Below are 288,358 nucleotides of genomic sequence, written 5' to 3' on the forward strand. Positions count from 1 at the left end.
AGATAAGTCATCCAGTAATCCCTTGCTTTGCAGCTTATAGCTGCTGAAGCCAAGGTTAATTAATTAGAAATATTAAAGATTGGATTAACACTTGGACGTTATTCACAAATCATTTGCTTCAAAGTATCTAAGTTGCTCAGTAAATTTATTTTTTGAAACTTAATGACACACTAGAGAAAAGTTGTTTTTTAAAAAAAACCTTTGTAGACAAATGCACTAGGTAAGCTATAAGAAAAAACAAGTTTCTATCTGGTTTCCCACCATCCAAACTGACGTAAACTACAATAACTTGTAGATATTTCTGGCAGGTGTAATCAAGGCATTTTTTTAACATATGTCTTATTTTTTAGAAAATAAAAAAAGCCTAACTATCTGAAAGTCAAGTGCACACTTTCAAATAGGTGTGGCATTTCATATTGAAGAGTAACGTATGTAATTCCTACAGTATTTTGAAAGATTTGTTATATAACCTCAGACACTGGGATAAAGAGATGCTAGGAATCTGAAAGAATAAATGAGCTAGAGCTGGCATGTTGAAACAGTTTCTGGGGATAACTTTTCCTACAAATTACAAACTGGATTTTTTAAAGGTGAGCCTTAAGGAATGTTGTTTATACATGAGAATATGTAAGACTCATTACTAATGTTTAGCCAGGGAAGAACAAAACAGGGACATGCTCTCTGAGGTTTTACTCTTGGGAAATGGAAAGCGTCTACAAAAAGGTTTACAAATAAAGCTTTTACTTTTGTGTGCTAAACAGGAAAATCAAACTGAAAAATATACTCAGTGTTGGTTTGGGTGAAAACAAAATCAATAGTCTAGTAAATGTCAACAAACATTTTCTATAAGGGGCTGGCTAGTAAATATTTTAGCTGTTCAGGGTTATATGATCTCACTCACAATTAATCAGCTCTGCCATTGCAGTGTAAAAGCAACCACATAAAAATGCATAAACAAGTAAGTGTGGCTACTTTCCAATAAAACTTTATTTATGGACAGTGAAATTTGAATTTCATACAATTTTTACATATCAAATTGATGAATCAAAACTTTGTTGCTTTGTTTTCTCTCTTGAGCCATGTGCTAGGTGTATGTTTAAATTTTTAGAAAACTGACAAACTGTTTTCTAATGTGGTTGTACTATTTTTCATTCCTACCAGTGCTATATGAGAGCTCTAACTGTTCCCCATCCTTGTCAACACTTGGTATGGTCAGCATTTAATTTTAATTATAATAAGCATGTACTTTGATCCCTTGGTTTTAATTTGCATATCCCTAATAACAAATGATGTTGAGTGCCTTAACTGTGCTTATTTGGTATATGTATTTATTTTGGGGGAAGTATTTGTTCCAACCTCTCCATTTTTAAGTTAGGTTGTCTGTTTTCTTAATATTGAGTTTTGAGAATATGTAATGTAATTTCTCTTTTTGAATACAAGTCTTTTAGTACTGCGGTCCTCAACCCCTGGGCTGTGGACCGGTACTGGTCAGTGGCCTTTTAGGCACCCAGCTGCTCAGCTCCACCTCCTCCCTCCCTCCTGTCTGTGGAAAAATTGTCTTCAGTGAAATTTAAGATTTGGGGGTCTGCACGGCAGGAGGGTAGTGGTGGGTGAGCAAGTGAAATTTCATCTGTATTTATAGCTGCTCCCCTTCACTGCCTAAGCTTCGATTCACACCTCTTGACCCTGGTCTGTGAAAAAACCATCTTCCATGAAACTGGTCCCTCATGCCAAAAAGGTTGGGGACTGCTGCAATTTAGCAAATATATACTTTGAAAATTTAAAAGAAAATTGATGAGTTTTCTTTTGATTTGTGTTCAACCATCTGTATTAAACCATTCTTAGCTCATGTACAATAATAAAACAGGTTCTAGGCTAAACATGGTCTAGGGATAGTAATCTGCCTACTCTTACTTAAATAGCATAAAGGATTCTGCTAAGTGAGGGCAGGGCTTGTGACCAGTGGACAAAGTTTAGCTTATTGCAGTTGCCCAATAAGTATACATCAAATAAATTCATGATTTAAAATAACTTGCTTCTCAGGGGTCTATTTCTCCAATAAGACATTGTTTACAAAGAAAAACAATTAAAATACATAGATGCTTAATATTTTGTGACATTTATAATGAAAAGATTAAATTCTATATCTTTAAAAATTCCAGAATTGAAACTTTTATGTTTAGAAGAATACGTTTACATTTCCTTTTCCAGTGATGGAAGACTGCTTTATTGCTGACTAACCCACAAAGAAAATGTTAAAAAAGTTAATCTTTTGCTTTCTCTCCCTCTCTATTGATATTTAATGTCTGGAAACTTAGATGAAACTGAAAAGCCACCAAGGTGTCAATACCTTGAGAAAACAAAACCCTAGAAAGAAGGGGAATGTAGTGAAGTGAATCTTATATTTGTACCATTTTTCTCTTTAAATTATGTGCTAATTAAAAAAAAAAAACATCTGTGAAGCTGCAAGCTTGAGTAGCAACTATTTCAGAGAAATAGAGGCGCTCGGTAGAACTTGTGCCAGTATTTCAGGCTGGAGTGTGCAAATATTAAAGTAAGGAGTGGGGACACTAGTACATCCTAGATTTCTACCTGGGACACCAGAAAATTCTCTACTATGGAAATAAGGGTGAACCAGAAAAATATAGCCATTAAAATTGAAGCCTGGTCTTGAATATGTTAGCCCTCTAATATAATCTCTCCTTTCTTTAGCTCCCTTCCCAGAAGCAAACCCACATTCTATCTGAGAAAAACTATCATTTAGAGCTTGAATTTTTATATTTTTTGTACACCCTAGCTTATATTTGATTATAAAAATAAATAAAATAATCAGATATCTCAATAGTTAAGTCAACATGACTGAGAATCAAGAAAAAAGAATAGGTAATAGCAATATATGAAGATAAAATAGACTAGACCCAAATATTGGAGTTTTCAGAGTAGCAATTTTAAAATGTGTAATAAGATACTGAAATGAGATGAAAAGATAGAGATTTTCAAGTTATAATTGAAAATATTAAACAATAAAACTTTCCATATTTGACAAATACAGTGATGGAAATTATGAACTTAAAATATTTGCTTAGTAACAGATCAATAAAATAGAAAAGACATGTAAAAGTATTCCACGTGTAAGTATGGAAATTAAAAGAGAAACTACAAGAACACTATACATGTGAATCATGGGACAAATTTTAAGATATGGGTTATGATTATGGTCCTATAAGAAGATATGAGAGAGAATGGGAAAAAAGAGTGAAATACATAGTGTTAATGTTTGAGAGTTTGTCAAAATTGATAAATGACATCTGTACACATTATCATGAAGCACCATGAATGTGACATTACAATGAAACACCTAGGCACAATAGTGAAACTACAGAGCAATAAAGAGAAGGAGAAAGTGGCCAAAGAAAAACACATGTTGCTTTAAAAGAAGGAAAACCCAAACTCTATAGAGGGTTTCTTAACAGAAACAGTGAGAACTGGAAACCAAGTGGAATGTCTTCAAAATGCACAAAGAAAATAACTGTCAATCCAGACTTTGATAATGAGTGAAAGCATTCCTGAAGAATAAAGAAAAATTTAAGACATTCTCTGACAGTAATTGAAAGGATTCATCCTCAGAAATTCTGTGCCAAAGTAATGTCCATACCAAAGGAAAATTGCATGCAGATGGAAGCATGGCATTCACAAAATGATTACAAAAGGAATGCTAAACACGGGGGCAAATATAAATTATTACATCAATATATTCTCGTAAGTCTATAATATTGAGGAAATTAATTACGTATGTACATAATTAATATATATGACAAAAATACCAAGAATATTTTTCTGTCTAAAAGTAGATAACATATTTATACTTACTGACAATAAATAAAAGAGGCATTTGTAATATTTAATGTAAATAGGAAAGAGCAGTGATAATGAATGGAAGGGTGTATTAAAAGTTTCCCAAGGCTGTTGTAACAAATAACCACAAATTTGGAGGCTAAAATACAACAAAAATTAATTATCTCACAATTCTGGAAGACAGAAGCCCCAAATTGGTATGACCTGCCTAACATAAAGGTATCAGCAGGGCCACACTTCCTACAGAGACTCTAGGGAAATATCCATTTTCTTTTCTTCCAGTTTCTTTTGGCTGCCAGCATTCCTTGGCTTGTGGCCCTATCACTCTGCCTCTTTGGTCACATCAAAACTGAATGTGCCCTGACTTCGGCATTATACAATGTATCCATGTAACAAATCATTTGTACTCCCTTAATATTTTGAAATTTAAAAAAATAATTGAATGTGAAGATTGAATGAATGTGAAATCTTTTAAAATATTATTTTGAGTTGATGTTAACATGGAACACTTCTAATGCATTAAGTACATCTGAGATATTTACCAATGGGTGGTGCAACATTCTATTTTTCAGAGATCTCTGCCAGGTCAACAAATCAGATTGAATTGTTGTGAGTAGTATAAAAGCAATTAACTATGAAATGATGTTCATATAATCTATGCATTCAATGGTACATCAGGCTAAACTTGAGAGATCTTGTTAACATTTTTTATTTTTCATTATTATGGGTACATAATAGTTGTATATATTTATAAGGTAGATGTGATGTTTTGATATAGGCATACAATATGAATTGAGCAAATAGGGGTAATTGGGTATCCATCACCTTAGGCATTTATTATTTCTTTGTGTTAGGAACATTCGAATTCCACTCTTTTAGTTATTTTTAAAGTATACCCTCACTTATTGTTGATTATAGTCCCTTTCTTGTGCTATGAAATATTGTTCATTCTGTCTAACTATCTAACTATATTTTTGCACCCATTTATCATTCCCACTTTATTCACTCCTTCCCACTATGTTCCTAGCTTCTGGTATCAATCATTCTACTCTCTGTTTCCATGAGATCAATTGTTTTTAATATTTAGCTCTCACATATGAGTGAGAACATCAAAGATTTGTCTTTCTGTACTTGGCTTATTTCACTTAACATAACTTTCTCTCTTTCCATCCATGTTGTTTCGAATGACAGGATTTCAATCTTTTTTGTGGCTATATAATATTCCATTGTGTGTATGTGCCACAACTTCTTTAGCCATTTATCTATTGATGGACACTTAGGTTGATTCCAAATCCTGGCTATTGTGAATAGTTCTGTAATAAACATGGGAGTGTAGATATCATTTTGATATATTAATACTAAGTTCCCTTTTTTTGGGATATATACCTAGCACTGGGATTGCTGGGTCATATGACAGTTCATTTTCTTTTGACTTAGAATTATGGATAAAGTTTATGTAACATACCCAACATCATGTAGAGAATAAGGGGGTCCTGACACAGCTTCAAGAATAACTAGTGTCAATATATTGATAGCTGATATTGAGGTGGACAACACTGAGTAGAAAAAAGAAGAAATTCTGGAAGTGAAATCTGTTTGTGTGTACATAGTACAGAGAGAAGAACACGACATGTTATAACAGTCTCTGACAATATCACAATATTATAATGATGATTATTGCTTGGTAGAGTGTAAGGTAGGGTGTATGGATCCACAGTATGAACTGAAATTTGCTTTTAGGGCACATTTTCTTTTTACCTCCATAAAGGTACAACTACCTTTATTTCCTTGTCTGTAAAATGAGGATGTTAGTGCCTCCCTTAAAGGGTTGTCATAAAAGTTATATAAAATATTAAATGGGAGTGCACTTAAAGTGATCTCCATCATAGGATATGTATGTGATAAACATTACCTTTTTTAATGTAACAATAATACAAAAAATAATGCTGTGGTATCCAATTAGATTCAGTATAATATACTTCCCTTTCAAAAAAGTGAGTAACATATTAATAGTAGGAAATATATTTGTAATGTATAATAGAAATTTAGTAATTTTTGATCTTTTAAGAGATGTTTCAATGATTTGGAGATACCATTTGTCTCAGGAAACGTCATTCCTCAAAAGACTTCTTTAATAAAACACACATGTTTAAAAATACGTTTGCACAATAGTGGCTAAAAAGGTTTGAGTCATGAGCCACACTCCCATTTTTAAGCAATAAAGTAAGTATCATTCAACAATGTAAAATTAATTATATGACAAGTATATAAAATGAATGTGGGCTTTAAATTTGGACAACAATAATATATTTTGATTTTCAATGAGAAAGTTTGAATTTTCAATAATAAACAAATATTTATATGTGATTTTAATACAGTTGGGGTTTGGACTCAACCAATTTAGAATACATAGGCTATTATCTTAATCTTTAATGAAAATAACATGGGTTGGCATGTGAACTGAAAATAGGACTGAGAATTAACTTCTTTTACAAAGTTGGAGTGCAGTAAAAATATCTTTAGATTTTTTAAAAATAATATAAAAATGCTTTTTACTTTGCTTAACTTTCTTATCATAAGAAAGTAAAAACAGTATCTGGAAAATCATAAATGTTTCAGGTGGTAAATTAATATTTAAATATACATGTAAAGTTCAGGAAATCTACTATACAACATGGTTACTCTAGTCAAAAACAATGTAGATTTAAAAATTGCTTTGAGTAGTTTTTAAATGTTGTCATAAGTATTTGAGATGAGTGTGTCAAATAGCTTGATTTAGCCATTCCACAATGTATACACATACATAAAAACATCAAGATGTACACCATAAACATATACAATTATTTGTTAATTAAAATAATATAAAAACTCAGACAAAAATATGTATATATCAGGCAAAAGGATAAAATAAATGAGTTAGCATGAGAAAAATGTCATATAACTGACTTGTGTATAGACTATAGATAAATAGCATAAAAGAAAGAGTGTTAATTTCTTTTTAGTACAATACCCATGGCCTCATCAATTTTGACTTGTTTCTATATGTTAGGTTTATGTATCCTCATGACATTAATTACTTTTTCATATTAATGAAAGGAAAATTATTTGCAGATTTTTATCCCCCTTGTCTTTCATTCGGGTTGTATGTAATTCCAGCCAGAGTGCTGCTACACTTACCTTCTCTTTTATATTTACAGTCAGGTTAAAGGAATCAAAAATTAGAAGTAACGTTTATTCAATGTGTGAGGGATTGAGAAAAGAGTAAACAGTTTTTTTGTTTGTTTGTTTTGGTTTGGTATTTGGTTTTCTTTAGAGTTGCTCATCAGGAATGGGGAAAGGACAAACTGATTTCTCATGATCTGTTATGAAAGGTGGTTGTGTTTCAAAAAGAAACTACCACATATGTTATCAACTAAGGGATTCCATAATTACAATGCCTAATAGAGGAACAAAAAAGAACCAGGAGTGTTTTGGATCACAGATCATGAAAATAAAAGCAAAACCAATGGCAAGATTCCACTGAATCTTCTTTGATCAATACAATTATCTTCCCTCAGTAAGCATGTAGATGTTTGGACAGTGACTCAATTGTAGATTTGGATGTCAACTGTAAGTTTTCTACTATGAACATGAAAATATAACAGAAATGTATTTTCTACAATTAAAAATATAAACCTAAGCAATGTGACTTCTTTTCTCTCACTGGTATGGGGCAAGATACTAATTTCTTTGCATCTAAGAGATATCTATATAAGGATTTTGAGAAAAGTAGATGCAAACAATGGAATAGTGACATATTTAGTTAACCCTTTCCATAAATTTTCAGTGGATTTTTGGGCCTGTGTTGAGCAACTTAACTGGACCCTAGTGGAAATGCCCTCAATGTCGGAAGACAGTGAAAAGGGAAATCAGTGAATGAGTTTTTTTCCCAATGAGAAGTATAAATTTATTTAGCAGATGATAATCAGTAGGATCCAATAATTACTTTCAGTATCCTCTAAATATAGTTTTCAATAATTTCCTTATAGTTTCTCTGAAAGATGTGTGTACATTAGGATATCTCTATATCATATAACTGGGCATTGCAGGTGGCAGATTTGCCTATCAGAAGTTATGTATTTTCTTCTTTGTATATCATGGTAAAAATATATAATCTTAGTCAAAATATTTGAACATTTTATGAATCCATATTTTTTATTTTTCTCATTAATTCTAATTAAAACATCTTTATAATATTTTTGCATCTTCTCACGGGAAGAAGCAACTTTCTGGTTTTAAATTGATAAGGAAGAAATATATAATCACTCATATAACTTTTATTCTATACTAGTATTGAGTCAAAAGTAGACTTGAAAAAAATAAAATTCATAACCCTTCTGAGTGAGCTTTTTCACACTTAAGACTGTTCAGAGAAGGAATCATTAATCCAGGATTGCCTCTTTCAATTTCTGTTTCCATCAGGAGGACATAAGGTTATATTTTCTCATAAAGTAATTTACATAATGATTCAAACGAAAGTTTCCAGGCTAAATTTTGGGGCACCAAGATAATCAGAAAAAAGTTATAAAGGGATTAAGTAGGTGCCTGAATAGATAGTTGCTGATGACATCAGGAAATTAAAAATTATAATAAGGAAACCAACTTCTTACCCTGTCTAGGCCTCCCACTTCCATTCAAGTATTAAAATCCACAGTTACTCCCAGACAGAAATTGACATTTTAACGCTGCATGATGTTAAAGAGATGTGAAGTTTTAAAAGCCATTTACTTAGATTAGTAAGTGTAGGAACGAACGGTTCGTTTAGAAATATAAGAACAAATCACATATCTAAAATTTTAAAATTCTGCATTTCAAGATTTTATCTGTCAAAATGTCCTATTTTGCCAGTATATACTTGATTAGGAGACAGAGATATATTGCAATATCATCAATTGTAACATAGACTATTGAAACTTGCTAATTTCAGAAAATATATTTAAACACAACATAGAACTTAGTTAAATTCTAACTACACATTAGGTCATATATATATTAATATATATACACATATATATACACACACCTACACATAGTATGTATCCATTGAATAAATTACCTCTCATTTTGCATTGGATATCAGATGGTATAATATAAAATGTGCTCTGATTTTAGTATTAGAAGCATCATATTAGACACTTCAAAATATTAAGTGCATCCACTAATGTCAATTTTGAATGGATTCAACATTTATTTTATGTAACAAAGTATTTTACTTTGTTGCTTTAAACTGTTTAATTGGGCTTTAAACCAGTAGTAACTATCAAGTGTCTGAAATTTAACTACTGTATGATTTCCAGTTCTTGGCGTTGTTTTCTTAATCTTTGTTTATATTTTCCTAAACCTATTTAGAACATTGTTTTAAAGTCCATGTCTAAAACTCCATTAACTGGATCACTTTTGGGTTTCTTTCTTTTGTCCAGTGCTTCTTTTGGTTTTTAGTGAGTTTTTTTTGTTTGTTTGTTTTTGTTTTTTGACTTGTTATATCACCAGTCATGGGTTTTTGTTGTGTATGCTTTTTTTAAAATCACATGCTTTATATTGTATTTGGAAAAACTTGTAGTAAAATTTGAGGAATAAGATACTGTTACCCTTCTTCAGAAGTCTTTATATGGGCTTTAGGTAGGTGGTTACGGGAACGAACAAACCTAGATAACCCTAACACATGTTTCTAGTAGTGAAATATTACCAGGCCTTCATCCCTGTTGTAACTGGACTTTTTTCTGCTTAACCTTATTCTTTAATGATAAGCTGAAAGTATGCAATGTTATTAGAAGTAAGTACTATTATCTGACAATACTTATGCTGTCATCAAATACCTGCACGCTTTCTCTGTGTGTGTGTTTGTGTGTGTCCCTTATATATCAGGCTTACCTCCCTGGGTTTGCTTTATCTTTCTCACCTTTGCCATCTGATGTAATAAAGCAGAAGTTGTAGAAGTAGCCCCTCTGCTCAATTTTTCTCACAGGGAGTTTTAGTGCAAGCTACTTAGTCTGCATTATCAAAACTAGAAAGTACCTCATGTTTTCACCTCTTTGGTAAAAAATTAAAATAATTGTATTAAGTTACAAAGCAGTCTATTGGTTCTTTGATAAGAATCATTTTATATTTATAGATAACTTTGGGGAGAATGGGTATTTTTGTATTACGGGGTTTCCAATTTGAGAATGCAATAATGTAAAGGGTGAGTTATATCCTTCTATTTATTATGCTGAAAAATATAATGACACTTTCTTAAAAGTGTCATTAAAAATAAATAGGTAGTCTAGCATAAAGATTGAAAAGAACTGAAGTCATTGAGAACAACTAAAAAAGTTTTTTTATTCAAATATTTAAGATGAGCATCTAATAAGACAAGACCTGTAAACTTCTGAGTCATGTTTTTTGATATGCCAATAATTACTTTGTTTCATACTAGTTTGTTTCGTCATTCCTTGAAATATTATTTTAAAATTTTTTAAACGTTTGAAGTACACTAATCACATGTCATAGGATATGATTTGCTATCTAGCAACAATAGATGAAATTATTAAGATAGCTTTTATTCATATGGCCATGATAGTTTCTGTTGTCGAAAAATAATTAAATAAAAGGCCAGGCACTCTGGGAGGCCAAGATGGGAGGGTCACTTGAGCTCAGGAGGTCAAAGTCGTCCTGAGCAAGAACAAGATCCTGTCTCTACTACAAATAGAAAAATTAGCCAGGAGTGGTGGCTGATTCCTGTAGTCCCAGTTAGTTGGGAGGGTGAGGCAGGAGGATCGCTTGAGACCAGGAGTTTGAGGTTGCAGTGACCTGTGATGATGTCACTGTACTTTACCCAGGGCAACAGAGAGAGACTCTCTATCAAAAAAAGAAAGAAAGAAAATATAAATTAGGACCACAGTTTGCAGTATTATTTCTTAAGATAAGCCGGTAAACAATGAAATTTATCTGCTACCATTAATGGAATAAAATGTAAACTTAAAATATGTTCTTCCTGTAGCACAGTCATGTATTACTAAGCTAAATGTGCCACTAATTCTGCAACTACAATTATAACACAGAGGTGGCCTTGAAATAGAAATTTTTGTAAAGCATGGTATTTTTTTTTTTTTACTATGTACTGATTAAATTTGAACACCAATTGTTCAGCTTTTCATTTCAAATTTTCTGGATAAATACACAATTTAAATGGAAATTTCCTGTGAACCTGATAGAATGACTTATCCTTCTTTTTTTTTATATTTACTTGCTATCTTGATACTTTTTTTAACGTTAACTATCTAGTGATACTTTTATGCACTAATAATAGCAATTGAAGGCATTGACGTTTTGAAGCAGTAGCTGTAATTATATTACTTTTCCTATAAATACCATAGGCAATGATGCTTTTATGATGAAAATGAAGCCAAGTAATTGAATATTTATGAATTGGAATCTTTTTGGAAGAGAATATGACAGAATTGAAAACATGCAATTACCAGAAATACCTACAGTGATTAAAATGTTAATTAATGACAGTTTCTTTTATTAGCTTAAACAAAATCATACTACATATAGAAAAAATAAAATTCTCTGATATTTTTTGAAACTAAAGTTTATTTAATCATTAGAGGATATTTATTTTCAAATAAAATATGCCAAGGGAAGTGAAATAATCCATTTTAATCTCCTTCTCGACATCAAGGCAATATAAAATTAATCATCAAATGCCCATATAAGAGACCTAACTAAACAGACAGGAGTTAATATAGAACAGTTTAAAGCTCCTGAAAATTCAACTTTTACTATTTCTCAACATTAAAATCAAAATATTTTGGACTAATTCAACAGCAGCATTCAATAGCAGTATTGAGTTTATTCTAAGCATTTGAATGAAAATCAATCTTCTAGGCTAGAAAATATTTTTGTTCTAATTAATTCAATATACTAACTCAACACAATTCCCTATTAATTTGTATTATTCCTTGGGTAATATTTTCCTATTTCTGTTTGTTCAATCATAATTGAAGGTTTTAATCTCAGACTTTCAATCACTCAAGTGTTTCTTTATCTCAAAAATTAGAGGTTTTGATGGTTGAGAATGCAGTTTTATTATTCTAATATTCTATTATATGAGTAATTCATTTTAGGACAGAATAATTTTGACATAGTGGGGCTTTATTTTAACTTTATAAATTCAAACTCTTATGGACACATCTGGTATAAAAACACATTCCTGATTCAGTAATAATTATACATTCAACTAGATGCATATTTATTTAGTTGAAGATATTTTTGTTACTTTTCCTCTAGAATCTCTTCTTATAACAATGTAATCTGTGGATTGAGAATCATCATATGTATCTCTATATATCCCTGTACTGCAGACAGAAATGTCATACTTTGATAAAATTAGTCTACTTCAAAATTTATAATGTACTCACTTTTCTTCTTTTCCAGTTTGTATTCCAGGATCCATCAGAAATAGTACTTCCTTACATTTACCCTCAAACTCTTTTCCAGCTCTTCCTTTATTGTAATCACGTTGCCAGATTCCTACCCAACGAAACCTGAAAGACACTTCCCAGTTGTCTTTCCCCATTACACTCTTGTATCTGTATTATCAATTTAACTTATCCCCAGTTTTTTCCTGTGAATTTATATTAATATTAACTATGTAATTTCTCATATCTTGAACAACAAAAGTTACCTTTTTCATACATATCCTTTTAGCATACACTACATTTTCTATTACCTTTCATGTAATTCCTCAAAAAAAATTATCCAAAGTCAATATTTAAAATTCCTCTTCTCTTATACCGATTTGTACTGACTTCAATCGTGTCTCTATCTCCATCCTCACGTTTCTAAATCTCATTATTATTATCAGTTATAATATTTGACCCACAAACATTTGTCATAGTTGACCACTCTCTCTTTAAAATAATTTCTTTACACTCTTCCTCTATGTCTACCTTCTCTCTACTCTCTACTACTAAGTTTCTGAAGTTGCTTCTTACATCTCAAACTTCCAGATTGAAGAGCTGTAGTAGTCAGGTTTCTCCAGAGATAGAGATATGGAAGAAGGGATTTTTTTTTATGAGAATTGGCTCATGAGGTTATGAAGATTGAGAAGTCCCTTGATATGCTGTTTGCAAGTTGGAGAACCAGGAAAGCCAGTGCTACAATTCAGTTTGAGTTGAAGGCCCAACAAGAAGGCCAATAGTATAAGTCTGAAAGTCTGAAGGCTCAAGAACCAGGAGCTATGGTATCCAAGGGCAGGAAAAGATAAACGACCTAGCTCAAAAAGAAAGAGTAAATTCACCCTTCCTCTACCTTTTTGTCCTACCCACATTGGTGAGGGTGGATCTTCTTTAAACAGTCCACCGAAATCCAATGCTAATCTCTTCTGGAGACACACCCAGAGATAATATTTTACCAGCTATCTGGGCATCTCTCAACCCAGTCAAGTTGACACAAAATTAACAATCACAAAAGCCCTAAGGCTCTATCCTCAGATCTCTTTTCTTTTACATCCTCCTTACACCTGAGGTGATCTCATCCAGTCTTATGGCTTTAAATTGCCTCTATATAGTGAAACTCCAAAATATATCCAGCCTGAACTTCTTTTGTAACTCTAACACTACTTCCTCTTTAAAATATAATAGATATCTTAGTTTTAGTATGTTCAAAGTGAAACTCCTAATTACCACTGCAAAAGCTTTATCCCTATCAGTGTTCTCAATATCAGGAAATGACTGCATTTATTCATTTGTTCAAGCTAAATGTCTTTTAGTTATTTTTGACTACACTAACTCATATACAATCTAGAAGAGAATCATATCCAGAATCTTTTCATTTCTTGTTACCTCAATGTCTACAACCTTCCATTTTTACTTGGATTATTGACATAGCCTGTTTATTTTTTAATCTTTGGCTCTTGTAGACTACTCACCACACAGCAGCTAGAGTTATTTTTTGCAAGGTAAGCTAAATGATATTAAATTTTGAGTCCAAAACCTTATAATGACTTTCAGTTTTACTGGGAGTTCATACATTGACCTATACATTTCTATACTGTTCTATACATTCACCTATGGCCCTACTGGACTCTCCATCAATTGCCCTCATCTCTTCTAGTTGCCTCCTTTTTCTTTTCACTGCAACAATAGTGGACCAATTGCTGTTACCCACATAAGCCAAAGACTGTTACAAACAATGTATTTATCCTTAATCTTCCTTCTACCTAGACACCTCTTTCTGCAGTTACACAAAAGGTTTGTTCACCCACCTCCTTCAGCTCTCTGATTATATGTCCCTGTGACCATGTTATTAAAAATAATGATAATAACCTTGCTCAAGTATTTCCTGTCTTTCCTATCTCACTTTTCTCCAGAGCACTCATCACTATCTGGCTTACTACTTATTCTCAATGTTTTATGCTTATTGCTTCTTCTCTTCTATATGTAAGCAGCCAGAAATAAAGTAGATTGTAGTCTCTTTTCATGTTTTTTTTGCATTCAAAAAATATTTCTTGAATGAATAAACCAAAATTTCCATTTTATTCATTAGCTATGCTCCCTCATAGGATAGCAGTACTACAAGATTTCTAACAAGTTATTTTTTTGCCAAAAAACTATTTTATTGACTTGCTCTGCTTTTCAATTGTTGAGTTGCACTTTTGTTTCAAAAATAAACAATTTCCAATGTTAGCTGAAACTAAATGCAAACTGTTTAGCCTCTTTGAGTCTAACTCTTCTCATCACTACAATAAAATTTTGAAATATTCTTTACATTTACATCCATAGGAAAACTTAGTAATATACTTTTCAAACCTGTAAATTTCTTTGTAAGATATACTTTAGGAGTAATTTGACTTGATGAAAATATTGATATTCACTGACAATACCAGCTTACATTCCCCTTCTTGCAAGAAAACTTTCCTTAATCTTCAAATCTTTTTTTTTTCTGTGACAGTGTCATGTATCATCTAAGCAATTTTCTATTTACTTTTTTATCTCAATTTAGAATATTAGCATTTTTAGGAGCTACAGTCATCTATATAGTTATCTGTTTTATCACTAACACATTTCACAGAGCACAGAATATAATAGAAATTCAATAATTATATATTAGTAATAATGTTTATTAAGATTTTTCTATACGTCAGTGTTCTGTTTCACATACATGAAATCATTTACCACTCATAAAACCCTACATATGTGTTGCTGAGTTAATGAAATAAAAAAAAGAAAGAATGACACGAAGTTTGGCAAACTAATTTTGTTAATAAGATAGGTTGAGAACAAAATTATTTACAGAAGAAAATGGAAAATTTGAGGTCAAGGGAGATAGAATAGACCAGAAAGCAAGAAAGGTCTTGAAACTCACTGCTAAAAAATGAAAATCTAATTTAAAGAAAAATAGAGTGATAGAATAGAAAGATTTTTGTTTGTTTTAGTTTGTATGAAAATATGGAATTGACTAAGGAAAAAGCATATTTCTTATATGAAACTAAAGGAGAATTAGGAGAAATTCAGTACTGTTATAATGGTTCTAGACAACTAAACACACATACAGAAAGTCTTAACTGGTACTCTAGAATTAAATAAATCAAATTTAAGCTATTTAGCAATTGTTATATTTTAACATGATAGTGAAACTCCTGATAGTTTAGCAATCACATGAAAGTTCCTAGCAACTGGTAAAAATGTGTAACAAAAATCTGTTGCACTGTGGTAGGTACTTTGCTAACTATTTCTCTAATCTTCACAGCTACTACCTAGAGAAGTCAAATTTATTGACTGGAGGTATCATGATTTTATATCTGTGCTCTAGCAATTATGCTAGTTTTATTCAACTTTAAAGCAACAGATTCTTAAATTTTTTCTGAAGAAACCCTTGAAAGGAAGCTAAATATGTAAAACAGATAAGAGTTCATTTGCTACTTTGAAGTACTTCAGTAGAATCTTATGCTATAGATTGCTATAGGTGCTAGCATAATAACCAATATATTAACTACACTTCCTTTCGTAGATTAGGTGGACTTTCTAAAAGAGTCAATGAAAAATACCCTTAGAAATTGTGAAAAGTGTTAAGTGAATATATATTAAAATGCTGTGATTACTTTGTAACAAGGGCAGATACGTGATTAATTAAAGACTTGACATACAAGTTAAGTTAAATATATTTCATGTATAGCATACACCAAATCAGTTAAATAATTGCTTTGCTGCTCCCACCATGCATTTTGCTACTCTCCAGAAAAGCATTCTCTGAAAACCAGCAGTTGTGTGCTTGAGCTGGCTGCTATCCACTGCTTACAAAAGGCATTGTGCGTATCACTTCTCTGCCTTGCATTCATTGGCATCACTCTAGGACGGATCCACCATGGGAGAAATTATATCATGAAAACAGCAAATCCTACAAACTAAGGCTATTTTTCCTACAGAGCCAGTTAACATTTGCCAGCACACCATTGCACTCTAGCGTGTTCTAAAGACAAAAAAGAAGTTCAGAAGCAATGGCATAAAATGGTTGAACATATTATGTTACCTTTATCTCGGGCTAGAATATCTCACTTTAGAAACTCCTCTTTGACATGTGAAAAAGCCTATGTATTACAAATTGCCATTGTATAAGGGTGTGTGACAATAGACTAACTGGATTCAGAATTTATTTATATAAATCTAAAAGTTTTTTTAAGAGCATATTGTACTTTTTGAACTGGTATGAAACAGGTATTATATTTCATTTTCACTGACTTTTAAATATGATTGATATAGACTTTTAATGTGTTAATTTTATGGAATGAATTTATATTCACTGAGTTATGCTTGTTAAGAAATAAAATGGTATCAAGGCAACTGAATTGAATAACTGAAATAACACTAGGCAATCTGAATTGTTGGTCTGCATAATGGTTGATTCTATTATAGATCTTTGCATTTGTTTAGAAGAGCAAATATTCAAGAGCAAAAATACTCAAATCCAACTTAAAGAGCAGTCAGTATAAATAGGTATATGTTTGCGATTATGAACCTTTATATTAAACTTTCACTTCCTTTTATTTCAGTAAGCACCTTTCAAATTTTAAGCTATCAAACTTTCAGCACTATGATAAATTAAAACCTTATATTTAAATCTTGAATCCAGTAAATCTTGTAGAAATATGTCAGCCTGCTACTCATACTTTTAGGCCAATATTTAGGTGACAAGTTTAAATAGAGTGTAAAATAATTATTATTTCACTGTCTTCACTCAACTTAGCAAAGTACCAATAAATCTTTACTTTTAACAAAAGTTAATAAAGATTGAGCTTTTAGTATATGCCATGTAGTCTTTTAAGGATTTTTTCATATATTATGACATTTAATACGAAACTAAATAAGGAAGAATAATTTCTGAGTTTTACTGGTGAAGAGGGTGTAAGAGAGTTTATGTAACTTGCCCAACTTTACATTACTAGTAGCTGCAAGAGGCAAGGTTTAAACTGAAGTAATAGAATTATAATGTACTCTGCTGTAATTACTACAATATACTGCTCACCAAATCATGTGGCAATGTGTTTATTTGATGGAAGATGTGACAATTTAAGAACATATAAATAATGTAAACCTATTTATTTATTATTAAATTGATTGGGGTCCGAGTGTGGTGGCTCAAGCCTGTAATCCCAGCATTTTGTGAGGCCGAAGTAGGACAATCGCTTGAGCCCTGGAGTATGAGACCAGCTTGGGTAACATAAGGAGATCCTCACGTCCGCAAATTTTTTTTTCTTTTTTTTTTTTTTAGTGAAGAATCCTATTTATTTTATTTATTTTTTATTTCAGAATATTATGGGGGTACAAACATTTTGCTTATATATAATGCCTGTGCCTCGCCCAAGCCAGGGCTACAAGCGTGTCCTTTCCCCATACAATGCACTCTGCATCCATTAGCTGTGAGTTTACCCACACCCAGCAACCACCCTCTGCCCACCTGACTGGCACACAATGAATATTACTACCACGCGAGCACCTTAGCGTTGATCAGTTAGTACCAATTTCATGGTGAGTACATGTGGTGTTTGTTTTTCCATTCTTGTGATACCTCATTTTGAGGATGGGCTCAAGCTCTATCCAGGATAATACAAGAGGTGCTAGTATATAGTCTTAGATTATAAGCTGGGGAAGAGGAAATCCTGGTCTTCTTGATTATACTCACCTAGAATACAGAACAGGAGTAGAGTTTCTGTAACATGGAACTGTATATAGTGAGGAAAAGAGCATTTGATGTTTAGATTCACACTCAAAAAACACTGGATTTAGAATTTGAAGACCTGAATCTCTGGTCTCACTGTGATAGAACACGTCACTTAATTTCTTCAGGCTTCAATTCCTGATACTGAAAAGGGGAAAATTGCCTATGATTAATTTTACATGCCACAGATCTAACTAAAAATTCTATTATTTTTCATGACCAAGTAAGTATAATTTATAATCCTAAAACATAGCTATGTTCCTGTTTTAGTTAGTTTTGTGCTGCTATAACAAAATACCACAGATTGGTTAATTTATAAAGAAAACAAATTTATTTTTTATAGTTCTGGAGGCTAGGAAATCCAAGATCAAGCCACCAGCATTAGGCATCTTGCTGCATCCTCACATGGCAGAAAGTAGAAGGGCAAGCCAGCCTGAGACTGCATGAAGCCTCTCTTTATAAGAATCTAATCCTCTTTATAAGAATCTAATCATGGCCTAAGAACCAATTAAAGGTTTTACCTCTTAATACTGTCACAATGGTAGCACCTGAATTCTGGAGGGGACACATTCAAACCATAACAGTTTCATTTCAGGTTCATTCATTTTTTTAATTATTCATTCATTTAGCACACAGATTTTGAGTTTCTGCTATGGTCATAACACGAGATACAAACACATCAACAATCATTGTAAGAAATTACCTTTGCCTCATGAATTATAATTTTAGATAGATGATGACTACACTTAATCTGAAATGATACTATTTAGATTAATCAAGTAGCTCTTCAAAGTAAAGAATACTAACAAAATAATTTTAAATTATCTGGGGAAAACAGTAAATTTAAGTACTAAGATTTATAGATATTTCACTGCAACTCTAAAAACTAACATGATGATTTATAAGTTATTTATTTGTTTGAACCATTGAATTTGAATGGATTGTAATTTACATGTTTAAAGTCCTTTCACAGCAAAAACCTGGAGGATAAATAAATCTATTATTATATATAAATGTATATTGAGAAGATTTCAGTTATGCTAAACATGAAACTGATCCTCAATTCAAAGTGTTCTAATGATATTTATCAGATTGAATTTCCATATAAAATTCAGTAATTATCTGAATTTCAACATACAGTTTCATTGATATGAAGTACCTATATTAGTCAAATTTGTAGGGACAGAAAGTATTAATAGAAAAGTGGTTGTCAGGGACTGAGGAGAGGGAGATACAGAGAATTAATATTTAATGGTTAAAGAGTTTTAATTTGGAAAGATTAAAAAGTTCTGGAGATAGGTGTGGTGATGTCTCAGAACAATAAACATACTTAATTTCATAAAACTGTACACTTAAAAAAGGTTAATATGGTAAATTTTATGGTATGTATATTTTGCCACAATAAAAAATTATTCAGTTCTCTGTATGTTCCAACAGATATACACCTCTAGTTTATCAGCCAATCTCCATGGTTACATCAATTTAAATAGGTCAAATGTTATGGTTCCACTTTTCTAAATAATAAGGATATCTTATGTAGTTGAATTTGTAGCAAACTCATAAATATAAAACCTCAGTATTTTGTTCAAGACTCTAACATTCATTCCAGGTATAATAGTATTAACCCTAAGTTAGAACTTGACTGATAATAAGATGTATATTCAACCTTATGCAAATGTTTCCTGGAAGCAAATCACCAGGTCAGAAAAGAAACAATGTTTATCATTAATCCCTATTTATATATACTAAAATATCAGGTCATGAAAACTTAAAGGCTCTTAAAAGTTTTTAGGTATATGAAAAAAATCTCTTTGTCTGATTCTAAGTGCAAATACATTATACTACACTTTATATTTAGGAGTTGATCTAGGTGCAAATTAATAAAGCTAATAAAGAGTGGCTATTCTTTTTACCACTCAAATATGGAATACATTGTGCCAGAGAAATATCCCAAAAGAGTGATTATCATATGCTAATCATATCTTCTCTTCTGTCTTACTGTTAATTAAATTAATTAATTATGTGACATTCCCCAAGTGCAGCATGTAATTAGCAGCTCAGGAAATGGAGATGAGAAATAGAGATATTATTTAATAATTCACTATTGGATTGTTTTGGTAGTACTTATTTAAACAAGATGTAGCATTTTCCAATTATTTTCAATTCTGATATGCTTTCAATGATATCCAATATTCATCAGAGATAAAATTGAAAATTATCTTAATGTTTTTTAAATTTTTAAAATTTTGAAAAGAATTCTGTAAACACATGTATACTTTTAAAAAATGCATTAGCAGTACTGAAAATTTAATCCATGAAGATCCTTCTACCTAAATTTCCTATATCCTTCAATAAAACATGTTCATATATATTTTTCTAGAAATTACATATTTAATAACATTTTCAAATGTATTAATATACAGAAGTACCTGTATGTGTAATACATTAAATATATTCCTAATTTTCTGTATCAAGGTGTTCTCACTTCTTTTCTTAATTATACCAGCAATTTTTTAATTCATTTTGATGATATATGAAGAACATTTTGGAAGATATTTATTAACTAAATTGTTTTTATTTCTTCTTTTTGATTTCCTAAGACTTCTTTATTGTTCTTCTAACACTTTTATTGTATTTTATGCTCTTTATCTTTATTTTTCTTTCTAAAAATTAAAGCATCTAATTATTCTATAGTAAATACAGTTTTGGCTTCATCGTGTATATTTTATTGCATCTATTATTTTAATAAAATTTATATTCATATTTAATATCAAAATGGCTGCAACTAGAATTTTAATATTTTATTTAATTCAATATATATTAAGATAATATATTTCCTTTAATTCAAAGTAGTTGGAATCTGTTTATGTATTTTCAATTTAATATCTAGTTTTATTGTATTGTTACCCAGGGATGTGGCCTTTACTCTCTTAGATATTTTTGAAATTTGTCAAAATTGTACTTGAGAATTACAATGCAACCATTAAAGAAAGGATATTGTGCAATTGAAACACTAAAGAATTGTATTCTATGCATTAATGAAGCATATCATCTAAAATAAAGGTAATTATCAGCATCTATAACACCAGTAATTTAACAACTAGGTATACATACAAAGAAAAATTGACAGCATACATTAGCATTGGAATATGCAACTTGTCTCTCTCATTGCTTGACAGATCAATTAGACAAACATTTTAAAAATAAAGCAGAAAGGTGTCTGATACTGTTAATATTATTAATTTAATTTATATCAATGACATACACCAAAATTACTTTGCTGGTCAACTTCTTATTTCATCTTTCACTTTTTATTTTACAGAGTCCTTGCTTTTAGTAACTTAGAATCAATCTGCTAGTACTAATACTGTTTAAGGTTTATGAATTTAATATATTTTAAAAAATTTTTTTCTACATTATAAATGGTTCATTTATCTCTTTAGTTGGTTATAGAATCTTTCAAAGGGTTCTTTTTTTTTTTTTTGCTTCTATTTTTGTTACACTGTTTATTGGTACTTATGCAATCCCCCTTACCTGACTATTATCCTAACACTGTGAAATATTATTTTTGTATGTCTTCAGTGTTCTTGGGGATATTTTCACATGTTCCTTTATAGATCTATAGCTGAAAGAATAATTTACATGAGTTAATTTTTTTAGCTCATTTATCCGGCATTCTCATAAATTCAAAGTCTAGGACCTTCAGTCATTACAAAAAGAGATATATGTTTGTAGCAATTTTATTTGGTTTGTTTTTGTCTTTTGTTTGAATGTTGAAGCCACCGTACCCTAGGGCTACTTCTCATATATCCGCTACAGTGCAACCCTCTTCTATTACAAGTGCACTGTGGAAATTTGGTCTGAAATTTCTGGGTTCACTCTTAAGTGTGTCCACACCCTTCCAAAATAAAAAATATAGATGTAAATCTTCTGTATCTCCTAAATTGCTTTATCAAGAAGTGGTTTCTGAAATTATTAAGTATTATTTATCTGTTGCCCTGCAAGTTTATGGCAACAAATGATAGTAATCACTAGCCTATGCAGTCAATGTAAGATTAGCCCAAATTTTATCTCCCTTTTTTTTGCTAAGAGCAGAACCTTAGGTAACGTCCTCAAAACACAACTGACTCAAAAGCTTTTGTTCCTCCAAATTCGTGACAAAAATATGTAAACCCATTTTTTGAAGAGTTGATATAAAGTGACTATTTTATCATTTTCTGCAGGGTTTCAATTCTTATTTTATAACATTTGATATAACATTTAGCATTATTCATTTTACTTTTTACGTATTTTTATGTTTAGGGACAAGAATTATATCAAAGGGCAGATGACATATTTTTTGTACTATGCTATTGACGGGATATTTCTTTTTTTCCAGGAAAATTTTAAATAAATCTGTTTCTAATTCAAGTGTGGGATGTTTGTGTTACATAGGCTGTGCATCTTATCCAAGTTTATTTGTGATATTTTACTGTTTTATCTAAAGGATCATCAATACCTTTTGCAATTCTGATTACAAACAGGATTACTTGTCTGGAAATGAAAATCCTGCTAGGAGGGGAAATTATGCTGCAACTGCACCAATTGTACAGATTTATCTTCTTACTATGATAAAAATTAGTCCTTTATAATCTCAGCCATTATATTAGTGAAATATATGTGGAAAGATTGGAATATATATTTATGTAATATCTTAATCCCTACCATGCATTCTTATGTCAACTCTATGTTTGATCCTGTAAGCAAGATGAAATAGTCACGTAGTTCTACCAGAACTTAAATATATGCATATTTTAAGTGTTAAAACAGAAATAGCATAGTTAAAATTCTAATTAAGATATAAGATTTTAACAAAAATTGTAGCCAACCAATCATCTCAAGGACATAGTAATTTTCTTTCAGCCAATTGTAGGAAACATACTATATCTGACAATCAAGCAGACAAGTTTCAGTAGAGAATTTTTTCTAATCAGCAACTTAAAATACCTAACAAAAATTTCAAATACACTAACATAAAATTTTACGTTTGATATCCATAATTATAAGATTTTCCCCTTGTTACCTACCTAGGATGTTTACATTAGTAGTATATGCCATTGTTAACATAAAAAATGTCAAATGTAAGCAAAATTCTGCTGTTACAAGCAGCCATCAATGTGAAAATTGATCTTAGCATGTAGTCATATCAGTCGCTAAACAACTTATAAAACTTTTAAACTCTTTATTTTATGTAAAATTTACAGATTTAACATATTTTAAGTCTATTCATAAAACATTTTCCTGTCTTTTTTTCTAATATTAACCTATTTTATTTCTTTTAAGGTATATATATTTTTTCTTTAAGGAATATAATAGGAATTTATGTATGATAATACATTACCTATTATTTAAATATTATATATTATTGTACATAAATTTTTATTATATTCTTTAAGAAAATATATAAACATATTATTACTAATCCTATTATATTCCTTAAAGAGAGCAAAATAAAATATTAACTGAATATATTACTTTACACTTTTCGAGTTTAACATGTAATGACTTGCTAATACTAACCACAAAAAATGTAATAAATGTATGCATCATCTGCTAATAAAGAAAACATCCTGGTAGTTGGAAGTGTAAATAAAAATACAATTATATTTCTCATCCCATAAGAACTTTGGAACAAGTACAGAGGTGTAATGATTTCATGAGGAAGTCAGATAGTTTTATCTGTATGCTCTTTCTTTAGACTATGCCTATTGTTCTACTGTGTACTGATTCCAGGCAAGAAAAAACTTGAAAGGGCCAAAACTTTGCAAACCATAGCATATGTACATACTCTTCTACAGTTTTTTTTTTCTCCATTAACATATCTCGAAGTTTTCTGTAAATATCCATAGACTTGTCTTATTCTTTAACATGGCTGCAAAGAATACTGTGATATGAGTGTGTATTATTTATTTGCCATGTCTTATATTGTTTGACATTTATATTACATCAAATCTTCAGCTAATATAAACAGTTTTTGATGATTACACTTACACTTTTGTTTTTCTGCATATAAGTGAGGATATCTATAGGAAAATTTCCTAGAGTCTATATTTCTGTGTCAAATAGTATGTACATTAGAAAATTTGATCAACACTTAAATTGTTATCCATAGTGTTTTAAGGTTTATATTTCCACCATTAATATATTAAAGTGTCATCTTATCAACTTTAGTAAATTCTTTTTACAACACATTTGGATTTTTACCAGTCTGCTAAGTTACAAACAGTGCCCTGTGTATGGCTTTTTTACTTGTCCCAGAAGTAGATCCCTGCCTTTTCTTGAATACCTAGATCTATGATCCATTTAAATATGTGTTTAACTATCTAAGTTTTTCCTTAATCACTGTTTTATCTCAGTGTCTGATCTTTTGCCATATGTTCTATTCTACAACGCAGTGTTTGGGTCTGCCTTGATCACCCATCCCATTGTTGTATGCCATTCTGTATTTTTATAGCAGGTCACTGCTAACTTTGGCTAAAATCTCAGGCTTTATATAAAATGTCAGATCAAGCAATATTCGTACCAACTTCAGCTGTAAGTGTACATATCCTTTGTCTTTGGTGCTAGCCTCTCTCTATACTGCTCTCCAATGTTCACTGTCAAGACGGCTTCCTCCCTCCACTACTTTTTGAAAATGTGCTTATAGGCAAGCTAAAAACAAATTCACTACTCTGAGACAAACACGGTGAAGAGACCTCAGTTAACAATCAATAAGAAATTGATCCAAGGCCATTTTTGAGCTACTTTTCAGAATTCGGGCATTAATTTCTCCCTTCTCTGAGGCATGACAATTGTTAAATATCTGTTTCTTAAGTATATTATTACTGAAGACACAGTAATACTATACTTAAGTATATTATTACTGAAAACAGACACTTTTCAGTTAAATGTTAATAGTAAATTATCAGTAAAAATGAATTCTTATGTTTTATCTATTGCTCTCACATGTGCTTGCTTAAATTTCATTTTTGTCCTTTGTCAGATAATCAACCAAGGTCACCTTCTCTGTCTCTTTCGTTTCTCTTTTAACATATCCTAAGATCTAAAACATCTATTTTCTAATGTTTTTGAATTCCTGTCATTTTAATGAGAAGAGAAACGAAGAAGAATCTGGAAATGCTACTAAAGTGCAAAGATATGACCAAACTGCTTTGAGCTAAAAAGATGCATTGTTCTGAAACTACTGTTTAAGCTTCTTTTCTCACAGTACAATAAGAGCACAACTCTATGGTAACAGGAAAAAAACAATTAATTGATTCAAAATAAGCAACGCATTGCTACTTCCCCTGAAACGGAAGTCTGAATCACAAGAGAAAACCAGACCAATGCCACCTTTCTTTGATCCAAATGATTCTGGAAGCAGATAGATATAGGCAGACACCTTTTATAGCATCATGCCAGGAAGGTTAACTACTTTTTATGCTTCAAAGTCACTCTCACTGTCTAGAGAACATCATCCCTAAATTGGAAAGGGCACATCTTTTCGGTTTAGCTGTTTTTGTCTGATTAATAGAGAAAGTCAAGCTAGTTGTTTCTGTTGTTACTTTTAACTATTTATGGTTTATGGTTTTACATCTACTTCATTATCAGAGAAATAGCTATTTATATTTGGTTCATATAGATCCCATAAATCAAATGAAAGTTGGAATAAAATTACTATACTTTATCATGTAATGCACATTCATTTGATACACAACTTATAAATAGAATTAAAAAATATTTACATGCTTCTTTATTACACTTTTTGGGGCAAGATGGAAGGAAAGTTGCCAGTTTTTAAATTTGGATTGTTACTATCAAGGAAGAAATAAAATATTTACTAGTATTTATCAATAGGGTTCCTCGTTTTTTGTGGTTGGAAGTTTGAGGACTTCTTTTGCTCCTATGGTACTCTGCATTCAAACCTTTCACTTCTTCCCACCCAGGATGTCAAACCCTTTACTTTGGAGTGAATGAAACTGAGAGCTAGTAAGTACATCTGTTAGCTCCATTGTTGGTGGCTACTTCAGTGATTGTTGCTGCTGGCACTATCAGATGTGCTTAAAAAGAAGATATTCTGTTTTATTAAATGTACATCTCCCAATCCTGGATATTCACGATCATTTTGTGTTAATTTTTCTAATGCTTGTTTTAAGCAAAGAATCTAACAGCATTTTAACATTCATTGTATGCAAAGATCAAAGAAAAATTAGGTATTTTTGGTGGCTACCTCACAAGGAAAATAGTTTAGTTTTAAGATGTTTGGATATAGAGATCCCATGGCCTTCACTAGGCCCTAGATACATTTATAAAAGTGTATTAATTTTTGAACAGCAGCAGAAAAAAATTACCACAGGCTTTAAAGTTTAAAATAACATCTATTTGTGAGCTTACAGTTCTGTATGTCAGAAGACTGAGAGGGTTAACTGGATTCTGATCTTAGAGTCACACAAGACCTGAATCAAACTGCTAGCCAGTCTGGGTCCTTGTCTTGAGGCTTTCCAAGTTTATTCAGGTTGCTGATGAAATTCATTTCCTTGAAGTTATAAACTGAGAACTTCATTTCCTTGTTAGTTGTGACCAGGGCCTTCTCTCAGCTTCTGAGGGATTCGCACATCTCTTGCATCTCTTGGCACATGGTCTTCTCTATTTTCAAAACCACCAATGCTGTACCCAATGCTTAACACCTTGTGATTAGACACTAACTTCCTCTTTACCTCTTTTTTATAATACTAGGATATATTATAGTGTTCTTGATTCTTCTATCGTATCTGGGAGAATTCTAAAAATAAAGTCTCCTTCATATTGGGCTGGAAAGTAAACACACCTCAACTAATTTCCCTTTTAAAAAAATTTTTACAGATACATATTTATGGGGCACTTGTGATATTTTGATACATGCATACAATGTATAATGATCAAATCAGGATGTTTAGAATATCCATCATCTTGAACATTTATCATTTTTATGTGTTGGAAACATTTTAAATCTTCTCTTCTAGCTCTTTTCTTTTAAAATGTTAACTATAGTCATCCTACTGTGCTGTCAAACTCTAAAACTTATTCCTCAAATTTAACTGTATATTTGTACGTGTTAATCAACCTCTCTTCAACTCCACCTTCCAACCTTTACCAACCTCTGGCAACTATCATTCTACTCTCTGTCTCCATGAGATCAACTTTATAAGCTTCCACACATGAATGAAAACATGTAATATTTGTCTGTCTGTGCCTGGCTTATTTCACTTAGCATAATGACCTCCAGTTCTATCCATGTTACTGCAAAAGACAGGATTTCGTTCTTTTTATGGCTAGTCTTCCATTGTGTATATATACATATTATTTGTCCATTTGTCCATTGATGGACAAATAGTTGATTCCACATTTTGGCTATTGTGAATAATGTTGCAATAAACATGAGGGTGCAGGTATCACTTTGACATACTGATTTACTTTCCTTGGAATCAATACCCAATAGCGGATTGATGGATCATATGGTAGTTCTATTTTTAGTCTTTTGAGAAATCTCTAAACTTTTTTCCATAGAAGTTGTACTAATTTACATTCCCACCAATAATGAATGAGTTCTTTTTTATCTGTATCTCCATCAACATGTTATTTTTTTGTTTTTTGGATAGTAGCCATTCTAACTTGAGTAAGATGAAATCTTATTGTGGTTTTGATTTACATTTTCCTGATTATTAGTGATGTTTAGCATTTTATCACATACCTGTTGGCCATTGTATGTCTTCCTGTGAAAAATGTCTGTTCAGATCCTTTGCCTACTTTTTAATGGGATTATTTGATATTTTGGGATTAAGTTGTTTGAGTTGCTTATATGTTCTGGTCAATCCATTCTACAGGTTGTCTTTCTGTTAATTGTTTTCTTTTCTATACAGAAGCTTTATGGTTTAATATAGTCCCATTTGTCTATTTTAGTTTTCATTTCCTGTGCTTTTGAGTTTTTACCCATAAAATATTTGCCTAAACCAATGTCCTGAAGCATTCTCCTTCTATTTTTTTCTAGTAGTTTTATAGTTTCAGGTCTTACCACTTAAGTCCTCAATCCATTTTAAGTTGATTTTCATATATGGTGAATGATATGGGTCTAGTTCATTCTCCTGCATATAGATATCCAGGTTTCCCAGCACTATTTATTGAAGAGAGTGTTCTTTCCCCAATGCATGTTCTTTATCTCTTTTCATAGTTTTTGATGTGAAGTGTGTTTTATTTGATAGAAGCACAGCTTCTCCTACTTGCTTTTGGTTTCTGTTTGTATGAAATATCTTTTTCATTCTTTCTATTTTACTTTATATATGTATATTCAGGTTAAGTGAGTTTCTCGTAGGCAGCATATAGTTTGGTCGTGTTTTTTCATCCATTCAGACAGTCTATAACTTTTAAGTGGAGAATTCAATCTGTTTGCATTCAAGATCACTGTTGATAGGTGAGGACTTATTCTTGTTATTTTGTTAATTTCTTTATTATTATTTTGTATATCTTTTTTTTTTTCCATTTTTCCTTTCCTATTGTTCATCATTGTGGTTTGGTGGTTTTCTGTAGTGGTAGCATTTGAGTCCTTTTTCATTTGTGTGTCTCTTCTACCAGTGGTTTTTATATTTTCTTGTCTTTTCATGATAGTTGATACCATCCTTTTGCTTTTAGATGTAAGACTATTAAGAATTTCTTGTCATAACAGTCAAGTAGTGATTAATTTCCTCATTTTTTTTTCTCTTATCTGGGAAAGGCTTTATTTCTCCTGAATTTTTGAAGCATAGCTTTACTGGGCACCGTATCCTGATTTTTCTTTTTTTCAGCAATTTGAATGTATCATCCCTTTTTCTCCTGGCCTAGACAGGTTCTGCTGAGAAATTCACCACTAGTGTAATGTGGGTTTTCTTATATGAGATGTGACACTTCTCACTTGCTGTTTTTAGAATTCTTTCTTTGACTTTTGGCAATTAAACTATAACTGGAGAAGACATTTTTGGGTTGTATTTATTTGGGGATCTCAGAGATTTCTGTATCTGAATATTTCTATCTCTTGCAAGACTAGGGAAATTTTCAGCTATTATTTTGCTAAATAGGTTTTCTATGACTTTGCTCATCTCCTCTCCTTCTGGAATGCCCAAAATTTGAATATCTGGTTGCTTTATGGTGTCCCATATGTCATGTAGGCTTTCTTTATTCCTTTTTATTTTTTTTGTCTAACTGGTTTAAATTTTAAAGTTAGGAAATTCTCTCCTTTGCTTGATCTATTCTATCATTGACTTTCTGAATTATAGTTTTATTTAATTTATGGAATTGTTTCAGTTCCAGGATGTCTAATTCACCTTATGTTGCTGTAAAGCAATACTTAGGGATGGGTAGTTTATAAAGAAAAGAACTTTATTTAGCTCATGACTCTGCAGACTGTATAAGGAGCATGATGCCAGCATCTGCTCACTTCTGGTAAAGGATTCAGGCTGCTTCCACTTATGGCAGAAGGTAAAGGGGAACTGCTATGTGTGGATATTTAATGGTGAGAGGGAAAGCAAAGGGGGTGGAAGTGCTAGGCTCTTTTAAACAATCAGCTTTCAAAAAAACTAATAGACTAAAACTCACTCCCCCATGAAGCAAGGCATTAATCTACTCATGAGAGATCCACCCTCAGAACCCAAACAACTCACACTGGGCCTCACCTCTCAACATTGCTACACTGTAGATCTAATTTCAGCATGATATGTGGTGGCAACAAATCATATCCAAACCATAGCACAGGATTTCTATTTGGTTCTTTTTATGATATCTATTTGTTAAATTTCCCATTCAGATTATGAATTTTTTCTAATTCCTTTTCATTGTTTATTTGTGTTCTCTTACATCTTACTAAGCATCTTTAATATCATAATTTTGTATTCTTTCAAAGATATTTAATGGATTTCTTTTTTGTTGGAATCAGTTGACATGTTTCTTGTGACTTTAGTTGGTATCTGTGTATCTGGTATAAAAATCAGTTTTTCTAATTTGTTGAATTAGCTTTCGTAGGAAAACATTTTTTCTTCTAGACATCTACAGTGTTGGCTGGGTATGGTACTTTGGTTTTTGTTTGTGGGTAAGCACAGTAGTGTAGTCTCTGTATGATTTCTTCAGCTATAATCAGTGTCTGTGGTGTCTGTGAGTTTCTCAGTGGCTCAGACTGTGCTTATTGTTGGCTTATTATTGGAGGTAGTGGTAAGGCTTTGCTGTGGACAGGGATGCCAGGCAGACTAGTTCTTGGGGCAACCTTCAGACCCTGAGGAAACATGTTTAGGCAGCAGCAGTAATAGTGGTGGGCTGGTGTGGCCTCCAGGTGGTACATGTGAGTGGGTGCCCATGATGGTGGTAGTGTCAGACTGGGTGGAGGCATCCTCAAGTCCCTAGGAGATATTCTCAGATGTTGGCAGTGACAGACTGGGGGTCAATCCCTAGGTCCCTGGATGGCTAGCACAGGCACTAGACAGGGTGGCAGCAGGTGGGATGGGTCTGATCTCAGGCCCACCAATGATGCATGAAGGCTGAGGTGGAGGGGTGGAATGATCCCCAGGTTCCCAGATAGCATACATAAGTGGGTCATAGCATAGGCAGAATGGGACAGTCTAATCTCCTTTTTTGACAATTAAGAAACAAGAAATTTCACTGCTCATTTGTTGTATTGTACAGAAATTAATGTAGCAGAATTATTTCTAAAGTATTTTGCAGAGCCAAATGGTTTCTGGAAGATTCTAAGTGAATCTCATCTCTGACTTTTAAAGAAGAGATTACTCTAAGCTGTTACACCTTGATAGTAATATAAAGAGTTTTTTGTTTGTTTCTTTGTGTTTGGTCTCAAGATCTCTTTCACAGGAGTAGCTATAAATTTAAATTCTAGCCCTTCCTTGACTGGCTCCAGGAATTTAATAATAAATGTTTACAGTGTGCCTTTCACGGGCTATTTCTTTATCCTGGGGGACAATTTAATGCCTAAGTGTCTGACTTATGACCAGGTGTCCTTATCACAGGAAAATTGCTTATATTGGCAGGCACTTGTGTGAACTGTGTCACACAAGAGAATGAGAGATCTGTAGGCCAAGGCACTTATTGAGGTCTAGGGGATTACTCAAGCAGGTTTCCCATGGGGAGTTTTAACTGGTGGGTTTACAGCAAATAGGCATGACTTTTGTGGAATTTCTGTGTGAGAGGCTGTCACTGTGGTAAATATGCACAGCCCATGGAGGGTGTGGGGATCAGTAGGCTGAGTAAAGTGGGTCATATATAGCTGGCCCTTAGGGATATGGTCACCAGATGGTGGTTGAATAAGGAAGATATCTGAATCAACCACATTGAAAAAGTGAGAGGAGGCAGAGTACTGAAAACTGTGTCAATGTTGACAAAGCCCTGCTTCTGGCATGAGAAAATCCAACTTATATTCAAAAGGGATGCTAAAGCAACATAAAGTTATACAAAATTCAATAGAAAGGCCTAGAAATTTTTAAAAAATGTAATTGGATTTTACTTTAACCACCTAGGAACAAATACATTGACCTCTGGAATAGGGGTGCAGATATTTGCATTTATATTAAGAATTGAGTCTTATTAACATTTTCTGAGATTAAATTTTAAAGAAAAGTTATCTTAAATACTACGGAAACTGTTCATCTTTCTTAAAAGGAATAAAGAATCATTTCTTTATGATTCTAATTTATAGATAATTATCAAGACTTTTTTCACATTCACAGTATTGGACTAAAATATGTATTACCCTTTTCTACTGAAAATAGCCACTTATTAAAATGATATTTTTTTATTACAGAAAAAAGAATATGCTTTTTCCAAATTGTACTTCATAGTAAACCATCTTATGATCTTAGTATTGATGTTTAAAGTATTTACATATTTCCTTTAAAATTCTAGATTATATTTAGCTATTTAATTTCTTTCAGTGATGAAATATTTGAACTCATACTTTTTTGTTTACATTTTGTTCAAAATAGTAAGGGGGTACAAATATTTTAGGGTTATACTGATCACTCTTATGCTTGAGTCCCGTCTATAGGTGTGCCCATTACCCATATAGTGTTCATCGTACCCCTTGGGTAGCTTTTATTTACCTCTCCTCTTTGCCCCTTCCCTTCTGGTTGATTTCCACTGAGTTTTGCTTCCTTCTATACATACATGTGCTCATCAGTTAGTTCCAATTTAGTAGTGAGTACACATGGTGTTTTTTTTCCCTATTCTTGAGATACTTCACTTAGGAGAATGGTATCTAGTTCCATCCAGATTGTTACAAAAAGTATTAATTCATCTTTTTTATGGCTGAGTAGTACTCCATGGCATATATATAAATATACCACATTTTACTGATCCACTAATAAATTGGTCAGCACTTGGGTTGATTCCACATCTTTGTAATTATGGATTGTGCTATGGTACATATTCTAGTGCAGGTCGCTTTTTGATGAAAAGTCTTCTTTTCCTCTGGCTATATACTCACTAGTGAAATTGATAGATCAACAGCAGTTGTTTAATTTCCATGACTTTGTGTAGGTTTTAGTGTTTCTCTTGTGATTGATTTCCATTTTATTCTGCTTTGGTCTGAAAAGGTACATGGTATGATTTTGATTTTGTTTTTAATTTGTTGAGACCTCTTTTATGAGCTAAGATATAATAAGTCTTAGAGATTGTCTCATGCACTGCTGAGAAGAATGTATATTCTGTAGTTCTTGCATAGAATATTCTTTAAATGTCTGTTAGCTCCATTTGATTTAGAGTTTGGTTTAAGTCCATTATTTCCTTATTTATTTTCTGCTTTGATGATTTATCAAGCTCTGACAGTGCGATACTGAGTTTCCCTGCAATTTTGATGGTACTATTTATTTCTCTGCTTAGTTCTAATAAGATTTCATTTATGCATATGGGAGCTCCTGTGTTCAGTGCCTATATGTTTAGTATTGCTATATCTTGTTGAATTGCTCCCCTTACCGTTAAATAATGACTTTGTCTTTGTTTACCTTTTTTTGGCTCAAAGTCAATTTTATCTGATATGAGAATGGCTACGCCTGCTCTTTTGATCTCCATTTGCGTGTGATATTTTTCACCATCCTTTTACATTGAGTCTGTGTGCATCCTTGTGGTTTAGATGTGTTTCCTGGACACAGAAGATACTTCAGCTGTGTTTTTTTCATCCATTTAGCCAGCCTATGTCTTTTTAGAGGAGCATTCAGTCCATTAACATTAATTGATAGCACAGATATGTGGGATGTTGGTTTGTTCATCCTGTTAGGTAGTGTCTTATTGCTGTGTTTTACTTTTTGTTCTATTGTTTTGTAAGAGTTGTGGCTTTGGGGGGTTTACCTAGATGATTTTACATGGGTGGGTATGTGTTGTGCTGATTTGTGTATAAGGCTGTTCTAAGTACTTCATACAGGGCAAATTCCCTCAGTGTTTGCTTGTCTGGAAAAGATTTAATTTCTCCATCAATTGTAAAATTTAGTTTTGCAGAATACAAATTCTAGACTGATAGTTGTTCTGTTTAAGGTGATTGAAGATAGGGCCCCAATCCCTCCTGGCTTGTAAGATTTCTGCTGAGAAGTCTGCAGTTAGACTGACGGGTTTCCTTTTGTATGTGATTTTATGTTTTTGTCTTGCTGCTTGAAGAATATTCTCCTTCATTTTGACTTTGTCCAGGTTGATTACTATGTGTCTTGGAGATGACCTATTTGCTATGAATCTTTCCAATGTTCATCTTATATCTGTATGTCTGAATTTCTGGCAATACCAGGGAAGTATTTCTCAATAATTTCTTCAAATAGGTTTAATATGCTTTTAGCTCTTTCTTTTTCTCCTTCAGGAATGCCTATAATTCAAATGTTAGTTTTCTTCACATAGTCCCACATCTCTCAGTGATTGCTCTGACTTTTATGTACGATTCTCTGCCTCTTTGAATGACTGAGTTACCTTAAGAGCTTTGTCTTCAAGCTTTGAGATTCTTTCTTCTTCTTGTTTAGCCTGTTTTTTAAAGCTTTCTGCTGTGTTTTAAAATTCCCTGAATGAATCTTTCATTTTTTTAAGTTCTATTATATCATTCCTTATGTTGTCTAGCTCTCTAGTGACTTTCTCATTGATTTCCTGAATTTTCTTGGGGGGGGGGTGCTTCTTTTTGTCTGTTTTCATCTTTCTCTTCAGTTCCATTCATCTTATTTTCCATTCATATTCTGAATTCCATTTCTGTCATTCAGCATTTTCCTTATGGGTAGACTCTACTACTGTAGCTTCATTGTTTTACCTTGGTGGTGTCAAATTATTTAGTTTTGTCATGTTGCCAGGGTTCTTTTGCTTGTTTCTTTTCATCTGGCTCCTCTTATCTTGGCTCTAGGTTAATAGGATTTCAGGGTACCTGTTCTCCTTTACTGGGAACTGTCTTGATCCAAATCCAGGAGTGATGGCTGCTCAGGGCTGATGGGTCTTGAGTGAAATGTTGGGCCTTGGAGAGGTTCTGCCAGCCCAGTGATAGCCGTGAGGACTCAGTGGTGGGATCTTAGGGTCTATGCACGACTCTGGAGTCTCAGGGGTGAGTCGCAGGCCTGTCAGGGACCCTGGAGATATAAGGGCAGAAACTTGGACTCAGGCACAGCAAGAGCTTCAGAGCTGGCTCTAGGGATCTCGGGATTTTATCTGTTAGATAGTAAAATACAAATTGCACCAGGAAAAGGTGATTTTTTTCATCATTTCACAAAATTATATGAAACTCAAATTCATTATTTTCACTTTAGTTTCTTATTCAGTTTTAGTCAACATAAAACTATTAATTTAACATTGTGCAATTTGACATTTCTGTGAGAAATATTTGATAAGTGGATGTCTGACTCAACACTTTTTAACAGGAGGATAGACAACTTCATTTCAGGAACTTCATGCATATCATGCATATCATAATTTCTCCTGCCGAGCTATTACCCTGTAGAATCATAAGTTATTTCTATATTATGTAAAATGCAGCATGTATCAAAGGTGACATATGCCATTTTGGGGCTTTATTATAGTTCATCTAACAAACTGTAAGGACAGTCAAGTCAAAATGAGGTTTCAGAATGCAAAATAGCACTCATGCTAGTGACTCACCTGATATGAGTTCTATTATATGCTTGCCCTGTTCCATTGTGGGGATGCCTCCTTAGATAAAGGTATGAAAAGTATCATTCAGTTTTTCTCTCAGTAAGTACTGAGAGTACCGTGCAATTGTGATTCTGTAATGTCAGTTTAAGTGTCTCTTACAAATTGATTCATGTCTTATGAGGATAGATACTATCATCTGCAAGAAAAATACATAGTTAACCACAAACTGTGCTCTTCACATATGGCTAAACATATATTCTAATACCTTTTGGTGAAAATAGATATTTCCTCTTTATGAGGCTGCATCTTTTGATGTGTTTTAGGCATATGGCTAAGAGTAAAAATACTTCCTTCTTATCTTAGCAAAGTAACAGATTAAATTTGAAATGGTGCTTTTAAGCAAACCCTTAGATATGGCAACATATTTGCAAGCAATAGCCCTAAAGGGAAGCTTTCTGTTTTGCTCTTTAAAACACTCTGTTACTCATGTTTGGCCAATCCTATTATACATATATATATATATACACACACACACACACACACACATACATATATATATGTGCCTCTTTGTGTGTGTATATGTGTGTTTAACTATCTTGTAATGGTAGAAATAAAAAGTAAATAGTGACTAAGAGAATATGGTTCTTGTGAAACTCATATTTAAAAGGGAAAAAGAGTAAACACATATTTCATTTAAAGCAATGAAAATGAAACAACTATACAAATGAAATACAAATTTTAATCAGTTATTTATTTAAGTAGCAAAGAATCCAAAATCTGAAAAATAAAAGGTGAAGTGTGAGTAAGCATATCCATGATAGTGTTTTATTGAGTGAATTTTGAACTGCTTAGAATAGAAATTTATTAAAATCAGTTCATACAAAAAAGGCAAAAAATATAATTAGATTTTATAAAAACTGGGATATGGTCATATAATCACTGTCTCCATCTCCATTTTTCTTATGATTCATGTGATTAATTTTTCAATATCCCTGTTCCATCTCTGGAAGGCTGTCATTTTGGATTGCATATGAACTAATATGAACCAACACTCACCAATCCTTTCTAATATTAAAACTCAAATTTCCAGTGTTATTTAATGGACTCAGTTTCTGTATCCAAACCAAATTTACAGAAAAAATAATGTGTTTGGTATTTGGCCCATTTTGAGTTTCATGTCTTACATAATCTACAAAAATCAGGTGGTCTTTTGTCAAACCCCTCAGCAAGGTGTATGGGCAATTAATCTCTAAAGAGGCTCTGTATAAAGAAAGAAATATTTTGCCTTTATAGTACAAAGAATCACTTGGAGGAAATATAGAATGGGTTTATTTACTTATCTGTTTGATTTTTAGAGACAGAGTCTTGCCATATCACCAAGACACTATCCTGGCTAACTGTAATCTCAAACTCCTAGGCTCAAGAAATCCTACTCCCTAAGCTTCCCAAGCTAAGACTACAGGTGTGTGCCACCACATCTGGCTAATTTTAAATTTTTTTGTAGCAATGGAGTCTGGCTATGTTGCCCAGGCTGGTCTCGGACTCCTGGCTTCAAGTGATTTTGCCACCTTGGCCTCCCAAAGTACTGAAGTTACAAGCATGAGCTACTGTACCTGAACGAGAATGCACTCATTTAAGTGAGGTTAGTTGAGCTGCAAGGAAGAGACAGTTTATTTTTCTTTTATAGGGAGAATGTTCATGGTTCAGTGATTTGTAAGTGGATGCATTTAAAAATTTGCATGTGTGGTAGTGAGTGTGTTAAACTAACTGAAGTTATGAGAATAAAATATGATGTGAGAAAAGAAATGGAAAGTGGCTTGGGAGTAAAGTTCCTCTACCTCAGGGATTTGAGTTTAATTGAGGCTATGGAAGCTAATGGTAATAAAAATAACGACTACAACAAAAACTAGTATATAGATAACACATTGCTGAAAGGTGAGTTTTGATTTGTTTTTGTTTTGTTTTAATAGTTTGTTGCAGTTTCAGAAAAGAATAAAGGAGATGGAAGTAAAAATAAAAGATAATTTCTAATAAGAGAATTGGGGCAACATAAATATATCTTATCACATTTCCTCATCTATAACATACTTTCACATTTGTGTACAATGATCACCTAATTATTTTGGATAGAGTCCATGTGTACAGATAGCAATAACCCCAGTAATGATACTGTAATTTATTATAATGCTTAAGTACTTTTGATTTTTTGTTCATGATCTCAATTAATTAGTTTCGAACCATGAATAGATCACGTCTGAAGTAAACATGACGACTCCAAGCATCTGCTATATAATATTTACTTCTAAGAGAATTATGCCATAGAATAACTATGCTCACCTGTCAATAACCTCCTGCCCTCATCTATCAGTTTATTTAAGCAATAGACATTTGCCACAACCCGAAGTACTTTACATTCACAAAAGGCAGGCAGAGCAGAATCTCAAAGAACCTCATGTCAATCTGTTGTAATCACCAGAATGAACGCTTGACAACTACATGTTTGTTCCAATGCACTCTTACCCTTAAGCCTTTGCTAATATCTTACAGATCAAAAGGAGCTCTGATTCATCAGAGGTCCGTGACTAATGCATCATGTATGGAAGGGCAAGAGAACATCCAGCTTTGCTTTGAATACAACACTTCCTTAGATAAGTGTATTCAGTGTTCATTCTCATCCCTCATTTTTGAAAAGATTCAAATGATAAAGTGTAATTATTTTGATCATATTTTTTTAAAAAAATCTATACTTCCTAAGTTTCAGATATCATGATACCATAGATGTTTTGAAATTTAGGGGAAAAAATCAAAATGAAAAATTAAGAAACTAGGCAAGACACTGTAAAGTCAAAGAAAAGAAAACTAGAAATATTTCAAAGTTCTTTTCTTGACAACTTCTGTAAAGATTTCAATTTTAAAAAATGTCATTTTGAATAGAGAAAAAAATAGAGGGGTAATATCTTTGTCTACTATTGATATTTGTAACTGCAGCCTCCATTATAACTTAGCAATAGGTACATACTTTAGCCTTTTACACTTCCCCATTCAAGTTCCAAGGAAGGAAACAAAAACGGGAAAATCCATAAAATACAAAACTATTAATATCAGACTATTTATAATAACTACACAACCAACTTTCAAATCATAAACAACAACAAAAATATTTGGCCATCTAAAGCTAAAGAAATCCTGGAGTAGTTGTCCAATAGGGTATTCTTTTTTAAGTAGGCTGCCATTAGCTGCTTTTTCTCCCACCAAGGCAAAAAGCCAGATTATATAAACATCTCATTGCTACATGGATACACTTATTTATAATAAAGGCTCATCAAACTCTTAAAAGTCCTTTATATTCTATCTTCATCAGTAAAAAAAGTTTCAGCGCATATAGGATGAATAAGTTTCAAGTTTATCTTAAATAAAGAAGTTACCAGAGAGGTAGGAAAATATCTAAATTTGTAATCCAACAAACCAGAGTTAAATGCTTGCTAGAAATTGAGAATTTGTCTACTAACCAAAATTAAAGGTAGTCATACACTTGATCCATTTGCAACCACTATCTCTATGTAGAACTCTTATTATTTCAGAGGACATATCAAGAAATAAGTAAAAGGGAGACCCATCTGTGTGCTAAAAGAAAAGGCTACTTATAAAAATTATTAATTACTGGACTCACAAAGTCATTTTAAGAGATTTGGGACTCCCATATCTAGCATTATAATAAACTGATGTACTAATCACCCCTTCCTATTGAGGGGAAAATAAACTAAAAATTGAAAATAAGTGATGACAATATTTACGTTAATCACTGACCTAAGGTTATAGAATCCCAGAGGCCAAAATTAAAGAGAAAGTATGAATTCCTTTAAGCAGTCAATTTCCCTAAACATCTTCACACTTAGGGTAACAGAGAAAAACTTATTGAGTCATTCTTTTGATGGCTGTATAGATGTAGAGAAAGGAGCTTAAATTAAAGGTTCTTCTCCAGGAATGGGAAGTCTAATGAAACACTTACTGCATTAAACTGAGCTTAAATGAGAACACTCTGAGGGGAAAGGTGAACAACAGGAAATGATCCTGCTGCACAGAAGTGTCAGCAATAAAGTGTGCCTGTCTTAGCTTTGTGACTAATGTAAAACACACACACAGACACAAGCACACACACACATATCTTAAATATTCAAAAAGACAATTCAAGCATCACGTGAAATTAAACAGAATATTCTCACTACTCATGTGGCTTAAGGTGTGGTATTCAAACTAGAGTGGTATGAGATAAACAGTTGCCCCAGTGATTGGAAAAAACAAATGCAAATCTTGTCACAGGAACATAACTCCTATTTAGACCTTAAATGATTGCAGAAGGAAATACCATGAGCATTGGCTCATAGTCAAAATTCTTAGGACAATAAATGATGAAAGAGATTCTGTACAAGAAAGCAGAAATCAGAGTAAGTTCAGAATTGAATTTGGATATTAGGTTTATCAGGGAAAGAATATAAAATATCTACTATATACTATGTTTATGAAGTGAAAGGTTCTGGAAGATATAAGCAAGAAACAAAAATTATGCAAAATGATAAACATTTGAAAAAAACAAATATACTATCTAGAGATCACTTATGTAATTATGCAGAGAAAATTACATAACTGTTTGCACAGAATCTTACACATGTGAGAAAATTTGAATAAGGGCCCAAAATATTGTTTCTGAGAAATAAAATATTCAGTATCAAAATGATATTTTTTAAAATTAATTTTTGGTTTAATGTTATGGAAATTGAACAGATAAAATTATTCTAAATTTATCCAGATAATAATCTGGAAAATTCTAAGGCCTTTTGTAAAAAAAAATCATAATGAAGAAGGATCTTCTCTATGGAAAATTAAAGTTCATTAAAATATACAAACTCGAAGTAATTTATTGGAATATCATGCTGAATATGAAGCCTAGATAAACACACATTTTGCATATATGTGTGTGTACATACATATATACATATGTGTTAGGCACAGGCAACATTAATGTAAAAATATTAATGATAGAATCATATATGTGTATGTGTTATGTAACATATGCCATATATCTATAATATTAATTATAAAACATATGATGTAATATGTGTATGATAGCCCAGAATAGAAAATATCTAAATGGATTGTGGGTAAATAGTGTATTTTCTTTTGTCTATTATAAATTATGTGTTACAAAATATATATTCTACACTGAGCCTTATGTAGTTAATATTATGTGTTATAAATTGAATATCACATTATACTTTATCAACTATATTGCATTTTACATCTTATTATATGCATTTTATGTTAAATATATACAATATACAACATGTAATGTTCCAAGAAGAATTACTAATTTATAAAATATATTCAAAATTCATAAGTTAGCTGATGTAAAAATGGCATAAATCTGAAATTCACAAATTATACTTTAAAAAATACAGCTAAGAATAATAAAAAGTAAAAAACTGTAAATAAATAAATAAATAGAGTAAAAAAAGTAAGTTCATGCCCTGAGAAAAGCAAAAAGACAGAGAACATACAAACTTAAAATTACCTGTAAATAGAAAAAGAATGGGTAGGGCAAAGACAATATATGTAACCTCAACATTTGTACCCCCATAATATGCTGAAATAAAAAAAAAGAAAAAGCAGCACAAAATTCCAACAAATAATAATCTCCCTTGTTGTTTGCCAAACCCAAACTTCTCAACAATGAATGCATTTTGTAAAACAAAACAAAACAAAAAAAACTAATCAGAAAGGCAAAAAGAGAGTTCTCCAAAGTCCTAAAATTATTTGAAACCACAGCCTGAAAGAGAAAACCCATGCAAAGTGTGAGAATACTGCGAGGGTAGACTGGTAGATCAGAGCACTGACTAAAGGGAAAAGACAAAAGTAAAACTGGATACAAGCTGGGAGCTTTGGAAAGATAATGTTGCCAGTGAAGAAGTGGCTTAAATGGGAGAAAGAGGCAAACACTGGAAACTGTACGATGAAAACCAATAGAAGCAAGAGAGGAGATATTAAATCCTGTAAGATAAAAGACAATTAAAACACGTAAATTATTGCCTCTCTCAAAAAAGGCACTCAGTAAATGAATCATACTTTCTTCATTGCAAAAGGAGAGCATTTGTGAATTTGAAATACTGTACTTAACTCCCAATCACCAGCCCTGTCCTCAGAAACACAGTCAGCATCAGTATGAAATGATTATAAAAAAGAAGAGCAAAAATGATAACCCACATGGTTCACACAGTACTGCTGATAAAACCACCCTGTACCCTTACTCAACCTGAGAAAAAAGACCAAAGCAAAAGAAAGTTGTAACAACACTTCAAACTTAAATTCCCTGAAATAAGTTTTTGAGACCAAAAAAAAAAAAAACCTAAAATATTGAAATAGTAAGAACAAAATGAACAAAAATGGATAAATGAAAAAAATTAGAAAAAAACAGAAAATTAGAAAAAAGGAAGAAAAGAAAAAGTAATATTAGTAATAAAGACTAAAGAACAAGCTAGGAGAGGAATAATAGATGTGATTAAAAATATATAAGAAATTGAAGAAAAAAAAGAAAACAACCAAGACAATGAAAATTTAATAAAGAAAAAAAGTAAAAAGGACCATAGGGTTATTGGTTGAAATGAAAGAAAACTGAATTATTTATATATAGACTTCCTGAAAAATAAAACAACAAGACTTTCTGAAAATATAAGTGTTTGAATTTATAAACATGTATTCTTGTAGATTCAAATATGTACATACTTGTTCCAAAGGGAACTAGTAAAAAGTGACCTGCAATGATCAACCCCATGACATGTTCTAATAAAACAATTATACTTTATGAATAAGAAATAAATCCACAAGGCCTCCCTCCAGGAAGAAAAGATCAAATAATTTACACATGTAGTAGAGTTAGGTTGGCATTAGAATTCTCAAAATCAACACTTAAAGCAAATAAAATATAAAGCTACATTTTCAAAAACCTAAAGGCAAGAACATTTTAGCCTACAATATTAAATCTAGTAAAACTGTCCTTCCTTTTATAAAGACATAGACAAAATTTTAAATACCAAAGAAATCAAGGTATTTTATAAACTTTACCTAGCAACTATAGGCATACCCTAATCTAGAATTCACCCACTTTTGTAAGATGCTGCCAGTGCCAATGAACTTTCTTTCAAAACAGCTTATATAACCTCCTCTTTACCCCATAAAACCCTAACTTTTTCCTTTGTTCTTCAGACATACTGGAGTCCACCTGGTCTTTATGCATGTCCCAGATTGCAATCCTACTTCTTGTATATTATTCCCAAATAAAACTTTTTTATTTAGACATTTGTCTCCCTATTTTTTTTTTAGGTTGACACAAATATAGGAAAAAGAAAAGAATACACTCTTTGGTGTTGAATTGGAATTTAAAGAATCTAGTTGAATTCATCTTATGATTTTAAAATGTGGAGAGAGAGAATACACATATATGTATTGATATGCAAAAATATATGTATATAGGTACACATGCATAATTATATACGTATACACACATATACACATGCACATACACATACATCTATGCCCTAGCTTTGTCCTTGGAGAGTTCCTCAAATCAATGACATTCAAGTAAGAAGGCACATATTCAGGACTCAAACCTCCCTTTCTCTTTCTCACTGTTCTGATAGAAACCTAAAAGAACAAAGGAAGTAAGGAAGTGCTCAAAGAATGATTGGAAGATGTCAATAAGACACAGAGGCCAGATTCAAACCACTCCTACTACCCAAATCTGGAATAATATGAGCACCAAAATAAATAACAAAATTAAAAGATTAAACATTGACTTAGAAAGACTCCTTAAGCCTGCATTGATATAAATAATGAATAAATAATAAATAGGGAAGAAGGAAAACACTACATTAGAGTCTCACCAAATAAATTTAAAAGATGTTATTCAGTTAGAAACCACCATCTGGCAACTATCAAAGTCAGAATCATGGATGGAATCTACAGCTATTAAATAGTAGGTAAAAATTTGAAGAATCATAGAAAGTATTTCCCCAGAAGACATTAATGGAAAAAACAAAATACCAACTTTATAATAGAAAAAAAATCACTAACACTACTCTAACAAAATGAATACCACCTAATATTAATAAATTTAGAGAAATAATTCAACTATATGATAACAATTTGGTAACCAGGAAAATAGGAATCATCAATGTATGCTAAAATTTTGGGATGAAAATTTGAGAGTAATAAGAGTATTGACAAAATCTCAAATTATACCCCCATAAAAAATTTTTTACATGTGGAAATATACTAAGAGTAACTTTATGATGGAGAAACCTTGTAGATAGCAACTTCATTAAGTGATATAAGCTAATATCAATAAGGGAGAAATTAATATCATGTGGCTCCTGAAGACACATTGGAAAGAACAAACTATCACTTCTGTAGTGTTGCTACCAATGTGCATGTCCTGAGGCTAACCTTATTAAAGGATCAGAGAGGCACAACCTGACCTATACTATTCAGCCATCACATACTAGACACTATTTAGCAAACTGCAGTTTCATGAATGGAAAAACAAAACAAAATACAAACTCTAGTTACAGATGGTAAAATTTATAAATAAGTATCAGCATAGTAGGCAATCATAAGCAAGTTATTTGATAAGACCTGACTGGATGAGGTTTGTTATTTATGACTGAATAATCTAGCAAGTTCTCCCTGAGGAGGTGTCATTTCAGGTGATACCTTGAGATTAGAAAAACATATCAGAAAACTTGAGTGATAAGTGTTTCAGACTGAGGTAACACCTGTTGCATTGACCTGAGAGAAGAAAAACAGTTTGGCATTGGGCCAATCAAAATCATCTGTAGATATCTAGCTAGAACTCCAACAAGCAGGAAGAAAAACATATGAGATGGGGAGGAAGAGAGATGGGCTGCCAAATAATATTGCATAGATAAGGCTAAGAAAGTTGAATTTTAATCATGGGTATTCATTGGGAATATGAAGCTAGCAGTGCCCTGATCTGATCAAAAGGTTACCATGTCTGCCGAAGAGAGGACAGAGAATGGGGTGCTGACTAGGGGAGATGGGGTGACGTTTGAGCTGTGGCTGCGGGGGTCAAAATGAGAAAATGGAAACCTCAATTGTTAGTTTATTGCAGTGATCCAGGCTTGGGTGAGATATGTAGTAGCAGTGTTGGAAACAAGTGGGAAGATTTGGGAAAGATTTTAGAGGTCAAAAGTTAGGTGATTTCAATTCCAAAGAAATAATTTTTCATTTAAACTTTTACAAGAACATTTAAAAGATCTTCGAAAATTGTTACAATGTTTAATCATGGAATGATCGTTATTGTTAGAAATATTGAGACAGAGCATATGTTTTGTAACTTCTCTAGTTTATTAATAAATAATTTTATTACTCACATGTTATACTGTCAAATTTAGTGATTCTAAGCTGTCTTCAATGAAAGCAGGTGATAAAACAAAAGACAACAGAACTGTAGCAATACTCCCTTATGTGAATCTGTTAAAGCAACCTTTGGCTCTAAGTCCAATATAAAATCACTATAGCAAACATCAACTTCTGAAAAGGTAAGAACTCAGCTGCAAATATCCCTTTGCAAATGACATTACAAACCTAAGAAAAGGGTCTGTGTGTTTGTTTGCATTTGTGTTTGTGGATTTCTTAAAAAAATTTTTAAAGATGAGGGTCTTGAGATGTTGCCCAGGTAGGTCTCAAACTCCTGGCCTCAAGCGACCCTCCCACCTCAACCTCCCGAATTGCTGGAATTACAGACATGAGCCACAGCATCTGGCCAATATTTGTGTTTATTATAATGTATGTCATACAATATTTGTGATTTTGCCTTAAAATTTGAGTTTTGAGAGAGATAGATACTAGTAATTGATATCTTGACTTGGTTGTTGTAGTATCATTTTAGATTTTTTTCTATTTAAATTATACATTGTTTTCAACATAGCTATTATGATATTGTGTGGGAATTGATATAAATTGATACTTTCCCTATTTGAAATATTTTCTTCATAATGTCATTTCTCCTCTGAGTGTTGTGCATACTATATACTGTAATATCAAGTGAAGAAATTTACTCATGTACATCAAGGAGCTCTTGTGAGCACCAAATGGAGTGCTCAAATTCCTTTTTGTACATTCCTAATGTACAAAAAGGAATTTATATAACAACATGTTGTTAATATCATTTTATTTTGTTCTTTTCATACAGCATAGGTAGCATTATTCTTAGACTTTGGCCCTAACTAGTTTAAAAGCCCTAGATGAGATGCTAGAGATGACAAAGTTGACATTATAGAAATGGTGTCGGAAAGGAAAGAAAGAGAAAAAGAAGGTAGAAAGGAGGGAGGGGGTGGGGAGTGGAGGAGAGAGAGAAAGAAAGAGAAAAATATCTTTCAATCATTAGATTCAGGCAATCAACAAATTGTATAAGCAATTTAGAAACTCTCTACTTTTTTTCTCACCTGCATACTTACCCTCCTATTCCAATCCATCATTTAGAATAACCTCTTGGTGTTTTCTGCTTTCAGTATTGACTGTCAGCAGTGTATACTCTGCATATTAGCCAGAGAGATTCTTAGCTGAAAAATCCTTAAATAGCTTTCCTTCTTAACCAGCATAAATCCAATGTCCTCACATGGTCCAATAATCGCTACAAAATCTGGCTTTAGGTGCCTCTCCTCCCTACTTTTCTATAAGCCTCTACCAGTTTCACTGCTATTTGGCAGCACTAAACTCCTTGTCGTTCTCAACCATACCACATTAGTTCATGGATTTTGGAATTTGATCTTTCCTCCTCCCTACTGAATGGCTATCAGATATATGTTTGTGTTACTTCCTCATTCCTTTCAAGTTTCTACTCAAATATTTTCTTAAGAAAAACCTTCTCTTATCACCCTAAACACCAGCATACCAGCATCACCACCTCCATATCATTGTGCTGTAACCATTTTCCTTCTTTTATTTTTCAAATATTTATCACCTAAATAATTTATATATCCTTCCTTTTCACCAGTTGACTGTAAGCCTCATGAAAACAGGAATTCTGTCTATTTTTGTCCATTTTATCTAATGCCTTTTTCCTAGTATTTTTGAGTACTTGACCTATAGGAGCCTCTTTGTCTCTCTTTCTCTCTCTCTGCCCTCCTTCTTTTATCCATTCCAGTATGTAAATCCCAAACAAGGCAGCTAATTGGTTAGAAAAAGGTTATAGTCTACAAAGAGAAACACTGACCTAGTAGACCTAGTGAGGAACTAACTTAGATTCATAAGCAAAAAACTAGTGCATCTAGAATGCTTGCCAGGGAGTTTCACAGGGTGACCCCTGGAACAGCATCCCCTTAGAACTTACTAGAAATGCTAATTTTTAGCCCCATCCAGACGTATGGAATCGAAACAAAGAGACGTGTGGCCCTGAAATATGCATTTTTTCACACCTTTCTATGAGATTCTTAGGTGAGAAGGAATATCAGAAGCAGTTGAGGGACCAGGAAGTGGGCCACGAGTGGACCAGGGAGGAGGAGGCGTTCTGCTGGATGGCTTTTAAAATGTTTCCTCCAGAGTCATCTGCCTCATTAACAATGGTTTTAGTCTTAAAAATCTTTCTTTGATTTTATAAACTGATATGATTTCTTATGATGTTATGAATGCATGTTGCTTTAGTCCTTCAATAAACCCATCATACTTTTTCACCATATTATCTATAGGCACTTTTTCTGCAGTGTTAACAATGTCATCTTTATTGTTGCTATTATCATGATCATGTTGACTCAACCATTGTGGCTCTTTTGCCATCAGTCAATGAAAGAATAACTAGAACTTCATTACTGATATGTTAAAAACTTCTTTAACATCCACTTCTTCCAGCTTACTGACAGACTCTAGGGTTGTTTTTGTTTTGCATATGTAAGGAGATCAGACTTTTTTTTTTTTTCTCATTTGACATGTGGAATTTTTCCTAGTCACCGCCTTGTTCATTATCATCATCAAACATAGTTTCAGGCTAGAGGTTGTTCCAGGTATGAACAACTGTGTCTTCAGCCACTGTATTCCAAGTGTTGGAAACAGCACCTTGGCATGTTTTATGCTAAACTCCTTTTGGATACCTTCAACACCTATACCTCTGTTCGCTGTTGCCCTCCATGCTATTCAAGAAGGTGTTTTTATATTTATTCTTCATTGATGTAAGAATACCTTTGTCACATGGCTGAATTTACCAAGTCACATTTGGAGGAATGCACATGGAATAAAAATTATTTTTGATGATATTTTCAACTGGTGGTTAAGCAGAACAGTTGTCAAGTAATAACAAAATCTTGCAGTCATCATTCAATCCAGCTTCCCTGCAGTAAGTACAAACCATGGGTAAAAAGTGTGTGTCAAATCAATCAGACAAGTTGTCCCTGGGGATCCATGCCTTTTTCTCAGTATAATAACGGACTGGTAAGAAATTCACTCTTTGAAAACAATGAGGATACAAACTTTAGCCTATCACAGCAAATTTCTACTTATACATGCCGGCTGCATTAGCACATTCTTGTATAGTTATTCTGTCCTAGGCATCCTTAATTTCTGTAGGGACTGTCTCATCAGCTGTAGTTAGTGTCTTTCTGGTGAAATAATGTGAAATTTCATCAGCATTATATACTTGTTCTGGCATCAGATTTTTAACAGTAATGATCTTGGCAAACTCCTTAATGAATTTTCCCAAAGCTTCATGATCAGTGGATGTTTTATCACCATAAATCTTTTAAAATTTTAATGTTTTGTCTTTCCTTCAATTTCTACAACCAGTATTTTGAATATTTTACAGTTCCTTTCAATTTTCAGTTAATTGTTACAGATCTTTACTTGTTTCATGATCACCATACCATTAAGGAGCATGTATTCACTGTGATGCTGACAGATCCACTCTTTCAATACATAATCAAGATCTTCATTTTTAGCTTTATTCAGTGTTTTTCTGTTTTTAATTGACTTCTGTTCATAACTTTCAGCATAGAATTTCAACAGCTTATCCTTCTGTTGCTTCAGCTCCAGTATGGTGGTTATTCAAGAAACATACTCTTATTTAAGACATTTCATATTTACACCACTGTCCAATTTCTCAAACAACTTAATATTCTGTGCTACAGATGAACAAAAATGCTTCCTCTTTTTTTTTTTATCACTGTTACCCGCAGAGGTATTTTCAGAACTCTTTGACATTTTCAACCTTATCTTTATACCATAGAGCAGAGAATAAGCACAAAAATGCAGTGAGTAATGCATGTAGGTCTTGGCCGTAGGTGGAGCATCATGGAGAACCCTCCCTTGGTGAGTCCGGCCTGCACATGGGCCATTTTATTACCCTCTGTGGGTGTGCTTACATGGGGGAATATGGGAGTGCATGGTAAAGATATATTACAGCTGATGGGGGCTGGGAGGGTCTGCTTTTGCTTGGGAGGTACTGAATAAAATGTGTGTTGTGCACCTGCACTCTTACTGCAACCTGTCACATGAGATCAAGTGTGGAATTTTCTACCTGTAGCATCATGTTAGAGCTCAAAAATTTTAGATTTTGAAGCATTTTGGTTTTCAGATTTTTGGATTAGGGATACTCAACCTGTAGAACAATTATAAAAATGTACCATTCACTTTTTCATGGATAGAAAATTTGTTCTAACTATAGATTTTGGCAACCTCAGCATACTATTTTTGTTTCTTTCCTTAAGTCAAGAACTTTCAATTTTCACTTAAAGAAAGTACTTTATGGCTTCTCTTTGGCATATCTGAGTTACCAGCATCACTACTCTTGCACTTTGGAATATAATTAGGTAAAATAGGGTAACTTGAACACAAATACTGTGATGCCCTCTCAGTGATCTGATAACCAAGATGGCTACTAAGTAATTATTGTGCAAGTAGCTTATACAGGGTAGATATGCTGAACAAAGGGATGATTCATATCCCTGTAGGTATGGAATGAGATGACATGTGAATTCATCATGTTACCCAGAGAAGTGCATAATTTAAAACTTATGAATTGTTTATTTCTGGAATTTTCCATGTAGTATTTTTGGACCTTATTGACCATGGATAACTGAAACCATGGAAATAAAAACTACAGATAAGAGGGGAACTCCTGTATTTTTATTTGTTTATTAAATTACAATTTCTGCAGCTTCTACTAGACAGCAGCCTGCATTTAGCTTGCAGTTCCAGTACATTTATAACTTTAGAATTAATCAAACTTAATTCAAAAAAATTATAGTAATCACCTGGACTTTCTGCTACTTTGCGCATGAACTTCCATTCCAACTTTTGAATCAATGTCATTTTTATGACCACCATCTATATGTATATATGCAGGTCTGGGTCCATGTGTATGAAAAATTATATGTGTGTATGCCTTTTTATTTTATTAGTTCCGTTAACCTCAATATAACTAAATTATTATAATAAAAATCTAGTGCATGCACATATACATAAGTACTGTTTCTGTAGTCTACAAAGAAATTCTAATTTCCGTGACCAACTGTATCACATTTCCTACTATTGGATTTTTGCAAGTTGCCACTTTACCAATTGTCACATACTTGCTTAAAAAGAACTGTTGATACTTGAGAAATCCATAATTGAATTTTGTTGCTATCAGGAAAAGAGTCTATTAAGAAGATTTTTCAAGTATTTTTAAAGCAAATCAATATACCATTCATCCTTTTAAAGGTTCCATATATAACATATATTTACTATTATGTACTGTGGCAACCAATAAGTTGCAAATTAGTGGAATTTAGAGTAAATTTAAGTTTAAATTCCTTATCTTTTTTCGCCCATTTTTAAAGAACTTCATTGCCTGGTGTGACATAACACAAGATAATACACCATATACAACCCAGTTGGATATATCATACATGACATATTTCTAAGGAGTCTAGGAGACAATAAAGCTTTAATCTCAATTTTAAAAAGCCAACTCTATGTTAATTAGGATAAACACTATAAAAAGATTTTATTTGGACTATTTTACTTTCATAAATTGTTTTCAGCTTTACATGACTTTTTTTTTTAAGCATGAGCTTGCTTGACCTCAATCAGAAACAAGTATTTATTAGTAAGTATAAAATTGTGAACTAGTTTTTATGTGGCAAAATAGCCTGACTATCCCTTGGTCATCAAAATTAAGATATGTCGATATTAAATTTGTCACATAGTAAATTAAGTAGATATATAGAGTGAGCAGAAAAATGTTGGCAGTCTGGAAAAACATATATATACACACACACGTTTATATATACTTATAATATGTAAACATTGTGAAAATAATGATTTTATTTAATGTTTTTTAGGAAGACAATTTCACATATAGAACAATTATATATAATTTTGATTAGGTAGTGGTAATTACTATTAGCTAATTAATGTACACATTCAATGGCTTTTCTTCAGATTTCAAAATGTTTGTATGTTTGCTGTAACAGAAAATGGTGCTGTAATTGTATAAGAGGTTGATTAAACTTTTAAATAATAGGTAGAACTTGTTAAAATTACTTGTATGGCTGAATAATATTCCATTGCATATATATACCGTATTTTCTTTATCCATTTATTCTTTGATGGCTGTTTGGGTTGTTTTCAATTTTTTGGCTATCGTGAAGGGAGCTGCTATGGCCATCAGTGTACACATATTTGTTTAAGTATCTGTTTCCAATTCCTTTAGTTATATACCTAAGGGAGGAATTATTGGAACATATGATAGTTTGATGTTTAACTTTTTAAGAATTGCTAAACTATTTTTTCATAGTGACTGCATTATTTTATATTCCCAATGTACAACAATGTCTAAGGGTTCCAATTTCTCTATATATTCTACAACACTTATTTTCATTTTCTCATAAAAAAGATTCTTGTGAATATGAACTGATATCTTGTGAATTTAATTTGCATTTCACTACTGGCTAATAATGTTAAGCATTTTTCCATGGGATTTTTGTCCATTTGTGTATCTTTGGAGAAATTTCAATTTAAGTCTTATGCCCATTTGTTAATTGGAATGTTTATCATTTTGTTGTTGTTACAATGTATATATTTGGATTCTAGCTCCTTTCCAGATAAATGATTTGTATTTTTTTCCAGCCTGTGTGTTGTCTTTTACTTTCTTGATAATGTCCTTTGATAAAAATAGTTTTTAATTTTGATGAAGTTTATTAATCTTTTCTTTCTTTAAATTATGTTGCTGGTTTCCAAAATTTTGGAGGAATTGAGTAGGGAGAAAAACTGCTTCCATCTTTGTTCACAAAAGTATAGTTTACCAAATTCTTGTACATTTATAGATAACTTAAGATAAAAAAATTTCCTTAAATGTGGAAAACAAAACATTTAAGTAAAGAACCAACCAATATTTTAAAGAAGAAAATTATAAAACATCATTATCTCATGTAATTAATTTTTGTTCTGATTGATCTTGATTAACAGTTTCATGAACTCCTGTTTCTTTATTAGAGTTCAAAAAATTTTTATTTAGTACATTGATTGTAAAGTTATCAGAAACCTGTATTTAAGAATACTTGTTAGAGTCATTTTCATGAATCTAATTTTAAATGCTTTTAGAGAAAATTTTTAAAAAAGAACTATTTTGATGACAAAAACTTAGAGGAGTAAGGTTAAAAATATAATGAAAATTCACAATTAAAATGGAAATTAAGTTATTTCTATTATACACAGCATTTTAGGATAGCAACTAGAATCATGACTGACAGTGTCACACCAGAACCATCAGACATTTATAAATTTTATTAAATATCTTATCTTGAGGATAGTCATATCAATAATATCCATATAAATATAATTTTAAAGAAGATTTACCATGAAAATTATGACTGATAACATTACATTTCTATTAATTTACATAATTTCTGAAACAATCAAAACAATAACTTACCCATAAATGTAGCTAAAAAAAATCTAGTATCATTTATCACTTCACAATGTTTCCCATCAAATTTACCTAATAAGCCTAATCAATTAATATTTCCACAAAATGAAAGATACATTCTTTTATTATGTTTATCATGATAGGACTTTGGATTTGTCAAATATTTTTCTGCATCTGTCCAGATGATTGTGTTATTAATGTGGTGGATTACACTGAGTGATTTTCAGTTGTTGAAACAACCTGCATTCCTGAGATAAATCCAAGTGGTTCATGGTATACAATCCTTTTAGTATGCTGCTGGATTCACTTAACTAGTATTTTCTTGATGATTTTTGCATCTATATTTATAAAGGATAATGAGCAGATTTTTTTTTTTGGTGATGCATATTTTTTTTTAATTTTGGTATCAGGGGAATTCAGGCCACAGAAAATCAGTTAGAAAGTGTTCCCTGCTCTTCTTTTTTTGGAAAATATTGAACGTATTGGTGTGTTAATTCTTCTTTAAAATATTCTTAGAATTGTCCAGTGAAACCTTCTGGCTCTGGTCTTTTTGTTGCTGAGAGGTTTTTGATTACTTAATCAATATCTTACTTGTTATAGGTCTGTTCAGATTTCCTATTTAATCTTGAGGCAGCTTTGATTTCAAGCTTTGTTAGTTTGTGTATTTCTAAGATTTCACCTATGGCATCTATCTGCTGGCATATAATATTTCATATTATTCTCTTATTACTCATTTTATTTTCCTAATGTTGGTACTAATATGCCCACTTTCATTTCAGAAAGACATTCTCGACTTCTGTGCTTTCTTATACCTTACATGGAATCAATTATCCAGTTCTCAAATCTTACATAATGCCAATAGATAGCATTTTCCCCCTCATCCTACTTCCTGCAACACTGGCTGTGTTAATTCCTGCTTATCTTTCTTTGCCATAATTCATTATTCTAAAATCAAGCATTCAAAAAATAATGGAGGAAACACAGACTTCTAAAGAAAAATTAAAAAAAGAAAATTTAAATATCTTAGCATAGTACAAAAATACTTTATTATTTTGCTTGACTATAAAATACTTAAGGACATTTTAGGAAGGTATGTGTGCTAAATTAAGAAATTTAGATATAATGTTAAAGTCAACTATAACAATTTAATAACAGAAATTTATGCTTTATTTTTAGAAGCAATAAGCATGGGTTGGAAACTGATATCAAATTGAAAGTATCTTTTACATGATGAAATAATTTTAAGTAGTTTGATAGGTTTTTAAACTGTTGCTTCACATTTCCTGGGCATTAGTGATGAAATGTTTGTAAAAGCTCTTATTTATTTATGAACACTTGGAATTTACATGTAGAAATACATTTACATATTAAAAATATTTTTACTTATGTATATCTATTTATTTTTATGTATTATATGTATATATATATAATCATCATTTGAAAATAATAATGTTAAAATTTACTAATAACAAAATATTTGATTAAAATATTTTTTATTTTATATTTGCATAGATTTCATTGTCATTTGACAGTTATTTTCAAGTACCTACTGCATGTAAATTATAATGGAAACTATCACAGAGAATACATACATATGTGAGGGAGACATGGTCAATGCTTTTATGATCCTCTTTCAATTATTCATTTCTATGTTAAAATCTACCCAAACTCTTAGAAATTTGAAACTACAATCATTTATTAGATTGTTAGAAGATACTATGATGTATCTCCTAAAATCTAATCAGCCAGATGTTCATATTATTGTCAGATTTTGCTGCAAGATACAATATACATGGTAAGTGATAAGCTTTCATTTTTACTTCAACAAAACCTTATATAAAGGGAGAAAGGGAAAGTAGATATTGGTTAGGTAGATAGTAATCTCTTTACTTTGGATTTTAATTTTTTCATCCAAAGTATTTGCTATTCCTCCCACTCACAAATTTGGGAGCCTACTTTCTGTTTTTAGTATCAGTCATTTGCAAAAATGTTTAATAGGAGAAGGCCAAGGAAGACTACCTATTAAACAAAACTATAAACACATATTCTTGCTTGCACCAATCCACTAAATAGTTTGTACCCTGTAATATTCTGAAATTGAAAAAATAATGAAAAATAAATAGAACAATTTATACATAGGCAATATATACATTGCACAATTTACACAGTATCTCACCAATTTTTTTTATCTTTTCCCCAAGGTCAGGGGGAGGGGTGGATAATAATATTTATTAATAGTTAATGATACCAAAAGGCTGTGAACACCAAAGTTGAAAATGGAAAAGGATACTTCTATTAAAATTGTCGGTGAAATAGAGTCACCGAGAGAAGCACATGCAGACAATCATGAGGTCCTGCGCTAAGAATCCTTTAAAACATGTCAACATTCATGTGATACTAAATATATATTCAGTAAAGTGATTCTGTATTGAACACCTGCTCTTTGCCAAACAGCGTTTTCAAAGTAAGTGCTTTGGCACCTGAGCACATAAGGGTGGGATTGACCATCGTATGATATCTTAAGTACACCATTAACTAATTAATTATTTTAAAAGACCATCCTAGTTTGAATTGATTTTTCTTAAAATTATCTTAATTTGAGATAATTTCCAAAATCCTGTCTAACAAACTTTACTTATCTATTTCACTAATTTATTCCATTATACGTAGAGACACTTCTGATTAAGGTGACCGGAGTCTCTGATTTTGTAGACTTTGCTAAATAAATGCATTAAATATACCCCATAGCTAATGAAATTCCATATCTCAGTTTGGATGACATCAAATGTTCCACAGATTGTTAATTTACTGAGCATAGTTACTGATAGAAAAAAAATCATATGATTATCGTGTTAAATAATGCATACGTTCATTGATATTCAATAGATACCTTAAAACAATACTGTGATAGCCTATCTTTTTGATGCAACAAATGCGGTGTTGACACAAAACAGAAATAAAACTACGATTCTATACTTGTAGCACCCATCTATTTTTAAAGATAAGGATTTCCAGTAGCAGATGGCATTCTATGCAGAAAAAAGATTTGCCTTGACACTATAAATTAACAGATTGGTTACAACTATGCACATATGGATTAATACATTCGAAATCTGTTTCCTTATGAAGGTAGAAAAATTCCTACACCGGATTATATGAGAATTATAAGGAATCTTTTTCTAACCTTTAAATTGAAAAGTCAATATAAATCCACGTTTTATTAAAAACATTTATACGATTGGATTTAGTTGAATTAATTAACTGTAAATTTGACCTTTTCAAGGAAGACACTTGTCATTTGGCAATATGCTAATTTTGAAACTGATCCTGATAAGAACACGTATGGTGTCACATTACATATTTCTTTCATCACAATATAGGACTATAGAAAAAAATATATTTTGACTACAGAATTATGCAGTTTGTAAGCCGACTCTTTAAACATTTTTGCAATAATTTTTAATGAGAAATGTTCAGAACTCAAAATAAAGTCCTTTATTTCTATTGTACTACACACTTCATTTTCCCATTAAAAAATATTTTACATTTAATGACAAGAGAAAGCATGGGATTTTATTTGCCTTACACTGTCACTACTGAAGGGATTTATTCTTCAATAAAAAATTTATTTTGCCTTAAATTATCAAAGCCATATTATAAAAACATGCATCCTAATGGGAAAATTGGCTTATTAGCAAATAGCTTTATACCCCCTCCCAAAAGAAAGTCATTTTTACCTAAATTGCAATAGTAAGATTATCATTACTGCTGTGAGGGGTTTTTGTGTGTGTAAACATAAATAGTATTGAGTTGCAACCTCAACATACTATGGGTGAGTCCATCTAACAGACACTCATATTTACTTGCTATAACTTTAGCACAATGCATTTTATACTTTCTTATAATTCTTATTTCTGTAAAAAAACTTGAAGCCACTCAAATATATACTTTTTCTTATATTCTCCTTATTACTGGAGGTTATCTCACAAAGTGATTGCATTATAAATGATATCACTCTACATAATACAAGTTATGTTTCTGAATTGTCATATTAGGTTCATTTTTGCATTATGAATTTTAGTACTTCTTTCACAAAGAATAGTGCTATTTACTTAGCTAGAGACTTTAAGCCAAAATGAAAAGACAATAGGAGGTGAACTGAAAAATACAGGAAGAAGCTGACACAGCCATAGAGTGTCACATAATTGGGGAAGCCACACCAAATGGGTGTAATAGATCTGGACTTGATTCCCCTTATGGATTTAAATAGAATATTGTGAAAGCAAAACTCAGAGGACATAAAATACAACTTAAATTTATCTCTCAACTTCCCTTTACAGTGGAATACTTTCCTCTGCCCAGCATGAAAAAATGTAGCAAGTACCATGACTTTTCCAATCCAGTCACTCTTACATAATAAACAGTACCATGGTTTCTTTAAGTTTCAAACACAGAGTTAGAAGTCTGGATAGTTATTTTGGGAGGCAGTTTCATGGTGTTACTTTCTCATTTCTAACATTTGCCAGAATGCTTACTGAACCTGACCTCTGTTTACATCATTTTAATACATAGCACATTACCTGAATTGCCATTTATGTAATTTTCACCAACTGATTATATTTTTTCCTTTTTTATTTTTATTTTTCATTATTATAGGTACAAAATAGTTGTAATCTTTATATGGTACATGTGACATTTTGATACAGGCATACAATGTGAATCAATCAAATCAGGGTAATTGGGGTATCTATCACCTCAGGAATTTATCATTTATTTGTGTTAGAAACATTCCAATTTTACTCCTTTAGTTAGTTTAAAGTATACCTTAACTTATTGTTGATTATAGTCGCTTTGTTGTACTATTGATTATATTTTTCCTTTTCACTAATTACTGGTCAATCATGTACTCCAGAATATGAGACTAATTTTAGATTCTGAATGTCATACTGTTCATCCTGTTCTATGCAACAGATATAACTTAGAGGAATATCAGTAATATTCATTAATAGATAAAGATATTCTGTCACCTGGAATGTCCTTTTATTTTGTTTCTATCACTTCAAATATTACAATTTTTTTGAGACATAGTAGCATAGATAATCTAGGCAAAGACGTGCTTGAGATTAGGTGGAGAGATGACTGGCTCAGATAAGTGGAAAGTAAGTCTAAATGAGAAATATCCACTCTAGTAGGTTTACATTTTTCTTTATTTTATTTGTGATTAGTATTTATACTGCCTAATTTCCAAATAAACTAAAATGGTAGGATGGCTGGGTAGAAAGCCAATGCTTTTTTATTAATTACAAACCAAGTGACCTGTCATTCATATTAGCTTGACAACAATCATTTATTAAAAAGTGATTTGATACAGGCAGTTTCCACAATTTATAGATTTGTATTTCACAAAAATCATATAAATTTAGACATATGCAATAGGAATTCAAGGAGAGTTTAGATGGCTATTACTACCAAAATAATGTATAGAGTAAGAATAAATTGCAGCTCTTATGGGAAAACTAAAAACGGTTTGCTCAGGATGGCATAGGCATTTATTCATTGGAATATCCATTTATTCACTATCATATTTAATTAATATTAATAAAATATATTAGTATATAAAAATAATGCAATAAATACTATTGCCTAATATTTATTGAACATTTTTTAATATTATGGATATTTTTAAATGCCTTAAAGCTATCATCATATTTAATCTTATGACTACCTCATGTAGTAATTATTCCAATATTATATATAATTACATATTAATATTAAAGTTAGACAAAAACATGCCTAGAGTCATTAAATATAACTTGCAAAACTTTTACAGTTAATTAGCAGCATACCCAATTCTTAAGCAGAGGTCTCTCTGATTCAAACAAACTATGCTACAGATATAACTTAGAGGAATATCAGTAATTTCCATTCATACACTTTAACAACATACTGGGGTGAAGGGCATTAGCTGTGTAAGGACCAGACTCAGGACTCACTTTTCAACATCCAGCTACTATATCACAGTCCATTCTTATTTTCTTTATATTCTATATTTTCATGAAACATATATAAGCAATTATACAACTGAATATGGGAATTGTGAGACCCATTCAGCATGCACTCTAATCCATAAATTAGTTGTATTGTTAACCGGCTCTTCCTTAAGTATTTAAGGCATTACAAATTGCATTGGATGATTTCAGCAGTATATGACTTTAATTCCCATGAGTTAATGAAGTCATATATCCACTACCTCAGACATGAACAACTAATATATCTGCAAAATACATTTGTTGAATAAATGAATGAACAGTTTCTCTGCGAGAAAATTGTAGAACAGTATACTTTTTACTGTTAATATGCTTTACTCCTTACTCTACTACATTCACTTAATGCATTTGTTTTATTCATTTTTTTTACCATAGGCTTAGCAGTTTAACACAGCAGCCATTCTTCTTTCATGAGTATATTCTTTTTGAAACCTTGAGATCAAAAACATTCCCTCCACTGTTTTAGTCTCCCCCATATTTGTTTCTCTCCCTTAGATAAACGTAAGCAGGCATGCAAATTAAAATAATTTCCTATACATTTTAACATACTTTTTTGATGCCATTCACACATTTAAATTACTTTTTGGTATTAGCATAGAATAAAATGTCTTAAGTTTGAAAATGTTATTAGTCCCACTAGAATATTTTTAATTGACAATATCCTTATGCAATTATTTGTCCTTTCTAGAATATTTAATTTATTATATATAGATAATAGTGACTACCTTAGTACTTAATTTAAAAACTATCTGCTTTCTTCTACATGTCTTTGACAAAATATGTTCTGAAATGTATGACTTACTATCTATGGAATTGTTTCTCCGTAGAGTCAGGTATAGAATAATAAAATAATTTCCTCATAAAATGAGTTTTATTCTGTATTTTTTGTAAACTTAATTTGATAGTCTGTTCTATTGCTGTCTTATTACACTAGATATTTCGGTAGTTTATCACAAATTAGATGATTATACTATTTAACATTAATTTATTTTGTAATATTTATATTATATTTTGATAACATAAAAATGTTTTTTCAATAGCAACTTGGGATTTTTCATTTTCAATATTTTGAATTTTCTCTATTTTCATAAGTATGTCCATTGAGGCTTATCATCTAATACTTCTAAAAAATTTTTACCTAGTAATATTGATAATATTTTTTATCAAACATTTCTTCTTAGTGGAAGTCTCAAAATAAATTTGATTTGGTAGTAAGAGTAATATGTTTATTTTGCTTTTTAAAAAATTCTACATTAATTTTAATCATAGATCTATTCTTTGTCCACCTCTCCTTTTTATTTCTCCTCCTCCCTGTGCTCTTCCTTCTCCCTCTGCTCTTCCTCCTCTTTTTCTCCTCCTCCTTCTTCTACTAATTATTCTTATTTTCACAATAGTAAATCAATAAAAGGATAAATCAATTAGCATACACATCCAATATGTCCTTGGTCTTCTAGTATTTTCTTTCCTACATTCAGAATTGAGACTGAACTCACTTGAATGGAGGAATAAGAGTTAGCATTATTACGATAGCCTAGATATATTTTGTTGTTAGGGCAAGACAAACCTTACATGAAGGTAATTATAATTTCCCACTTTGTTGCCCAAGCTGGTCTAGAACTCCTTCCCTCAAATGATCCTCCCACATCAGCCTCCCAAAGTGCTGGGATTACAGGCATGAGCTACCGTGCCCAGCCTGTTATTTTTTGTCTTTTTGATGCATGTTTTAATTAAGGATCTGTGAAAGCTATAATTTTAATTTCACTTTAGAGGTCCTATGACCTTATTTTGCACAGAACAATTTAAAATAAAAATTATGGAGTCTTTTTAAAAAAACATCATCTATTAAAGAATAAGCTAGAAAATTATTTAAAATAACAGTGTCAGGGTGTAATTTAAATTGAATGCCAGGAAATTAGATAGGAATTTTTTTAGTAATTTGAAAAATAAAGAAGGATGTTTTACTGCATCTTTGATGCATTCCAGTCCAAGAATAATGGAGACCTTGACATGAAAAAACAGTTATTTTTTGACTACTGGGGTAGGTTAAAGTAGTAAGAATAAAGATTTTATATCCACCAATGTGAAATACCCACAACAGGTGGAATGTATAACACCATATTTGGTAAGTTAGACACAACTAGGAAGATTAAATAACTAATAATTGCTAAGCATTCACTATTTTTTACAATGATACAGACCATTTCTAAGACTCTTATACATATTAATCTATTAAGTTAGAAAAATGAGGCTCAGAAATTTACATTATTTGGAAAGATCGCTTAGCTAATAGCTGGCAGCCACAATGCAAACACATATAGTTTGGCTCCAATGTTTGCAGCTAAGCAGTTTTGCCTTTCTGACTCTTGAAGACAGGCTCCCTTTCTCTAATGAAAGAGTGTGAATTGTAAGAAATACTAATTTTTAATATTTTAATCTCACATATCAGTAAACACTGGAAAGTTCCATAACATTTTATAAAATGAAATGAAATAGTTTATGTAAAAAAGTAGCAAATATGGCACTTAGACATTTTAGCAAATATTCCAGAGTAACATAATTCAACACATTGCTCTAGTATAAACTTTGCTTTTTATCACTTAATTCTACACAAAAATACTATCATTATCTCTACATATATAACCAGAGATGGGAGGATGGGAGATTCACATTCTACATGAAATGTTTTAATATTATTTTCACATAACAAAATGAAATGTCTTCAGAAAGACTTTAATATTGATGATTATGGGTTGGAACTGGGGCATTTTTGACAAGTTTTTGTCCCTCTTGTTTCTATATCCAATCAATCAGTACATTGTTTCCATTTTATATACCTCTCAAGTCTAAATCTATTACCACTTTCCAAGTTTAATTTATAGTTAATCTTTTTTCTACTCATCTTCTCTGGATCTAATCAAACTCATCCTCTAAAATCAGGCTAAGTAATCTTTTTTTAAAGCATCAAATCTGTTAGAGTAACTCCCCTGTAAAACACTTCAGTAGTTTCTCATTGTTTTTAGAATTTTGAAGACAAAATTTCTGAAGTGCCTTAGACAAGTACCAAAATCATGGAACACCATGGCATTCTCTTTGCTGAATTCCTTGAACACATAATTTTTTCTTATTCCATTAAGGCATTTGTCCATTTAGTCCTTCCAATAAATATATTTTCTATTTATTCATATATTAACATAAAATTATATAAAATTTATATATAAAGTTTACATTCATAATTTATACACATATACATATATACATATTCATAATTTAAAATGCCATTACCAAATAGTTTTCTTTTTATAGATATTTGAGCATTTGATAGGTTGTTTTATGTGGTTATAATGGCAGAGCATAGAGAAAAAGAAAAGTATGTGATTATATTCAATATATATTGTATATTATACACAAATAGCTTGATTTTCATCATAAATATAGTTTCATTTGTATTTATTAATATATATAGTATGTGTATGCATGTTTGCATATACATATATATGTGTTCATTTCTATGTATCTGGAATTATGCATCATAATTCTTTTTAACTGTAAGATTAGATCTCACCAGTCTCTTCATTGTGTATCATTTTCCATTGTGATTACCAGCTACCCTATTGAGTTGTAACTTTACATATACAATGCAACAATTTCATTGACATTGGTCTGTCTTATTAGTTCCACAATGGCTATCCATGTCCACTTGTGCTTTCCTTTGCATCCTCAGTGCCTAATAACTTTTAAATAGTCAATAAATATTTGGATGAATAAATGATTTAGTGAATACATGAACAAATAACATGTCTTCCACTGTATTAAAGAGTACAAATTTGTTATATAATTGGCAGTAATTGTTTTCTGCAGTCATAGTATAGAGAAAAAATTGTCATCGTGAACTCATTAGCTATGTACTCTAATCAATTAAGCTATCTTGAAAACTATAAAACATCATTATTTCTGCCAGTAAATCTGTAAATGATCTAACCTTATAATTAATTGTAAATTGGCCAATTCTTGGTTTGCTGCTTATTTTATGTTTTTTTCTCTTTTTAGATATTTCCTATATAACAATACCATAGGAAAGCTATATTACATTAGTATGCAAAAACAATCATACAAATAACACTACATGACAGAATATTCTAGTTAAAATTTCTTTCAAAACCTTGCTAATAAAAAGAAATTTGAATGCAATGAGCTTCATACAAATCTGATAAAATTAACTGTAATTTGTATTTGTGTATTTGAAATATATTTGCTTTGTTACTAAACAGACAATTTATTTGTATAATTAATCATTAGAATCTTCCCAAGGATTTATTTTTTATAGAAAGAAACCTTTTCTGCTTGGCAAATAATGAAATCATGTCATCAAAGTTCTGTGTTGATTGTCTTAGTTTAGGACATTTTCCTCATTTTTTTTTTTTTTTTGTCTAAACAATTTATTGATTGCTTTCATTCACTTTTGTAATATCTCAAATATAGCTTTCATTTTTTTACTAATAAGCGTTTTGTCTATAGCATTACTATTGTTTTCACATTATTATATATATAGTTCTACACATATACAAAACTATATTAGCCTCTAATATTTTACTTTCATGCTCTAAAGAATAAGCATATAAAACAATTTACATCTTAACCCATTTATCAAGTATTTATTTTACAGAGATTTCTAAAACTTTAATGGTTACTTTTTAAGATTATAAAGCCAGACTATATATAAAGAGATATATTTACTGTGTTCAGTAAGTATTTTTTATTATGTGCAGATAGCATTGTTTTCATCATACCCTTACATGGTAATCAGAGGTCACTTTGAGGAAAACTGAGCATTTTTTTTTAATATCAAGAAAATCTAGCTATTACACACATAAAAGGAAACAATAAAATCAATTTATATATACATTTAAATTAAAAATTATTGTACCCTTCATTAAGTGGAAGATGTTTAGTCCAAATTAAAGTGATTGTTAGTGTCAAGATATAAATTTTCTGTACAACAAAATAACATATATTCTGTAACAGAGTTTACTAATGCACAGTAAAATTATTTTTCTCTGAATTGTTGATTTTAGCATACTATTACAAAAGCAGTAAGATGGAGCACAAACAAGTTGTAACCCTATCAGAACTTCAAGCCAGAAAGTTAAACACTAGGCAACAGTACAGTGAAGACAATAAAGTTATGGCCCTTCCCTATGTAATCGATATCATACCTCATATTCTGCTGAGTCTAGATATTTTTGTTTGAATATTTTAAAGAAATCTATCATATTCTAATGATGTTTGTAAAGCAGTTTTCCCTAAAGAAAATTTAGATCCTTAGATTGTAGTTTTTTTAAAAAAATTAAAATAAATATATTTGTATTACTTTCAGGAAAAAGAAATAATTAAAACATAGAAAGTGTTACAAAGTGGAAACTTACACATTTTACCTAATGCATACATATATACACACATATACATATATAAACATTGCAGATAATTAGTATATAAATAATAGGTAATGAGAGGCTTCCTCAATTCTGAAAAGATATATGGCTAATAAGGAAATTAAGATAAATTCCATGTTATTACTAATATATGTTTGCTTAGATAACTTTTATAATACCATAGAGAGGAAAAATTCTGAATTTTGTACTGTGCCTGAATTATCTCAAATTTCAAATTAGTTAAATATTAATTAAGAAAAAATTTTGGTAGGGTAACAATTCATTTTTTCCATAGATCATTTATCTGGCTCAATGATTTTTGCCACTAACTTTGAAAGAAACACAACTAATAATAATTTTAAAAAGCTCAAACACATAAAGTCTGTAAATATATATGTGCCACACTCAATATTAGTACAATTTATTAAATGATTATAGCATTCTTGAATTATTTAAGAAAAAGTAGATTGCATAGTAATTTGATATTGATACTTTTTTATAAGTAGTAATGGTTGAGATTGAAACTCATTTTTTAGAAAAAGGAAAAATTTCTGAAAAATGTCTCTTCTGATTTAAGATGGTGACTAATTGTTAACAGAATATACTAATGACATCTGTTTTCTCTTCGTAAATAGAAAAAAAAATGCAACAAAAACAGAAATCAGGTCACAAAACATAGAGAACGAATTTTACTAATGCTTTTGCAGAAGAGCCCTTGAAACAGCTGAACCTAGAAAAAAATGTGAAGAAGTTTCTATCCAATTCAAAAGTGGAGATTGAAATTTCTTCTCTAAGTCAATGTCATTCCAAACCTTTCAAACTGATGCTTGGTCACCTGCTGCCCACACACAAGCTCTGCATTTCAGGGGAAACAGAATCTAAAACAGATGGGAATTAGGGACTTTATGTACTCATCCTCTAATTTTTATCAAATATATCTTCACCCAGTGATTCTAAGACTTATTGTAGAATCACTTTTCCTCAGGTCACCACGTGATACCTTACAGGGCAATAGACAACAGTAGTGCATTTTTTTCTTGAAATGTTCCAAATATTCTCTTATTCTCCATTTCTAAAAACTCTCTTATTATATGTGTGTATGTATATGTCTATATCTATCTATATCTATCTATAGCTATATAATCTATCTCAATATCTCTATGCCTATGCCTGTAGATATTTATTTTTGTATATATCCAAGCCTTCAAGTACAAGGGTTTTTACATTTCTGTGATATTCTCTAGACTTTAGATAGATGTAGAATATATTTCAAGACTGATTTCCACTATAATTTTAGCTCATTACTCAAAGGTTATTTCCTTGTTTTTGGTTTCCTATCTTTTAATTGGAATTATTCTTGTGCCTGAAATAGGCATAATTAAAATGTCATGAAGCTTCAATGTTCATTATATATTTTCAACAGGTCGGTTCCTACATTATCATTAGTATGTGACTCTTTCTAGAGAGGAGCTTGACCTTTATTCCAATAGATTCCTTTCCTCAAGTCTCCACACCTTTTTGCCCCCAACAGCAAAGGTTTTGAAGAGGCAGAGGTAGTAAATAGTGAATATTTATAATTCCTCTTCTCTCTCATTCTCTCTTAAATCTATTTTAATTAGCTCTTCGTATCTTCATGAGGATAAAACATCTCCTACCAGAATCACAAGCACGCTTTAGGTAAATACAGCAATCAACTTTAGTCTTCATCTTACTTGACTTTCGTCTTAGTCCGTTTTGTGCTGTTGTAAGAGAATACCTGAGGCTGAGTAATTTACAAAGTACAGCACTTTTTGACTCACCCAGGAAAAAAAAAAAAATTCTACCTGAGATTTTTCTGTCTTTTCTTGCTAGTCATTGCAGCATTTGTCCATGGACAATAAAAGAAAGGCTATAAAAAATAAACCTATTTCAAGCCTAATCCTTGAGTTTTCACAAGGGGATTTGGAATTGTGTTGTAATTCAAGGAGTCTTGGATTTAAGTAATTCTCAGTCGTTGAGGGACTGGATAAAAAAGAGGGGTGAGCACAAGAAGTCAGTGGTATTTTCCTCTGGGTAAAAGCAATGTCTGAAAAATAGCTAACCATTCAAGAGATGTCATCCTTTAAAAGAGCAGTTCACAGCATTTGTGTGTGAGGGGAAGTGCCAGGTTTGCAGCGATCTCAATATTAATTCAGAAAGGTGAACTCTGCATAACAGCAGAATATTGACGTTGCAAAAAATCTAGGATATTAATTCATCTGTAGCCTACACGTGACCCTAGGCTATGTCAGTGGATCACAACAAACTCAGTGCTGGAATACTGAGGAGAACTTCAAATAGAGTGATTGTTAGTGATGAAAAACCATTGGGATGAAGGCAATTCCTGAATATTTGAGACGAAAAGAACAAATCCTGTACAAAACAAGATAATCAGTCAGAACAAAAGAGGAAATAAAGAGACTTACCCACAAATTACAGTTGAGAGAAAAAAAGAATCTGAGCAATCCCTTTCAGAATTGGGTTACGGACCTTCTAAGTGCTCAACTTTATGTAAGTCCATAGCTGGATCCTACTATGTGTAGCAGGGAAGATAGGTGCAGCATGCATTAACCAATTTTCTAACTCAAATTCACAAGTCCTTTTATGTATGTGTTATACTATTTTTTTTCCTCAAAGCATTCCTTCATAAGTGTGTGTGTGTGTATAAAATGATCATTATTTCTACTAGGTGATTCAGTGTTCCATAATTAAAACATGCATTTAAAAACAGTTAAACAGTTAAAACCAATCAATTAAACATTTTAAACATAGAAAACCTAGAGGTAGGTATGAAAAAAACTGGACTTAAAGAGAATAAATATAGATTATAATCTAAGTGAATTCATAAATAAAGCACAGCATTTTATAATGTATACCTATTGTTGAGGAAAAACTATACACGTGTGATTTTTTTTTTCCATTCAGATAGACTTCCATTTGAAATCTCAAAATTCTTTTGTATTCCTATGCTGAATGGTAAATGCTTTGTATGAAAGAAATCTTTTATCCAAAAAGTATAGCATTATTTGATATTTCTGAAATTTTCCCTATGCTTTTAGGCAGATACCATACATACTAAAACACTTGAGTTTTAAAATAACTGGTATTATAAGAAATAGGCACAAATTGAGTGTCTAAAATGCTTCATCATTATTTTTGCTGTGAACAGAATCAGCTTTATAAACTCAGAGCCAGCTTCTTTTGGCCAATTATCATGAATACACATGATTTCCATTCATTTTTCATTTATGCTGCAAATAGTCAATACTAGAACTCAGTATAACAACTTAATCAACATACCTTAACGCTCTTCATGCTGGATTTTCCCAGGCTAAAATGATTTATATGCTTTATATCAAAATTAAAGGTATAATAATGGAAAACTCTTTTTTGATGTTTTCTTTTATTGTAAGTACAAAACTAAATATTGGAATCCTCTAACTGACAAACAGGTCACATTCCAAACAGCCATTTTAAAGTCAGATGGAAGGAAATAAGAATGCATTTTCTTACAAAAATAGCAGTTAAGCATCATAGCTGATTTGGGGGAAATAAAGAAAGTAAACTTTCCAGCACAGGATGATGTATAACCTGAGATTTATACTATCTCAATAGAACAAAGCTTTCTCTGTCTGTTTCCCCTCCCTTTTCCTACTAAGCAGAATACTCTTGCTTCTAATCAACAAGGTATTTGAGCAACACTGCAAGGTGAGCTAATGGGGAGGCTGCCTCCTTCAGGTTGCTTCAGAGCACAGATTATTTCAGTGAATTATTATGAAATCCTAGCTCCAATAGGCCTATTTTGTATTTCTGTGGTATCAGTTGTAATATCTCCTTTTTCATTTCTGATTGAGCTTATTTGAGTCCTTTCTATTCTATTCCTGGTTAAACTAGCAAGAGATCTATCAATTTTGTTTGCCTTTTTGTTTATCTTTTTGTTTTAAAATTTTTATTTTTTTGTTTTTAAAAAAATCTCTTTTTTTGTTGGTCTTCTGTATAATTTTCTTGTTTTTTATTTCATTTAGTTTTGGTCTGTTGTTAGTTATTTCTTTTCTTCTGCTGGCTTTGGGTTTAGTTTGCTTTTCCTTTTCCAATTCCTTGAGGTGTGTCAATAGATTATTAATTTTGATCTCTCTGTCTTTGTGAAGTAGGCATTTAAGGCTATAAATTTTACATGGATCAGCACAATAGTCACCCACCAGAGTAAAACCACCCAAAGACTAAAGCTTAAAACTCATATAAAACAATAGTACAAGAGGTAAAACAAAGCAATAAGGCACTACCCAACAGAATGAACACAACAGCATCCCACACATCAATTATATCAATCCACGTGAATGGTCTGAATTCCTCTCAAGAGACATAGGCTGACTGAATGGATAAAAAGATACAAGTTGAGTATCTTCTCAGTAAACACACCTAACTCACAAGGATTCATACAGACTCAAGCTGAAGGGATGGAAAAAAATATTTCATGCAAACAGAAACCAAAGGAAAGCAGGTATAGTCATCCTTATATGATATAAAATTGACTTTAAATCAACAACAGTAAAGAAAGTAAAAGAAGGCACTTGTATAATGCTAAAGGGAGAAATTCAACAAGAAGACATAACAATCCTAGTTATGTACCTAACACAGGAGCACCTAGATTCATAAAGCAAACCCTTCTAGATCTAAGCAAAAAAAGAAACAACATCACAATTTCCATGGACTTGTAAACCCCACTGACAGAACTGGACAGATCATCCAAGCAGAAATAAACAAACATTGGACTTAAACGGTACTTTAGAGCAAATGAGCCTAGCAAATATTTACAGAACACTTTACCCCAAAACTACTGAATATACATTCTTCTCATCAGCACATGGAACATTCTCCAAGACTGATCATATTTTAGGCCACAAAACATATCTCAACAAATTTAAAATATAGAAAGCATACCATGTAACTTCTTAGACCACAGTGGAATAAAACTAGAAATCCACTCCAAGAGAAACACTCAATCTACACAAAGTCATGGAAATTAAACAACCTGCTGCTGAACAATTCTGGGATAAATAATGAAATTAAGATGGAAATTAAAAGATTCCTTGAACTGAATGACAAAGGGGGCACACACTATCAGAATCTATGGCATACTGCAAAAGCAGTCCTAAGGAGAAAATTCATAGCCTTAAATGCCTAGTTCAGAAAGAGTGAAGATTTTAATAAGGTAAGAAATGTTATTGATTAACATTTGAGAAAGTCACACTTGCTGAAGTTAGCTTAAGGATGAAGGTCTATTCTTTTTTCTTTCCAGTTTTTAAATTTTTTTTCTTTGTTCTTTTAATTCTTCCTTACCTCCTTCTTTCTTTCTTGTTCCCTTCCTTTTCTCCTTTCTCCTTTCTTCCTTTTCTTCTTGTTTTTCTGTTTCCTTTATATTTACAAACAAGAGAGATATTATAAATGAAGGTGATGCTATAACTTATGAACAAGCTGTATGATTGTATTTTTCAAACTTAAAATATTTCCCAATGCACGTTATCATCCATTCATTTAACAAATGTATACTGAATATGTTCTCTAGGTGAAGACTAGTCTGGACACCAGGTATAGAGCATCAAATATGACACATATTATTCCTGCCCTCAGAAGGATCAAGAAGATAGTAAAAATTAAAAATAACTAAAACACATAGTGACTAAGACAATGATTAATGTGAAGAAGAAAAATAAAGAGAAGACAGATGAAGAATGTTGGGCGGGTGGGAGGAAGGTTTCAATTTCATACAGCATTGTCAAAAAGGCCTCATTGAGAACATGATGTTTGAGTAATGACTGAAGGAGGATCAAGTGTACCTTGTGTAAACCTGGGACATGAGATTTCAGGCAGACAAAAGTGAAAATGCAGATGCTTTGAGCTAGAAGCATTATCGATATGTTTAAGAAAAGAAAGAAGCCAGCAGAGATAATCACAAGACCAGATCCTGTAACACCTAAAGGAGCATTGCAAGAATTTTGCATTTACTTTGACAAAATAGAGAACTTTTAGGAAGTTTTGATCCTAATAGGGACTTATATATTACACAATCACTTTGGCCACTTTGTGAAAATAAACTTAAGGGAAGAGCAAAGGCAAAAGCAAGGAGAACAGTTAGAAGATATTAAACAAGAAAGTCAAGGTATATAGGTTACTTGGAAAACATGATAGCTTAGAAGAGAAAATTGGTAGATTCTAGATATATTTTGTAAGATGTAAGAAAAAGCAAATAATCAATGATGTTTCCAATTTTTTGGCCTAAACAATAAGAAAGAATGAGTTGGCATTAATGAAGTTGGGGAGGATTGTGAGAGAAGCAGTTTTATTCATTCACAGTAAGAAGTAGAAGTGAACTGAGACAGAAAATGAACAATCAGTAAGAGCTAAGGAAAACAATAACAATGTTGTATTCTAGAAAAAAACAATAAGGACAAAAACAACTGTGTTATTGCTGTAATAGGTCAAGTTTAATTTAGACTAATAATTGACAACTGGATTTTGTGAAGAAGAGAGCAATTGGAGACATCAACTGTAGACATCTCTTTTGAGGAATTTTGTTTCACATAAAATAAAGGAGAAGAATTTATGAAAGATAAACAAAGTTCAAAAAGTGGCCTTTTTGATTTTAGACTTTAATGGAAAATAGAAATATTTTTATGATCATGGGAAAAATACACGAAATAGAGAGAATGCAGGAACAGAAGAGGAGAAAAGCTAGAATAATGTTTCTGTGCCAGTGAGAGAGGGTGGAAGCTGTTGTATAGAAGAAGTGGATAACCTAATAGGGGAGCACAGAAAATTCTTCTGAAGTAAGAGGAGAGACTATATGAACCCAGATTCAAGTAGGTGGGGGTGCTATGGTGATGGCAGGTTGTGGAAATCTTTGACTGGATCCATGTTTTTCTCAGTTAGATATGAAGCAAGGCCATTCACCTGAGAGTAAAAATGGAAAAAAAGAAAACTTCAGAGAATTACAGAAATAGTAGAAGATATAAAATTATTATCAAAAAGAGTGGGAGAGTAATAGGGAAATAGAGAATGACTCCTGAGAGACAATTTAAAGTGAATGCTTGTTAATTTTAAAATGTGTTCTTTTTTCTAGCCATTTCTGGTTATCTCAGTGAAGTTTTGATGTTTTTGTATTCTATGTTTTTTATTTTTTTTTGGTAACCAAGAAGATGTACTTTCTTTGTTCTGTATGTACTTTCTTTTATTTTGTATAACTTGCATTTAATATTTTAACACTTTTTAAATCCTCAAACATGTTTCACATGCCATCAGTTGCAAAACTGTTATTGCAGCATGCCTCTAGTAATACATAATGACTATAATTTGGCTCATTACATTTAAAAAAGGTAAAACCTATCTGAAAAATGCCCTCATGAGATCAATTAAATGTTCAATAGAATAATATATTAAGCTTAATGACCTCTTTATTGCAAGACAATATCTGAATAAACATATGTTCAGGAATTATAGAGAAATGAATACATATTTAATGATTTTAATAATATATATTTTAAAAAATATTATACAGGAATATAAAGAAGTTATCACACTACCCAGTATATAGCCAGAAATCAATATTAGCTAACATTATTGGTAGTAGTATTACTATTATAAATAATACATTCACTTCAAATCTATTTATTTGCTCATAATATCTATAATTATGCCATATTCCTCACCAACAGTATTAATAAATCATTATTATTTTTTGTATGAGCCACCTACTTTTTACTCCACTTTTGGCATGTTGGTTTTGGACCTGCAACTTCAACGTAGCCCCTAATTGTTATTATGGCCTCTAGTTTTAGTCTCTTCAATTTAGCTAACATTGATTGACCAGAATTGTATTACTAAATTGTGAATCTAATCAAAATTTACTAACCAAATGTTCTTGGATGGCTACCTATAACCTCTGAAATGTAGTCCAAATTCCTTTTCATTGTCCTGTACTGCCCTGTGTGTCTTTTTGCTATCATCTTCCATAATAGTCTCATTTGCTTTTCATACCCAGCAATTCCAAACTATATCAAATGATCAGAAAATTCTGTATTTTACTCTGTTTCTATGCTCAGCTAATTCTAAATGATCTCTCCAGGTTCAGCTCAAGCATTACCTCTTCAAGGCAAACTTCCTCAATCACAGATGGTTAACACTCTTTTAAAATTATAGAATAACTCATATTTACATTTATTTGGCACTTAGCTGATTCTGAACTCTTTAACAAAAGAAACCATGTGGCATTTATTTCTAATTCTCTGTACTTAGAAAAATACTGGGAGTATTAAAGAGATATAATAAATAAATTGGGAAAGGAGTAAATTAATGAACAATGCAATCTCTTGAATATTAAAATAAGCAAATACAGAAGCAATTAAAGGAAAGGCTACTTCATTTTCAAAAAATAATGCAAACAAGGATTATAGAAAAAAAGGGTAAAGATTAATTAAAATTGAATATATAAATAACTATATTCAATTTTGGGGAGAACATTAATTTTTTTAATTGGGAAACTTTTTGTTCAAGAAGCAGAAACAATAGAGAAGCATATTTTAAGACATGTTAATTAGGATATTACAGACAATTAGCAAGTTGAAAAAGTAGCTGACATAGCTAATGACATTAGGGCATCTAATTCAATATATGAATAAGGTAAATAGTCCCAAAAGTATAAATATGATGTATCATGAAATGGCCTGATTAGGCTGAGTAAATACTGTAATCTTGACCTACCACTGAACTTCTAGAGCTAGTCAACAGAGTCTTAATTATCAATATAAATACTTCTAAAATTATGCAGAGTTAATTGCTATTTTAATAAGTATTTTCAGACTAACAGGTCATTGCACTTATTTTGGATGATTAGTTTAAGGAAATAACACCTTTGAGAATAACAAAACAGTGACTTTTAAATGGATAAATATAAATGTTATTCAGAAGCACAATGAAAAATAGGTTCTTATGGTATTTTTCTTGAGTGTTGAATTTATTTTAAAGAAAAAATAGGTGTGATTACACTACTACCTTTTAGGGTATGTGTGTGTTTAATAATAAGTTAGACTTCTGGTATTACTGCTTATAATTTTAGTGGAGCCTGGTCTACTTCTTTGCCCAGAGTATCATTTTTAGAAAGTCCTACAGTCTCAAGAAGAAAGTATCACCAAATTTGTTTATTTTTTTGTTTGCTTCTTTTCCATGATATTACCAAAGTGCTTATGGCTAATCAGCTGTGGTGGAAAACATAAGTGTTACATTCTACAACAAACAGTTTTCAAGACTTTATGCCATTGCAGAAATACTTTATAGCAGTGGTCCCCAAACTTTTTGGCACCAGGGGCCAGTTTCATGGAAGACAATTTTTCCATGGACCAGGGACAGTGGAGGACATGGTGGTTTCTGGTTTGGGGATTACTCAAGCACACTACATTTATTGTGCACTTTATTTCTATTATTACATTGCCACTTGCCACTCACTGATAGGGTTCCTATATGAGTCTTCAAGCAATTGATTTATTATGGTCCCTATGAAGTCAAACCTCTCTGCTGATGATAATCTGTATTTGCAACTGCTCCCCAGTGCTAGCATGACTGCCTCAGCTCCACCTCAGATCACCAGACATTAGATTCTTACAAAGAGCTCGAAACCCAGATCTCTCACATGTGCAGTTTATAGTAGGATTCGCACTCCTATGAGAATCTAATGCTCCCGTTGATTTGACATGAGGGGGAGCGCAGGCAGTGATGCAAGTGATGGGAGCAGCTGTAAACACAGATGAAGCTTTGTTCACTCACCGCTGCTCACCACCTGCTCTGCAGCCCAGTTCCTAACAGGCCACGCGCTGGTACCAGTCTGCAGCCTGGGGGTTGGAGACTACAGCTTTATAGAATATTAGGTAAAAGCTCTTTCTCATGTCTTTGCATGTCTATGAGAAACTTCCATTCCACTTCCCAAGAACAAATAGACTTCAGCAAATATTATCAGTCTTTTTTCCTTCTCTCACTTTTTCTCCCTAAGCCAGAAAGTATGATTTATTTGATTCTAATCTTTTATCAATTTCTCTTGCTTTGTAATTAATTTCAATTGTAGAAATATGATCTCTTACAGAGCATTTTGTTTGAAAAAATAGAGATGTATGAGCAATGTTAATGTTATTTAATTAACCATTGCTAATTTCTTTGTAATATATTTTTATAATTTTTCCTTATGTTATGAAATTGTTATATATAACTGCTATATTAGTTTCCTACTGCTGCTTTAACAAAGTATCACAAAATGGGTTGCTAAAAAAACAACAGACATGAATTTTCTCACAGTTCTGGAGGCTAGAAGGTATTGGTAGGGCCATGTTCCCTCTGAAAACTGTAGGAGAGAGTCCTTCCTTGCATTCCCCTAGCTTCAGGTGGTAGATGACAATCCTTGGTGTGCCATGGTTTGCAGTGACAGCACTTCATTCTCTGCCTCTGTCAGCACATGGCATTTTCCTTTGGTGTCTGTGTCAGCACATGGCATCTTCCTTTTCTAATAAGGACACTAGTCATATTGGATGAAGGCCCAACCTACCCCAATATAGCCTCACCTTAACTAATTATATTTGCAATGATCTTATTTCCAAATAAAGTCACATTGTGAGGAGGTGGAGGCTAAGACTTCAACATATCTTTTGGGGAAACGCAATTGAACCCATAACAGGTAAAACGCAGTTCTTTTACGATTACTGCATCTTTTTTATTGAGGTCAGCTATTTGACAGAGGATTATATGACTATATTAAGAAAGGAGTAAAAAGGATTTATAAACCTCAATTCAGAGTTTTTGCTTATATTTTCATTTGGGTTTTGATTTTAAACTTGAGAACACTGTAAACAAACCTACGTATTTTATTTGCCCTGGAGGAGCCCATCTTTCCTTCATTTTCAACAACCTTCAAAATGATGTTATGACTAATAATAAGGCCATTCAGTGATTAAGGCTTTATGATGATACTTCTTCCTGCTTCACCCCACTGCTCCTCTAACAGTTTGCCTTAGGTAGAAAGTTGGGTGGGAGACAAAAGAACAGCCATATAATCATCCTCCCTCTCTAACCTGTTGAATGTTGTCTCTACAAGAGCATTCTCAGTGTTACCCATGGCTTTATTTTTTCTGCTGCATATCACTGCTCTAATCAGAAAATCTTTTGGAAAGTATTTTCAGTATTATAAAAATATACACAAGGAAAAACTCTTTTCGGGTTTTGAAGAACCACATGCCAATTTTCATCAATTATCTTTATTTTATTCTAGATTTTATAATATTTGACAATTATGTTTTACTACTTGTTTGTAATGGAGATATGCCATAAAAAATAGAGATTATTTTATCTGTTTATTTGTTTGGAAATATTTTTTGAGGTAGAGGACTTAAATATGTTCATTTTTTCTTGGCTGTTTGTATTGAGATGTTCTTTATCCATTTGATTTATTAAAAATGTTTTTCTATGATAAAACCACTATGAAAACAATATTGAAAAACAGCACTATTCATGATTTATCTGACCATAGTAAGATAGGGTACATAGTAATATTTTAGGATGTTGTGAAAGACAGACATTATTTAGAAGTCTCATTTAATTAATTCAGATGGTATGAATGGTAATATGGAATTACTAGCAAAGAGAGTGCACATATTTCTCAAAAAAAAAATAGGTACATATTAATGAAGTTATCAATATAATATAATTGATTATAAAAACAAGATACATAATGAATATATTTGCCTAAGAGAACAATGTACCTACATACTTAAGTGCTGCTTAAATGTTATGATAATTACTCTTACTATAAATATAATGATATGTATATTCACAGAAGATATATACTGGTTCATCTTGGCATTGTTTATAACTGCAAGAAATTTTAATCAAGTTAAATATTCATAAATAGAAGATTTTGATACATTGATATAATAAACTATGCAAAAATTAAATTTGTATTTTATAAGAATATTTAATAACATTGAAAATTTGTAGTAATATTCTAAGTATAAAATCAATTGAAAAATATGCTATAGTTCCTAAATTAAAAGTTCATATATCTAAATAAATCTATTATATAAATATATGGCACATATAACGATGATTAAAAATATAAATAATAAATCTATAAAGATACAGATGTTTTCTCTGTTCAATGTTTTTTTATACTATAAAAGAAATTTTGTCAGTTGGATTATCTTTCAATTTGAAGACCATTCAAATAGAATGGTTTCACAGCATAAATTAGTCTATTTTTGCCCCTGGCAGAAATTTAGAAACCTGAATTATAACTTTAAAAATTAGCTAAGTAAAATCTATTTAGAAAAGCATAGATTAATATAGTGGATTCACATTAGAAATAGTCACACATTCAAGGGCAAAAAAAAAAAAAAACCCAGTAATTAAAGTTACTTGCTGTTTTCTCATTGCTTTAAAATTTTTGGTACATTTGAAAATATTTTAATTCTTAGTCTGAATAGTAGTTGCCCTTTAATAAAATACTCAAAAATTATTTTAAGAATATCATTTTGAAGCCAAGTAATATTTTAGAGACTCTATAAATTATTCTGTATATGAACATTTAAATTATCTTGCTATGACAGTAATACCTAAATCATTCCAACATACATACAGTGTTCTCTAATGCAAAACATATGAAAGCAAAGTACAAAGGAAAGCCCTTATCTTAGGAACAAGAATTGTAATAATCTTCTTGAAGGTGCTACCCTCCTCTTCTGCACTTCAGTATTAATACCTTTCAAACTGCAGAACCAGTCAAATCTGATTGTGCTCAACCGTTCAGCCTAACTGAGAAGAAATACCAGTCATTTAAAGAACAGGAAAACTCAGTAAAAATGTAATCTGTCATTCTCTTTCCTAGTGCCATTTTAAAAAGTATTAAAGCAAAATGCATGAGGCATCTTATTTTTTGTGTGATGACTTTTTTTTTCTTTTGCAGAGAAATCTCTAACCACCAAATGAAAATTTTGGTCTTATACCTAGAAAAACACTCAAAGCCCAGTTGCATGTTTCTTTGAAGAATAATTTTCGTATCATAAATTAATCTCATTTGGACATTAGTTTTTTTAAAAATCACTTATGCTAAACATATCCCAGTTGGGAGAATAACCTGTATTTGTGGTTGTTATGGCACAGCTAGAAGAGAAATTACTGACCTGTTTCAGAATGGCAACGTGAGCTGCAGCTTGGATTAAGGAATCTGATGAAGCATAACATACCATGAAAGAAATAAAAACATTTTATAGGACTCCTGGGCATTATTGACAGGTTTCCACTGCTTTTTAGATCTGATTCTGTCTAGCAGAAGATCTCATTTGTAAAGAAACTTTTATTTAAACATAATAAAATGTCCCATTAAATTAAGGGAAATTTCAAATTTTTTTCCATTAATATAGTTCCATGTAGGGAATTGTTGCTGTAAAATATTTTGAAACTTTTTTTTAGCTAATTACAATAAGCTAAAACTTGACATAGAGAAATATATGTTTTTAGAACATGTAGAATTTATTTATATTTGAAATTCAGTAAACATTTTTCAAGCCTTGTTTTAGGTTGACAAATTTCTTCAATTAAGATAAAAAGCTAGTTTGGTTAATGCTGTATCACTCTAGCAAAACTATTACTTCAATAAGTAAATACTGTATTTAGAAGACAATTTTTAAAAAGAAAAAAATTTTAAAAATTACTTTATTGTTTTAAAATAAAAGTTTGCTATATAACCTTGTGATGGCATCATGATTAAGTCACACGTTTTTCAAAATGATTTAGTAGGTTTCTTTGCAAATGAGGAAATGACGAAATAAAATGGAGAGCTTGATTTCAAGTATGAATTTAAAAGAAGGTACTTCTTCCCTTTTAAGAAAAATGCCTGTCACTCCTCTACATCTGTAGTTCTCTCTACTATGCATTAAAATCATGGCAGGGGATGGTAGGAATCAGCAAAAATTTGTGGACTCCACACCCCAAGATTCTGACTCTGGTTACTTGGGGTAGAGTTTGAATATTTATATCTTTTAGGAGTTCCCAGGATATTATAGTGCACACTGAATGTTGATAACAACTCTCTAATAAGCAAAGGGTGAATACCAAATGCATATGCGAGTCACAGCTACAAACGTGCCCATCCCCCAGATGGTGTGCACATGCACCCATTAGGTGTGAATCTGCCCATCCCCTCCTCCCCCCTCCCACCTGCCCGGCACCCTATGAATGTTACTTCTATAGGTGCCCATAAGTGTTGAGTTGTGTATTTCCCTTATCCCAGGTTAATTAGGCTCTGTTAATACTCTAGAAGTTTAGGCTCTGCTTAATCAATTTTTTCTGTGGTCAGGCCTTATTAAGGGGAACAGAATGATGTGATGTACCTAAAAACAGCTCATTATCCTTTCTGTCTCCCAGGAGCACAATGTGAGTTTTCTCTGATATTTACTGTGAAAACCTGCTGGAGCTCCTGGAGGCAAAACTCACAAAATTATGGAGATCCCCCTGTGACTGGATCCCCGCAGAGTTTGTAATTCTAGGAGTTCTCCATACTGAGCCTTCAGCAATTTGTCAATGACAGTTCGGGTTTTCCTATCCTAGTACTAGTTCCTGAAGTGATTTTTATTTCTAAGTCTGCTCTGATAAGTCATGACACCCTGTAGAGGCAGTGGTTTGCCCTGTGTCCTCATTTCTCTTATAAATCATAGAAGATTTGATTTTTTAGTATGTGCAGCTTTTGGTTTGGTGTTAAGATGGAGTTATGACTTCCAAGCTCCTTTCAGAAACCAGAAACCAAAAGTCAGGATAAACTTATCTTTTACCAAAAAAAAAAATTGTTGACACAAATCATCAGTTTCAAATTAAACACTGGTTCAAAATATGATAGGAGCAGAATAAGGATTTAAATCAAGAAAATACAGATTTTATTAAAAAGAAAATTTACATATTATGGTAAGCAGAATAATAGTCCTCCAAAGATGTCCACAACCTAATCCCTAGAATTTGTGAATATGTTACTTTACATGACAAAAGGGACTTCGCAAATGTGATTAAGTTAAATTAAACTTTAAGACAGGAGGATTTATGCTGGGTTATTTCTGTAGGCCCAATGTAATCACAAAAGTCTGTAAAATATGAAAAAGGGAATTACAAGAGTCAGAGAAGGAGGTGTGGCTTGTGGTGGCATCTTTACAATCTCTGCCTCCGTGGTCACATTGTCTTCTCTTTTGTCTGAATTTAAATCTCCCTTTGCCTCCCTCTTGTAAAGAAAGATATGATTGCATTTCAAACCCATGTTAAAAATCCAGAACAATCTTTCTATTTCAAGATGCTTAACTAAATAGCATATGCAAATAACTTGTTTTCACATAAAGTTACAGTCACAGGTCCCAAAGATTAGGAAGTAGATATCTTGGGTGAAGGGAAGGGGGCATTTTTCTGCCTACCCCATTGCCCTAAATCCTTAGAGAAGCAGACATCAAGATAGGATTAAATGTTCAAGAAAATTTTTAGGAGAAATGTCAATGGAGAAAATGGGTTAAGGGAGGGAGCTACTTGTCTATTGCATCGATCAATGCCTCTGCCATGGTGGATACATCCGAGTGGATGATAACATATATTAATAATTTAATAATCTTCATACTTTATACATTCTTTCATATGTCCATTCTCATAACTCAACTCCTTAATTCCTCACCTCTGATTATTCAGTTATTTTTTCTTCTGTCTTCTGAACAGACTGCCAGGTTTTGTTCAATGTCCAGGAATATATTAATATATGTATTGTTACTTTGAGTCACTTTTTATTTGCCAAGTGGATGAACAGGTTCATTCATTGAAGTTCTGCCTATTGTAAAGATTTGTTATTTCCGGGCAACTCTCAATGTAGTTATAATGCAGCCACAATTCATTTTGGTTTGCATCTATGTACTGATACAGTTTATCCATAAACCAAGCTCAGCCTTTTTGCCTCCTGCTCTTTCAGCTACTCATATGGGACCCACCACCCCATCTAGCGTAAGATGAAAGGCTAGGGAAGGTCACTGATCCAACTGTGATACATGCTATGGAGATCTGAGCTATCTGTTCACTCAGCTCACTGTGCCTCTGGTCCTGTTTGAACTTGATCTTTTGTGCATAATTTATGTAGTGAAATGGACTGCTGCAGGTTCTGTTCAAGTTTTTGACCTGGTAGATCTGACAGAACCCAGAATACAATGCATATTATCAACTGTTTCTTCTCTACAAGGGCCAGTAACATGCCAATTAGTAGTTCTCAAAGAGTGTATAAGTGTCTGCTGATGATGACATGACTTTCTCCAGAATCCAAGGGTATCACATTGTTATTTTTCTTCTGAACATTTCCATAAGTTCCATACTTAAGCTTTCCCATAATGTCACCTGTAATACTATAGAATGTGTTGGATTGCATGGCACAAGAAGTAAGGTGATTGCACTATGACCCATTTCTACTGCAGAAGTCTTTCCTTCCCTGGGTCTCACCTAAAGGTGGGAACCTTCCATGTCACTTGGTATATGGCTTGGAGCAGTATCCCCAGGAACTAGCCATGCACCTTCAGAACCAAACAGGTGCACAATTAGTTCACCTAACTAGATATTGCCCCCCTTTTTTTGTAGGGATGCAAAATACATCAATGTGTCTATTATGTTGAAGAGGATATTTCCACATATCCTTGATTACTAGACTCCTACAAGTTTCACTGAAAGAAAATGTATTGGAATAAAGACATGATTTTCTAGTTTTCATGGATGTCTAATATATTTTACTAATGAAGATTTTAACACGTATTTATTAATTGAAATATTTAATTCAGAAAAAATGAAATGCATGTTTTATAATTTTAATTACATTACAGTGAAAAACTTTACCTTAATTTTTCATCAATTATTCAATCTGTATGCTTTTCTACATATCTAAGCTATTACTTTCTAACATTATTTATATTTTAGTTAATTAAATAGACTATTCCAGAGACATTTTAACGCTATTTCCACTTAATAAAATTATCATGTTAGTATCAACTCCATTTTTAAAATGTATACACCTTTAAAATATTATGCTCAAATATTAAATTACACTTAAATTAAAGCTTTCCATTGTTTTCTTATGAGACTTAAACTTACTAATAATATAGTGAGGACAATTAATGTTGAGGGAAATTAGAAATGTGCATTAATGTAGCATATATTACAAAGTTAAGTTAGTAAAAATGATGTTTCTATAAATCTTGGTTTATAAAAAGCTAATAAATATTTGCAAGTAAATTTTGCTCAGTAAGTTCATACTCAAATTCACTTACTACTACTCTTAGCTCTAATATTAATGGTAATAATTACCTCTAAGTATAAATAAATAGTACATTTGATAAATATTGTAAATATTATTTTAATTATGATCAAGCCTTCATAGAATTACATAAAAAGAAATAGCCTATTTTTCTTATATCAAGATTCTTTCAAATAAAATGGTGTACATTTTCTGGATATTTCTTGTTACTTTTAAACTGAAAAAAATGGAGATGTTGGGAGAAAAAGAAATCATTGGCAGAAAATGAACTTCTACAAATGGAAACTAGATAAAATATGTAGTCTCATGAGATTTGTTCAGGTCTGTAATATTCTTCTTATTATAGTCAGATCATCTTATGATTCTTTACAGTGCAAGGAAGTAGTCTTTTAGCAGGTATCAGCATTTTATTTATTTATTTTATTTTTTTTGCAGAAAGTGAAATCCCAAATTTGCATTATTCCCACATTGACCGTTTAGGCCTCCTCTTCAGGAATGTGGCTGTAATAGGTTCTTCCAACTCTGAAAGACCCTATTCAGTAGTTTCCTCTTATCTACCATAGATTTATATTAAAAATTTCAAACCTCCATTACCTGTTTCTTTTTTTTCTTTCTTTCTTTTTTTTTTTTTTTTTTTTTGAGACAGAGTCTTGCTCTGTTGCCCGGGCTAGAGTGAGTGCTGTGGCATCATCCTAGCTCATAGCAACCTCAAACTCCTGGGCTTAAGCAATTCTTCTGCCTCAGCCTCCCGGGTAGCTGGGACTACAGGCATGCACCACCATGCCCGGCTAATTTTTTCTAAATATAGTTTTAGTTGGCCAGATCATTTCTTTCTATTTTTAGTAGAGATGGGGTCTCGCTCTTGCTCAGGCTGGTCTCGAACTCCTGACCTCAAGCGATCCACCCACCTTGGCCTCCCAGAGTGCTAGGATTACAGGCATGAGCCACCGTGCCCGGCCTGTTTCTTAACTTTACATTCAACAAAACTAAAGAATAGCAATTTCCCTGAGAGAGAGCAGAAGAAAGAGTAAATAAAAGAAACTAGAAGAAAAAATAACTTACATAAAATTGAAGAGAGTGTACTATTTGTGCAGAATTAGGCAAATTGCAATGCAAAAAAAAAAAGAAGGCTAAAACAGACTCAAGAACGTACGAAAAGTCCATTCATGAGAGAGAGGATAGTGAACAAGGGGGAAAAGGATGATGTATATGTAACAAATACTGCTAATGTTATCTCTAGATTTCCTGATTTCTAGACATCCTGCACAGATATGATATTGGGCAGGAGTGGATGAAGCTGGAAGCACTCTGCTATAGTAGAGGGTTCCACTAGCCTCTCCCTGTAAGTCCCACTCTCATAGCTTTCTCTTTGTATGGGAGACTATGAGAGTGGCCTGATATCAAAAAAACTGCTTGAGCATTAGGCAGTCTGAGCTTAGTTGTCCATAGTTTACAAAATGGGTCGATAAAACCAATTGCTGCACTGAACTGTGCCTGTGGACCACTGTAGCCCCTTCTACTGGCAGTAGCCTGCACGCTCGTGCTAAACTGAGTATAAACTCTCCTGAGCTGAAGGCAGGGCCCTCCACTTTCAAACACCTTGTTACCAGGCAATCCAAGATATGTTATCCTAGGGCCATTTTTGGAGATAATGTTTATTGTTATATTCAGAAAAGCAGAGGAGAAAAGGGCAAAAACTAGAGAAATTTTCAGTGTATGTACTTAAATATTAATATCCAGAATATGTAAAAGTCAAATAGAAATGACAACCCAGTAGAAATAAATATTAATAAAAAAGTCCACAAAGAAGCTAGATATTATTAGAAACATTAGTATGAAATTGAAATGATCAGGTCAACTAAATTTAAAAGTATGATGATAACAAGTATTGGTTAGGATGTGAAAACAAATTGATAAACTATTAACAGGTGAATATATTTCTACAACTACTTAGGGAAACAATTTGTTATCTCATAAAATTGAAGATATACATATCCTATGACTCAGAAATTCCGTACATGTTCAACGAGCAACACATACAAGGTTATTCACAGAAGCTTTGTTTGTATCAGCCAAGCAACTAGAAACATTGCAAATATCCATCAACAACAAAATTGATAAATATTAACATAATGTTTTACATTAATGTAAAAGAATCAACTGCAATGATAGGTACTGCCATGAACAAAATTCAGGAACTTAATATTGCGAAAAAAAGTTACAGAAGATTACTTACAGTAAAATAAATGGGAAACTTATGAAATTAAGCAATAAGTTATTTAGAAATAGAAATTTGTAGTAAACAATAACTAAATTTATAAGAATAATGACCACAAAAATCTTTGACCGGTTATCTCTGGAGTACAGAATAATAGGGGAATGTGGTCAGAATAAATGACACAGGAGACTTGTTTTTAAAGGAATATAATTTAATTTATGATTTAGTAAAATATATTATGTTCAGAAATAACAAATATGTGTTGTTTTCAGTAGAAGTTTGTTTTATTCAATACAATTAGTACAGACTTTCAGAAAGATTTGTGCTTGCCTTATAGATATGCAAAAAGATATTCTGTTATCAGCCTAAAATATCCCTGTTTAAATGTGATAATAAAAATGCAACAAAATAATACTGCATCAAAATTTAAAAACAAAAAGGTAGCTAAATGGTCATGTTTACATTTTTATTTTAGAATTAACCAGCATACTGCATATTGAAGAGAGAAAAAAGTTAATTTAGTAATTTTTTCTACACTTTAAATCATTTATAAGCTTCCTATTTATACACCTTTCTGGTTTAGTCATTTTAGACACACTATAAATGAAAAGTATTGATAACATAATGCCATTGAAAATCTGCCACCTGGTGGAAGTCAATTGGAACTATAAGAACATTTTTTTTTCTTTTTCCTTTCTCATTATTTCTGTATCTCCCCCGACTAGAAATTGCAGCATAAAGCAAAAACCAAATTTGGAAATACAGGATTATTTTTTTCTGGTAGCTTCACAGATACTTAAAAATTAATTTTCACAAATTATGCAATCTCCTAACTAACATGTATTATATAGTATAATTTCTTAAACAAAAATGTGTAATGAATGGTGTGCTATAATAGTATGATGTTTAAAGTAAATTTGATGAGAAAAATTCTTAAACCCTGTTATAGTTGATGGCAAAATAAATCTTCTAAGTTTGTATTAATATATTTATAATTATTTATAGACTATAATAGTCTTAAGTATAAAGCAAATGTAAATACCAAACAATCACATTTGAAATATATCTCAGCTGTCACTTCAGTGCTCAAACACAGAAAAGGAAAGAAACATTTCTTAATAGAATATTGTATATATAATAGTACCACACATATCACATTTAAATCTTAGCCTTCATCTTTTGAGTCATCAGTCTCATTAGCACTGATAAAAGAACATATAGACTTCTGATTTAGCTATGTTATTTCTCAATTTTTGATACTAAATTTCATTTGCATACTTTTGGTTATTTTGATTTTGTTTCTTTTATTTAGTTCAACATGGAAAGTCATGTAAAACATTTCTTAGACTTACATATGCATATATATATTCATTACACAGTGCAATATAGACAGGCAAAAGCATCATCCAATACTCTCAATGTTATTAGTTATAGGAAGAAATGACCTGAAGTAACAATGGTTTAACGCATTTTGTAGAGTTAACTATATAATCTTACATTTAAAATAAAGAAAAATGTGCTATAGATTTGTAACCCCAAATAAAATTTCCCTGCTTGCAAAATATCTTTATTTTGGTGTGTGACACAGATTCCTTGGTTCTACCTAGGCTTACTAATTTAAATTTATAGTCACTTAAAGATTCATAGTCTTCCTAAATTGAGATAATTGACTTGTAAAAATCTAAATGGGGAAAATGGGAAAATAACATTTTATAGCAAATACACATAGGAAAAGGAGATACAGATTTAGATTCCAGAATACCAGAGCAGTCTAATATCTTTCTCAACTAACTCCTCTCTTGATTTGGATCACTAAGCAATTTGGTAAAGAAAATTCGTCTAAGGACTTGGATTAATTCATAAAAAAGAAATGATTGAAAGATATCAACAGTCAACCTTTGGAAAGAATAAAAATAATGATACATAATAATGGATAATGAAAACGACAAGATGAATATGACAATGACACTGTCTCATTAATACTTTTGGTTAGGAGAGATTTGGATTTTTTTTTATATAAAAGTTAAAATTAGATGCTAGGGATCTAGGCTTCCAAATCATCAGTTGATAGAACTTATTAAACGGTAAGATAAGGATATCTGTAAAAAACAAAATTATAAATAGACAAGAACTCAGAAGCAAACTGGATGCCTTCCTTTGGATGTGAGTAGATATCATTATAGCCTGGTAACTGCAGGGAAAAGCAAACTACACTAAAAAGACAGGTATAAATATTAGAGAACTGGCTATTAGAAGTAATATCTTTAAGCAAAGAATAAATCTTTGAAAAAAAAGCTAATTATAGAAGAATAGAAAACAATGTTACTTTAAGTTTCCCAGCCAGTATTTATGTCCCTGTGATGCCATTAACCTATTCAAACATGTAAAAAAAAAAAAAGAGGGAAATTATGGGCTATCTGAGTCTAGACAATCAAAATTGTATACTATTGCAGCTGTGTGCTATACCTCTGCTAATTTTCCACCAACACACACTCACTAGATCCATTCTTGCTGACATATTAATTTGTTGCTACAGCTTTAGGAATTTCTCATTGATGCATGCTTACTGAGCTTACCACGGACAATAAGAGGGTTTATTTGGTTAAAATTATTATTTTTTGCGAGTTTATGATTTGAAAAGCAAAACCAGTATTTTCAACTCTTTTCATGATATCTCCACCCTAGTTCTCAATACACTTCCATTTGATACTTTCATAATTTAGTATAATACAAATCTGTGCTAACTTCTAAGCCCATCTATATCTGTAAATAAGATTGATCTAAAATTTGTGTCTTTATGTTTATTTGAAATTCAAATGACTTTTAAGTCTTTAGGTTGTGTTGGTGTATATTTGTATGTACAAACAAATGTTCATTTGTTTGTTTTTGTGCAGAAATAGGAAAGTGCTTTTCCAGGTACCACTACCATCATCACCTCCACATGAAAATTGATGACTGATTCACTGATCTCAAAGTTCTGCAATTTCCTAAACACAAGACATCATCAGAGTCATAGTTTTCTACTTTTCTTGATATCTGTATCATAGATATCACTATCTCTTAATTGCTCCAATAAAGAATATTTTCATTTCAGATGTAAGAACATTCCATTCTTTTATACCCTTATACTTAAAGATTTGTCTCTTCCTACTTATTGTAAAATTCAAATCCTCAACAATGTACCATTTTCATGGACCATGACTTTTATGGCATACATTCTTGATGTGCCAAGAGTAGATTCCTATTGATCTTTTGAACAATGCCTGTGAAAATAATCCAAGATTGTTATATATTCTATTTGCTACTGTATCTACTCTGTCACTCTTGGGAATGGCCAAAGAAGGACTGTAATTTAAATTTTCTCTACTTTTCATGCTTTAGACATGTGTTTTGAGTTGAAGACTATCTAGTAAGGCATCAAACAGCATAATGTTCCATTGCTCAAAATATTCTACACATGATATTAATGAATTACAAAAATCTATCTCCATCAAGTTTAAATTTTTTCCCAAGAAAATGAATATATAAATTCTGCTCTCATCCCTATTCCTTGGATATACTCTCTTCCCTAGACCAACTCACCTTGCCCCATGTATTCCAAATCCTCACTATTCAGCTGTCTCTTTATTACAAGTCCCATTATTTGGGGGACATCATTATTATTTTATGATCACAGTTAACTATATTGCCTGAGTAATGATCAGAATAGAGTGTATTTGTGCAATGTCCCTATTGACAAAATTATTCATTTATTTTTAGATAAAGTTAGACCTCGGGTCTTTTTGGACATTTCTCTGTTTCAGTGAAAGAATAAATTCCTCTGTCCTCCTTGTCTTAGCAAGATTCTTTATTTCAAACCTTTGTTCTCTTAAAGAATCATTACTACATACTCTGTGCTTAATTGCAAGCATAAATCATATTCTGAAAGTTTTTGTACAATCTGCACTTTCTTAATCTACCTAATAAATTAAATTAAAATGATGTACTTTCTAAATTATACCTTCATTTAGAGGTACAGTCACTCAGCTTGGTTTTATGTATAATTCTGATTTCTCCATTGATGCTTTAACCATTTTCAAGTTATGTTCCTAAATTGTTGCTCATGAGAATACAGATTATATTATATATTTTATTTTATCACTATCTACTTTAGAATTACACTAGCATTTCTGGTAGATTATAGACATTTTGTATATAGGCCAGAACACTTATGTATGATAAAACTTTAATATAGTTTAAAAACATAAAAATAATCTATTATGATTAATCTTTGGATGATCTTATTTCTTTTCAAAATGTAAAGGTAATAAATGAGAGGACCTATATTTATAAGAACTTTGATATTTACACAGAGAACTCTTTATTTTCTTTTTCCTTTTGATTAGCATTAAGCACTGATGTTACTTCATTTTAGTCTGAAAGACACTCTGTAGTATTTTTTTTATAAGGAAAGTCTGCTGGCAGCAACTTCTCTAACTATATGTTTATCTGGGGATCCCATTAATTTGCCTTAATTTTTCAAGGATAGTTTTTCTGGATATAGAATTATTGTCTGGCTCATTTTTTGGTATGTATGTATGTATTTTTACCCCTAATGCTGTGAATATATCATTCCACTACCTTCAGGCCCCACTGTTCCTGGAGAAAAGTCAGCTGTTAATCATATTGCTGCCCCCTACATATGCATTCAGTTGTTTTATGCTTGCTGCTTTCTACAGTTTGTGTTTTGTTTATCTTTCAATGTCTTGATTATGATGTGCCTAGGCATGAATCTCTGTGGGGTACTACTTGGGTATTTGTCAAGATTCTGGGATATGTAGATTAATGTATTCCATAACATTTTGAAAGTTTTGGACATTATTTCATAAAATGATATATCTTCCCCTTTATCTTTCTTTTCTCTTTCTGGCACTCCTATTATATGTATGTTGGTAAACTTGATGATGTCCCACAGGTCCATAAATCTCTGTTCTATTTTACTTATTTTTTTTTTCTTTTTCAAATCATATAATTTCTGTTGGTCTCTGTTTAAGTTCACTGATGTTTTTATCTTTCTATTAAAGCTGGTAGGAAGAAGTTCTACCAATTCACAGCCTTCCTAGCAAAAAATAATAGTTCCTGTTTCTCCGTAAGTTTTAAAGCAGAGTATGGCACCAAATGTTTTAATTTTTAAATCTGGAAATATGGTATATTTTAAAATGCATTTATATTAATAAGAAAGTGACTATAATTCTGTAATGCCAAGAGCCAATTTTATTTCTCTTTTGTGAATGGCCTTGTTATTGTGAGTCCCCAAGAATATCCTCAAATTCAATGATTCATGATAAGAACTCACAGACCTCAGAAAACCTGTCATTTTTCATAATTATGGCACATTACAGTGAAGGGATACAGATTAAAATTAGCATAAGTAAAAGGCACATAAAGTGAACTCCAGAGAATACTAAGAGCAAGCTTCCAGTTGACCTCTACCAGTGCAATTGTATAGAGAGCACTTAATTCTCACAGCAATAATATGTGGCAACAAATACGAATTATTGCCAACCAGAGTTTCCCTGATCTGTGGTGCTCAGGGCTTTTATTAAGGTCTGTTATATAAGCTTTAAATGTCCCTATAATTGATTTTGTTACCAAGTTTCCAGCCTCTCCAGAGGTCAAACTGATACAGTGTGCTCCACTGCCCCCACTGTAAACCACACTGTTAGCATAAAGTATCTGATGTGGCCTGAGCACCCACTATAAATCAAATTGTTAGTATAACTTATCTGGCATGGCCCAAGGACCCAGTTATATAAAGACAGTCTTATTAGACATGATATCCCAAGCACTTTGAATTAGTCTCCCAGGAATTGGGAGAAAAATGCTTTCCTTAAGATATGCAGGGTTTAAATACCCCAAGCCCATTGAATTTATCTTTTACTGCACAGACTTATTCTTACATTTTCTCATTTTTATAGGTATGTATAAATTAAGATGATTAGCTCTTTTTCTGGGATATGACTAGTAAATATTTGTGAGATCAAATGGAAATATTTCTTATTTAGTTCCCAAAGAAAACCTCAAAGGATTTAAAAATACTGAATTTTCTTATAGTAAAAATTGAAAACATCATCATGACAGAAGATATCACAAATAAAGAAAATATAAACCAAATAGAATAAAAACTGTGTTTCTCATATAAGCAACAAATAATCAGTATCCAGAATATATGAACAATATCTACAAATCAATGAGAAAAAGTAATTTATCAAATTTATACAAAATATAAGCAAAGCATTAAGCAGTGCAGAAATATAACAATCACTAATGAGGTTAATATCTCTAACCTTAGTGGTAATCAAAGAAACATGAAATGAACAAACTTGTTTATGGCAATAAAATATGGTAAAAGTCTTATTACAAACTATAACAAATATGTCAAGCAGGTGGGGAAAATATACACATTGTTGTCTGCAGTGTAAAATGGTAGGGTCACTTTGGAGGACAACTTAACACGTTAATCTTGTAATAGAGATGATGTGAATACACCCTGACCAAGAGTTCTACCTGTTGGAAACTACCATACAGAAAAATATTTTCGTATATATTTCACATTTCTCTTTATTTAAAGAAATTTATTTCTTATGATTATGAAGCCTGGGAAGTCCATGGTCCAGATAGTGCATATAGTGAGAACTTTCTTTCTGGTGAGGACTCACTGAAGAGTACTGAATTGGCACAGGTACCACATGATGAGGGAGATGAGCACACAACCTGCTAGCTCGGGTCTCTCTCTTTTTTCCTTAAATTTTTAATTTTTTAAAATATTTGATTGTTTGAGTAATTGATTTTAGAGACAGCATCTTGCTATGTTGCCCAGGCAAGTCTCAAACTTCAGGGCTCAAGGAATCCTCCTGCCTTGGCCTTCCATGTAGCTGGGACTACAGTGTCACTGCACCTAGCTCACATATTATACATTTCTATAGTTTTCATTCTTTCTTAAAGATTCCAGTTACCATCTGGTAATATCAATACTTTGTATGAATTTACTTAGTTTTCTTTTTAACTTAAAGCTTCTTTATTTTCTCTTCATTCATGAAGGCTATTTTCACTGGAAATAGAGTTCTGGATTGAAAGGGATTTCCCTCTTTTTCTTTTTCTGTAGAAATTTTATTCCTTTATTTTTTCTTTACTGCCTTCTTTTGAATGAAGCAGATATGATGGAATGTAAACTTTTGTTTCTCTTTTTAATTATATTTTGAGTTATTTTCTTAGTAGTTGCATTAGGGCTTATATAATTTAACCTATCAGAATGCACTTTTTCTGACTGTTTTAATTAATTAATGCTGACTTAGTTCCAGTGAAATATAGTACCTTTACTTCTACATGCCTTCTGTTATCCCCGTTTTTGTTGTGATTGTTATACATTTCCAGTATATATATTTTGAAAGCCCAACAATACATTGTTATAATTATTACCTTTGTATTCTATGGCTTTTAAAGAAGCTAAGAGAAAAGAGGAGAGAAAACATAGAAGTTTGTAATATTAACCTTGTTTCTCTTACTTGTACTCTTTTAGTGAATTTGAGTTACCATCTGGGGTCATTGCTTATTTCAGTAAAGCTTTGTTCCCACTTACCTTTTTTATGCTGCTATTGTCAACTGTATTTTTATATGTTGTAGAATATATATTATGTATTTTAAATACATTATATATCTATATGTTATAGTCCAACAATACACTTAAATACATATTATTTACACAACTGCTTTGAAAAAATATTTAAGAAAGAAGTACAAATACATAAATATTAATATGTTGCATTTTGAAATTACCTTTTTAGTTATTGCAGCCAATATGCTTTCTGTTTTTATGTGCATTCAAATCACACTCTGGTGTCACTTGCTTTAAGCCTGAAAATTTCCTTTATTATTCTTGTGAAGTAGGTCTGCTAGCTAGTTTTGGTTTATCTGGAAATGTATTAGATTAGATGTATTTTGTCTTCATTTTGAAACATAATTTTAGTAGATACAAGCTTTTTGGTTGATGGTTTTTATGCTGTGTTGCTTTATTTTACTTAGCATTTTGCATATATTGCCACATTACCTTCTTGTCTTCATTGTTTTTGATGAGTAAGCAGCTCTTAATCTTATTGGGGATTCCTTTGCATGTCATGAGTCATTTTTTCCTCTAATCTTTTCGAGATTTTTCTCTCTATATTTGGCTTTCAACTTTTTCACTGGGATTTGTGTGAGTGTAGATATCTTTTTGTTTATCCTAATTTGAGTGCATTCAGCTTTTTGGTACGTAGATTATTTCTCATCAAATTTTGGAAATTTTAAGATTGTTGCATAATCTTTATTGATCTTTCTTCAAGTTCAATGATTATTTCTTTTGCTTACTAAAATCCTTCACTGAGCAACTCTAATTAATATATTTTCATTTTTTCTTTTCCTTTGCAACTCCATTTTTCATTTGATTATTTTTTACAATTTTCTTTATTGATATTCATTCTCTCATGAGACTTTGTCGTTATTTCCTTTTTTATTTCTCTAAGGATGGTTTTCTTTAGTTCTTTTAACATATTAATATTTATAATAGCTTCTATGAAATCTTTGCTAATTCCATCATCTGCATATCTTCAACAGAAGTTTCTATTGCCTGCTCCTTTTCCTTATTATGAGTTATGCTTTTATTTTCTTTATATATATATATATATGAGACAAATTTTTATTATTAAGGAATAAATATTTTAGATAATGTAGAAATTCTGGATATTGATTTCTCACTCACTGCCACCCATAGCAGTTTGTTACTGTTTTTCTTGGTGGTGGTAGTGTTCGTTGGTGAGTTTTAAAATTTAATGAATTGAATAATCTATTTTTTAAAGTTTATTTTCCCTGTTTTCAACCTCTATGTTTTTGCTAAGATTTTATTCCCTTGTTTTTTATCTTTTATCTTTAATTTCGTTACCTAGGGGTCACCCTCGGATCAATATAAGCCATATATTGGTCAAAGGTTGTGGTTAAGCCTTCTTACCCAGTTAGATGTTTACGCTTTATTTGGATATGAGAATGACTGGAAGGCTACTGTCGGAATTTTAGGAGTTTTTATGTTTGTTTCATTTTCATCCAGAGACTGTTGACATTTCTTAGGCCGACTAGCCCTGTGCTCCAAGAGCTCTATACCATTTCAGCACTTAGTTGTCCCTTTTCCCACCCAGCCTTCAATTGTAGGATGGAAGCTCTATTCCAGGCAGTGCAACCCAAAAGATGGGCCCCAAGTGTCCCTTGCCCAGTTTGCTTGTAAGGAATTGGTCTTATATGAGATACTGGTCCAGCAGTGAAAGTAGAATCATTTAGGTAAAGTTTTAAACATGTTTATAAATCTTTAGTTGAGATTTTGCAAACTAACTAGAATAATCACACTAACCACTCTGTCCTGCATTAGATCTTTAAAAATACATTTAAAACAGAAAATTAAGTCAGGATATTATTTATTTAAATTGGGCAACACAGCCAAGATTATGGAAAAAGACTATTTTCAGGGCATGTGAGTACTGAAACTAACTGCCTCATTTTGCATGGTTTTTTGAATCTGTCATCAGCATGTGCTTCTTAACTTTTGTTTTCCTCAGTGTCTTTGCCTTTGCACAAATAAATTAATATTGTCTTTGCTTCCGTTGGCTTCCTAGGGCTGCTATAGTAAAGTACCACAAACCAGGGGGCTTAAAAGAACAGAAATATATTCTATTTCAGTTCTGGAGGTTAGAAATCTGAAATCAATACGATAACAGGGATGTGCTCATTCTGAGATTCTGAGCAGAATCCATTTTTGCCTCTTCTTAGCTTGTGACAGGGGCCATTAACCCTTGGCATTCTTTGGGTTACAGCTAAATCACCCTAATATTTGCCTTTATCATCACATGTTTTTTTACCTGTGTGTCTCTATCTTCACATGACATTATCCTCTTCTTTTAAAAACACCAGTCATAATGGATTGGGGCTCACCTAATTAACTAGTTCTCTTAACTAGTTACATTTGTAATGATCCCATTCCTAAATAAACACACATTCATAGGTACTGACAGGAATTCACATCTTTTCTGGGGGGCACATTTGAATGTATAACATTGTCTTTGCCCAGAAATTCTGTATGCAACATTTATAAGCCTTCTTTTCACTGTGTGACTTTCCTACTTCACTTACAATTGTGAAGTGGGAAAGAATAGAAGAAATAGATGAAAGGAATGGGTCTGATATGAGACACTTGGCCAGTATCTCCTCTGAATAGATGAAAGCAAAACACAGATCTCATTTTAATCTGTCCAACCAAACCTCCAGTTTGAAAACTTCTGACCTAATCCAAATATTCAAATGAAAGATATTGCAGCACTATTCACAACAGCCAAGATATAGAATCAACCCCAGTGTCCATCAATGGTTGAATGTTCAAAGAAAATGTATGTACACAATGGAATACTATTCAGCCATAAAAAAAATGAAATTTTGTCATTTGCAACAACATGGATGGAACTGGAGGACATGATGCTAAGTGAAACAAGCCAGACACCAAAAGACAAATATTTTGTGTTCTCATTAATCCGTGGGAGCTAAAAAAGTTGATCTCATGAAGGTCGAGGGTAGAATGATGGGTACCAGGGTCTGGGAAGAGTAGTGGGAAGGGAGAGAGAGAGGAGTTGGTTAATTGGCACAAAAATACAGGTAGAAGAAATAATATTTGGGATTCAGTAGCCCAGGAGGATGATTATAGTTAACAATAATGTATCATGTATTTCAAAATAGCTAGAAGAGAAGATTTGGAATGCTCCCAACACAAAGAAATGATAAATGTCTGTGGTGACAAATATCTCAGTTACTCAGATTTGATTATAATATATTGTAGGTTTGTGTCAAAATATCATATATAACCCATAAATATGTACAACTATCATATATCAATAAAAATTAAAAATAAATAAATAAGACTTATGCAAAGAGAGGCTATATGACTTACCCAGGGCCAGAGCAATCGTGAACAGAGCTGGAATCTTAATTTAGGAAATTTGAATTTAGCAAAGTTTAAATCAAAGTCCACAGTGAAGTGATGAACTCAAGGTTTAATTTGCATTTGTTTTGGTATACAAAATGCAGGGAAATGGATGCAGTGTCAGAAATAGTTTTGGCTGTGGCCCTCCATTAAAACACCTCTTATGATCTGGGGGAAAAAAAAACAGCATTTTAAATCTGCATCATGTTCTTAATTCATGCATGAACCTAGTCATGGCACTGAATATATTTATAGTAAAGCTAAACAGAATTTTGAAGTTTACAGTAGAATTCCAGAAATAAAGACACTTGGAGTGAAAATCAGAAAATTAAGTCTGAATGCCATCTATTTACGTTGTGAAACACAACCAACATTATAGAAAAAGTCCATACCGAAAAAAATTCTTCATAAATCCATTTCTTTTCTCCCAGTTGTCACTGCACCTGGAGAAGATACTGGGATCTATTTAAGCCATTTGAGAACAAGGAGAAGAGACAAGTACTGTTAGGTGAAGTTGTCCATCTGTCTAGATTTATGATCTAAAACGTCATCATTAATTTTTGATGGCTAACATTCACCAACTACTCTCTTTATGCATAGCTTCTTGAATCTATGATCAAGAGGTGCTTCTTCATTCTTGATTTCCTCAATATTTAACACCCTTTAAAAACCAAACTATACACTTTGTAAGGTAATAACTCCTAGGATTAAGTCCTGTCCCTTTAGGAAGCAGATATTTCAGTCCCCAAACCAGACCAAAAGGTTTAAGAGATACACAGAGCAACACAAGAACTGTCAGAAGATATTTTCCACCTCACTACATTTCTGAAGCCTTGTTATTCCTCATTTAATAACCTGGTGCATGGTTTTTTCTCAGTACATCATATGTTGGCTTTACTCTTCCAGATTTACACAATGCCCTCTGGTCTTGACTAATGGCTTGACTTGGCTCTTGGGAGTAACTTCTGTCTTGACTATAACATAGTCCTTGTGACATAAACTACTTTTCTATTGTGGACAACAACTTGCCACTGCAGTCCCTGGCCTTTTCTGAGGGCTGAGGGCTACCTTTTGTTCAACCAGCCAGCTGCTCTGTTACCCTTTGCCTCCCTCCTCTGGCAATATCTGGTCATTGCAGTTGCCTTCTCCAGTTCTGTTGAGTTCTTAATTAGTCTCAGTTCTTCAATCAATTTATTAATTTATTCGTTCATCCATTCCTTCAAGAAATATTTATTATCAATCAATTATGAGATGGACAGATTGTAAGGACAAAAAGTTGTAAAAAAATCATGTTATTTCTTTGTTCTTATGACTTGTTTATCATTGGCATTCCTTTCCTGGATCCTTGTTATCTGTATTTTCTTAATTTCCAAGTAGAGTTATCCAGGACATCTTTTGGATCTCACATATTATAATAATTGCTTTTTAATAATTTATTTATTCTTTTTCTTGGTTATTCAATGTTAATTTATGAAACTACTATGCATTGGTTCTAAAACACTGGAGATAACAGCAGGAACATGAGAGATCTCTAGCATGAAATTTAGCATGAAGTCTAGCAGAATGACAGCTATTAAGGTAAATAATTAAAATAAATTTATCCTAGAAGAAATGCTGAGTAAATTAAGAATGTAGGAAAGAAACATTTGAAGTATGTAAAAAGTGTTTATTTTTAAATATAGACATTTTATATAATGAGAAAATTATGCCAAAATTTCCACTAATACTTGCACATGCTAATATAACCATCTTTATCTTTGTGATTTTGTAGGTGTATGCTTTTTTATGGAGTGGGGCTACACACTGCCTAATTCATATAATTATAGTATATACTTTTGAAAATAAGGAAACTACATATAATTTTTTATGTTATGTACATTTTCTATTAAAATATATTTTAATATACTGAATTGAAAATATTGGTAATTTTCTTCAAAAAGTATTAAATAGTTAACAGTATCATAGGCTTTCTTGTAGATATTTTCAGAGACTCAGTACATTCAAAAGAGCTATGTAGAAATAGTCCTTTATCTTTTATAGAAAAAGAAAATGATTCTCAGATAAGTTTAAATGATTTACTTAAGACTATCTAAAAAGTGACAGATATGACCTTTCAATTCATAGTTTCTCCTCCATTTCCTCTTTTTTTTTCCCCCACTATACCAGGAAATGGAGATGATGGTAGTATTCATCTAATATGTAATACTAGCATGGTTATGTCTACAAAGATTTTTTTAAATCACTTTTAAAATTAAGAAGCATTTTAATGATATAACACCTTTCTTCTTTCCTGTTTCCACTTCAATTACACGGAGGTTAAGTAGTCTATTCTTAATCTATAGTGAATTCTGTGATGCGCCACCAAAGTCTACCCTCAGTGGAGGATTTGCTGAGCTTTGCTATCAAGGGCATTTTTTATTCTGTGCACTAAACTCCATCTCAGAATCTGAAAATCAGAGAATTTAGCTGGCAACAGGACAATTTCTTGGCTCTATTTTATGGGTTTACTTTTCTTAATTTTGCTGGATATTTCCATATTAAATTAGGCTAAGCTGAGACATCCTAATTCTACCTGGTGATGTTCTCAAGCGTATAATTAACTCTTTTCTCATCATCTGACATGTTTAGTTATGACCACTGTATACATTCTATAGGTTTCATTATCTTCAAGAATTTTTCAAGTCCTATAGTTCTATTTAATTTTTTTAAACTTCTGTAACATAATTTTTCATGTACAAATATGTGTCTGTGATGTGGGGATATAAATAGGGGAGTCAGAATAAGAAATTATGAATAGAAAAACATATACTTAGAATAAGAATTTCATACATACTATTTTCTACAGGATTTCTAAATTTTTGTATTTGATTCCGTGGCTTAAATGATCATGATGATGCAACTAATAATTTACAGTGACATATTTCAAACTGACTCATACATAACTATTTACATGGAAATGACTCCCAGAGCTAGTACTTTTCTAACAAGTCTGATTTTTATATAATTCTAATTAATTCAAATAATTTATATTCATTAATGCAAACTACTGTACAAGAAATTTCATGAAGTTTTAGATATAGTTCCAGTAAGTCTGTAATTATACTGTCTCTAATATCTGTTTGATTTTTTTGTTCTCCCATGGAAGAGTGTTTGTGTGTGTGTGTGTGTGTGTGTGTGTACCACAGAGATAATTTTTCAGATTTTATCTGAATCTATATAAGTCAAAGAAATTAAATTTTTGTATCTAATTTGAATGTTTTTATCAATTAGAAAAAAATTAATAATAATAAAATAATCAACTATATACTCACCTAGATCTGCTGTTAATATTTTATTAATATTTTGCTACCATTTATATGTAGGAAGTGTTCAGTTTACACAGTAATATGGTAACTAGAATTTGATCTCAATTTCCACTGAGTCTTGGAAATTGTTGACTCTCTTGATATGTGTGTGTTTCACTTAACATAGTACTATGCAAAACTAACACTACTTGTACATGTAAATTTAAATACAACAATACAAAGTAAATTGTAGACATCATGACTCTTTACCTTTAAATACTTTGGTTCACATCTCTTATATAACTCCTAAAATATAGGAGTTTATAACTCCTAAAATATTACCCCTAAATTAGAACATTAATTTTATGTAATGTTGAGTTTGTATTTTAATTTCCCCAATAATTATGTCTCTTCCTAGTTGAGGACTTAATCAAAGTTTTCATATTGCATTTGGTTGGAATTCTACTTTTCTCTCTTAAAATGAACATTTTATTTATTTATTTATTTATGTTTTTCATGGCCTTTCCTTGAAGCATTCAGGCCAATGATCTTTGGTGATCTGATCTCTGAGTTGTTTCCCTCAAATGATTTTTGCCCTTTAAAATAATTTGAGTGTTAGAAACACATATTCATGCAAACTTTTCTCACTCCTATTATCATTAATAAAAGAAGCATTGCATTCAAGTCAGTTCATTCATTGAAGCCATTCATAGTTCTCCCTCCCACTTGCTTTGACACATACGGCACATTTTCTGACAGCAACATTCTATTTCTGTGCACTGCGTATAAAAACCCTATATTGAACAGGAACAGAAATTAATTTTTCAGCTGCTCCCTTAGCAAATGGGAAGTCAAGTATTATTGAGAATTTTTGTTCCAAAGGGTAGAGATCATCACAGACATTTTTTCTTCCATTATAAACTTTGCTCTCTTTCTTTTCATTATGTTATCTCAAAGAAGACAGAAAAAAATAGGACAGCATTAGCAACTCAGTCAAGTACCAAAATAGTGTTCTAGGGCCTGGCACATTACGTTCAAGATTTTTTTTTTTCTTTTTAAATATCTCTACTGTGTTCTAATATGTCCTGATATATGCGATGAAACTTCACAGTTACCTGGATATATAGGACAGGTTGGGGGGAACTGGTAGTTTTATAACCTCTCTCATCTGCCTGAACTACACATGTCACTGGTCACATGTGTGATTTCTAGTGTGTATTTAGTGATGACATATGCCACATAAAAATGTATGGAATAAAGAATATGTAGAGGTTTTTTTTCCTCATATTTATAAGTGTCAGATATCAGAGATGTGCAATTAATCCATATAATTAACACATAGATAACTTTTCACATACACTAGTTCCCCTGGACAGACTTCTGTTATTTTTTTATATGCAGTATCTGGCATTTATTTTCCCCTATGCTAAATTATTATAGTTTGATAAATTTCACAGATCTAAATTTGACATTTCTTGATTCGTAGCATTCAACTTGGAAATTTTTTGAGACATAAAGCATATTGGAACATATTGGAACAACCTGGAGTTTTACAGCACATTTTCATAATGCTTTCTATAAATTGGTTAATATCCAATTATAATTTCTGTATTTATATTTCAGTTCCAGCTTTGTTTTGTTTTGCATGTAGAATTTTTATAGTCCAAATTTGTGATACATGTGTTTTCCATGGTAACATGACCAAATTTCATTTTTCTATATATGCCTTTATATTATTATAAATTCTCCTGTTCAACCACGTAAAAGCTACTATAGCAAAGAAGTGATATTACAAGGCAAGTTCAATAAAAACAAATATATTTGATTTTTCAAATATAAATCAAACAACCCCATTAAAAAGTAGGCAAAAGATATGAACAGAAACTCTACAAAAGAAGATAGACTTCTGGAAGGGGCCAATAAACATATGAAAAAAATTCTTAACATCTAATCATCAGGGAAATGCAAATCAAAACCACAATGAGATATATCACTTCACTCCAGTGAGAATGGCTTTTATAAAAAAATCACAAAACAACAAATGCTGTTGTGGATGTGGAGAGATAGGCACACTCAACACACTGCTGGTGGGACTGCAAACTAGTACAACCTCTATGAGAAGCAGTACGGAGATACCTCAAAGGACTAAAAGCAGAACTATCATTTAAAGCTGCAATCCCACTAGTGAATATTTACCCAAAGGAAAAAGGACATTCTATAAAAAAAGGACACCTGCACTCGAATGTTTATAGCGGCACAATTCACAATTGCAAAGATGTGGAAACAACCCAAGTGCCCATCAATACATGAGTGTATTAATAAAATGTGGTACATGTATACCATGGAGTACTACTCAGCCATAAAAAATGGTGAAATAATACCTCTTGTGTTATCCTGGATGGAGCTGGAGACCATTCTTCTAAGTGAAGTATCACAAGAATGGAAAAACAAACACCGCATGTACTCAGCATTAAGTTGAAACTAATTAACACTTATGTGCACATATAGAAATAACATTCATCAGAAATCAAGCAGGTGGGAAGGGGAAGAAGGGATGGGTAAATTCACTCCTAACAGGTACAATGCACACTGTCTGGTGGATGGGCACATATAACTTTCACTCAAGTGGTACAAAAGCAATTTACGTCACCAAAACATTTGTAGCCCCATAATATTCTGAAAATTAAAAAATAAATAAATAAAAATTACATTACATTAAATTAAAAACATATATAAATGGACATAAATATGCCTAAATAAAATTACACCTTATACTTTTCAAGAAGTAAAGATTTTTAACATTTCATTGCATCAACTATCTAAAGAGTAAGTTTATAATATACAAATCACACTTTTGTCGCCTTGTTTTGATATTATTCAACACTTAAAGGAGTCACTTTACAGTTATCACAGTGTTTCCTTTTCAATCGATAAAGAAAATTACACATTTACAGAGATGATTTTGATCTTCTATTAACATGATGCTACGTCAAGATGAAGTAAAGGGAAATTCCTATAATATAATTTTCAGTGGGCTCAGTGACTCTCTACAGTGTAAAAAAAGAGTATTATTAAAATCTAGCTTAAATAAAAGCAATGAAAGGGGAAAGTGTTGTGTATTTCATAGTGACAAGAAAGTGTTTGGGGTTGGGAATAATTAATTGCCTTTACAAAACAGCAGGAGTTCACTTAGACAAATAACCAGCATTTATATGTACTTGTAAAAAAAAAAAAAAGGGAGATAAACTTACTAGCAACTACTAATCTGAGAACAAAGACTATAATAATAGCTGTAAACAATCTTTATATTCAGACATGCTATCACCAAAATGTTTACTTCTCTACAAATAGATGGAAAACGGCTTTTGGTTAAACGTTAACTTCTGCGAAAACAGGTACAAAAAGTACTTGGCAATAGCAATGTGCTTTACTATACTTCAAATACAAAATATTGAAAATTTGAAAATACTATTTCTCAGAATTATATATCACTACAATATGCATAACATGCTATAAATATCTACATTTCAATAAATAATTCTATGAACAGAAGGATTTCTGTGTTTCCGTGTTAAACAGGCAAATAGATCGCTAATATATTAAGATTTGGTTTTACTGCCTCTCAAATAAAACATTTCAATATAATTTAAAAATATTTATGTAATATGCTAGGATTTAGATAGAACATTAGTTGAGAATTAATTCTAGAATGAATTCAGGAAATGTATTCATGTTCCAGCTTGTTTCAATTTAGAAATGTATATATGCTTTCAGGAATGACTCAGATCAGCTCACATTTATCCATTGGCAGTGCCATCAAGAGAAAATATTTGGGTTTAGCTTGGTTTCAGTTTTTTCAAGTTAATATTCTTCATCTACTATTTCACATTCCAGATAATAATGTAGGTACATGTCACTCTCTAGTGACGTCTTAAGCAATTAGGGAACACCTTAGCTCTTTTGCTTTACTAATGTAAAGATATATTACTCTGGTATTTTAATTCATGAGAGGAATTTTGCCTTCTAAGAGTTTATACAAATAGGCTTTACATACCAAATAGAGGAAAAACTCAAACAAATATTTTCACCTTTCTCATCCTCTACCCTTGCCTTCAAATACTCCCCTAGATTGCAGTGTACGAATTTCAAAATCATTAACTGTGACTAAGAGGACTAACAGGAGAGACTTTTCCAAATATATTGAATATATCATTCAAATATAATCTATTTTGAAGAGATAATATGAGATATTTTTCAAAAAATGTGGATTAGGTAAAATTAACATTTTTTTCTATTTTCTTTAAATATAAGTCACATCGTGATAAACAATAGGCTTCTATTGTATTTGGCATCTGCAGTCTTAGTGTATGTAATACCTCTCAGAACACAGTGTATTTTACCTAATATTTAATGAAAATCGTGATAACATGCACAATATATTTCTACTAAAATCTATGTGGCCTATAAATCATATCAATTACTAATAAAAACATCAAATCAAGCTCGTAATCCTGAGTAAATGTATCTAAGTTGAAATCAAAGTAAGGATGAATTAGAGCCCTTGTTTTTGGAGGTGTATTTTGAATAATAGATAAGTGCATCTAGCTGTCTGCCTGCTGGCTGGAAGTTTTCATGACTGTCTAGATTCACATTACCAGTTCCCTTTGCTCATTATTCCCCCTTGGCTAATTGCCTCTTTTCTTTCATTTGTACTAATTAGGCTATATTTTTTTTTTTTTTTTTTTGGCACATTAGCTTGAATTGTATCACCAAGGTAAAACAACTTTAATAAAGTCTTGCTATGCAACATTGCTACTATGATCATTATCCATTACAAATGTACCTTCAAAAATGAATTTAAATAAGGGATAATTAAATTATGAATAAAGACATGTATTTTATTTTTTGGAAATTAACCCCATTCTCAGATTTTTTTACTTTTTTAAAAAATTTCTGTGAAGTTAATGATGACATATACAATGTTCATTTTTTAGATATATAAGTTTTGTGTTATTAAAAGCTTGATCAAAATTTTTTCTCACTTTCTGTTATATTTTTTGTTAGGTACTATTGGTCCCACAGTCATCAGAAATCATAATAGAGTTGGATGAGATTCTTGCCATTTGGTGGCCAGATTGTTTCAAAAATTATAGGAGATTGCCATTTAATAAGTTGACTTGTTCTATAATTTTTCAAGCTGATCATGCTGATGGATTTGTGACCATATGTAGGGGCTCTATTGGATGAGCAAACAGGAAATTTTGCCTCAAGCAAAGAAGCTGAAACTTTCTAAGCATCTCTCCTCTGTCTGAAATAGTTGTTTTAATATTATAATTCCAGAAGGTAAGAGAGGATTCCAATTCCATTATGTGTTGCTATGAAGATGCTATCCATGTCCTGAGAGACTACTGTCAAACTGTTGTTGGGAAGTGGCCGTTTAGTAAGACCAGATGGTGACAACAGGCACAAGGGAGTATGGACAACTTCCAGGTCTCAGAGAAATAGAATCATGAGCTTAGCTTTGAAAAGAATTTAAGAAAACAATTATCCTACAAGGGAGGTAAAGCATATGCAATGGATTCACAAACAATGAAAGGACAACAGTAGAACATGGCCCAGTTGCAAGTTTATTGCCATCTCTTAACCAGAAAGCTCTCGGAGTTAAGGAGCTGCTATAAGAAAAACCCAATGATAAATTTCAAATCCAGAAACATGTAAAGTGATTTTGTGGATCAAACTATATTAATAAATTAAGAAAATCATGGGAGCACTACTATGGTAGAAGAATTATTAGAGTGGAAGAATTATTAAAATGTATAGTTTAGTAACCTTGAAGAGTAGTGCTTTATTAAATAAAAATATATTAATCCATAACTCATGTGTCTAAATATGTAACAAGCAAATACCATTCAAAGACTTTACAAAAAGGAAGAAATCCAATATAACATGTTTAAAAATAGCATTATACACAAAACTTAGATAACTAATCTTGTATCTGCCAATTCATAAGTCGTTTCGGATGATGTGATAAAAAATAAGAATTCCAAGTGTAGATTCTCTAAATACCAGCAATTAGCAAAGAAGCAGGCGGCTGATTTATGTTTGTTTGCTTTTATTACAAGCATACAAAGTCAACATCTAGAGGTGAGTGAACCAAGCCACAAATGCATGATTTTTAAACAAGATCAAAGAATGTAATAAAACAGTATCTTGCTAACCACATCCTCATAATGGATGGGTCAGATAACTCAAGGAATTTGAAAGGATACAAGTGATACCCCGCTGATGCTTTCCGCATGCTGTGTGTAATGGCATGGCTTTCACTATTGCAAATATTTTTCTCACAGTTTATATATACTTAACAAACCTTGACTCTATTCTTGATTCTCCTATAACACCATTTCTACAACCTACAACAAAGCCCATCAGATTATTTATATTTTTTTCCCTTTATTTCACCTCCTATTGAAGCATGGTCAAATCTTGTGGTTGTATTTAGCCTTCTATGGATTTCCAGGCACGCATTCTTAGCCATCTTTATTTAGCTCTTCTCTTCATCACTTACATATAGACCTCGGAAAACTTTGTCATTTCTGCTTCCACAACATACCCCAGCTTCATTCATTTCACCGCATCTCTGCTACCACCGCCCTTACCTAAGCCACTTTATTCTCCCAGTCTACCAGTTTGTTATTTGACATTCTTGGTTCTCTGTAATATGCATTACAAAGTCAAGTAATCTTTCTATCCTATAAGTCAACGAATGACATTTCTGTGCTTAAAATTATTTAATAATTTTCTGATTCACTTTGGAGAACCCTACATTCCTAATTGTAGCTTTCAAGGTGCTGTACGTTTGTGTGGTTCTGACTTTATTGTATGACAGACTTAGCCACTGAGCGCCATTCACAAAACTTCTGATTTTTTTTTTAAATACATTAAGCTAACTTTCATGTCAGGACTTTACATCATTCGCTCTTCTTTCTACTGATAATTCTGTCAGTATCTTCACTTGGCTAGCATCCTCCTCTAAGCCCTCAAATTTCATCTTGTCTATTTTCAGTAAAACTTTCACAGAAAATATTATTTAAATTAGCTTCCCACTCCAACATACAGTATTAGAGTCAATTTTATTTTATGTATATCTATCTTTCTTTTTATGGAACTAATCACTATCTAAAATTATGTTTTTATATAAATATTTTGTGTTTTTTTTCCTTTTTCCACCAGAATGTCAGCTCACTTTATTTACTGTTGTATTCACTGGGATTGGCATACTACACACCCAAAGTAAGTGCCCAATAGACACAACTGAATGAATTTATGACTCAGTCAATGAAAGTGAACCATACATTCGTAAAGTACATGTATACCTGAATTCGGTATTGAATGAATCATAATTTCATATCAAAAATTCTAATATGTTCTAAAGTTTATTTAGCCTAAAATAAGGCAATGTATGAATTCTTTCTAAAATATCTTGGCCAACAAACACCTAACAAATTTTAAATTAAATGATAGAAACCTCTTCACATCCCAAATCACAGTTCTTTTACAAAGAGCACTTTTGTAGAAGTGTTGGATGTATTCATTATGCTCGCTTCTTTCCTCAGAATTCAATAATCATTGTGGCCCAGAGATGTGATTGTAATGCTGACACAATTTGGAAAATTGCTATAGATCAGTATTCTCAGTGTTTTCACTGTAGATCTTATCCTTTTAAAAATAATGTTAACCAAACTTATAATTTAACTCCCTCCCTTCCTTTCTTCCTTCCATCTGTCCTTCCTTCCTTCTTTCCCTCCTTCCCTCCTTTATTTCTTCCCTTTCTTCCTTCCTTCCTTTATTTATTTCTCCCTTTTTTTTTTTAAATAAACTAACCTGAAGCCTAAAGTTTCTAAATGACTTCTCAGTTTTCCTAAATGTCATCCTGTATGATTCATTCTGCCACCCCATGTGCCAAAATCTTTTTAGGATTCAAATTTAGTTTTCTAAAATATCTATTATTCCATGTCTTTGTCTGCATCCTAAAAATTGGTGCCAATATTTTGCAAGTTACTGACTGCATTTGTAAGCAAAATTATAGAGGTGAAAGAGCCAAATATTATAATAAATTTCTCTCTAGCTTGAAACCAATGCATAATTTCAGAAACACATTATGTATGACAGGAGAATTATGTAAATAGATATAACATATTAGGTTCCATTTGTATAAACTGAAAAATAGAAGACATTTTCTGAACTCATTTAGACTCAGTCCACTCCATTAGTTGTGAAACCTTTACTCTTGCCTTCAGTAGCATGTAGTGAAAGCCAACAATCAGCAGATCATACAGCTGTCCACCTGTTACTTTGGCATCGGGGAACGTACGTCGAGGTAATTCAGCTTCTCTTGGGCTCAAAACCTCTTATCTGCTACATAGCAAAGCCAGGGCACATGGTCAGGTAATTCCTAACTCTATCCTCTGCTCTGAGGGGCTAGATGCCTGGAATGGAGCTGAGAAGTGTAACTTTCTCCCTACAATGCTATCTTAGGACCACCCAAGGGAGTCCACAGCTGGTTGTCCTAAACATATAAATGACTGTTAGGAGACACAAATTCTGTTCATAGGCTGTCACCAAATCCTCTTGTATACCTCACAAAGGAATCAGCTAGAGGAAAACTGGAAAAACTGACAATTGAAGGAGAGAGACCAGGACAGGAGGATAAGGTAGTAGTTGCACCTGAGAGAAAAAGTTGTAAGTCCTTGTTGGCAAAGAGATACCAGAGAATTGCAAGAAAGTCTTGTGAGAAGCTTGTTGAAAATATCTCTTCCAGTCTCCACCGGGTTCACGATAATGTAAACTCCTTTAAAAAAAATCTGATTTGTTTGTTGTTTTGTGGCCTTCACCAGCAACTGGCAGGCTGCAATGTCGTGGAGTTGGTTGAAATCATCACGTCAGCTTTTATTTGAAGGGATCTTTCATACACACTCACAATATGAAATTGCAGGCCATATTTTATTTCCTCTAATAATCTTATAATATGTGAAATAGTAAAGAATAGCTAGACTCATTAGCAGCAGCTGGGAATGGGAGTGACTAATATTTGTCTTTTCTTGAGTACCATTATTTCCCCAATTTCACTCTAACAGATTTTTGACGCCACAAAAATCTCTGAGAACATCAGTGAAGGTACTCAAATTTCAGATATTTCCTTCTATTTCTTCACCCTTATCATTAAATATAGGGATCATTTATTTATGAAGGTAATTGAACCAAAGCTGAGATCTAGATTTTTATATCTCTATTATTCATATCTTTACTAATAGTCCACACACTTATTCAAAAATAAACAATTAAAAGATGAAGATATGACTACTGATTACAAAGAGCTATAGTTTTGATGGGCAAAAATGTTGCACAAATAATTGATTGAAATAAACTCTAAAAAGGGAGGACTATATACAAGGGGATAGGGGAGTACATTGATGAGTAAGTAGTTAATGAAATCTGGGGCCATGGGGAAGAAAATGTAGATATTTTTTGAGAGAGTCATATCTAGAATGTAGCTTAAAAGTTAATTTTGGGCATAGATAGCTTTTGGAACATGAGGGGTGCATATATACTTCGTGTTCTTTTTTAAATAACATATCATTATATAATTGAACCTGTTCTTTTCTACTGCTATTTTTTTATAAAAACTATTTCTGAAAGCATGGAAGAAATTTTTGAAAGACATTCATATGTTAGGCAAACTGAGTCTTTTTTAATATTAGAAAAAATAAGCAGATTTGTATTCTAGATATGAGAATCTAAGAATCCGAAAAAGAATTATGTGAGTCCTCAGGAGTCTTTCTGCCTTTATTCTTTTCATTTTGTGAAACAATATAGAGTGAAATCTCCCTCCTTCCACCTCTGCCCTTAGCAGCATGGGATTTGGCCAGATATGATGAGAAGAATTCTAATGATGTCTCCTCGAATTTCTGACCCCTAATCTAAGTGCTAACTGTGAAGGAATTTTACAGCTATAATAAAGATTACTAATTAGAAGACTTTAAAATTAGGAGATTACTTGGCATTATCTGAGTAGGTACAACACATTCACATGAGCACAGAAGCTGCAGAAGAAAAGACAGCCAGAGGAAACAGAAGACGAGAACTTGAAGCATGAGAGGGCTCACCTGCCATCACTGCTTTGAAGATGGAGAAAGAGACATGACCAAGAAATGCAGTTCCTCTCCAGAAGCTGAGGACAATCCCTGACTGATCAGAAAGGAAATTAGGAACTCAGTCTTGCAATCCCATTGAACTAAATTTTGCCAACAACCTGAGTGAACTTGAGAGTAGATTCTTCCACTCAGCCTCCAGAAAGGAGCACAGCCTACTAAAATTTTGATTTTGACCACATGCCGTTCCATCAGAGAAATAGCTGCCCTTCACTGTGCTCGGACTTCTAACCCACACAAACTGTAAGATAACAAATGTGTTCTATTTTACACTATGAGTTTGTGGAAAGATGTTACATCAGCAATAAAAACTAACACACCAGAAATAGCAAACCCTCCCCCTCCTCTCTATTCTCCCATATTGTTTGACTTAATTATTTTCTGTTTACCTGCAGAGTGATGTTCCAGTAAAAGTGAAGAGCCACCATCCTAGACACATCAGAGCAAGAGAACAGTCAACAATGTGGGCCACATTACTTTACAATTTCTTCTTTATACCTTCTCCTGAAGTCACGACAATTACATTTTACTTGAGAGGAAATAAAATCAAAGCTTACTATACTATTTTGTTGTAAGAATATTTGCTCCAACTTACTCTGTTCTGAAAACTACATTAAAAATTATCATTCAAAAAGAGAGTGTGAATAATTCCCTCAGGATATTAAAGGCTTTAGAGGAAATTTCCTAAATTTTTATATTTGTTTTTTACATGGAAAAACCTGGCCATAATGTTGGAGTTGTACTTAAAGAATATAGACTTGAGAAATGACTTTAGAGTGGCTTATTGACAAATCGAGACAAGAAACAAGTGTTTGAAACATATAAAACCAAAACTAAAGATACGAAAAGCAAAGAGTTTTAAAAAACCAAAAAGAATAAAAATTTTTAAGGAGACATGATAAATAGTCCTTAATTTGGCTTCTAAATTTTAATATACAAAATTAAAAATGTCCAGTTGGATTTGATAAATAGGAGCACATTAGTGATCTTAATGAAATTAAATTTAGCAGGTAAAAATCAGATTTAAGTGTACTGAGAAGCAAGGAAAAAGATCTACTGGGAAGTGTAAATGAGAAATAGAAAAGTGATAGAAGATAATAGATTAAGTGGATTAATAAATAATGGAAGAAATTCTTTAGAATGTAAAACACTTAGGCTTGTTCATATGCTGAGAAAAATCCTCCAGTCAAAGAAATATTTTACAGATACAGGAAAAGAGGAATGAAAGTTAAAATGATAAAAATAAGTGATTACTAACAATGTAATCAGGCCTCTGGAGTTCAAGAGGGTAGCCGCCAATCAATAATTAGTAGTATGTTAGCACGGGCATGCAGAGGAAATGGAAACGCTGGTGGTAAGTGGGCAAGCTTTGCAGGGCTGCAGAGGGAATGTAGGCTAGGGAAGAACATGGTGTGCGCAAGCAGGACACATGTACACCTGCAGAGAGTAACAGGGCACCATTGTGGGTTTGAAGATGTCCTTTAGAAGATTCCACGTTTCCTCAATCTGGGCATTGATTTGTATTCCTCTGAACCTAGGAGGCCAGATTTTGAAATTGAAACAGGACTTAAGTGGGTACATGCCCTCAGGACATATCTCAAGTTCTTGTTCATTTATTAAGTTTACCTCTCATTATAAGTGTTCATGAGGAAATTATCTTTCAGATCTTCAATTCCTTTAAGATTTTTTAAAAGCTATTTTATTGATCATTTTTTCCTGTTTGCAGTGGAAAGGTTGAACCAGTTTAACCTTCAACTGCTGTTACTGGAAACCAGATGTAAGTTGAAATTTGACTCTTTCATGTTCATCTCTGTCTTAGTTTGTTCTGGGCTGCTATAACAAAATACCACAGACTGGGTTATTTATAAATAATAAAAATTTATTTCTCACAGTTCTGGAGGTTGGAAGTCCAAGTTCAAGACACCTGCAAGTTCTTTGTCTAGTGAGGACCCAATCTCCTCTTCTGAGATTGTTGCTGCATCCTCCGATAGTGGAAAAGGGCAAAAAAAGGATGAACTCTGTGTCCTTACGTGACAGAACAGATGGGAAGGCAAAAGGCCCAGGGTGTCTTTTTCAACCTCTTTTATAAGGTCACCAATCCCATTCCTGAAACCACTACCCTCATGATTTAATCGTCTCCTGAAGGGCACACCTGTTAACGTTATTGCTTTGGAGATTAAGTTTCAACATTCAGACCACAGAAATCCCTAAGACATATATTCAAATTTGTAGAAAACTCTTTATGCCTTCCATCTCAGATTCTCATCATTTTAGTAAGAGCACACCATCAAATCTGGAATGACATTGTTTTCTTCAGTATAAACATTTTTGTACCATTTCCTATAAATCCATGTATCTAGTCTGTCCACATTTCTTTCTGGCCATTAGAAATTCTAGAAGGACAGATTATTTTTGCCTAAATTCTGCAATAGTTCCTCTCAGCCAAGTATTAATAGTCATCCTAGTTTCCTTGTTGTTGATTATTCCTGCTGCAACTCAGAAGTTAGCACTCATGTTTTTTATTTTGTGTTGTTAACTTTGCACACACACTTAATTGCTCCCTTTCTGGTGTGTTTCTGCCAAGGACATACCTAACCAACTAATCTATTCATAATATGTCCAAAAAATAAATTAAAAACTCATTTTCCAGTGTCATCTGGATTGCTAATTTTTTTTTCAGATTGCTGATGTTAATTAATTTAACTTTTAATTTATTTGATTTTAAATTAGTTATTTTAAAGTTAAAAATTTTATCCATATTATTAATTTCAACATCCATCTTCATAGTTAAGAGTTTTTGCTCTAGTTCCAATATTTAATGGCTTTTACTTCAGCAAGTTACTTAACTTGTTTTGTGCCTCTATTTCCTCATTTGTAATAGAATGACTTTAATACTTATCTCACAATGTTCTTTTCAGAATTAAATACATAATCCTTATAAGTTGAAGGGAACAAAAGCTGTACACACTAATGAAATGTTAGCTGTTATTGTGATTATAATTTTAAACAGTGTAAATTTATTACAATCTTTTTTATTATATATGGAACAATTATGTAAAATATTATACATAATATATTCCTCATCTGCTATATTACTAATTACATTCATTCTCTAATTAAAAATACATATTTTCTTCAAAATACCTTACTAAATAATAATATCTCCTGGCTTGTTAGTTATTAAATATAAATGAATAATTTCAGTCCAGTTCTGGTAAAGATTATGAACAGCTAGATTTATCTTATTTTTATTTTAAAATTTTATCAGTTTATTAAATATCATATATATTTTTCTAGATATTGATCTTACCAAAAGTCTTTTTAAAATCTAGTTTCATTTTACCTAAGGAACAATTTCTTGCCAATGACAATAAAATGGAGTTAAATTCTAAAAACATTAATTGCCTTTATTTTACTTAAGTGCCTTCCGTATTTAATATTGATGTGTTGAAATGACACAACTTGTAGGAAAATAGGTAATAAGGTTATAGTGGGATGCAGATGGAGATAAAATTATATTCATTTTATGTATGGACACAAACAAAGGGAACCGTAAAGGAAGAACACATTAGTTAACTCAGTTTCATAAATAGTGTGAATCTATTTGTGTACAGAGTCCTCTGTAGAGTCAGCTTTGCTGACCAGGATAACAAAACTTATGCCACACCAAACAAATATGTACATATCTATGTTGTAATTTTGTAAGCACAAATGCATCTTGAAAGCATTATTTTTCTTCAACCAAAAACATTCTTTAAAATGGCTTAAAACTGGAAATATCATTAGGATTTTTATCTTTCAAAAACAATCATTGCTTGAAAAAAAATCACTGCTTATTAAATTCATCTAAAACATTATAGGAATTTCACTGTGATGTTTGAAAGGAAGCTTTAGAAATTTAATAAACGGAATTTGAAACAACAAAAACAAATTATGATTTATCAGTGGTACTATATATTTAAAAGCTATACAACACACTGCAACATTATTGATAGTTTTGGAATTTAATAATTGTGGTAAGAAACAATGTAAAGAAATTCATTGTTTATCATTCTCCATCTTTAGAGTTTACAAGTACATAAAATCCACCAGCAACTGTTGCTGTCTCTATATAATATTTTTATAAAAAGAAAAAAATGTACTTATACTTACAGATAAATTTTCATATGGTGAATTTTCAAAGGTTATAAAAACGGATTATATTAAATTATAAAATTATGTTTTAAAATGTCTATAGCTTAAAAATTTGTAGTGTAGTGCAAATAATTTAAACAAATTACTAAAAATTAAATATTTTGAAATTGGAAAATTAACTAAAGGCTGTATATCTAACAGCACAACCATCAGAAACATACAAGAATCATGGAAAAACTTGTACTTGTTAAAAATAACACAATCACCTATAAGAGTTAAAAAGCAATTCTAACTATTCCCAGGATAACTCAGAGTTACATTGAGGAATCCAGAGAAGCATTTTAAATGTCTCAAACAGAAAAGTAATCATTAGATATTTAAAAGTAACTGAAACAATTTTACAAAATTGCAGAGTTGAGTATTTTTTAAGGATTATTTTCTAACGAAAAGCAACTTTTTCTAGAAAGTTACTGAATAATAAAAATAGATTTCAAAAGAAATTATGCATTGGTAAAATCTCATATAATTCTATCATTGAATTTTATGGTAAAGAAAAAGAGATCATAGGTTCTTAATCATGGCATTTAATTTTCATATCATTTTGTTGAAATATTGTCTATCTATAGATGTAATATAAATAGGGACATATGAATATAAAAAAAGAACTGAGCTGTCCACATTCTTCCGTATCATCACATTTTTTGGTAGCTCCAGAGGTCAACAAATAGTGCAATTTTATCAATCATAATAGTAACAACTGATTGTTGTATGCAGTCTCTCATTCACCTTCTAGATGTATATAATGCAACTTTCCTATCAGTTCATTTAGTAATAATGTCAAATTTTAATCATGTGTTCACTTCTGTTTGAACTACTACGATTTCTCCATGTTTTTATGATTTGTTTTCCCTTGACAAAGTAGCCTGTTTAGCATTGTTGTCAACAGTGTAAAACATGACAGTTTATTCTTCCTAAAACATAGGAAGAATAAAATTTTGTATTTTTTAAATTAGTTACACAGAAGAAGGAGAATATTGTATCTACTCCATCCATCTATCAACCTCTTTCATAAATCTATCTTCTCCATCTTCTTCTCTTTATTACTGCCTGGGAATGCCAGAGCCACAGTTTACCTTCATTATTCTAGGGGAAAAAAAAGTAATCTATTTGTTACAATTCCAATGGCCACAGAAAAATACTGCCTAGGAAAATGTTGATTGTGTCTTAAAATTGGGTATGCCTTAAATGCAAAGAAAATATATACTTTGTAATGATTATCAATTAAAAATTCAAATAAGTATACTAATAGAGATAAATCATATGTATGTACAAATCTGTTTATATTAACAAAATATATCAAAATAAAGAAGTGAAACACCTCTTCTCTCCCCATTTAGATATTCTTGATTTCCTTCTCTTGCCTGATGGCTCTGGCTAGGACTTCCAGAACTATGTTGAGTAGAAGTGGTGATAGAGGGCAAGCCTGTCTGGTTCCAGTTCTAAGCGGGAATGCTTTCAGATTTTCCCTGTTCAGTATGATGTTGGCTGTGGATTTGTTGTATATGGCTTTTATCAGTACTTATGTGCACATAGGGGAAGTAATATTCATTGGATGTCAGGCAGGTGGGAGGGGGAGGGTGTAAGAGGGGATGGGTAAATTCTCACCTAACAGGTGAGGTGCATGCTGTGTGGGGAGTGGCCATGCTTGTAGCTCTGACTAGGGTGGTGCAAAGGCAATTTGTTTAACCAAAGCATTTGTACCCCATGATATTCTGAAATTTATAAAAAAATGAGTAACTCAACTCACTGTAACACTGTATAATAATATAACGGTATAAAAACAGAAACAAAAATAAAACATAAATATGTAAGCAATATTCAATGTTACATTTATGCTTTGATTATAGTATAAAATCATGTAGATATAACAAGAAATAAATAAGAAGAAAAATTTTTAAAAATTGAAATGGCTCTCATTAACTAAAACAATCTTCTAAAACCAAGTAAGTATGAAGAAAATTTTCAGCAAAAACTGAGAAATGACACAAGCTTTCTCAAACTTTGATTTTCAGGTGAATGATGTAGGGAAGAGAAAAATTACGGATTGTTCCCATAAAGATGCAAAATAATATATGGCAGAATTGCAGGAGCAAAGCTAGAAGACCTTTTATCTTTATTGTCTCACAAAACCCACCCTGGGTATGTTGAAATTTTTCTGGCTGAGGGAAGTATGGAAGAAAGAGGAATCATTGATCACATTACAATGCTGAAGAGTCAGACTGAAGGTTTTTTCTGTTAACTATAATGACCTATAAAGAAAGAGGGGGAAAAAACGAGGGAAGATAGCCCATCTGGAATGGAGGACGTAATAGATGGGGTCGTTAGTGGGTATAGTGACAAGTTAAAACTGATGAAGTTTCAGACTACATCTGGCCTCCTCCACACCAATACACATTAATTATTTTGATAGGTATTTATGTATTTAATTTGTAAACACCAAGAAAAATCCTAGTATATTTACGAAATTTTGATGTAGAGGTAAGAATCCTGGGAATATTTGTTCTTAAACAAATGGAAAAACATCCAACAGCACATTCAAAGTCAGAAAACAGTGGAGCAAGTTCAACAAAATTTTGAGGAAGAACAATTATGACATATGACATTGTTGTCTAGTCAAATTGTCCTCCAAATATTAGGTAATAAAGCAATGGATAGAAATTTGGAATTATGTAAGAATTTAGACAATACATAGGCCTTGAGTTTATGTTGATAAAAAATTATATATATATATTAATAACAAAATCTAAGCAAGCTAGGAATTAAAAACATGGAAATGGAGAATCTTAATAAACTGACTAGTATTGGCATTTTAGTCATTTAAATACTAAGGATAGACAACAATTGTGGGGCCTGGACATACAATTATTTTGTCCATATAAATAATAAAAGCCAGAGCTGAAAGATGTAAAATAAATGTAAGCATGATTTCTACATCTATGTAAGCAGCAAAGTAATAGTAATAACAATTATAATGATAATGAAAACAACAAAATATAATCTTAGCCTTCTAACTGTTTTCATAATTTACTTTTTAATATTTGGGACATATTTATATTAACAAAATAAGTTTTTATTCTTTGCAAACTCAAATTTAATTATGCATCCTAATTTTATTTGGCACTCTTATTGGTGAAAATGTATTTACTGGATACTTAAAGAAACATGTAAATATAAAATATGATACTGTATTGAATTGGATATTATATGGAACCCCAAAAAAAGCTGTTATAAAAACATTTTTAGGACAATTAGAGAAATGTGGATATATAATGGGTATTTAAACTTACAAAAACATTGGCATGGAAAGTGGTGACTATTAACTAAAACATGTGGGTAATAATATACAGAGTACAATATCAAGTTATAAAATATATATATTTATATAAACAGAAAAATATCCTAAAGAATAAAGTTTTAATGGTAGTTTTCTCAAAGGGCTAGGAAAATGTAGTTAATCATTTTATTTTCATTCTTATACATATATACACACACACACATACACACACTTATTTTGTTACATTATTTCCTGTTCCCTGTGTTTGAAATATTGCATAATAAAAATAATATGTGGATATAAGAGAACTCTCTGTACTTTCCACTCAGTTTTGCTGTGAACTTAAAACTACTCTAAAGTAAATTTTATTAGAAATATATAAACTATTATTATTGTGATTTCATGTATTCATTCTAATTCATTTTTAAAAATGCATAAATTAATTTTAAATTAGAAATTTTGAATTATTCATTTTTCTCCTTGAATTTCTAATTATACACCTCTAGCCTATGGTATTTTATACCAATATAATATATATTTTTTGCCTGTTAATTTCTGAGCACCCTACCACATTCCTTTATAAAAAGTATGTAAATTGAAATTTAGTACAATATAAATTTTTCCTTGGACTATAAACTTCTACTAAAACATCTTCAGAATTATATTATCATTGTGAATATTATTAAGAGCTAATAAAATATAACTATATTGGAGAATGACTAAAATAAGAAACATACAAATAAAATTATATGAGAAAAGCATCAAACAATAGGCTTGATGGGACCACTTCCTTTCAATTATTTCATGTATATGTGTATAAATACCACTTATCACTAGAATGACATTAATTTGAAAAAATTCACCAACAAAAAGTATGTGGCTTCTAGTAAGTGTGAAACTTATAGAAAGTATTTTAATATTTAGTATATTAGTTATCATATAAGAACTACATATTCTGGTAGGACTGATGTAGTAAGTACATAAATGGAATTAAGTAAATAAAGAGAGAAGTTGATGGAATGAAAGCCATTTCCAATATTTCTTACTATTGTATACTCTTTCAGGATTACCCCTCAGAAGTCATGAAATCTTCGGTAATATTGGATGTTGAAAAAGGCAAACTTATTAAATGAAAATTGCCCCAAGTCCTACTCTCTTACTCTATCACATGTGTGTACTCAGAATGTCCAAACACAGGTCAAAATCTCATTTCTAATGCCATGCTTCCCTTTTACCTGTTATATGTATAACACATGGAAATAATTCAAACCACACTATAGTTTACATTGCCTTGGAAGATCAGGCTTCTCAACCATCAAAATTTAACACTGTCCCTTTGTTTGAACGTTTTACCTCTTGAGAAAGTTACCAAATTAAATTTTGGGAAGAGTTAGAGATAAGGCTTTGTTTAGTAAGGTGGAGATAGGGTTACTCCTTAGGGCATTCTCAAGCAGAGCAATTGAGAAAAGAGTACATACAAATAGGAGAGAAGATTTTAAAACTGATTCCCTTAAAGATCTTCATGCTGGGATAAACTCTTTGAAAAGTCTTTTTGTGCCCCAGGTGTTCTCCCTTACCCAGTTTGAAAAACACCGTATAAAGATCAAAAGCAATTTAATTGAAAATGTGGTAACTAGAAACAAAACTTAGTACAAATACAACACTAGCGGTAAGAGAATGTAAGAAAATGAAAGCATCAAGTGTGGATATTTTTTTCAAGCATGTTGGCAATGACTAGAGAATAAAGATACATCAATAGTAGGAAGAATAGGTATCAATATGATGAGGGTACTATTCAGTAACTGAAATAGAAAATCACAAGGCTCAATTTATTGCCTACTATAGTAGCAAACAACTATGCTTCTTAGGCATAGTATCTCTGAGCAGAGAAGAATGTTAAGCTTTTATAGGATTATTGGTGATCAGAATTTGGTGGGTTTTCTGGAATCCAAGAAGTGGGTATCATTTGCAGAGGTCTTACTCATTTGAGGGTGTTCTTGATTGGCTGTCAAGTTTATTGGAGAGAGTATATTCTTGATGGGAGGACATCCAGAAGCAACGGGATACACCGTATGAATGGCTTGCAAAAACATGTTCACTGAGGCAAAGTGCCCTTGATCTCTTAAATTTGACTGAAGCCAGTTCCAGCAGATGTTTATTATGGCCACGGAAGAGTCAGTCTTTATTCTAATAGGTGCTATCCTATTTCTTTGATTTTTTTTATAGCAAAACTTCTCAAAAATAATTGCCTATATTCACCATCTCTGATTCTTCTCTTTTAACTTTCTCTTATAATTTAATCCATTCAGGTTTTGGCCCCATCTCCCAACAAAACTGTTTTCATCAGAGTCCTGAATACTGCACATAGGTGTTGATCAATTAGTACCAATTAAATGGTGAGTACATGTGGTGCTTGTTTTCCCATTGTTGTGATACTTCACTTAGAAGAATGGATTCCAGTTCCATCGAAGATAATACAAGAGGTAGTTCACCATTTCATTTTTTATGGCTGAGTAGTACTCCATGGTATACATATACCACATATACCTCCATACTGTTAAATCTAAGGGTCAATTGTGATTCCTAACTGTACTAATTATTAATGACATTTATACAGTCACCACTGCCTCTCCTTTAATCATTTCCTTCAGTTTGCTTCCAGAGTAGCACAATTTTAAGTTTTATTTCTAACTTCAAGTTTCTTCTTTCTCAGCCTTCTTTGACATTTATTAGAAAGCTTATTTTTGTCTTTGGAGTCACCTAGTGCTAAGTTCTTGAGACTCTTTCGTTGTATTATTTATTTATTTATTTATTTTTCTGGATTGCCTGTTTATTCTCTTTGCACATTTTTCTTGGGTTTCCTCTTTTGTTTCCTTCTTCTTTTTTTTTCTTACAGAATACCATGGGGGTATAAAAGCTTTGGTTACATGTATTGGCTTTGCACCACCTGAATCAGATCTACAAGGGTGCCCATTCCCAAGACAGTGTGAACTGCACCCATTAGTTGTGAATTTACCCACTCCCTGCTCCCCCCTCCCACCTGCCCAACACCCAGTGAATATTACTTCCACATGTGCACATAGGTATTGCTCAATTAGTACCAATTTAATGGTGAGCACCTGTGGTGCTTGTTTCTCCATTCTTAGGATACTTCACTTAGAAGAATGGGCTCCAACTCCACCTAGGATAATACAAAAGGTAGTTCATCATTTCTTTTCTTTTTTGTGGCTAAATAGTACTCCATGGTATGCATATATCACATTTTATTAATCCACTCATGTATTGATGGGCACTTGGGTTATTTCCACATCTTTGTAATTGTGAATTGTGCTACTATAAATATTTGAGCACAGGTGTCTTTTTTACAGGATGTTTTTTTTTCCTTTGGGTAGATGCCCAGTAATGGGATTGCTGGATCAAACGGTAGTTCTACCTGTAGCTTTTTGTGTTATCGCCATACTGCTTTCCACAGGGGTTGTACTAGTTTGCAGTCCCACCAGTAGTGCATGAGTGTTGCTATCTCTCTGCACCCATGCCAACATTTGTTGTTTTGCGACTTTTGGATAAAAGCTAATCTCACTGGAGTTAAGTGATATCTCACTATGGTTTCGATTTGTATTTCCCTGATGATGTTGAATAATTTTCCATATGTTTGTTGGCCATTAGTCTGTCTTCTTTTGAAAAGTTTCTGTTCATGTCCTTTGCCCACTTAAAAAGGTGTTGCTTGATTTTTTCTTGTTGTTTCTCCTGAGTTCTATTATATAGATTCTAGTTATCGCCCTTTATTGGATGTGTAGCATGCAAATATTTTCTCCCATTATGTAGAGGTTAAGCTATTGCTCTTTGTTGATAATATGAATTATATCTAGAAAATCCCAAAGATTCAAAAAAGAGAATCCTGGAATTGACAAATGGATTGAACAAAGTCTCACGCTATAAAATCGATGCACACAAATCAGTAGCCTTCATATACACCAATAACAGTCAAGCTGAGAATCAAATTGAAGATGCAATAACTTTCACAATAGCATCAAAGAGAATAAAATATTTGGAAATATATTTAACTAAGGAAGTGAAAGACCTATATAGGGAAAACTATGAAACACTGAGAAAAGAAATTTCAGAGGAAATAAACAGATGGAAAACCATACCATGCTCATGGATTGGCAGAATCAATATTTTTAAAATGTCCATACTATACAAAGTGATCTATAGGTTAAATACAATCTCTATTAAAATACCAACATCAATTTTTGCAAATCCAGAAAAAATAATTCTACTCTTCATGTGGAGCCAGAAAAGACACCAAATAGCAAAACAACCTTAAGCAAAAAGAACACATTGGGAGGTATCAGTCTACCAGACCTCAAACTATACTGCAAGGCTATAGTAATCAAAACAGCATTGTACTAGCACAAGAACTGAGACATAGACCAATGGAACAGGACTGAGAACACAGACATAAAATTATCCTCATATTGTCATCTGATTTTTCACAAAACAGATGAAAACATACAGTGCCGAAAAGAATCTCTACTCAATAAATGGTTCTTGGAAAATTGGGTAGCCACATGTAGAAGATTCAAACAGTGAAACAGGATCTGCATCTCTCATCACTCACAAAAATCATCTTACCATGGATAACAAACTTAAACCTAAGGCATGAAACCATAAGAATTCTAGAAGAAAATGTTAAAAAAAAAAAATACCCTAGGCAAAGAATTTATGAAGAAGACCCCAAAAGCAATCATAGCAGCAACAAAAATAAATAAATGGGACCTGATTAAATTAAAAAGCTCTGAACAGCCAAGGAATCATTAGAAATTCTTATTTCTATATACTTAGTGATCTTATTCAGTCCAATGGCTTTTAAATGCCATCTATACACTGGCAATCCCCTGAACATGATACATGTAATCATGTATTTATGTATTCCAATTTCTTACTGAATATTTCCTCTTGATTACTAGTTAATACTTCAAAATATTCAATATGAATTCCTGAACACATCCATCAGTATTCCCTGGTAGCAATCTTCTTCCATTTGCTTTATGATAACTCTGTCTTGTAATTGCATAGACTCTAAATTTTAGATTTATCCTTAGCTCACCTTTTCCTCACACATTTCATATTTAATCCATCAATCAATTATGGTCTATTGTGTTTTACACAAGTAGTTACCACTATCTATATCTAGTCTCAGTTTTTATCATCTTTGGCTCTATTATTGCTGTACTCTCCTAAGTTTTAAGTCTTTCACCATTGAATATTTCATTCTATTTTCTACACAAAGCCTAAGTGATCTTTTTAAACATGGTTAGATGACAACACTCCTTGTCTCAAAATAGCCAGTGTTTCCCCATTTCACTCAAAGCAAATAACATCCTTACAATGGCCTGTAAGATCCTGTCCCCCAATGCTTTTTTGACTTTATTTCCTACATCTCTCCCTTTTTTCCACTCTTCTTTAGTGACAGTTACCTCTTTGCTGTTCTTTAACTTTATCAAGTGTACTCCTTCTCCATGTACTAGCTGTTCTATGCACTTAAAATACTTTTTCCCAAGATATCCTCTTGACTCATTCCCTTACCTTTTCAAGTCCTTGCACAAAGGTTATTTCACAGTGATACATCCTCAATGATCTTATATAAATAATGCATTCTTCTTCCACCTTTGACACTCTTTATCCTATTTTCCAACTTTTTTTCACAATAGACCTTATCACTTTCTAAATTCCTATACAATGAGTTATCTATTTTGCTTTTTTTCAAGAAGGTGGATTTTTTTATCATGTGTATGGATGTATCCTCATCATATAGATGATACTTTGGCAAATTACAAACATCAAATAAATATTTTTTAGTGAATGAATGAATATGTAGTCATAGAATTTTTGGCTACTTATTATTATGCTTTTAAGATCATAAAATGCTATTGGTATGATACCAATAGACAGGGAGGAATTGAAAAGAAAGGAAGAAGAGGTCATGTTAAGATTAAGTATCTGAAAATGTGAGAGGGCATGGTAGAGAGAGGACATTTGAAAAGGGGATAATTTTCCCACTGTAATATGAGTATAGAAAAAGAGGGTGTATATGGATGTATATGGGTTTGCAAAATTAATGGCTAGATGTTGAAACAATTTTCCATTTTAAATATTCTTTTTCTTTCTTTTTACTTGTCAATGTAGTCATACTCTTAGAGTTAGCTGGGAATTGGAACAACAAACTTTTAAGTAAAGTGTAAAATAATTGAAATAGTTGCAAAGAGTTGAGAAGAGCCGAATAGGCAAAAGTAAGCTTATTGAGAAGTCTACGATGTACATTATATGTGTGTATTAGTATGCATTATAATGAAATCAGTCTACTACTTCCATTAATTCTCTACAGATGTGTTGAGTGTTTTGGAATCCTGCTTTATTTATAGCAGGATTTTTTGGGGAGATGCTGTAAGAATATAATAAGAACCCCAGTAAAATGGTAGATGTCTCCATAAAATGATAGTGAATAAATTAAATGGGGATTTCAAACTGCACAGACTATAACACCAAGCAAAAAAGAGGCTGATAGAGAAAAAATATATAATTGTATCAAAATACTGTGGATCCCTAAATTATTGAAACTTTTATAAGTTTAGCCATTTGCCATGATGAGTGTGGGAGTGCTAGATAGATGCAGAGCAGAAGAGATGAGCAGACCCAGGAAATGACAGACCCTGTTATGGCATTGGCCATTCATACAGATTGTAATAACAATGTTAAATTAATTTCTAAGAATTTCTTTTATATTAATCTTATATTTTTATATTAGTTACTTAAATCTATTTATAACATCTATAACTAATATGAATGTTTCATGTTGTGTGTCCTTTTCTTTGGAACAAGTATAAAGTGTTTTAGATTATATTACCTGTATGTTATGTGTATTGAGTATGTTTTGAGTATTAGAATTATATACCACCGAATGGATCACTGGGGTCTAGCAGAGTAAAACAATGGAAGGAATGAAAATAAAAATTAGATCTCCTAGGTTCTATGTTCCACTTTATCCCTAAAATAGTTCTTTACTCTTTGGTCTCTGACCAGGAAATATCTACTGCACTCTGTCCAAAGATGCTTAAAAATTCCTTCCCAGGTTACAAAATGTGCCCTCACTTAATTTGAATGAAAGACCAAGTAATGATACATTTTGGAAAGATAAAATATAAAAATCCTTGAGCCAGGCAGGAAGTGAGCGTTCATTTAATGAATATAGTTCTATTTATTATAGCATCTACTATTCCAATAAAGAAAATAAAATCTAGAGAGATAGCAGAGATTAGTGTCAGAACTTTACTAAAGCCCAGTTCGCATTCTGTAATCTAATACAGTATTTGCTATTGCATACCATGTAAGAGTTTGGTAGAAGGAAGCAAAATATTCAACTCGGTTTTCAATGTCTTTTGATCTAAACCTTATTTCTAATACCTAAGATATCACAATAACAATGTACTTCATGATCCCTCATCTCACTTTCAGCATCCTCATACAAATTTGAATTAACTACCTTTTCAATGGTCTTTTCTCTATCAGGTATTTCTCAAATGCTCATAACATTTAATCTGGTGTCCTGACTCTCATCCTTCCATATCATTGTTTTCCGACTTGAACTATTTATGTAAACTAATTAATTGATGCCTTATTTAGGATAGATTAAGTGTACTGTTTATTCTATTATGCCATCAGTTTTTGCATCTATATTCCGGCACATATATATTCAAATAATTTTCAAATATATATCTTTCCTTTTGAATATGTGTGTCTGTATGCATTTTTTTGACCATTTTTTGTTTATCAAACTTCTGAAAAACAGTACCAATTGGTTGCTAGTCCTTTTATTTGTAATAGCTTTTATATGCTAAGAGAGTGCTTCCAATTCATTCACATTTAACTGGTAAAAGTGCTGTTTTTCTAAGAGCTATTTGATGACCAGAAAGCATGTAGAGTATTTTATTATGAGGCTTTTGTGGCTATGATTTTCCTGGAAAAGAAGTCACAATTACCAAGAAAAGGAGAAACCCTAGACCTGAGAGACGTGACCTTCAGTGTAGACAAGGAGTCCATATAATTTTGATGATCTCAAATCCTTAGCTTTTGGTGGGGATAATTTTTTTGTACTTTTACTTTTTCTTATTTCACCACAACAGTAACTCTAACATTAAAACTTTAGAGAATCTTTAAAAGAATAAAAAATTACTGATGCAATAATTTTTTTATAAAGTTTATTTTACTATGAAAGTATTCTCAAGGATAATTAAGAAGGCTATCCCAAAAGAAATTTATTGAAAATTTATGAATATGATACATTTAAACACTTGATTATTTCTATTCCTGAAATATAATGAAAATTTAAGTAATTGAAATATAGACAGTCTAAATTATAAATGCATCTTAAAATTGAGTTACCTGATTTATTTTGTTTTCATTTATGCAAAGGCAAACACGTAATTACTTTAGCAAACTTTATCCTCATATCAGTTTACTGATTGATTGTCTCACAGTGTTTCTGCCTTGAAATCACTGACTTCATAACGTCCGAGCAGTCAGAGCTAGAAGTACACCAACAATTATCATTATATCAAAATCAATCTTAATTACATTAATCATTATGCTAATCTTTATATTTATTTGGCATATGTTATATAAAGCTAAATCCTTTAAATGTGTTAACTTATGCAACCCTTACCACAATCACATTGTAAGAATACAATTATTATCCCTTTTCATATGTGGAAACTGAATCTTAGAAAGCTTAAATGAATTGTGCCAAATTGAAAAACAATCAAATATTAGATGTAGGGAGTTTTACTTCAGATCACACTCTTAAATATTACTCTTTAACCTTAAATAGACCAGCATTGTTATATATTAAAATGATTTCTTTTTAAATTAATATCTTTCCTCATATCATGAGATATTTTTTAATTTCTCATGTCTCTGTTGTGCTATATAAAGGTGATTTAAACAGTCACATAGGACAAAATGGCATGACAGAAAATGCTCAGGTAAGGCACAGTAACTTCCTCATTCTTTCTGATCCAGAATTTCTTTATTAAATTTTAGAGGACAATATCAGCCTTACAATTGTGCAGAGAGGATGACATTAGATGATATTTAGGAAAAATGTTATAACTTATAAATTGTATATGCATATTGATTATTAACATTAAATAGTCAATCTCTAAGCCTATTGCAGTAGTACAATAAAAAGATGAGCAACTATATATAAATTTATAAAAGTTTTATAATTTGTTTTCTCACTCATTTATTCTCTTTTCATATTTTTTCAATCTCATTCCATTACCTTCCATCAAAGACCAAGTGAAACCATAATTTTACTTTTTTCTATTAATATTACTCAATCTTTAACTTTATAGATTTGTATATCTCAAACAATTTGATAGTATTATCAACATGTTGTCTCATCCCCCTGAATAACTGAGTTGTTATTTCCTACAAACAAGGATAATCTTTTACATAACCACAATAAAACCATCAAATCCAGGAAAATAACATTGATGTTAATACATTGCCATTTAATCACCAGACCCTATTCAAATGTTGCCAATTGTCACAACAATGTTTTCACATCAAAAGAATTGACTTCATCATCAAATCATTCTCTAACCATCATAACTCTTTAGTCATCTTATTACCAGGGATATTTCCTAACAATATCCTTCATTTCATGACTCTGACATTTTTAATATTACGAGTTATTTTGTAGAATTTTACTCAATATAAGTTTGTTCTTTTCTTATGTTTGGATTCAGGTTACGTATCTTTAGTAGAAACACAGAAGCAATGATGTGTTATTCTCATTATGTACTATCAGGTAGGGTGCAATTTTGTTTTGTTCCATTTAAGATGATGTTCATTTTAATCACTTGATTAGGGTGATGTTGGCCTGGCTACTCCACTGTGGAATTATTATTTTCCCTATGGTAATCAATAAGCGTTTTGTGATGTGGTATTTTGAAACTAGGTAAACAGTCTGTTCTTCATCAGTCCTTCAAATTATTCATTTGATAAATTAAGAACAGATTCATGGTGTCCTACTTTATTGAAAGGAATATATTCCATTGCTGTATTTATTTTGATATTCAAAATTTTTCATGTATTATCAGTGAAAGTTCCTTTAAGGTGGCTTCTGTATCCTGAGTATTCAATTTCTTATTTAAGTATCCTCTTGCTTTCTGGAATGGCAAGATTTTCTAGCAACTTCTTATATTTTCTTGTTCCTGTCCTAGAATCATCCATTTCTTCAGGGAGCCCTAAGTCCTTTTAGTAGAGATTGTTATTTAGGAGCCAAAATCTGAGCATTAGGTGAGGTCATTAGTATCAAAGTGTTTCTGGCTCAAGACCCGCTCAATAAATAGAATGAAAGAATATATGTATGTGCATGCACACACATGCATATTTACATGCTAATTTAAATCTATACTTAGTTTTGTAGCTGTCATTATATATTGCAAATAATGTGTTCTAATACAATTACAGAGTTTATTCTTGTTTTCTTCTTCTACATATTTGAAACTCCATTCTCCAACAGAAGAAAACAACGATATTAATATTTTAACATAATTATTAATATATATTTGATCATATCATCTGTAAGTAACCAATCTCTTTAGCACCACATTTTCTCATTCCCTGCACTGATGGTTTCCTTATCACACTTAGGCTTTGACCATGCATGTCAACAGTTCCCTACATGTGGGCACCCTCTTTTGTCTCTGCAATCCTGTACCCAGATTTCTTTCTCACCCCATTCTGGATCTGACTCCTCGTGATAGGCCAAACTCATGAGTGTATGTGTTGTGCACCCTGCCCGGCTCTGACATCTGAAGTAGCCTGGCTTTCTTATATATCGTGGCTTGTCATCCTACTTGTTCTTTGACTCCTCACGCGGGGTAGCCCTTCTGTGTGCATGCTTTCCTTATCCTACTGGGGCTCTGACACTGTGCTGAGATAGTAGCATTTCTCCTGTTTATCATTGGACATAAACCTACTGTGTGTTGTAATAAACCTAATGGTTTTAGGACTTTATTTTTTAGACAAAGAAGGGAAAGGAAAAGAAGGAAAAACAGAATACCTAAATAAATAAATTCTAGCATATAAACAGGAGATGATACATTGATTTACATTAAATCATGCTGATTGATAACTCAATAAATTAAATTTTCTTGAAGCATTTGTATTTTATCAGAGAAGAAAATCTTTATGAAAAGAAATGAATATCTAATATTGAACTTCAAGAATTGTAAAAATGACAGAATAATTTTTTCTCACCCTATATATTTATTTTGAATGGAGAATTGCTAAGAGTTGGATATTTGTGACCTTCAGATTTCCTTCACATTCACTAGGTGGCTATCTGGTCTTTTTACATAAAATTTGGTTCTATGTAGAAGCCACACTTCTAGACTAAGGACTTTGGTGGTATAAGAATTGTACATATAAATGAAATTAAATACAATTGTAAGCCACAAGAGCCTATAGGATTTTAGAGACTATCCTGAGGTAATACTTATTGAGTACTTCCATATATGGGCAAAATTCTAAACACTGCATGTACTACCTTATTTAATCTTCATAACAATACTAGGACATAACTTTTCTCTCATTATACAGTGAGGAAACTGAGGCACGGATGTTATCAAATTTTCTCTCCAAGTTACACAAATAGTGAGTGGCAAAGCTGGGATTCAATCCTAATCACCTACATTGGTAACCACTGTACAATGTGGTATTGATAATTCAGCAAACATAGTTACTGTTTTGTCCTGGATCAGAAACTTCTCTGATATCCCAGCAACTTTTTATATTGACAAAACAAGTCCCAGAAATATACTGGAATTGCCATATATGGTAGTTTTCATTATCAAACTTTAGAGTTCTCTTCCTTGAATCATCAGAAGTGCACTTATCTGTGAAAAGAGAAAATAGACCTTTACTCTTATCTGTCCTTTTAAGGCAATAAATGAGATAAGATTTCTTTTCACTGGGGAAGCTTGCTTATTTTTGACTTCCCTTATTTTTTTATAGAATAAAACTTGGCAGCTTTTATTTCCACTGACAATATAGCTAATTCTTCCACCTTTCTCTTTTGTAGAAAGATGTGTGAATAACAATGTGTCATCCTAAATAAACTGTTAATAAACAATTCCTTTCCATAGGAAGTTCTTTGTTTAAATTACTTTTGGACATATTTATTCTCCAAATATTGTGATTTTTGAGTTAACCAAATTTTCTAAATTTAATAAAGAAATATTTATTAGCATTAAAATACATAAGAGATAATAACTAATGTGTTCATTGCATCTTTTTTCCCTTTAAATGCTTTCAACAATCCCTAGTCTATGTTAAATTGTATTTCAGTAGAAAATGTATGCAAAGAACAAGAATGTATTTCTAGTTTAATGTGTTATGTTATCATAGTTTTCTTCCTTGTAGTAGTATTGAGAATTTTTGAACAATTCCATCCATCTTTCTTGAATATGATGCCTTTCATCATCACCAAAGTGCATTATGAATCTTCACTTCTGCACACTAATAAGCTGTTCAGTTCCAGTGTTTAAGATAAGAAAGTGTGATAACATCTCTTGAAAAGATAATATGTCTCTTTCTATAGCGCACTTTGTCAGAGTACCTAAAAGCAATTAAAAATAAATGGGAAAATATTGTTCCCAGGGAAGTTTGTTTCAAAGTTAGAAAAAGATAAATCCATTTCACAGTTGGAAATATTGGCAACAGAATAAGATTAAATGAATTCCTAAAAATCCACGTTTTGACAAAAATAGCCCATGCATTATATAGACTTGTTCATGTTCTAATCACTGAGTAATGTTCCCTTCCTATTCTATACAATTCAGTCCATGAATTGGCATTTTCATGAACCATTTTACAGCACAGTACAAATTTAGGAATCTCAGTGCAGTGTAGTATATTAAACTGAATCTTGGACTAAGGTTTGGGAGAACAAATCTCTGGTCCTATATCTACAAATTTTAGTCATATAATTCTAAGCAAGTGTTTTGCATTTTAAAATCTTGATTTGAAATAATATGCAAATTACTGATTTGACTGCCTGCCACTTTCAAAGAGTTCTTAGGAAAATAAAGGAAATAAAAAGAATATAGATTGAAACCACCAATTATTACACATGTAACTTATGATGATGATGAAAATGATATTGGAGAAAACAATAGATTTTTGTAAAAATTGATCAATTATCTTTAAGAAATAATCAATGAAGATATTTCTGATAATATATGGCTCTTCCATCAAAACTTCAGTGACCAATTTTTTGTAGCCATCTGTCAAATATATGATCATTCATTCTTCCTAAAACTCCATAAAATATTAGTAAAGAAAGGCACCTTATCCTTTTCATAGTATAAAATAAAAACCTTGTAGAATGAATTGCATTCTCTTAGTCACTTAATATCACTTGTAAGAATGGTTTCTTGCTGAAAAAAATTAAAATGTGTTATTTCTGTGCATATAACTTGAATAACTTACTCATTAATTTTACATAATTTCCCCTAATTGGGCTCAGAGTTAATTGGGGTAGAATTATCCATATAAATGCAGTATATGCCAGCCAATAACACTTGTATGTCTTTTTAGATCTTAGTATGGTTATTACAAGTATAGTTTCCAAAGCCTAACTAATGTAGACCTATATCTGTTCCAGAAACAATGTGAAAATAAGTTGAGACAAGTTAAAAGGAAAGAAAGGAAGAAAAGTCATTCTGGCCCAGAGACAATAAAAATAGCCAAATACATAAAGGTTTAATCATAAATTATAATAACATATGTTAAGAATAGTTAAGATGTCCCATGTCATTTCAGTAAAATTGTTTAGTGTGCAGTAAAAATGAAAGATTAATAAGAAAAAAGAATTCTCTATGACCTTTATCCTCAGAATTTCTTTTAAAATGTACTAATAGAATGCAATCACCAAAAATAGAGTGATGTCAGTCCTGTCTGTGATTCTGAGTAAGAAACTAAAACAGCCAGCTCATCCATAAATGCAATGTAGAACTGGAGACGACTGTCAGAATCAGCATTATTAGAACTATGGAAACTAACCCAAAACTTTCCACAACCTAGGGACCACTTGCTCAGGAAAACTCTCTCATTAAGAACTGAATTTTATGGTATTTTAACTTACCCTAAATCCATCCTCTGCTCCCAAATTCAGTGCTGAGAAATAACAGTCCACATTCCTGGTACTGGTACAGGAAGAAGCAGAATGGACCTCATGCACAAATTGTCCTGAGTTGATCTGTCTGGTGGCTCCCTGAGAGACTTACTCAAAAGGCTTGTCTTTATCTCACTTGACTGAAACTTGTCTTTTACTAAAGCTACTACTGAGGGATGTTTGTTGAAAACATTTATAGGCAAATATTACAGTCACTGCTGCTGAGACATTGGTCCATAATTCGGGCAAATAACAAACTAGTTCAAAAGCTTGGGGAAAAAAAAAAAAACTTCAGATGTTTCGAATAAGGGTTCTAAAAAGCTTTGACATATTCCTGGGAAACTAAAAGCACATATCCACGTGCACAGCTGTGCACATGCGTAGGAGAGACCTGAAAAACCTTTCACATAGGACTGACTTTGAAGCTCTGCACAAACAGAAAGCAAAAGCGAAGATAGATATTTAAACTTCTTAACTGAATTTTGAAGGTTTGCTGCAACACTCACATAACTCTTCTGCAAAGACTAGGAGACAGTTTGGTTCTAAGCATTTAAGAAAAACTGTCCAGTCATTACACACTAGGCTAACGGGGAAGAGACTTCATTGACCCTATATGACAAACACATACTTTTCAAAATTAATTCAGAGAATTTTAACATTTTTCTCAAGTGCTCATGGATTTTTCCCATATATATCATATCTATCTATTCGGCACAAAGCAAGTATCAATAAATTTTAAAATATTGAAATATTACACATTATGTCCTCTGGGGACAATGGAAAGAAATTAGAGATAAAATAGAAAATTTGGGAAATTCACACATATGTCAAAGATAAATGACATAATGCTAAATAACCAAATAGTCAAAGATAAATCATAAATGAAATTTAAAAATGCTTAGAGATTGATTAAAACAAAATCATAACACACAAAACTTATGAATGTGGTGAAAACAGCATTCAGACGGAAATTTACATCTGTAAACAATATAATAAAACAAGCAGAAAGATTTAAAATCAATGACCTGTCTATTGTAAGAAATAAGGAAAAGATAATAAAATTAAACCTAAACCAAGAAGTAGGAAGGAAACAATAAAAATGAGAGCGGAGATAAATAAAAACAGAGAATAAGAAAACAATTGACATTTATTGAAAGTAAATGTTGGTTCTGTGAAAAGATCATAAAACTTGGTAAAACTTTAGCTAGATTTACAAAAAAAAAGACTCACATTACTAGAATACATTACTAGAATAGAAATAGAATGAAAGTGTGGACATTATATTGATATTACAAAAATAAAAAAGAATTATAAGGAATACTATGAAAATTGTATACCAACAAGTTTGATAACCTAGATGAAATGGATAAATTTCCAGAAATATTCAAACTATCAAAACTTACTCAAGAGGAAAGAGAAATATGAACAAACATATATTAAGAAAAACACAGGTACTCATCACCAAATTGGTATTAATTGATCAACACTTAAGTGCACATATAGTAAAAACATTCACTGGGTGTCGGGCAGGTGGGAAGAAAGGAGGGGATGAGTATATTCACACCTAATATGTGCGGTGCGCACCATCTGAGGGATATACACACTTGAAGCTCTGACTTGGGTGGGGCAAAGGCAATATATGTAACCTAAACATTTAAGTACAAGTGTTTTTTTTATAGAATGTATTTTTTTCCTTTGGGTAAATACCCAGTATTGGGATTGCTAGATCAAATGGTAGGTCTACTTTTAGTTCTTTGACATATCTCCATACTACTTTCCATAGAGGTTGTACTAGTTTGCAGTCCCACCAGCAGTAGATGAGTGTTCCTATCTCCCTGTATCCACGTCAGCATCTCTTGTTTTGGGACATTTTGATAAAGCCATTCTCACTGGAGTTAGGTGATATCTTACTGTGGTTTTGATTTGCATTTTCCTGATGATTAGAGATGTTGAGCATTTGTTCGTATGTTTCTTGGCCATTAGTTTATCTGTTTTTCTTCTTGTTCTTTTACCTAAGGTGTTTTAGAGCAAACAGAAAGCTGTGTCATAAAATCAACTGTGGAGTTAAGCTCCTGTACAAACCACCGTATTTCTCATTTCACCTTTCAAAATGCATGTATTAAGCTGTGTATCAGTTTTGTTGCATTTTGGCATAGCTGTTATGAGAAAATGATCCTCTAAGGTTTATAATAATGTAACTATCTAGCCTCAGAAAGCTAAAGAAAGTATAACTTGCTAAAGTACCAAAAAGAAAGAAGTCATTTTACCTGATATTGCAGCCACTTTACTGGAATAAATTTTTGAATTATCTTATAAACAGTAAAGTGTTTTTTTAGAAGGTTTATCCGTTCACTGGAAATCATGTAGCACCATATGATATTAACAATTACAAATATAATGTAACTCAGGAAATGCAGCCAGTAAAAAGGTATTACTAATACTTTTATGACTGTGTATAGTAAATAAATATAAGCTAACACTTTTTCATTAAAGAATGATCTCTTTCTTTCTTTCTTTTTAAATTTAACTATGATGTTTACACCGTGTGATGGTTAATTTTATGTTTCAACTTGACAGGGTTAAAGAATGCCCAGAGAGATGGTAAAACCTTATTTCTAGGTATGTCTGAAGAGACAAGCATTTGAATAAGTAGACTGAGTAAAGAAGATCTGCCCTCACCAATTTGGGCAGCCAGCCCTGTTGAGGGTTTGGGGGATGAATTCTCTCTCTCTTCTTGAGCTAGGACATCCATTATCTTCTGCCCTCAGACAATGGAGCTCCTGGATCTCAGGCCTTTGGACTCAAACTGAATTACATCAATGGTTTTTCTGGTTTTCCATCTCACAGATGAGACCATATTCACCTCTTTTATTTCAAAAGAAAACTCATTAAACTCAATGAATTATATGTGTTTGTACAGGTTCAATTTACAGTGCTTTATGCTTTTTAAAAGGTGGTGTTTTGGTCAGGAAAAGTGGCTCATGCCTGTAATCCCAGCGCTTTGGAAGACTGGGGCAGGAGGATTGTTTGAGCCCAGGCATTCGAGATTGCAGTGAGCTATAACTGTGCCACTGCACTTCAGCCTGGACAACAGAACAAGATACCATGATTCTTAAAAAAAAAAAAAGCTGGTGTTTTTAGTATCCCTGACCCAACTTAAGCCAACAAGTAATGCCAGAATGTGTTGTGACTCTAAAATGTGTTTTTTTAACAATTTCTTAGTGTTTTCTAAAAAGTTAATTTGTTGGCATACCAATGCAAAAAATGGAATTAATAGATTGCACTTTCTACGTCAATTTTCATTTTCCAGCTAGTTTATACAGTGTAACACACTGAAAAGATATTAAATTCATATTATAATCATCTATATTACAGTGTAGTAAACACTGTATACATCATCAGATATCTTTACTTCTAAGTAAATTGTTGGCTTTTGATTTTGCCATTCTTACCTCATTTAGGAAATTTTTTCTTTCAATCATAATCTTTAACATTTAACATCAATCTATTGTATGCAAAATAATGATTCTATTAAAAAAGAGAATAAGTTTTCTATACTTGAGAAATCCATAGTCTAGTTTAAGAGACATATCACTGAGCAAGTAATTTCAGCAATATGCAAGTGCTAAAGAATGTTCAAAGTGGTAAGAGAGCATGAAGGAAAGGTCCGGCTTTGTGAAGACATGAGGAAATCACAGTGATGAATAAATGGTTGCCCAGGCAACTTTCATTTTTTCCCTTATTCTTCCTAACATACCCAGATTTTCTCTGACAGAACTACCAATTAGTCAGTACATAACTTTTATAAATTTCCCACAGTATTAATCTTACACTTATGATCAGCAGTGGAGGCTAACTGTCAAAAGTTAATTAGTGAGATCTCATCTATCTCACCAAAGTAGTTGGTCCAAATTTGTCCAATCAGAACTGTTTTCTAATCATTTACTTGAAATAAATTTACCCCTAGAATGGCAGGACACAAGTTAGCTATTATGCCTGGGTTGTTCTCATCTCCTCTCTTCAACTAGTTATTTCTTTTATTTTTCATGCTGAACCTCCTTTATCACTCAATGAGGAATGCCCTCTGGTACTGCCTAAGTCAAAACTTCCTTGAAATTATGCAATCTCATAGAACTATTGGCTTTTATTCCTTTGCTTTTGTCACAGATGTAATTTTACATAAAGTATTGTGCTTACTTTATTAATGTCATTCACCCACATAAAACTTACCATCTTTCAGTCCAGAAACTATTTTTTCTTTAGATTTTTATTGTATCTTTGTTATGTAACCCAAGACCAAACAATAGGTGATAGATAAATATTATATTATCCATCTATTATATGTATATCACCATAATAGGTGAATGAACATTCAGTACATCTTGTTTCCTATAGGTAGTATATGTTTTTCTGTTCCATTTATATCATGGTCCTCAATTAAACAGATAAATATTTCCAGCTTTTAAATTCAGTACAGGCCATAGCATTCTTTTGATTTTTACATCATTTTCCTTTTCAAAAATTTTTATTTTATCATGATAAGAGCACTTAACATGAACTCTACCCTCTTAAGTATTTAAGTGCACAATGCATTTTTGTTGACATACATTATGGGCACGGTTTTATACAGCAAAGCTCTAGAGCTTATTCATCTTCCTTAACTGAAACAATGTCTACTGATTAGTAACACTTCATTTCCCCGTCCCCAGCTCCTGGAACCTCGCACTGCACTCTTTGATTCTGTAAATTTGACTATTTTAGATACCTCATATGTGTGTAATCATGCAATATTTATCTTTCTGTGACTGGCTTGTTTTATTTAGTATATTGTCCTCAAAGTTCATTTATAGTGTTGAGTATTGCAGAATTTTCTTTTTTTTTTTAAAGTTGAATATTATTCCATTGTATGTTTATATCATCTTTTCTTTATCTCATCATTTGTGATCAATATTTAGGATATTTTCATATTTTGGCTATTGTGAAGGCAATGAACATGGAAGTGCAGATATTTCTTCAAGATTCTGATTTCAATTTTTGGGGGAAATACTCTGAAGTGGCGTTACAGGATCATATGGTACTTCTAGTTTTAATTTTTGGGGTGAGCCTCCATGCTGTTTTCCATAACAGCTGCATGTCTTCTCAGTTTGTAAAGATTGGGCCAGTGACTACAAATGTCTGTTTTTCAAACTAAAGCTGTCAGCTGTAGCATTATAATTCTTTACCCACATTTTCTAATTGAGAGAACTTCAATTCTCCCTGGGCAAAACCTTCATTATGCAACATTATATACATAAATAGAACTGACTTTAAAATATGCATATTTTGTAAATACATTTTCTCATTTGAAAATCCTAAATATGTCTATACAAAGCAGGCTCAAAAGTATTACCTCTCCAAGGGAGAATGAATATGATTAAAATATGAAGTAACAGCTTACCAACTGATTGTGTTAGGCTAGTCTCTTTCATTATCTAAATGATAAGGTTATTTTCATCTGAAGAATCTCTGAACATTATGGAGAAACACTTGAAAGACTTTCTAAAGGATATTCTAAAATGTTTTCAAAACTTGATGACACAGTGAGTGAAAAGAACATGTTTCTTACCATTTTGAAGATATAAGTAAATATTAATAACTGAGCACATTCAAAAGATCAGGTTTTGGAGTCTGATTCAGAAAGATTCTTAAAAAGAACATGGTGGAATGAATTTTCCTTATAACTAAATGTCCAGAAAATCATTCTCAATATCTAATATTTTCAAAGAGGTCATTTATATAATCTACCCTTTCCATTAACACATAATACAAGGTTTGGATTTTCTTAAGACAGAAAACAATATAATTAGAGACTTTAGTTGTTTTATTTAAACTAGTGGTAGCACTGCTAGTTGTATATCCATATTTCTCCTCCTGAGTATTAGCAAGGCATATGGCCATCAATCTAGTATTATACTTCTCAGGTTTTGTTGCAATATAAGTTCTGCCCACTAGGATATGAAATTCTGAAATGACATATGACATTGTAGGGTCATGCACTTAAAGGCTATGCATACTCCCTCCTCATTTGGTTCACGTCGCACTGCTTGGATGATAACTGTAGCAGCTATCTTGGAGCCAAAGATGAAACCAACCTGTCCTACATGCCCTGAACCTCCATTTGCCAGACACTTTTATAAGATAGAGAGATAAACTTCTATTTTAGTCAATATTGTGGCATCTTATTTTTGTAACAACACAGCTTAGGCAATACTCTAATTAATAAAATAAAAATGCTCAAATCATTTTTAAATTAGTTGTAGCTGTTAATAAATAATCATGCATACTTTTATTTTTTGTATGAGAAATATTGACAGTGAGAAATTTTTAAAAATCAATTACTTTATCATGAATTTTTTAAATATGTATTTTTAAAATTTAGCATTTTAAATTTAAAATAAAACATTTTGCATTTGCTTATGTTTTATAGTTTCCCTGAGTTTATATCAATGTATATTGCTTTTTTCTTCATGATGGTTTTGTAAAATTTACATACTTAAATTTTCTTGGAATAAAAAGTGAGTTAACCTAAATAACAATATTAGATCAAAAACCACATAGATCAGTGGTCCCCAACCTTTTTAGTACCAGGGACCAGTTTCATGGAAGAAAATTTTTCCACAGACCAGGGGAGGAGGATGGTTTTGGGATGATTCAAGCTCATTACATTGATTGTGCAGTCAAACCTCTCTGCCAATGATAATCTGTATTTGCTGCCACTCCTTAGCGGTAGCATTACCGCCTCAGCTCCACCTCAGATCATCAGGCTCATTAGGCTTATAAGATGCGTACAACTTAGGTCCTTCCCATGGGCAATTTGCAGTAGGGTTCAGCGCCTATGAGAATCTAAGGCCACTGCTGATCTGACAGGAGGCGGAGCTTATGCAGTGATGGGAGAGATGGGGAGTGGCTGTAAATACAGATGAAACTTCGCTTGCTCGCCCACCAGTACCAGTCTGCGGCCCAGGTCGGGTGGGGACTGCAGATATAGATGATCCATAGATATGGCAAAAATCATGAAGGTAGAATACAAATGACACTGCAATAAGCACTTGAAAAATGTTAATGCTTCCTAACAAGAAGCAGTTTAAAATGATTTAAGATCTATATGCTTTGACATGGCTGTGTGACTCTGGATAATTTACTCAGACTCCATCTATCAGTTTATTCTGGAGAATAAGTGATTAAAAGTAATAAACATTTCAACTCAATAAGATCGTAACATGGATAATACTAGATATAGTTTTGAGACTGCAAAAAGCTATTCCCGTCACATAGTGAGCACTCAGTGTTGTGATGTACAATGATGTGCCTTCATTAGCAAAATTCCCCATAAATGAGACTCTATCATTTTTGTAATAAAACCACATATGACAAAAACAAAACCCTGGGCCCTAAAACTGTAAAATACCTTTCATTTGCACATTAATTATCACTAATTCATCTCAATAAACACAGCCATTTACAATTATGTTTAGTTAGGAAATCATCAAGTGCAACTTCAGAGAACTTTGGAAAAAAACTACAAAATTATGACTTACTATTTACTACTTATAAAGAGAATAAACTGGTAGAGAAAAATGAGAACTTTACCCAAAATTTCAATAAGAAATGTAAATGAGATTAAAAATATCATTATAAATGAAAAAATTAGTTTTTATTGACTCATCAATATCAGTCTGAAATTGAATGCTGGCATTTGAACATAAGGTGTTAAAGCAATGAGAATGAAAGGGCTAAAACAAGTTTTCAAAATTTTGTTGCACCAGAGTAAAAAAAAATCTTTCAGTATTTCTTAGGAAATGATGGATAATCAGGTGCATTCAATTGTTAGTGTAGCTGACCTTTATTGTTGCAAAAATATCCTGACTCTAACTACAGATGCCTTATCATTTGATCCTTGATGAATTACATTATGTAATTTTTAATAGGTTTTGTCTTAATATTTCAGAAAAGAGTTAATAAAATTCTGATTTGAGGGACTTCTGAGCACTCTATCATCTTCCTCACTTCTACCTGGGACTTGTAGTTTTATGGTAACACCATTTATTCAGTAGATACTTGCTTGGCCAGGTATTGGTTAAGTCAGGCATCATTGCACATCATAATGCAATTTTTACCTTCAATAAAAAGTTAATATTTTTACATTTTAAAATTTCTTTATTTCATTTACTGAGTTCTCCAATTCTGCCTACTGTTTTATTTAACAACTTAATAAAACTTGTGAGGTTTTTTTCCTTTGGATAGGCTTTAGGGAATAATTTCTTTGTTCCATTTCCTAAGGAAGAGCTTTATGTTCCAATAAGAATTATTGCTAACTTGTATTCATTCTTCAGGGAAAGAGCATACAGCCTGCTTTAATATGGAATTTAATTATTACTAACATTAATATGTGATGTCCACTAAGAGAATAAATCATTTTTAAAAAAGCAGAGAAATACTTCATTCACCGTAAAGTATGCTGAAAGTGGCAGCCCTATAAAGTTACAGCTCTTGTGTTCTGTTTTCCTTTTTCTTTTTTAATCACCCTATTTTCACTTCTCTAGCTTTATTTTATTATTTCCTAGACCACTTTCTCTATTCCTTTTCTTACACCTTGAAAATATACCTTTGAGAATTCAAACTCTAGTTTGATATGGCATTTAGGTCACTGTTCTAACTTAAATTGAATTTAATCACGGGGTCAATTGAACCAAATAGCTTTGCTGTTTCTAATCTACTAACTGCACATTTTCTCTGAGATTGGATAGGACCAGTCCTATTAGGATTTCTGACACAGAAGGTCAATAATTCTTTATTTCTTCCATAATTTTATATTTTATTGTCCTACACTTCTCAAAAGTTTCAGTTTTTGTGGAGAAAATGAAATCTCCTATCACTAAACTAGATTGCTATTTTCTTGTCTTCTTTATGTTATCATGAGACTTATTATTCTTTTCTCCTCAATTTCAAGTTTTCCACTTGGTAAGTTGTCTTTTATCCTTTATCTCTAGCATATAGACATAATATTACAATATAATGGACATTCATTTCTATGAGGTTATATTTTTAAATTTTAAATCAAGTTCAATTAGACTTTGATAAAAATGTTAGGACTATAAGCAATTTATCTAATGTGCTTTTATTATGTCTTTTTGATAATTTAAACATTATAAGCAATGTCATTCTCATATGACAATTTGAGTAATTCTATGAAAATACAATAATTTAGTAAAATTAATCAATAATAGTCTTTTTCTTCAGTTGCATATTTGAGTAATTGAAAGCACACAATTTCTAAAATATGCCTTGAAACAAAAGCATAGGTGTCTTATCATTTTAATTGGGAAAATATTCTTTAAATTAAAAAACTAGGAAGGAAAAGTCCCATATTCTAGACCTAAGTATTTTTTGTGACCATTGGCTAACTAGGAATAGAGGGGAACTGCTACAAAACCCCTACACTTAACATCATACTTAATAGTGAGAAACTAAAAAGTTTCCCATTAAAATCAGGAATGAGGCAAAGATGTCTGCTTTACCACTGGTTTTCCACATCATGGAAATCTTAGCTAATAGAATAAGACAAGAAAAGGAAATAAGAGGTGTACAGATGGGAAAGAAAGAAAATTGTTGTTGTTTGCAGATAATATGATCATCTACATGGAAAATCCAAATGAATCCACAAAAAATGGAAACTAATAAGTGATTATAGTAAGTTCGCAGGATGCAAGGTTATATACACAAGTCCATCACTTTCCTATACATCAGTAATACACAGTAGATTTTGAAATTATCATTTGCATGCTGCAAAATGAAATATCTACCATATCTATACAAGAAAATTGCAAAACTATGATGATAAATGTCAAAGAAGAACTAAATTGTGTTCATGAACAGGAAGACTCAATATTGTACAGCTGTCAGTACTTTCTAACTGATCTGTAGATTCAACATATTTATTTATTAGTTCAAATCAGTCTTGTTAAAATCAGCTTTCCTCTCATTCTAATAATGTGAAAAAGTCTAAAATGGGCTAGGTGCAGTGGCTTATGCCTGTAAGACCAGCACTTTGGGAAGCTAAGCGGAAAGGATTACGTGAGCTCAGAAGTTCCAGATAAGCCTGGGCAACGTAGCAAGACACTGTCTCTACAAAAAAAAAAAAAAAAAAAATTAGCTGGACATGTTGGCTCATGCCTGTAGTCCCAGCTACTCAGCTACTCAGGAGGCTGAGCAGGAAGATCTCTTGAGCCCAGTAGTGAGGCTGTAGATTGGACCATTGCCAGCCTGGGAAACAGGGAGACCCTAGCTCAAAAATAAATAAATAAATAAATAAATATAACAAAGGCTAAAATTCTAATGCATATTTTATCAACTCATTGTTTTTTTTCTTGCCTATATAAATTAAAAGAATTCTATTGTAGATTTTTCTTTAAAATAATCAGAATGAACCCTGTATAGTAAAGCATTGTTGCCATAAAAAAAAACTCTGAAATCTTATAAAAAGAAAAGCATCATAATCATTAAACCGTGTGAAGATAAAGCTTTGGTAGTTCTAAACAAAGAGTCACAGCATTGGGGAAAAAATATAAACTGGGATCTCCTACCATAGTGCTTCAATATTCTTGCCATTATTAGTGTTTTTCTCACAGAGAAATTTTGAATAAAATGCCTTCACTAGATATCTCTGCCAATAAAATTGACAAGATAGTTGCAGAAAAGCTCTCAAATCCATTGAAAAAGCAATTTATATTCAGTTTACACTCATGTATAGTTAAAGAATAACATCGGGATTTAGCTTCTTCTAAGTAGTCTAAGAATAAATTTCGCCAACATTGATTTAGTCAGCACATTAAAAGTATGCTCTTTAGGGTTTTTTTCCTCAAATGTAGTACATGATTTACATTATAGCAGGAATGAAAAAACATCCATACCTCTTCTAAAGAACTCCTTTGGTATTATCTGTGAATATGTTAAAGAACATAAGATCTCAATCTAATGTTATATGATTAAGTCACCAATTTACTTGAATTTGTATTAACTGTTAAAATTTACAAAACTCATCATTTAAGCTAGAACAACAGGAATCCAGGATCTCCCACTGCTGTAAAGAACACTTTGTTTTTCTTTTTAGAATATATAGGCTTTCTTGGAAAAAAATCAATCAAGACAGAACATTCTGGGTAAATTATAAATTAATCTATTTATAAATTGTGGTTCAATAAAAGTTAAGTTTCTTTCCACAAGTCTAAATATTTCAGAATGTAATTATAGAATTTCAAAGTTAAAATGTATGCACTCTTTGAGCTCTCATGGTTTTAGCGATATCTTTCAATACCTTTCTGTTTTCAAATTTAAAAAAACTTTGCAATTTGATAAAACCTTCACATATTAAAGTTTTAGTGCTCATTTCATGATTGAAAAATATGATTAATGATTTTTGAACTCTTTAAAAAAATGGAAGATTGATTTAATTAAAAAATTCAATGTAATTTTAGGATGCATATGCTGATAATTTAGTTCTTCAATATTTCAAGCATTCATGGTATCTAATTGATAAAGGGCAGCAAAGAAAGAAAGCACATAGTGCAATGCTGGAATTTCTTTTTGAATCTAATATCAACTTCATTACAAAAATGGTATAGTTAAATTAATCCATGTGATATGAGCATAAGTGCAAAATATTTGATAATTTTTATTTAGAAAGAACATGTTTTCTAATCATAAAGTGCTTAATCAATTTTTTAAAAATGTTATAACTAAAAAAACCAAACAGCTTTATCTTTAACATCAAACCTTTTAGCTGTATTTACAACAGTGGTAATGTTCTATGTCTCACTTTGGCCAAAATTATGTTTTAAGTGCTTTTACTGATTTCATGAACTGATGAAAAATTTAAACTATTATTGAAATTAAATGATTACCCATTTAAATCATTTGAAGAAACCTGTATCAAATTTGTGTCACTTACCTAGTTGCCAAGTTCTGTTGAAAGAGCCAACAATTACACTTAGAAGATAAAAAGTTGGAAAGAGCAGTATCCCTATTTAACAGAAAAAATGAGCAAAATCTACAAAATCATAAATTGTATTGAAGTCAACAGAGAGAGGAGGTTGAAATGTAAGCTATTTTGAAATCTAAAAATTCTGGCACATCCAAGCAGAAACAGGTTGCAAACACTGGCCCCCATTTGCCAGAACTGCCACGCAAGTGATTAAGAAGCACTAAGCTATATTTTTAGGGAATTATTAATCCTAAAGGTTGAGCGTAGGCTGGCCTGAGAGTATAGAAACTCAAGAGCCACATACATAAGGGGATGCATCATCTCGCAGATCTCCTTCACAAATCTTCACTGGAAGCTCAGGAGAAAAATTGAGAACAAGGCAGGAAACTGAAAAAAGTTTTTCCAGCAAGAACAGACCTAGAAGAGGGGTGTAGTTGCCACCGTGGGAAAAACAGGAAGCCTCGTGCTGATTCTTCTCCCCTGTAGAACTAACTTTTTAAACTGCCTTCTGAGGAAGGAGAATTAACCCTGTTGCCCCAGGGACATAAGTGAAGACTAAATGCTACAGGGGGAAAGGAAGGGGAAAAACTTTCTGCCTTGGAGGAAGGATGGAAAAAGGGTCCTGAGCCCAGATCAACTGGGGAGGGAAAAAAAATCACCGAGAAAGCCCCTGAGACTTGCTCAAGACAGTCAAGAACACCTCCTGCACCTACCAACAGGCTAGCCCGCATACAGGTGTAAGAAACAACAGGTAACTGCTAGAGGACTGGCACTCAACCAAGGAACCGACTCCCAGGAGAAACCTTAAAGCTAAGGGTGGAGCAGAAACATCCAGAAAAAGAAACTGGCAAAGTAGACCCCACCTTAAAAGCAAGAACATTCAGTCTTAATGGGATGTGAATTTTGTACAAAATTATCTTCTCAAAATAAACAGAGGAGAAAAATTTTGTGCTCTTGGGTTAGACAAATTTTCTTAGATATTATACCAAGGGCAAAATCAATTTAAAAATCCATTACTAGCACCATCAAAATTTATTGAAATGTCCTTTTATTCCCTAATGAGTGACTTAAAAGACAAGTCACATGTAGGTCAATATATTCCAAATCATATATTTGGTAAGGAACTCCCATCCAGAATTAAAAAGAACTCTCACAACTCGATATAGAGAGAAAAAATTATCTGATACAAAATGGACAAAATATTTGAGCAGAAAGTACACTGATATCTGGATGGCAAATCAACACATGAAAATATGATATGCATATGACAAATCATTACATGATCCAGTCATTGTACTGGCATTTACCAAAGTATATGTGCACACGTGTGCGCATGCACACACACACACACAAATATGTGAGGAAAAACAAATGTAAAAACATTGACTCTTTATGTCCTCTATAGTAGGACTACTCAGGCTCTATTTCACACAGTCATTTCATATTTGCATCTAAATTTCTTATATTTCTCCCTGAATGTATCCATCAGGTTATGGCATGGATTGTTATACAAATGCCTGATACACTAATTGACCATTAGGGGGCAATGGCACTCAATTCTCCCAAAACTACCTGTTACCAAATGAAGTTATTTGTCCTTGGCCCCACATATTCAAGTGAACATTATTTTACCTGTGAGCACACTGTTTTTGGAAGAGTGGCTTTAGTTATTATTTTTATAAGGTCAAGGAAGGAGAGATAAGTTAATACTGGGGTCCTTCTGACTTAATCATGATTTAGAATGAGAACTCTATTCACTGTACATATATTTCATACTATCCTAGCCAAGAACATGGAAAAATTCAAAATATGACATGGAATGCCATAAATTCATTGCAGCTTATTTTGCTTATCTATTAATAGGAATACTTTGTTAACAATGAAAACAGCAGAACGAATATTAAACCAATGAAACGAGGAAGATATCTCACTCTATTAACCTAAGAAGCTATTAGAAATTTTTTGTTTTCCATCTTCATGGTATGGGGCCTTGCTTGTTTGAAGGGAGACATGATCACACTGGGTGTAAAACAATGGTTACGTTACAGGAGTTATTGATATGGTTATGTGGCCATTTTTTACTCCATATGGTTATAACAGAATAAGCAAAAGGAGTTAGCTTAGAAAATTGATCTTTATTATCAAGAGATTAAAATGATACAGTTGCCAAGATAGAAATGGATGTATATTTCTGGAATTCAATTAATTCACAAACTAAGTGTAATTGCTTTACTTATCAATGTCCTCTGATGGATGTTAATGGAGAATATACAACAATGCAATGCACGCAGGACCACCAAGTCATGCAAGAGAAAAGATTTAGTCATTCCAAGGATTGAAGTATCAGATTAAAATGCTGGTGAAGGAAGAAATAAGGTGGATCATGGAGGAAGGAAATGAAGACTGACATAGGTACTCATGATTTCTCCTTTTCTTTTTTATGTATACATTTATATTGGTTAATCTTTTTCCTTTTTCTTGTCTAAATTGACCCCCCAGGGTTTTCTCTTTTTAATCAGGTTTGTTGATGTTGTTAAAATTAGAATTTAATGGAAAGGTTATATAATATCAAAACAGGATTATGACTGAACCAAAGGAGAAATCATTTAAAAGTGATACAGTGACTTATGAGACATTTTGGTGTCCGTTTTCATTTATAGATGCTAAACCTACATGGTATTGTAAGTGTTTATTTTTGTTGCTGTTTTTATCAGAAAGCTTAAATATGAGGGGATGACATGTATATGGAAATTGGTTATGGAAATACCATGAATTGGTTCATTAATACTGATTTCATAGCAGCCCATTTAGAACACCTTCCTTTACTTCAGATGTTAAAATATTCATAAACAACATTTCTCCTAGTCCCTTACAGCTAGAATTTCAAAGGTTTTTGGTCCTCTTCCACTCATATACCTTCTCAAAATTTATTTTATATCTATTTACATAGAAAGGAGGCAGAGAGAAAGCAACACTGTTGATGCCAGGGCTCCTTTCCAGGAGTTCTCTAGCCCAGGGGTCCCCAAACTATAGTGAGTTGTATAATTATTTCATTATATATTGCAATGTAATAATAATAGAAATAAAGTGCACAATACCCCCCTTCCTCAGTCCATGGAAAAAGTTCTTCCATGAAAATGGCTCCTGGTGGTAAAAAGGTTGGGGACCGCTGCTCTAGCCTATTGCTGTTTCCGACATTACAGCCACCTCACGATAGCAGAGGTTTTATGTCCTGGCTCAGTCTTGAAGTAAGCCTTGGAGAGTTTTGATTTCTGTAATTCTAAAATTATAAATTTATTTGCACAATAAAGATATTTTTCTCTGTCATTAATTATGGGCTTCTGCCATGTCAATTGATTCAAAATTCTACACAGTATTTCCTTGTTAAAACTGAAGGAAACTAATATAACTATCACACGTGTCAAAAGCCAGAAATAAATGTATTCATCATAGCCTAAAGGCAACTCTACTGAAATGTGTAAAAGCATTAGACCAGCTCTCGTGGGACTATATTCATGTCTTCTTATGGGAATCATGTGAAGGACTGCAATTGCTGTAAGCTTCAGGAATACTTAGAAATAAAGGATGCCTTGAGACATTAAGGGTATAACAAAATAAATTATATTGACTTCAAATTCAGGAACTATTTCAATATTGGAAGCAACAAAAAATGAATTCTAAAGATATATTTTGTTAAGATATTGTGGATTTCCTTTAGTTATTTATCTGTGCAGTGAGCAATAAAATTATTTTTAGACCTATATTTAATATGCAGATTGTTTTTGGAAAGTACAAAAGGCTTTCTGCATTATTACATTATATAGTATTTTTAAAAAAACACTCAGTAATTACTCTGTTTTCACTGAATCAGTTAGTTGTTGTGTGGTTTCCTAAGGAGGGTTGCCAGTGGTGTCTTCTAGAGTTTCTAGTTTGTTACAACGTTTCCTGGCAAATTATCTCCACTTCATCTCTCATACCATTTCATGTAACTACTGCTTTCCTTTCAAACCTTTACTTAAATTTCCAACTCCCAAAAAGATTTCACTTCCTGAAAGGAATTTTGAGTGGGTTGGTGCACCATTTCCAAACTCCCAGATTACTTTATTTGTATTTACTTTATACAGTAGTTCCCCATTATTCACAACTTTACTTTCAGAAGTTTCAGTTACCACAGTCAACCACAGTTCAAAGAGATTAAATGGAAAATTCCAGAAATAATCTATTCATAAGTTAAATTGCATGCCAATCTGAGTATTGTTATAATTGTTGTATTTTTATTGGTTATTGTTGTTAATTATATCCCTTTCTCACTAAACGTAATCATTTCTAGATTTTGATTTTAAGTGAGAGATGTGCTGCTATTCCTTTCATTGGGCACTTAAAGGCCATTGCAGGGTTATTAATTGGCCTAATTTCAATATTGTCTCTCAGGGAATAGGTAGGGTGAAAGAGAGGGAAAGAGATAGGGGACGGGCTGGTGAGTGGAGCAGTCAGAACACACACAACATTTACCAATTAAATTTGCCATCTTATATGGATGTGGTTCATGGAACCCCAAAACAATTACAGTAGTAATGTTGACAATAACTTATTACAGATCATCATAATGGATATAACAATGAAAAAAAAGTTTGAAATATTGCAAGAATTACCAAAATGTGACACAGCAACATGAAGTGAGCAAATGCTATTAGAAAAATGGTGCCACAGATAGACTTGCTTAATGCAGGATTGCCACAAATTCTCAATTTATAAAAAAGATGCAATATATTTGAAGTGCAATAAAATGAGATATGCCTGTAGTCAAACATATATAGCTGGATTAATCCTTTGAAATAATGACAGTGCAAAGACTGTAGCCGCTTGCTACTCTTACTAGGTAAATAAAGAATGAACATGGGAGTCTAAAAGATCATGTTTTGAATCCTGCTGGTTTTGTATAAAATGTCTGACCTCCAGCATGTTAGTTTTCCTTTTATAGCATGCTTACTCATTTATAAAAGAATAAATATTATTCTTGATTTTCTGGCTTTCTCTGAAAATTATATACATTGTATTAAGAGCTTGGCTTCCAACAAAGGCTTGAAAAATAAATTTAAATATCTTTTTACTTTTCTCCCTGGTTTTGAATTACTAATTAAATATATTACAGAAAAATATATTACCAAAGAAAATATATGCTTCCCATAGTCAGAAACTTTTAAAAACTTTAATTTCTTTTTGATCATTAAATATATAGACATGGATAGGTGATTAATTTAAAATTTTGAATCAATGTTAAATGATAAAGCTCTTTCTCTTGATAGACATTTCTGTTTTTAGGAAAATATTTACATATATCTTTTGTTAAAAGATCCACCTAAAAAAATGGAAAAAAAGTTCCATTAGATGTATTGTCCTTCCTAGTGAAACGTGGTATTTATACATGATTTTATGTTAAGTTATAAAATTCAAGCATACTGGCTTGAATCATTCTCAAATGTTAAAAAATTAGGAGACTTTGACTAACAAGTTTTCCATTATGCATAACTAAATCACAATTTAATTATAAACACATAAAAATAAATATAGTTCATAGTTGATTTTATATCTTGGAACATTTCAACTGTCCCTGGTAAAACTGTTTCTTTGTCAAAACTGTGCCTAGTACAGGGCCAAGTTCAGTTGTTTTAAGGAGGTCTCTGCAGCAGCCAGTGCACAGTCTGGTGCGTCAGGCAGAGGTCTTGGCCTCTTGGCACCTAGCAACTGTATATTTAGTTGTTTAATTCATGCCTGGTCCAAAACAAAACAAAACAAAACAAAACAGAACAAAAAACTCATAAAACTAGGTGTGTTGAATGACAGATACCAATATATATATGGAAAAATGAAATTCATTAAGTGAAAATTGACATAAAAACAATCATTAATATTGCATGGCTTTCAATGTTACATTTGAAGATATGTTATTTATGGAGCCTGATATCATTATTTGGAGAAAATTACCTCTTACAGTATCATTTTTAAAAGGTAACCTGAGATTGAATTTTACAGTGTAGGTGTAAGGTATATCGACTATCTTCTAATTCTGCAAGTCCAATTCATTTCAAATAATAGGTTCCACTGATGGAAACTCATTTTCTTATTTCATACATGTGAAATGTAATAACACCTGACACCAAGATCGGGTATACATAAATCAATATTTTCAACTGTAAATGTTGTTTTCCCTACAGGTTTTGCTACTTTTGATTTAATAATCATCATGGTTCAAAGTACAGGTTTATTTCTTACAGAAGCTGTTTATTAGTGGCAAAATAATCACCCAGGCACAAGTCAGTGAATAACTGTCCCATTGGATAGCTTTATATTAAATTGAAATCTATGCACTATCCCCATTAAAAAATTGTTTATTACCAGATGGATTCACAGCCCTATCCTACCAGACTTAACAAAAAAGAATTGGTACTTATTCTACAGAAATTTTTCTATAACATAGAGAAGGAGGGAATCCTCCCTGGCTCATTCAGTGAAGCCAGTACCACCTTGATACCAAAGCCAGGAAAGGACACAACAAAAAAAGGAAACTATAGACCAATATCCTTTATGAAAACAATATGCTTAGTTAAGCAGGTGAAAGACCTCTACAAGGAGAACTACAAAACACTGATGAAGGAAATCACAGATGACACAAACAAGTGGAAAAAAACATCCCTTACTCATGGATTGGCAGAATCAACATCATTAAGATGTCCATACTGCCCAAGGTGATCTACAGATTGAACACAATGTCCATCAAAATATCAACATCTTATTCCACAGACCTAGAAAAAATAATCCTAAACTTCATTTGGAATGATAAAAGACCCCAAATAGCCAAAGAAATCGTAAGCAAAAAGAACAAATTTGGATCCATCACATTATTAGATTTCAAATTACACTACAAATGAATGCCACCAAAATAGCATGGTATTGGCATAAAATTAGTGAAATAAATCCATGAAACAGAATAGAGTACCCAGATATAAAACCATCTACCTACAACCAACCGATCTTTGACAAAGCAGACAGCAGTATACACTGGGGCAAGGAAGCCCTATTCAATAAATGGTGCTGAGCAAATTGGATAGCCACATTCAGAAGAATGAAACAGGACCCCTATCCCTCGCCATATACAAAAAGGAATTAAAGATGGATAAAAGACTTAAATGTAAGGCATGAAACAACAAAAATTCTAGAAGAAAACATAGGAAAAACTCTTCCAGACATTGGCCTAGGGAAAGAATTTATGACTAAGGACCCCAAAGGCAAATACATCAGTATTAAATATAAGTAAATTTGACTTAATTAAATTAAAAAGCTTCTGCACAGCAAAGGAAATAGTCAACAAAGTGAATGGAAAACCTGCAAGAATGGGGGAAAACATTCACAAACTATATATCTGACAGAAGACTACTATCCAGAATCTACAAACAGCTCAAACAAATGAGGAAGCTAAAAACAACTCCATCAAAAAGTGGGCAAAAGTCATGAACAGAAATTTTTAAAAAGAAGATACAGAAATATCCAAAAAGTGATCAACATCACTTATCATCAGGGAAGTGCAAATTAAAACTACAATGAGATACCACCTTACACCTGTCAGAGAACTTTTATACCCCCATAATAAGCTGAAATAAAAAAAAAATGTGATCCTGTGTAAAGGTTTCAAAAAAAAAAAAAATTCAAGACATAGTAGATGCTGGTGTGGGTGCAGACAGAAAGGAATGCGTATACACTGTTGGTAGGACTGCAAATTAGTACAACCTCTATGGAAAACAGTATGGAGATTCCTCAAAGAAATAAATGTAGACCTACAATTTTTTTTTTCCTCGCAATCACACTGCTAGGTATCTACCCAAAGGAAAAGAAGTTGTATTATAAAAAAAGAAGACACCTGCACTCGAATGTTTAATGCAGCACAATTTACAATTGCAAAGATGTGGAACCAAACTAGATGTCCATCAATTTACAAGTGGATAAAGAAAATGTGGTGTGTGTGGTGTGTGTGTTTTTGTGTGTGTATCATGAAGTACCACTCAGCCATAAAAAGGAATGAAATAATGTTGTTTGCCACAACCTGGATGGAACTGAAGACCATTATCCTTAAAATCAAAAACCAAACACCATATTTTCTCACTAATAAGTAAGAGCTAAATGATAGGCACAAAGAGATGTAAAAGGTCATTGGAAACTAAGAATGGGGGAGTATGGGGGGAGGTGTGGGATTAAAACTTACCTAATGGGTACAATGAACACTCTTCTGATGACAGGCACACCAAAAGCCTTTATTTAAGCATTATAAAAGGTATCCATGTAACAAAAACATTTGTACCCCCTTAATATTTTGAAATAAAAAAGAAAAAATTGTTTATTTACTGGGGCCATAAATAAAGCCATTAAAGAGAACTAACAATGAATTTAATTTGAGACATCAAATGAGCAAAATATTGTACAAGGGCTAGGATGTTAATGTTATGATAATGTTATGCTATGTTAAGTGCAGTAATCTTGCATTTCCAAGGATATGAAGCATAATATATGCTTTCCTTGAGGGCTAATTATGAGACATTTTAATGGTTTTAATTCCCCTTTATGTCCTTAAGATAAAACCATTATGCAAAAATAAAGGTTGCAACAATTTAAAGATGGAATAGTCAGTTATTTATCCCATTATGTTAGTGAGCAAATTATCCTGGCCATGGAATCTCATTGAAATGTTAAAACATTTGATTAACTCAGAAGGAGGCTATTTGAAAATGAAGCAAGTTGATAGATGCTCTGAAAAGGAATACACCTATTTTAGTTTCCATTGCATCTAACCACTATTCTTAGACATAAATTTTGTTCAATAAAGAATATAAATCTCTGAAGTCAAATTTTCAAGTCTACTGGTTTTAGCCATTTACTGGTTTTGTCACTGAATATTGAGATTAATAAAATATCTGCCATATGATCATTATATAATTTTATTGTTGGATAAGTGGACCTCATAGCAGTTTGGGGTCAGGCGTATCTTTTCTTGGCTCCTAAAATAAATCTCAGATGGCAATAGAGCTGTAATTTGCTATTCTCTAGTTTTTTATTGTTTTTGTGTTTTCTAATGATGTGTGTGTGTGTGTGTGTGTGTGTGTGCATGTGCATGTTTCTGGTTCAGTCACAGGCTATTTTCCTAGTATCAACAATGGTTGGGAATTTAATTTTTTAATAATTTGGTTTTATCTTCATTGGATGGTGGAGATTAAGTATCTGATGGGTGAGAGACAAAATAATCCAGTTAGGCTTTTAGTTTGTTTGCTGTGAATTAAAAATCAACTAAGAATTTTATGTTAACTTTAGAAGAAGAACAGCTCTAAAATATAACATGTGAAATAATATAGAACACAATTTCTGTTAAGTATTATGGTGGTTAAGTGTATACTAAGAGCAATAGTTAAAGGGAAATATAAATATCTGTGTGGGTTTTTTTCCAAATTAATGAGAGAGTAGTTTCATACTAAAAAAAGAAAAACAAACCAAAAAAAAAAAAAAAAAAAGTGCTAGCTATTTGGTCCAGAACATAAAAGAGTATAGTGAGAAACAAATGTTGAGATAGGTTAGCAAATTGTAGAAAGTTTGAGGCAAGTGAATTTTATTGATTTTTATATAATACCTGAATTTTTAAAGACATCTTTCATATGTTAAAATTTTGGCAAAGTTTTCTTATAAGCTCTTTATTTTAATAAAAATTAATATGTCAAAGTTTTCCTGCCAAATATTATATTAATGAGAAACCTGGATTTGGCTTTTTATCTGTTAAAATGATAAATTGGTCTTAGAACTATCACTTTACGAGGAGTAATAAAAGGTTATTTTTTTCCTATCCATGTAAACTCTATTGTGAGTAGATTATCTGTATTTTACAGAACAATTGTGTTTGCTTTGAGTTGACCTATGCAATGATTAATTTTATGCATCAACTTGACTGGGACACTGGTGCCCAGACATTTCACCAAACATTTTGCTGGGTGTGTCTGTGGGGGTGTTTCTGGATGAGATTATCATTTGAATTGGTAGACTGAATAAAGCAGATTATCCCCAATAATGTAGGTGAGCTTCCTCCAATCAATAGAAAACCTGAATAGAACAAAAAGGCTAAGAAGGAACTTTTTCTAGATGATTTGCAGAATTTGCAACATTTTTTATCATTTCTGCACAATACTAAAGGGTGCATATGAGTGTGCTAGGTTGAACTGATATGAGGAACATTATAGTTATAGCAAAAGTGACACAGTGGATATACTCAGTGATGTGTAGCCAGAGGTCCCAGATTTTCTGTCTACAAAAGTAATGAATGAAAAATCACAGGGACAATCTAGAAATATAGGCTATTGTTTCTGTACTTTCTAGAAATGTCCATGTAATATTGTCTAGTAATTAGAATGAGATAAAAATGCAACAAAAAATAAATCAAATAAAATGTGACTCCCATATTACTTTTATGTAATGAATATGAAATATAATTTTAATTTTAATAAATTTTTTTTCTTCCTCATAAAAGAGCAAAGATTTAGATTTCAAAATTATTGTCCTGTATATCATATTATGCAATTCGTCTCCCCCCAGGTCTAGAGATGACAAATTGTAGCTAATATGCACAAATTTGCATGGGTCAACTCATTTGGTGAGGGGATAATACTAATGAGGCTACTATAGTACAGGAAATCCAAAACTTAAGGCAAAATCTTAATAGCTACTAAAGTTTTATGTGTTGGATTCTGCCTTAAGTGCTTTACATAAATAATTCATGTATTAATAATAGTCACAACAAACATACTAGCTAGATATTATTACCGACATTTTAGAAATGAAGAGACTGAGTCATGATAACTTTACCTAAATTTCCATTATCTCAACTCATGTAGTTTGTATTAATATCCTGTTCTTAATAACAATACTATATTCATGCTTAAAATATTTGGAGCTCTACTTCCACTAGACAATGAAATCAGTGACATCCTTTAAATGTTTAAAACAAAGTTTAAGTTGCTTAGAGTTATATTAATATCTTTCCTTCCCAGAAATAGAAAAAAAAAATCCTAAAATTACTTTAGAGCCACAAAAAGACTCCAAACAACCAAAGCAATTTTGAGAAAGAAAAAGCAGAAGCATCACACTTCCTAATTTCAAACTATATTACAAAAAATTATACCAATGGAAACACAAAGATACTGGCATATATAACGTAGACATAGACTAATGAAACAGAATCAAGAGCCCATAAGTAAACACACACATATGTGGTCAATTGATATTTGACAAGAGTGCTATGAATATACAATGAGGAAAAGATAGTCTCTTCAATAAATGGTCCTGTGAAAGCTGGATGTTCACATGCAAAAGAATGAAATTTGACCTCCATCTTCCACCACTCACAAAAATTAAATTGAAATGAATATTAAAGCCTTAAATATGAGAGAGAGAGAAAAAGAGAGAGAGATTCTGCACAGCAAACAATCAACGAAATGAAAAAGCAGTGTATGAGCTGGTAGAAAATATTTGCAAAACATATATCTGATAAGGAGTAAATATCCAAAATATATCAGGAACTCACACAACTCAATAGCAAAAACTCAATCTGATTTTTAAAAGGCAAAGAACATGAATAGACATTTTTCCAAAGACAACATGCAAATGTCCATCGGGTACATGGAAAGTTGCTTAATATCACTAATCATCAGGGAAATGCAGATCAAAACCATAATGAGATGTATCATCTCACACCCATTAGGTTGGCTATTATCAAAAATGATGAGAGATAAGTTTTGACAAAGACGTGAAATTAAGGACTTCCTTGTGCACTATCAGTGGGAATGCAATTTGGTACAATTGTTATGGAAAACACTATGAATGTTCCTCAAAAAATTGAAAATGAAACTATAATATGATCCAGCAATCCCACTTCTAGGTATATATCCAAGGAAAACGTGTGTATGTCAAGAGATATCTGCACTCCCATGTTCATTGTAGCATTACGTCAAATTCATAAAAACAAAGTATAATGGAATGGTGATTGCCAGGGTTTGGTAGGTAAAAGAAATGGGGAGATGCTGGACAAAGTTACAAGCTTTCAGGTATAACATGAATAAGTTCTGGGTACCTAATGTACAGCACAGGGACTATAGTTAATAATACTACATTGTATATGTGAAATTTGCTAATAAAGTAGATCTTAAATGTTCTCACCGCACCAAAGAAAAAATTATGGCAACTATGTGAGGTGATGGATGTGTTAACTTACTTAGTAGTGGTAATCATTTCACAATATATGTACATCAAAACATCATATTGTATACCTTAAATATATTCAATTTTTGTCAATTATACCTCAATAAAGCTGGAAAAAATAAAACATACACAAAAATAAAAAAATATTATTTTAAATCATTTTTAAATTCTTGTGAAATACTGAAAGTTAAAACATATTATTTTGATTTAACCACTATAAAGGAAATTTAGCTTAAAATATATTATGAAAGGAAACATTGATCCCCATATTTAGTACAGAATCAAGTGATCTCTATCTAAATATTACTGTTTCTAAAGCAAAATAATAATACTAACATTATTTTATCTTTCTTAAAGAAAACATAATAAATGAAAATTGACTAACACTGTCCAAATTGTACAGCTTCTCTTTTTCTTAATTTTTTATTCTTATATCCCTCGATATACCTCAAGTAAAACTAGCAGGATGAAAAATATGAACAATGAAATGATTGTGCTGGAGTTCTAATTAAAATTATTACTCTATAGAGAAAAAATGCTAATTGCACAAATGACCAGCAAAATAAATCAGCAGAATTCCTCTGATTTATACCATTAGTTATGGTTTGCAACTAAAACCTAGTCAATCTCTAATGATCATTTAGGTCAGCTAAGTGCCCCAGGGCTCCGAACAAGTTGATTTCAATCCCCTATTTGGCTAAACACTTTATACAAAAAAGTATTTGACACATCCTGAATCAGAGTCAATGTGTGTGAACTTGTTTTCAGTGCATGACAAGAAAGATTGTATTTAAAAAAAGAAAAAGAAAAAGAAAGACTATATTACCACAATTTTGAAACCATTAAATACATTTAACATAGTCTTTTTCATTCTTCAATTCACTTTAGGTAAATTTTATTTCTAAACATATGAGAATGATTTAAAAACAAAAATGTAAGTTTATCTCTACTTTGTAATCATCATTTAATATCTTGAAACAGGTATTTGGTATTAAGATATTGTTAGCTAAATTAATTACCAAAATAATGACTTAGGAAAAATATAACATTTACCGAATTTTGCCGGATCTTATTTTCTAGATCTAAGTTCTACTCCAAGCTATTTATGTAGAGACTTTCATTGAAATTAGTGATAGTTACAGATGGATGTCTAATGGGAGAATATAGCCTCTGGTCTCTTCAAGCTTTGTACTTATAAAGAAAGCTCTAACAATTCAAACAAAACACATTAAGTAATTAGAGTACAGAAATTGAACAGAGCCCCTGACCTTGTTTGGTTAAATTGAGCTATAATCTCAAATAGAACATCAAGAAATCCTTCACAGTGACAACACTATAGGAGTTAAAAAAAATTACACTAAAGGATGCCATTAAAAATATGGTTTTATTATGCCTTACTTTTTACAATTATGACTGTAAGACTTTTATTCTAGGCCCATTTTTACTTCGTACATGTAAAAAGAAGATAATGTATTTTTCCAGTTCAGCATACCTGTTGATGATTTCCCAATCATGAATCAACAGCATTGCCAGAGGGGACACAAGTTATATTAACAATGTTATATCATCATCTTTATGTTTATAATTTGACTGGTTTGAGCAGAGTATTTGTATTTTATTACACAGCCTAAAGAGTCAGATTCTCAGCAGCTGAACATAAGTCCCTGAATCCTTGCTTTCTCTCTTTTTAGTTAAGTCATCAGGGACTTAACATTCTCATCTCCAAAGAGTATATACTTTGAATTCATTTGTGGCTCAATTAGACTAGCTTCTAGTACATATCCAATATCATATGATGACTGTCTGCGGTACCCAAGAGGTTAAAGAATAATTGTCATATTTCTTACTACTAAAACAACCAAATTATTTTTATTTCAAAACCACTTTGGATCAGAGGTACTAGGCCACAATCTGTGAGATGCCAAGAATATATATCAAATATGATTTAAGATTCTAATGAATGTCAAAATTCTTGTCAGAAATCTAGCATTCCTTGAACAATTCTAGCTACTATATTTCTGGAGATAGGGTGGGAGACTTAAAATAGTTGAGAACATAGAGATTTGTTTCTAAATAAGGTTAAAATGTCCACACAGAGATTTCACCACAGTTAAAATTAAAGGAAACAGAAAGCTCCATGACATATATGGTTATCTAGTCTTAATCCTAACTAGAATAGGTATTCATTGTGATATCAACTGATACAATTTATTTTTATAAAAAATGACTGTAAGATTTATTATTAATACATATATTTAAGATGAGGGGAGGCTGAGAAGTTTATGTACTAAACTTCTCATTTCATGAGAAAAAATGTCACATGATGTTTCAGGTCAGTTAATCTTCTTCCAGGTATAAAACAAAATTTATAGGCTCCCAATGATATGGACACAGTCTAAAGATATAATTAAAGACATGTGTCTTAGTCCTAAGTATTTCTAATCCATATCTATATACACAGGTATCAAATAATTTCACTTTTTCATTGTAAGTACTTGAAAAAATATAAAAATATCAAATAGATTTTATATTCTTAATACTTTACCAAAATTTAAACATCACTTTTCCAAATATAAAGGTTGGCTTCTGAGAGATTATTTATTTTTCTTTATAATAACACAAGCATTATAAATAAATTATATCTTCCATGTGTGTAAAAATTGAAAGCATGATAATGCAAACTAAAACAAAAAAAATTATGGTCCTTCAATTTAGTTATCTCACTCTTAATAGTTGTGAGAAGGAAATATTTTAAAAGATGAACAAAATATTCCATTGAAAATATAGTATCTAAAATAACAAATGTGGTATCAGACTACACATGGTATAAAAACATGATTCATCAATACATGGCCTATTATGTAACAAGTTACAATCACAATTGTGAAAACTAACTGAAAAGACTTAATTTGCATATAATCTTAAATAAAGCCAATTAAATTCTATGTATATGCATTCAATATAGTTATAAACAGAAAGTTTCTTAAATTAACTCTAATTAGAGAAGTTTGGGGAATGGTTATGTCAAGAATTCAAAAAGTTCTTAAAGAATTCAGAGCAATCTAAACAGCCAAGTCTCATGAATATCAAGAACCAGTAGAACTCTAACAAATACCTGGAGTGCAGAGATTTTTTTTTTCACTCTAGGGCTCGATAAGTCGTACCCTACGTATGTGTTTCTTTCTGTCATCTTACCAAATGACACAGTATATTTGAGTCCTATTTAAAACTTCAATGAAGATAAATGATTGTACTTAGCTCATTTAGTGCCAGTACAATAGTTACTGGATAGCTTACAGCTGTTATTCCTACTTATGGAGAGAATGGTATTCTAATCACTATGGCTAGAGGGTTAGGGATAGAGTCACGTGGTCACTGTCCATTCTTCAGGAGCTCTGAGTTGATGAAAATTCTGTAAGAAAGAGATATGGCAAAGAAAACCAGGATATATTCCAATCTAACATTTTATGAAATGCTAAGAAGGAATCACTGTAAGACATTTTGGAGGTTGAATAATGGGCACAATTTTCACATATAAATTTTTGTTAACAATATACTTCTTAAAAATTATTGTTATTCTTTACTCTTTTAATACCTCTGGCATTTTTCTCATAAACCACATTTTAACTAATGAATATTCTCCCCGTGTTTGAAAAATTTGCTTAATTTTTTCTGCATTATAATAGTTCTTATTCATCTGGTAACCTTAGGGTCTTGCTACAAACACATAGATTTAATATTAGAAAAAAATTTGTTTTGATCACATGAAGTTCTTAATGTTAGGTTCATCTATGTGGATGTTCCCTGGTCCACCGGTTCCAAGTGCCAAGAATGAATACTGGTACCGAGTCTAGCCGATGGTGGAGTGATCACAAACACAGAGAAATTTTATACAAAGAATTTATCATATAAAAGAAAGAATGAAGGAAATAAAGGAAGCTACACAGAGTAAAAATATGTTCCAGAGAGTCTCCAGGAGTGGAGCACATAAATATATACAAATTAAAATTTAAAATGGAATAAAATATAATAAAAAGTTAAAATGGGTATATGCTACACACTGAAAAGCCAGGAAAAACTACTCCAAACCATGTCTAACTGTTGTTTTGATAACATTGGAATTGACAATGTACTGGCACCAAAGAGAGACTCCCCTAGTGTCTAGATTCATTAGCACTTAGCCCTTGATTTAAAGTTCAAGAAGGGTGATTCTGGTTGAGAAAAACAAAACAAACAAACAAAAAAAACAACAAAAAACAAACTTAAGTTGCATTCTTTGCCATAGAAACAAGATGGGCTAGAAAAATTGAGGATTGTATTTTAAGTATTTTGAAGGAGAGATGATTTTTCCTTTCCTGTAAAACTTACAAGATGGGGAAATATAAAGGAGGCTTCAATTTTAGGTAATTGATTAATATAACAAATATCCATTGTAGGACCTATTAATTAAGGTAATTATAATTGATAATTACTACCATATAGAAAAAAAATTCTCAAAGCAAAAAATCACTCATTGCATGAATTCGATGATTTTCCCTTCACTTCCAATATGTTGGGATTATTCAGTGAGTAGGAAATGTGGTAACCATAATGAAGTCCTAAGGGAATTCCCTGAATATCTCATGCTTCATATTTTGGAGAAACTATATAGAGATGTGGCAGGTACGGTAGGATCTATACCTGGGACACCTGGGTGGGGGGAGGTGTTCAAATGTGTGAGCCAATTAGATTCTTTCAGCTAGTGGAGAAAACACATAACAGTCTTCTTTCTGTCTCCAGTTCTAGGAGAAATTTTCTCATGTAGCTAAAGCTAGGGTAAATACAGATTTGCAAACTTTTGATAAATCACTTCCCTTTATATGAAAGGAAGATAACTAAGAGTTTCCTGTAGATGACTACTATAGCATGTGAGATGACTAAGAGAATGGATAGATAAAAACAGTCATATATGTTTTCACAGGAAACAGTTTAAATAAAAATGAAAAAAGCTATCATAACTTTCATAAAAACTATAATGGGAGCTACATGAAATTTCAAAGAAATTAACTAACATTTAAGATGAAAATTCTATACCCCCCAAATTTGTTATTAACATGTATTTGAAAGTGAAGACATTTTTTAGTAATGCAAGGACTCCCACACTTTTCTACCCAGGCAGATATATTTTCTGTCCCTTGCCCCTTCACCCGGTGCCCTGGGAGGCTCCCCAGCAGGATTCTTTACCGGTTTCCTTCTTGCTGAACTTAGCCAACAAAGAGCACTACAAGAAATCATACAATAAGGAGAGTGGAAACATGGTAAATTCTCCTGTTGTCCTCCCTCTCTTCTGCCACATCTTCAAGAGTATCTGGATTATCTCCACAACAACTTCCACAGTTTCTCCTTTTTCATGGCTCTAGAACAAATTGAGCTTACCTTTTTCCTTTTCCATAACTAGGGTGGTAATGCCTTCCTACCATGGCCAAACTCTGGGTACTTCATCCAGCTCACAATTTTATACCTGATAAATTCATTAAATCTTACTCATTTTATCCATCTCAGTATATTATTTTTCTGCCATGTTCTGGACTAGTGCATACAAATTTTCTATAAATTATTCTAGGAAATATTTTAGTCTAAAGGAAACTGGTGAATAACCCTTAGTGATGAGTACCATATTGAATAAAATTTTGTAATAAAATGAAAATAAATGATGAAAAAATTTTGTGTCAAATGAAATGTACATGCTATGGAGGATTCTTGAAACAGATTAGATATGCCATCAGAAAACTTAATGATATAATAGAAAGCTATGAAATATGTTTATAAATTTAAAAGAGCCCCAAAAGTTAACATAATTTACTATATCCATGGGCTTAGTTGTTGTTGAGTTTCCAGTTGCCTTTGGCCAATGTATATCCTTAGGTGGAAACTGGAGGAAGTGATGAGTAACTTTAGGGTATTAATTCACCTGGTTTCTCCTTGTAAATTTAAAGTAGCTGTTTGTATCTTATGACCAAATGGCACTGCTTCTCATAAGATAATATCTTTACATGAGTCTCCTTTTCAAAATTCTAGTTAGCTTTCTATTCCTCTTGGCTTTTGGGCCTAGAGAGTTTTACTAATTCCACTGTTACTATCCCTGGGTTTTTCACCACAGAAATAAAATATGATAAATAAGAGGTTTTAGGAGGAAAAAAAAAAAAACCCTTTGAGTGAGGCTAGAGTAATCATGAATTAGAAATTTTATAGACTTCCATAGTGTTAATGTTAGGTCTGGTGATGATGTCAGAATCCTAGGTTTTGACACCAAAGATGTCAGGATGGGAGTCCCCCTTGGGTTCTTAGTGTGCTGCTCTTGGCTGAAAAATAACCAGACACATCAAAATGTCTAGTCTAGACTATTATCTAGGTCCTCTGACTCCTTTCTTGCAAAAATCACCAGCAAGGCCAATACGATGGAGTAATCTCAGGCAGGGAGCAGTTGCACAAGAGCAGCTCTTTATTGAAGAATAAAATGGGTCTGTGAGTGGAGAGAGACAGAACAACTCACTGACTGACTAATCCACTCACTTATTACTGACTTCTGGGATTGTTTCATTTTATTAGCCCAGTCCGGAGGAGGGCTCTTGGGAGGCATAGGATGTTATCAAATAATCAACAGGTGTCTTCCAAATTCCATCTGCCTATAAGCACTCCAAAAAAGCCCATGGGCAAAATGGGGTGAACTGCAATGCAGATTCATACTAATGGCATATTAATTACCCCTAGATCATTCTAGGTCACTTTCTAAATCTAATTATGCATGGGATGGGGAATTCCTAGATTGATACAGCATGCTTTCTTTCTCCAGGTGTAGCAGTTTCTTGGGATAAGATTTAAGGCTGGGAAACATCACAATGGAGTGAGTGCCCACCCTTATCCTTCTTCTCAGGTGGAGCAATTGCTGAAAGCCCCAAAACAGGGAATGCTTGTCTGAGAAGAGCCGGAGATCCTAACTACTTACCAGAAGGTAAGCAGGTGACAAGGAAGTGGCTCAGGGCAAAGAGTGGAACCAAATTGAGGCTAGGAACTGTTCCCTGGTGGGAACATACTGTAAGGGAAATTCATTTGTGTAGGCAATAGGTTTCTTAGGCCAAAGTAAAGTAATTTCTGGCATATCTTCTGCCTGCCTTCTGGGGAGGCATGAGTCAGCACACTTATGTAAGCAGAGATGATGGGGCCCCTCCTAGGCAAATAGCATGGGCAAGAGGCTGTGAGGAGTGTGGTCCACTCATATCTCAGTGTGAAAAACAGCTCATGGCAGGGTAGTGGTGACCTTGCCACCAGTGCATGGGAACACCCCTTATCCCTTCTTCCTTTTTGGAGCAGCACAAAGGTAACAGTTGCATCTGTAAATCCCCAGTATCTAGGCTCTCAGAATGACACCCAGCTGATGCTGCTCTAGGCTCAGATACCTATGGGATTCACGTGGGTTCCCTTTCTTAAGCAATATCTCCGTGCAATCTGTAGGCAGCTCTCTCTGTTAGGCCCAAGGCCTGTGTGGGTCAAGGAGTTCTCTTATAGCCAAAATCATAAAAACTTATTTCATATTGTGGAGGCCTTGGTGTTTCTTTCTTACTGTTTCTTCATGTCCAGGAGCTTCTCCTGGCTCTCAGCAAGTCCCAGCTAGGCAAGATGCTGTGAATCATCTCCTTACTTTTGATGCTTCCATCACTTCTCTGGTGAATCCGAGGTTCCCTCCAAGATGATCTGCTTGAAATGTGAGTATCTGCTTACTATTCTCGTTCCTCTCCATAAAGAAGGCACATACTCCCTATGTCTACTAGGCCATCTTGATCCCATCCTCTCTAACTCTTTTAGGATAAATTTAGACTGACAGAAGGTTTACAAAAAGGAATAGTTTATTCATACTTTTCTGCAAATTTCTCCTGATATTAACATCTTACATAACCATGGTAAAATGATCAAGATGAAGAAATTAGCATTGTTATAATACTATTAACTAAATTATAGACTTTACTGAGATTACTCTAGTTTTCCACAGTAGCTGAATCTTTCTGAATCCTTCTTACTAGTGGCTGACTGCATCTTGGCCAGGTGAGCCAGTGCTTTTGCCCCCCTGCATATCCTAATCTTATGGATCAGTTGGTGAGTCTGTGATCACTAATTCTACTGAATTAAAAACAAAACAAAAAAGGGCACTTTTTGTTTGCCTGAGTTTTTTCTGTTAGTTTATTTCATTATTTCACACTGGGATTGGCACCCTTTTCAACACAGTTCCTCCTGAATAGAAGCTGGAAGTTTATGTATTAACATATCCTTTTAATAAATTCCTGTCCTATTTTCCTCACAATTTCCTTCAGTATCTTTCGAATAAGAATTCTAACATGGCCCTGAGAAAAATAATACATATTTCTTAAGTGTGAAATGTGAAATTTATTTTGACATAAAAAATGGTATAAGAAGATACTAAGTTTAAAATTTATAACAATTGGATAAATGTACCAGATGATAGCATGAGTAAAGAGATTGGAAATCTTGGGAAATATAAAGAGAAAACTAAATGGAAAACATTAGGCTTAAATGTGAATTAAACCTTATAGTATCAAGCCAGGCCACAGTTAGGGATTGATTCATAAGGGAAGGGGTCAAATTAAATTGAAACTTTGATAGGTGAAAACAAACAAGCTGATGTTTGCACATATTAATATAATACTTGGACAAATAAGTTGTTATATTTATTTAATATTTAAGTAAATATTAGTGCTTAGGGAAAAAGTCATGTTCACAAATTTGAAGCTAATCACAAGGATATGACGTTGATTAGCTCATTAACATTTGAAATTCTGTGACTCACTCTATAATAGCTCTTCATTATTATAGTAAATCCATGTAACAACTTTGTTGATATTATTCTAATTTTATAAACAAGTAAAGCACAGTCAGGAAACAGGCCTAAAATAATCTTGTTACAGCATTTGTGTTCTGCGCTACGTGATTTTGAGGTTATTTTGAATATACAGTTAATGTTCATTTCATTTTGTTTAGATTCATTAAACTAGTGTGATAAGTCCATATGAATGGTATTTCCAATAAATGTTGCAGGTCAAAATAGAGTCTGGATAAATGATAACTCAATAATCTTATATAGAAGATTGCAATCAAGTGTTCTGCTACAAACACTGATGAAAAGGCCTGAATAAAATGCAATTACTAAGAAAAATAGCTTCACTGCAAAAATAGTTTCCATGTTTGTCTACCTATTACTGTATAGACAGATTTTAAGAGGTATTGCCATGTCTAAATTTGTCAATTATCAAATTTAAGAAAAGAGAATGAAAAAGAAAAAATAAACTATTGTACCTTGTGTGCATGCCCTAATGGACACATATGTATATTATGCCACGAGTGGATAGATGTTAAGAATAAGAGGATGTAGTATTATTGCATGGATTAGCTAATGATTTTGAGAATCAATTTTTGGCTTTATATGTAGATTTTTCCCAACTACTTTATTCTAAATCAATAAATTCAACCAAACCATTTTCTGTCTCATAATAATTGTGCCTCTGGAATCATCATGCTGCCACAAAGTGGAAATCAATATTGACCACTATGAGTTGTGGCTTATAATAGCAATGATTATTATGAGTTTCAGTCTATTAATAATATAGAGCTTTTCATATCAAGACTATTAAGCAAATAATATGTTAAATTTCAGAACATACTTCATAGAGGAGAAAATCAATTCCAGGGATGATTGGAGTTGAATTACAAGGCAGTTCCCTGAAGCTGAGCAGCCTATTAGAGAACGTCTGATTCAGAAAAAAGATGAGAAAGTTCAGGTAGATGAGCAGTATGCAGTAAAGAAAATCAACAGTAAGCTTTACTCTGCTGCCTAGAATATTGGTTCAATCCTAATATTAGAGACAGAGGGAAAAAAAGATATACTGGTTAAAATTTGAAAGGCAGAACCGTGGTAGGAATCTAGAGACAAGTTTTACCATAAATATTGTATAAGTAGATATTTGGCCATAAAGATGCCATTAGTGAATCTGGGGTATAATTCTGTAGCAGAAATAGCAGTAAGGCTGCCTTATAGCAGAATAAATTTGAGCAAATCATAATGGTAATAATGACTACATATATACCAAGAGTGGGAGGTGGGGTCTATAGTTAGGAGTGAAGAGGTTATAAATATAGTTTAAGAATCCTGCTAACCTAATTCTGACTATTTAAATTTTAGAGTCTAAGCATAATAACCACAACTAATCATTGGGAAAATATTCATATGACTCTAACTGGACCCAAAGAAGACTAAGACAGAGAGATTTTTCTCTTCTATGTTTCCTTTTAATAAGGGACTGGGGGTGGTGAGAAATTTATTTTTAAGATATTCTTCCAAGACACAGTTACCATCCTACTTTTCTCTTCCCCAGGATTTTTCCATTCCCTGTATTTTCTTACCACTAGAAAGTAGTTATTTCAGAAGAGATTAGATGTGATTTAAGTTACTGGATCTTTTTTTTTTTTTCTGCTTTCTTGCAATTCACTTCATAAGCTGTTAAAAAATCTTTTTACTGTTTCTGAAATCATGATGAAATGTTACCAGGCATGAGTCAAAGTTCTCTAGATCATTATTGGTTCTTATTAACACTTTATCACCTGTTAACATTACCTGAACATTTTCTGCTATAGAACTCAGTATCAAGGTGATATGTGGTGGAATGGAGTCCAAAATAAAAAACATTATGCACACTGCACTCTTGGATTCTATTCTACCAATGAAACATCTATAAATGTGATTAAATGACAGCTTTTTAAAATTTTTTAAATTTACATTGAGGCATAGTTCCTTTGTTTTTTTTTTTGTTTGTTTGTTTTTTTCATTTGATAAGTCCCTTCTGGATCTACTGAATAATTACAGCCATCATTGACTGTCTCTTATGCAAAAGTTTCTACTTTCAGGATATTTTAAAAAATATTTTAATGTTTTTGGATATATGGAGAAATTGTATAATAAAGATACATTTTTATTGTATCTATTAAGAAAAATCCTACTATTTTGCTTATACTATGCTTATTTTTGAAAATGTTTTTCTCAAATTTTGCTTTCTTTGTGTACAAAGAAAGCTAAAAGATATTATAAGTGGCATGTCATGGTTTTATCTTTCTGGATTTTGCTTATAGTTTTACTATCTGGATGACAAAATACCTTTATGTTCAAAAAGGTTTGCTACTAGATTTCTCTTGCTTCTCCTAAATCAACATTTTGTTTACAGTTGCTTTTGTGTGTGTTCTTACAACGTGTTTATGGTACTGGACTTTAGCTAGAGTCTTACGAGATTGACAGAAAGCATTATTATTAGACATGAACTGCTATGACTAGATAGACTGGTGGTACTTGCATATTATGTTTTCTTCCATTAGATATCAACATTGGCTTATGGATGATTTCACTGAAACTACTTTAGTAACCGAATGTGATGACTGACAAGAGAATCTTGTGTATCAGTACACTAGAACAGTCTACCTTGAACACACTGATATTTTATTTATGCTGCACTCTCTTAGCTTCTCTAGGGAGGGTCTGTGTTTCTCTGTTCAGTTTTCAATTCTTCCATTGATTTTGGCAAGACCAAGATACTCAGCCTAAAAATAGATTTTGCTTATGGCTTAATTTTTTAAGATCTTTGTGCCAATCAAGAGCCGAGAAAGAACTCTTAGTTGAAACATAAAATCAGGTAATATTACAGAAGTATGGTATGGTGCAGTTACATTTAAACTTTGTGTATATAAAGTCACATATGGGGATTATTAAATCTTATCCCACATTCAGAGATTATTATTTAAATGGTTGTGGTAAAGTTGAGGCATGTAGATTTTAACATGAATTCCCAGGGGATTTTGACACAGGCTGCTGGAACGGTACTTCATAGAAAGCTAGCACACTGGAGAAAGCATGAGGTTATTAGGTTAGTCAAATCCAGATTTAATCTTAGCTTGAGGATTTTATAACATTGTAGGATTACTGTTAGGATTAAAAGCCTGGCATAAACATTCATTAAAGGCTATTTTCCCTTCCATTAACTAGTATTTTTTTAATTCAAGAAATACACTTTAAGTAATATAGATTGCTTAAAGAGAAGCTCTTTCCACTTAAATTAAATAAATTTGCAGACTATGTTAGCTGAAAAGCTCTTCCAATAAATTTTAACTAACATAGGCTTTTTGAAGAACAGAGGTTTTGCTTAGCATTATATATGTTCCTCAACATGTTTCACATATATTTATAGCTTCTTAATTTGTGCCAATTAATTGAATTTTTATTTTATTTCATATCTCATCCTACATATATTATTTACACAGAATTTAAGAATTTTAATTTTCTTGTTATCTTTGAAACAATATATCAAATAATTCTCATGATTTAGAATAAGTACAGAACAGGAACAACTGTGTATTTTGATCAGAACATTCTGGACTTTCCATAAAGGACTAACTAAACCTTTTTAATAGCTCAATTTATGAGAACATGATGAATACATTTTAGTTTTTACTAGTGAGCAAAAATAATATGGTCATAATTGAGAAATATAATAAGGTGGGAGAGAACAGTATAATGCCTATGCCTATACTTCTGAAAAAATCCTCACCAATTAAAGCTTTTTTAACCTCCTAATTGTACTGTGATGAATGCTGTTTGGCTAGGTTGATAGTTTTCTATCAACCTAAGTACATAGCCAGTAGTCAAAGTTGAAATCCCTGGCAGAGAAAAACTATAATTTTATGGTTGAAGAAAAGCATTAACCCCTTCCCCAAGGATAAAATAATCTTGTAAATTAAAATAAAAAAAGTTTCAGAACATAGTTGCACATTTTCTAATAAAATGACAAAGTTGTTTCTATTCTAGAAAACATTTTTGACAAAATTCTATATCTGAGGTTAATGACAATATCTTAATAACTCGAGTCCTGAATGAGAGTAGATTTGGTTCAGATTATTGAAGGAAAAATAAAGAGGAAGAATATATGGATAAGATGACACAGGACAGGGCAGTAAATTAGAATAAAAGTGAAAATAAGAAATCCAGAATATGGTCACCTGAAAACTCAAATAACAGGCAAATCAGCATTAAAATGAGTTGTACAAATGTCTAAATGCATACCTTTAATTTTTTCAGATAGTTTAGAAGTAAATATTAAAATAATAATTTTTAAAAAGGGTCAAAGTTCCTCCATGCTATACCATAGTAAGTCAGTTTGCTCTTATGAAAATATTATTATTAATATATTTTCTGGTTTCCAAAGTAGTGAATGTTGGAATTTAGCACAAAATGTGAAGGATGAAAGGAATTTGCATATCCTCAAATAAGTAAATAAGTAAATAAACACTAGTGGGAGGGAGCATTTCTTTCTTCTCTTTCCTGTTATTAGTGAATGATTCGCTTGCTGCACCACATTTTAAAAAGGAAATGTTTGTGCTTAGCTCTTTAGTCAGTTGATAAATTGACATCCTCATAATATAACTTACGATTAATCATAATCAAAATCACAATGAGGCATGGACTGTACTCAAAAGAGAGAAAAATTCTTGTCAAGTTAGAAATTGGTAGAATACTTTGACAATGTTACTTCTAGAGTTTTTCTGGCATGCTGCCACTGAGCAAACAATCATATAACATCTCTCTGGATACCTAGAGTAGAATTAGATTCTTCTGGGGATCAAACACATACTTGAGTTAACAATATAGGTTAAGAAAAAAAAGCATATTCACTTAACATCATTTGATGGATATTTACAAAGCATCATATGGAAACGATGATTTAACAAGTCCTGGTATAAAGGTCTCCAAAATAAGAGATAACGCAGTGGTCAGGAATCACTCTCAAAAGTGAAGCACATATTGTTTTTGGTCTTGAATTAATGCATGCAAATCTATGTAAAGAATATAGGAATGAAAGGATTATGACAGTGATCCAGAGAATCAACAAATTCTAAAATTTTATAAAGTGGTTGTCATGTATTTGAAAGTTAAGTATTGAAAAATATTAATAGAAAATACTTAAGGAGGGTTATAAGTAGAATTATTAATTGATGACATTATTTGAAGTAAATTAATTTGTCACTTGCGGAAAGAACTGAAATGGGTTGGAGACTAAAGAAATATAGGAAATTTATTGAAAAGATATCCAAATATGGGAAAGAATCTATCCTAGAAACAAGAATGGTTACAACCTCTTCATAATCTTTCACCTTCACATCTCACCTTCAGGCATCCATCCATCCTTCCTTCCTTCCTTCCTTCCTTTCTTTCTCTATTCTTTTTTTCTTCCAGCTTAACACATTCTCATTCTTTTCTCCTATCTTACTAACTACTCTTTCTTGTACTAACTTTACTCTGAAAATTCCCAAAGGGCTTCCAAATTTATAAAGATTCCTCAAATTTAGTTATGTCCTCTTTTCTTTTCTGTCTAGATATTAATAATCTCATCTAGCCTAATGATTTCAGATGTCATATATTTGCTGACACTCCCAAATATATATCTGTAATCTATACTTTTGCTCAAACTCCTAACTGCATGCACAGAACCTCTACATAAAACTCCAGTAAATATCTAAACATAATTTTAAAAACTAAACTCTTGATCCTACCTCTCAAACCAGCTCTCTCCCCTCATCCCTAAGCTTTCTGCATCTAAAGACTCCACCTTCAAATACAATTACATAGGAGATTAGGGCTTCAACATATGAAATTTGGGGGTACATAGTTCAATCTATAGCATTATGCTGTACAGCAATACAAATGAATTAAATAGTGCTACATGTGTAAACATAGATTATAGCTCACATATATAATTTTGAGAGAAATAAGCAAATTTCAGAAAATGTATATATTACCATTAAGATTCAGTTAAAAACATGTAAAGCTACATGTATGTTTAGATGTGTGCGCGTGTGTGTGTGTGTGTGTGTAAAATCACCAAATTTAGGACAGTGCTTATTTGTATGATGGAAAAAGAAAACTGTTTCTGGGAGGATGAGGGGGACTTCAATGTATTGGTAGTATTTGGTTCATATGAAAATGTTAAGTATACACTTTTGTCTTAAGGTGGATTATTTTAAAATAAATATAAGTCTGGATAGCACTTTTTAAAATGTAGAAAAAAACCATGGAGGAGGACATTTAATAAGAAATCTTTTTTTTTTTTTTCTCCTCTATATTTTTCCTTCATGTATTTCAAACTAGCTAATCATTCCTTTGCTTCAGGAACATATTTTTTTTTTTGTAAATAAATAAATAAAGCTTCTCCTTTTTACTTGTGATTGCCTGAAAACACTAGAAAGATATAAATAAGTCACCTATAAGTGACATAATTAGAGGTATCTGCCCCACCAGGAGTTCAGCTAGAGACACATGTCAATTAGTTTCATAGAAGCTGACTTTCTCCTGGAGTATGGAGAGGCTTGGTCTGAAGGATAAAAAATAAACAAACAGAAACAGATATTATTTGACTAATCCAGTTTTATCTTGGGCAACAGATCTCTAAACTAACAGAAAAGTTTTCCTTAGGTGTTACATAATTGGCCAGAGCCTGAATATCAGGGAATTCTATCAGCTTGAATCATAGTCACTTTTTCCAAGTTTTTTGGGAACAGTGCCAGAATATTTACTAATTTACTAACTTTACCTCAGTTTATTTGAGAAAGCCTCAGAATTTAATTTGATTTCAAAACAAATACAATGTGATTTTCTGGCATATTCAAGTCTATGGACTAAAATTCATAATTGCTATATTTGCATTTACCCAAAATAACCAAAAATGTAAACCTGCAATTTCTGAGATATTCATAGCTATTTTCCATGACCTCCTACTGAGTACTTGCTGGAGAAGTCATTAGACATTCTGTTTGCATATCATTTTAGTTGTCTATATTTTAGCTAAGTAATATCATGATGAAAATTTGTTTTCGTTTCACATATTGAAGACTAATGTAGATGGGAAAAGCATACTTGAAACATTTGCAATGTTGGTGTGAACTAAACATCTCCTACCTCCTCTCTCTATCCTTCTTTCTGCTTTATATTTCAAGGATATCATCATGCTTTGCAACATTCTAAGTGTACCATTGAGTTAATGTTCTAAATAATCTGTTCTCTTTAAATTAACTTATTCATAAATACCACAATGAAAATATGCCCTTTGCAAAATATATCTGATTCTATTTTTAAAAGTACATAAATTAGAAATTAATTCTTCATTTTCTGAACTATAAATATATAACTAAGGCATTAAGAAACTTTTTGTTAACCTCCATTAATTCAGTAGCTCTCTTTGAAAATGAATAAAAATGCAATCCTGTGGAAGTTTTATTAAAAGAGGTATGAGAGAGTATTTATGTGTGTGTGTGTGTATATATATATATATATATATGCATGTGTAATTACACATACAAATTAGAGTTCTAAAAAACAGTATCATTACTTTGAGAGACTACTGAGAAAATAAATGGAGGCTGTCTTCTACTCAAGAGTTTTCTATTATTTTCAATTGCTGAATGTACTAGGCATTTACCAAGACACATTCATTAACTTTAAACTGAGCATTAAACTGAGCAATTTTTTCAAATCATCATAAACTTTGAAAATCCATAGAAACTACTTCTTCTTTCTTTGATCACACTGAAAGAGCCCAAGATTCCTTTAGTTATTGTATAAGAAACCATGATTCAATTAATAACCATGAAAAATTGTGTGACACTTCAATAGAAGTACTTTATTAAAATCTTTTTGAGTAATAACATATATAAACATGTTACCCACACACAAACACACAAATACAATACAAACTGTAAAAGTTTCTCTTCCAGTGACTTCCTTTCATTTATAGTAATGCTAAATACAATACATTTTTTATAATTCATAGCTGAAATTTCTTTTAAGTTAAATTGGTATAAATTTCAAAATTTAATCCATTAAGATTTGTAAAGTTTACAAGGATATATAATAGAATCATATGGCTTTGTATGTATGATACAATTACTTGAAAACATGTAGTACTTGATATCTTGGAATATAACATTCTTCTTAAAACTGATACAGCAGGCAGAACATTCACTTCACACATTGTTTAATATGTCTAAACACTAGTAGGTTTGTTCCTATGTTTTGTTTTTCCTGCTTTAGTCATGAGTGGACTATTTAACCTTGAACACTCATCAGATAAAAGGAGGACCATAAAATTTATTATCTAAACTCTACAATTTTACAAATGAAATGAGAAATATTTAAATGACAAATTTATATTCTTTTTTGAAAAAAATAGAAATAGTTTTATCCAGGCACAATAAAGCAATATTCAAAATGTATTATTATTTTTAATGATTAAAAATGAGGTCACAGAATAATTATTCTTGGTATATATTACATATATTTATGGTGAAAATATAATTTATTATCCAATTATTGATTATTTTGAGAGTATGATGTGATATTAATGATTACAATAAAGCAACTCTTAAGGTATTGTCAATCTACAATATCAGTTTTTTGACCCATATCTGCTTGTAGTACTGTATTTTCTAGGATGTATTTTTCTAAAAAATATGTTCTTCCCCAAATTAAATTATTTTTATTATTTTCATAAAATTAGCAGATTTTCCCCATATTTTATAGTTAATAAATTTGAAATTGTTAATTGGTTTACTTGACTATTGCCTATAGACATAACATTTTTAAATGAGAAATACTGTCTCTAAAGGTGCTAAGGTAGCTGGTGAGCTCAGATAAAATTCTGTTTAGTAAAGAATATTCCCAATCCCATTTTTCCCTATTAAAATTTGCAAATATTTAAGCTTTAATATTTTTATATGGTGCTTTAGTGTTCACTTATACTACCATTCTTCTACTAATATTATGCAATAAAATACTCACCAAACATTTCAGGGTTTTGTGGCTTTTTTGAGTCCTCAGATTTAGATGTTACACAATTGTAGGCTTTCTTATTTTAATTTTACTTCAGAATTATATGTATTAGTAGAAGAATCTCATACAAAAATTCCTATTTCAATTTGAGGTAACCCAAAGTACAATTCTAGAATTTCAAAGATAAATCCAATTTAAGACTTATTTTCTGATTGATTTATTTGGTTAATAAATTGAATATACTTAACTTTAGTTCCTATCTTGCTTCTTTTTGAGATAAATGTTACTGTTCTTTACTTTACAAGCTTTAATTTAAATAACTTTGATTTCATAAAAGCTAGCAAAGTTGAACTTTTGGAGCTTTATTTGTTATATAATTTGATTAAATATTTCTGAAGCCTGATTTTAACAACATGTAACAAAATTTAGAAAATTCATTCACTTAAAAAAGTGCAATAACATTATAGGAAACTTAAAGCAATTTACCAAATGATTCTTTAAATGCTAAAACATTTTTAAAATCAAATTGATGGAGAGTAAGAAAGAGAGAAATTGTATACTGCCATACAAACTATTTTTTAAAATACATTAGTATTTTTTAAAAATGTTAGGTTGGTACTTCCACTGTACAAATAATTCATATTTGTGAATTTATTAAAGACAACTTTTATCTCAATTAGTATTATATTGCCACTTTTTAATTATAGTTGCAATAATGCATTATGTATACAACACAACCAATTTCAAGTATATTTGTTTGTTCAAAGTTTTTTAATGTGGTAGAAATATTACTTTTACCACAATAATGTGCTCTATCAAAATTAATTTACTGTTTGAAGCATCTGATAGCATTAAAATAATTTAACTATTTGTAAAGTGTTCCTCCACCATTGGAGCCAACACATTATCAGATATCAATATGTATTTTGTACTTTCACAAGGATATTGGAATTGATGTAAACTATAAAGTCACCTGCAAATGACTGAATCAGAAATGAAAAGGCTGGAAAAGGTAGAGGGAGGCAATGAAGAGAGATTGGTTAAAGGGTATAAACATATAGTTAAATAGAAAGAATATGTACTATTAGTCAATAGTACAGTAGCATGACTATAATTAACAATAATATATTGTATATTTCAAAATAGCTAAAAGAAACAACGTGAACTGTTCCCAATACAAAGATAGAATAAATTTTGGAGGTGATGAATATCCTAAATACCCTGATTTCATCATTATACGTTGTATGCAAGTATCAAAATATCACATGCACCTCATAAATATGCACAATTATTAGATATCAATAAAAAACTTTAAAAAAGGAAAAAATATATTATCAATATATTTATCTGATTCAGCATTTTGAGCTCCCAAATGACACTTTTTTCTAATGTTTTCTTAGCAACTCCCACTCTTTAATATTTTTCATGGAATACTCATCTCCGGCACTTAATTGTGCAGACATTTTCCTTGTGTCTTCATATAAGCATTCCTCTCAAGCCCACTAGCAATTCCTAGAAATAACTGATGCAAAGATTGACTTTAATTGAGGACTACCTTAAAGCCCTCTGCTGTGAGTTGATCAGCAATTTTTTGCTAGGTCTGGAATTCTTGGGAGGTATCAGGATAGGATTTTCATGGCCTAAGGTAAATATAAATGACTAATTGTCTGGGTCCAGAAAGTTGCCTTTGTTTTACTATACAGTGAGTTAGAAAATCTAGCTGTTCTATTAATATGTCCCTGAACACTAAAGAGGCAAGAAGATGAATATAGGAGGAGTTTGAGAACTAGAAAGTAGACTGTGGCCAGGCTTTGCATAAGCCTATAGAGGTATCTATGAGAAAAAAATACTAAAGTAATTGTCACATGGCAAGAATACCTACACAAAGGTAGTATATAGCCTACAGCCTAGAGAGTAGAAATACAGTGGGCCTATGTTTAGGGGACTTTCTTTCTTGGAAGATTTCTCACTCTAAAGAGACTGTTAAGACACCTTGAGAACAATTAAATGAGGAATTAGAACTATATCAATAACTTGTTGCCTCTCATTTATACCTTGTATCTTATATATTCTTTCCATTTCTTGATTTTTCTTTTCAGAATAAACCAAGTTTAGAGCAATCTTAGTCAAGTTTGAATGGTCGCTTGACTAATCCTTAAATATATGTTAGGTTTTTATATGCCTGGATAATTTCACGATGCTCTGAGAGTTTTATACTCAGAAGAGATATGCATTACTGAGTTTGTTAGACTTGCCTTTAGTTGAAGAATTGTTTATCTTCTTAGTAAATTTTGTTTAACATTATGCACTTTGGAGTCAATCTGTTTCAAATCTCAATTTTTCTTCTGTGTTCCTTTAGGTAATCCTTCCTTGACTTCTTCCTCATAAAGGATGTAGTTGTCTCCTATAGCTACTGCCTTTGCCTCTTAATACAATAAAATTTTCAACAAAATACCAACACATAAAGAACATGAGTAAATCACAAGTGTACAGATTAATAAATATTACAAAATGAATATATAAATCCACTAAATATCAGGATTATAAATAGAAAATTAACAGCACCCCAGAAGTCCCTTTTCCTTTATCCCACAAATACCACTACCCCAAATGTTATCAGTCTTCTGACTTTTGACATTAAAATACTTTGCCTGATTATGAACATTATGTAGATGTATTCATATATACATTTTGCTATTTGTGGAGATCATAAATTGGCTTCCATCTAAGAATATATTTATTATATCTAGAAAATGAAACATTTTATGTAAACATAAAGCAACTCATAAACACGAGAACATTCACTATCACTGACCTAATTAAATGCAATAATGTCCATAAACTGAGAGGATATTTGGTAATACAGTTAGTATCTCATTATGCAAACTAAATAAGAGGTGATAGAGATTCATGTGACTTAATTTATTACATAAAGTTATATAGAAAATGCTTATCAGGATTTATTTTATTTGCATGTTTTCCTTTTAAATAAACCATTTATAATTAGCGTTATAACATGACATTAATACCTTCCAAATGTCACAGATATGAGAGAAATTATGCAACTATGTATTACACATAGTTTTGCAAAGTGTCTCTATAGTTAAACCAGGTATTAAAAAATAGTTCCAGAATATGTTATTTTTTTAAATTATAAGGCAAAAATCACAGTACTGACATTGTAAATGACTTTTAAAGGGCAGAAAACTTAATATCTCTCTTAGAGTCTATAGTTCACATTACAACACATTTTCAAGGAAATGACCAAGTTAACCTTGGCTCTCAAGGTCTCTTTGTTTGTTTTTATTTTCTCTTCTACTTTTGTATTATATTTGTAGTTCAAACAATGAGTTTTGGAGCAACACGATAGTGTTCATATCCTCAATTTATGCATTTATAAGTCATTACTAATAGTTTTTTCTTCAATGTTCTGAAAATGTTGAAATAACCTTAAAAGCTATGGGGTTATAGAGATCACTTACTTTTCGATGTCTCAATTTATCTGATTATAAGGTGAGAACAATGTGTCCCATCTACTTTGGTCTTTGGAAATTTAAGTCTTAACGAGTGTAAAAAGTTTCTAAGGACTTTGCAAGAAAGCAGGCGTGTAAATAATATTAATGGCATGTCTGCTAGATAGTAATGTGAAACGTGTGAAACAGTATTTCCAAATATTAAAAAAGTCAAAACATTCACTTTTATCAGCTCTTAGTACTAAGCTCAAAGAAGATTAAAGACTCTTTTCTTTTGTGTAACAATCTCTGGAAGCTATTTAGATCAAATTTTTTAAAAAGAATGTGCCCAAACGATAGAAGAAGGTTCATAGCATTAAGAAAAAAATATATAAAATTTTAATACAAACCTATAGAAATGATGTTAGATAACTTGATAAATAATACTTTAAAAAAACAATTACCAAATCCCTTTGAAACAGGATGAAAATGGAGTAGAGAGATCTGTCATGAATAAAAGCTGGCATCATTTAGAAGTGTAGAAAATGGTAGAAGAAGTGCTCATATGATCTTTTGTTCTATCTTCTTTTTGAAGGGGTATGATCTTCAAAATGGAAAAAACAAAGCAAATACATTGAATATATCACAGGCAAAAAATCATGATACCATGAATTATTTCAAATTCAAAGGCCTAAGGAAGTTAGAAGAGGTGATCTGCAAACCATCTTTGATAGTCTTTAAGCAATAGTGGAAAAGGAAGACTTCAGAAAACTGCAAATAAGAAAATGCTCTAATTTTAAAATTAGAATACTCTTTTCTTTCCTCATTTAAATGCCCTTGATTTCCTTCTCTTGCCTGATTGTTCTGGCTAGGACTTCCAAGCCTATGTTCAATAAAAGTGGTGATAGTGGGCAAACTTGCCTGGTTCCTGATCTAAGCAGAAATGTTTTCAATTTTTCCTTATTCAGTATGATGTTGGCTGTAAGTTTGTCCTATATGGCTTTTATGATTTTGAGATATGTCTCATCTATGCCTCTTTTCTTAAGATTTCTTATCATAAAAGGGTACCAACTTTTGTCAAATGCTTTTTCTGCATCTATTGAGAGGATCATATGGTCTTTGTTTTTGCTTCTATTTATGGAGTGAATCACATTTACAGATTTTCATATGTTGAAGCATCTTTGCATCTCTGGTATGAAGCCCACTTTGTCATAGGATTTTATTTATTTATTTGATGTCCAGCTGAATTTGGTTTGCTAGGATTTTACTGAGAATTGCTGCATTTATATTCATAAGAGATATTGGTCTGTAGTTTTCTTTTATTGTTGTGTCCTTTCCTGGCTTTGATGTCAAGGTGATATTGCCTTCATGGAATGAGTTGGGGAGGATTCCTTGCTTCTCTATGTTATAAAATAATTTCTTCAGTATAGGTACCAGTTTTTCTTTATAGGCCTGGTAAAATTCAGCTGATTCTCCTCAGCCTTTAGTATTTTTAGTTTTTTGGACTTTACCCATTTTAATACAATCATGTTCCACATAATGACATTTTAGTCAACGACAAACCAGAAATACCGTGGTGATCCTATAAGGTTATAATATCATATTTCTACTAAACTTTTTCTATGTTTAGATATGTTTAGATACTTAAATACTTACCATTATGTTACATTTGCCTACAGTATTCAATATAATAACATGCTGGCAAAGCGATACGTGCACTCCCATATTAAGTACTGCATTTTTCACAATAGCCAAGACATGAAATTAACCTATGTGTCCATGACTGGATAAAAAGTTAAAGAAAATGTGGTATATATGCACAATGGAGTATAATTTAGCCTTAAAAAAAAAAGGAAATCCTATCAATTGTAATAGCTTAGATAAAGCTGGAAGACATTATGTTAAGTGAAATTAGCCAGGCACAAAAATACAAATACTGCATGATTTCACCTATATATAGATTATGAAAAAGTTGAATTCATAGAAACAGAGAGTAGAATGGTGGTTTCCAAGTGGCTTGGAGTGGGGTGATTGGGGAGATGTTGGTCAGAGGACACAAAATTTTAGTTAGGCAGGAGAAGTAAAATCAAGAGATCTATTGTACATCATGGTGACTATAGTTAATAACATATATTTTATACTTAAAATTGATAAGGGAGTAGATTTTAAGTTTCCTACCACACTTATCACAAAAATAATAAATATATAAGATAAGGTAGATGTTAAATAGCTTGATTTAGCCATTCCCCATTACAGACATATATCAAAATATGTTGTACATCATAAATATATACAATTTTAACTTGTCAACTGAAAAAGAATATGCTTATGATGACTAGAAAATAATAATATATTTGGGGAGAGGGTCTTCATTTCAAGAAGACTTTTTAAAAATTTTATACTTTTCTGTCCAGTTTAAGACCTTTACTGCATATACATGATACATTCATATAAATAATGGATAAAGATAAGTACATGAATCTATACATACATAAACAAATAGCCCTATTAATTCAGTCAAATTGGTTATCGAATGAGTTGTGCAAACTTTACATTATTCTAAATTAATGGGATTATGAATTATAAGATTAAATTATTCAAATTATTGATCTGCTTCCTAACAGAATGTATGTGCTATTGGATATTAGTTTTGAAATTATATCAAATTTATACATATAGCTGTGAACTCGAACAGATTGTATTCTTCATTGAAAATGTGATCTAAACTTTCCATCAAACCCATTGATTACTTCAGAGACATTCTTGAGAACTACAAAAAAACAGTTTGAGCAAAACTGCCATAATCAGTCTTTGAGAACTGAGTTGATAGTAATTATAATAGAACTCATGATACTACCAGACTAGGAGGAAAAAGGTCAGAGGGAAAATTATGTTAGAAAAAAACTTCAGATATATATTCACAGTAAATTTTAATAATGTAGTTTTCTGTCCTCAAACAGTGCTGGAAGTGCATATTTTTAGGTGGATAGTTTGATTTGTTTTTGTTTTCAGGGATATTCTTGTTCTATTTGAGCAAAAGCTTTGGGTATTTGAAGTTTAGGGTATGCAGAAGAAAGAGGCTGATACATTCGGGACACTGGATCAATATCCCCATTTCTTTCTTTGGAAAGAAAGAAAATTGACAATTAGTTTTGAAAAGAAACCTATTTCAGCAATACAATTTTATGCATTCCCAGATTCAACTAAATTTTTCATTGCTCTCTGTCACCCCAAAACATCTTAAATCTAGAAATAATTTCATAGATATGTTTGAATCATGAAATATGGGACACAATATTGAGATAAATACATTACTCTAGAGATTTGCATGCCTGGCAAAGGCGATTTCATTTCATTCCATTCTGGCTGTCCAAAAGTATTTTTTTACTGAAACTGACATGTAATGTTGTAATTTTATATCTGATCAATGAAGCTTTTATTTATATCAAGGGCTTTCATGATGAGAAAATAAAAGTTACAATTTACAACTCCTCCTATCTTACCAGGGCACATTTCCCAGGAATGACTTTCCATATCAATGCAATTTAAAAGTTTACTAGATCAAATAAATAAATAAATACCATAGTACTTCAAACTTCTTAGACTGCCTGCAAAGTAAAAATGTCACAATTAACTCTTATCACTTCATTAAAACTATTTTTGCTAAATTTGATCCTTTCTTGCTAAATCCATTAAAGCAGTTTTAGTCCTCAGCTTAATCATTCCAATAACATCACATAAAGCTGACCATTTCCTGGTTCTTGAAATTAATTCTTTCTCAGCTTCATATTACACAATTATCAGTTTGTCTACACCTTATCAGCCATATTTTTATATCCCCTTTGTAATAACTGATGTGAATACTTGTGAAACAGAGCTAATTCTGATATTCTCATACCTATGGTTCCATTCTCCATTATTTTCCAAATTAATTTCATCTACTCTCATAATTTTAAATGCCACCATTATGCTGATAATTGACCTCAGTTTATATTCATCTTCCAACTCTTTTCTCAAGTCCCAAATTGTGGATTAACTAATTACTTTCCATCTATACTGGGGTTTCTCACACCATCTCTTATCATACACCTTCAGAAATTAATTACATTTCTCCTTCAAAACTTTTCCTCCTCTATTATTATCCACCTCTTTAAATTTTACATCCATATCATAAGCACAATATAAAAAACTTAGAATCTTTGTAGAAATCTATTCTTCAACTCATAGACACACAAAGTCCAAGCTATTTCACATTCTCAACATGTCTGTTTCATCATCTTTATTACCTTCCATCTAATACAACCACATTAACTTTTACCTAAATTTCAGAAATTGCTTCTAATAACTTCTTTGCTGTATTCATATTCTCTATTGGTTCTCACTAAAAGGAAAGATCAATTACATTTTTTAACCATTGTAACCCAGTACTTGTAAAATTTAACCATAGGCATGTGCACCTGTTAAAGGTTTTTGTCTCAATGAACCCACCTAATTAAAACATTGCTTAAAAGTCCTTTTCTTGAAATTTTGTTAAAGACAAAAAAATCAGCTGTATTAGTGAGCATAATTCAATTTATTCATTTACTTTTATATTTCCCTGATGACTTATGGCTCTATTAAATATTTTTTTTTTCAATTTGATAGAAGTACACTTCACCAAATTTTGGAAGGACACTCCTTTTATGAGATTAATTAGTTTGATGCCAAACTCCTGCCATTCCCTGGCTGCATAAAGTAGGGTAGGAAGTTTAACCTCTATTGTATCATTAGCAAGAAGTAGGTAGAAAGAAGCAAGAGTGGGGAATATGTAATCTCTGTGATAGATTGTACTCTTGTGAAGAAGTCCTTGCTTCTTCCTTGTACTAGTATTGTACATACATGTCCTTTGCCATGTGACTTTTCAGTGACCCTCCCTGAAGCCTGAGTATACTTTGCCAGCCTGTGGATATCAAGCTCCATCAGATGACAGCCTTTGGCCAAGCCTGTTGAATATGCTTGGGAGTCACAATATGCCAGTTTAAAGACAAAAACTTAGAAAACCCTGCATATTTCCACACATCTCTCTTGTGTTTCTTCTGTCTGCCATGAGAAGAACATTCTTTTGGTGGCTGAACTGACAGATGAATAGAGCAAAGATCATACATAAATGAGGACAATAAAATTGTGTGCAAAATGTGAAAATCAATCACATAATTTCTCTTGGTCCTGACCACAACAACCTACATTTTACCAGATGGTGACAGATTGTAGGAACTCACTTTAGTATATAAACACACAAACACACATGTATAGCTACACCATAGGTAAGCAACTAGCAGCATGAATGATACATAGTAAGTATATAAAAAGCATAATTATAGAAATGAAACAATTTAATTTATTTATTTTGGTTTCTTTATGACTTATATTTGTACAATTTATTACTGAGATACTGACAAAATTGAAGACCTATCATTGGACTGCGGTAAATTCAACAATGTAGTGTCACTAAGTGCCCATATGGCTTCTGGTGATAATCATTGTCACCTATCTTGTCCCTATCAAGCTATGACATCAATTAATGTCAAATCCTTTTTCAATGTATGTACAAACACAAAATCATATGTTTAAAAAGTTTTTAAAAACACTTCCACAGAGATAGAAATTTTTATAAATTTTTTCTGTCCCACATTGAAAGTCACAGCATTAAAATTGGTGACTTTGCTTTATCTAGTCTTCCCATGTAACAGCCACTCTGTTTTGCACATCCAAAAGGATTCTTGAAAAAATGCCTTGTATTTTTTTCTGTTGTTTAATTTAGTTTTTACTTCTGAGTGTGGAGACTAGGGCTTCATATAGGAAGTATGGGTTTGGCTATGATGAAGAATTTAAGAATACGAGACTTAGATAGAGTGGAATATTGTTACGTGAAGAAAATGAGAGAGAAAAATAGGAAAAAAAAAGGCTATACTAGAATTTTTCTCTGAATGTGCAACAAGTATAAATTCAAACCAAGACACATGGTGGAAAATGAGTCAGGATATTTTGCTACAGTAAATGCCATATGAAGCAGTGTGAGATGAATGCTGAATAATTCTAGACTACAGAAAAAGAATGAAGGATAGTTGCCCTATTAGGAAGGAATATGGCAATCCTTCATAAGGTAATATTTTTATTTGTTTGTTTCTTGGCTTGTGAAGGGTCCATCATTTGCATGTCCTCATCAACAGTGAAGATTTTGTCATTGATATTTCCTAAAATGAGGATTGTTTTGAATTCTATTGTAATACTAAGTATGTTTTGACACTATAAATTCCTTTCCCCCCTTAGAAATTCTGTTATACAAACACCCTACTATCCAACCCCGGGGTGATAACTGTGGAAGACAAAAGTCTGATGATGATCAGCCAGACACACATCACATCATCTGTTAGTAACAACAGAATATAAGAAAAATGGAAACAAGTTGAATCATATCCTAAGTGATATCAAGATAATGCATAAGTCTAAGCTATATTATATAAGGAAAATGGATGAAACTAAGAAAGCTTAAACTGAATAAGAGATAATTCTTGTAGAAAAGATAGATTTATACTTAAAATGTAATTAATTTTTAAATTAAATTAAATATGCAAATAACACATAGACACTTAAGATATACCAAAAGTCTCCATTAAGTAAAATCAATTCTTATCTTCTTCCCTTCTTTCAAATGACAATCAAACTTCTGATTTTGGGTGCTATCATTCCAGGTACTTTTTATCCATACAGAAAAACACAGTTTGATACTTTGCTTTTCGCAAGTTTGTTTTTGGTTGAGGATCAAATAATTTTAGACTATATTAATTTTTCTGAAACTTTTTAAAAAACTAAATGTGTTTTTGTGGTAGATCCATGTTGATACATATAGATCTAGTTTGTTCTTTAAAGGCTACATCATATTTTCATATTTGATGGTACTACATTATGTTAATTATTCACATTTGATATTTAAGTTTTTGACCTCTATTTTTTGCCACTTCAAAAATTGCAAAACTTACATCTTTTATTATACTTTGACTCCTTACAGATGAGTACAACATTCAATAGGACAGATCCAAGAAATGGAATTTTTGAGACCATTAATTTATTTGCATTTTCATTGGCCAGAATTCAGTTTCATGAATCACCAACTGCAAGTGATTATGGGAAATACAGTTATTCTATATTCCTTGGCAGGGTGAGAATGAAATAGAGTTATCACTAACCTTTCCTTACTCCTTCAATGACCTCAGTTGAAAACATTTATTTATGTTGCGAATCTGCAGCATAGTATTGGCAGATGTTGGACCATGCTAGCTTCCTGATCTTGGACTTCCAGGGTCCAGGACTGTGAGAAAATATATTTCTGTTGTTTAAGACACCAAGTCCATGGTATTTTGTTATGGCAGCCATAGCTGACTGAAACACTGACATATGAATTTATTTTAACATTTTATTTCTCATTTTATGAAAGCTTCTGTTTGATCTTTATTTTTTTTCCATACTTTCCTTCTAGTTTTGGAAAGTTAGTCATTCTATAACCTTTAGTTACCCCTAAAGCAATAGCAAAATATTTATATCATTTCTATGTCATCATCTAGTCTATTATATCTCTCCTTCACACAGAAAAATCTTTCCCTTTTTTAACCTTATAATGTCTGTTAATGAGCAATCAGGAAGAGACTTGATCATTAACTAAAAATGACTTGAAAATGTTAGTAATTGAAAAATTGCTATCTCCTCCTACAAAGTCAAAAAGATGCTCTTTTAATTTCAGACATCTCATACCCTATTAAGGGGAAGAAAATGTTTGTTTTGCTTACTAAGTAAAATTTCCCATTCCTTTAAATCACCAGCATAAACTTATTGACTGCTTCTAATATAGATAAAGGGAAAGAAAGGAAAAGAAAAATGGAAAAAGAGAAGAAAAAGTAGTTTTCAAAACAGTTGAACATGTTTTACTACAAATGATAAAAACATAAAATATCCAGCTCTGGAGTATGACTTGATCTAGTACTCTTGTCTTCACACTTTCACACTTGCATGGCAGTTGGCTTTCCCTACTGCCAGCCAGTCACTGACTGCACACAGAAAACCAGAGAAAGAGAGAGGGAGAAAGAAAGAGAAAGAGATAAGAGAGATAAAAGTTTCAGCATCAAGGAGCAGAGGTAACATACATTTCTATCTACTTTAAGGTTATATAATACTTGTCATTTTCCGGTGCCTGCTAACTACATAATCAATCAATTTGTGTGGACTGAAATTTTCTCTAAATTCTATTACAGCAATACAGTTACTGCTCAGATACAGTTTTTATTATTGAAAGGAATTTTATCTTTTTCTTATACATTAAGGAGACATTGGTAGAAATTATTTACATAAATATTAGAAACACATCATTCTAAAGTGATAGCATTATGATTTATTATTTATTAAAATACATTTAAGTAGAATTTAACATATTTTAAAAGCAGTTGCAGGTGTCATCATAATAATCTTGTTCTTTTTCTGCCTTATTAATTACTAAAGTGACAAAGAATTATAAATGTAAATATTTGATTTTTAAATTTTTAAATTTGATTTTTAAATGTCCAATTCCTGAATAATTATTTGTGATTTCACATATTTTATATATGTATATACACTCATGGGTTGATTAAAGATGAGATTTGTTCTGAGAAATGCATCATTAGGCAATTTCATCATTGTGCAAACGTTATAGAGTATACTCTCACAAACCTAAATATTATAGCCCACTACACATCTAGGTTATATGGTACAGCCTATGGCTCCTAGACTACACACCTATATAGCATGTTACTGTGTTGAATACTATACGCAGGTGTAACACAATAGTATTTGTATATCTAAACAGACCTAAACATAGGAAAGGTACATTAAAAGTATGATATTATAATGCTATGAAACCATTGTTGTTTAAGTTGTCTGTAGTTGACTGGAATATAGCTACCTACAGCCTGACCGTGTGTGTGTGTGTGTGTGTGTGTGTGTGTGTATTTAGGACCATAAGAAATTTTAGAATAATCTTAACAACATTTTTATATTTACACTTAGAATCTTGAAACGAAATCTGATTTAGAGGCAATCGTGCCTATTTTACTCAACTATTTATTTTTATATATTTTTGTACTGTTATGGACTGATTTATGCCCCTCCAAAATTAATATGTTGAAGCCCTAACCCCTAGTACCTCAGAATGCAACTGTATTTGGAGATAGGGCCTTTAAAAGGGTGATTAAGTTAAAATGAGGCCATTAGGGTGGTCCCTAATCCAATCTGACTGGTGTCTTTATAAGAAGAGGAGATTAGGACACACAGAGAAAGAGACACCAGGGAAATACACATGGAGAAAAAGCCATGTGAGCACAGCAGGAAGACAGCCATCTGCAAGCGGAGGAGAGAGGCTTCAGGAGAAGTCAAATTTAACACCTTGATCTCAGACTTCCAGTCTCCAGAGACGTGAGAAAATAAATTTGTTACTTAAGCCACTCAAACTGTAGTATTTTATTATGGTGGCCTAAGCAAATTATTACAAATATTATTGAGCATAGAAAAATTCAGAAGTCTATATAAAACTTCTTTTCTCAATTGCTGCTCAAATTGCTGACTTCAGAGTATAGTAAAATGGGAGCTTTTTGCAATATTTTAATGTATAGACATTACATAAAATAAAAATAAGAGAACAAAAAGTTTTATCCAAAAATGAGCATGTTATAAAACTTATACAAAGAATGTATTTGTCATTAAAGGCAAATTCATGATTCAGGAAAAGTTATGTTACATTTAGTAACATATCCTTATTCAGATAACCTATAAGACTTTCCCTAAATAAAATTAAACCATATCCTTTTTTATGGTAATATTTACTACCTGTCTCTTATTGCTATGGTCTTTGTGCAACATCAGATAAAAATGAACATGTTATTGATAAAATTTGCTTAAATGGTCTTACAAAATTACTGGATGGTTTTAGTTCTCATTGATATTTATGGTTTAATCATCTTTTTTCATCATAATATTAATTTATGTATGCATTTATTTTTGACAGAACAATTTTCACAGGCAGCAGGATAAACATTGAGGAAATAACCAGGAATAAAACATGACTACTTATTTCAAGAGAGTTCATAGTCAATTTGCATATGAAAGACAGGGAAGGAACAATAGCAAACAAGTTTCACAGGTGCTAAGTCATGTGCAGTATCTAGGACCTGAGTAGTTAGAGGTCAGTTCTGGAAGAATTGGGCAGTAGGCTATGACAAGTTTGACGTGAAAGTTAGCTAGGACATCTAAAAATTCACTTCTGTATTTGGAACAAGACAACTTGAATCAAGAATGAATACTTAAATATAGCCCCAGAAATGGAACTAGCTATTAGTTGAATACTGACAATGGTTTGAACAGTGCAATTCAGATCTGGAAACCCTTTCTACAGACAAATCTGTTTCAGCAGATGTTGTTTTGAGGAGGATGGGATTTATTTCTTGATCAACGGTGAAAAACATGTACAGTTACCATAGAAAGAATTTCTAGAAAATATAAGGTGCAAATAATGTTTTATAAATTGATGTAAAATTTTGCTCAGGCTTCTAAAATCTGAGTTTATATACTCATAGGAATGTTGATTCTGTAAATAAAGAAATAATAGAAAGTAGGGGCTAGAGTAAGATAAATATAATTTTTTTAAAAAAATGCATTTGGCTTTTCCCCTTAGGGATAACTACAGTAGATTTCAACCTATGTTTCCTAAAATTTTCAGATTTGAAGTGTAATAGACATAAATATCTATGTGGTGATTAAATGAAAGGGTATATTCAATTAACAGGAATCATTATTAGGTATTATTTATCCTTTAGGTGATAATTTCCTCTACTAGTAGAGATAATTAATTAATATAAAATATCACATGTCAATTTTACTTTTTTGACATTTTTAACTTTATTTTTCACATAGATTGGTAAAATTTTCTTAGACTGGTAAAATTTTCATAGAACTGGTAACAAGTTTTTAGGTTCACAAATTTAATAAGAAGTAAAATGCTATTACATTATAGTTCTCATTTTCCTTTTAATCTCTCTTCTTAAGAGTAGAAAAAAATAAAATATAATCTCCAGTTTAAATTCTATGTGCAACAGAGAATTTACAATGACTACAATGAGCAGCAAAGCCAACAGATTGGTGCAAGGCTGAGAAATCTCCTGTTCATTCGACTAGAACTATCAAAGTTCTACCTTGAGGACATTGAATTTTATCTAGACAATTTTCTTTCATCAACCACACTTGAAATAACACATACAGTAATCTATCTACGCATACACATTGATTGCATTGAAATTCCAAGACTTCACACAAACACATACAGACACATGCCAAGTGACCATCTATAATAAAATATACAACTCAGACTATTTAATAACAGCTATCAGTGAGGTCTAAAATTTATATAGGGACACACAAAACCTTACATTTCAACAAGAAGGTAATCCCAAGGCTGATTATTATAAAAAGGAACACTAGACTTCAATGTAATTCAGGAAGACAAAGAATCCTGTAATGTGCATACAAGGCCCATAATGTCTTTCTTTTAATATAGACATGTAAACAGATAATAAGACACAATGCAGTAAATGTTATCACAGAATAATATACAAAATACAACAGAAACAGATAAAAATTAATTTTGATTTAAAGTTTCAGAGGAAGCAAGAATACATATACTGGAAAACACATGTGGAAAATTTTCCTTAGGGTCTATGTTAATACCTAAGTGTAGAATTGCTATGTTAAAATACTTGTGCATTTTTAACTTACCTACATAATGCCAAAGTGTTTTCCAGTGTGATTCTCCCAATTTATAAACCTCCTGTCACTATATCACTGTAACTGTATGAGTTATCACTGCTCCTTATCTTTTTTTTGTTGTTGTTGTTGTTGTTTGTTTGTTTGTTTTTCAGCTCATTATGGGGGTACAAAAGATCAGGCTATATACATTGCCCATGCCTCCCCATCCCCCCGAGTCTGATCTTTAATTCTGTCCATTCCCTAGACAGTGCACATCACACTCATCATGTAGGTGTTCACCTCTCCCCTCCCCCCACCCCATCCTCCCCAGTCAGAACTTCAAGCCTGTCCATTCCCCAGGCAGTACGCATTGCACTCATCATGTAGGTATACACCCATCCCTTCCACCCAGCCCCGACCTCTGTCCAATAACCAATTGGTGTTATTCCCAAATGTGCACTCAGGGAAACCAGTTTGCTGGAGAGTACATGTGGTGCTTATTTTTCCATTCTTGGGATACTTCACTTAATAGAATGGGTTCCAGCTCTCTCCAGGAGAACCAAAGAGATGCCATATCGCCATTATTTCTAATAGCTGAGTAATATTCCATGGTATACATATATCACATTTTGCTAATCCATTCATGAATTGATGGGCATTTGGGTTGTTTCCACATCTTTGCGATTGTGAATTGTGCTGCTATAAACATTCGGGTGCAGGTGTCTTTTTTATAGAATGACTTTTGTTCTTCTGGATAGATGCCCAATAATGGGATTGCTGGATCGAATGGTAGGTCTACTTGAATCTGTTTAAGGTATCTCCACATTGCTTTCCACAGGGGCTGCACTAGTTTACAGTCCCACCAGCAATGTATGAGTGTACCTATCTCTCCACACCCACGCCAACATGTATAGTTTTGGGACTTTTTGATAAAGGCCATTCTCACTGGAGTTAAGTGATATCTCATTGTGGTTTTGATTTGCATTTCCCTGATGATTAGAGATGTTGAACACTTTTTCATATGTTTGTTAGCCATTTTTATATCTTCTTTTGAAAAATTTCTATTCATATCTTTTGCCCACTTTTTGATAGGGTTGTCCAATATTTTCTTACTGATTTTCCTGAGTTCTAAATAGATTCTTGTTATCAGTCCTTTATCTGATGTGTAGTATGCGAAAATTCTTTCCCATTCTGTAGGTTGTCTGTTTACTCTTGTGACTGTTTCTTTGGCTGTGCAGAAGCTTTTTAATTTGATCAGGTCCCATTTGTTTATTTTTGTTGTTGCTGTGATTGCCTTAGGGGTCTTCTTCATAAATTATTTGCCTAGGCCAATGTCTGAAAGAGTCTTTCCTACGTTTTCTTCTAGAATTCTAATAGTTTCTGACCTAAGGTTTAAGTCTGTTAACCACCGTGATTTGATTTTTGTGAGGGGTGAGAGCTGTGTGTCCTGTTTTAGTCCTCTACATGTGGATATCCAGTTTTCCCAGCACCATTTATTAAACAAGGAATCTTTTCCCCAGAGTATGTTTTTGTCTGCTTTGTCAAAGATTAGATGGCTATATGAGGATGGTTTTATATTTGGATTTTCTGTTGTGTTCCACTGGTCTGTGTCCCTGCACTTGTGCCAGTACCAGGCTGTTTTAACAACCACAGCCTTGTAGTATAGTTTGAAGTCTGGCAGATTAATACCTCCCATTTTGTTTTTGTTGTTTAAGACTGCTTTTGCTAAACGGGGTCTTCTCTGGTTCCATACAAAGCGTAAAATTATTTTTTCTATGTCTGTGAAAAATGAGGTTGGTAATTCAATGGGGATTGCATTGAATCTGTAGATAACTTTGGGCAGTATAGACATTTTAACAATGATGATTCTACTGATCCATGAGCATGGTATGGTTTTCCACCTATTTACATGTTCTGCAATTTCCTTCCTCAGTGTTTCATAGTTCTCCCTATAGAGATCCTTTACCTCCTTAGTTAAATATATTCCTAGGTATTTTATTTTCTTTGTTGCTATTTTGAAGGGTACTGAGTCCTTAATTTGGTTCTCCGTTTGACTGTTATTGGCGTATATGAATGCCTCTGATTTGTGTGTATTGATTTTGTATCCTGAGACTTTGCTGAATTCATTGATCAATTCCAGGAGTCTCTTGGTTGAAACCTTGGGGTTTTCTAGATATAACATCATATCATCAGCAAAGAGTGAGAGTTTGATCTCTTCTGTCCCTATTTGGACTCCCTTGATTCTGCTCTCTTGCCTGATAAATCTTTCAAGGACCTCCAATACTATGTTGAAAAGTAATGGGGACAGTGGGCAGCCTTGTCTGGTTCCAGTTCGAAGTGGGAATGCTTTCAGTTTTTCTCCATTCAGTATGATGTTGGCTGTGGGTTTGTCGTATATGGCTTGTATCATTTTTAGATAGGCCCTGTCTATGCCTATTTTGTTAAGTGTTCTTATCATAAAAGGGTGTTGAATTTTGTCGAATGCTTTTTCTGCATCTATTGAGAAGATCATATGATCTTTATTTTTGCTTCTATTTATGTGATGAATTACATTTATAGATTTGCGTATGTTAAACCATTCCTGCATCTCTGCGATGAAGCCCACTTGGTCTTGATTGATTATTTTTTGATAAGCACTTGGATTCAATTTGCTAGAATTTTATTGAGAATTTTTGCATCTATATTCATAAGAGAAATTGGTCTATAGTTCTCTGTTTTAGTTGCATCCTTTTCTGGTTTTGGTATCAGGATTATGTTGGCTTGGTAAAAAGTGCTGGCGAGAATCCCATCCTTCTCTATATGGGAGAATAGTTTATGTACAGTGGGCACTAGTTCTTCTTTGTAGGTATGGTAGAATTCAGGTGTGAACCCATCTGGTCCAGGGCTTTTCTTTTTGGGAAGGTGTTTTATTGCTGCTTCTATTTCAGATCTAGATATTGGTCTATTCAGGAATTCTATTTTTTCCTGGTTGAGCCTGGGAAGGCTGTGTGTTTCTAAGAATTTGTCCATTTCCTCCAGGTTTTCTAATTTGTGTGCATAAAGATTTTTGTAGAATTCATAGATGATATCATGTATCTCTGTGGCATCATTCATGATTACTGCTTTCGTGTTCCTGATGGAGGTTATAAGAGATTTTTCTTTTCTGCTCTTGGTTAGTCTAGCGAGAGGTGTGTCAATTTTGTTTATTTTTTCAAAGAACCAACTTTTGGTTTTATTAATCTCCCTTATGGTTTGATTGTAGTCCTTTTCATTTAGTTCTGATTTAATCTCAATAATTTCTCTCCTTCTGCTGGGGGTGGGGTCGGTCTGTTCTTCCTTCTCCAGCTCTTTGAGTCTATTCATTAGATTGTCTAATTGTAAGTTTTCTGTCTTTTTGGTATAGGCATTTATGGAAATAAATTTTCCTCTCTGGACTGCTTTAGCTGTGTCCCACAGATTTTGATAAGTTTTATCTCCTTTGTCATTTAATTCAAAGAATCTTTTGATTTCCGACTTGATTTCTTCATTTATAAAATGATTGTTCAGGAGAAAGTTATTTAGCTTCCATGACTTTGAGTAGAAATGAGGATTTCTGTTAGGGTTCATTGGTACTTTTATTCCACTGTGATCTGAGAAGATGCATGGTATAATTTCTATAATTTTAAATTTTTTAAGACATGCTTTGTGTTCTAAGGTATGGTCAATCTTGGAGAATGTCCCATGAGCTGATGAGAAGAAAGTATATTCAGTGGGTTTTGGGTAGAATGTCCTATAGATGTCAGTCAGGCCCATTTGTTCTAGCATTCTATTTAAGTCCAATATTTCTTTGTTTATTTTTTTTTTTTTTGAAGGATCTGTCCTGAACTGTCAGCGGCGTGTTAAAATCTCCGGCTACTAAAGTGTTGTTATCTATCATTTGGTTCAGATCAAGTAGGGTTTGCTTTATGAATCTGGGTGCACCTAGGTTGGGTGCATATATATTAAGTATAGTTATGTCTTCTTGTTGAATTGTACCCTTCACCAGTATATAGTAACCATCTTTGTCTTTCTTTACTTTTGTTGATTTAAAAACTACGTTATCAGAGATTAGAACCGCCATGCCAGCTTTCTTTTGGGTTCCATTTGCTTGGAATATTGATTTCCACCCTTTTATTTTCAGTCTGAATGCATCCTTGCAGGTTAGATGAGTTTCCTGAAGACAGCAGATACTTGGCTTATATTTTTTTATCCATTGGGCCAGTCTATGTCTCTTGATTGGGGAATTCAATCCATTCACATTTAATGAGAGAACTGATAAGTGAGACAGATTGCTTTTCCTCAAGTTGGGTTGAATTTCATTGATCTGTTTTCTCTCTTGAGCCATTATGATAACTGGGTTTTTATATTTATCTCTTGATTAGTGTTACATTCGAGGGTCCTTCTTGTGCTGGACCATGTGTAACTCTGTTTTGAGTACTTCTTGGAGAGCTGGTCTTGTCTTGGTGAATTCTCTGAGTTTTTGTTTATCTGAGAATGTCTTAATTTCACCGATAAAACTGAGCTTAGCTGGGTACAGGATTCTAGGCTGGGCATTATTCTGTTTCAGAAGAGTGAGAATGGGGCCCCAATCTCTTCTTGCTTGTAAGGTTTGAGTTGAGAAATCTGGCGTGATTCGGATGGACTTTCCTTTGTATGTTACTTGTTTCATTCTCCTTACAACTTGAAGAAGGGCCTCTTTAGTGGATATTTTGGTCAGTCTGATAACTACATGACGTGGTGTCTTCCTATTTGGTATGAATCTCCCAGGGGTTCTTTGAGCTTCTTGAACCTGTATATCTAGAGATTTGGCAAGGCCTGGGAAATTTTCCTCAATTATATCTTCAAATAGTTTATTCAACCCTTGCTTATTGTCTTCTTCACCCTCAGGAATGCCGATAACTCTCATGTTAGGCTTCTTCACATAATCCCACATTTCTTGTAGACTCTGGACTTTTCTCCTGTTTCTTTGCTCTATCTCTGTGACTGTCTTATTTAATTGGAAAGTGTTATCTTCGGTCTCTGAGATTCTTTCTTCTGTTTGATCTACCCTGCTCTTGAGACTTTCCACTGTGTTTTGTAGCTCTTTGAATAAATTCTTCATTTCCAGGAGTTCAGTTTGATTTTTCTTCAGTATTTCATTTTCTTTGGTGAATTTTTCTTCCAAGTCCTGTATCTTTTTGTGGTTTCTTTGTGTTGATTATCCATTTTTTCTTGCATAACGTTCAGCGTATTTATGATCCATGTTTGAAATTCTTGCTGTGACATGTTGCTATTTGGAATCTGGTTTGTGTTAATTGGTGGAGAACTAGTAATGCTCTTTGATGGCAAGGTTTCAGCTTGATTCTTTATACTCCCAGAGTTCTTTCGTTGAGCCCTTCCCATCTGGATGAATCATTAAGATCCCTTCTTTCAGCTTTAGTCTGGATAGGGGCACGCCATGAGCGCCAGGTAAGCTGCCTCCTCTGTTGCTAGGGGGAGCCCTTCGCGTGTTGTTCAGGATTTTGCTACCTCTGCTGGGGGTGAGCTGCTCCTCTTCCTCTCCTGAGGTGGTTTCCGTCTCTCTCTGCGAGAAAGACAGTGGATAGGGGGAGGGGAGCGGAGCCCTCATTCGCCCAGCCCCCCAGTCGCTGCAGTTCCCGCGGGCGATGGTCCGCCCTGCCCCAATGTCCGCAAGGTCCACGTTCCACTCTCGAGGCGGGGGAACCACTCAGTGTTCACACAAAGGCGGAGCTCCTAGTCGGTGTCCATGGACTAGGGAAGGGAGCCGCCCAGGGAGCCACTCGGTACCCAATCGCTCTGTAGCATTTAGGCTGTGGACCCCAACCATGGCGGCCGCCCACCTGTAGATCACTGTCGCTGGGGTTGAACACTCAGGGACTGGCAGAGGCCAGAGGAGCCGGGGACCGGGAGAATCCAGCCGCCCGCCTATAAGAGACAGTTTGGCGTCTGCTAGAGCCGGGATGAAGCAGCCCCGCCGCCCGCGTATAGGAGACAGTTGCTAGGCGCCTCAGCCGCGCACAGCGCTCCAGGGTCCAAAATGCCTCCCGCCAATGTCTCCTCTCTGCAGAGCCCCACGTCTCCCACGGCGATTCTGCACTGACTTCAGGCAGATCCCCAATTGAGTGGGTGTGGAGGTCAGAGGGGGGAACAAGATGCTTTCCTGTGGAGCTGAACCCACCCCACTCTCTGGTGAGGTGGGTACAGCCGTCCCGCACTCCCTTCTTTATTGACCGTCCCTCACTCTCCAGATTTTCGCGATTTATTTCCCCGATCACCTCAGTCTTTACTTGCTCTCTCTCTGCCCCATGCTAATTCTCCGTGGATTCACACCGCCGTTCTTGTGGGAGAGTGAACCTCTAGCGTTGTGGCAGTCCGAGACCCATGCCTTCCACTCTGGGAGCACGAATCCAGGAGGTCACAACCATTCCGCCATCTTGACCCACATTTGGTAAACGTTTTTTTTTTTTTTTTGGCCTATTTGTTTTTTACCTTTCAACTATTATTAGTGAGGTCAACCATCATTTTCAATGTTTATTTGCAATTTGGATTACAAAATGCTTGTCAAATTTTTTGCCCATTTTTTCATTGGGTTTTTATCTTTTTTCTTAGCTATTCCATGGTTTACTAATACTTGATTGATTGTATATGTGATCCATGGCCTCTGTGACTTTATAGTTTTTATTTTTGCCCCATTTGTGGAATTTAATAACAATAGTTTTAATTTTATTCTAGTCAAAATTATCAGTCTCCTCCATAATGGAAATAGCTTTATGTCTAGTTTAAAAAATCCTATTTAAATTTCATAAATCTAGTCTTTTCAAACCAGTATATTTTTTGTCACGATTAAGTCTGATTCAGTTTGAATTGTTTTGGGATTACATACAGAGGTCAATTTCATTTTTTCTTTCTTTGAGTTTGAAAAATCCAAGTGGATAGCAACAACATCCATCACAAATTATTCTTTTTCCATTTTTTCCTATATTTGGCAGGGCCAGTTATGTCACATATCCAGAGTCCATTCATACATGATATATTGATTTTATTCTGATATATTGTGACATATCAATGTATCACTATGTATGTCTAACATATTGTAATATATTTATTTTATAACCCTCTTAGGGTTTCCTGAGTGCAATGCATCTGAAAACAGGCCAGATTTGTGGCCCAAGATACACATTGGTAGGCTCAGACATGAGATATACCATGGACTCATCATGCTCCCTATCACTTCCAATCCACAAAGATTATCCAATGTTTTCATGGACAATTAAAGTATGGGCTTACATGGCTGATAGGAGGGGACAAGGTGACCCAAATCTGGACTGCACATCCTTGATAAGCCATCTAGGGTCTCAAGGCAGCAATTTCTCAAAAAGTTACTTCTCATGTTCAATCAGACTGTCTGCCCCCTTCCTTCAAAATTATACCCTTTTTTACAATTATTGACATCTCAGTCTCATGGGGGATTTCTGTAAGGGCTTTGCATTCCCTTTAATTCTTTTCTAAACACTCAAATCAGTGAGAGATCAAAATGGCTATTAAGATATTGAAGATTATGTAAAGCTATTTTGAAATTGTAAGGTTTCTTTGAAGTAGCCGGCACCAGAGAAAGAGAGACAAGCAGAGTTGAAAGGGATAAGTAAAGAGGCTTTATTGGGGTGCTCCCGGGTGGGGGTAACGAGTCCCTGAGAGAGGGACCCGGGCAAACCTCATGGGACCCATGGGACCCAGAGAAGCCGCACCGTCCAGAAGTCTGAGTGGGTTTATATAGGTTTTAGGGCTGGGGGATGGAAATTTCTTCAGCCAGGAGATGTCGGTGCAAGGAGTGAGGAATCTCTTTGTTTCGGCTTTGGGGTGGGTATTGAGGGACAGGAGGAGCCACCTCTTTTTTCATTAGGGAAGGGAGGGGTGCCTGCCACCAGCCTTACATTCCGGCCTTTTAGTGATAATAGGGTGCCGCAGTCTTTCTGGCTACTTCCTGCTTTTGAGGGGAGTAGTGGGGGCTATGGGCCAGAGTCAGGCGGTGGAGGGGTGACTGGAAGAGGAGAGTAGGGGTAAAGAAGCATCTGGTTTACTGCTACTCTGGATAATTTCTGCAGGCGGCGTTGGAGAAACTGAGCCAGAGAAGTCAGTTGTCTCTGCAGGGAAGTTAGTGACGTGGACGACGTGGTTTCCAGGGATAGCTGTAGGCAATCTGTAAAGTCTTGGGCAGAAATAACACTGTGGCCCAGGGCGCCTCCCGCAACCCCTGAGGCTGCGACGGAGGAGACCAAGTTGAGACCTATCATGACTGGCAAGAAGATGGCTTATTTTGAGCGGGGTCCTGGGAGAAGCTACTCAAATTCAGACTCACCATATAGAGTTAATTGGGAGACGACTATGACAGGGAAATAAGGACCTGGGGTGGATGTATTGACACAGCGGGCAAGTGTTCTGTTGTATCAGAAGAACTGTCCCAGAGCAGAAGAGGTGGTCATGGTCATAGTATGGTTAGTGAGACAGCGTCCATGAAGTTGTAGGTTGGGGTCAGTGAGGGTGGTGAGAAAGTATATGTGATTCGCATAAGGTGGCCTGTGGGCTCAAGTTCCCATAGGGGAACTCGAGTGAGTGGAGTGGAGCACGAGTGACCCAATGCAGGAGTCTTTTAGGGGTAAGAAAAGTTTAGGGGAACAGCGACCAGTAGGGAGTTACTGAAGGGAGGCACAGAGGAAACAGTGGGAGACATTACAGATTATTTTAGAGGAGTTTTAAGAAGACAAGGGTATGTTGAATAATATTTAGCCAGGAGGTAAGAGGGGGATGTTTAGGGTGGCAGGAAAGTTGTCCTGCTAGAGTTTGTTCTGCTTCCAGCATATTGATAGATATTTGAACCTGTGTCTGGTGGGCCAGGACATATTCAAGGCTGACGTGAATAGTCGCTGAAGGGTAATAGTCATGTGTTTTTCAGGATACTTTTCCTGTGACTTTAATTTTCCAACGCTGGTCTCAAGGGTTGAGGATATCTGTGTGAGAGATATCTGAGTCGGTCTATGGAGGCTGAGGTAGGTATCTGTCTGCGTGGGCCCAGAGAAGTTGTCTGAGGAGGGAGAGATATGAAAGATAGGAGGCCAAAGGTGGGGGCTGGGTTGGAAGATGGTGGTTAATGAGAAAAGGCCAGCCGTACATGAGTTCGAAAGGGCTAAGGGAGGTAGGATGTTGAGGGGCTGCCCTGATCCGGGTGAGAGCTAAGGGCAAAAGGTCAAGCCATGCTTGGCGGGTCTCAATAATGAGTTTGGTGAGGTGGTCTTTGATTAATCTGTTAGCCCTTTTAACCTTTCCTGAGGACTGAGGCCTGCAGGGAACGTGAAGTTTTCACTCGACATTGAGAGCCTCACAGACCTGATGAACAACCTTAGAAACAAAAGCAGGGCCACTGTCAGACTGAATGGAGGAAGGAAGGCCGAAGCGTGGGATCATTTCAGTAATGAGATTGGAGGCAACAACAGCAGCAGTTTCATTGGCAGTGGGAAAGCCTTTAACCCATCCCGTAAAGGTATTTACCAGTGTTAAAAGATGTTTAAAATGCCTGTGAGGTGGCATATGGGTGAAATCGACCTGCCAGTCTTGTCCGGGAGGTGACCACGCATCTGGTGGGTGGATACAGGGGGTTTGAAGCCCCCTTGAGGGTTAACAGAGGCACAGATGTCACAGTTTGAGCAAACAGTTTTTATAAAAGAATATAGGGCAGGGTGTGAAAATAGAGGCTGTAAGAGGTGGAAGAGGCCCTTAGTGCCAATATGAAGTGAAGAATGGACCTGGCCAATGAGTTTTAGGGCCTGTGCCTTAGGGAGAGCCAGCTTGCCAGCCTTAAGAAGGACCCACCCTTCAGTGGTGGTTGATCTCACTTGGGCGAGAAGGCTGTCATGCTCCTCTGGAGTGTAGCGAGGCTGGAGGGAAGGAATGGAAAGGAAAAGAAGAGAAGCCAGACTAGGATGTTTTGGGGATGTTAGACTATGGGCAACAGTATTAGCATAGTTGTTTCCCTTAGCGACAGGGGACCCGTCCGTCTGGTGTCCCTTGCAGTGTATGATAGCTAATTGGGTGGGTAACTGAAGGGCCTTGAGGAGACAGGAGATAAGTGTGGTGTTAATAACAGGGGAGCCCTTGGTGGAGAGAAAGCCCCGTTCTCTCCATATGGCCGCAGTCAGTGAGCTATGATAAACACATACTTGGAGTCTGTGTAAATATTTACACTCCTGCCTTGGGCTAGGTGTAGGGCGAGAGCAATGAGTTCTGCCTTTTGGGAGGTGGTGCCCTCTGGAAGTCGGGAGGCTTTTATTACCTGAGAGGCAGAGACAATGGCGTAGGCCGCCTGGCGTTTGCCGTCCTCACCTGTGACAGAGCTGCCATCAACAAAGAAAGTTAAGTCCGCTGTAGGAAGTGGCTTGTCTGACAGATCGGGTCTAGGGGTAGTGGAGACTTCAACCATCTCTGAGCAGGAGTGTGAGGACAGGGTAAACAGGGAATGGGGAGCAGAGTGGCAGGGTTTAGAGTCGGGGACTGTGATAAAGTAATGGTGGGATTTTTTAATAAACAAGAGATGGAATTCCCGTAGTCTGGACGGAGTGAGGATGGCCAAAGAGCGGTGAGTTAGAAGGTCCTGTAAGTGGTAGGTGGAGAAGACATGTAAGTTCTGTCCCAGGGAGAGTTTTAGGGCCTCCCTAGTGAGAGTAGTGGCCGCAGCTAAGGCGTGGAGACGGGGGGGGGGGGGGGGGGCCAGTCCCGGACAGTGGTGTTTAGCTGTTTGGATAAGTAGGCCACTGGGGTGGAAATGGGAGTAGGTCCCAGAGGTTGGGTTGAGGACGCCGAGGGCCAGGCCCTGGCGCTCATCCGTGTAGAGGTTAAAGGGTTTTTCAGGATGAAGGAGTCTTAGAGGGGGTGCTTGTAGGAGAGAGTCGTGAAGTTTTAGGAATATGCAGCAGACAGCCTGAGGGTTTAACAGAGGGCCAGCAGAGGCATCAAGTGCTGCCTCATAGAGGGGTTTGGCAAGGAGAGAAAAGTTGGAGACCCAGTGTCGGAAGAAACCAATGAACCTGAGGAAGGATAGAATTTGTTCAGCAGTGGTGGGAGACTAGAGGTTGTAAAGAGCCTGCTGGCGATCAACAGTGAGATGTTAGGAAGTGGGGGTGAGACTAAGTCCAAGGTATGTGACAGTAGGCTTAGACAGCTGAACTTTGGAGGGGGCTGTCATTGACATAGTAGTAGCATTCCTCCTGAAGAAAGATGTAGGTCCCTCCTTTTTTGGTTATCAGTAGATTTAGAATCAAAATACATTTGCAGTTTCATTAAGAGTAAACCAGTATTTTAAGAATACCTTGTGATTTTAACCAAACCTTTCTTTCTTTAATTATAGCTGACTTAACCATACATAAATTTTTTTGTAAATTTCTTCTATGAACTCCATCACAACCTTATACAGACCATCTACAACATACTTGGGCTTTCTTTTTTGTCCTAAATTTTTTCTTTCTCAATAACCAGCCATTCTGTTCTAGGACAAAAAGTCACTACACAAGATCCTTCTCCACACAAATTATTCTCTCGCTGATTTTTTTTTTTTTTTTTTTTTTTGAGACAGAGTCTCACTCTGTTGCCCGGGCTAGAGTGAGTGCCGTGGCGTCAGTCTAGCTCACAGCAACCTCAAACTCCTGGGCTTAAGCGATCCTACTGCCTCAGCCTCCCGAGTAGCTGGGACTATAGGCATGTGCCACCATGCCCGGCTAATTTTTTGTATATATATATTTTAGTTGTCCATATAATTTCTTTCTATTTTTAGTAGAGACGGGGTCTCACTCTTGCTCAGGCTGGTCTTGAACTCCTGACCTCGAGCGATCCACCCGCCTCGGCCTCCCAGAGTGCTAGGATTATAGGCGTGAGCCACCGCGCCAGGCCTTGATTTTTTTTTTTTTTTAACAAAAATACATTTCCATGTTCACAGTCTTTTTACATCTCTTTTTTACCTTACTAATTACCTTCTATCTTGGTTTTATTTTTCCCTCCAAATCCAGGCTTTGAATCAATTTTTAAACAACCTCTGAATTAAACAAAATTACACATATAATTTCTTTAATGTAAACTCGGGGTCTACCGGTTTAGACAGGAGAGGGTATGTAGGGCTTGGTAAGGCGGGAGAAGCTGTGGGCAGAGCTGAGGAATCTGGGGAAAGAGAGAGAGAGGAAGAAGGGCGGAGACTCTGGTGGAAAAGTGGAGAATGGTGTCCAGTTTGGTTAATAAGTCCCTTCCCAATAGTGGAGAAGGATAGGAGGGCATGATAAGGAAGGAATGGGATGGTCATCTATTAGACAAGTTAGGGGACTGGTGATGGGGGGTTGAGAGGGATTGCCATCAGTACCCACAACCAACACCTGGGAAGGATAAGTAGGGCCTGAAAAGGAAGGCAGGACAGAGTAGGTAGCCCCTGTGTCAACCAGAAAGGACACTGCCTTACCCGCTACCTTGATTGTTACCCTGGGCTCGGCAAGGGTGATGGGGTCATTGAGTCGGGGTCACTTCAGTCTTCGGCAGCTAGACCCCAAGCTGCCATCGGCAGGTCTAGGGATGGAAGGACTGACCCTCCTGACTTCTGTCCCAAGGGGCAGTCACTTTTCCAGTGTCCCTCTTGACCACAGCTGAGCAAGGTGTCGTGGGTGGAAGTGGCTGCCGGCACCACTTGGCCCAGTGGCCTTCCTTACCGCACTTGAAGTAGGTGCCTGGCGGAGCGCAGCTGGTCACCTTAGACGAGGTCGATGGTTTCTCAGGTCTCCCCGGCCTCAGGGCTGCAAACAAGGCTTAGGCTTATAGGTGTGCCTTTTGGCAGACACGGGCCTCCCTTTGGGCCTCTGCCTGTTCATCTCGGGAATTGAAGACTTTAAATGCCATATTCACCAGGTCTCAGATAGGGGTCTGAGGGCCCTCCTCTGCCTTTTTTGTGTTTCTTTCTGATGTTAGGGGAGGATTGAGTAATAAAGTGAGTTGTAAGGACAGTAGTCCCCGCGGGGGAGGTAGGCTCTAGGCAGGTATATTGGATAAGGGCGTCTGTAAGGTGGCTGAGAAAGGCTGCAGGGTTTTTGTCTGCCTGTTTAGTGATTTCCCTAAGTTTGTCGTAATTTACGGCATGGTGGGCGGCGGCCTGGAGGCCAGCAAGGACACACTGCAACATGCGGTCCCGCTGTTTCCTGCCCTCCTGGCCGGCCGGGGTGTCAGGTTGGTATTCCCACTCCTGCTCTTTGCGAGGGACAGCCTCGGCCCCTACTGGCATAGAGCAGTCCATGAGGTGGACATTGTCAGCATATTCCTGAGCCGCTGTCCAGACGCACTCTCTTTTATCAGTAGTAGGTGTAGAGGATAGTATAACAAAAATATCATGCCAGGTAAGGTCATATGCCTGTGTCAAGTAACAGAATTCTTTGGTGTAGGCTGTAGGGTCATTAGAAAATGAACCTAGGCGCTTTTCAATCTGAGAAAGGTCAGAAAGGAGAGGGGAGCATGCATGCGTAAAAGATCTTCGGCGCCTGCCACCTCCCGTAAGGGACAGAGGAGGGGCTGGCCTGAGGAGTTTGCGTGGGAGCAAGTGTGCTGGCTGACTGGAGACTTCAGCAGCAAGCGACTGGGAGATGTGGGAGGACGGGCGGGTGCCTGTGGGTATGGTAGAGGTTGAGTGGAGGGGGGAGGGCTGAGGGAGTCGGGTGGATCAGAGAAAGCAGAAGGGGCATCTGAAGAGACTTCCAGTGGAGAGTTAGAGGGAGAAGAGGAGGAGGGGGCTGGGGGATCCAGCACAAGGAGGACATGTGTGGGGTGGCAGGTCAGACAGAGAGGATGGGAGCACAAACAGAAAAAGGCTTGGACATATGGGATCTCCCACTATTTGCCATTCCTGTGACAAAAGTTATTAAGGTCTTGCAGAATATTGAAACTGAAAGTCCCATTTTCAGGCCATTGGGAGTCATTGTCCAATTTATGCATTGGCCAGGCAGTGTTGCAGTAAAGAATGAGGCACTTGGGCCAGATGCCTAAATCCAGGGCCTTCAGATTGGCCAGCAGACACCCCAGGGGCGTCTCGTGGGGAATTTTGGTCACCCATGTCACCTCAACCCGGATGGGGAAACAGCCAGGAACAGTACCCTGGCTATGGAGGCAGCAAAAGCCTGGGGGGACGTCTCCGCCCGAGACTAGTGTGCCGACACTGAAAGGGGTGAGAGGAATTCAGGTGTCCCCGAATAGCCTCAACCCCTGGAACGGGGGAGCCTCCGACGTGGGCCCACGGTTTAACGGATAGGGAACAGTTTCCTGGAAGGAACGGAGGCTCCTGGGGGATCCGGATTGGGATAACACGGGGTGACTCACCCAGGCCGTAGTCATCAATCAGGGACTGGAAGGCAGTCAGAGGAGGTCCCGGTCCGGAAAGTGAGAGTTCTCAGAAGGGGGTGGTGCAGCCAAAGCCCCAGATCGGGCTGGGGCAGCCAAACGCCCCTCCCGGGTTTCGGCACCAAATGTAAGGTTTCTTTGAAGTAGCCAGCACCAGAGAAAGACAGACGAGCAGAGTTAAAAGGGATAAGTAAAGAGGCTTTATTGGGGTGCTCCCAGGTGGGGGTAACGGGTCCCTGAGAGGGGGACCTGGGCGAGCCTCATGGGACCCACGGGACCCAGAGAAGCTGCACCGCCCGGAAGTCTGAGTGGGTTTACATAGGTTTTTAGGGCTGGGGGATGGGAGTTTCTTCAGCCAGGAGATGTCAGTGCAAGGAGTGAGGAATTTCTTTGTTTCAGCTTTGGGGCGGGTATTGAGGGACAGGAGGAGCCACCTCTTTTTTCATTAGGGAAGGGAGGGGTGCCTGCCACCAGCCTTACAGAAATCTTTTAAAGATTCAGATTTTTGTGCTAACCCATTCTTAAACATAATGTGTCTTTATGATTAATTTGGATATTTTTCCTTAAAAATGATTTTGCCTCTCTTGTACACCCTTCTCTTTGAAAGGTCTGGATGAGAACAGGGAATGATTTTTTTTTAAGTATTTATATTATATTACATATGTGTGTAAAATAAACTACATCACTGTGATAGGCAGCCCTAAGATAGCTTCTAACTACCCCTGATTTTCCATGCCCTTGTGTCATTCCCCTCCTTGAGTGTGGGCTGTATGTGGCAATTTGTATCTAACAAAGAACACGGCAAAAGTGATGGAATGCTAATTCTGAGATTAGGTTAACAAAGGCTTCCTTCTTGCTCTGTTGCTTGATGGTTCTGTTGGAAAGTCAGCTGCCATATTGCGACATGTGCCATATTTGGTAAAGAATTGAGAAAGTTCATCAATGACCAGTCACTGAAAAACTAATGACCTCAGTCCAACAGACTCTGAGAATTTTAATCCTGCCAACAATTACATGAGTGAATTTAGGGGATCATCTCCAAGTTAAGCTTCAGATGAACCTCGTGGGAGAGGCACTTAACTAAACTGCACCCAGTTTCATGATCCTTAGAAACTGTAAGATAGTAAATACTTTCTGTTTGAAATTGTGAAGTCTTGGGCTAATTTGTTATACAGTAACAGATAAAAAATCAAACATAAGAGTACAAGCAAAAAAATTGCAGGAAATTTCACAAACGGAGACAGATGCAATAGTGCTAAATATAATAGTGAGTAAGAGTAACTGTATACAAAAGATACTGCATCATAATTATGGGAAAATGTGTTTTACATTAGAGAAGTAACTAACATTATTTTCCATAAAAACCAATTTAAAAAGAAAAAAATGATTGCCTCAACTTATTCTGAAGTGTCTAATAAAATTCAGCTTCTACATAAAAATTGTAAACAGCTAATAAAAATTATTGCATTAACAGGGACATTCACAAAAATCTTACAGTAAGCATTATATCAAATAGTAAAATTTAAAGTATTTACTGTATTTTAATATCAGAAACAAGACAAATATACCTATTTTCTAGTTAGCATTTTACTTCAGGCTTTAGCCAGCCAAACAAAAGAAATTAAAGATAATAAAATTAGTAAGGAATTGAGATGGATAAATAAGTTGTTTTCTAATTACAAAATATTATTTTATTCAATTACATTAAAGTTTAAAAATGTTTATAAAAAACCACCATAATGTGAGTTACAATGTTTGCTGTCACAAAGAATACACATAACACACAACTAGCAAAATGTATAAAGAATGTATACATTAGAAATACAATTCAATAATAAACAAAAAAGATGGACAATTGGCCCAAAAAAATACATAAGTAGGCACTTTGGAAAGGAGAACATACAAATGGCACATAAACGTGTACATTACCACTTACCTCACTGGCAACCAAGGAAATGAAAGTTAAACTCACAGTAATATGTAATTTCAGACCCACTAGACTTACAAAAATTAAAAGCCAAGCAATAGTTTGTCTGATTGTGGAAGATGTATCTTCATGGGAACTCCAAACTGAGATTGCATAAACTAGCATAATTTTAGAAAATAAATTGGTATTACTACTAAAGTTGACAAAACAAGACTTAACACATCGTCACAACATCAGGAGACATACAAGAATATTCCTCAGAGCATTGACACCAAAGGATAGGAATCAACCTGTATGATTCCTAACAATAATATGGATAAAATCTTTATGTGCACATGATGGAATACTCCATTCTTAATCAAAAGAAATATTGGTAGATGCATCCACTTGGATAAATATCCTAATCGTGATATTGATTGAAAGACTGAGATCACAGATGAATCCTTTTGTAAAGTTCATTTACATAAATTTCCAAATCAGGAAAAAGTAAGTAACATATACTAATGGACATAAGTAGGTAAAAATTACTAGTAAAAGTAAGAGTATAACACAAATGTCAAGAGAGAGGTTACTTCAGGGTTAAGAAAAAGCTGTGCAGCTGTTGAGGGACACCCTGGAGCTCCTAAACGACTAGAAATATCTTATCTCTTAGTCTAATAATGTGTGGAAAGGTATATATTTGTATTATTTTTAAACTCTGTGCATATATTTTAGTATGTAGGTTTTACAATAAAAACTTTAAAAAACTTTTAAATGATGTTTTAAATCTATGCAGTCTTGCAAATATTTGCCTCATTTTTATTCAAACATTATTTATTGTTAGACTCCAAAAAAGTATTTTCTAGCAAAAGCATCAGCCTCCTAATCACTGTTTTGAAAGGAGTAACATCTCCACCATTGCTTAAAAAAGAATCCCAAACCTGAGATTTATTGAAAACATTCTTCACCCTATGAGATATGTCACATAGTATCTTTGAAATTATTTTTGAATTTTTTTGTGAACTCATTACTTCAAAGTTGATGATTCTCAATTCTTTACAGGATCAAGAGGGATCTATATTTATGCTTTGTTGAAAAGGAAAGTGGTGGAATTCACATTATGTTAATATCATAAATCCAAGAAATACAAAATCAGAGAGAGAAGAAAGATGCAATTTCTTTGGTTTTTCATCTTATCCCTCTGAAAACCATGCTAAATTATGTGTGTGTCTATGTTTGCATGTGTATAGATAAGAAACTGTTGCATTTTTAAGCTGAGGTCTACTTACTGCTCTAATGCAATTAAAATGCTAACTCAGGAATTATGAAAATAATAATTTTAATTATTCCGAAAAATGTTACAATCATTTATTTGACCAAAACCCTTTTGCCCAAATTATTATATAAAGGGTCTATGTAAAACCTAACACACAAGAAATTTTAAATGAGTCGATTTAAATCACTTTATTCCAAAATGGTAATGCAGTAACAATGTCTAAAATTATTTCTCTTTTTTTTTTCAGCTGGAAAACATTATCTTGAGTTAAGCTTTCAAATATCTATAACAACTATTTTACTTAATATTGTTCTTCATCTGGATGGCATTTATTCAAATGTTTGCATGTTTCATGTACAGTCATAGGTGAATTATGAAAGAAGCTGCTATGCCAATATGCTGCTAAGTGATACATAATAGTTTAGTAGGCAATTGTTTATTGTTTTTACACAGGTATTTAAGATGTATTTAAATTTCATTACAGTGCTTTATAAGATTTTAAATAAAAACATAATATTATAAATAAAACAAAGGTATACCTACATTAAGGTTTAAATGAGAAGTGTTTGCATCTCTTCTGAGAACTTAACAAAACATTATTTGGAAGTATCTTATCCAGATCTTTATACAGCTTGGCTAATTATAAATATTTTTATCTGATTGAGTGTGTTTAATTGGTTGGAGCATGATGTTAAAAGAGATTTGTCCTTTTAACCTCATAAACATCATTTCGGTTTTTTTTTTTTATTTCAGCTTATTATGGGGGTACAAAAGTTTAGGTTACCTATGTTGCCCAGATTTTTACTATTCTTCATTCATGTAGTATTAATAAAAAACCACAACAAAATAGCCAATTGGTATTTATATAACCAAGAGTTCAAACAAATACATTCTGTGTCAATGTTCTTCATAACAATTATGAAAAAAAATTATAAATGATAAATAATGATAAATAGTACATAGTGAAAATGCATAAGACCATGGTGAAGATTGGGTTGGCCGGCATGCACAAACCTTTTAGACTAAATTAGATTTTTTTTTTTAAATCCCCTATCATTTTTCCTAGAAATTTTAGGGTTTTGGATTCCTGGATATTCTTGTTTGCATACCTGGTGAGATAACATTAAATTTGTGTCCCAAATGATGTCATTTATTCAATATTTTTTATTTTTCAGAATAAACCTGCCTACCTTTAGAATACAATAAATTCCTGTATGCTTTTTGTCTGTTTACACACCCTCTATTCTTCTCCTTTGATAAATCTGTTGCTTATTTAATAGTATAGATTTAGTAATATAAGAGAAATGATTTATTTATTGGCAATTTGTTAAAGAAGTTTTAGAATGTTTTCCTAAAATATATATTAAAAATGTAAGGTTGACATTTGGGGCTTAATATTGTTTCTATTCCAGATTCCTATGTATCTATTCATATAAAACTGTGGAGGAGATGATGTACAAATTTGTCTTTATGAGCACCTATCAAAGGCTAGGTATGTTACATGTTGTTTTGCTTACTATGTGTTAGAATAAATTCTGGCATTGGATATGACAAAAGAGAATAGACCTAAATTGTAAAGAAAATACTATATGTAAGTGAAAATATTTATAAAAATCTAAGGCAAAAAATTTAGAAAGATAGTGAAGTCAGACACATCATGTCAAATATTTTCAATTATAAGAAATAGAAATAAAATAAGGAGAGAAACAAAACACATTTCAATAAGAACAGAATAAATATCTATAGGGCCTCACAAATCTCTTCACAAATAAATGAGAAACCTGTGAAGCAATGACTGCAAAGTGTGTTAGGTGGAATTTTTTTTTTGTTTGAAAATATTATGACCTGTCAAGTTGTCATTCATAAATAAGGTTAGAAAATTTTTCTTTGCTAGTCAAGGTTTTTGGGAAAACAGAATTCAAGTGACTCTTCCAAAAACAAAAATATAATGCCTTGAATATTTTTCAATCCACTTGAGTGAACAATCAAAATCAGGAACTAAAAAATATGAAAGAAGTCATTGTTTGAATGTAATTAAAACTAACACTAATTTTATAAAAATGTTATTCACCATGGGAATCACCATGTAATTGTCAGTAATGATCATTAATTGAATTAATATGAATGAAAAATCCAAATTTTAATAATAAAGGTACAGAATCAAAGTGTATGTTGTCTTTGTCAAGAAACTTAAACTATACCTATTTCAGACAGGTAAAAGAAACCATTATACACTTTTCCTAGCTATTCTTCCTCTTCCCATCATGTAAGTGTGGCAATATGCCCTAGATGAACTTAGAAATCTTGCTTAAATTCACTACTTCGTAATTATCCAGGATATTCTAGACATTCTCTATTTCATTAACTAATACACATATTTCTCCCATCCTCTCCTCACCTGAGGACATAGATTACGAAAGATAAAAGCTAATCATTTCTTCTATCATGTATTTTAGTTTGGTGAGAGGAGATAATATTAAACTATAAACAATTCATGATCAGCAGGTCTAGTCTATTATGAAGAATGAGGTTGCCACAGGTGATGCCCATTCGTGAGGTTTCAAGAGAGTGCCTAACCACCAGGAAACACAGTTATAACGAGGCGGGCATACTTCAGGTGAGTGTACCTCAGGTGAGTGTATTCTAAGTTTTGTCACAGACCTTTTTACCTCTCTAAATGGAGAGTGGAAATTTAAGTAATTTAGTGATTTCTTCCGTTTCGTGTGTAAAAATCTCAAGGAATTAGGAGTGTACATGTGGCTATGCTTCTTCTAATCATTTTTTTTTCTCATAATTTTAGAGTCTGAGATGGTAAAAATAGTAACTTCATTGTTCATTTCTATCATTCATAAAGAAAGTAATGGCATAAATCAATCTGATGATGTCCTTTCTTATAGACAGCCTAAAATGCACCCCCTCCAGGGGACCAACTTTTACCACTAACTGTCCATCCTGAGGACTTGGTAACCTATCCACTGAAATAAAAATTTCCCTTCATAATTTCTTCAGAGTTGGGAAATTTACATTATTAGTATTTAGGAATTAGAAGACTTAAGAAAATAGAATTCCTGGTTTTCTTATGTAACTTCTAGAGGATTTCTGGTTCATGAGTCAAATGGATCTCTGGACCAACATAATTTGATATAGCTCATGAAAAAGTTATGCAGGAAAATACATACATCAAGATCCCCAGCCCTGAAATAAATAAATGTAAGCAAGAAAATTTGAAAAAGCCAATTCAATCATGATCAATTTTTCCATTCTTTCCTGGACAGTAGGTATATTTAAAATACATGAAAATGTCTTTGTAATTATGTCACAATAAAACCAAAAGCATTTTCGGATAAAGTCATTAGGTGAAGTGTATCGCTCTAAGATTGAGCTCCAAAATATTCTAGTTTATATTAGTACTGTTGCTTTACACACCACTAATTGTTTCCATTAAGCTACTGACATTTAGAATCATTGATTAAACACCCACAGTGCATTAAACAATTATGAGATATACAACTCTGATATAGATATATTTAACTGCTTTTGGCAAGCCTTAGTTAAAAACAAATATACATTTTAAAATATGACACAAAGTAATGAACATATTCTAAAATCAGAATAAATAGGAAATAATGGACACTGAAAATTCAACAAAAACAAAGAGGAAAAGTAAAAGTCTCTCATCCTGCTGGAATCTTTGTCACTGCCTGTCAAAAACAAAAGTGTGAAAGCTTTGATGAGTCCAGTTAGTGCAATGCATGGATCAAAGTGTCAGACTGATAGGATCAAAGGGAACAAAATAAAGTGGTAATGTTGTGCACCAGATTTGAAACCGTGGCAATGATGAGAGGTTCTCGCAGGACGGAACGGGGAAGCTTTGATTAGTGCACCTTGTTTGTACTGTGAAGGCATCAAAGTGGCAAATGCGCCTGGATCAAATGGGGCAGAATGCAATGGGTAATGGAGCACTCAGAGCTCGCTAGAATGTAAGCAGAGATGCTGATGATGTGGTGGAGGCCAATGCACACATCCCCATCTGGCAGCTGGGAAGAAAAAGAGAATAGAAAGGGGAAAAAAAGGAATAATTTCAGTCACTTGAAAGCTAGCTGATTACACCACCACCAAAGATAAAACAGTGTTTGCAATTATTGCACGGAATGTGAAAACTAAATCACTTTTTAAAACTAGGGAGTATTCTAGTTTTTTCCTGTTTATTGTGCTTCATGTATTCAATATTTATTCTAAATAGGTCTACCAGGTTTGTTAACTCAAAAAGTAGATTACCTTTGAACTTGAACATATGTAAATGTGTGTGTATTAGGATTATTTTGTGTGTATTATATCTCTGGAGTCCATTACATAAGTAGGATTCATTTTACAGTTAATTTCCACTTACTGTGTTTGAAGGAACTTTTCATTCCCTAGGAATCAATTCCATTTGAAGGTTAAGTCTTAAGACATCTGTTTAACTCACTGGATTCAATGCTTTTTCCTTCATTCAGGAGTTATTCTGCTTGTAAATAACAAATAGGTATATAATTTGAATATTGAAACATCTAAATAAAATATTTCCTAATATAGCATAATGATAATGTTTCACTTAAAATATACTACAGTGTTTAATTGTATTAACATTAAAATAAAATTAAATATCATGGGTATTGATATGATTAAATTAAGAGCTACAGAATGCAACTCCTGTATCCAAGGATATGTGCTGGTTCCTTCATATCATTTATTTTCTTTCATTTTTACAACAGCCCTCTAAGTGGGTATTGGCACAATGGGATAAGATTTTCTGGTGACTTGGAGGAAAAAAAATGGCTTTTGCACATGGAAGGAAAATAATAATTATAACCAAAAGGGCAGAATTGTATTGCTTGCTTATAGTTTTTCTTCTGTTCCTGACTTTTGCTATGGCTGCTCTTCTGTTGCAGGAGGAAATTCTGCTGCTCATTGAGTTTGTGTTTGGCCCCGTAACTTATTTTAGCAATAGAATATTAACAGACATTATCAGAGTAGAGATATTAAATGTATGCCTATTGTTTGGCTTTCACTCTTGTCTTTTTGCCATCTACTTTGAGAAGAAAATGGTACAGGTAGCCACTACTCCAAGAGAATGAGCAGATCAGTGGAGCAGACGGGAATCTAATGTAGAGCCTTTAGCCAAGCCCAGCTGATCTTAACTGAGCCCAGCCAAGCCCGGACCTAGCCAATGAATAAAGAGCAATACAAATTTGGCATTAATCATCAGGTAGGATTCTTTTGTCAACAGTTCTCTAAAACAGCATTATGCTTACCTGTAGGTACACAGAGAGGTCTTGATAAAATATGCACAATTCTTTAATTGAATGCATTTATCCTTTGAAGCAGAGAATGTAGCTGTGACCCAGGTACTATTATTTCCTTCATTATTAGTCTACTCTCTTATTTTCCCCCAAAGGGCTTTGCATGGGTTACTAACTTGCCAAATCTCTGTAGAGTGTATTTAGTAATTTGTTCTCACAACAGCAACAGGGGGTAGGGAAACCTACAGCCTTTACCTCTTGAGCATTGATACTCGCAGAGTGATGCTGATTATACATCTGTTCTTTCAAGTCTTTGAGAAATTGGTCTTTTTTAATCTTATATTTGGTTTTTCCACTATTATTTTGTATCACTGCTTGAAGGCTAGTTTGCATTTTATAACAAACCCATAAAATAATTGACTCTCAAAAATTGCTTATTTTTTCACTATATTTCTAATCATTGAATGTATAAGGTCCACATATGGGAATAAGCTTATCTTCTAAATATGTTGGTATAGTTAGTTTAGTTAAAACTACTGAAATGAATGTCGTAATATAACACAGAAAGTTGATAGCTATATGTTATTAGATACAAATAATTTTAATAGCAGTCTTAGTCATGCATTTTTTAAAGTGCCAGAAATATGTAAAAGCTGAACATACACCCTGGTGTAGCAGTTCCCAATGTTTTTGGCACCAGGGATTGGTTTCGCAGAAGACAATTTTTCCACAGACATAGGGTAGGAGGGTGTTTGTGGGGGGAGGCGGAGCTCAGGTGGTGATGAGTAGCCCTATTTTCCTAACAGGCCACAGACCAGGCTGGGGGGTTGGGGACCACAGCCTTAGCCCTAGTAAATTTCTACACCCATTCCTTCTGTCATTTCTTCATTCCCCTCTTATCAATTTCTTAGTAAGTGCCTATAATAAGACACACAGTTGTGTAATGAAAAGAGCAGCTATACCAGGAGTGGGGAACCTGCTCATGTTGGAAGGGCATGTTAATTTAGCTGTAATGAAATAAGCCCACATTCAAGAAACTGCAATTATATATACTTAAAAATGTACATTATTTTGTAAAATCTAACTACTTTGTACTTCATAATTTAAAAAAATGAAAACTATTTGTTAATTTTAAAGTTAACTAACCTTTTAATGACTTTGTTGTGTCTACTTTTTGTTGAAAAGCATTTGAATATTTGGTTGCAGCATGGAGATCCGCAGTTTCAGTTGATCTTCTAGATGGGAATCGGTCCTTTGTGACCTTCAGGGTGTCTTGATTTGGGTTAGGTAGGAGAATGTAGATTCTCAGAACTAAGTGGTTGAAAAGCAAGAAAGCATTTTTCAGGGATGTTGCCAAAGGCGTGGGTATTCTACTGCATATTTCCACATTTCAATTAGATCTCTCTTAGAATCAAACAATGACTTTAAAATGCCATCCACTGGGAGCTCAATCAATTCCATTTGTAGTTCTTTAAGGGCCTTGGCGATATTAACTAGGTGAGGCTGAAATGCTGACTTGACTGTGATGTCATGATTCTCAAAGTCAGTAAACCTTTCATTGTATTCTCCAATTAATAGATCTATAACAGCTGTGTATTCTCCAGATTACTCACATATATCATCCTGCTCATCAATGTCCTTTGCTAACTGGGGAAAATGTTCATCTGAAATTCTCTTTTGCAGTAGAAGTGTCTTGAAAAAGAAAGCTTTTTTCTAAATGCTTTAATTTTGTGCCAAGACTTATATAGACTTAGTTTTACCTTGCAAAGGAATATTCAAGTCATTTTGATTTGACATGATAGTACACAGAAATGCTGCATTCCTGTAGAAATCTTCTTTCAATAATTCACATTGCTGATTCTGTTCTTCATAAAATTTAACTACCTGTTCTCACAGAGATAAAATTTTGGCTGACACCTGTCTCTGCAAAAGCCAACACACTTTAGAATGATATGGCAAATGTACACTGAATACCTCATGTTTCAACTTTAGCATGTTATAAAACTAACAATGCCCTGTTACATTTGCACAAAAATAGTTAACAATACTTACAACTTGTTGCAAAGTGTCACATAAAATATTTAATAGTAGCTTTAGCACAGAGATATTGCTGATGCAAGATACAAATGAAAAGAAATGATAGCATCTGGATCTTTTAATCCATTTTTTTATCTGTCCAATAAACCTTTAATGTTTTCCTGTCATGGAAGGTGCACTGTCTGTACCTACACTCACTAAATTTACCCAATTCAGTCCAACTTCACCACATTTGTCTTGAAAGTTGTGGGAGATACCTATTCCCATGTTCTGGTCACAGGAGTGCCAAAGCAAATAACTCTTTGTAGCAAAGAAACTCTTCTGTCATGACATGAAGGAGTATAAAACCTGTGCCAAGTCAGTAGTATCAGTCGATTCATCCAAAGTGAATAAATAATATATATTTTCCTTTTGAAGTATTACATGAAGTTCTGTTAAGTTGAAGGGTAATTCATGCTGCCCAGCAGTTATGGTTCTCCTTGAAAGAGGCAATTGCTTGTACTTTGAAACATTATCGGAGTCTACACATCCTACTACAACTTCAACAATGCATTCTTTCACAATTTCTACATCACTGAATGGCTTCCCTTTTATCCGGAGGATAAGCTACTTTATAAGTTGCTTCAGTGGCATTATTTCCAAGTCTTATTGCTGGTTGAAAGAATTGTCTTTGCTTTTGCTTTCCATCTTTTAGTTTCTGCAATACAACCTTTCATGCCTCTCCCTCTAATTTAAAATATTTATGCTACTTATGAGTGTTACAGTGCTGATGAGCATTAGATTCTTTAATGTTGATACTACAGTATCACAAAGCAAGCAAATCATCGTATCTTTAGCAGAAACAAGATAATATTGCAATTACCAATCCTCATTTAAAAGTCTATTTTTTCCTTCAGTCTTCTCTTGGTCTTCTTTGACATGATGGCTTATCAAGCAGACAAAATTAAAAAAATACTGTCAAGCTGTGTAACTATTCCCAAATTCCACTTCAAACAGAAACACAGTGCAGCATTGTCAAAAGCTGATAACAGACTGGCATATTGAACCTCAATATAAAATCTCCCCAACCAGCCTCATGCAGTAGTGGCACCAGTCAGGTGGGGAAAATTAGAACTAAATCACGTGTGTGGCAGCCATTAATTTAACCCTTATGGTTCACAAATATTCTAACTGTACTGGTCAATCTGGGAAGATTATTTTGTTGAAACTTATTTTATTCTTTGGTATTTTAAAAAGTCATTTTAAAAATAAAATAAAAATATAAAAGATGAACAGAAATGTATTAGTAGAAATAAAAGGATTTGTTCTGTAAAATTTGGATTCAGTCAAAAGTCCACATTTAAGGACCTAGAAGGTCACATGTGGCCTGAAGGCTGCAGGTTCTCCATCCCTGATCTATACAAAGTCAGGCATATGCTTTCTATCTGAATCTCAGTTTCACCAACTACATGTACATATGGAAAAATGTGAGAGCTAACTTTTAGCTTCAGAGCTAAGATGAGTTATATCAAAGGATTTAGCAAAGTACAAGGCATGTGATAGGCATCTGGTGGGTATTTAGTAACTCTTAATCATTATTATTTGTCTATGCAATGCCCCATTATTATCTCTGGCCTAGTGCACTTGCTTTTAGATTCATACTATGTGTAGAAAACGGCTTAATGTTGGTAGCCTAGATTCTTATTGTAATATAATTAGAGTCATAGCCATTGAACCTGATTTAGCTAGTTATATGAACCATATGAAAGGAACTACTATTCAATTTAGAAAAAAACAGCATTTGTTATTGAAGCTGTTAACCTGCTTTAGATATTTGAGGGTAACTTGTCTCAGACTATTCAGATAAATGTCCAGATTTAAAAGTTTCATTTTGGAGACTGTGGGCATTCATACCATAGCCTCAGAGCAAGACTCACATAACTCCAGATGAAACAGGAAATAATGAATCTTGCCCTATACATTTAGTTGACAGTGTCTGATGGTGCCTCAGTTCAACAAATACTTCACCATTAGAAAATATACTTCATGTATTATCTACAGTTTTGTTACTTAAATTTTAGGACTTAGAAAAGCTAACTGAAATTAGCTTTTCCTTCATTTATGTGTGCTTACAAATATAAACCAGGAAGCCATGATGCTAAAAGGAAGAAAGTAAATCTAGTCTTCATCTGTTTTGAAATTTACAATGAAAATATTTAGACCTTTCTTATTAGTGTATGGCTGGTGGCAGGCACCACTCTCTTCCCTAATGGAAAAAGAAGAATCTCATGAGACCTGCCAAGGACAATGCATGCAAGGCCCAGGTAATAAAGGAGGACCACACCTAGATGGTTATTCTGATAAGAGTCTCAGTTCCTGGAGTCCACGCATACCACCGACTCCTCCTATTTCTCAATACTCACCCTAAAACTGCAAGGACAGTTCCTTGTTCTCCCCACCATAAATCTTCCTGCCAAAGTAACCCCTACCTTTAGCCCTAAAAACATATATAAACCCACTCAGACTTCTGGGCGATGCGACTTTTCGGGTCTCTCTCTCTCTCCTGGGACCTGAAAATCTCACCTGGGTCCCTCTCTTGGGACTCCATACCCCCACCTGGGAGTGCCCCAATAAAGCCTCTTTACTTGTCCCTTTCAACTCTGCTCATCTTTCTTTCTCTGGCACCGGCCAATCCAAAAAACCTTACATTTGGTGCCGAAACCCGGGAGGGGTGTTTGGCTTCCCCGGCCCGCACTGGGGCTTTGGCTGCACCACCCCCTTCCATGAACTCTCACATTCCAGGACCTCCGCTGACTGCCTTGGAGTCCCTGATTGATGACCTTGGCCTGGGTGAGTCACCCCGTGTTATCCCAACCCAGATCCCCCAGGAGCCTCCATTCTCTCCGGGAAGCTGTTCCCTGTGAGCTAAACCATGGGCCCATGATGGAGGCTCCCCCGTTCCAGGGGCTGAAGCTATTCAGGGATGCCTGAATTCCTCTCACCCCTTTCCGTGCTGGCACACTAGTCTCGGGTGGAGACGTCCGCCCAGGCTTTTGCTGCCTCCATAGCCAGAAAGCTGTTCCTGGCTGTTTCCCCATCCAGGTTGAGGTGACATGGGTGACCAAAATTCCAAAATTTCCCATGAGATGCCCCTAGGGTGTCTGCTGGCCAATCTGAAGGCCCTGGATTTAGATATCCTGCCCAAGCACCTCATTCTTTACTAAATTGGACAATGGCTCCCAATGTCCTGAAAATGGGACTTTCAGTTTCAATATTCTGCAAGACCTTGATAACTTTTGTCACAAGAATGCCAAATGGTCGGAGATCCCATATGTCCAAGCCTTTTTCTGTTTGCGCTCCCGTCCTTCTCTCTGTCTGACCTGCCACCCCACACAAGTCCTCCTTGTGCTGGATCCCCCACCGCCTTCCGCCTCTTCTCCCTCTAACTCTCCACCGTACGTCTCTTCAGATGCCTCTTCTGCTTTCTCCGATCCACCCGACTCTCTCAGCCATCACACTCACTCTGGCGTAAACCCCTCCGATCAGTCTCTCCTCTGTCCATTACAGGAGGTGGTGCAGGGCGTCTTACAGGTGCATGTTCCCTTCTCCTTTTCTGACCTTTCCCAGATTAAAAAATGCCTAGGTTCGTTTTCTAATGACCCTGCAGCCTATACCAAAGAGTTCTGCTACTTAACACATGAAAGGCAAAAAACGGCGGGACTGCATGTTGCAGTGTGTCCTTGCCGGCTTCCAGGCCGTCTCCCACCGTGCTGTAAATTATGATAAACTCAGGGAGATCACTCAACAGGCAGATAAAAACCCCATGGCCTTTTTCAGATGCCTTACAGACACTGTTATCCAATATACCCACCTAGATCCTACCTCCCCCGTGGGGACTACTGTCCTTACAACTCACTTTATTACTCAGTCCTCCACTGACATCAGAAAGAAACTCAAAAAGGCAGAGGAGGGCCCTCAGACCCCTATCTGAGACCTGGTGAATATGGCATTTAAAGTCTTTAATTCCTGAGATGAACAGGCAGAGGCCCAAGAGGAGGCCCGTGTCCGCCAAAAGGCACACCTGCAGGCCCAAGCCTTGCAGCCCTGTGGCCAGCGGGCCCGAGAAGCCATCAACCTCATCTAAGGCGACCAGCTGTGCTCCACCAGGCATCTGCTCCAAGTGCAGTAAGGAAGGCCATTGGGCCAAGCGGTGCCCTCAGCCACATCCACCCACCAAGCCTTGCCTGGCATGCGGTCAAGAGGGACACTGGAAAAGTGACTGCTCCTTGGAACAGAAGTCCGGAGGGTTAGTCCTTCCATCCCTAGACCTGCCGATGGCGGTATTGGGTCTGGCTGCCGAAGACTGAAGAGGCCCCGACTTGGTGACCCCTGACCACCCTCACCGAGCCCAGGGTAACCATCAAGGTAGCCGGTAAGGCAGTGTCCTTTCTGGTTGACACGGGGGCTACCTACTCTGTCCTTCCTTCCTTTTCAGGCCCTACTTATCCTTCCCAGGGGTCGGTCATGGGTATTGACGGCAATCCCTTTCAGTCCCCCCACCACCAGTCCCCTAACCTGCCTGATAGGTGACTGTCCCATCACCCATTCCTTCCTTATCATACCCTCCTGTCCTGCTCCACTATTGGAAAAGGACCTATTAACCAACCTGGACACCACCCTCCACTTTTCCTCCGGGGCCTCCGCCCTTCTTCCCCTCTCTCTCTCTCTCTCTCTCTCTCTCTCTCCAGATTCCTCAGCTCTGCCCGCAGCCTCTTCCACCTTACCAAGCCCTACATACCCTCTCCCGTCTGAACTGGTAGGCCCCCAAGTTTACGTTAAAGAAATTATGTGTGTAATTTCGTCTAATTCAGAGATAGTTTAGAGATTAGTTCAAAGCATGGATTTGAAGGAAAAATAAAACCAAGATAGAAGGTAACTAGTAAGATGGAAAAAAAAAAAAAGATGTAGAAAGGCTATGAGCACGGAAATGTGTTTTTGTTAAGAAAAATCAGAGAGGGAATAATTTGTGTGGAGAAGGATCTTGTGTAGTGAATTTTTGTCCTGGAACAGAATGGCTGGTTATTTGAGAAAGAGGAAATTTAGAACAAAAAAGAAAGCCCAAGTATGTCGTAGACGGTCTGTGTAGGTTGTGATAGAGTTCGTGGAAGGAATTTATGAAAGAATTTTGTGTATGGTTGAGTCGGTCATAATTAAAGGAGAAAAGGTTTGGTTAAAATCACAAGGTATTCTTTTTTTTTTTTTTTTTTTTTTTTTTTTTTTTTTTTTTTGAGACAGAGTCTCACTCTGTTGCCCCGGCTAGAGTGAGTGCCGTGGCGTCAGCCTAGCTCACAGCAACCTCAAACTCCTGGGCTCAAGCGATCCTACTGCCTCAGCCTCCCGAGTAGCTGGGACTACAGGCATGCACCACCATGCCCGGCTAATTTTTTCTATATATATTTTTAGCTGTCCATATAATTTCTTTCTATTTTTAGTAGAGATGGGGTCTCGCTCTTGCTCAGGCTGGTCTCGAACTCCTGAGCTCAAACGATCCGCCCACCTCACAAGGTATTCTTGAAATACTGGTTTGTTCTTAATGAAACCACAAAAGTGTTTTGATTCTAGATGTCTGACAGCTGAAAAAGGAGGGACCTGCATCTTCCTTCAGGAGAAATGCTGCTACTATGGCAATGACAGGGCCTCTCCAAAGTTCAGCTATCTAAACCTACTGTCACATACCTTGGACTTAGTCCCACCCCCATTTCCGGTCATCTCACTGTTATTCGCCAGCAGGCCCTTCACAACCTCCAGCGTCTCACCACTGCTGAACAAATTCTATCCTTCCTCATGTTCATTGGTCTCTTCCCACACTGGATCCTCAACTTTTCTCTCCTTCCCAAACCCCTCTATAAGGCAGCACGTGATGCCTCCGCTGGCCCTCTGTTAAACCCTCAGGCTGTCTGCCGCGAGTTCCTAAAACTTTGTGACGCTCTCTTACAAGGACCCGCCCTAAGACTCTCTCATCCTAAAAAACCCTTTTATCTCTATACAGATGAGCGCCAGGGCCTGGCCCTCGACGTCCTCACCCAACCTCTGGGACCTACTGTCTCCAAGGCTTAGCCGCGGCCAATACTTTCACCAGGGAGGCCCTTAAACTCTTCCTAGGACAGGACTAACATGTCTTCTCCACTCACCATTTACAGGACCTTCTAACTCACTGCTCTTTAGCCCTCCTCACTCTGTCTAGACTACAGAAATTCCATCTCTTATTTATAAAAATCCCACTATTACCTTGTCTCAATCACCAACCTTAAACCCCACTACTTTACTTCCCATTCCATACCTCACCCTATCCTCCCATTCCTGCGCTGAGATGGTTGAGGCCTCTGTTACCCCTAGACCCAATCTGTCAGACTAACCATTTCCTATAGCAGACTTAACATTGTTTATTTATGACAACTTGGTCACGGGTGAGGATGGCAAACACTGGGCGGCCTATGCCATCGTCAATACCTCTCAGGTAATAGAAGCCTCTCATCTTCCGGAGGGCACCACCTCCCAAAAGGCAGAACTCATTGCTCTCAACTGAGCCTTACACCTAGCCCAAGGTAGGATTATAAACATTTACACAGACTCCAAGTATGTGTTTGTCATAGGTCACTGCCATGCTACCATATGGAGAGAACAGGGCTTTCTCTCTACCAAGGGCTCCTCTGTTATTAACGCCACCCTTATCTCCCGTCTCCTCGAGGCCGTTCAGTTACTCACCCAATTAGCTATCATACACTGCAAGGGAAACCAGACTGACCGGTCCCCTGTCACTAAGGGAAACAACTATGCTGATACTATCGCCTACAGCCTAACATCCCCAAAACAGCCTAGTCCCCTAGTCCGGCTCCTCTTCTTTTCCTTTCCATCCCTTCCCTCCAACCTTGCTATCCATACTGTGACCATGACCACCTCTTCTGCTCCGGGACAGTTCTTCTGGTGCAATGGAACCAGAAGTCCAGGTCCTTGTTTCCCTGTCATAGTGGTCCCTCAATTAACTCTATACAGTGAGCCTAAGTTCAGGTGGCTTCTTCCAGGACCCTGCTCAAAATGAGCCATCTTGTTGCCAGTCATGGTGGGTCTCAGCTTGGTCTCCTCCATCACTGCCTCAGGGCTGGCGGGAGGCACTCTGAGCCACAGTGTCATTTCTGCCCAAGACTTTACAGATCGCCTACAGCTATCCCTAGAAACCATGTTTGCATCACTAACTTCCCTGCAGAGACAACTGACTTCTCTGGCTCAGGTAGCTCTCCAAAACCGGAGGGCCCTAGACCTATTAACGGCTGAAAAGGGAAAAACCTGCATTTTCCTCCTCGAGGAATGCTGCTACTATGTCAACGAGTTGGGCCTTATAGAACAAAACACAAACAAACTTGACACCCTGAACAAAGAACTGCACAACCACTACTGGCAGAATACATCCCCCCCCCAGATGGATACAGTCCCCACTAGCCACCTGGCTGTTACCCTTAATAGGACCCATTGTCATTATTTGCCTAATCTTTCTCTTTGTCCCCTGTCTTTTACAGTTTCTCCAACGCCGCCTGCAGGAATTATCCAGAGTGGCAGTAAATCAGATGCTTCTTCATCCCTACTCTCCCCTTCCAGTCACGCATCGACCAGCGGACTCTGGCCCACAGCCCCCACTACGCCCCTCAAAAGCAGGAAGTAGCCAGAAAGACCGCGGCGCACAATTATCACTAAAAGGCCGGAATGTAAGGCTGGTGGCAGGCACCCCGCCCTTCCCTAATGGAAAAAGAAGAAGCCCACGACCTACCAAGGACAATGCCTGCAAGGACCAGCTAAGTTAAAGGACGACCACACCTAGATGATTATCCTGATAAGAGTCTCAGTTCCTGGAGTCCACACATACCACCGACTCCTCCTATTTCTCAATACCTGCCCTAAAACTGCAAGGGACGATTCCTTGCTCTCCCCACCATAAATCTTCCTGCCAAAGAAACCCCTACCCCCAGCCCTAAAAACATATATAAACTCACTCAGACTTCTGGGAGATGCGACTTTTTGGGTCTCTCTCTCTCTCCTGGGACCTGAAAATCTCACCCGGATCCCTCTCTTGGGACTCATTACTCTCACCCGGGACCGCCCCAATAAAGCCTCTTTACTTATCCTTTTCACGTCTGTGTGTCTTTCTGTCTCTGGCGCCGGCCAATCCAAAAAACCTTACAATTAGCCCTTTAAAACTGAGCACTATCTATATCTATTAAATTATTTTTATTATGTTACTTTAAATATCAGTCCACCATTTTATGCCTATGAATGTTCAATCACTTGGCCAAGGCAATCATTTTATTTTATGTCTGCTGTAGCTTTTATGTGTGGAAATGTTCTGATATTATTTGTATAAAGGCAGTTTGTTGGAATGAATATCAAACTGTTGCTTTTACAGGATCAATTTTCTTTATAATTGCTACTGGCATTGACAGTCATCTCTGAAACTACTAGAAAATTCTCTGATGGATTTGTATGCAGAATAATCAAAAGACTTACTGGAGATAATGACATTTCTTTACGGGGAATTGCATGAGAAGGATTTCCCTGTTAGCAAGATGAGTAGTAAGTAGAGTTAGAAAGTATAGAAAGGATTTTCCTTCTCTTTCGGCCTAAGGCAAAGCTACAAGTTCAAATGGGCTTTGTCCCTTGCAAGATGTTTGCTCTCTTCAGCAATTCTTAGTTTAATGGGCATAACAAGAGGAACTGGATTCTATTGTACAAAACAGCAGGTCAGCATTCACTGCCCTTGAAAAAAAATCAGATTTTCCTTGCACACAACAGTTAAAATATTTTCTTTTACCAAGCATGTTGGTGTTTGACAAGGCTGATGACAAGTAACAAAATTAGAATTTTCTTCTTCTTTCCATGCACTGCCCCCAATTCCCTTCCAGATTCACGTGAGCGTAATGTGCCAGTATAAATAAATCCTTGTTCTTTTTACTATACTGTCTGAACTTAAGTTGTAAAACAATAAAAAGAGCAGGAGTGACTCCATGACAGGCTGGACCTCCTGGAATAGGCCTGAGTTTCGGTTTCCCCGATGGGGGTCCTCCCCTTCCCCGAAATGACCTGATAACAACCAAAAGGTCCTGAGACTTGGAACCAACCAATCAAAAGCTAACACAACCTTAGAGCCAACCAATCAGGAGCCAACACGATCAGCCACTCTTGAAAGAGCAAATGAACTAAGGGAGGGAGGGGGATGGCGTGTCCAGCGTATATAACATACTGAAAAGTATAAAAGCTTAGTTTTTACCCCAGGGCGGGGTCCTGGTTCATGGAGAGGCCACTGCGTTGGTGCTCTGGGACTAGGACCCTAGCTCAAGCTAGCCAATAAACTCCTTTGCCTTTTGCAACCTCGGTGACTCTGTCTGTTCCTGGGGCTGAGGGTAACCGGTTCTAACATTTTGGGGGCTCATCCGGGATCCCGAAACCCCCGGAACAGAATCCAGACCCGAGGAGGAGTTGGAACTCTGAAAATCCGTATGGTGCAGGTAACTAGGTCCTGGGAAGTGACCGGCAGAAGGCCTAGGCAGACGCGCTGGAGGGTCACTGGTTGGGAGCAGAGGGAGACGTCCCTCACCCCCTTGGTAGGTTTCCAGTGCGGGCCAATAGGGTCTGTTTGGGAGGGAAACCAAGTTGGCCACAGGGCCAACAATCAGGGATTTGTGAAATGTCTTGTCGTCATTGTCGATCCGCATTATTGTCTTGTTGCCATCGTCGTTCCGTATTTGAGTTTTTGGTGTCAGTTTGTCACTCGCCTCGTCACTTTTGTCCGTGTTTTATGTTTCTTCTTCATTCATAGGACTGTGAACTTGATCTGATGTGCAGAGAGACGATTCCCAGTCCCGAAAATTCCTTGATTAACAACCGGGTTAGATGTCCCTTTTGTCGCAGAGGGGGCAGACGAGGGTGGACTGATAATTCTCCATGCCCCCTTACTCCTCCACAGCCTACAGCATCTCCCAGTCCTGGCCCATGACTCCCCTGAGGCCCCGGAACCCCGTCTCCTAAGGCCGTCCTTTCGATGGTCCCCTCGGTCTCTGGAGTTACTCCTTTTTGGTTGCAACTTATCTTTCTTAGCTCACTAGCTCTGGTGTTTGGTATCGGCTTATACTCCATGACACCTCCATCTTGGGGACCTCCAAAGAAGTACGCTCTCACACTTTTCTACTGGGTCATAGTGGGAGTCCTCGCGTGGCTGCGAACTGCCCCCCCCCCTAATATTCTAACTCTTTTTACATTCACAGGAATGGGACAGACTCAGACGAGGCCTCTGTCTATTCTCATAGATAATTTTAAAGAAGTCAGGGATTGGGCTCTTAACCTCTCTGCAGAAATCAGGAAAGGCAAATTTATTAAGTTTTGTGAGTCCGAGTGGCCAACCTTCGGGGTTGGGTGGCCCCGGGATGGAACATTCGATCTTGGTATTATCTGTAAGGTGAAAGAGATCGTTTTCAATAAAGGATCCCATGGCCGCCCTGACCAGATCCTATACAACCTTGTCTGGCAGGACTTAGTCCAGGATCCCCCACCCTGGGTGAGGAAGATCCTGCCCCCAGTAGGACACAGCAAGATCATGGTAGCGAAGGGGGCCAGGAAAGAGGAAGAGTCCAAATCGGGGCCCAAAAATGGCGCTCCTTTGAACTCTCCCCCTGTTCTTCTGGATTCCACTCCATATCCTGACCTAATAGACCAGGGGTGGAATCCACCCCCTCCTTATAACCCCACTGCGGCCCCAGCCCCAGCTGCTGCAGCTCCTCCAGTGGACAGCCCAGCATATGGGACCCGGCAGCAGGCCGCTAGGATGCCAGACCCAGAACCAATAATGACTCTCCCCCTGTGTGCAATAGGGCCCCCACGAGCAGATGGGGAGCAGGTTTACCAATATTGGCTATTCTCGACTAGTGATCTCTATAACTGGAAGTCTCAAAACGCCAACTTCTCGGAGAACCCTAAAGATCTGATTAACCTCTTAGATTCTGTTTTGTTCACTCACCAGCCCACCTAGGATGATTGTCAGCAACTACCAAAAGTTCTCTTCACCACTGAAGAAAGGGAGAGAATACACGGGGAAGCACGGAAACTGGTTCCAGGAGATGACAGCAGACCCACCACTAACCCAGGGATCATAGACCAAGCGTTTCCACTCGAATGACTCCCCTGGGACTACGACGAGGCTGAAGGTAGGGAGCATCTCCGGGTCTACCACCAGACTCTAATGGCCGGTCTCCGAGCAGCAGCACGAAAGCTGACGAATTTGGCTAAGGTAGGAGATGTTCGCCAGGGGCCAGAGGAGAGCCCGGAGGCCTATTTAGAAAGGCTAGTGAAAGCCTTTAGGCAGTATACATCTATGGATCCCACTGTGGATGAGAGCAAGGCGGCAGTAATGATGGCCTTGGTAAACCAGGCAGCCCCCGATATAAGGAAGAAAGTACAGAGGATAGATAGGTTATGTGAGAAGACACTGCAGGATCTATTCGAGGAGGCTGAGAAGGTCTACAATAATAGGGAGACCCCAGAAGATAGGCTAGAAAGAATTAGACAAGAGGATAGAAAATTCCAGGCTGGGGAAACTAGAAAAGCCAGCAAAGAGATGGCCAAAATTCTTCTGGCGGCTACAGGGAGCACATTAGGGAGAAAAGAGTTCTGCGAAGAAGGAAGGGGCCGTCCCCATAGGAGAAGGCTAGATAAGGATGAGTGTGCATATTGCAAGGAAAGGGGGCTTTGGGCTAGAGAATGTTCCAAGAAAAAGGGGGGCCCAGGGAGGAAAGCATCGCCTAAGAGAGTCTTACTAACGGGGCAAGGAGAAGATAGTAAATAGGGAAAATGGGGTTCGGACTCCCTCCCCAAGCCCAGGGTAACCTTAGATGTGGAGGGGAGCCCAGTGAGTTTCCTGGTAGACACAGGGGCAGAACATTCAGTAATTACTGAAACCACTGGAAAATTGTCCAACAAGACTAGCTGAGTGCAGGGGGCAACCGGAACCAGGCCCTACCGATGGACTACCTGGCGAAAGTTAGACCAGAGCTCAGGGCAAGTGAGCCATGCCTTTATGGTCATTCCGGAGTGCCCCACCCCCTTATTAGGAAGAGACGTACTCACAAAGCTAAGAGCCTGTATCTATTTTGAAGAGGAAGGAATAATAGTAACCGATGCTAAGGGGAACCTTATCAGCAGCCCTTGGGTTACTCATGTCCTGAACCTGGCCCAGGGGATGAATACCGACTGTATCAGCCTGTGGGGATCCATCAGGAAGGAGAGATGGACCACTGGCTTTGAGAGTTTCCTAAAGCCTGGGCTGAGACAGGGGGAGCAGAATGGACGAAACATTGGCCTCCTCTCTACATTGAACTGAAACCAGGAGCTGAACCGGCCTAAGTCAGGCAGTAACCCATGCCCCAAGAAGCTACAGTGGGAATAACGCCCGACATTCGAAGGCTCCTAGACACCAGGATTCTCCAGAGGTACGAGTCAGCCTTGAATACTCCCTTGCGCCAGTGAGGAAACCGGGTGGAAAGGATTATTGGCCTGTGCAGGACCTCAGGGAGGTCAACGCGCATGTCCTAGACATCCACCCTATGGTTCCCAATCCCTATACCCTGCTAAGCTCTCTTTCTCTGACACAAACCTGGTATACCGTCCTGGATTTAAAGGATGCTTTTTTCAGCTTGGCAGTGGCCCCGCACAGCCAGGAGATATTTGCCTTTGAGTGGCAGGACGAGGAGAGGGTAATCCAGAGGCAGTTGACATGGACAAGGCTACCCCAGGGGTTTAAGAACTCACCCACCTTGTTCAACGAGGCCCTCCACAACAACTTGGGTGAGTACCGTGCCAGCCATCTGGAGGTGACCCTGTTACAGTATGTAGATGATCTGCTACTAGCTGCCCCAATCCCACAGACCTGCTTAGAGAGCACCAGGGACCTACTTGGGGTGCTGGGTGAGATGGAGTACCGAGCTAGTGCTGCAAAAGCCCAGATCTGCAAGGAATAATTCACCTATCTAGGATATAAAATAAAAGGAGGTCAAAGATGGCTAACCGAGGCAATGAAACAGACTGTTAGGGATACCCACTCCGACCTCATGTCGAGAAGTACGGGAGTTCCTGGGATCACTGGGGTACTGCTGCCTTTGAATCCTGGGGTTTGCAGAGAAGGCTCGACCCTTGTATGAAGGATGCAAGGCAGGTCAGTCATGGGAATGGACTATGCAAATGGAGGGTGCCTTCTGAGCCCTGAGAACAGCCATGTTAGAGGCCCCGGCCCTAGCGCTCCCTGACCCCACAAAGGAGTTCCACCTGTTCATAGACGAGAAAAAGGGAATGGCCAAGGGGGTGCTCACACAGATGCTGGGACCTTGGAAGCGGCTGATAGCGTACCTGTCCAAGAAGCTAGATCTGATAGCGGCAGGATGGCTGGCGTGCCTGTGGATCATCGCAGCCACTGCTTTGCTGGTCAAAGACACCGACAAGCTCACCCTGGGTCAGCATCTGCAAATTACCACCCCTCATGCCATAGAGGGGATCCTGAAGCAGCCGCCAGGATGATGGATTACGAATGCGAGGCTGACTCACTACCAAGGACTTCTGTTGGATGCTCCTCATATCGAGTTCTGGGCTCCTGCCATCCTGAACCCAGCCAGCTTCTGCCAGATCCTGAGCCAGCAATGCCAGAACATAACTGCCTTGAGATCCTGGCTGAGACCCAGATGGCCCAGAGGGACCTGCAAGACCGCCCCCTTGCAAACAGCGACCTGACCTCATTCACAGACAGGAGCAGCTTCATCTGGGATGGACACAGGTACGCAGGGGCAGCCATAGTAGATGGACAAGGCAAGCTTATCTGGGCTACACGCCTTCCACAGGGGACGTCTGCCCAGAAGGCTGAGCTGGTTGCATTGACGGAAGCCCTTCGCCGGGCCCAAGGAAAGAGGCTGACGGTGTATACTGACAGCTGCTATGCCTTCGGGACAGTGCATATACATGGAGCCCTCTATAAGGAAAGGGGCTTCATCACGGCAGAGGGCAAAGAAATCAAGCATAAGCCTGAAATACTTCAATTGCTAGAAGACATCCTGTTACCAAAGGCAGTGGCTGTAGTCCACACTCCGGGACACCAGAAGGGGGACTCCCTAGAAGCTCGAGGCAACCGGGCCGTGGCTGCCGAGGCCAAGAGGGCTGCAGAAGGACCTACACTGACAGATGTCCTGGAGCCTGCCTCCCCCAGGGATGGGAGAGATACTCCCTCAACCGGACTATTCCAGTACGGCCATGAACTGGGCCAGAAAAAAACTGCGGGCAACACAGGGTAAGGATGGCTGGTTCCAAGATGGAGAGCACCTCCTAGTAGTTCCTGAAGCCTTGGGGAACCACCTACTAGGACACCTGCACCAGACAACACATCTCAGCAAGAAAAAGATGTTACAGCTGTTGGACACTGCATAACTCAGGTTCAAGTCACAAGGAAAGACAGCAGAAAGCATTGTCAAGAACTGTGGTGCCTGCCAGGTTATGCAGCCAGGGAAGATCAGAGGGACCCATGCAGGTACCAGGGAATGGCGGAGGCAGCCAGGATTATTTTGAGAAATAGATTTTATGGAGGTAAGACCAGGGAAATATGGGTACAAGTACTTGCTGGTCATGGTAGACACTTTCTCAGGGTGGGTAGAGGCTTTTCCTACTAAAGGAGAAACTACTTTAATAGGGCAAAGAAAATGTTAGAAGAAATAGTTCCCAGGTACGGGCTGCTGGAGAGCATAGGGTCTGACAACGGGCCAGCCTTCACAAGTCAAGTTAGTCAAGGGGGCTCGCCCGGGCTCTGGGGGCAGATTGGAAATTACATTGTGCATATAATCCCCAGAGCTCAGGGCAGGTAGAAAGAATGAACAGAACCCTAAAGGAGACTTTGACTAAATTGGTTCTGGAGACTGGCGGGGACTGGGTAACCCTCCTTACGTTCACCCTGTTCCGAGCCTGGAACACCCCCTACCATTTAGGCCTAACCCCCTTTGAAATAGTATATGGTGCTCCTCCACCTGTAATACCAAAAATGAAATCTGGGGCTCTGCCTGGAAACCCTAAAGAAGTGCTACAGGCTGTACAGGCCCTGCAAGGGGTTCAGGGCCAGATCTGGCCTGCCCTCCGAGCCATTTATCAAGTCACCCGACAGGAGGGAGAAAAGGTTAACGGACATCCCTACCAGCTGGGAGATTGGGTATGGGTAAAACAGCACAATAGCAAAACCCTAGAGCCCAGGTGGAAGGGACCTTTTCAGACTATTCTTGTTACCCCCACTGCCCTAAATGTTGACGGAGTGGCGACCTGGGTACACCACTCCCACATAAGACCTGCCAACAAGGATGAGCAAGAGCAGCAGCAAGTTTAGTGGAGAGCCTCGGCAGATCCAGAGAATCCACTGAAGAAAGACTGACTCGCATGACAACCAGACTGCCACAGGACCAATGATGAAGACACACAGAATAAAAATGCTTGTGGTGACTGCTATATTCATAACCCTTATGGTAAAAGCAATGACTAACCCAAATCCCCACATGCCCCATAACTTCATCTGGGAAATCACTAACTTAGACACCCATGGAGTTTATAATAGGACTTCAGGAACAGCCCCCCAAACACTTGGTGGCCAGACCTATATTTTAATTTGGAAAAAATTAGCCCTCTGGAAGAAATGGAAGGGGAAAAATGGACGCAGAACCAGAGGTGGGTATCCATGAGCCGAAATGGGTTTTATGCATGTCCAGGGTTTAGAACAGGAAATGAGACGCGCGTGTCGGGGGATCGAGTCTCTCTACTGTGCAGCCTGGAGGTGTGTGACCACCAATGATGGTGAATGGAGATGGCAGGTACCACCTCTTTTCATCGAAATGTCTTTCATCTGGCCATGCTCACAAACCAGGTATGCCTCTGACTGTAACCTGATACGTGTGAGGTTCACAGATGAAGGAAAGAAGGACAGACGGTGGGTCTCGGGACTATCTTGGGGAGTACTATCTCTATCAGCGCCCATATTTTGGCACTGTGATACAGCTTAAACTGGCACTGTGGGACCCAATCCAGTGCTGGGGGAAAACAAAACAGCCGACGCCCGACTGTCGCCCTACTTTCACTTTCAAGGACCCTGGTGTTGGAGGTGGGAACACAAGTAACCCCCAGAGCAAAGGAGTCAGGAGATCCCTTATGGAAAATGCTGACAGCAGCACATGCGACATTAAACTGCTCCGATCCCAACGCTACAGAAGCTTGTTGGTTATGCTATGATATCAGACCCCCTTTCTATGAAGCAGTAGGAGTAGATGCCCCCTTCAACCGTTCGGGAGAGGAGGCCCCCAGGTCCTGCACGTGGGACCGCAAAGGCCCGGGGCTAACACTTCAGGCAGTCACTGGGAACGGAATCTACGTAGGAAAGGTACTCCCTAGCCATGCACAGTGTTGTGCCAAAGTCCACCCATCTGTAAACCGGACTGGAGGACCAAAATGGGTGGTTCCGGCACTCAATGGATGGTGGGTTTGTTTTAAAACAGGCCTGACTCCATGCCTCAGCCTGTCCGTCTTTAATGAGTCAGAGGAATTCTGCATCATGGTGCCAGTGTTCCCTAAGGTTATTTACCACCAAGAAAATATAATGTATGATGCATGGGCGAAGGGCTCAGAAGGAACCGGGTTGGCTAGAGAAAGAAGAGAGCCCTTTACAGCAATAACCTTAGCCACCCTTTTCGGCCTGGGCGCAATAGGAGCAGGGACAGGTATCTTATCCTTAGCGGTGCAGCACAGGGGGTTCAATAGTCTAAGGGCCGCCATAGATGAAGATATAGCCAGAATCGAAGAATCCATCTCCCATTTAGAAAAGTCATCAACCTCACTGTCTGAGGTGGTGCTGCAGAATCAGAAGGGACTAGACCTAGCATTCCTCCAACAGGGGGGGCTATGTGTGGCTCTAGGGGAAGAGTGCTGCTTCTATGCTGACCATACCAGGGTAGTAAGAGAATCCATGGCTAAAGTCAGGGAAGGACTGGCGAAACGGAGGCGAGAGCGTGACCAAAGAGAAGGGTGGTTTGAGTCATGGTTCAATAGCTCCCCTTGGCTGACTACCTTGCTTTCCATTTTATTAGGACCCCTAATTGTGCTTCTGCTCATCCTCACTTTCAGACCATGTATTCTAAATAGATTAGTTACCTTTGTAAAAGAACGAGTCAATACTGTGCAATTGATGGTACTGTGACAACAGTACCAAAGGCTGAGCCATGATTCCTGCTTAGGAATGGGGGAAATATGGGACCCCATGTACGAGCAAGAGTGCTCCTAGGAACAAGAAAAAGGGGGGAATGTAGAACAGGAGGGAGAGCAGGAGTGACTCCATGATAGGCTGGACCTCCTGGAATAGGCCTGAGTTTCGGTTTCCCCGATGCGGGTCCTCCCCTTCCCCGAAATGCCGCTGATAACAACCAAAAGGTCCTGAGACTTGGAACCAACCAATCAGAAGCCAACAAGACCTTGGAGCCAACCAATCAGGAGCCAACACGATCAGCCACTCTTGAAGGAGCAAATGAACTAAGGGAGGGAGGGGGATGGTGTGCCCAGCGTATGTAACCTACTGAAAAGTATAAAAGCTTAGTTTTTACCCCAGGGCGGGGTCCTGGTTTGTGGAGAGGCCACTGCGTTGGTGCTCTGGGACTTGGACCCTAGCTTGAGTTAGCCAATAAACTCGTTTCTGTTCCTGGGGCCGAGGGTAACCGGTTCTAACAAAGTGACTCCCAGCTTTATCTTTTTCTCACATTATTAGCAGTTTTTTGGCATTTCTTTTGGTTTCTTTGATCAAATTTGGTGAGTAAATATGTCAAGAAAATATAAGAATTACCCAAACACTAAAAATTTACCAAGTCACATATTGATTAGTATTCTTTCTCATAACTTCCAAATGCAAGTTTGTTCCCTTCATCTCTTCTTTTTTGTACTTATTGGTGATCTATTGCCTGAGCTATCTTCAAATCCCTACTGTTTTGTCCCTTTTCTCATCTTCCAGCAGCTGAATCAGGGTTTACGATGGTAAAATTGATGTTGACTTTAGTGGAGGGAAGACAACAACCAAATGCTATTGTTCAACGTTATTGTCAGTTTTGGTTCAATTCCTTTTTTTTTTTCCCCTGCACACAAACACACACACATGTTTACACAAGACCCCAGCTACTTCTCTGGAATAGTGTAATCTAACAGAAATGTAATAGGAGACAGAAATGCAAGCCACATATCTAATTTTTAAATTGTTAGTAGTCCCATTAAAAATAATTAAAAAAGATAAAACAATTTTAAAAGATATTTAAACCAAGAGGTTCAAAATATGATCATTTCAAAATGTAATCAATAAACAAATATTAATGTGATATTTTACATTACATTTTTTCCATGCTGAGCCTTCAAAATCTGTTATATATTTTACACTTTAATTATTGCTGGGGCATGTTTATAGGAAGGGCACAATTGGCAGGACTGACTTCATTAGGGGATGTCTGGTGACCAGACACACTTGGCCCTGCCCATTTTCTGAGTATAGTTGTCCAGCACATGTAAAATCTCTATAAGCTACCTTCTGCCTAGCCAATAAATCATTTTCCCCCTTAGTTTTTTGGTTTTATTTACAGGTGCTTTGCCATCAGGAGCCCTGATTGGTATGAACTCATATATCTTTCATGGGCTCCTTTTCCTCTGCATACATTTAAACCATCCTTAATAAGCAAAATCATTATTAGTTTGATCTAAATAAATTGCAGTCAGCCATGCTTATCAAATTAACAGCCTAATTAACTGGATAGACTGCTGTAAGATTAACATATGGATTGAGCTGAAATGGAATGTTTAAGGCTCTATCCTTAACCTTAGCAGTTCTTTTCATTTTCCTCCTAAGCAAATTTCTTTTGATACTATCACATTGCTGTTACTATCGATCCTATTATATTGCTCTTTTTAAGTTTCTTCTTTCTTTATACTAACTGACTTTATTTTTCACATGCATAATGGCAAAAAGGCATAATTTCCCTTTTCCAAGACACTCTTTATGTAGTATTGGTGATGAACTCGCAAAGTAGAAAGCCATTTCTGGATATATCTTGTTTAAAATTCTTCAAAGCCAATTTTTCCTACCCCCACTTATATAAATTAGAATAATTTCCAAGTTCTTTAGAATGAGTTGTATGGCTTTTCAAAACTGGACCACTTACCTTTATAGACAAAATCATTTCTAGGTGCCCCTCATTTCAAAACTGGCAGCCATAGGATATTTTTAACATCACAGTACAAGACACATTTCTCACACTCTCATTATTGCTAAGTTAAACACTTCTTTAAAAAATTCCCACAACTCCTATATCTCAGCATTTCAGTATTTATTATATTGTATTATAATTCTTTATTCATTTTTATGTCTCTCTCATATACTCTAAAATTTCTAGAGAATAAGCTCAATAAGTATTTATTAAATAAATTGAAAGATAAATAGGCAAATCAACAAGAAAACAGGATTTAATAAAAATGTACATATTTGTTTTAAGCTTAATTATAATGAATAATTATTAAACTCTGAGGCATTGTGTTGTAGAAAAATAACTTGTACTTTGAAATTAAACCTGCCTCTTGGAATACTTGTCCTGCCACTGAGGGGCTGTGTGACTTCAGCAAAGTTACAAAACACGTCTGAGGCTGAATTCCTTCATCGCTATAAGGAGGATAAGAATATCTGTTTTATGATTCTGATGTCAGCAAGGTGGTTGGCTAGGAGCCCCTAGAGCTTGTTCCCCCTCTCACAAAGACAGCCAAAACAACAGATAAACAACTACACTCTGACAAAAGTAACTAAAGGAGAGCACCAGAATACATCAGCGGAGTAACAGAAACCCTGGTGAGCACAGAAACTCAGAGTAGCCACACAGAGAATGAAAGGAAATATCTAACCTCCAGCACCCCATTCTCCAGGAGGGATCAGCTGGGGACCAGGAGGAACGTCTCACTGCCAGGAAAGCGTAAGCAACGTGATCGCAGTAGCCCCTACCGATACCGGGACACCTACAGTGCTCACTACTGGGGACCCCTGCGGTCCTCACAGGCACTAAGCACAGCTGAGGGAGCTGCCTGGAGTCCACACAGCTGAGCTCCCTCTACGGAAGCCAACACTATGCCCCACCCCTGTGGCCTGTGTGGGTGCTGTGCTATGCCACCTTGGAACTGGAACTACTGCTGGATTGTGTCTTAGTTTTCAGTTCAGTGGTCCCTGCACGCTTTTACCACTGACGCTAAGCTGCCTCCGAACCACCCCTGCCCAGGAACCCCACGTCCCCAAGCCAGACTGTGACCAGCTGTTACACCCTCCCCTATGGGGCCAAGCAGTGGTGGAGCCACTCCCCTTACCCTTTCCAGTCGCTGCTGCTCCTCGCCCCCTCTGGCCTGAGCTGAAACTGTGTACCGCCGCCCAAGGAAACAGCATGTTGGCAGAGCTGCTCCCGTAAACCTCTCCCAGTCACTGTCGTACTCTGACCTCTGGGCTAGAGCATCAGGCATCTGCAGAAACAGTGCTTTGGCTGCCCAGAGCCCTTAACACCTTTCCGGTGCTTAAGTTGAAGCAGGTGCCTCCCAGAAAATGGTGTCGTGGCTTCTCCAAGCGGTTACTCCCCTCTGTGCCTGAGCTGAAGCAGCACCGTGTATCCCAGGGAAACCCTGCCCGGGCTGCTTAGAGAAGTCGTGCTTCTTGGCCTGAGATGAACAGGAACATCACTAACACCCCTGGGGAGTTAGTACCTTCACTGAGCGGAGCAGCTTCACAGCCCAGGGCTGTGCTGATGTAGTTAGAACTGCCCGTCCCAGGGAAACAGAGCAGTGGCTGAGCTGACACACCCCACCCTACAGACCAAACAACTCTAGTACTCTGTTTCCCTGGACCTGGACTGGACCTCTAAATTCTGAGCTGCTGAGACATCCCTTTCCCTGGGGAATGGAGTCATCACTGTGCTGCTCCCTGGCCCCAAGGGCCAAAGAGAAGCTGTGCACTTTCATTTTGGGCTTCACTCTGTCACTGTACCTGGGCTCATAGAGTCTGAGATATTGCCAGTTCCCACCATCTCAGGGTCTAGAGTCACCACTACATGGTTCCTCATCCCTTGGGACCCAATTTACCATTGAGCCCTATTGGCGCTGGTTCATGAATTGCAGCATACCCTGCTCTCCGGGCCCAAATGTCCAGAGAATCCCTTATTCCCCAGATCCAGGCCAGTGCTGTTCTCTACCCACCAGGGTCACAATCACAGCCACAACCTGGCCCACTGGGCCCAAGCTGCTAGGTGGTGCTTCTGAGTCACAGATCCTGACTATATGGACAATCTACATCCAACCCTTTCACAAAGAGTGAGCTTGCACCCCAAAACCCAAGTTCCACAGTAGGTTCATGAACCCTAAGCCTGGGACTACGGCTCCACAGTTGCTTTGAGAATATGCACCTGAAACCCACCACCACTATAGCTTATAGGCTGGGTCAATTTACCACCAAAAGGAATCTACTCAGTTAAGTCTCCCCATTTTAAGGAAAACAAGAATAGGAGTACCCCAAAGACCTTGCCATCAAGGACATGAATATTCTATGCCACTGCTGCTGCTGCTGCTGTCACAAACTTCTGCAGTCTAGATCACTTAGGTAATTACAGTTATCACTGGCATTGATAGCAGCTGAGTGAACTAAAGGAGACAATACCACTTCATCTACTTAGAACCAGAAGAAAAGAATCTAGAAATTGATGGGGAAAAACTCCAAATCATTATCTTAAGGAAACTCAGTGAGATATAAGAGAATACAGACAGATAATTCAACAAAATCAGAAAAACTATGATATGAATGAGAAATTTAATAGAGAGATAGATACCATAAAAAGAACCAAATAAAAATCCTATAGCTAAAGAATTCAATGAATGAAATAAAATACAATAGAGAACTTAACAATTTTTGTGGTCGTTCTGTGACTGGGTAATTCCAAATGACCTATCTTTAAGTTGAGAAATTTTTTTCTTCTACTTGACCTAGTCTGCTGTTAAGTTCCCTACATACATATATACATACTATGGAATACTAGTCAGCCATAAAAAAGAATGAAATCATGTCTTTTGCAGCAACATGGATTGGACCGGAAGTCATTTTCTTAAGCGAAATAACTTAGAAACAGAAAGTCAAACACCACATGTTCTCAATTATAAATGGGAGCTAAATGGACGTGGAGAATGGAATAATAGACATTGGAGACACAGAAGGGTGATAAGCTTGAAGGGTAGGAGAGAATAAGGAATGAAAAATTACATAATGAGCTCAATTAACACTATTTGGGCAATGGTTATACTGTAAGTCCAGACTTCACAACTAAGCACAACATCCATGTAATAAAACTACACTTGTTCCCCTTAAATCTATAAAAATAAAAATAAAATTAAACAAATACCTTTTCCTGCTTACATGGAATATAACTAGAAATCAATAATAAGAATTTTCAAAACTGTGCAAATATGTGGAAATTACACTACATCCTCCAGAATGATGAATAGATTAAAGAAGACATCAAGAAAGAAATTAAAAAAATTTTTTGGAACAAATGAAAATAAAAACACAGTATTAAAAAAAGCCTCTGGGACACAGTAAAAGCATTATTAAGAGGAAAGTATATTGCAAAAAACACCTACATCAAATAAATAGAAAGGTTTCAAATAAACAACCTAATGATGAATTTCAAGGAACTAGAAGAGAAAAAACAAATCAAACCCAAAATTAGAAGAAAGAAATAATAAAGATAAGAGCAGAAATATATGCAATTGAGACTTAGAAAACAACACAAAAGTTCACAAAACAAAAAGTTGTTTTTTGAAAAGATAAACAAAATCAACAAACCATTAGCTAGACTAAACAAGATAAAAAGAAAAAAGACCCAAATAAATAAAATCAGAAATGATTTTGGAGACATTAAATGAGAAAGGAGACATTAAACATAATGCCAGGATCATTAGAGACTATTTGAACAACTGTATACCAACAAATTTGAAACCCTAGAGGAAATGGATAAATTTCTGGACACACACACCTTATCAAGATAGAACCAAGAAGAATTAGAAAACCCAAGCATACCAATTATGTGTAATGAGATTGAATTCATAATAAAAAGTTTCCTCAAAACAACCAAAAGTTCAGGATCTGATGCCTTCACTGCTTAACTCTACCAAAATTTAAAGAAGAATTAATACCAATTCTTCTTAAACCCTTCTGAAAATTGAATAGGAGGGAATACTCCCAAACTCATTCTATGAGAAGAACATTACCCTGATACCAAAAGCAGATTAAGAACATAACAAAAAAACAAAACAAACAAAAAACTATAGGCCTTGATGAACATCGATGGAAAATTCCTTAACAAAATGTGAGCAAATCAAATCCAGCAGCACAATATAAAGATCATCTTCCATGATAAAGTAAGATTTATCCCAGGAATGGAAGAATGGTTCAACATATGCCAATTAATAAATGCAATACATCGCATTAACAGAATGAAAGACAAAAAGAATATGATCATCTCATATGAAGACAAATCATATAATAAAATTCAACATTTCTGTATGTTAAAAGCCATGAAAAATTAGTTATAAAAGTAACATACCTCAGCACAATAAAGGCCATATGTGACAAACTCAAAGCTATCATCGTACGGAAAATAGAAAAAAAATGAAAGATTTTTCTCTACAAATTGTAATAAGACAAGGATACCTTCTTTTTTACCACTCTTATTTAGTACTGGAGGTACTAAATAGTACTGGAGGTCTGAGCAAGAACAACTAGGTAAGAGAGATAAATAAAAGTCATTCAGATTGGAATATAGAAAGTCAAATTGTCCTTGTTTGTAGAAGACATTCTCTTACAAATAGAAAAACCCAAATGCTCCAACAAAAATCTCTTATGAATTAAAAACAAATTTAGTAAAGTTGCATGATACAAAAAATAGATATGCACAAATCAGTAGAATTTCTATTCACCAATAACAGACCAGCTGAAAAAGAAATCAGGAGAGCAATCCCAAATATAATAACTCAAAAAAAAAAACACCTAGTAATAAATTATATACCCAAAGACAAAGAAATCAGTATGTCAAAGTGATATCTTCATTCTCGTGTTTAGTGCAGCACTATTCACAATATCTAAGGTATGGAATCAACCTAAGCACCCATCCACAGATGGATGGATAAAGAAAATGTGGTATATATACAAAAAGAAATACTATTCAACCATAAAAAAAGAATGAAATCCTGTCATTTGTGGCAACATAGATGAGCTTGGAGGACATTATGTTAAGTAAAATAATCCAGGCATATGAAAATAGATACTGCATGTTCTCACTCATATGTGGAAGTTTTAAAAGTTGCTCTTACAGAAATAGAGAGTGCAGTAGTGGTTACTAGAGCCTGGGAAGGGTAGGAAGTTTGGGGAGATAGTGAGAAGTTGGCTAAGGAATACAAAATTATAGCTAAATAGGAGGAATAAGACCTAATGTTCTACATAATACCATAAGGTGACTACAATTAACAATTTATTGTATATTTTCAAATAGCTAGAAAAGCAGATTTTTAACGTTCTCAACACAAATGATAAAGATTTGAGATTCTGGATATGCTAATTACCTTGATTTGATAATTACACATGGTATACATGTATTAAAATATCACACTATACCCTATAAGGTATGTTGTCCATTATATTCATATATGAATGAGTTTGCAATAATTTTTCCAACAATGAGTTTAATATTAAGGTCATTATGAATTGTATTATACATTATCTTGACTGTTCCTTTACACCTAATCTAGGGGGTAGTGTGATACATCTTTAAATCTTATTAAATTTCATGAAATACATTTATTTTTTAATGTCATTTCAAGACCTGGTTTCTATGAGATGATGTTGCTGGAAAGTGATGTCATAGTATCAACAAATGCAGTTGCCAGGTCTTGACATTCCATATGAAAGTGGCACCTTTTATGGCAGTGCTAATACAACTAATAAAAAGCTAGAACCTGAGTTCATTTAGCTGAGGAATATTCCATAGTAGGATGAGAGAGAAAAAGAAATCCCATTATACTCATGGAGTTCTGAACATGTTATGAAATAAAATAATCACATTTCTTGAAACAAAGTCACCTCAGCTTTATCCATTACCTATAAAACCAGTCTATTGCTTTTTAGCATTTTGTCATATAGATAACTTATAGAGTTGATCTTGAACTTGCGGGAATATGAGAATTATAAGCAGAAAAAATGCAGCTTTTCACAATTTTTTTAAATTGAGGGCCATAAAGATATCATTTTTAATATTACTCCATTGGACAGTAGAAAATCATAAGTAATACCACAGGATTCAGAATCATATTTTCATTCAGAAATATAAAAAGTGGCCGGGCGCGGTGGCTCACGCCTGTAATCCTAGCACTCTGGGAGGCCGAGGCGGGTGGATTGTTTGAGCTCAGGAGTTCGAGACCAGCCTGAGCAAGAGCAAGACCCCGTCTCTACTAAAAATAGAAAGAAATTATAGAGACAACTAAAAATATATATATAGAAAAATTAGCCGGGCATAGTGGCGCATGCCTGTAGTCCCAGCTACTCGGGAGGCTGAGGCAGGAGGATCGCTTGAGCCCAGGAGTTTGAGGTTGCTGTGAGCTAGGCTGACGCCATGGCACTCACTCTAGCCTGGGCAACAAAGTGAGACTCTGTCTCAAAAAAAAAAACAAAAAAAAAACAAAAAAAAAACCCCAGAAATATAAAAAGATTATTTGAATTAATTAAAAAACTAACAATAATGTATTATCTTTCAGCATAAGACACAGAGGGCTTAAATTAAATTTTTTTGGATCAATATTTCTTTCTCCTGTGTTTTCCAAAATAAGCACTGTTAAAGCCCATTCACTCATTGAAAAAATATTTATTGATCAATTAAAGGTGCTTGGTACTGGGGATACAACAGTGAACAAACACAGACTCTATTTTTTGATCCAGTGCCAAACATTCTTATTGAATAAATCATCACTAAAATAATAATATGTTCACAAACAGAATTAATGGTTCTGTTATAACCAGGTGAGGTAAAACTATAAAACAGTGAAACAAGGAACATGATCTAGGCTTACCCTGAGAAATCACTCCTATCCTGAAATAGAAAATAATGTATAGACGTTACCTAAGTGAATGGTGTGAGGAACAAAAAGAGCAAGAATAGTACATTAAAAATGGAAGGCTATCAAAAGTGTGTTTATGTGTGTGGTTTTTCTTCACTAGAGTTTCACATGGTAAATGCACATTTAAAAAACATCATCTTTGCTATAGTATAGAGAAGTATGGAGGAGCTGATTAACAGGAGACTCATAATTTTTTTCTCCTTTATGTCTAGTTATATCATCTGCATTCCTGTTCTCTGAGAACATTTTCTTTCAGGCTTTCATCACTTGAAATGTACCACTGACATAACACTTATATTTGTATGGTCTTTTTATGGTAGACATGAGGAGAGTATATAGGAATCTATTATCTTACTGCCAGATACAAGTGTTGGAAGACATACCTGGGCATATTTTTCTGGAGTTTAGCATTGTTTTTGATCCTCAGTTGCCTATAGATCCCAAGTCTATAGAAAGTATATAAGGTTACCGCATGCCTAAATGTACAATTATATCAGACTTAAGAGCTGAGATCAATTTACCAGACTTCAAGCTACACTACAAGGCTATAGTAACTAAAACAGCATGGTATTGACAAAAGAACAGAGACATAGACCAAATGGAACAGAACTGAGAACCCAGATATAAAACCATCCCCATATAGCCATCTGATCTAAAGCAGACAAAAACATACACTGGAGAAAAGAATCCTTGTTTGATAACTGGTGCTGGGAAAATTGGATAGCCACATGCAGAAGACTGACACAGGATCTGCACCTCTCACAAAAATCAACTCATGGTGGATAACAGACTTAAACCTAAGGCATAAAACTATAAGAATTCTAGATGAAAATGTGGGAAAAACTCATTAGGCATCGGCTTATGGAAAGAATTTATGAAGAAGACCCCAAAGGCAGCAATAAAAATAAATAAATGGGACCTGATCAAATTAAAAATCTTCTGCACAGCCAAGGAAACTATCATGAAAGCAAATAGACAACCTACAGAATGAGAAAAAATATTCACATGCTACACATCTGATAAAGGGCTGATAACTAGAATCTATATAGAACTCAGGAAATCCACAAGAAAAAAATCAAACAACCGCACTAAAAAGTGGGCAAAGGTCACAAACAGAAACTTTCAAAAGAAGACAGACTAATGGCCAAAAAACATATGAAAAAAGGCTCAATGCCTCTAATCATCTACCCAAAGGAAAAAAAGACATTCTATAAAAAAGACATCTGCACTAGAATGTTTATAGCAGCACAATTCACAATTGCAAAGATGTGGAAACAACCCAAATGCCCATCAATACATGAGTGGATTAATAAAATGTGGTATATGTATACCATGGAGTTCTGCTCAGCTATGAAAAACAGTGGTGATCTAGCACCTCTTGTATTATCATGGATGGAGCTAGAGTCCATTCTACTAAGTGAAGTATCAGAAAAATGGAAAAAGAAGTACCAGAGGTATTCACCATTAAATAGGTATTAATTGATAAACACTTATGTGCACATATGTTAGTGTACATATGGTGTCATGGCAGGTGGGGGGGAGGTGGGGATGGGTATATTCACACCTAATGGGTGCGGTGCACACTGTCTGGGGGATGGACATGCTTGTAGCTCTGATTCGGGTGGGGCAAAGGCAATATATGTAACCCAAACATTTGTATCCCCGTAATATTCTGAAATATATATATATATTTTTAAAAAGATCATTTTTGCAGGTTTTACAATACAACGTATTCATCTATTACAATATGGTTTATTATGAAAGATGGAGTATTATACTGAGAAATTGCAAAACCTAAGTCTTTTAAAATATATTCATTGAACTGGGTTGTGTCCACTGCATTGCCTGTCCCCTTCCCCCAGTACTGGAATTTTAATTCTGTTAAGCCAGATTATTTTTGCTCATTTTACATTCCTCCGGTGGTACTGAGACCACACTACCAAAGAGAAGATGCTATACTGGCAAATTACTGATTAATTGTAGTTTTCTAAATATCATTAAAGTAAATATTCTTTCTTTTCCTCCAAAAAAATAAAATTCTGTCCATACATTTTATTTGATAATTGAATTATGTGTGTGTACATGCACATGTGTTTCCTCTAACTATATTTTTACTTTGTTAGAAAGTTAATATTCATTAATATAAACACGAATAGATATAATTATTGAATATAACTTAAATCCTAACAAGACTGCAGAGAAAAATCTGATTCTATTAGCATTTAAAAGAGCAATCCAAATAATTTATTCAAAAAGCCAGTTAAATAGTTTGGTATACAGCAGTTAGTGTGGTGGGAAGAAGACTAGGAGTGAGTGTCAAAGGACACAAAGAAATAAATTTCCATGGAAAGATATTATTTTATTTAATTGTACCCAAAGTCATAAAAATACAAAAGGAAAAAAGAGAAAAGAAGGAAAGAGAGAGAGAAAAATAGAGAGAGATATGTAGAGAGGGTATTTTATATAATGTTTTAGAAAGTAGATATTTGATCTGTTCATGAGAGAGGACTTTTGATTCCTCCAGATAACTCAAGGAGGAATGAAATCATTTCAACTGTGCTCTAGGAGCACATTCAACTGTGCTCATCCATTGTGTTTCAAAAGACAAAAACTCTCTTTTGAGTAGGATAAAGAGTTCTTTTGTTAAGGACTGGAGCTCATTCATTCATTCAGAATCACTTTATTGTGGCAAGCTAGGTCTTTGATTTTAGATATAAAAAGAGCCAAAATGGAAGAAGTCCCTGTTTTTAAGAAACTTTGAGAATACTAATCACAGGAATAAGAATGAAATTGCAATTGTGGTAAGGTCTATTGAAAAGTTATTTACATAACAAATAAAATGAGAAATTATTCTTTTATGCGAAAGAGAAAGTATTGATAAGGGAGTATAGACTGAGCTGAGATATGAAAGACGAGAGAGGTCAGATCGTTCAAATATAAGTCACGGTATACACAAATGTCCTTGGGCAGGCAGGGAGGATGGTTAGCACACAGACCAAGAGAAGACTAGTGTCCCTGGACATGAAACAGATTGTGTCAAATGTGATAAGGCTAAGATGAGGTTAGGGAAGAGGAAGAAATTTCATCTACACCTCATGGTAGCTTACAATCTATGTTACCATCTTTTTTAAATGGATAACAAGGCTCTGACATATAAACAAAAAAAAATTAAGTGAAAAGTCTTGATTTAGGACTAAAAAGGGAGGAGGTTGTACCATGGAAGGAAAAGGAGATGGGATATACGGAAAGGGTTCTGTGACCAAGGTTTACATGCTGAGGGTATTTAGGTGTTCTTGCTTGCAGAGTACCAGAGCCAGTGGCAAGAAAGAAAGACTTTCTGGTGAGCACAATTTCAAGTGAATGGCCTGTATGTAACTCATGCCCCAGGACAGCAGCCCTCACACAACTTACAATGCTAGTTTCTCTAGGAGGTTATACACATACACACCCCCCCCATATAGATCAATATATAATAACACAACTTTGCTGTTCAGGTGCCAGCATTCCATACCACTTGATCACCTTATGAGGAAACTTTCCCCTCTGCACCCAAGTTATACATAGTCGTTAGCCTAGGGTGGGAAGAAGCTCTTATATCTAGAATTTGAAGCTAAATTGAAGCATTAACAGACTTAAATTAGGGACAGTGGAGAATGACAATTCTGTTAAGATAATATTTGCTACTGCTTATTTAGTGTATTATGGGCCACACACTTGATAAACCCTTTATACATTCTTTAATTTTATTCTCTCAGTAGCCCTATTTATTATAGATGCCACTACTATATATTCGGGTTCTGAGAGGTTATAAAAATTGATCAAGACATTTAACATTTTGTGTATGATTGTTACTGAAAGCTCAGTACTTGTCGCCAAGGCCAAGCCAATAAGAACAAACATCAAGGGCAAGTAGTTGGAGGAAAAGGGAAGAGAAATTTATTCATTTGCCAGCAAATAAGGAAGGCAGCAGACTAGAGTCTCAAAGACCACCATTCTGCCTTTCAGCAGAAAAATAAGGCTTTTTAAAGGTGGGTTTTCAGTGGTTGGGCTTGGGTCTGCGTGATCTGTGTCACATGTCATGGCTTTGGGCTATTGTTACTTAACTATAATTGGTGATTTCAGTCTTGGGTTATGGAGACCTTATCTCTGATGACAATCTTGTGACCCCTGTCTGCACGATTCTGTTGAGCCATCTCCTATGGTTTAACATAATAGAAAACAAAGAGCAAAGAACATTTTTCTGTCCCTTTGATTACTGGCCTTGGGTAGGAATTCAAGTTTTAATTCCCTAATGGGGGGAAGTTAAAAAGACAACTCATAAAACATTCCTTTGCCCTTCTCAGACCTTTACCTCTGTTAACATGATTTCAAATCCACATCTTTTCTCGTACCTGTCAGAGTGAGGATAGTAGATTGAGCTACATGAGGTCTGAAAAGACGTCATGGAATTTGTTAATTGGAGACCTTGGTAAGGTTAATATTTATAGAGTGACGGGAGGTAAAGTCAGGTGCAGAGAGAAGAAGAATGAAAGAGAGAAGTTGAGAAAGTGGAAAGTAAAATCCTGGTTCATAGGAAAATTGTAACAAGGAAAATTGTAAGACTAAGACCAAGACAAAGGAGATTATTTTTTCTTGAAAAGATGTACTGAATTTTAAAATTCAGGTGAAAAAGAAATGACAGGAAAGAAATTGAAGAATTCAGAGATAGAGGTGACCAATGTCAGAATTTTTCAGAAGATGTGATTCATAGTGCGCAGGTGGAGTGATTTGTTTTAGAAAGGAGAATGGGTAGCTCTTCCTTTGATATAGAAGGGAATACAGTAAGACCAACTGACAACAAATAGACAAGTTTTTTAAAAGTGCAAAAGTTTTTATTTTCCTGAAAAACAACATAAACATTTGTTATTCTGGAATTCAAGCTCTCCATTAATTAATACCAAATTGCACATCCTTCTTACCACTTCACAAACCAACCCTTTATTCAGGCTAAATCGCTATATTCGTTGTCATTGTCATCTGAATACAGCCTCTGTTTTCCCATTTAAATGTCTCATTTAAACAGTTCTTCCAGCACAGATGTCTCTCTCTCCCTTCGCAGGCTCTCTCCTCCCCTGTCCAGTCCCTATCTGCCTCCACTGTGAAGCTTTCCTTAAAGCCACATTTAAAAATGATCAGTCATTCTTTCTTAGAAGGGATTGCATGTACAAACTATTAATCGTCTATCATCTACCCTCACCTGACCAAAAGTTGCTGCTGACAGTGAACTGGGAGCTTCTTGAGGACAAAGCACCAGGCTGCCAGCCCCCTCGGGGTGCTTTCTACCACCACAGACCCCAGCTGAGGCAGCATGCACCATATTGCTTCTCCACACACTGTGTGTCTTTGTTCTACCCAGGGGCTTTAGACCCTCAGTTTTCGTCTCACTTGTTCTGGCACAAACATTTCCCAACTCTGCCCCAGACTGCAGAAGACACAGGGGGCCAGTGGGTCCTGGGGGATCTGCATGACCCATCCCCGCTCAGAGCCTGGACATTCTGGGCAGGCTGCCTTCTGGAGAGAGAAACAGAGATGACGAGAGAGCTAGCTTTCTTCCATTCAGACTCTTTTCCTCTCTTTCCCTTCCCCTGACCAAGACTGCTCAGAGAGATGATTGAGCCAGGGCTTGTGGGAACTGCTCTTCCCCTCTGTTCATGCGTCCACCACACTGGGGCTTCCACAGACAGTGGAGCTCAACTTCCTCTTCAAGACCTACAGTGAACTAAGGGTGCTTGGACTGGGAGCTCCTTGCTCATCGGCCCTCCCTGATGCTGCTTGCCCAGTTGCTCCATAAAAGCAGGGCACACCCTGAAGCAGAAGGACATCAAACCTCCTTGAGAAGCCCATAGGCAACTCAGAACCAGCAAGCTTCTCCCCAGCACAAAGATTGATCTTTGGGACCCAAGGGACAGTCCAGTATGAACTCTTCTCATGTTCTTTTAATTTATAGCAAAAAGCTTTGGGTTTTCTTTTTTTTTTTAATCTTTGTAAGTATTGGAAATGCTGAAATTTCAATCTTAATTATTCTCCCTCTGGAAGGTTGCTATCATTAAACACTAAAAATACTGCTTTTGTCTTTTACTTATTATCCTATAGTAATTTTCTTCTGATTTCTTTGCCCTGCATCTTTATTTTCTGTGTATACTTGTTAACATCTGCCATGATTAGCGCTGTGTTAGATAACCAAATAGGAAGACTGAATTCAGAATACTAGCAAAGCCAGAGAATATGCCTACCCCCTACTCACACACACATACACACACACTTACTTTTGAAATAAATTATATATAAAGTGCCAATACAACTTGGAAATATAGATAATATTTTATTGTTTTTATAATTTGACTATGATCTCTAATGAGATAATATATAATTGTCTGTATTTTCAGATTTTGTGGACTCTATACATACATAGATGCACACAGACATTCACACACACATACAGACACACACAGAAGCACAGAAGTTATTGTCTAGGGATAAATCAAGCACTGTTGAATCCTCCTAAACTTAATGACTTATTTTATTTTTAATTATATATGAATAGGGTGTTCCATAATTTTTTAGCACCAGAAAGTCATTCTGCTTCAGGTTTAGCATGGAAATAAATCTACCTTTGATCAATAAACATGAGAGTCATGCGAATTTCCACATGACTTCATAGACATATACCACCTACATGGCTGCACCACTTTAAGCATTTTACATACAATAAAATGTAGGCTACAGAAGCACAGGAAAGCATAGACCTTTCAGAAAAAGGGCCATGGAAGGTTTCAGATAAGAGATGACATTTAAGTTGGATTTTGAAAGATGGATAAGAAATGGACTAGCCTAAAAGAGTAACATTTTAGATAGGATTAATAAGGTGAGAAAAGATCAGTGATGTCAAAGTCTACGGCAGCAGCCTATTTTTCAGCCTATCCTTTTCTTGAGCAGTATCTATAATCTGCTTTCACAGAGCTGACTCCTCCCTGTCATTTATTTCTCAGCTTTAATACCTCTCACTCTGTAACCAAGGAATGTTCCCTCACAGACCAAGTAAATCTTCATCTCAGCATCCAGTTTTATCCATTTTCTCTTACATAGATCACTGCTGCTATTTTAGATAGGATGGCTAGGGAATCACTCTAAGAGAAAGTGACATTTGAGCAGAAATCTAAATGAGGTGGAGTGACGAACCACACAAGGCATTGCAGAGGAGTGTGCCAATCAGAGGGAGCAGGGAAGGAAGAGGCATGGATCAGGTTGGTGTGTTCATGAGCGCCAAGAAAGCCCAAGTGTCCCATGTGGCAGAGCAAGTGACATAGAAAGTGGTAGGACTTGTGGTCAAAGGTTGGAAAGTAAAGGGTTTTATAAATCATGGAAAGTAGTTTGGATTACAATTGGAATAAGATAAAAAGCCATAAAAGTTATTTTAATAAGATAAGGAACACAGCATTTACATACATGTTCAAAAAGTGTGATTTGTGGAAAATGGTAACCAATGTAGCTTCAGCTCAGCATACCAAGAAAACCTGTATCTGTTATATAATCACAAACTCTTGGAAAAATATATTTCCAGAAATATTATCTGATTTCTCCTCAGTGGGGAGACTATTGTTAAATTATTCTCAAAATGTTCCAGTCATTTTTGTTCACCTGTCTAATAGACTGATGTCCTGGATGCAGCAAAAAGCAGAAAGACCACTGTGCAGCATATCACAGTAATCTAGGCAAGAAATGATTGAGTTCTTGGTTTATCAGCTTAGGGTGAGTGAAGAAATCTTTAGTGACCCTAAGGAGATATAATTAGAAGCTTTTACAGGGAAAGACAAAATAAATTGTCCTATAAACTGTTTTTTAGTCCTGTTGTCCTATTTAGTATCTTAACTTGGTGATACAGATTGGGTGTACTAGTTTAGAGTAGACCAAACCTAAACAGAATGATAGTTGCCTGTTTTTTGCTGGCCTATATCTGGGTCCACTTTAGGCCCATTTTATTAGACCAATGAGAGACCATCAGGAAAATTTCCATATTAGACCAGAATGTGCTTTCACACTCAAGTATAGCATATATTTAAAATACTGCTCCCTTTTTATTTGAAGCCATTGGAATTAACAGATTGTGATTCATGTGTACTTTTCCTAGAAAATCATATCAATGCCTTTGTAGGTTTTCCAGAAACATAGATGCAACACCAGGAAATAGGATGTAATTCTGCTATTTTCCTGTGACTGCATATAATCATGAGCCCACAGTTTCTCCCATAAAAACAGGATAAGTGGAATGTTCTCTAGTGAAACAGGTACGCATTACTATAAACTAAAAGGAAACTCCTAGGTTTATAGGTGCTTAGCCCTTAAGTGAGCCATATCAATTTCAAGTCACTGAAAAGTACCACTTTCACCAGAGAGCATGAGGCAGTGTGGAATTTCTATATACTGCTTAGTACTGACTAAAATAAGGAATGGAGAAACAGTACAAATCTGTCTCTTGGTATTCTGAAACTTAAAACACATCATTATTTTAAGAAATCAAAATAAAGACTGGGAAGCAAGACTTTGGAATGATTGCATGAGGGCCTGTGGAAATCCAATCCTTCAAGCAAGCAACAGAACGCTGGCAAAAATTGTCAAAGTACTTCTACATTCATCTATCTTAATAGCATAACCACAAATACAGCAAATACTGACAGAATTAAAAGAAGAAATAGACAATTCCATAAAAAATAGAGATTTTAAGACACTTCTCTCAGTAACTGATAGAACAAGTGTATGAAAAAAAGTCAGCCAAAATATAGATTTGAACAACATATATAACAAGATTTATCTAATCAACACATATGTAGCAAACAACTCTAGAACTCATATTCTTTCTAAGTGCACATAAAACATTTGGCAAACTGACCATATGGTGGACCATAAAGCAAATCTAAACCAATTTCACACGATGAAATAATAGAATATAATCCCTGATCACTAAAGAATAAAGCACAAAATCAATCACAAAAAGATAACCAGAAAATTCTAAAGCATTTTCAAGTTAAGTAACACATTATAAGAAATCAATTTGCTAAAGAAGAAACTACAATTGAAATTGAATAGTATTTTGAACTAAATGATAATGGAAATACAACCTATCAAAACCAGTTAAGATGCAGCTAAGCTGTACTTGCAGAAGATCCTGCAAAAATTAAAAAGAGTGTGGCGAGTCAGATTTGGTTCTCCCATATAGACATGCTGAAGTCCTAATCTCCAGTTCCTGTAAATATGACTCTATTTCAAAATAGGTTTGCTGCAGGTGTAATCAAGATGAGGTGATTCTGGATTAGGGTGAGCCCTAATTCCATATGACTGGTGGTCGCATAAGGAAACAGGCATTTGAAGACACAGAGGACAGCCATAGGGAAGAAGGCTATGGGATTGTAGAGACAGAGATTGAAGTAATGCATCTACAAGCTAGGAAATTCCAAGGATTATCAGCTACCAGTGGTAGCTAGCTAGGAGGAAGAAAAGAAGAATTCTTCTCTAGAGCCTTTCAAGGGAGTATGGTCCTGCCAAAACCTTGATTTTAGCCTTCTAGTCACCAGAACTGTGAGAAAATAAATTTCTGTTGTTTTATGCCAAAAACTATCAAATTAATATTTTCCAGAATTCTGGAAATTAACCACAGATTTCCAACAATCTGAGAAGTATTTATTCCAGAAAAGATGGTTGAATCTTCATAAGAGTAGTAAGATTTGTGGCATTTTAATTTGCCCTACGCCCATCCCCATCTTCTCAACTCTGTGATATCTTCAAAAAAGCAGCTACCTTGTAACCATGTTAGCTGTAAAAAAAGCAACAACAGTGGAGCAACTACTGAAGTGGGGAGAATGGACTTGAATCTATTCAAACAGCCCCATCCTCAGTGAAATTCCACTATCTTTCAGCTCCATGGAAACACTGCTTTTAAAGACTTGTGTAATTCGATGCCTCAGATCTCTTTTACTCAGAAAAGCTTTAATTTCAGGGCATTTGTAAAAAAACAATGAGCAGCAACTGTTCAAATCACATTGTCTGATGTGGCAAAACTAGTTGTGACAGAAAAAAATAAATAAATAAATAAAACAAAAGAGAGAGAGAAGCAAAAACCATAAATGAAGGTCTGGGGATTCAGGTGTCCCTAAAGGGCTTTAAAAATCTCCGACATATCCCTGGGGTTCTAGGAGACCATGTATATTTGAGGTCTGTGAGCATGCCCAGGAAAGGTCTGAGGAGGCCCTAAGCTCTCAATTCTGACTGAAGTTGAGGTCAGTGCAGGAACTAAAGGTGACACAGTTGTAAACTGCCAGAGGATGGAAGGCAAGAATGAACACACACACAGAGAACCTATGAGTAAAAAACGAACGGTGGATGGATACACAAAAATCGTAGACTTCAACACTATACAATCTATCCATGTAACTGTAAGCCACTTGTATCCCCTGAATTCATTGAGGAAGGGAGGGAGGAAGGAAGGAAAGAAGCGAGGCAGGGAAGGACGAAGGGAGGAAGATAGAAGGAAGGAAAGGGAAAGAGAGAGAGAGTGTCCAGGAAAGTCACTAAACAAACAAATACCAACAAAGAATGATTTGTGTATTATGGAATTTGAGACTGGATGAGTTATCCAAAAGAGTTAATATTAATAATAATAATAAATATAGATAAAAAAGAGAGAGAGACAAAGCCTTGAAGTTGGGTAGATAAAATCAGAAAAGAGGAGATAAGAAGAGGCACCCAGAAAGGTGAGAGTAAAGCTACAAATTTGCAATATTGGCAGCCAATGGAAGACACGATAACAAGGAGAAAGGAGTTATCGAATATGGCAAATACAGCTGACAAGTCAAAAATGAAGGAATGGGAGATAAGTTTGCTACAGGGTTAAAAATTAAACCAAAGGTCTACTGTAATCTCACAGTAACAATACTGGGAAGCTTAGCTAGCAAATCTGTCTGTGCTTGTATGTTTGTTTTCTTCTCACCATGGGGGATGGCTCAATGGTCACAAGGCAAATGACAGAGAAACCACAAGGTTAGATCAGACGAGGAACAATCGAGCAGCCAGGGATCCATGGGGACAGCATATGGCACAGGCCATGAAAGGACTGCATACCTATAAAAGAGCCTAAACTCCTCACAACAGAAGGATGGTGTTTCTTTAAGATGAGAGTATGCAATCCTCCTCACTTCCTGGCAAATTAATAAAGCTTCCTTCCTTTCTCCTTAACCCATTTGTTCTGTTTCTTTGTTTGGCTTAGGAAACAGGTACCAAGCTTTCAATAACAAGGTCAGAAAAGGGAAAATGGATGTTGTGGAAATCTTGAACTTCTCTAAATGGCTGAAGGGGCATAAAGAGTATAACTGTGCTGGCAAGACTTTAGGAGTAGCAATAATTAAATTGATATTAAGATTTTTGTATAAACAGCATTCATAATTAAACTCATTTTAATCCCTACAATAGAATTTTTCCCACAATTTCAAGTATTGTTTGATGTGTAATGCTAATTCCAACATAGAATATATAACAAATTGAATTTTGAAGTAGATTTTATTTTTTAGACATACATAATTGTATCCACAATTTATACATAATGTGTCTAGTAAGGACAAAGAAAATCATATAACGTATTTCAACAAAGAAAATTTAACAGCAGGAATTAGTAACACAATTGTTGAAGAGCTTAAAGCACAAACATACAAACTGAGTTATCACAGAGATAAAAACTGGAGGAAGAAAACTCCCATAGGGCTGTAAGAACAAAGGGAATATGCTGGGATTATCAGACTCTAGAAGAGATCCTACAGAGTTGGTGTTCGAAACACGGAGTAGGGGCTTTGGCAAGCTGCTGCTGTAACACTGACGCGATTAGCCAATTAGCCTGGTTCTAAAAATGATGGAAAAGCTAAAGGCTGAAACTAATGGCTGGTGTGCAATTGAAAGGCAGTTGCTAGGCTAAGCTGGCAGAAATCATAAATAAAATAGAAGGAGGGAAACCCCTTCTCCCACCCTTCTGAAAGCCTTCATAATCTGCTTACTAATCTGCACAACATGCAAATGCAAAGCTTAATATAATATCCACTTAAAATCACTAAAGCATTACTAATTAATGAATAAATATGATATAAAAACCTATATTGTAAATCCTGTGTTTGCTAGAACTCTGTCTTTCAACTCTCAAGATACACATATCAGAGGAAACTGCCTTATTCCTCAAAAGTTGGAAAGAATTCCAGGTCAGAGATCTTTAATTTTCATTAGGCAGGAGTATATAAATAATAAAAGTTACATTTGTGGCAATTATTTCTTAACAGAAATTTTAGTAAGCAGCCATTTACCCAAAAATAATCAGAAAATTGGGTCTTTTGGTTAATTGAACATTCTTGTAATTGACATTTGTCAAATATATCATACATGGATTAACAGTGTTCAAAGAACTAGAATAAAATAACATGCACTTGACATTAGAATTATAACTCTAAGGCTCTTCCTAGCTGTATAATTCTGACTCTCTTCAGAATATACAAGTGTTCAGACATTACTTAAACTGCCACTGATTCAAATTAATCAACAAATAGTTATACTTGCATGACATGTAGGCATAAAAGGTGAAGCTAATAAAACTGAACTGTTATTGACTCTCAGACACAGCTTGGAAATTGACTATATAAAGCATATTTCTGAAGTAAAATTAGCTACAAAATGTTAAGGGGTTAAAAAATGTAATTCTGTCTTTTCAGTTGTTGGTTTTCTGGGTTAATGGATGCATATTCTATCACATTTTAATAAAATGATAGGAATCTACCTTAGCAAGATACATTTTCTAATATAATTATTACTTCACATTTACATGCTATGAGCATTATATATTAGCAATAAGTATTTACCAATATGTTAGCATCATTTTTTCATTTCTCTTTTGATTTTATCTGCTAGTAATCTTTTGGAAGGTAATGAAAGAAAACAAGCAGGAATTTCATATTTGTGCTATGAAAACTATTTTTTACATCAAACTGATTAAAGAGAGAACATATGATTTTTTTATTTTCTATTGATCATCACTACAAATTAGTTCAGAGAGTTTTAATAATCCTTAAGATATAATGAGAGTTTTTAAAAATATATTACAAATTTGTATGTTCATTGAAATAAATAGCCCTTTCACATTGGAACTGTCAAAAACTATTATATTAATCCTACAGGTTCAAGTGGTACAGACAGGAAGAAAGAGATGGCATTTTAATAACTAAAAAGGTCATTTGCCATGTCATTTCCCTTTCTTTACTTAGCAAATAAGGTGTTCTGAAAAACCATTACTATTTTTGAAGAAAAAAAATCCCACAATATATTGTCATTAGCAAGTATACATCACAAATGGTAAAACTTATAATAGATTAAATGATGCTCATACTGAAATGTACTAAAATAATTGTGAAATAAATAATGTTACAATTAGCATGGATCATGCACATTGATTTTATTTTTCTATTTTATTAAAAATCCAGGAATCTCACTACCATGTATATATCCAAAAGAAAGAAAATCACTATGTCAAAGAGATTTCTGCACACTCATGTTTCTTGCAGAGCTATTAACAACAGACAAGATATGGAATCAACCTAAGTGCCCATAAAAAGATCAATGGATAAAGAAAATGTGATAAATATGCACAGTGGAATACTGTTCAGGTAGAATGAATGAAATCCTGTCATTTCCAGCAACACAGATAGACCTGAAGGTCACTATGTTAAGTGAAGTAAGTCAAGCACAGAAAAATAAATATCCCATGTTCTCACTCATATGTGGGAGCTAAAAAAAGTTTAGTTTATAGAAGTAGAGAGGAGAATAGTGGTTATTAAAGGCTGGAAGGGAAGGGAGGAGAAGGAAAGTGGGATAGGTTGGTTAACAGATACAAAGCTACAGCTAGATGAGAAGACTTAAGTTCTTTAGCACAGTACGGTGACTATAGTTAACAATTTATTGTATATTTTCAAAAGCTAAAAGAGGATTTTTAATGTTTCCAACATAAATAAAAGATAAATGTTTAAGTGATGGATATACTAATTACCCTGATTTGATCATTACACATTGTATACTTGTATCAAAATATAACTCTGTATCCCATAAACACATGCAGTTATTGTCAACAAAAAATAAAAACAACAGCTTTATTGAGATATACTTGGCATATAGTAAATGGCATATACTAAATGGCATGTACAAAATCTATAAATTTTGACATATGTATATATCTGTGAAACTGCCAACACAATCCTGATAGTGAACACATAAAACACATCCCAAAGTTTCCGTACAAACCTCTGTACCCTTTGTACCATTCCATATTTCCCTTCCCTATTCTAGCCCCTGAAAATCTCTGATCTGATTTGTTACTACATATTAGTTTGCATTTTCAAGAATTTTATATAAATATAATCATATAGTATGTACTTTTTAGGAAGGGGCCTGGCTTCCTTTACTCAGAATAATTATTTTGAGGTTCCTTTATATTTTTACACATATCAAAAGTTAATTTTTTCTTTTTTTTAATTTCAGCATATTACAGGGGTACAAATGTTTAGGTTACATATATTGCCTTTGCTCCACCCGAGTCAGAGCTTCAAGCGTGTCCATCCCCCAGATAGTGCACACCTCACCCATTAGGTGTGTATATATCCATGCCATCTTCCCCCTCCCCATCTGCCCAATACCCAGTGAATGTTATTACTATATGTGCACTTAAGTGTTGATCAGTTAATACCAATCTGATGGTGAGTAGATGTGCTGCTTGTTTTTCCATTCTTGTGGTACTTCACTTAGTAGAATGGGCTCCAGCTCTATGTTGTATAATACAAGAGATGCTAGATCACCATTATATTTTGTGGCTGAGTAGAACTCCATGGTATACATATGCCACATTTTATTAATCCACTCATGTATTGTTGGGCACTTGGGTTGTTTCCATATCTTTGCAATTGTGAATTGTGCTGCTATAAACATTCTAGTACAGATGTTTTTTAAATAGAATGTCTTTTGTTCTTTTGGGTAGATGCCCGGTAATGAGATTGCTGGATCAAATGGTAGATCTACTTGTATCTCTTTGAGGTATCTCCATATTACTTTTCACAGAGATTGTACTGGTTTGCAGTCCCACCAGCAGTGTATGAGTGTTCGTAACTGTCTACATCCATGCCAATATTTATTGTTTTGGGACTTTTTGATAAAGGCCATTCTCACTGGAGATAAGTGATACCTCATTGTCATTTTGATTTGCATTTTCCTTATGATTAGAGATGTTGAGCATTTTTTCACGTTTCTTTTGAAAAGTTTCTGTTCATGTCCTTTGCCCATTTTTTGATAGGGTTGTTTGATTTTTTCTTGCGATTTTCCTGAGTTCTATATAGATTATAGTTATCAGCCCTTTATCAGATGTGTAACATGTGAATATTTTCTCCCATTCTGTAGGTTGTCTGTTTGCTCTTGTGAGTTCCTTGGCTCTGCAGAAGCTTTGTAATTTGATCAGGTCCCATTTATTTATTTTTGTTGTTGCTGTGATTGCCTTTGGAGTCTTCATCATAAATTCTTTGCCTAGGCCAAAGTCTGTAAGAATTTTTCCAACATTTTCTTCTAGAATTCTTAGAGTTTCATGCCTTAGGTCTAAGTCTGTTGTCCACCGTGAGTTTACTTTTGTGAGAGGTGAAAGGTGCAGATCCTGTTTCAGTCTTCTACATGTTCCATTCTATGAACATATCACAATTTGTTTATCCATTTACTTGTTTATGGACAGTTGGGTTGTTTCCAGTTTTTGGCTATTACACAAAAAACTACTAAGAACATTCACATGCAATTTTGCATACCATAATTTACTTTCATAAATGTTGGAAGAGGAATGACTAGGTGATATGATAGGTCTATGTTTACTATTTTGAGAAATGTCCAAATTGTCTTCCAAAGAGGTTGTTATATTTTCATTTCCAGTAGCAGCACTAATATTTTATTATGGATTTAATTTTCATTGTGGATTATTCATTGCTGATTTAATTTTCATTACTGCAATGACTAAAAATGTTGAACATCTGTTTATGTGTTTGTTATTTATATTTCTTTGCTAAAATGCCTATCTAAATTGTTGTATATTTTTAAAACTATTGTTTGCTTTCTAATTATTGAGTTTTACTAGTTCTTTATACATGCTAGATTTAGTTCTTTCTTAAATGTCTGATTTGCAATTTTTTTCCAGTTCGTGGCTTGCCTTTCATTCTTTTAATAATATCTTTCAAAGATAAGAAGTTCTGAACTATAGTAAAGTCCAGTTATCATTTATTTCATTTACTAATCATAATGCCATTTTTTAATCTAAGAATTCTTTGCCTAACTGAAGATCACAAAGATTTTTCTCATATTTTTTCTAGAAGTTTTATAATTTCAATAGTTTTACATTAAATTATATAATTTTTTGAGTTAATCTTTGTAGATGTTGCAAGGTATGTATTAAAGTTTCTATTGTGGTACAAGAGTTTCCAATTATTCCTGCACTATTTGTTTAAAAGACTATTGTTTCTTCTGTGAATTGTGCTTGCATCCTTGTCTAAAATCAATTGGCTATTTATGTTCCAGTTTAGTTCTAGACTCTCAAATTCTGTTTCATTAATTTATTTGTGTATCTTGATGCCAATACTTATTATTGGTTATTATATGCACTATAATTACCATTTAATTAATGGTGAAATTATGAAGATTAAAAATACCATCTATTAAATCCATTAGTTTTATTTCTTTTAAAAATGTTTTTATGTTTCAACATTCAACAATACAACAAGAAAATTTTAAAGCCCAAGTTTTCTCATATGTAAAAATGAGATGATAATATTTTGTACACACAGAGTTTTTATGATAATTAATCGAGTTAATAAATATAAAGATCTTAAAATCATATATGGTGTTTAATAAGAATTCAACAAATATTATTAATAGTTATATGTTTATCTAAATAGCTTTAATGTATTTTTTTACTTGCCAGCATTTTTATATATTAAACTTAATATTTTATTTTAAATAAATATATATACATATGAAGTATATTATGAAATACAGAGGACATTATGAGAAATAAAGCAAGAAATCTTCATCTCCAAGATAACGTTAATGGAAGGTACTAAAAGCCTTTTATGGCTAATATTTAAAGCATAAATTTATATTCATTTCTAAAACTTGCCTAGGTAATAGAGGACATCTATAACTGTACTTGCTTAAGTCAAGATATGACAATATTAACATCATATTACTCACGTATGTTTTATCATATAGAATCAGTCTATAAGTCCAAGATTTATGAAATGGTATTTGAAATGATGTAAATTGTTGTGGTAAAAACACACACAGGAATTCACATCAGTGGCTACACAATAAAAATACTTATTTTAAATATGGCATGTTTGGCATTTTACTGAATATTTAAGAGAAAGTAAGATTAAGAAGTAATGCCATAAATTCTGAAAAGTAAAATGATTAAAGAATTTGAGAAAAAATATGGCTCTATATGGTGAATGATCATTGCTATAATTCTACATCAGTAATCAATTAATATTTCTCTTCATTGACAAAACCCATGAGTAATTTGCATTTTTTCACACTTATTTATTTTTTTAACATTCAAATAATGATCTCCATTTTGTCTCTGTTCAAAATTATAATTTCACATAAAAGATTTCTTCTCCTTTTCTGTTTGGCTAAGTTAGAGTAAAATTACCCTTTAACAACCAACATCTATTATAATCCATTTTAAAAGATAATACAGAGTTCAACCAGGAGGAGCGAACAGGGCTGAATTTGGGAAGCAGCTGCCTGCTATGCTGAAAACCCCTGGAAACTGGCTAAGGAGCTGCGGATTTCCCGGAAGATGGTGGAATGGTGGTGACCTCCTGGATTTGTGCTCCTGGAGTGGAAGGCATGGGTCTTGGACTGCCACAACACTAGAAGTTCACTCTCCCACAAGAACGGTGGTGTGAATCCACGGAGAATCAGCGTGGGACAGAGAGCGAGCGAGAAAAGACAGAGAGAGAGACGGAAACCACCTCGGGAGAGGAAGAGGAGAAGCCCCCCCCAGCGGAGATAGCAAAATCCTGAACGACACGCGAAGGGCTCCCCCTAGCGACAGAGGAGGCAGCTTACCTGGCACTCACGGTGTGCCCCTATCCAGACTAAAGCTGAAAGAAGGGATCTTAATGATTCATCCAGATGGGAAGGGCTCAGTGAAAGAACTCTGGGAGTATAAAGAATCAAGCTGAAACCTTGCCATCAAAGAGGATTACTAGTTCTCCACCAATTAATGCAAACCGGATTCCAAATAGCAACATGTCACAGCAAGAATTTCAAACATGGATCATAAAAACGCTGAACATTATGCAAGAAAAAATGGATAATCAACACAAAGAAACCACAAAAAAGATCCAGGACTTGGAAGAAAAATTCACCAAAGAAAATGAAATACTGAAGAAAAATCAAACTGAACTCCTGGAAATGAAGAATTTATTCAAAGAGCTACAAAACACAGTGGAAAGTCTCAAGAGCAGGGTAGATCAAACAGAAGAAAGAATCTCAGAGACCGAAGATAACACTTTCCAATTAAATAAGACAGTCACAGAGATAGAGCAAAGAAACAAGAGAAAAGTCCAAAGTCTACAAGAAATGTGGGATTATGTGAAGAAGCCTAACATGAGAGTTATCGGCATTCCTGAGGGTGAAGAAGACAATAAGCAAGGGTTGAATAAACTATTTGAAGACATAATTGAGGAAAATTTCCCAGGCCTTGCCAAATCTCTAGATATACAGGTTCAAGAAGCTCAAAGAACCCCTGGGAGATTCATACCAAATAGGAAGACACCACATCATGTAGTCATCAGACTGACCAAAATATCCACTAAAGAGGCCCTTCTTCGAGCTGTAAGGAGAAAGAAACAAGTAACATACAAAGGAAAGTCCATCCGAATCACGCCAGATTTCTTAACTGAAACCTTACAAGCAAGAAGAGATTGGGGCCCCATTCTCACTCTTCTGAAACAGAATAATGCCCAGCCTAGAATCCTGTACCCAGCTAAGCTCAGTTTTATATATGAAGGTGAAATTAAGACATTCTCAGATAAACAAAAACTCAGAGAATTCACCAAGACAAGACCAGCTCTCCAAGAAGTACTCAAAACAGAGTTACACATGGTCCAGCACAAGAAGGACCCTCGAATGTAACACTAATCAAGAGATAAATATAAAAACCCAGTTATCATAATGGCTCAAGAGAGAAAACAGATCAATGAAATTCAACCCAACTTGAGGAAAAGCAATCTGTCTCACTTATCAGTTCTCTCATTAAATGTGAATGGATTGAATTCCCCAATCAAGAGACATAGACTGGCCCAATGGATAAAAAAATATAAGCCAAGTATCTGCTGTCTTCAGGAAACTCATCTAACCTGCAAGGATGCATTCAGACTGAAAATAAAAGGGTGGAAATCAATATTCCAAGCAAATGGAACCCAAAAGAAAGCTGGCGTGGTGGGTCTGATCTCCGATAACGTAGTTTTTAAATCAAAAAAAGTAAAGAAAGACAAAGATGGTTACTATATACTGGTGAAGGGTACAATTCAACAAGAAAACATAACTATACTTAATATATATGCACCCAACCTAGGTGCACCCAGATTCATAAAGCAAACCCTACTTGATCTGAACCAAATGATAGATAACAACACTTTAGTAGCCGGAGATTTTAACACACCGCTGACAGTTCAGGACAGATCCTCCAAACAAAAAATAAACAAAGGAATATTGGACTTAAATAGAATGCTAGAACAAATAGGCCTGACTGACATCTACAGGACATTCTACCCCAAAACCACTGAATATACTTTCTTCTCATCAGCTCATGGGACATTCTCCAAGATTGACCATATCTTAGGACATAAAGCATGTCTTAAAAAATTTAAAAATATAGAAATTATACCATGCATCTTCTCAGATCACAGTGGAATAAAAGTACCAATGAACCCTAACAGAAATCCTCATTTCTACTCAAAGTCATGGAAGCTAAATAACCTTCTCCTGAACAATCATTTTATAAATGAAGAAATCAAGTCAGAAATCAAAAGATTCTTTAAATTAAACAACAAAGGATATACAACTTATCAAAATCTGTGGGACACAGCTAAAGCAGTCCAGAGAGGAAAATTTATTTCCATAAATGCCTATACCAAAAAGACAGAAAACTTACAAATAGACAATCTAATGAATAGACTCAAAGAGCTGGAGAAGGAAGAACAGACCGACCCCAAACCCAGCAGAAGGAGAGAAATTATTAAGATTAAATCAGAACTAAATGAAAAGGACAACAATCAAACCATAAGGGAGATTAATAAAACCAAAAGTTGGTTCTTTGAAAAAATAAACAAAATTGACACACCTCTGGCTAGACTAACCAAGAACAGAAAAGAAAAATCTCTTATAACCTCCATCAGGAACACGAAAGCAGTAATCACGACTGATGCCACAGAGATACATGATATCATCTATGAATTCTACAAAAATCTTTACGCACACAAATTAGAAAACCTGGAGGAAATGGACAAATTCTTAGAAACACACAGCCTTCCCAGGCTGAACCAGGAAGAAATAGAATTCCTGAATAGACCGATATCTAGATCTGAAATAGAAACAGCAATAAAAAAACCTTCCCCAAAAGAAAATCGCTGGACCAGATGGGTTCACACCTGAATTCTACCATACCTACAAAGAAGAACTGGTGCCCATTGTACATAAACTATTCTCCCATATAGAGAAGGATGGGATTCTCGCCAACACTTTTTACCAAGCCAACATAATCCTGATACCAAAACCAGGAAAGGATGCAACTAAAACAGAGAACTATAGACCAATTTCTCTTATGAATATAGATGCAAAAATTCTCAATAAAATTCTAGCAAATCGAATCCAAGTGCTTATCAAAAAATAATCCATCAAGACCAAGTGGGCTTCATCGCAGAGATGCAGGGATGGTTTAACATATGCAAATCTATAAATGTAATTCATCACATAAATAGAAGCAAAAATAAAGATCATATGATCCTCTTAATAGATGCAGAAAAAGCATTTGACAAAATTCAACACCCTTTGATAAGAACACTTAACAAAATAGGCATAGACAGGGCCTATCTAAAAATGATACAAGCCATATACAACAAACCCACAGCCAACATCATACTGAATGGGGAAAAACTGAAAGCATTCCCACTTCGAACTGGAACCAGACAAGGCTGCCCACTGTCCCCATTACTTTTCAACATAGTATTGGAAGTCCTTGCAAGAGCTATCAGGCAAGAGAGCAGAATCAAGGGAGTCCAAATAGGGACAGAAGAGATCAAACTCTCACTCTTTGCTGATGATATGATGTTATATCTAGAAAACCCCAAGGTTTCAACCAAGAGACTCCTGGAATTGATCAATGAATTCAGTAAAGTCTCAGGATACAAAATCAATACACACAAATCAGAGGCATTCATATATGCCAATAACAGTCAAACGGAGAACCAAATTAAGGACTCAGTACCCTTCAAAATAGCAACAAAGAAAATAAAATACCTAGGAATATATTTAACTAAGGAGGTAAAGGACCTCTATAGGGAGAACTATGAAACACTGAGGAAGGAAATCGCAGAACATGTAAATAGGTGGAAAACCATACCATGCTCATGGATCGGTAGAATCAACATTGTTAAAATGTCTGTACTGCCCAAAGTTATCTACAGATTCAATGCAATCCCCATTGAATTACCAACCTCATTTTTCACAGACATAGAAAAAATAATTTTACATTTTGTATGGAACCAGAGAAGACCCCGTTTAACAAAAGCAGTCTTAAACAACAAAAACAAAATGGGAGGTATTAATCTGCCAGACTTCAAACTATACTACAAGGCTGTGGTTCTTAAAACAGCCTGGTACTGGCACAAGCGCAGGGACACAGACCAGTGGAACACAACAGAAAATCCAAATATAAAACCATCCTTATATAGCCATCTAATCTTTGACAAAGCAGACAAAAACATACTCTGGGGAAAAGATTCCTTGTTTAATAAATGGTGCTGGGAAAACTGGATATCCACATGTAGAAGACTAAAACAGGACACACAGCTCTCACCCCTCACAAAAATCAAATCACGGTGGTTAACAGATTTAAACCTTAGGTCAGAAACTATTAGAATTTTAGAAGAAAATGTAGGAAAGACTCTTTCAGACATTGGCCTAGGCAAATAATTTATGAAGAAGACCCCTAAGGCAATCACAGCAACAACAAAAATAAACAAATGGGACCTGATCAAATTAAAAAGCTTCTGCACAGCCAAAGAAAGAGTCACGAGAGGAAACAGGCAACCTACAGAATGGGAAAAAATTTTTGCATCAGATAAAGTACTGATAACAAGAATCTATTTAGAATTCAGGAAAATCAGTAAGAAAATATCGAACAACCCTATCAAAATGTGGGCAAAGGATATGAATAGAAATTTTTCAAAAGAAGATATAAAAATGGCTAACAAACATATGAAAAAATGTTCAACATCTCTAATCATCAGGGAAATGCAAATCAAAACCACAATGAGATATCACTTAACTCCAGTGAGAATGGACTTTATCAAAAAGTCCCAAAACTATACATGTTGGCGTGCGTATGGAGAGTTAGGTACCCTCATACATTGCTGGTGGGACTGTAAACTAGTGCAGCCCCTGTGGAAAGCAATGTGGAGATACCTTAAACAGATTCAAGTAGACCTACCATTCGATCCAGCAATCCCATTATTGGGTATCTACCCAGAAGAACAAAAGTCATTCTATAAAAAAGACACCTGCACCCGAATGTTTATAGCAGCACAATTCACAATCGCAAAGATGTGGAAACAACCCAAATGCCCATCAATTCATGAATGGATTAGCAATTTGATATATGTATACCATGGAATATTACTCAGCTATTAGAAATAATGGCGATATGGCATCTCTTTGGTTCTCCTGGAGAGAGCTGGAACCCATTTATTAAGTGTAGTATCCCAAGAATGGAAAAATAAGCACCACATGTACTCTCCAGCAAACTTGTTTCCCTGAGTGGACATTTGGGAATAATGTGAATTGGGTATCGGACAGAGGTGGGGGCTGGGGGGAAGGGATGGGTGTATACCTACTTGATGAGTGCGATGCGCACTACCTGGGGAACGGACACGCTTGAAGTTCTGACTGGGGGAGATGGGATGGGGAGAGGGGATGGGTGCACACCTACATGATGAGTGTGATGTGCACTGTCTAGGGAATGGACACAATTGAAGCTCAGACTCGGGGGGATGGGGAGGCATGGGCAATGTATATAGCCTGATCTTTTGTACCCCCATAATGAGCTGAAAAACAAACAAACAAACAAAAAAAGATAATACAGAAGATATGAAATAAACTGTATAGAAATGTAAATAGATATAGAGGGCTTATGATTAACCGTATGGATGTAAATGAAAAATAAATCAGGCCAGGGAAACATCAGCTCCCTCAATGATCAGAGAAATTCAACCTAAAGTAATTTTCTGACCTGCAATATTCAGAGAACTGCAGCTCTCTAAAGGTATTACAGATATGCTTTGCAAAATAATTCTCTCAGAGCACAATCATTTAAGAACTACCCAACACAAACTGAGTTCTGCAACTGTCGCCAGAATTCAGATTGTGAAGTTCACCAATTTGAATCATACTTCTTCATTTTTTTGCTGAGGAGATATTTTCTTCTTGTCTAGTAAATGAGCAAAACTTTATAATTCATAGTTTTTAAAATTGTTTAATAAAAGCTTTTAACAAGTAAGTTTCTTTAAGTTGACAGGTTGATACTGCCTTCTCAGTTACTTTCCAGTGCTATATTTTAGGAAAATAATTGGATAACACTTTTCTTTCCTCCAAAACGTCTCAAGATTTTACAGTGACATTCCCAGTGTCAGCACTGGCTTCATCAACAGTTATGTAAAATGTGAAGATGTCACCAGGAAGTCCTGTTTCACACTTTAGAAAACTAATATTAGTGGATGTGTGGGTGTGTGGGTGTAGAAAAATAAGCTGTGTATTGTAGCAAAATTTGTAATGGACTGTTTAAAAAAAAATATTCCCAGAATATCATTCCTTAGGCAGTGGACAACCTAGTGATTTTGTGAAAAATGAACACTTTTGAGGAAGAAGGTTTGTTTTTGCTTCTGTATCAGGCAAAAGTGTCTTCTAGTCCTAATGTGAAATATATGAAATGAAGAGTAAAAATCATTTTGCAGGTGGTATATGACCTAATGTCAACTTCAGTCTTCCTATGCCTTGCAGGTAGAGATTTTAGAGAAACCATATAAAGCTACAAGTTCCATGAATAAATAGAACACTACACTATACAGAGATTCACTAAATAATTATTCTAAGAAAGAGGCAAAGCAAGTGTCCTAAACAACACTAGAAATGAAATGCAATATTTAAAATTTTCTGTGAAAATTGGACAAAGGAGTGAAGGAAAAGTGCATATAACTTAAAACATTTTTATTAAAAAGAATAAACATGACAATATTGTCTTTGTGTCTTCATGGACCCTACTACAAGCAGTCACAATGATATTGAATGTAAGACTGTTAAATAAAACACAGGTTTAATTATCTTATGAATCCATATTTTTGGCATATTATTTTGCCAGGTAGCAGATAATCTTTTCCTAAATTGTTGAACAGAAGATGACTTCATGTTATTCTTTCCACATTGCAAAAAGGAATATTCTCCATAAAATATTTCAGTTGTAGTTTATCAGGATGGCTCTTTTCCCTCAAAATATCAACTTGCTGAACACTGCCTTCCATTTTCAAAGTAATATCAAATTTTAATCATAAGTAAAAATTATGACTTAGAACTAACATTTTTTATAGGGACAGCAGCACAAGAAAAACCAGACCCATGAAGGTAAGAATGCTTCACTATGGTAAGACCAAAACCCCCTAACCTACAGAATAACTGAGAAGTTGAGATTAAAAGTTTCCTCCCAGAATTAAGACTTTCTAAAATTCCTTAGAAAAAAATGCATCTGTAATTTGCTCCTCAAAATCTCTTGATGGAATGCTAGGTAGAAAAAAAATTTACCCATAGGATATATTGAGATATATTAATGTGGCTTAAAAAAAATGGCAGGACATCTAGTGGTCAGTTCAAATATGTAAAGAACTTTGAAGATTACTCCTTCCTTACAAGAACAATAATAAAAGTGAACAAATGGAAATCAATAACTTTTCTAAGATCCATAAGACAATTGATGTCCCTGCTACCCTGAAATCTGGAGAAACAAGTGAACCTGGGGGGTCACAGTCAAGAAGATTCAGATTGGCTCAAAGTAAAAATATATAGAAAAACATGCCATGCTAATCAAAATAAAATGAAAGTAGCTATATTAATTTTGGAAAATCTGACTGCAAAATAAAGAAAATTATTCGAGATAAAGAGTTGCATTACATAATGGCACAAGGTCTATTCTCCAAGAAGACGTAATGTGTATACACCTAAGAACAGTGCATCAAAATATGTGAGGCAAAACTACTGGAACTGAATGGAAAACAGACACAGATCCACCTTTATAATTGGATAGTTCAACACTCCCCATCATTAATTGTTATATCAAGCAGGCAGAGAATCACTAAAGTTATAGTTGACCTGAGCAGCACTATTAATCAGATTGATCTTACTGATATTTACAGAATATGTCATCCAACAATAGCATAATCCATATTCTTATCAAGCCATCATGGAACATTTGCCAAGATAGAACTCACTCTGGCCCATAAAATGTACCTTAACATACTTAAAGAAATAGAAATCAGATAAAATATGTTCTCTGAAAAAAGTGGAATTAAATAAGAAATGTAGCAATAACAGAAACATAGGTAGCATGATCAAAAATTAATGGAAATAAGAAAACACTTCTAAATAACACATGTGTCAAAGAAGTATAAAGAGAAATTTAAAATATTTTCAACTTAATGAAAAAACATCAAAATTTGTCGGGTGCAGTAAAATTAGTGCTAAAAGGAAAATTTATAGCAGTAAATGCATATATTAGAGAAGAAGAAAAATCTAAACTCAATAATCTAAGCTTTCATTTTAGCAAAAGCAATGTAAACTTTAAGCAAGTAAAAGAAATAAAAATTAGAGCAAGGATCAAGAAAATTATAAACAGTAAGGCAATAGAAAAAAATCAATAAAATCAAAAGCTGGTTTATTTTAAAAAATCAATAAAATTGATAAAATTTTAGCCATAAGAACCATGGGACAAAACCGAGAACACAAGTTGCCAATAATAGAAATTAGACAGAGGTTATTATAATACTATGATCTGATATATATTTAATGGATAATAAAATAAAATTATGAACAAATCTATGCTAACAAAGTTGGTAATTTAGATAAAATTTACCAATTCCTTGAAAGACACAAACTGCAAAACTTACACAAGCAGAAATAGATAATGTAAATACTCCTATATCTATCAAAGAAATTAGAACAATAATTAATAATCTTTCAAAAATGAAACAACAGGTCCAGATGATTTCATTAGTGAATTCTACCACATATTTACAAAACAATTGATAGCAGTTTTCTATAATCTCTTCCAAAAATAGAAGCCAAAGAAACACTTCCTAGCTCAATCTGTGATGCTGTCATTACCCTAATACCAAAACCAGATAAAGACATGACAAGAAATAAAAACCATGGGATAATATCTCTCATGAATATAGATGCAAAAATTCTTAACAAAAATATTAGAAAATCTAATCTAATATATAAAATAAATTACATATACCACATCCAGTAGGATTTAATAAATAAATCAGGAGGAAGAGACAAATGTACTGTGCACAAAAATTGCAAATAATGTACGTAAATACTCTGCCCTCAAGGAGGTGGATTATAGCTCTTCCCATTCCATAAGTGTAGGCCATGCATAGTGACAGTCCTACAAAGTGAATGGTATGGAAAGTGGGAAAAAGTAATTTTACAGTATAAAAAGTTGACAAACACTACCTAAGTCCAGGAAATAAAAGTTAACATTAACAATGGTGATAATTCCTATTGATAGTATTCACCCTTGATATGATATGAGAATAGTAATTTACCTGTGTCATAAATGTCATACCACAAATGTATTAGCCTGGTTTGATCATGAGGAAAACATTAGAAAAATCCTAATTGAGAGATATTTTAAAAAATATCTGACCAGTAATGCTCATAACTGTCAAAGTCATCCAAAACAAAGAAATTCTAAGAAACTGTAGGAGCCTGAGGAGGTATGACCACTTCAGTAGTGTATTAATGTGGATTTGATCTCAGAACAGAAAAAATGACATTAGGACAATACTTTAAAAATCTGAATTAAAGGACAGACTCTAGTTAATGACAATATATCAATACTGGTTCATTAATTGTAACATATTATATATATTAATACCTTACCAATGTAAGATCTTAATAGTAAGGTAATTGGGTGTGGGTTATATAGAAGTTCTGTCTTATCTTTATAATAATTTTATAAATCTGAAACTGTCTTAAAAATTTTTAATGTTTATTTTTTTTAAAAAAGCCATGGCAGATGCTGGAAAGAAAGTGTGATCGAGTCAAATGTAGCGTAGATTATTTTCTTATTCATCCCTGTGGCTTTTGCAGAATACCTTTGGGATGGGCATTTTGGGGCAGTTTTAACAGGATTTTAATACCACTAGCACCTTTGGAGAAAAAAATTGACACTATAATTTTTTTTTCTTCTGTCCACTGATTCAGCTTGGTGACCTGTGGTTTAGATCATAAATGCAGTTATGACAAAATAAACAGAAGTACAGAAGATGCCACCATATGACCTTGAAGATGTTTGATGAGGTCACCAGCAATCAAAGACGAGATGATGGATTTTAGGTTGAGAAACCATGTGGTCCCTGACAGTATGAAGCATTTCTTTAGAACTACTAAGGATGTATTTTGTTAGAAATCCAATATAATTTGTTTGAGAGTTACTTACATTTACTCAATTGTTACTCTTATCATGATCCTGTTATTCCCTTGGCTGGTACAGTTCCTGAAGATATTTAAACTGCAGACAAGAGATTAATGTAGTAGGCAAAAATAACAGTATAACAGAACAGTACAGTCAATATAAGTCAAAGGCAAATCTGTTCTTTTTTCAAAGGCTATATCAATGAACACAAATCAAATTTCATAAACCTTAAAGAATTCATAGAAAAAAGGCTGCATTCAACTTACCATCCGTGCTACCCTCTTAGGGTCCCTTATGCAAAACAGAGAAAACATAATTCTCGAATTGGGTCAGCCAATGTGAGACACTATTACCAGATTTAGAAAGTGGAAGGGGAGAAGAAATCATCATCTCCGGGGCAAGTAGAGGCAGATCTCGCGCAAACGTTGAGCCTTTGAGATTTATCTATTTCAGTGCTGCCAGCTGCTGATAACAGCAGTCAGGTGTCTCGCTGAAAACATGAGACCCACAACCACTTCAGAGAGAGGTGGAGAGAACGGCCTGCCTTGACAGCTAACAACATCCTGATGAGATTGATGAGATTTGACTGTGGCTGCCAGGTGAATGCCTGTAAATCAACTACTTTTAGGAACTTCTTCCTCAACCTTATTCACTTACTACTTCTACCAATGTGCGGGTAATCCTAAAATGGCCTGTATTAAACTCTTCTTTTTCAGAAACCCTAGATTGACTATTGTTTTCTTGACTGAAATGTGAATTTTTTAACTCAATGAAGAATACCATATATATCTCATATATTTTTCTTTTATATATAAGATATACACATATATGTAATGTACAGTTCTAAAAACACTCTTCTAGGATTTCAGAGAAATGCATTCTAACTTATTTGTGGCTTTTATGATCTTAGAATCAGAGTGATTAATTAATATCTCTAGGCCCCATTTCCTCATCTCTACAATGAAGGCATTGGTCAGCATTCTTTCTAGTTCTGTCACTATACAAGTCCATATTGAGATTAATTTGGTTAGAGAGTAGATAATGAAGATTAATATTCCACATTATAAATATTGGTGTATTTGTTATGATATAATAAATTACATTTTGTCTTCTAAAATTAACAATTATTTTTCATTAATATATAAGTATAAAACATAATAGATACCCTCTTCCTAGACATATAAAATCCTTTGAACTTCACATATACATGATGAATTGTGTCGATTTTACACCGTTACATTGACAGCAAACATCTAAGCCAAACTTTCAAGAAAACAAATGATAATAAAAATTCCATTTTAATTTTTACCTTAATGCTGCTAAACCCAAAAAGTTTAACATTTTATTATATTTGGTCAAATTCCAAATGTAAGGTCATATCTAATTATATTAAATTTTTTTGGCTGCTATAACAAATTACCACAAATTCGGTGACTTAAAACAACATACATTTATTCTCTTCCATATTTAGACATCAGGAGTCTAAAATCAGCTTTACTGAGTCAAAACCAAAGTGTAAGTAGGGCTGTACTACCTCAGGAGGCTCTTGGAAACAACCTATTTCTCTGCCTTTTCCAGCTGCTAGAGATTCATTCCTTCCATTTTTGGCCTATGTCCCCTTCCTTCCTCAAAGCCAGCAGGATAGTATTATACTTCAGTGTTCACATTGTCTTTTCTATTTTGTCTCTATTGTGAAATATCCCCCTGCCTCCCTCTAATAAGAACACTTGTGATTGCATTTAGGACCCAGTGGGAGAATCCAGGGTAATGTACCCATGACAAGATCTTTAACAATCCCATGTACAACATCAGTATTATCGTGTACAAGGGCTGTCTGGAAAGTATCCAGCCATGTAACCATTCTCGTTATATTAACAATGGCTGGATTCTTTTCAGACATCCTTTGTAAGATGACATTCATAGGTTCCAATGATTTGGACTCGGGTATCTTGGCGGTGCTATTATTCATCATTATATATCAATCTTATGCTTATATACTTATACTGCTTAGCACTACTATTACTGAAGCTAAACTTCTCATTCTTCCTAGAGTAAACAGTAAAAAATATAGGAAAAAAAAGTCAATAAAGTAGATAAAATGAAAAACTAAAAGTGTTCAATTAACCCAAGAAATAGCAGAAAAGGAAGAAAAATGAAACAAAAAACAGAAGGAATAATAATAAAACATGTAGGAAGAGTAAATGATTTTAAACACAATAATTAACTAAATCATATGAAATAGACTACATGCTTCAATTTTTAAAAAGACTAAAATTATCAGAATTGAAAAATAAGTAATACACAATTAAATGCTTACAAGAGATGCATTTTAAAATGTAAAGTCATGGAAAGGTTAAAATAAAATGATGGAATAAACATAGCATGAAAAATCTGAACTCAAAAAAACTGACATGGGCCGGGTGTGGTGGCTCATGCCTGTAATCCCAGCACTCTGGGAGGCCAAGGTGGGAGGATCATTTGAGCTCAGGAGTTTGAGACCAGCCTGAGCAAGAGCGAGACCTCGTCACTACTAAAAATAGAAAGAAATTAGCTGGACAACTAAAAATATATAGAAAAAATTAGCCAGGCATGGTGGTGCGTGCCTGTAGTCCCACCAGCTACTCAGGAGGCTGAGGCAGTAGGATCGCTTGAGCCCAGGAGTTTGAGGCTGCTGTGAGCTAGGCTGATGCCACGGCACTCTAGCCTGGGCAACAGAGCGAGACTCTGTCTCAAATAAAAAAAAAAAAAAACTGATGTGGCTGAGTTAGCCTCAGACAAGTAAGCAAATAAGAATGCATAACAAGGAGTATTACAAGAAATAAAGTGGGTCACTTCAAAAATATAAAAGGTCAATTGAATATTCCTAAATATATACTAAATGACAGAGCTTCAAAATTCATGAAAACAAAATTGGCAAGCACTAAAAGAAGAAAAGTTTAAATCTATAATTATGGTGGAGAATTTAACATCCTTTTCTCAGTAATTGATAAGGCAAGTAGAAAAAAATGTAATAATGTAGAAGATTTGAACAATATAATCAGCTAAATTAATCTAACTAATATTTATAGACCACTATGCAGCCATAATACATGCAAGGCCATAAAACAAACACAATATAAATTTCAAAGTACTGAAATCATACAGAGTATCTACTATGATCTCAACAAAATTAAATTAAAAATCAAAAAGACAGTTACTCCCCCAAATATTTGGAAATTATTCAGTATAATCCTAACTAGCCTACTAGTTAAATAATAAATCACAAGGAAGAAATAGAAAATATTTCCCACGTCTGAAAAGTTTCTATTTTACTTTCACTTTTGCGAATGTTTGTTTGTTTAAGACAGTCTCATTCTTTTGCCGAGGCTATAATGCAGTATTGGTGTATAGAAATGGTACTGATTTTTTGTATGCTGATTTTGTATGCTGAAATTTTACTGAATTCATTTATCAAATTTAGGAGTTCTATGCTGAATAGGACTGGTGAAAGTGGTTACCCTTGTCTTGTTCCTGTTCTTAGGGGGAACATGCTTTCAACTTTTCCCCATTCAGGATGATGTTGGCTGTTGATTTGTCATATATGGGTTTTATTGTTTTGAGGTATGTTCTTTTTATGCCTAGTTTGTTCAAGGTTTTTATCATGAGGGATTTTGAATTTTATTAAATGCTTTTTCTGCATCTATTGAGATAATTATATGCTTTTTGCTTTTAATTCTGTTTATGTGATGAATCACATTTATTGATTTGTGTATGTTATATCATCCTTGCATCCCTGGAATAAAACCCACTTAACCATGGTGTATTATCTTTTTGATATGCTGTTGGATTCAGTTTGCTAGCATTTTGTTGAGCAGTTTTGCATCTATGTTCATCAGAGATATTGGTCTGTAGTTTTCTTTTTTTGTTGTATCCTTTCCTGGCTTTGGTATCACAGTGATACTAGAATGAGGTGGGAATATTCCCTCCTTCTCAATTTTTTTGAACAGTTTCAATGGGATGTTACCAATTCTTTTTTGTATGTCTGGTGGAATTTGGCTGGGAATCCTTTTGTTCCTAAGCTTTTATTGTTGGGACATTTTTTATTACTGATTCAATCTCATTACTCATTGATCTGTTTGTAGTTTTCCTTTTTCTGCCAGCAGACTGAAATCTATCTCATAGCAGTAAGTTGGGGGCAATTCTAAGGCTCACCTTGTTTGTTTTTAGCCTTTTAGGGACTGAAAACATGGAATATAGGACTCTTCATAACATCATTCCTGCCTATATTTGCAGTCTTATATCTAGACCCTATGTGTCCTTTATGCAGAAACAGATACTACACTCCCTTTGGTAACTCCCCCTGTTGTTTTGCTCTTGCTCATGCTTTTTCTCTCCCTTCTTAAATCTTCCTGTTTTTGAATAGCTAGATACTAGATCTTAAAATTTTAGTTTACAGTTCTCTCTTACAAAATGTCATCTTTAATTAGTTTCACACCACAGCCTGATTTCTCTATATACTGCAGAATCTGTAGTGTATATTGTATTTCTGTATATACTACATTATATTGTTAATATAATAATGCATAAAAATTAGAACATGATATTAATGGTGGAAGGAATTTTGTTTCACCATTGTATACATAAACCTTAATACGGATTAGCTGCTAGATACACATTTGTCAAATTATATAATTCTGTGTTTTTGTATTCTTTACAGAAATACATACTGTGCTCCTAACTGTTGAAATATTTTAGTTCAGACAATATTACTGGATAAATAAAACTATCATGTTTGTTATATTTAAGAAGCCTATGAAATAATATGATTGTCTTCCTTAATTAAAAGCCAGTGATGTGTGTACTTAATTATTTTTGCTTAATCAAAACATAACATTCTCAAAAATCTGAATGTATTTATCAGTTCAGTGCCTCTACTATTCCAAAAGCTTCATTATTTAATTAAATTACTGACTTTCAAATATAGTTGGTGTGTTTAATTTATTAGTTAACTATGATTGCTTTATAGTTTAATTATATGTTCTCCATCAGTGATTAAGAACCTTACATATGAATTTATACGAGATTAGATATATTTTGGTACAGCATTTCATGATCATAATCACCATAAATCTACAATTATAGCTATTAAAGCTACTGATTATTTTGTAATTAATGTATCCTATATACTCTGCTAAATACTATACTGTATATATAGTATCTCATCTAATTTTTACCACAAACTTTATTAATGCTTTTTAGTCACTAAGTAAACTGAGACCCAGAAAAGAAAGTTGAGAAGAGTAGAAATGTCTAAATGGTTAGAACCTCTTTTAAACTATGGCATAAATTAAGTTATATTAGCTCTTGCCCATTTCACCAAGTGAACATCTCCACTTTGTGTGTTATCTACTAGGTACAGAGGTTCAGACTATTTGAGTTATGCCATATAATAAAATAGCTTTAAAACAACAACTTACACTTTTATAGCCCTTTACAATTTTCAACATGCTTTGACAAACATTACCACTTCACAACTCTGAAGTAGTTAAGGCAGATTTATGTCTCCACTGTGCAGTTAGGAAAACAGAAGTTCAGTGACTTGAAATGATTAGTCAAGGTCACAAGACAACCCACTCTTTCTCCCTAGTAGACAGCGGGTGTTTTCCCCCTGGCTTCCTGTTTCTTTAGAAACAATAATCTCGTTCTGCCCTCTCAGCATTTATACTTATAATTGTTTTCTCTGCTAGAAATCCTTTTATTCTCTGTATTTTCATGGCATACTTTCCTTTTTCATTGAAATGAGGTCTTTGCTCACATGGTAGCTCTTTATGAATCCCCCCACCCATTTCCAGTATATCTACTCATAGCTTATATAACATCCTACCATCTTACTCTTCATAGAAGTTTTCTTAGAAGTTTCCTTTTCTTCATAGAAGTTTTCACCTGTCTTCTATTTCTTTATTTATTCATTGTCGTGTAGCACAATAGAATATAATTGAACCCTAGAGCCTAGACTAGTACCCACTACAATGGCTGTCTGGAAAGTATCCAGCCATGTAACCATCCTGGTTATATTAACAATGGCTGGATACTCTCCGGACAGCCCTCATATAACAGTTTATTTAAAAAGATGGTAATTATACTAATTAAATTATTTTTCATCTAATTTATTGAATCATTATATGTAGGTTTAAATTGCAGGAACACTTTAAATATATCCTTATTTATTTGCATTTTATATTACCTAAAGACTCATAGATTGATTCATGATTTCAACATGATGGTAAAATATTAGCTATTGCTGTCATTAAGAAATGCTGGTGTATCTAAACATTATTTTCTAAAAAATATATAGTGATTCTGTTTCTTTTTTATCTATCAAATTAGCATCTATTAAAATCTGAATTCCCTAAAATCCTTTAAATATGTAGTTTAAAATATGCATTGGAATGTTAATATGTCAATCTTGAAAAATTATACTAATATCAATAAAGGCATAATGTAGTATTTTATTAATTGTCTATAAATTATTAGTTGATGAACTTTGAGCTATACATGCCTTCTGACAGTGACTGATGGTCAGATATTAGATGTTTCTCTTTAAAAATATGTATCTTGAAAATTATTTACTAATTTTGATGAAATATTCTTTTAGGTATTTTGTACTATACCATTTATAGATTAAAAAATACACTATCATGTTCTTTTGGTATTTTGACTATAAGTAAATTATGAAGCCTACTGAAAAATAACTATATTCCTCTTCTGTATCAATGTACTGAAACAAATTAATGTCATCCTTAGACCTTATAATGCAAAAGCAAATTAATATAAGTTGAAAAACTGTTTTATTTCATACACTTTTTAATAATTCTTAATTGTATGTCTTGCTATAGTTTCAAAAGGAAAATCCAATAGAGCAAAGGTAAGTCTATATTGCATTATTTCTAATTAGAAATAAAAGGTTCTTTTAATCATCATGATTTTTAGTTCCTCTTTGGAAAAGTATAGCTTTTAATACTTCTGATAACATGATAGGTGTGTAAAATATTTTTAAATTTTCATATTATAAGCATTTATATTTGTATTAGTTATCTTGTATTTCTAAATAGCAAAGTTTTAATACAGAAATTAATTCCTGATCTTCTAGTTTCATATCAAGAAATGATTGCTTTCGAAATGAACATAGGCAATACTATTAAACTTGTTGATAATTCTGAGAACATAAATTCTAATTTTATTACTCTTTTTGCTTCCTTTGATCTAGCACTTAAACAACCTGGGCTTCAATTTTATCATTTGCATATGGAGAGTGAAGATAGGCTCAGGTTTGCTCAGAATAGTTTCAGTTTATGATTGCTGTCTTGGTCTGATTGATTTCCATATCTCAACTCACTTTGAAAAGTGTCCCAGTAATGACAACTAAATTTATGGTTATCCCATATTTATGGAAATATTTAACAGTTAATATTTAATAGTTAACATTAAATATTTAATAGTTAACATTTCCTGTAGCAGGAAATGTTAACTAACATAAATGATCCCAATTTGTTTAAAAACTGTAGGAATTAAATTGTTTGCTCACTTCTAAATTTATTTTATCCATTATTATTTACTAAATTAAATATCATGATCAATGTGAGTATTAGCAGTACTGCAATGTCAGTTATAATCAAAACTATATCTATGCAGATTTAAATTTTATGGCTATTTTACCATATAATGAGTTTAAATATACTTTATTTCCTTTTTTATTTTTAATTGTGATATAATATGCACAGCAAAATTTACTATCTTAACCTTTTAGTCTACAGCTCAGTAATATTAAGTATATTTACAATGTTGTGCTTAATTTACATTTAAAGAATACATCAATAATGAATCATCAAAACACCCTGAAAATGCTACTTAATAGATCCTAAGCAAAATTACAAAATAGGTAAAGGATATATTTAAAATCCCAAATTCCTCTCTATATTCTAACTCCAAATCATGAGAACCCTATTTATAGTAGCAGACACTGGTCTTTGAGTGCTATAAGGAAAAGATAATACACAGTCTACAAAGCCACTGAAATTCAACATTTCTGGCACTGTTCCTGGATGCTTTTGGGGGGTAATAATAATCTCTGTATTAATACTTGTAACAGAGTGGTTAAGTGATTTGACCTAGTTTGCTCTGTCTCTAAATACATGATATTTTATCATGTAAATGATATACTTATAAAGAAGCAAGCATCAGCAAAGGAACATAATTTTTGAGACATACAAATAACATATCAAATTTTTCAGTGGAAGATGTGAATTACAAAAGACAGTTATACATATAACTATGTCTCTGAAATAAAATGCTTTCAAAATTGATTGTTTATTTTATTTTGCAAAATAACTCAAGGGGGTATTTTTAAACTCATATGGAGCCAGACTATAAATTAACATTCTTTATTTGAAAACAACTAGCTATGTGAACTTAAGACAAGCCCCTCAAACTTTTCAAGCTTCAGTTCTCTAAGCATAGATGTAGTAATACCCACTCTTCACCTGAAAATAAAGATAACAATAATACCAAAAGCATTTATCTTGTTCTGAGGTCAAACCACTTTTTATAATGTAGTTGCTTGTCATTAACAACATGATCTTTGTAGTCACAGCCAGCTTCAACATCTAGTTCCAATGCTTTTAAGTTCATCAATTTTAACATATTGCTCAACTCAATACTTTATGGTCTTTACATGTAAACATAAAAATAATTATAGCACCTATGTTGTACAGGTATTGTGAGGCTTAAGTGAGTTTTGTAAAATATATTTAGAACAATGTCTGGAGCATAATTTGTGCTCAAAATGCCTTAGTCTTTATTGTGATAACTTTCTCCATTTTTCTAGGCAGTTATTTCAACTGCAAAAAAGAACTCACACAATATAGAGGTTTTACTGCAATAGGAATGCAGAGCCCATGGACTGTGATGAATATTAATGAACTGTAGTTTCATGGGAATTAAAATTTTCAAGAATTTTGGCCTAGGAACTCAAGGAGCCTCCTCCACCTGGCAATGGTAAGAGGATCTGAGAAGGTTTTGCCCCACTAATAAAGTGGCTGGGCTTTATTCAGGTGTCCATTCTGTCCAGTAAACCACAACCATTTGTCACAAGAGCTAAGTCAAAATGTACATAGAGCAACCACTCTGATAGTCTCCTGATAAGGATGGTTTTCTAGAAGAGATTCCATGCAGCATAGTCAATGAAACCTAATCAGTGTGCCCAATTCAAAAATGAAGAACCAGCAATGGACAGATTAAATGCTTGCCAAAGCTGATGCTATTAAGGAAAGGAAGAGCAGGGATCCATGTATTCCAGGCCCTAGATCCCACAATTTTGCAAAAGTCTTTCATTTTCCATAAATAACTATAAGACTATAAAATTTTTAAAAATCTAATTGTCTATACTAAAAGCTACAGACAGTTTTTAAGGGACCAACTACTCAGCTTACTACCTGGGAACTATTCTTACCCACAGGCCAGGCTGTTTCTTCACAATCCCACCCTTGCTCCTTGAACCCTAGCCTTCAAAATCCAGACAAAGGAATCACACTTAAGGCATTTAGGGAGCTAATCCAGGCTAGACCAATCACAATCCCTTTAGGAGAACTATGTCTTAACCAGTTAGGTACTGGCATCAAAGTTGAAAGGTCATGTGGATTCAAGTATGTGACGTGTTAGAGCAAACTAAAATGAACACGAAGATCGTGTCTGAAAAGTTCCTGAAAAAGCAAAAACAGCTGGGCCTTTAAAACGCCCTTAAACTTGCTGAAGACTGCAGACACAAATGAAACTTAACTTGGGTTGTTTCTGGTAAACTCTTGTGTTAAAGAAAAGCAAAACTTAACTTCCGTCAACCAAAATCAGGCAACTAACATATAGTTATGTGACCCAGCAAGGTAAACGAAAAAAAGGCAATTTTGTAACTGTAACCAAAGAATTTCTTTGTTTTACTTCCATTTTCACTCTACAAATACTTGCTTCTAAAGCTTCATCATCAGAACATTAAACCTATTTTGGTTTGATACCTCCCAGTTCATGACTTGCTGTTTGCTCAAACTTTATAAAATTTTATTGTTGCCTCAGTTTTTCTTTTAACAGTAAAAAGTAGAGTAACCTAAGAAATCTAGTCCCAATGAGAGAGAATAACATCCTCTTCACTTCTTCCTCACAGAAGAAAATATACAGAAAGAAGCAGGTAGAACTAGGAGAGAAGAAAAGCCAGCCTCAGCTGGTTACATTTCATATTCTAGATTTACCCATCAGACGGGCTGGTTCCTTGTTTCTTGTCTTCGTCTTCTGGGGATCTTTGAACACTGAAGCATGGACAATGCTCATACTCTACCCACATTTTCTTAAGTAGCTCAATGAGTTTCCATTATTGGAAACCAAAGGAGCATTGACTAGATCAAAGAACACTGAGTTCAAAGAACCTAATCTGTTATCAAGTTTCTGTACTTCCTCAAGTTCCTAATAGGAAGTGTAAAAACAAAAACAAATTTTGTGAAACAAATACTAAGTGTTTCATAAGTAGTTTAACAAATGTTATCAAGTAATCGCAGAGAATACTTTCCTTGTAGAAATGTGAATGCATTTGATTATATATGTTAAACTTATTCTGTAACGATGTATAATATTGACTCACAAATATATACTTTATTATCAAATGCACAAGACATATGAAGCTTTATAGTCATAAATTTATGATTTTAACTATGATAGAAGAATATTTAATTCAAGGAGAGAAATTTGCTTTGGTCTGAATGATAATCACAATAAATTTGATTTATGGAATGAATTATATTTGTTCTTGTCAAACTACAACAGTATAGTCCCTGTCCATAGCAACCCTCCATTTAAATTTTTACAGTGATAACTGTGAGATTAAAGTGTTGAGAGTAAAAATAACACATTTTGAACAAGTTAATCTAAATCATTAAATAAGAATTTGTCTAAATATGTAGAGTAAAAATTGGTTTGAAATAGCTCCTCTCCTTATTTTATACCCTATCATATTATGATATTTTAATACTAAATATTAGCTCAGATTTTAAGTATTCATGGTGGAACATATTAAATGTAGTAACTAATCTTAAAGTAATAACACCTTTTTAAAGAACAAAAGGTATCTAACTAAATTTTGAATATAAATTAGAGAAATTTAGAGTAAAAATATAAATTTTACTTTAGGAGGCACTATACATATACATATATGTAATTTACATTAATAAGTGAGGTAGCAAGATAAGTATAAAAATCCCCAGAGGCAAACGAAGGCATAAAAAGATTAAAGGATGTTTTAAGGTCATAATAAAAGTTACTCCTCTTCTACACCGATTTCCACAAAGCCCAAAGACCATTTAATTCTATTCCAATGGTAAGGGGAAGATTGAGGAGATGTATTTCTCCAAGAGTCTAATTCTATTTGTGTGTGTGTGTGTGTGTGTGTGTGTTTCATGTGCAGAATATTAGTAAAATTCTAATATTCTGTGTTGACAGAGCAGATATGTGATGGAGTTTATCCAATAAGAGAAGATAATTAGCCTGTCATACATAATATATTTTGATTGAAATGTTGTTAACATGCTATTTCGAAAAGACCTTTTCTAGAATCTATATATACTTGCTTTGGAGCCTCAGTCTGGTTTCTGTATCATAGACTATACAAAGAACACATAATAAGGCAAGATAGTGTGTTGAGAATCATAGGAGATTATTTAGTATACTAAAAAGGATACAATTTCTTTGAATTAGACATCGGGAGAAATCAGTGTGAATTCAGTATCTCTAGTATCTAACAAAGTTTCCAGCATACAGTAGGTACTCATTAAATATTTTTTAAATGATAACAGAAGCTTTTAAGAAAACGACAAGGCTTTTAAGAAAAAGCAGTGAATTATTTTGTTTGTTCCTTTGTGATGGAAAAAAATAAGAAATTGAAATGGAAAAGAAAAAAAAATGACAAAATCTATCCTAATGGATATACAGGAACCAATTCCTGGAACACTTTATCTATTTATTCATTTCTATCCACATAGATTAAGCAATATATATCTAGATTGTGCTAAGATAATTAAGTGCTTCTTAAAATTCCTTATTAGTCAGCGAGATTAATATTCCTCTTAAATTTATTTATAAACTTTAAATGTTATGCTATCTAAACAGACTGCCTTAACATTTGTGAATTATGTGATATTTTGTCACTTATAATAAAGAATAAGACTTTTTCAATGATTTAATGTAGACAATATTTTCCAGGCAAAAAGGGAACAATGGATTAGATTGGGTATAAGCTGCCATCATCACCATCATTCACAAATGCATGTGTTATGGGTCTATTTGCACATGATGTTTTGCTGGGCACTTCTTCAAACACCTTAATCAGTGAATAAATCAGCAGCCAGATGACAACGGACTTCCTGGAAACAATCAAACTTTAAAACAATATTAAAATAAACAGTTAGACAAGATAAATGTTTGTCTTAAAAATTCAGGATATTATGGGAAGCCCATGTAAATATTCAAGATAAAATTGTGCACTCTATTTTGAGAGTGATATTTATCAGAGAGCACTTACTCTTCTAACATTTGGTATTTTCTAGAAACAAATTAGGGCAGGAAGATAACTTTTTTCAAAATATTCCATTCATTGAACTCTTACTGATAAAAAGCCTTGAATTTGGCAAAAGAGTTCAATGCAAACCATTCCAGAAACATGTTCTGTATTAAAGCTCTCAGATTTATTTCCAATTTTTCCACAGACAAGTGCCTTCTTTACTATTTCCATTTTCTATTTCCATGTGTCAAATAGCAAATCTCAAAATAAAAAGGAAATAGCATGGATTTGTCATGACACCAAATATCAGCCCCAATTTTGTTTTTCCTAATCTTAAGGGAGGTAAAAATGGCTGAGCAGACAGTACTTTTTCCCCTTCTTCACGTTGAGTACTTTTGCCTAATTATCCATAAATCAGTTCTAGACTTAATCAGACCCTTTTAAAATGATTCTCCTTATTTTCTTACCAGTTCCATCATTATTCATAGTTTACAGGTTCATTATAACAATTATATAATTGAAAAACAAGCCATATCAGTTATGTTTATTGTTGATATAATTTCCATTTCAAAAATATCAATTATTCAAAATTATGACATACATTTTCTAAAAAGATATCAAACTGATATAGTTTCACTAAGGTAATTAAATGCAAAAATGTTCTACAACAATGAGACTTTCTTTGCTCTGTGATTTTTTTAATTATACACAGGCCACTAAAGTTTGAAAGCTGCAGCTCTAGTTTCTGAGATCACCCACACAAACGTAATGCAAATAGAACGGCTTTCACTTTACAATTATTTACATGAGGATTCACAAAGATGTCCTTTTCTGTTATAATCATGCTGCTTGTGGCAGACACTTTTCTTCCCTAACCAGAAAAAATTTCCTGCCCTTTCTTCCTTGCCAGAAAATCATTGCTCACCACCTTTTTAAACTGGAATTCTGTCTGGAGAGGCAAAACAGAAGAGACACAATTTTCTTTCTAATGCAGAGAGAGGTAATAGAGGAGCTTCCCTACTTTTTGCTTTGAGTGTACATTTATCGACCTGGTGGTCAAACTTGCTATGGCATCTTGTCACCATCTGAGACTTGAAGCCATCTAAATCCTGAACTATGGATAGAAAGCTTTTACAAATTATATCCTAACACATGCTAATAAGCTAAAGAATTTTCAAATAATACACTAAGATAATTAAGGTGAATGCTAAATTTTGTCTTTTCCCCCCTAGAATTAGTTATGTGTGAACTCTGTATAAATTATTTTCACGATTTTAAGCAAGTAACAATAGTTTGAACCAACTTATAACATTAATGTGAAGAATCCATTTCAATTAGTATTAAAATCATGACTTCCACAACCTAAGTAAAAATTTCCTTATTTTATAAATATCATGGGTGTCATTTTCTTTTTGTGCCATGCTATAAGCATAGCAATACAACTTAAAAACTAACTTTTTCTCCCAAAGAGTGTGTTAGCATTAGTGGCTTTTGATGATAACAGTGTGGCATCTCATGATAAGAAATGAAGAAAGGGTTGGCTCAAAGTAAGCTTTAATCTTAATTTCATTAATTCCATATCATTTATCATTAATTTCTTATCACTTTCTGAAGTAGTCTCTTGCTTTCTATATATTTCTGACTACATTCTAATAAATAATCAGTTAACTTTCAGGAATAGAGAAATTACCCATTCTCTGCTACCGCAACTCATGCTTTTTGAAAGCTTAGAATCTAAAAAAACTTCAAACATATTGAAACATCTTTATGCCATTTAATTAATTAATCAAAATTAATAAATCTCATAATTGCCAAAATCTTGAAAACAACAAATAACTACTTATGTTTATAATAAATGGTTCTTCCCAAGGTTTTCCATTGAGGAATACTTTGAAAAAAGAAATTTAGGGCTAAGATTATTGTTATTGTTATTATGGGAAATAGTTACAATGGGAACATTTAACATGTTCCTTTCCTTTTCCTATTTTTCTTCTGATCATTTTCAAATTACAGGAAAGTTGCCATTGTGACTAAGGTTAATCTGTTTAAATATACCAAGTTGTATCACATGGGTTTTAAAAGGCAACTCATCTCACTGTGCTGAGAGATCAATCTGATGTTCCCCACTAAGACATTTGGACAGATGATTATAGCTGTTCAGTCAATGCACAAGTCGAATCACTGCCAAGACTTCCTCCCTCCAGTCATGGATTAGTGACCTCTGGGCAGCTGCCTATGCAAGAATGAAAAGTTGCATGTGTCTCCATCTCAAACCCTCTGTAGTCATTCTAATTGACTGCAGTGATATCTACTGGTGACAGCGGAGAAAGTTGACAGCTGCAGGCCCTGTTGTTGCAGCCAAAAAGCCACTCTTACGGAGATCTTAGATGAGTATATTAAGTACTTTCACTAGCTCGGCTGGTGAAGTTCCTTTAGCTCACTTGGCATGAGCACTGGCCTGAGAATAGTAAATCAGCTCTTAAAAGTATCTTCTTGTCATCTGAATTGTAAATGTTCAGTGAGCTAATACTAATCCTCTTTTATAAATAGAACTGACCCTTCAGAGCTGTAGTGCCATTAAGAAACTTTTTTTCCTCATTTCACTAACTTTTTCTTTTCTTTGTTTAACCCCATCTGCCCTTCTACACACAGTAAGCAGAAATCTTAGAATAGCTCAAGATTAAATATCATAAAAGAGGACCACGTATGAACAATACAGTATACCAGTGTACTGGGTATAGGCAGTAGAATGCTGTCAGAAGTTAAACATTAAATTGTTTGTAGGGAAGATCAGAAAAAGAAACATCCACTTCAGAAAACTCAGAGCAAAGGAAATGTTCAATTGGGCAACTCAACAAAGTTCTACTGCTTTTAAATAAAACATATTGTCAGACTTTTTCCCAAATTATCTGAAGGTGTTCGTGAGGTTCTATTGTAGATGGTTTAAGGAACAATAGAAGGTCATCATTTTTAATATACTCTAATCCAACAACGGGAATAAACTGTTCACTAGGTTATAATGATTTAGTTCTGCTTTAGACTGGATGTAAAAATATATTTACGTTTTCTTTATCTAGTGATACATAAGATACTCATCTAAATGCAACTACAAACATCAACATAGAAACCTGAAGACTCTGAAGTCTTGCTTTTAACATAGACAAATCATTGAAGAGGCACAAAACTTCAAGTTTTCCAGCAAAGAAAGCACCCAGTTAACAAGGAGCTAATTGAATGTTTTCTTACTTGAAATACTTGACAGAAAGGGCTGTGCTTTATTGACTTTTATATGCCCAGTTCCTTGAACATAGGACAGCATAATAGTACATGGTTAATAATTCATTGCTAATTAAAGAAATGAAGAATAAATGACACTTAGTTGCAGCAACACATTCTTGCCATTTCTAAACATAATTGGAAAGTAAAATTGGCAAAATCAAATTGGGGTGGTGCAGTGATATCTACAAAAATAAAATAGTTTATCTGTCCTTACAAGGATGTCCCTATAAGTGAATTTAATTGCTTGTTTTATCTAATTAGAAAACCTCTAAATATCCCAAAGATTATTAAATTTTCCTCATTCATCACATTTTAATATTATCAAAGTGTTATAAATTACATGGCTTAGGCATTTTACTAACATAGTTCTGTTTAGGATAAGTAATATTTTCTCATTAAAATCTTCCTTGTAATTTTTCCCAAAAACTATGAATCTGATTATTCATATATAGATCTTGTTATCTGCCTTAATTTAAAATTAATATTCTCATAATACTTTCTCTCCATAGGAAAAGCAGAGCAAGTCGCTTTCTACACTGATGCAGGTTTATAAATAGGTAATCAAATCCCTTAAAGCACATAATTACACATAGTAACACCAGAAGGAAGCAAGCTGGTTTTTAACTGGGTTTTAGTTTTTGGTTTCCAAACCAAGTTCCACAAAGGTTATCATTATTGCTCATTTTAAATATCATTTGCCAAGCTCAAGTGCCCTCAGGAACACCTTTCCCTATAGATGCTGGAGAGCACAAATCATATGATTAGGATACTAATAAGAAACTGGCTGCAAGGTAGAGAGGGCCAGTTGCACCGCTTTTGGAAGCACCGATTTCCTCATATACCCAAGATACCATTTGTATGTTCCAGACTATTCGTGATGGAAAAGTAAACAAATAAGAAACGTCTATAGATCATAAGAAGACATATTTAAAATCTATATGGTTTTAGATTCAGATTTGCTGAATTGCTTAATTATTCAAATTTAACTCTCCAATGTTACTTCTTATTATATTAACTTATAATGATTCTAAAAGAGAAATTAAAATTCAGAAAACACTCAGGCAATGCTATGGCATGAATGTCCCCTCCAAAACTTGTATTGAAATCTAATTGCTGTTGTAACAATCTTAAGAGGTGGGGGTCTTTAAGAGATGATTAGATCACAAGGGCTCCATCCTCGTGAATGGATTAATACCATTACCAGAGGACTGGGTTGGTTATTTCAGGATTAGTTTCCTCATAAAAGGGTAAATTTGGGCCTCTTTTCCTCTCTCTGCCTTGTGTATTCACCTGCCCTTCTGCCATGTTATGACATAGCAAGAAGGATCTCACCACATGCCAGCATCATACTCTTGGACTTTCCAGCTTCAAAAACTGTTAACCAAATAAACTACGCATCTTTATAAATTACTCAGTCTGTGATATTCTGTTATAGCCACAGAAAACAAACTAAGACATACAATCAACTGAATAAAATGCAATGGAATGATATGTATGGACAATTCATGTGCTTATTAGAATCATGGCTACAGCTTGGATCTCATCTATCCTGTTATTTGCTCAGCATTATAATTAAAAATAAAAGATCAAAATTAAAAAGTAATATGAGAATTTTATTAAATTTTCAGTTTCCACTAATTCATTTTTCATTTTCTAATATGATAAATATCTATAGTTAATCTAATCATACACAGTATTTTTCTTAAAGGCAGCATTGTGTGCGTCTGTTTATAGTTTGATTGTTCTCATCAGAAAGATCCAGTTTGAATCTAGGATTCTATCATTTACTTTGTTCAGTTGCTAAATCTTCTGAATCAATTATTCACCTATAGTTAGAGATGATAGTGTTCAATATCAGTTGCTCATTAAAATACTTTTTTGAGCATTTGTGTAATATTTTATATTAATAAATGCATTGAAATTAATAATTACCATAATAATAAAGCTATGATTATTTCACATTAAGACCTGACCTGTAATTTGTATTTGGAAAAGAATATCAGTGCTAAGGCCGAAGTCTGCAGCATTGATCCTTTAGAAAATTTATGGTTGACAACATTGTTAAAAAAAAGAAAAATCATGGTGTCAAACTTGCAGAAACTAAGTAACTCTTTCTTGAACCTATCCACAATACCACACAGAACTTTACACTGCAAATTATTTGCTATCACATATTTTCACAATAGACCACCAAGGAAAAGTGTCACATTATTCTTTGGGAACAGTTTTTTACAAAGTGTCACTATTTACCATTTTTTCTGCTGGAGGTGGGGGAGGATGGGTTTCACGGTAAATTAATTCTGTGAAAACAAAAATAGCACTATGTTTCCACTTAAAATTTTACCATGCATATTACCAATTGAAATATTTGAGTAAGTCCTGAAATAAACAAATTTGATCATGAGCTTTGAGTGGTATACCTACAGAAAAAAACTGCTTGACAGACATGGAAGAAGCAGAAATGAAAAATTAAGTACAGTGGAAACAAAACTTCTCTTAGAATTAACTCATATTTTAAAAAACGAAATTTATCTCAGAAAAATATATAAGCTTATTTGATGGAGTTTCAACTTCTATGGGTACATTATAATGATTGGCCCAAATGGATAAAAATCAGAGTAATCATACCAATGACCACATTGAAGGAATGTTTTAAGAATAATTCAAATTATGAATAACCAAAGATTATTTTTAAAAAAGGGAATCTTTGAATACATCGGCATGTATGTCATAAATCCAATTTTAAAAGGTTCTGTAAGTTGGCAGCTGTAACCAAAGTATTATGCATAGTAGTACTTATGTTTTTACAGGGAATACAGTTTCATTTGTTCAATGATAAGAGAAATATCATACATTAAGACTACGGTTATCTTTGAATATGAAAAACAATTAGAAAGAGAAAAAATCTTTCAGAGAATAACTCCAACATGGGAAGATAGCAAGGGTAATAAGATGACTAAGAAAAGCAAGCAGGTGGGTTTGCTACAACTCAATAGTGCTGAAACTCCAGGGATCCAGCAAATTAGTTGATTACAACACAGCAAACAGCAGGAGAGCCTTGGCATGATAATGCAGGTTTTCCTGAGTCAGAGCCCCACGGGAAGTCAAGATGAGCCCTCATGGAGGCTATACATAAGGTAGGTAGTGCTATAGCACAGGAGCCCGGTTCAAGGGCTCAGCACTTCTTGTAGCAAGCAGTAATTAAGCTAGTGCGCTTCCCTGGGGAGAAAGGAGCTACACAGTAGTGACATGTGGTTTCCTTGACCTACTTAAGTGTTGGTGTGATGAGCTACTGAAACTGTTCATTATCAGGAGATAGTTGGACCTTGCTGTTTGATGTATTCAGCAAGGACTTATAAGGACATTTAGGAACCGTCCTTGGTAGATTGCTCATCCAACAAAATCAAACAATGTCTGAATCAAATTAATATAAAGATATTAGATTATCTAACATATCTGCAGCAGATTTTTTAAAAACTGGTCCTTGCCATAGTTGGTAATCATATGAGATTAATTGATACCCAACAGTTTTAACTTCTCTTTCTTCACCCTTGAAGGTAGCATGCTCTTATCAGTTTATTTTTCTCTATTTGAATTTTAGGGGAATGATCCACATGTTTAGATATAACTTAATTTACAGACTAAATTATAAAATATAAACATTATTTAATTAAAATTTCTCATTTAAAATTTGCATAATGATGTAGTAGTACTACATCGATTGTATAAAAGGAACCTGTATCGGGACTAAATTCAGGTAAGTTTAGGTGAAAGTTTGGTTGTAGTCCAATTATTTCCCAGATGTATGGGAGATGAAGGTAAACTGAAGTTTTATTCTTTGTCAAAGTGTTATAAATTTCTTACTATGAAAAGGTCCAATATTCTAAAAATACTAACATTATATAAAATACAAAATCTAATAAAATACTCTTTGCAAACATTTATGTACAGAAAAACAAACATAATTTGAAGACTATATCATGAAGTCTTCCATGGGCATCCCTTGGGAGAGATACATATATCTGCATGCATTTGTGATAAACTGCAAATGACAAGATCAGTATGTATCGACTGTTAAGAGACCACAGAGAAGACGACTTTGAACACTGTCAGTGGTTGTGATGGGAGTGGCATTGAGATCATCTCAAGATATGATGTTATATCAACACTTCATAAGAGGAAGCATTAACTGAATAACAAGGGAAAGAAAGATACTTCAAAGTGGAGGTACAATCTGAACTAGAACAATGTGGTATAGATGCTAAAGTTAGAAACTTTGTCTGGAGCACTAAGCTGAGTCCACAACATAAAGGGCCTAAAAGGTCATTACAATGTGGTTTAAAGACTTTACCCTTAAAGTCATGGAGGATCACACACACGAAAAAACATTACTGGGCATCTATTCAAGGGAAAAAAAGACATTCTATAAAAAAGACATCTGCACTAGAATGTTTACAGCAGCACCATTCACAATTGCAAAGATGTGGAAACAATCCAAGTGCCCATCAGTACATGAGTGGATTAACAAAATGTGGTATATGTATACCATGGAGTTCTACTCAACTACAAAAAACAGTGGTAAACTAGCACCTTGTATATTATCCTGGATAGAGATTTAGCCCATCTTTTGAAGTGAGGTATCATAAAAATGGAAAAACAAGCACCATATGTACTTGCCATCAAATTGGTACTAACTGATCAACACAAGGTGCTCACATGGTAGTAATAGTCATTGCACGCTGGTCAGGTGTGAAGGCGGTGGTGGGGGCGGGTAAACTCACAACAAATGGATGCAGAGCGCACTGTATGGGGGAAGGGCATGCTTGCAGCTATGGCTTGGATGAGGAGGCTAAGGAATTATATGTAACCAAAATGTTTGTACTCTCATAGTATTCTGAAATTAAAAAAAACGAAATCCAAAATAGAAAGAAAATCATCAGGAAGAGATTTTAACTGGTCAGGATGGCTCTGATTTTGATATTTAATCTGTGTTTGAGTATATAGGCAAAACATAACTACATAGGAGAGTCTCAAAATTCAGAATGCTGGGCAGGGTCAAACAAAAGAATATGATTCTTGTACTGTAGTTGGTTTTTTTAATATAAACTGTCAAATAGGTTAGCCTCTCAGAACAAGATTTGTTTCAGTAGAAGCTAGCAGTGATGACAAAGGGATAATTCCTCTGGAGAGATCTCAATAATCTACCAGTTGGATCTTACCAGAGAATCACCTCTGCAATGCATTTTATCACATAATTTTATCTCTAATTCTGTTTAGGAATATAAATATTGTATGGGGCAGATGTTTCAGGTGGTTATTAAATTGGAGAATTTTTAATGAATTTTAATTTTTAATTGAATTTAAAAATGAGCTTTAGACTTAATTCGTCACAACCACTTTATGGAAAAGCAAATTAAAACAACTAAATATGTATAATCTGCATAAATGTAAATGTATCCCCATTTTACCACCTAAGACTGCAAACTTCGTATTTCTTCATTCTGAAGGGAACAAGTAACACATTTTTGTACAAATAAAAAAGAAGGTAGCAGAGAAGTAAAATACTTGGTTTAGATGAAGAATAAAATGTGGAATTCTGCATATCGTTGTATGTCCTGAAAAACCAAAAACTAACCATTAATCTTTAGATAAAAGAAAGCCAAATTAATTTAGTGCCTACTGTTCATTATCTCATATATTTTATTCTATTTAAAGTTCATAGCAATTCTTTTAAAAGAACACTATTATTTTCAATTTTCATACAATGAATCTGAGGCTCAAAATGCTCAAGAATATTGTGCAAGATCACATAGCTAGCAAGCAAAAGAGCTTTGATATGAACCTACTCTGTCTGATTATTTTATTCATGCAGCAAACATTTATTCATTATCTAAAGTAGGCCAGGAATTGTTCTATGTAAATACATTTCCAATAAACTTTAGAATTTTATATTATTATTATATTATCTTAGGTAAATAATTTAACCTTTTTGAATTTCTTTGCTCACAAAATGCAGATAATTCTACTGCCTTCCATACAAAGTTAAAATAATATACATGAAATTGCTTTAAAATTATAAATTGCTATTCAAATATTAGTTTAAAGTAAATAATTGGTTTCATGTTTTTGTATTAGCATAGGAAAATATTTGTACCTGCAATGGGGAAGATAAGGACAGAATTTAGGTAAAGCATTCAACAGTTGTAAATTGTATTCAATAATAATTTATAAAGCCCTTATACAGGTATAGGGCTGG

This window comes from Eulemur rufifrons, chromosome 18, assembly GCF_041146395.1.
Source record: "Eulemur rufifrons isolate Redbay chromosome 18, OSU_ERuf_1, whole genome shotgun sequence".
NCBI classification, from domain to species: domain Eukaryota; kingdom Metazoa; phylum Chordata; class Mammalia; order Primates; family Lemuridae; genus Eulemur; species Eulemur rufifrons.